The sequence below is a fragment of the Populus nigra genome, chromosome 1 (genome assembly GCF_951802175.1).
Source record: "Populus nigra chromosome 1, ddPopNigr1.1, whole genome shotgun sequence".
NCBI classification, from domain to species: domain Eukaryota; kingdom Viridiplantae; phylum Streptophyta; class Magnoliopsida; order Malpighiales; family Salicaceae; genus Populus; species Populus nigra.
In genome coordinates, this window is record NC_084852.1 from 30,513,679 (window position 1) to 30,802,036 (window position 288,358).

At 34.3% G+C, this 288,358-nt stretch overlaps 4 protein-coding genes, 1 non-coding gene and 1 pseudogene across 8 annotated transcripts; 4 read left to right on the forward strand and 2 right to left on the reverse strand.

The window, feature by feature from the left end:
* Window positions 1–11,519: 11,519 nt before the first annotated feature.
* On the forward strand, window positions 11,520–13,619 carry LOC133681010 (transcription factor MYB26-like). The gene is made up of 3 exons (XM_062104091.1): window positions 11,520–11,924; window positions 12,240–12,369; window positions 12,461–13,619. The coding sequence occupies exons 1-3, from the start codon at window positions 11,792–11,794 to the stop codon at window positions 13,293–13,295; spliced, it is 1,098 nt and encodes a 365-aa protein (XP_061960075.1). The 5' UTR covers window positions 11,520–11,791; the 3' UTR covers window positions 13,296–13,619.
* A 33,827-nt stretch (window positions 13,620–47,446) lies between these two features.
* LOC133681222 (small nucleolar RNA R71) lies at window positions 47,447–47,553 on the forward strand. The gene has a single exon (XR_009836469.1). It is a non-coding gene; the product is annotated as a small nucleolar RNA R71 (small nucleolar RNA).
* A 55,349-nt stretch (window positions 47,554–102,902) lies between these two features.
* On the reverse strand, window positions 102,903–107,561 carry LOC133698747 (uncharacterized). Of its 2 annotated transcripts, none has more exons than XM_062121821.1 (10): window positions 107,113–107,561; window positions 106,562–106,656; window positions 106,134–106,201; window positions 106,000–106,043; window positions 105,672–105,749; window positions 105,429–105,582; window positions 104,267–104,422; window positions 104,048–104,158; window positions 103,748–103,813; window positions 102,903–103,250 (listed from the first exon to the last, which is right to left on the reverse strand). In XM_062121821.1, the coding sequence occupies exons 1-10, from the start codon at window positions 107,427–107,429 to the stop codon at window positions 103,152–103,154; spliced, it is 1,188 nt and encodes a 395-aa protein (XP_061977805.1). In that variant the 5' UTR covers window positions 107,430–107,561; the 3' UTR covers window positions 102,903–103,151. The 2 variants fall into 2 exon arrangements, with proteins under 2 accessions (XP_061977805.1, XP_061977887.1); XM_062121903.1 differs by having other exon boundaries at window positions 104,267–104,419; window positions 107,113–107,560.
* Window positions 107,562–114,472: 6,911 nt separating this feature from the next.
* Window positions 114,473–224,251, forward strand: LOC133681228 (uncharacterized; annotated as a pseudogene).
* LOC133670471 (uncharacterized) lies at window positions 162,418–163,628 on the reverse strand. The gene is made up of 2 exons (XM_062090977.1): window positions 163,200–163,628; window positions 162,418–163,085 (listed from the first exon to the last, which is right to left on the reverse strand). Exons 1-2 carry the CDS (start codon window positions 163,582–163,584, stop codon window positions 162,616–162,618), a joined length of 855 nt encoding a protein of 284 aa, XP_061946961.1. The 5' UTR covers window positions 163,585–163,628; the 3' UTR covers window positions 162,418–162,615.
* Window positions 163,785–170,300, forward strand: LOC133670451 (serine/threonine-protein phosphatase 7 inactive homolog). 3 transcript variants are annotated; one of them, XM_062090966.1, is made up of 10 exons: window positions 163,785–163,970; window positions 164,274–164,448; window positions 164,539–164,589; window positions 164,780–165,832; window positions 166,275–166,784; window positions 167,627–167,767; window positions 168,646–168,750; window positions 169,059–169,250; window positions 169,701–169,777; window positions 169,847–170,300. In XM_062090966.1, the coding sequence occupies exons 2-9, from the start codon at window positions 164,281–164,283 to the stop codon at window positions 169,737–169,739; spliced, it is 2,259 nt and encodes a 752-aa protein (XP_061946950.1). In that variant the 5' UTR covers window positions 163,785–163,970; window positions 164,274–164,280; the 3' UTR covers window positions 169,740–169,777; window positions 169,847–170,300. The 3 variants fall into 3 exon arrangements, with proteins under 3 accessions (XP_061946950.1, XP_061946935.1, XP_061946941.1); XM_062090951.1 differs by having other exon boundaries at window positions 163,787–163,970; window positions 169,706–169,777; XM_062090957.1 differs by having other exon boundaries at window positions 163,955–164,049; window positions 169,706–169,777.
* Window positions 224,252–288,358: the final 64,107 nt, after the last annotated feature.

Here is a 288,358-nt window from a genome sequence, read left to right on the forward strand (position 1 = left end):
TGCGTAGCCAGTTACTCAGACTCGTATAATCATTTCCTAGCATTACCTTTTCCTCCAAAAGTAGGGCCCTTTTTTTCTCTTATTTCCAATAGGATCAAACCTCTTAATTAGCTCTTGCAATTATACTGATGATCAAGACCCTTGTACGTTCAGGACCACTAACCCTACTTCTGACTAATATTACCACTTAAACTCCATCTTTCAGTCTAGTCTTTGGTCCCTAGATTAGTTAAAGTAAGCTCAAATAGAATTCATATTTATAACATTATGGCAAGCCAATAATACATTTACAGCTTAACAATTAAAGGATTAGATGATACCCAGAACCAGTGGACAAACACAGAAGTGAGAATTTCAATTTTTGTGGCTGCAATGATTAAGTTTTATTATTAGCTAGTCACTTGACTCTTCTACTACATGAATGATTATGCTTACGATGATTAATACTATCATAAAAAAATTTTAAAAAAAACTTGTAATTATATGATCAACATGAATTAATGTAATAACACAAATATTAATTATGGTCCCTGTACTCATCATTCATGCCATGAAAGGACCACAAAATATCACCATCCCGACCTCACCTGACGTATTGTGAAGAAGTTGATCGAACAAAATTCATACGTATTTTAAAGAAGAGAAGGAAAAAAATGATAGTAAAAGTAAATCATGGTTGAAAAAAGACAACATTTAATGAACTAGTTGATGGGTCAATATCAAATTAGCAACATATTTTGAGAAGTTTTGGACAGTATCTCTGATCCGTTAAAGTTTGACTTCTCTCTAGGGCATCATGTCTAACGTGGTCACAATGGCACAAGGTGAAGATGATCAGTTAACAAGCTTCCCATGTGGTAATAGGAACTTACAAAGGGGGGAAAATGAGGATTTTACCATGAAGTTGTAAATCTTCTTGGGCGTCGTCAAATTGATGGGATCTTCAGGTGAGGGAAAGTGAAGAAAAAGGGGTGGGGGAAGCTTTCTATATATTTGAGTAAGCATGTGGACTTTCTTTCATGGGGGTTGCCACGAAGAGAAGGAAGGGCAATGTGGGTCAAGTGGGGTCTTAATTAATTTTGGATTGGTTATTGTCTTCAATGCTCATCGTCCTTTAATTTGAGAATATTGTGGTTTGTTTCATTACCTTTTCCATGTATTGGTTAAAAGTTTTCATCTCCTTTTCTTTTTCCATCATTAAAAACAAAATATATACTGTAATAATCTCATCAATTATATGCCTCCCGCGCGCATGGCCATCTAATTGGGAGGATTGCTTGGCAAATGGAAAAAGGTCAAAAGTTGATGTATTAATTGGGAATATGCATTGTCCTTCCTTTCATTAACATGTACAGATTGAAAACTTTTCCATCAACTTCCCAAAAAGTTAAGTGCTCCATCATCTTCACAAGAATTGAGTGCTAGCAGTAAATAGGATCGATATACCTCTCGAATTGACAGCCATGATGAATTTCTTGGAAAAGATCGGTTTACATGTCTTGATTTTCTACTCTTATTGCATGCTCCCGCAGCTTTCCTGCAAAAATTGAGTGCTAATACATGTTTGACTCTTTTATGCCAAATAGAATACTTCACCAAACCTCAAAGAATTCGATCGGACTTGCATAAATTAAAGAAAGGATTTCCTTTTAATAGTGTTGAGAAATCTTCTTTTTGACATTGTATGTATTTTATTTCTGCAATAATTTATGAATGTCCGAAAGAAAAACTGAATTATGAATTAATATATAGCAGAGTATGGTTTTGATGATTAAGGAAGGAATTAGTAGCTTAGCATTGATCTTGGCACTTTTTGGAGAAGATTAAATCTATATATATCTCTTACAATTAATGGGAGATTTTTATCTTTTTCTTCTCTCGAATAGGACCTCTAAGGATGGATTGTTTGTTGCCTATGGGAGTCAATCAATATTGAAACATACCATCTTATGTGAGTTTCTAATTACTCCGGCGAGCCGGTCTCTTTCTCCTTCTTTTTCCTTGATTTCGGGGTAATTGTTGTTTGAAAGGGATTATGATGCCCTTTTTCCCCCTCCATTAAAAAGGTTGGCAATGCCTGTCTAATCTGAAATGAAAAGTGAGAAACGAATCACACATATATATAAATATATATTCCCTAGGAAATTTGACTGAAAAGGACCCATACCAAAACCAATCTCATCTCAAGAGAGGACAAGGGATTACCTAGCCATGCTTGCAAGTACTTGTTTTGACTCCTCAATAAGCTTGGAAAAAACAAAAATCACCCACAGTTAGTGTCCTTTGATGGCTCAACAAATAAAGCAAAAGGGATTGGCGTTATTAATTGTTGCATGTGCAACAATAAATCAAGAATCTTGTTTGGTCTTATTTCTTCCATCACAAGCATTCAAACTCTTACTTTTTCTTTCAGAAGCAAGAATAATATGTAACCTAGATGCTTGGCAAACTGCTTCACCTCAGGGAAAAGCGTTGCTTTATTTATCTTGAAATTATGCAATCCAAGTTTTATTACTTGGTGGCCACTTCCACGAAATGGAAGGATTGACGTCTGTGCTTTAATTTACAGCAATACTCTCATTTATGATGATGTCATACGAGGCCTGTGTAACATATATAGGAGCTAGATTTAGCTTCAGTTGATACACACACACACGTAGTTAATTTGAAAATAAATATCTTTACAATGGAAAATAAATAAATCAATCAATCAATCAATGTAGCATTATGACAGTCCAAAACATCGCCTGATTCCCCTATTATCCATTAACAGCTTTCCCCATAATTATAAATTCAATTTTACCTCAAAGCTACAAAACACCACGATTTTACAGACAAATTAAGGAATCCTTAAACAGTCACCACACCTTCCACCAGCAAAAATAAAGTTTCCCCATGAGATTCTGCCCTTAAATATGCCCTTATCATCACCTCTTACCCCATGCTTTTTTGTCCATTCCTCGATGTGAAACACGTTTATTCTCAGTACATGTATTCAGTAAGCTTATATATTAAATAGATAGAGAAAAATAGAAGTGTGGTAGTTTAATGCAAGTTCTCAATTCCAGCTCTTTTAGACAATACGTATTGCCTGAAGGTAAACGAAATAAAACAAAGCGCTATGTATTCGGTTTTGATGGGGAAATCTACAGAGGTATCTATGTTAGGTTTCCATGACTCGATGAAAAAGAAAAAAAATATCACATGTCATCTAGTTCTTGGCAAAATTCAACAGTACCCTCTACATAAATATTGCATTCTACTCCTAGCTAGTTTTCACTCCATTAATTTCCAAGTTTAGTTAACCAAGTGTAGATAATAAGTATTATTAAAGAAATACAATTGTTGAGAGGCTTGAAAGACTGCCATGATTTTGCATACTAGCTATAAGATGATAAATTAGTTTGCTCTCTACTCTGGGAGGACAAAAAAAAATTGATCATTTATAATACTGAAGCTTTCCCACCCATGATAGTATTTCATCACAAGAAGACAAGAACATGACTTAGAAAGACACACCTCATGCATTTAGGAAATATCTTTATATTTATAAGAAAATAAAAGCAATAAATTGACGATAATTAATAAAACCTAGGGAGCAGTATATGGACATTGAAATGACGTACTGCTATGAATTCTAAAGCCAAAATTCTTCAAGAGAAAACGTATTCACATTACAGTCATATCCCAACATTGAGTTTGACAAAATCCTTCTCTTTTTTGTTCGTTTATAGTGAGGGCAAATTGAAGGTATCATGTATTATGCATGTACAAGTACTCACGTAATTCTTTTTATTGATTCAGACATTAGAATAATCACTACCACATTTTTCAATTTCTAGAGAGGATATTTTATCTGTATTTATACCCTCATTCCATCGATCAATACGACTTTTACCAACAAGTTCATACATAGAAATACTTCATCAAAAAACATATCGTCGGTGATTTATAGTTTGTTGATGAGTTTGTCGGTAATGAAATTATTGATGGATTTACAGATGGAAAAAACGCGACAACAAAAAAAATTGCACACTTTAATTCATCGGTATTTTCATCTATCAATATGACATATCATCGATAAAAACACCATATGTAATTTTATCAGTGATTTTTTTATTTCATCGGTGAATATGACATATCATTGATAAAAAAACCATATGTAATTCCATTGGTGATTTTTTTTAATATTACCAACGGAATGAAATTGTCGGCGATTAAACAGTGATAGTGACATTTGCAGTAATTATTTTTCAACTCTTTGAAATATATCGATGGATTTAATACGTCGGTAAGACTGTTAGTAATGGTTTAAATACATTGTTTTTAAATCTATTAAACTGAAGTAGAAATTAATTAAAAGAAATTAAATTAATATAAAAATCAAAGATTTATTACAAATTTAAAAATTTATAAATTGAAATACAATTAATCTAGAATATAGGGGATGGAGGAGGAAGAGGAGGCGGGTCTTTGCCAGGACCATGTGGCCAATAAGAAGAGCACATGCACTACTCATATGTGATTTCAGCTCCATGTACAATCAACAGAGTTTGATTGTCTTAACACTTAGTTGTTTTGTCTCAGCAGCAAGATGGGTCATCCAAGTTTCAACTTGTTGAACTAAAATCGACTCGAACTCTAGAGTTTGGGTGTTCAGAATAGGAGCTTCTAATGGTTGAAACACTTCGAGTCGTCCGCAATTCCTTGACTATAGTATTTGAGATATCATACAACTGATTTTTATTGGGTCCACCAGATGATCCTACCTCCAACCATAAATCTAGATTGAGTTTTGAATGGGTCAAAAGATTATCCTTGTATCTCTCCTTTAACTGGGTGTTATATGTATTTTAAAAAAAGTTTGCAAAATAAAAATAATAATAACTTGAGAAAAGAAAATTTTGAAATCCAACATATCACAAAATGCTGAGCTCGATTATCCATGAATGGATGCACCCTTTTTGACAGTCAGCATTCCACATGTGCGTTTCTACAAAAAGCTCCATTAATCTTACTTCGTGTCCAAGAACCGTAGCTTGCAAGAGAAAACTAGTGTTAGTTAAAAATATTCATATAAAACAACAAATTAAAAAAAATGGATGTGATAAAAAAAAAGAATATTGTCATCTGCTTCGTATGTGAAATGAACGAAATGGATTTGCTAATGTGTGTGGTAATGGAATCGTGAATATGTTGGTTCCAGTTCTCCATACCAGATTATGATCGTTGCACCAAATGCCTGGACATCACTTGTTGAATATTATATTCCACCAATACAACCTCCAAGATGTATGGAGGTCTGAAATCCTTCCAAAATACCACGTCCTTCCAGCTTGGAAGTTCTATTTCTTTCAAATATTAATTGTTTTTGCTTTCTTTTGAGTCTCATACCACAAATCACACAACCTGTATGGTATAAATGAATTATTTATTAATAAATGAAAAAAAACATTTAACATTAGGATTAATAAATAAATCTTGATTTCAGTCTTGCCTAGTCACAACGTGATTCTCCTAAGCCCTCTTAGCAACAAGCTTTATCCCAATAATTTTTTTTTCTTGCAGTTCAAATTTGTAAAAGAATAATTTTATTAATATTAATCAACTAACTGAATTAACATAATAATTTTTTTTAAGTTAATACTAACCTTAAATCTTTTAAATCATTCATCAATTATAAATTTCCATTCAAGATTTTTGAAAACCTGACTCCATTGAAATATTGACACTTACATCAATGATTTTAGCATTGATGTCTTGGTTCGGGCAACCTTAATATTTGTAAACCTGAAATTACATTCATTAATTGAACTTAATTTTTCAAAAATTATTAACATGTTCTTTATTTGTTAGTAGTGCATGAAAGGAAAACAAACTTATAATGAAATGGATCCCGTTCTGAAGGGACCTCTCCTTGGTGTGGCGGCATCGCACTAGATGAACCTATATCAAGAGTGGATACTTGTGACTTAGGTGCTTGTTCATGATCGGCACCTAACAACTCATGGTTGTTAGAATAACTATTGACTTTTTTCTAAGCATCTACATAAATTATAGGATTAAGATACTATAAAATATTTTTATTTTTAAAAAAAAGATTAACAACACCTTCTCTATATAGGAGACTATCCAAAATTTGTTTACCTACAAATACACATCTATTAAAATTAAATTGCCACAAACCAGTTGATTTTATTCAAATTCTTGAAGTGTTGAATTATATATTTGAAGAAAATGCAAAATGCAAAATATTGTTACAATACATGCATGAACATTCTATTTTACTACACCAAGTTAAGAAATTGCTAAGAATTTTGGTCATTTAAGGAATTGCTGGTGAACATTTTGTTTTCGTTATTTTTTGATTAAATTTTTTATTTTTTGATTAATATATATTTATTATAGAGGAAACCTAATTATTGATTCTTTACTTTTCAATGAGAATTTTACTTTATAAATAGAATTTTACTTTATAAATAGCAATGATTTTTTTTGATTTTTTTTAATATATACAATTATTATCATAATAATATTATATTGTATATCCTATAAAAATCAATCTAAATATATAACTTTAACTTGTAATTGAAATTGAACTAATAATTATGAATATATGATTATTAACTAAGAATATTTAAATTTATTAATGTTTTATAATAGAATATTATTAACTAATAATATTTAAAATCAATTATATTCCTTATACTCTTTAAACAGTAATGTCTTATCCAGTTGCCATTTTTAAATATGGGTTCGTCAATATCAAATTTCAATTTTAATATCTATTATACTAATTATGGTTCAACCACATATTATTTCCACTCTCAAATATTCTTTTTGCCCTTTCATGGATCATTTATATATTTTTTCATCCTAAATATTTCATATGCCAATTTATGGCACATTCAAATATTTTTTTCATCTTGGCCCATCTTTACGACCAATTCAAATTTTATATATTAAATTTCACCATTGCAGTCAATTTAATTTTCTCGTTTTACATTTCACTGTTGCAATTCACTTACTTCACAAAATATTAAATTTTGGTCATGGAATCATATTTTTCTTTTTCATATTATTTATCATCCTCATAGGTGTACTTTTCACTTAGCATTCATTTCTTGTCCTATAGGCATAACTCACTCAACATTTATTTTAATAACCGCCCTTATCCAAATGAACTCATTTAAATTTTATAGTCCTTATCTAAACAACTAACTTTAATTAACTTTTGTATCTCTTGCCCAAATAGTTGGCTCATTTAAATTTTTATAGTCCTTGTCCAAATGGCTGACTCTTTAATCAATTTATCAAATCCATTGTTGCGGTTTATTGAAATTCACACATTATTTTTTGATGCTGTGATTGATTACCATTTACATGTAGAGTTAAAAATACAATTTTGCTGACTCTTAAATCAATTTATCAAATCCATTGTTGCGGTCTATTGAAATTCACACATTATTTTTAAAAAATACAAATCATCAAAAAAATTAAGAATGCAAAAATATATACACTAACATCAATATTTATATACAAGAATCTGTTTACCATTAATTTGATATCCAAAAAAAAAATCTAATTAGGACTTACAATTTCTATGTTGTTTTAAAGTTACGAGGGATATACAAATCAGACTAAGAGCCACTTTGACATTGTGGTAGTAGTTGCTTTTTAAAATATTTTTTTGCTTGGAAATGCATTAAAATAATGGTTTATTTTTTATTTTTTAAAATTTATTTTTGACATCAACATATTAAAACAATTTTAAAAAATCATTTTTTTTTGCAAAAACACTTTTGCACTGCAAAAACAAATAGTGCTTAAATCATAAAAACACAAGAAAATGAAAGTAAATTATTCACACCAAACAAATAAACAAATACATATTCATCATACCATGATCAAATTATTATATCTTAGATAAGTAATTTTATTCCCTTCCTCTTAACTCATACAGAGCTTGACAGACCCCAAAATTTTAAACATTCTATCACCGTTTACATAAAAATCAACAACACATTACAAATCATTCAAAGTAGATAAATCAATGTATTGGGGTTCAAGAAAGACCTTTGAAAGCCACTAAATCAACTAGAAACTACTAAAAGTAGTCCGTAGAGGGGCTGGCGTGTGGCTTTCATGCACTGGTATGGGATGAGCTAGGTAATGGCGATATGTGTACTCCATATGTTGACACTATTCCTTTAAAACAAACAACAAATAAATTGATTCTTGGAATGGAAATTTGTTGTAATCTCTAACTTGATTCAATCAGACAAGAAAAAGAAGATGAAGGGAAGCACGATGCTTCTACTGGTTCAATTTGGTGGTGGTTATAGGCTTAGTTGGTCTTTGTGGATCGATGATGGTCACTACTAAAATTTTAAAAGATAGTGATTGTTATGAGTAAACTGGTGTGGATAAAGTTGTTACGATTGTTGTTGCTAGTGCTTATTTGCAACTGGCTACTAGAGTAAGAAGGGATCAGGGTTATTAGGGTTAAGTTGAGAGAGGATTGACTAATGGATAGTTTGTAATGGTGCTGGGCAATTCACAATGAGAATGACCTAATGACTTTCTAGTGGCGGCTGGTAACTAGGTTTTTTCTTTTTAAGGGATGGAGTGGGTTTTATTTTTTTGGTTTTAGTTTATGTCTATTTATTTTTAGGTTTTTTCTCCTATATGATTTTCCAATGTCTAATATGTTTTTATTGGGGTAGGGTTGGCTAATCTATCCCCTATTTATATATGTTGTTAGGTTCCTAATAGAATAGAAAAAATCAAAACATGAAGATTCTTACATTATTTTCTCGTTGAATGAGGATCTCTCTCTATATATGTTTTTTGAGGCATTATTTTTCTTCTCATTTGCATGATCTTCTATTACAATATTTGATCGTCCATCATTTTGGTCCCTTTTATTTCTTGTTTATCCCTAATATTTTTTTAATTATTCTGATATTTTTTATTTTTATTTAAAAAAACATATAAAAAAATCAAAAAATAAGTTATAATAGTTGAAAGCACTACTCAATCAAATCTTTACTTGAAAGTAAATACCATGCCTAAACTCATTTGTTTCCTATTTATGAAGAGCAGGATATATGTGTAAGTTAAAAAATTAAAAAGGATGAAATAAAATATTTTATAAATAATGAGGATCTTTAAGAATTTTATTTAAAAAAAAAAAAACCTTTGAAGGGGCATATTCTGCATGTAGTTCCGCCCATACTCTGACCTAAAGTTGAGTCCGGGTGATGAAGGAGAGGAGCATATACCCTACTTATAGGGGCGGAGCAAGAAGAAAAAAGTAAAGGGGGCCAAATTAAAACAAATATTTTAAAAAGAGTAAAATTTTAATTATTTTACAAAGAGAGAGGATGAGAAAAATTTCCTTGCAGGGGCCCCGGCCCCTGCCAGCCTCCCCTTAACTCCGCCACTGCCTACTTAGACAAATCAATTTAATTTCAGCATATAGAAAGAGCGAAAAAGAAATAAATTGCCACAGATTTGTGGTAACTGTCAATGAAAGAAGCCTTAAGGTTTCCTATGTTAAATGAAGATTTATAGTCTAAACAGTAACATAAATAATGATTTTGGAAACTTTACATGATCATATAGTATGTGCATGCTACGAAGTGTAATATTTGGCATTATTTTTTTTTTTTACAAGCTTTTAATTGAAAACGAAAGTATGGATATTATTTATGTGGCATGGATATATGGTTGCTGGATTTAGGAAGAACATGCGGGCCTGATATCATTTCTCAGAATAGTTATGCATTCTGTGTTTAATCATGAAAACTTTTGGTACATAAACAACATTATTCTATCGACTAAGTCAAATAAATAATGATGAGAATCAATAGTCATGTCATGTCGGAATTTCTTTTGTCCCAACGGGATTCCTCGTGTTGTGTGCGTTTCTCAATTTATAAATAAAATTTTTATGTTTAATCTTTATAGATATAACTTCAATTCAAATCAACTTGCGCAAAATTCTAGCTCGCAGAAAAAGTTTGGTTTCAATAATTGCTTGTGTGTATTGACACCTTTTCTATGCAAGGAAGTGACTTATGCATCCAATCTTAAAAAAAAACTAGACTGTGAGCATAAAGCTTTCACATTCAATTGTTTTTTTTAAAACAAATTCCAACTATACGGAAAAAAATGTATATAAAAGTTAAAATGAAACAAAAAAAAAGATTTTTTACCGAGTGAGATAAGCAATAATAATGAAGTTTACCTTTTGGGTTATTGGGAGACTAAAAGATAAATGTAGTACATAATCATCCCTAGTTACATTATAATTATGAAAAATCAAAATATTAGAATTTAAGTCACACTTTAAAAAAAAAATCAAATATACAATCATGGAAGAAGCTTGTGTGTAGAAATGATATCAAAGTTAAATCCAGTGTAGAATTATGTATTGAATTTTTTTACATGATAGAGATATTCTCTATAGAGCTTATTTTAAGTTGTTTTTCAGATGATAATAAAAATACATATCCTAAATTGGTCTGATATATTTCAAAACTTAATAGATTTTGTTTTGGAATCTATAAAATTAAAGAATAAATAATTTTTTTTAACAACGAAACCCTTGAAAGAAGTGGAAGAAGAAAAAAATAAATTAAAGTCTTAGGTTTAGGTTAAGAAGAAGATTTGGTAAGAGAAGGATTTATAATTAATTAAGTGTCGAGCAATCTAGTATTAGCTAACAGGAGATTACTTCAATTCCACGCTTATGATCCTCCTGTTCTGCATGTGTATAGGTAGGATTGATTTGATGGTTTAGTTACTACTAAGTCAAATGTTCATTAAATTTGTCACCTAAGCTTAGCTAGCTAGCTAGTAGTTGAGAAGAGTGCAAACCTCTGGTAAAAGAGTTTTAACTTTTAAGGTTGCACTTATTGAAGAGAAAATCTATAAGAAACATTTTCTTTTTGCAAGGAGTGTTATACCTATTCAATTATGTAATATATATAGTAATAGTTATTTTTTAAAATGTATTTTTCTTGAAAATAAATTAAAATAAAATAGTTTTTATTTTTTAAAATTTATTTTTGACAACTTCATATATTAAAACAATCTAAAAATATTAAAATAAAGTTTAAAACTTTTGAAAATTCTAGTCGAAACGTTGTACCAAATACCCTTTTAAAAAATCTTAAACAACATTAGTGTATTCCATCTTAATTCACTAATCCAATGGTAAGCCAGAGAGGCAACCAAGGAATTTTGTAGTTTGAAGCAATCACAATAGCGAGATGATTCTCTCTAATCATAATGGCGTCAATTGATTTCATGCAAGCATGGAAGGTCCACAGATACTGAAACATTGATCTTATCTGACTGGTCGATAAATCCAAAGTGGGACCTGTCAAGGAAACGGGACCCACCCACGTCGCATGTGTGACACGCGTGGAGGGAAAGAGCCCATCCCTGAATGATCCTCCCATTATAAGCCATACAGCTCTTACAAGAGGATGCAGCAGCTTTTAGCCTTTTGCCCACAAACCCTAACTGGGCCACCATGGTACCGCTCTCCACATTAAATTCTTCCACAGACCACTCAGTCAGTGAACTCACACTCTGATATCTCTCTTCACTATCTCTCAGTTTTTATGATTTCTCCATGCATTTTTCCTCTCCATTTCCTTTCTAACAACCCTTACTCTCTCTGCCTCTAGCTTTTCGCTTTTAAATAAACATTACACAAGACTTATTTCGGTCTGTCATTACTGCTTTTAGAGTGAGTGTGTGTGAGAGAGATAGAGAGATGGGACATCACTCATGCTGTAATAAACAGAAAGTTAAGAGAGGTCTATGGTCGCCTGAGGAAGATGAGAAGCTCGCCAACTACATTTCGACATATGGTCATGGTTGCTGGAGCTCAGTTCCTAAACTTGCAGGTTTTTATTTAATTAATAGTATCTTTCCGTGTCTTTCTCACACACACGCACACAGCATGCTGGTCATCCACAAAAGATTGTTTCTTGAATAACATTAATTGGTGTCCGTGTCTTGTTTTCTATTTCATGATCATGTTTGCATTTCCTAGCTTCTATATATGCTTCGATTTCCCTTTAAAGTATAGACGTTGCAGAGGTTTTTTTTGGGTGCATGAGCTGGGTTTTTGGATTAATTCTAGAACTGTATTAATTTGATTCTCTTCTTCTTCTTCTTCTTCAATTCGTTGTTTTCTTTTGCCTTATTCTTGGGTGCAGGTCTGCAGAGATGTGGAAAGAGCTGCAGACTAAGATGGATAAATTATCTAAGACCTGACCTAAAACGTGGAAGCTTCTCTCCTCAAGAAGCAGCACTTATCATCGAACTCCATAGTATTCTAGGCAACAGGTATATTACCCACTGGTATAAAAATCATATATCTTTCCTGTCGTTCACATTTATTCATGCAATTATAAACTCGTTATTTCCTACTGGACAGATGGGCACAGATAGCTAAGCACCTACCAGGAAGAACAGATAATGAGGTGAAGAACTTTTGGAATTCAAGTATCAAGAAGAAGCTCATTTCTCATGATCAAGTTCCTGCTTTAGCCGCCTTCACTGATTATATTGTCCACAATTCGAGCGTTCCTGAGGAAGCTTTCCTCTCTCTGAATGCAAACCCTAATCTCATCCTGACTGCTCATCATCATGATCATCACCAGCTCTACCTCCCCTCACCAACCTCAATTCTACAAAGTTTTGGCCATGGAGATTTCAAACTCAACCAACCCAATAATTACAATGTTGATTTGCCTCATTTGTCACCTGCAACTCCCTTAATCCCACCCCCTCTAAATGATAATTCATCTTCATTTGACCCAGGGTGGTCATTGCCTTATCTACCTCAACACATCGATCAAAACCAAGAAGATCATCATCAAAGTTTGAGCAATGGGGCAATTCCAGTGCATTATATTGGAGAGAAAGTTGTTACTCATGATCAGAGTACTGCAACAATGTCTTATGACAATCAATCTATGATGGTGTCTATGATGCCAAAACTTTTTGAGATCATTGAAGGAAATGTTTGCCGCATGCCACCTTCATCTGAATCACAGAACACAGTTCACGACCCACTTGCTAGACTTTCAAGTCTGCCATCTGGGCCGTATCCAGTACATGAAGTGGCAACCAGTCAATTGGAGTCCATCGATGCAATCATGTCATCACTGTCAGCATACTCCTCCTCCTCATCATCATCATCATTATCACCATTTTCAAGTAGTCAATTTGTTGCAAACCCCCATCTTCCTTCTAGCTGGGATGCCTAGAAATGGGTATGTCTAGGGAATGTTTAGGTATTTTGTATGGTATTCATTTGATATAGTGCATGCATTTGTTTCCTGAAATATGCATAAGATAGGTAAAGCGAACTTTTATTGGAAAACCTAAATGTTACTTGTTCAGGTTCTTCTGCAAGTAATGCTTGCTGAGGTTTCATTTCATAAATATATCTACCCTCTTTCACATGTTTCTCTCCTAAAATATTTGCATACAGCAGGTTATTGTTCCATGTATTGAAGAAGGAACAGTATTCTAAATCTGCATATTACTAATGAATTTCCCTGTGAAGTACCTTCTTTTATTAATTATTGCTATCACTTAATTCCCAAGTTAAGTACCTTATTTTGTTAATTAGTTCTTCTCTCTGTCTTTAATTCTCTCTCTGGTCTCTGTCTTTCCTTTAACAATCAAAGATGGAGACATTAAGCAATATATAGTAAACTCATATACGCCCAAATGTATATTCATTCATTCAGATGCCAACTTTGGGGAATTTCTATTATTATGGAATGCTGCAGGTGACCACAACAGTGATATGGTGTGACAAGCAAATTTACTATATATTTTTTTAATAATTAGGTAAAATTGTAATATATGTTGATTTATTTCTTTTTCCAAGAAAAAAATTGTTGTTTTCCCTTAATTAATTATTCATGAGATTAAACTTAATAGTTCCAATTCAAATTCAAAGGGAAATAAGAAGACGAAAAGGAAATGCTATGCGCTTACTTAATGTTTGCAACGTGCTTCATAGAAATTTGGTGTGTTATAGTCTAATGAGATTGGTGTGTTATGCCATATGGGAATTGTTGCAACCGACACCAGACATTGCAGCGAACCCATAAAAATAAAAGGGTTTTTTTTTTATTTTATGTTTGAAAAATAGAGTAAAAGTGAAAAGAAAAGTTATTATTTAGTATTATAGTCATTCAAAACCCTAACAAATCTTTAGATATTAAGATATTATGTTAGTTATGCTTAGAGAAAAACACCACCCTTTTTGTATCTTTTCATTTGAAAGGTTACCGTTATTTGTGTTTTTCTAAGTAGCTCTATTTATAAAATTCTAACCTTATTCGCAATTTACTTAAAACTTGATGTTGGTCCCTAAAAATAGAAGATTTGTTAAAAAATAATGTAATCTCTAAAATTGAAGATTTCAAAAATAATTTATTTGAACAAAAAAAATTTAAGATATTAATTCCTATGAGTAGGAAATTTAATCAATTTTTAAATTTTAACAAATATTTTTTAACATTAATCCAAGAGGAGATTTTGTTAAGTTAGAAATTTTGTATATATAAAAAAAGATATTAATCCCTATTTTGTAGGATATTTTCTTAAAATAAGAATTTTATTAAAATCATGACATTAATCTCTATTTTATAGGAGATTTCATTGAAATTGAGCTTTTTATAAAATCATAACATTAATCCCTACTTTGTAGGAGATTCCATGAAGTTGAAAGTTTTATAAAAAAAATGGTGACATTAATCCCTAATAATGGAGATTTCATCGAAGTTGGGATATTTATAAAATCATGATGTTAATCTCTAATCATAAAAGATTTCATCAAAATTATTAAAAACAAGTGTTGGACCTGTATAGATGGTGAAAAAGAGCTTTGGCCTACTTTGACTAACATGACTAGCAGGGTGACTATTTGGGCCTATGTCAGGTCATGTTGATCCAACCTGAGTCCGCTTACCATGAAAGAAGATAAATTATCACAACACAAAAATTAAATATCTGCACCAAAAAAAAATGATTTTCATAAAAAAAAATTATCCTCGTAAAATTATCACTACAACATATTTATATTTGCTCATGAATCAACAATCATACCGCCCCTAAAATAAATTATACCCAAATTGCATTTACACAAATTTAATTATGTACATAAAATGTATAATCAAATCAAATATCTGACAAATCATTTGCACATAAACACCTACAAACAAAATGCATAATAAATCAAATATCTGACAAATTGCCCAAAAAATTTAATAAATTAAATTATTTAAGATTAGAATCAACCTTAAGGGAGCCAAAATAAGTTGGAGAAGCCGCAAGAAATAAGAGAGAAAGGGGGGCACATGGAAGCTACTTGCAGCCATGAAGGTGGTGCGTGGAGGAGACGCTCCGGTGACTTGAGCAGTGTGCAACCTATTTGATTAGGTAGCCTTCTTCATCCTCTTCATGTATGTGTTGGCAATGTACTTTCACATTCTCCAAGAAGGTAGATTTGCTTCGTTGAAGTTTAACTTTCTTTCATTTTTTTCGTCTTCTCTCTCGCGATCCTCTCTCTACTATCTATTTTTTACAAGTGGCTAATTGATCTGTTAGTTAATAGCAGTTGTGCAGTTGATGAAAGTTAGTGGTTTGGTTGAGAAACCGCTTAAAAAATAAGAGAGATAGGTCATTGATTTGAATTTAAAGGTTGTTGGTCGTCACAATAAGATTTGTGTGTGTTAACTGTGATTTGATGGGAAAGGGAGCAATCATGGTGGAAGGTAAAGCAATGGTCAATGGTGGTGAGAGGTGGTCATTGATGATTGTTGGTTATGAGAAAGATGAAAGGGCACTAGAATTTCAAGATTCTCTTATGTTTTTTAGGAAGGTGAAGGGTTTCTGTGTTTTTGATGAAAAGTCAAGTTCTTTTCTTTGTGTGGATAGGCTGGTTGTTAGGGAAAGAGGATGACAATTTGTTTTTGTAGGTTGTGGCTATGTTAGGAATAAAGGATTATGTTTTTTTTATGTGGGAGAGAGTGGGTCTCCCATGTTTATTTTTTGGTATTCTGTTTTTAGTGGATCTCTTCCTTTTAGCCAAGATATTTTGGTATTTATAGGCCAAATATTTTGTCCTTTCCTTTCAATTTCTTGGTCCCCAAGCAACTTAGTTTCACTTTGATCCCTTATTTTTCTCCTTTGTGCTTTTGGTCCATTTACTCTTATTCTTTTTTTTTTGTACTTTGAGTTTTTAAAAAGAAAATAATGTCAACATCAATTTGATAAGAAACATCAATTAAGCACTTTAGAATGGACGCATTGATACTTGAATGAATCGAAAGCATAATTTTAATTTTGGAATTTTTTGAAAAGATGTTGAAAATCATGAAAATTGTGTGAATACATCAAAAATATATTTCGTTTGCTTTTTTTGTTGCTTTTCTCCTTTTTAAAAAAAATATTTTGAAACGGTAGTCAAAATTAGGTTATGACAGTTTCCCATGTCTTTATGCTTATAGTACAATGTTTTATAGAAGGCGTTGTATAGTAAGCTTATAAAGAAAAAGATAAGGATGCTTCGAAATGGGTTAAAAAGTTTTTTACAAAAATAAAAGTTTTCAAACCGATATTTTAAAATTATGTTATTTGGAGAGACAACCTACATGTTTGTGAATAATATAGAAAAGTTTCAAAATGATCTCATTTGTCCAAGTGACCTACCTTTTTGTGAAAAATGCAATGATTTTTTGGAAAGATCTTATTTTTTTAGGTGACTTATTTGTTTTTTTTTATGAAAAATTCAAAAATATTTCAAAAATAGTCTCATTGTTTGGGTGAACTACTTTTTTTTTATGAAAAATTCAAAAGTTTTTAAAAAATGATCTCATTCTTTAGCTAACCCACCTATTTCTTTTTTATGAAAAACATATAGATTTTTCAAAATGATCCCATTCTCCAGGAGACCTACCTGTTTTATGAAAAATTCAAAAAACTTTTAAAGATCTCATTCTCCAGGAGACTTGCATGTTTTGAAATTCATAGATTTTTCAAAATGAGCTCATTCTTTAGGTGACCTACTTGTTTTGTGTGAAACAATAAAATATTTTTAAAAAATGATCTCATTCTTTCGGTGACCTACCCTTTTTTTTGTGAAAAGTCCAAACATTTTTAAAAATAGTTTCATTCCTCAAGTGACCTACTTGTTTCTTATGAAAAACTCAAAAGATTTTTCAAAAATGGTCTCATTCTTTAGGTGACCTACCTATTTTTTTGTGAAAAACTCAAAAAAAAAATAAATTAAAATGGTCTCATTCTCTAAGTGACCTACTTGTTTTGTAAAAAACCAAAGATTTTTTAAAATGATTTCATTATTCCAGGCGACCTGCCTGTTTGAAAAATTCAAAGATATTTTAAAAGTATTTTGAAGTATGACCATTTAGAAAGATGACCTTCCTTAGTGGATTGGAAATGACTTACCTGGCTATAGGATTTGGTTGACTATGTCTTGATCGCAAGGTTGAGTTTGAATTTTTTTGATAGTAGGGTTTAGAGTTCTTTTATGATTATAGTGTTAAGTTTCCTGATTGTAAAGCTTAAAGCTAGAACTTTTTGATGGCAGGTTTAAAAATGAATATTTCCTGATGGCAGGGTAAACTCATCTTCCTAGTTGTAGGGTTGAATTTATTTTTCCTGATTACAGGGTTAAACTCATATTCCTTATTACAGGGTTGAATCTCTTTTTCATAATTGCAGGGTTAAAATTGATACTTCCTTTTGATAAAGTTGATTTTTTTCTCTGATTGCATGATTGAATTTTTTTCTCCTGATTATAAGGTTAAAAGTTGATAGTTCCTGATAGAAGGGTTAAAACTGGATATTTCCTTATTATAGGGTTAAAACTACTTTTCTAATGGTATGATTGGATTTCCTGATTATAGGGCTATAATTCAAAATTCTTGATGACATGGTTCTTCTTCTTCTTGATTATAGGGCTTAAAACTGGCACTTCATGATGTCTTTTTCCTAATTAGAAGGGTTTAAAATTGGCATTTTCCAATGAGAGGGTTGCACTCATCTTCCTGATTATAGGGTTAAATTTTTTTTTTCTAATTACAGGGTTGGATTGTTTTTTCCTAATTGCAAGGTTGAAAACTAGTACTTTCTGATGGTAGGGTTAAAAATAGATACTTTCTTATGAAAAGACTAAAATCCTTTCCTAATGATAGGATTGGATTTCCTAATTCGAAGGTTAAAACTTATAATTCCTTATGTCAGGGTTCTTCTTCCTAATTTCAGGGTTAAAACCAAGAAGTCCTTATGACAAGGTTATTCTTCTTCCTAATAACAAGGTTAAATATTTTCTTGCTATCATGTCTCAAGCAAGGTTGTCAATTCCATTCTGTTTCGTCCAGAATGGCCAAAACATTTCATACCAATTAAAAAAACAAAACAATTCTCATCTCATTTTAAATCTCGGTCTGTTCCAGATTTTCTGGATAAATTTCGGTTAGAAGCCATTGAATCAAACCCAAACTTTAACTTATTTTAACCAAAACAAATCCTAAAAATACCATATAAATATTAATAACTCCATTTTCAACTACAAAATAATCTTTAATCAATCTAAAAAAAAATCAAACAAAAAAATTAATAATAATATGGTCAAAGGGCAAATTCATCTTCATTGAACTCCCTCTTCTAACAAACCTTCATTGACACCAATATCTATTACATTCCTTCCATTTCTTTGGTTGAATTTAACATGAGTTTCTCATCTTTTTTATAAAATGTTAAGAGATCAAAAAATCATTCTTCACTAATATCACAATAAAAATATATTTTGCAATACGATTATAATATAAAAATCACTAGACTATTTCTTCTTATCCTTAAGAGAAGCATGATCTCCTCGTGATATTGAATGAGTAAACTGAAGGGAATTTAAAGGGGGTGCAAAAATAAAACTTATAGTTTAATTAAGGGTTAAAAAATTATTAATTGGGTGATGTTCGTGTGTTAACCAAAATGTGACACACAGATTCCAACTCCCTCTACCTTCGTTTAAGAATTAACTGTCGTTGTGTTTTGACATGAATGGCTTGTGTGGCTTCCCTTTCTCTTTTAGAAGGGAAAATTTCAGGTTTGATTTATGTTTCTTTTATGTTAAAACATTTTACTTTCATAATATTTTGGTATTTTGTTTAAGTTGAATTACTTTAAGTTAAAGTTTTATTTAATCTTGACTATTTAGGAATATTTTAAATTTTAAAATTATATTTGTTTGACATTGTGTTTGTATTGCATAATTTATAATTAATTTATCTTGAATTTGAATTATGTTTGTTAAATTATATATATATATATATATATATATGTGTGTGTGTGTGTGTGTGTGTGTGTGTGTGTGTGTGTGTGTGTGTGTGTGTGTGTGTGTGAATAGTACAATCCCGAAACAGCACGCCAAAACACTTTGAAACCGAAACATTTCATTCCAATTGATAAAACAAAACACCTACCGAAATGGAATTGACAACCTTGGTCTCAAGGATAACTTCTTTTTTTATTTTATTTTGGTTTATCATAGCTTTGTTGAACTCCATTGATTATTTTTCTTGTAAATTAATTAAAAAAACATTATGTAATATTTTAGAGTTAGATGATATGTATGCATCCTTACTGATTTGAAATGTAGGTCCCTCTTCTCTTTAGTGATCCTTTTTTTTTAAATTATGGCAAGGGTTACTATTTCTTGATTCAACCTTTTCTGGTTGCTTGATTCACTAGCTCACTTGAATTTTCCATGTGTAAATCTCCTGCTCGAATGTAAGTGCATAACTTGGGCTTTTTTTAATAGTGACCATTGCCCTATTGTTTTCTACAAGATTTTTTTTTTGTTATATTGACCATTCAGAAAGGACCAACTGCTTTTTCTAAATCTTGACTTTTCCCCTAGCCTAATTATACCCCTAAGTGTGGTATTGTTGCACCAATACCCACTCATTATCTGGAAAGCCGATGCCTCGTTACTCATAATTTCTAAAAGAGTTCTTCATATCACCTAATACCATGGATTGTTTCAAACTAAATTTCCTTTTGTTGCTCTAGTTGTATGGTCCTTTTGGCAATAATCAAAAAGCACTTGTACGGTAACATAATATGACTATTATATTACCATAAGATTCTTTAAGCTGAATGACCCTCATCTAACCTAGATATGCTCGTCCTTCTATAAATTATGAAAAAGAAAGCATGCATCATCATTTTTTTTAATCAAAAACTTTGCAAAATCAGTCATTGAAATTTTTTCAAGAAATTATTTTTTTAAGACCACTTTATAAATTTTACTGATTGTATCTTTATATGTCTCACAATCGGTATAAAATCACTAAGATGTAAATTGAAAAGTATTTCTTTAGTTGAGACCCAAGGTATATCTTTCAACACTATGATGCAATTTTACTAGTATTTTATTGACGATTGATGAGGTATAGGCTAAGAAAGCAATGTTAGCTCAAAATTGGGCCATTAATAGCTCAAATGAATTTTTTAAAATCTTGACTTTGTTGTATTTTGACATTAGAAGTTATTCCAATTTAAGCTTAAAACAATTTTATTTTAAATTTCTTGCAACTCCCTCAGAATTTTTTATTCTTTAGGTAAAGGATAATTTACTTTATTATGTTGATAAGATTGAAACTGGTGAAGGTACATGATGGAGTGATCCTTTGTCTTAGAGGTTTCAAATTCAAGAGGCTCGAGTGAAAGCTCAAGATCTAACAAAATTTTTTTGTCTTTTTTTGAGTATTAATTTTTTTAGCATGAATAATAACGTGTAGTTTATTTGTTATTTCACGACTCTTGTGAAAAAGTCTTTTGCTTTTTTAGAGCACTATTTATTGATCTAAGTTACTTATTTGCTTAATTAGAAATGACTTTTAAGGGCAAGTAATGCAAGCTAATGTTTTTTACTATAAAAGTAAGGGATTCATAAGGTCAATGAGTATTTCAAGGTTCTAAAGACCTAGGACATTGCCATCTGTTTGACTCATTATATCTTTCAATATTTTTTATATTTTTTTATTTTGTCGTATTTCCTTTTTTGATTTGCCCTTGATGATTGCTTTGGTGGGACATCCTCATTTTATTTTGACTTTGACTTTGTCTTCTTTTTTTAATTTGGGCATACCACCTAGTGTTTGAGTTTCTCGGGCTCCTTTTCTTTTTAGTTTTCTCATGGCTTTTCATCAACTCTTCATCTTTGAAATTTTTATCTACTCCTAGCATAGGGTATGATCTTAGTCAAGTTTTTCATGATGAAAAATACATTCACGTTCAAATAAGAACCACAAAGGGTATATTCAATTTTTGAATGTGAAATAGATAAACAAAGATGGCACTCCATCACTTCATAAGTGATTTAAGTTTGATAAATTTGGACCTTGTTTAATATAATGGTTCGATTTATAAAGAACTGCGTTTCGTGAGTCTATGACTATTGAATCCACTACATATCATTCTAAATATAGTTAAAACATAGCTCAAGAGACATGGTGTGTGGTAACTATAGGTTTTCCAATTTTATGTTTTTTTGTTCAAGTTTGTTAGTCACCTCAAAGTGGGAATTGCTTGATTAATTTGTTTTCCAACCCATGAACAAGATAACAAAATATTATTGTAGCCTATATTGAGTTATTTCTAAAATAAAAAAGCATGTTTGATTTTTCAGGATTATCTTGGCCAAGGGTTTTCACAAGACCAATTTAGTCACAATATTTTAAACAGTTTTATGGGATCATACAGAGTTGTGAAAGTTAATTTTATAAGTCTTAAAAGGGTTGGGATTTCTTCTCTAGCACCTCGTAAGACAGGCCTTGGGGTTCTACCATTTTTACCATTATATTTATCCAATCATGGACAATAATAAAATGCCAAGTATTACTTTTATAAAAACATTGTTTGATTTCAAAATAATAGAGAGATAAAGAAAAGATATATTTTATTAAAAAGATGTGATGTGATCCCAAAACTCAAGGAGAACATATGATTTTGATATTTTTTAGAAAAGAAAAAAATGGCAATGTTCAATGACACTAGGGTTAACAATGCAACAATCTTTTTTGGGTCAGCTTCCTTACCAACACCATTTTTTTTATCAACAACCAAATATGAGATTCGATTTATGTGCCATTTACCCTTAAATTCTATGGGACAAAGGTGAAGGAAGCTGCTTGTATAGGTGTAGGTTAGACAGTAACTATAGGCTATGTCAATGGTCCCTCTCATAATTATTTGGATTGTAGATTTTGTTCAAGCATACTAGCGAGCCTAGCGAACTATCCCTTGGTATTGTCCATCTCTCTTTAATGGTGGGTTTCCAACTATGCTGTCTCTTCATTCTCTATAAGTCTCTTTTCAGAGTTGAGTGTTATGGATTATAAGGGATTGTTTTAAAGGGACTTATATTTGAACTTTTATGGACTAAATATGCAAAAATGAAAAAAAATGAAAAAAAGGATTCAAAATACCAGATTTTATACATACTCGTTATTTATTTTTGTCCTAAAAGTGTTTTTCCTATTAGGTAAGATCTAGCTCACAAGGGTTTAAGCTTAGCTTGTCTATTCCTATAGATTTTTCAAGCTCCTAGATTGCCCGAACTACTAGTGGGTAACCTGGTCTCTTAACCTTATACATTCAAGTTTAGGAGAGACTTCACAATACCATGTACATAGGGTGGTCTTCAATCTGGGTAAGAGTTCAACTGAGCATTAGCAGACACGAGTCACATTTACCATATGAATCTCCTTTTCTAATCCTAGAAAGGACAAGCTCAAGTTAAGAGCTTTTGTGGTTTATAATGAGGTGTGTAAAAACTTAGATAAATAATCATGTATGCATATGCAATCCAGCATGTAACATAAATGCAATAAATTAAATTGCATGAATTAAATATAAACAATGTGAATAAAATAAATGCTCAAGAATAAATAACAATTGAAAGGAGATAAACACAAACAATTGGCTCAACCCTAATCCCCAATAGAGTCATCATTCTAGTTATGCTTAAGGTAAGATAGACATTATCCTTACCGCATCCTTTCATATGAACAATTATCTTTTCTTGTGTTTTCCAAAGTAATTCTATGTTATAAAATTCTAAGCTTATTTACAATTTACTTAAAACTTGATGTCAATCTTTAAAATAGGATATTCGTCGAAAAATAATGTTAATCCCTAAAATTAGAGATTTCATCAATAATTTATTCAAACAAAAAAAAATGATAATTTATATGAACAAGAAATTTCATTAAGTTTTTAAATTTAACAAAAAAAAATTAACATTAATCCCTATGGATAGGAGACTTTGTTAAGTTAAAAATTTTGTATAAAAAAACATGATATTGATCCCTATTTTGTAGGAGATTTTCTTGAAAATAGAATTTTATTAAAATCTTGATGTTAATTCCTATTTTATAGGAGATTTCATCAAAATTGAATTTTTATAAAATCATAACATTAATCCCTACTTGTTAGGAGATTTTATCAAAGTAAAGTTTGTATGAAATCATGATTTTAATCCCTACTTTGTAGGAGATTCCATCGAAGTTGAATTTTTTTATAAAAAATAGTTACTTTAGTCCCTAATAAAGAAGATTTCATCGAAGTTGGAATATATATAAAATCATGACATTAATCCCTAATCGTAGGAGATTTCATCGAAATCATTAAAAATAGGTGTTGGACTCGTATGGATGGTGAAAGGTTGGTGGTTAGGTGGAGAGGCTAGCTTAAAAATAAGAGAGAGAGGTCCTTAGTTTTGTATTTGAAGGCAGTTGGTCATATATGGTTTTTATATATGTGTGTGTATGTTAATTATTGGTTGATAGGAGAGGGAACAATCATGGTGGAAGGAAAAATGATGATTAGTGGGGGTGAGAGGTGGTTATCGATGATTGTCACTTGTAAGAAGATAAAGGGCCAATATAATTTCAAGAGTCTCTTGTGTTTTTTAGGATGGTGAAAGGTTGTTATGTTTTATGATGAAAAGTCAAGTTCTTTTCTTTGTGTGGGTAGGCTAAGTGTTAAGGAGAGAGGATAACCATTTTTTTTTTGTAAGTAGTGACTAAGTTACGAATAAAGGGTTATGGTTTTTTTTTTTATGGGGGAGTGTGAGTCTCCCTCTTTTTTTGCCATGATTTTTCAGTATTTATAGGCCATATATTTTGTCTTTTCCTTTCAATTGCTTGGGGACCAAGCAACTTGGTTTCACTTCGGTCTCTCATTTATGCTTTTGGTTATTTTTTTTCCATTTTACTCTTTTTTTTATAGTCATTATTTTGAAAAAAGACAATTTCAACATCAATTCGATGAGAAAAATAATCGAGGACTTTAGAATTGACGTGTTAATAGTTAAACACATTGAAAGCATATTTAAGAATTTTAGAATTTTTTGAAAAGACATTAAGAATCATGAAAATGCCATGAATGCATTAAAAATATATTTTTTGATTTTTTTTGTTTTTTTAATATATTTTTTTTAAAAAAGGTCAAAAATTGAATTATTATATGAATGATGGAGTTTACAATTTTGCATTAAAAGTAAAGTAAAATAAGTAAACACAATTGAAAAATAAAGAAACAAGAAACAATTCAAAAGAAAGCCTTGTGCTAACTATTTAGTATTGGCAGCATTTCATCATGCTTCCAATTCTACCATTTATTGAGGGAACAATAAATATAAATTCCTTTATATGGTAACATAATTAGTATTTTTGTTGTTGTTGTAAGTTGAAAAAAAAATTCTTCTTGTTGTTGCTACTTATGACGTTGCACATAAATCTTAATTTTATAGTAAAGTTCTTCAATTCACTATCACTTTATATATAAATTACTCAAATTGTTTTTCATTCTAAACTTATACATAGAGCTATTTAAAACTTTAATTATTATTTTTTTATTAAATCAAATTCATTATATATTGCACCGACTATTAAGTTAATTGTACTTAAGATTTAGTGTTATTTATCGATATAATATATATATATATATATATATATATATATATATATATATATATATATATATGTGTGTGTGTGTGTGTGTGTGTGTGTGTGTGTGTGTGTGTGGTTATATTTTTATGGTTTCTTTATTTTTAATTTAGGGAAATTGATTTTTTGTTTTGAGTTCATATTAACTTAAAGGTATTAATTTAGGTCGAATAAGTTTTAATTAAACAAACGGTGGATAATTAGTTGGGTATAGATTTTTTTTTAATGATTTTTGTTGTTACCCATTTTTTGGAGCCACACATAAACAAAAAAACAAAAAAAGGAAAGAGAAAATAAAAAAAATCCAAAAATAATATTGAAAAAAAATAAAAAAAATATATCAGTAAAAAAAATATTCCATAACACCTAAAAAATTATCCAAGATTGGTTGACTAAGATGAAATATACAAGATTAAAAAATTTGATAAGGTATTTTCGACTGATGAAGGTCTTATTGGCAAAAAAAATTCAATTTGAGAAGATAAATTCAAAATTGGATGTTTAAGGACTTAATTAGATTTTTCAAGTTTAATTGAATTTATTGATGGCTTAATTGCAAAAACAAGTTGATTTGTTGAAGTCAATTTATGTTTTAATTGAAAGAAATTAAAGTTTCGGGAGTCGAATTTCGATTTTTAAGAGTTAATTTAGTCAAATAATGAGCTTAATTGCATAAATATTGAAGTTTGATGAGCAATTAGGGACTTGATTGAAAGAAACCAAAACCAAGAACCAAACTAGAAAAGGCACGTGAATGTAAGGGTTGAAATTGAGCAAATCAGCGGCCAAATTAAAAAAATTAAAAGTTTGTTGATTAAATGGAGGTCCAAATGCATATTTAGAACTAAAAACCAAAATAAAAAAGGCGGCCAACTTGGGGGCTGACAAATGAGTTTCACAGAGGTGAAATTGTAAGAAATTAAAAGTTTAGAGGCATTTAAGAATGCAAGTGCCATAATTAGAAAAACAAGGACATAATTGAAATTTGCTAAATCTCAAATTAAAAATCCTAATCCCACCCAGACAATACGTCGTTCAGACTCAAAGAAGACAAGGTAAGTCACACATTATTCGGTCGACTTGGCCTCTGTTTTCGACACTTGTGGTTGATCAAGTTGGAAACTTCAAACAAATAAACGTGGAGTTACAAATCTTCAAATTGAGTAAGGTTGGATTCAAATGAAAGGTATGCATTCCCTTTACCAACTTTATGTGGTATCAGGTGACATTAACATTAGAATAACTCTGATGAGGCCTTGAAAATAGGTAACTTAATCAACTCTGATAATTTTGCCTGATCGAATTGACAACTTCAAACGAATAAATGTGGAGCTACATACCTCTAAATTGAGTAAGTTTGGATTCAAATGAAAGGTGTGCACCCCCTTTACCAACTTCAGGTAGTCTCAGGCGACAATAATATCAGAATTGTTTCGACAAAGCCTTGAAAGTGGACAGCTCAGTTAGGCAAGGATGAAACACAATTGTGTAAAAAAACCAACTTTATTTTTGTGTGTTCACACTCAAAGACTTCTCATGGGTTCTTATCAAGGGTTCACAACCCTTCCCTTAAGATTGAAAGGTCAAAATGGATTAAAAATTTCCCAAAAACCCTATAAATACCCCCTTAAAATCAAAGGGAAAGGGGTTGAAAAAAAAGAGGAGAGGAGAAAGGGATAGGAAAGATAAAAAATATTAATTTGATATCATAAGAAAAAAGGGTCTAGAAACCTAAGAAAAAAGTTCTTCCTAAGCTTGGAAATGATAATAAGTTTGGGAGACACAAAATTTTCTAAAGGAAAAAAAGAGAGTAGTAGTTCTAGATATTCTTCTAATCTAAAAGCAGGCCTTTGTGGCCTGCTTTAATTGTTTTTTATTCATTTTTGTTCTATATTTATGTTTATAAACATAGAAAAGAGGTATAGAATGCTTAATCAATAATGTTGCATTCACCTCTTTGTTATTATGTTTTTCACTTAATGATGTTATTTTTGAAGTTTTTTATGTTTTATATATATATATATATATATAAGTTGTTTTTAGTTTGTTTCTAACATATAATATATAAGTTGTTTTTAGTTTCTTTTTGACATATAATATTGTTTTAGTTTGTGTTTTTTACTTAACTTATGCATGTTTTTTGTATGTATGTCAGTGTGACTTTGTAGGACAAAGAAAACATGTTTTGGATGCCAAAGGTGCCCATTTCTGGGCTGGAAAGTGGCTACCTTTGCTGGGTTTTCTGGGCAATATTCTTCATGTTCTTAGGAAGAACATTGCCTTAGATTCTTGATTTGGACTATTTTTAGTCGATTTCTTTGCCCATAACATTTCCTTGGACATGATAAACAAATAATCTATTGTTTATTTGCATCAATAACATGTTTACAATCGATTATAATCCTCGGGTATCGGTTTTGAACTGAAACCCATTTTGACAAAATCATGAATTTTTAGTGAAAATTAAAGAGATTAGATACTAGATTATTATTCCTTGCATGATTTTCAACATGTATGTGCTTTTTTTTTACCAAATCTAGTCTATGTCGAGTTACATGTTATTGGGTTGCATTTCAGTTTCTGGGTTGTTCTTCGTGTTCTTCATGTTCTTCTCAAGAACATTACTTTAGCTATATGATTTGGACAAATTTGGTCCATTTATTTGCCCAAAACACTTCTTCGAATAAGATTAACAAGTAATCTAGTGTTTATTTATATCAATAACATGTTTACAATATATTTTAAGTCTTGGGTTTCGGTTTTGAACCAAAATCTATTTTGACAAAATTATGATTTTTTAGTGAAAATTGAAGGTATTGGATGCTAGATTATTGTTCTTTGCATGATTTCCAACATGCATGTGCTTTTGTTTTGACCAAATCTGGTTTGAATCTGAGTCAAAGTTGTTGGGTTCATTCGGGTTTATGCTTGGTGTTCTTCGTGTTATTTATTTATTTTGTGCATTTGATTCGTTTTGTTCAAGGTTTTTTTTTTGCGTTGTTGTGTTTTTGGCAAGTTTATTATATTTTTTGGCTTTGGTTTTGTTTATGGTTTGTTTTCGAGTCAAACCAGAATTTTTGGTTTGATTTTGGGTCAACCCAATCGATTCAACATAGTCGGATCAAGTATCGAGTCAACAAAATCTGAGTCAAAGAGTTTATAGTCTGTTTAGTTTAAAGATGTGTTTGACAAACACCTTTTAGGTTTATTTTTGTTAGTTTTATTACAAATAATGGATTTTTATCAAACAAAGCCTAAAAACTAATAAAAAATATATTTTTTCTTGCATATAACAAAAAAAAATTCCTAAATTCATTTGAGAATCTTTTTTCAAAAAAATTTAAAACACTAAGCATTTGAAAAAATATTGCATAGATTTTACAATAAATTTGTGAAATTCCAACGGATTTTGGCCTATATTTAAAAATTATTTTTTGGCATGAAATATTATTCACTTTAATATAAGGATAAAAAACCTAAAAGGGATTAATATCCAAAGTATTATTATGGGTAATAATTATATTATTTACTTTTATTATATGGATAAAAAACCTAAGAGGGGTTAATATTCAAAATATTATTGAGGATAATAATTTTACTACTCACTTTAGTATAAGGATAAAAAAACTTGTATGAGGTTGATATCCAAAATATTATTATGAATAATGCAACTCATTCACTTCTAATATAAAGATAAAATTTACGAGGAATTTTATCTGAAATATTATTTGGAATAAAGTGGTAGCAAAAATTTCATTTTTACCCCAAAAGAAGCCTCAACAATAATTGAGGGTATTTCACTCTCCCGAACCGAGTTCTTGACCTAGAAAACTAGGGTTTGTTCATCGTAGCAAACTCATCATATTAATTTAGTAGAGATAGATATTATTAGACCATAGCATTCATTAAAAAACAATATAGCTTACCTTAGGTAAGGCGTACTACAAGTGCTAATACCTTTCTTTTACGCAATTAGTCTATTTACCCGAATTCTGAGACTAGTTAGGGTTCGTAATAATCTAAATACTAGGTGATGACTGCTATTCCCTTTTTATACTAATAAAGGATAGGAATTACTTGTCTTTTCAACCCACATCATTCTTGACAATGCCAACCCGAAATGATGATCGTCGCAATACCGCCACGTGCGACAATTTTATTGTGTAGTTCATGTTTTGACGCAAAGTTAAATGTGTAGAAATAATAATTAGTTATTGATTGTGAATTCATTTTGAATAATTATTTGAATTTTTAATTGCTAGTTACATTATTAATAAATATTGTCATCAATATTCTATATAGGTTTCATAAGTAATGAATGATCGTTATTGAATATATTAAGATTCTTTTGAAAGGTTGCATAGGTAAGATTATCTTAAAGAAGTTGAGGATTTTATTAATTTCATACTTTATAATCCAAAGAATTTTAGTGGCAATGAGATTAGATGTCCATATGCAAAGTGTAAGAATAAAAACTTTTACCATAAAGATCTTGTGATGATGGATCTACTTAAAAAAGGGTTTCAAGAAATACTTATGTTGATTTGCACATAAAGAACCTTATATTCCCTACAAAACCATGTTAGAAAGGATTATTATCACAACTTCTTGTTCTAGCAACATACATGGATTTGTGGATGATAATAGTAATCCTAATATAAGTGTGGTGATGGATGCAATAATAATGAATTAAGATTATTCATGTGAAAATTCACGTTGTATCTCTTTAGATGAAGAATCAAATATAGATGTAGCTAGTTTTTCTTATGAAGCTCTTACAATTGATCAAAGCTGGATAGATAACATTTGATGAAGCTCCTAATATGAATACAAATCCTCTGCCTAATCATGCTATAAGTAGTGGAATTAAAAATGTCCTAAATACTAGAGGCCTGAGGACCTTGAATGTGTCTATGGATAAGATCTATAAAATGTTTGTAAAAGCTAGATATAGGAAGAGTAGCTAAAAGAATGGGTTAATTATTGAGAGTTTCTATAAGTATCACTAAAAAAAGGTAATATGATTAGTCAATGTGAAGATTTCCATAATGAAGTGATACATAAGTTAATTCAAGGTACTCTGAGAATTAAAGAGGCAACAAGTAAAGAGATACTTGTAATTGATGAAAATCTTAAGATAGATGACCTCTACATCAACCCCTTAGAGTATGAGGATAGGGGACAAAGTATGGAGATAAAAGTTAAAGTGAAGGATGCAATGTTACCTCATTTTTCTATTCACGTAGTTAAATGGACTTTTGCAAGAGCTTTAGTGAGGAGGCTACCATATAAGGAGAAATTGTAGAATTGGTAAGCTGAGCTTGTTACTTTCATGTTTAAAAAGTAATTGCTCTTGTATGATCATGTCTATTAAGATGTTTTATCTTTGTTTTGCTTTACCTTTCTGACCTTGTTGATAATTTAGCTCATGATGCATGCTGCGATGTTGCGATCGCACAAATTAATTACCCTAACTTAAATAAACAATATAGTATAGAGCAAGCAAAGGGTTGATCCCGGAAAAAAGTTTTAGTTCAGATTTTTATGCTATATGATATGCAAGTGGGGGGGAGGGTCTATGTTATATTATAGTAAACAGACAGAAACAATCAATGCTAAATCAAAGAAAACATAAATTTATCAAGAAAACAAACATTGATCGTAAGTAAACGTTCACCTACAGAAATCAGAATTGATCATGGAAACGAAACGTCAATTTATACTCTGAATATTTATCTTTTGTTACATTGATTAGTTAACAGATCCGTTATATAACTAATCCTGACCATCAAACAAGCTTAATATCCGTATTAGTAATTTAATTTAATGGTAGCCTTAAGAACTAGATAAATTGATTAATCTAGACAACATAACTGTCCCCAGTTCATGTTTGATTTGTTCGAATGTTCTCCCTAAGATTAATAACGTAGATCCATCACAATTATTAAACTCAGTTGCTTCATAAGTTTATATACCACAGCTCTGGTTTTGATAGCAAACTTAGCAATAGATTGTTCACAATAATAACTTAGAGTCGACTCTAGCAATTAAAATAAACAATCATAGAAAACAAGTATAGGAGAACAAACATATTCATTCATCATATAAACTAAAAAGAAAAGGTAAAATAAATCTCACGGTACTTAAAATCCAAAAGTTTCTGTGTCCTTGCAACAAAGGAAAAGAGTTTAGCCTTGCATGTCTATTGAACAACCAATCAAAAAGAATGAAGAAAATATTTACATATTTTAATAACTATTTTTAAAAAAAGGATAAATAGTCTTGTATAAAATCTTCAAGCTTTGACTTTTTACTTAGAGGAGCTAAATTGCCGAAATAAAGACTTGGATGTCGGTTTGGATGCTTTGGGATGTAATTTGGACTTGTTTCTTCACAAAACCTGTCTGCTGATAGAATTCATATGTCATCTTAGATAAATCATATCTCTCTTATATAAGCTCCTATTCTACTACCATTTGGTAGGCAGATAAGTCTTCAAGTCAGTAATTAACACAATTGAGTTTGCATCAATTAGACTTCTGTAGCTCAAGATATTCAAGTCGGAATGTTTGAAGGTCAACACTGGTATAATGCAAGATTTGACTTTGAAGGCTGTGATTTCCATGATCTTTCTTTTTTTATTTTTCTTTCCATATATTTATAGAAAGGTATAGATGTTAGCTTTTTAATGCCACTTGAATCACTTCGTTTCGATCTCTAGAGCTCAAGGTCTGCATAAAACATCGATCAAAGGTCAAATCTGCCAATTATCTCAAAATTTACTTCTTTTTGAATCTTATATCCAAAAGTACCTTCAAAACATAAAATAAAGAATATCAAGCATTTTATATATAAAACATAGGCACAATACTAGGTAAATGTGGGTAAAACTATCAAATAATATGGTTGCATCAAATACCCTCACATTTAGCTCTTGCTCGTCCTCGAGAAAGGAGAGATGAAATCAAACTTAAATTAAATAAGTAAAATAACTATAACTAATCTCTTAATCTCTCATCAATTTCCTAGAGTACAAGTATTATAAACAAGAATACAATCAAGAAGGATAAAGAACATAAATTTTCATGAATTTATTTACATGCAATCTTCAAAACTCAATTAATCGTTGAGATTTAAATGACATCTATATCATGCCAAAATGATAGGTCCTCTCATTTATATACACTCCAACACTCACGTGTTTAAGGCTTATGTATTAAAATCTCTCAAATTCAGTCAATGAATATGTTCTACCATAAGTTTTCTCTTCAATCTCATCTTCATTACTAAAATATTACAAGCAATGTATGAGTCAAAAGGTCTTACTTTTTTGTTGTAATGGGGCTAAGGTTAAGGTAAGGTAAAAGAAAGAAAAAGAAAAGGCTATAACCAAAGGATATAGATCATTCTAAAAAAAAATATGATTATTTTGAAACAAGATATCCCATCAAAACACACAAATTTTTCATCTTTAAGCACCAATCTTAACTTCTTTTGATTTCAAGCTCCATCAATATAAAATCTTAAAAACGCAAAGTAACACTTTCCTTTTCTATTCTTTTGTTTTGTTTTTCTTTCACCTTTGGCAACTTTGCTCATCTTTTCATCAAGCATCACTTTGTTTTTTCTTTTCACATAATTTACAACCATAATCCAGGAGATATCAACAAGTATATGCTCTACTAAACCTTGGCCAGGGGAAAAGGAAAACATATAAAAAGTTAAGGAACATGGATAAAGCAAAGAAAAGATAAACAAGCTCAAAGGGAGCTCACTAAGGATAATATGTTTTAGGTTGGTTTTTTAGCTCAAGTGGTTAGAATTCCTAATGCCTTTATCATCTTCATGTATACATGTAATGTGAATGTAATCTCAACAAGATATGAAGCATGTTTTAGAGATATATATCATTGAAAGAATGCACAATCATAAAATATAATGTTGAAGGCTTAAAACCTTACATTGGTATAACACTATAAAGTCAACATGATATACTTTTAAATCAATCCTTAGACTAATTAAACTTTCAAACTTGCATGCACACTCATTCATTCAATTTATATTTTCATCTCCCTCAACTAATTCTCATATATAATACTTATATTCTCTTAAACCAATGGGAGTTCAAAAGATAAAACTTAGACTTTTTTTTTTTTGAAAAACAACAAAGAAAACCAAAATTTTCTCCACATTTTAAACAACATTGTCCTCAATGTTGAAATAAAAGAAAAGGAATATAAGAGAATAACAAAAATAAAGTAAAATGTGAAAAATAAAAGATAAGGAAAAAAGAAAGTAAATCTGATTTTTTTTTCTTTTTGTGCTAAGTTGGCTCAACACATCACATGTTCATGCTTCATAGATTGGTTCAGCTAACTCCACAGAAGCGATGAGTTCTGTCGTCCAACTTTCATATAAATTTTCAATCGATGCCATTGAACCTTGAGCACTTTATTTGTTTCTAAACTTGTAATTTCAATTTCACCATAAGGAAAAATGTTAGAAACAACAAAAGGTCCAATCGAACGAGATCGCAACTTTCCAAGAAAAAGTTTCAAACGCGAATAATAAAGAAGGACTTTGTCTCCAACATGAAACTCTTTTCTTGTAATCATTCAGTCATGAAGAATCTTGGTCTTTTCTTTGTAAACCCTTGCATTCTCATAAGCATCATTTCGTATCTCTTCCAACTCTTGCAATTGCAACTTCCTTGTAATCCCAACAACATCATAATCCATGTTACATTGTTTAATGGCCCAAAAAGCTTTGTGTTCAGGCTCAACTAGTAGATGACATGCTTTTCCATAAATCATCCTATAAGATGACATTCATAGGTGATTTGTAAGCAGTCCGATAAGCCCAAAGTGCATCACCAAGTCGCAGACTCCAATCTCGTTGGTTAAATTGCACTATTTTCTCCAAAATGGACTTGATTTCTCGATTTGAAATTTCAGCTTAGTCATTCGTTTGAGGGTGGTAGGCTGTGGAAGTCCAATGAGTCACATGGTATTTATGGAGTAATGCTTTCATTAAACGATTGTAAAAATGAGTGTCACGATCACTAATGATAGCTTTAGGGATTCCAAACCTGTCAAATATGTGAGTCCTAACAAAATCTAAAACAACATTAGCATCATTAGTTCGTGTGGCTTTCGCCTTAATCCATTTGGACACATAATCAACAACAAGAAGGATATAAAGATTACCAAAAGAAGAAGGAAATGAACCCATAAAATTAATACCCCAAACATAAAAAAATTCACTTACAAGAATATTTGTTAAAGGCATTTGATTCTTATGAGTGATATTACCTGTTCTTTGGCATTTTTCACATGATTTGCAAAAGTGATATGCATCCATAAATATAGAAGGCCAATAAAGATCACTTTCAAGTACCTTGTGGGCCATTATTTTTGCTCCAAAATACCCACCACAATAATAAGAATGATAAAAAGTAAGAATGTAATGAATTCAATCTTGTGGTACACATCTCCTAACTACTTAATCCACACAAAATTTCCACAGATATGGAGTGTCCCAAAAATAATATTTAGCATCACCTCATAACTTATCTTTTTGGGATGTAGACAAACCTAGAGAGAATTCTTTGGTGACTAAATAGTTCACCAAATCAGCATACTATATGATCTTGTAGAGGAATGTAACACATATAACTACTCGTCAAGGAATGTCTCTCTTATTATTTCAGTTTGTATATCCTTGGTCCTTAGTCGACTCAAGTGATCAACCATATGGTTTTCGACACCTTTTTTTTTTTATCTTTGATCTCAAGATCAAATTCTTGTAAAAGCAAGATCCACCCAATTAATCTTGGTTTGGACTCCTTTTTCTTTGAAAGATACCTTAAAGTTGCATGGTTAGTAAAAACAACGACTTTTGTACCAAGTATATATGACTTGATTTTTTCAAGAACAAACATCACTACAACATGCGGGAAGCATAGGCGATAACATGCAAATTCTTCCCTATTCTTTGCCCAAGTACAACCCCTATCGCATAGTCAGTCGCATCGCACATTATCTCGAAAGGTTCATCCTAGATTAGTGGTTGGATGATAGGGGCAGATGTGACATGCCTCTTAAGCTCATCATGCACATCTTTACATGCTTGATCAACCATAAAATCCACTTCTTTAGCTAATAATTTGCACAAAGGTGTTGTAATCTTCGAGAAATCTTTGATGAAACATCGATAGAAACCTGCATGGCCAAGAAAAGAACAAATATCCCTCATGCATAAAGGGTAAGGTGACACGATTAAAAGATTGATGTCTTTTTCCAAGTGTAGGAGTGTCGAAGTAATAAATAACCCGGCAAAACCGGGGTCGAACCATAGGGAGGTTAACTATATAATAATAATAATAATAATAATAATAATAATAATAATAATAATAATAAGTTAAAGAGAGCTTTGAGATATGATATTGATATAAGGATTAAACAATGATAAAAACAATTATCAAGGTTAGAGGATCCACTAATGGTATTTCAAACATGTATAGTATAAACTCTTATTACACAACTGGAAACCACACACAAAGAAGGTTCCAATCGGATTATAAATTGTTAACATGATTACATTAGTTATCTTATTCGAGTAATGCTAATACTTGTAAATGTTGTCATGTATTCATGATTATAATTTATGTTAACAACAAATCAAGTTCCTTTCATAGCACAAGTATCAGTTATACCATACGATTTGGGCTTTGAAAGTGCCAAGTATTTGTTGTACCAAGGTTATGCAACATAAATCTATATTAACCATTTAACAAGCAAAGTATTAAGAGTGAAGAAGATAACAAATACAACACATGTTAGTATCAAACATTAAAGTCCATGTTGAGTTTATACTATACTTATTCTTACACCATTAGTGTAACCTTTTCACCTTGACATAATAAACTTAGCTAAACATAATAAATAAGAGAAACATAAATAAACAAGATAAGAACATAAATAAGATATAAGTTAAGTAAGTAAAGGAAATGAAATGAAAAGCATAAACAAGAGATTAATATAAACAAAACTTCAGCATTACAAAAATATAAAAAGAGAGAGCAACAACATGATCTTGATCTGAAAACCAAGATGCCTAAATGCATGGCAGATGCCTCTTTTTATAGGCCAAAATTTAGAACTATTGATTTGATGACTAATTGTTGAGTGGGTGGCCACATCTTGACTTGGTGACAATCCTTATCTTCTTGTCTGAACAAAACGTCATTGCTAACATCATAATTTGAACATATTGGCCCATGAAAGTTTTAGGAAATTGTCTTAGCTTTCCAACAAAAAAAGAGTCAATACACTTGAACTTCTAGAACTCGAGATATGGGTTAAACACTGAATAGTGTCTGGACTGCAGGACAGATTCTGACTTCCCCATTGTTGCTAAGATTTGGACTTCCAAACACTAGAATTGAGTTTTGGACTCTACATGAATGTTTTATGCCTATGTCTTAGCTTTCTAGCCATATAAACCAAATTGAAATTCAAGATCTACAGCTCCAGATATGCCCTAATGACTGAACAGTGTTCCAGTTTGGACTGAACCAACATCTCTTTTCTAAGCTTAACCCTCTCTTTGTCTTCTCAATTTCAGTAGTTAAACTCATCAATCAATATTTTGATTTATGTGATAGGCTTGCATTTAAGATGAACATTTACCATAAATTAAAGGTATCTTATAGTATCAGACTTGTTATTATAAAACATGCTTTAGTTATTGATACTTCAAGTGCAAAATGATGATATAAAACCTTGATAAAAATACACTTTTATGTATTAATCACACCCGCCAACCAGCTTTTACTAGTCCCTAGTAATCAAAGCATTAAAATAGAAAAACAATTTGCAAGTTCCACAAAACAAGGCATTCATCATTCAACTTCCATTAATCTATCCAAGTAAACAAATTCTCATTCAATTTATATATTTGCTTTATACTTCTTAAACAAGATATTAATAAACCTTCTTTTTATGTGCTCAATGTATGAAAACATAGATGATGGGGCTTTTATTGGAAGAAAACAATATTCTGTTCTAATGTTTTTCTAAGGTTAACTTCTTTGGGTAAGGATTATTATCTTTTTTTTTCTTTAATATATATACAGATAACACAATGCATCTTTAACCCGTGTAACGAGCTTTCAGCTAATTACTCCCAGACCAGTTGGTCTTAGGGCATTAGGTGTTGAGACACCCTTATGAGCTTAGTAACTCGGGTTGCAGATACTGATATGTAGATAGTGCAATGTTTGATTCCCTTAAGCTTTTCTCCTTAAACCATATAACAAGCTTTGGACCAATAGCTCCTAAGTTAGTTGACTTAGGGTATTAGATGTTAAAATACCCCTTCGAGCTTAATTTCATAGGTTAAGAAGGCTACGAAACCAAACTTATCTATGTTTTTATTATCATCAATATTATCAATTTGTTTTTGTTTTTTTTTTCAAGTTATATACCAATCCCTTTCCCTTAGTTGTTACCTTTGACAAAAGAACACAAATAATATAATAATCCAATGTGCAACCCACAATCATATGTTAAAGTGTGTGTGTGAAAATGAAGGTTTAAGAATACTTGTTAAATGAGTATATGAGCATAATCAAGTAATAACAATGCGAGAGTTTGTAAACCTAAATATTTCAAGAAGTATTCTGATAGACCTTGATAAGAATATTTACCAAGATGCGTCTCAAGAATCAATAAAATTCCTCCTTACTTTGCTATCCTAATAACAACTTTGTCAAATGGTTTTAATAATAGCAAAAACAGTTAGTAAGTTAGTTTTTTTTTTAAATGTCATCTACTACCCTCTCCCCCTAACTAGAACGAGACATTGTCCTCAATGTTCTAAGGTATAAAGATAGTGTATAGGAGACATCACCTAAAACAGCGAACACTGACAAACCTGAAACACACTTAAATAAATATGAGAAATAACAAAACAAAATAATATGCTATTAACAAAACCGAAACATATAAGGTTTCACAAACGAAGGCTCAAATCCAATCTAAGCTTTTTACGGTTTTCCTTAGTTAACCAATTTATGCGACTTATGGAGGGATCAATTACGGGGATGAAATATTGTAGTTGGTCAATCAATTGTTCAGCAGTAGCAGCAGAGATTATGATTTACCGTGCTGAAGATGTTAGAAATTTTTGTTCCACAGCATGATCAAGAAAAGACAACAAATTATCATAAAAACGGTTAACATTTAACAGACCTATGGGTTTATGGTGAATGTGCAGTTGGGCCCAAGAGGAAATATGAAAGATCTCTTCCAATGTGCCTAGGCCTCCTAGTAAGGCAATGAAGGCATCAACATGGTTAGACATTGTATTCAATCGATTAGACATTATGGAGACCTGTAGTTCGTCTCCAATTGTTTTTCCAATGATGTCCCCTTTTGCTAAAGCTTTAGGGACGACCCCCAAAACTTGATTCCTCCTAAAAATGCAGCTATTGACACCCTCCTCCCCCATTAACCCAAGGTTGCCTCACCCATACACTAAATGAATCTTTCTCTCAGCTAGTACCTGACCAAGATGATTTGCTGATTCTAAAAACTCTATTTCCTTCCCAAGACTGGATCCACCAAAAACACATATTTCTTATGTGATGACTTGAGGAACCTGCCATTTTCTACACACTTTGTGTGTGATTCCATATTTCTTCATTAAAGACTCAAATGGCTTGTTGTAAAAATGTGTTCCACCATCACTTATCATGACTCGAAGGATTCCAAACTGACTCAAAATATTTTCTTTCAAAAACTTTGTCACTATTTTGTGATCATTGTTTCGACTTGGAATTGCCTCTATCTATTTTGAAACATAATCTACTGTGACTAATATGTACAAGAAACCAAATGATGGAGGAAATGGACCCATGAAATCTATACCCCAAGAGTCAAAGATCTCAATGATAATAATAGGATGTAAAGGCATCATGTGACGTTTTAAAATAGATCCCAACTTTTGATAATTTTCACAAATCTTGCAGAATACATGTGAGTCCTTGAACATAGTGGGCCAGTAAAATCCACTTTGTAAGATTTTTGTAGTTGTCTTTCTTGATGAGAAATGACCCCCACATGCCTCAGAATGACAAAATTTAATGACACTACTTACCTCATTGTCAGGAATGCATTTTTGAAATATTTGATCAGGACAATATTTGAATAAATAAGGGTCATCCTAATAAAAGTTCTTCACTTTGTTCAAGAACTTTCTTTTGTCTTGGGTACTCCAATGAGTTGGCAATTGCTCTGAAATAAGAAAATTAACAATATTAGCAAACCAAGACAATGTAGAGACATAAAGTAAAGATTTATTAGGAAAATAGTCATCGATTGGTGTGATGTCAGATTTCGTATCTATAGTCAATCTTGATAAATGATCTGCAACAACATTTTCAGTGCCTTTCTTATCTTTGATTGCGATATCAAATTCTTGAAGTAACAAAATCCACCGCACCAATCTAGCCTTGTAATCTTTCTTAGAAAGAAGATATTTCAATGTTGTATGATCACTAAAAACAACAACAGGTGAGCCAACAAGATAAGACCTGAATTTTTCACATGTAAATACTACTGCAAATAATTCTTTTTCAGTGGTGGTATAATTCATTTGAGCACTATTTAAAGTTTTACTTGCATAGTAAATCACAAGAGGTTTCTTATCTCTTTTTTTTCCCAAGACAGCACCCACCACATAATCACTAGCATCACACATAATTTCAAAAGGTAATGACCAATCAGGAGGTTGAATGACAGGAGCAAAAGTAAACAAGTTTTTAAGTTTAACAAAGGCTTCTTCATAATGTTCCGTCCATTCAAAAATATTATCCTTTGTTAGAAGGTTACCCAAGGGCTTAGATATCACACTAAAATCTTTGATGAACCTTTTATAAAAACCAGCATGTCCTAAGAATGATCTAACATCTTTAATAGATTTTGGTGTTGGCAAGTTAGCAATTAACTCGATTTTAGATTTATTAACCTCAATTCCTTTCAATGAAACAATGTGACCAAGTACAATGTCGTTTGTTACCATAAAGTGACATTTTTCCCAATTCAGTATAAGATTCTTCTCTTCACATCTCCTCAAAACCTTTTCTAAGTTAGTCAAACAATCATCAAATGAATCACCAAAAACAGAAAAATCATCCATAAAAATTTCAAGAAAACATTCAACCATATCACTAAATATACTGAGCATGCATCTTTGAAAAGTGGTTGGTGCATTACATAATCCAAAAGGCATCCTTCAATATGCAAAAGTACCAAATGGACATGTGAAAGTAGTCTTCTCTTGATCTTCCAATGCAATTTCAATTTGATTGTAATAGGAAACAATAAAATTCATGACCTGCAACTCTTTCTAGGATTTAATCCATGAGAGGTAAAGGAAAATGATCTTTTCTAGTCATTGAATTAAGTTTCCTATAGTCAATGCACATGCGCCAACCAGTAATAGTCCTAGTTGGAATTGACTCATTTTTCTCATTTGTTATCACAGTGACTCCAGACTTCTTGGGTATACCTTGGGTAGGACGTACCCATTTGTTGTCAGAAATAGGATAAATGATTCCATTATCTAGAAGTTTAATGACTTCATTTTTCACTACTTCTTTCATATTAGGATTAAGCCTTCATTGCATTTTTATAAATGGTTTAGCATTTTCCTCCAAATAAATCCTGTGTGTGCAAATCAAAAGACTAATTCCTTTTATATCAGCTATGGTCCATCCTAATGCATTTTTGTGCATTTTTAGAGTTTATAATAACTTACCTTCTTGATGTGCATTAAGTTTGGAAGAGATTATTAGCGGAAAAGTTTCATTTTCTCTCAAAAATGAGTATTTGAGATTGAATGGTAATGACTTCAAATCAGGTTTTAGTGGTTGAACACTTGAAAATATGGACTCAATTGATCGTGGTGGCAATTCCTCAATTTTTAGTCTCCAACTATTTGCCTTTGATTATTCTTGAAAATAAACCATTTGCAAATCGTCAGATTCATCAATCTCAGTTTCATTGGAAGTGGTTTGAAATTGATAATGAACTAATTTTTCATTAAAGTCCACTTCTTGTAAATCATTATCATCTATAGGTTGCTTGCAAATGTTGAAAATATTCATCTCCAATGTCATGTTTTCAAAGGATAGTTTCATCAGTCCATTCCTATAATTAATCCATGCATTAGAAGTTGCAAGAAACAGACATCCTAAAATAACAGGAAATGAATTACATGCTTCTACAGGTTGTGTATCCAAGACAATAAAATCCACAGGGTAAATGAATTTATCAACTTGTACTAACACATCCTCAACTATTCCTCTAGACACTTTTACAGATCTATTAGCAAGTAAGAGAGTTACAGAAGCTGGTTTTAACTCACCTAGATTGAGACTCTGAAAAACTGAATATGGAAGTAAGTTCACACTAGCTCCAAGATGAAGTAAAGCTCTTTCAATTTTATGTTCTCCAATAAAGCAAGAAATTGTAGGACAACCAAGGTCTTTATATTTCAAAGCATTATTGTTCTGAAGAATGACACTTACTTGTTCGGCTAAAACGACTTTCTTTTTCACTTTCAGTTTTCTCTTCACAGTGCATAGATCTTTCAAAAATTTAGCATAAGAAGGTACTTGTTTAATAGTATCCAACATAGGTATATTGATCCTTACCTATTTGAAAGTTTCAAAGATTTCAGAGTTGTGATTGACTTTTCTTTGTTTGGTTATGGCATGAGGAAATGGAAATGCTGGCGGGGATTCAATCTTTTCTTTACAATGTTCAGGTTCAACCCCTTCCTTACCCTTAGAGACTAACTCATCTTCTTTCTCACAAGGTTTAAGAAGGGGTTTTTCAATAACCTTACCATTACGAAGAGTAATGACTTATTTGACTTGATCAATGTGTTGGCTTCTAGAACTACTTGTATTTGCATTGTATTGCCCCTAGGAATTTTTCCGTGGTTGAGATGGAAACTTACCTTTCTCTTGAAAACTGAGAGCAGATGTGAATTTTGCAAGAGTATCTTTAAAATCTGTCATGCTTTGAGCAAATTAAGTGTTGATTGTCTCTTGCTTTTCAATGAATGCATGCAATGTTTCCTCAAGATTTCTTCTAGGAGGGGGAGCATAAGGAGGTGCATATACATGAGAATTTTGAAAATTATGGTGTGCTTGAAACAGTGGTTGTGAAGTTTGTGCATTATTGTTAGCACTTTTCCAACTGAAATTTGGGTGATTTCTCCAACCAAGGTTGTATGTTTGCGAGTTTGGGTTATGATTGGACCTTTGAAAATTGTTTAAAGCATGGGCTTGTTCATGGAGACATTCCTTAAAAGAAGGCAAAGTTGGACAATCATTGGTCAAATGTTTGTTGGTTTCATAAATTTGACACACAATGTCTTGAACATATTTTAATTGACCACTCTTTTTCAATTCTAGTGCCTCGACTTTTCTAGCTAAAGATGCAAACTTGGCTTGGAAGTCATGATCTTCCCTGAGGTTGTACATACCTCCACTAGATGTATGGGGTTGGGTTTTACTTGGTGCCTTAGGAGTCCACGTCTCTTCCTCAAGGAGTCAATGTTGGCTGCTTACTTGGCGTGCTGAAGCTCTATTACTGATGTGTGCACTCCTCATTGGCCGATTCCATTTATCTTCAATTGTTTGCTCATGGTTCCTTTGTGTTCTGCATGGGATAGCATGAGCTTGCATGCTTTTTCACGTTCTTTATTTTGATTAGTTCTTGGTGTTTCTATTTGGCCTTGCATGTTAAGGGCTGGACATGCATGGTTCCTCATTTCTGCATGGTCTCTGCATGGTCTTTCATTTAATTGGGCTGGGTGGGAGCTTCTGATTGGCTATACTTCGTTCTCTGGATGTGATGATGAAAGGGCTCTGCATGCACTTGCATGTGGCCTTATTTGCTTGGTGATTTAGCTGCTGGCCGCTTTTCTTGACACCGGTCCTGTGCTTCTTGGCTGATCTTCAGACATCGAACCACAGGGAGGTTAGCTATATAAATTATAAATAATAATAATAATAATAATAAGTTGAAGAGAGCTTTGAGATGTGATATTGATATAAGGATCAAACAATGAAAAAAACAATTGTCAAGGTTAGAGGATCCACTAATGGTATTTCAAACAAGTATAGTATAAACTCTTATTACTCAACTAGAAACCACACACAAAAGAAGTTTCAATCGGATTATAAATTGTTAACATGATTACATTAGTTATTTTATTCGAGTAATGCTAATACTTGTAAATGTTGTCATGTATTCATGATTATAATTTATGGTAACAACAAATCAAGTTCCTTTCATAGCACATATATCGGTTATACCATAGGTTTGGGCTATGAAAGTGCCAAGTATTTGTTGTACCAAGGTTATACAACATAAATCTAGATTAACCATTTAACAAGCAAAGTATTAAGAGTGAATAAAATAACAAATCCAAGACATGTTAGTATCAAACATTAAAGTCCATGTTGAGTTTATACTATACTTATTCTTACACCATTAGTGTAACCTTTTCACCTTGACATAATAAACTTAGCTAAACATAATGAAGAAGAGAAACATAAATAAACAAGATAAGAACATAAATAATATATAAGTTAACTAAGTAAAGGAAAGGAAATGAAAAGCATAAACAAGAGATTAATATAAACAAAACTTTAACATTACCAAAATATAAAGAGAGAGAGCAACAACATGATCTTGATCTGAAAATCAAGATGCCTAAATGCATAGCAAATGCCTCCTTTTATAGGCCAAAATTTAGAACTATTGATTTGATGACTAATTGTTGAGTGGGTGACCACATCTTGACTTGGTGACAATCCTTATCTACTTGTCTGAACAAAACATCATTGCTAACGTCAGAATTTGAACAAATTGTCCACATGAAAGTTCTAGGAAATTGTCTCAAATTTCCAACAAAAAAAGAATCAGTGCATTTGGACTTCTAGAACTCGAGATATGGGCTGAACACTAAACAATGTCTAGGCTGCAGGACAAATTCTGACTTCTCTGTTGTTGCTAAGATTTGGACTTCCAAATAGCAGAATTGAGTTTCGACTCCGTATGAATGTTTTAGACCTATATCTTAACTTTCTAGCCATATAAACCAAATTAAAATCCATGATCTATAGCTCCAGATATGACCCAATGACTAAACAGTGTTCCAGTTTGGACTGAATCAACATCTCTTTTCTAAGCTTAACCCTCTCTTTGTCTTTTCAATTTCAGTAGTTAAACTATCAATCAATCCTTTGATTTATGTGATAGGCCTGCATTTAAGATGAACATTTACCATAAATTAAAGGTATCTTATAGTATCAGACTTGTTATTATAAAACATGCTTTAGTTAAGAAGTTATTGACACTTCAAGTGCAAAATGATGATATAAAACCTTGATAAAAATGCACTTTACGTATTAATCATAAGGCAATGATGAAATGACATCTATTTTAGCTTTATCAACCTCTAATCCATGCGAAGACACAACATGCCCAAGAACTATTCCTTGTTCTACCATAAAATAACACTTTTTATAGTTAAAGACAAGGTTAGTTTCAATAGATCCTTTCAAGACTAAAGATAAACTTTCTAAAAACTTATCAAAAGAATCACCATACGCTGTGAAAACCTCAATTATTGTTTCAACATAGTCAGAAAAAAATACTCATCATGCATCTTTGAAAAGTTGCAGGTGCATTACAGAGACCAAATGGCATTTTCCTATATGCATATGTACCAAATAGACATGTAAATGTAGTCTTTTCTTGATATTAAGGATTAATAACAATCTGATTATATCCACTATATCCATTTAGAAAGCAATAAAAAGACTTACCTGCCAAGCATTCAAGCATTTGGTCCATCAAAGGTAATGGGAAATGATCTTTGTGTGTAGAAAGATTAAGCTTTCTATAATCAACACACATTCTCCATCCACTCGAGATGTGAGTAGGGATCAGTTCATCATTTTTGTTCTTTACCAACGTGATTCCGGTTTTTTTGGGCACCACATGGATAGGCGCTACCCATTTACTGTTTGTGATGGGGTAAATGACTCCTGCATCTAATAATTTTAAAAATTCAGCTTTCACTACCTCCATCATAGGCGGATTCAACCTCCTTTGCATTTCCCTCGTTGGTTTCGCAATGTCCTCTAATAGTACGTGATGCATACACATCGAGGGACTAATGCCCTTGATATTGGCTAAAGTCCATCCAATGGTTATTTTGTGATCACATAACAACTTAACAAGTTTTTCCTCTTGCGCACTTGTCAACCCTTTTTTTATTATAACATGAAGTGTATTATTGTCTCCAATGAATACATACTTCAGATTATCAGGCAAAGGTTTCAACTCTAACTCAGGGGCCTATAAAATAGATGGCAAAAGCTTTTTATGTGAAAGTACTAAATCAACAAAGACATTACCATGGGGAATGGTTTGCAAAGCTTGCAAAGCCAATGTTGATTCCTATATTTTTTGGGGAACACATATGTGCCTTTCCATCTCTTTTATCTCGGTAAAATCATAGCCATAGCTCAAAACCACGCTTAATCCATCCTCACAATCAAAATAAAAAACTTGTTGCACACACTTATCAACTTAGTTATAGCATGTGATAGAATAAACATTGCTGTAAGGATATTTCATTACATCATGAAAATTAAATTCATTTTTTTCATCTCCCACTTTCATAGACAAAGTATCCTTACCACAATCAATTTTCGTATTGGCAGTTTTCAAAAATGGTCTTCCAAACAATATAAGAGTGTTATTGTTTGAGGAATCATAAAAATCATGTTCCATATCAAGAATACAAAAATGACATGGAATAACCAAACTATCAATCTTAATTAGGACATCTTCTATCACACCAAATGGATAAACAAAACTACGATCCGCAAGTTGTATTACAATACTAGTTTTATTCAAAGGCTCTAGACTAAGAGAATCATAAACATGTTTAGGCATAATACTAATGGATGCACCTAAATCACATAAGGCCCTTTTAAAACTAGCATCACCAATAACACATGGGATAGCAAATGCACCTGGGTCTTTTTGCTTCAAAGGCATATTCTTTTGAACAATAACAGATACAACTTTACCCATACTTACCATTTCATGGCCTTTTATCTTATAATCTCTATTGGTAGTACACAACTCCAAGAATTTGGTATATTTGGGAATTTGCTTGATAGTATCAATCAAAGGAATGTTGAGTTCCACTTTCTTGAAAACTTCTAAAATCTCTTTTTCTTGAAGGAGAATTCACATTGAAGGGTGGAATTGTTTTAAAACTAGAATTCAATGAGTTAGTAACATTAGAGTGTTGGTCATTTTTTCAATTTATGGAGGAAGAGGATTTTCTTATTTATACTCAATTCGGTTTCTATCTCCTCTTATTCCTCCATCTTAATTTGTTTCGACTTTTGCTCTTTAAGTTTGTTCTCACTTAACAGCGTGATCACACTAACAATCTCTTTTAGATTCAATGCTTGGGAGGGTAACTTTCCATTCATTTGTGCCTCCAATTTCCCTACACTTGAAGCTACTTGCCCCATTTGTTTCTCTAAGTTGTGAATGCTTGACCTTGTTTCCTGTTGAAAAGACATGGCATTTTGAAGCAAAGTCACTATGTTAGAAGCCAAGGTTTTCATCTTCTCATGAAGATCGTCACTCGATGACCCCATAACATGGGAATTTGTCAATGCTTGACCTTGTTTCCTATTAAGACATGACATTTTGTCTCGCTTGATAATTCTATTAGGACTGAAATCCATAGGACTATTGGCCTTGATTGCCTTGTTGAGGCGGGTTCCCATAATGTAAGTTGGGTGATCTCTCCATCCAGGATTGTACGTGTTGGAAAAAGGATCATACTTACGCTGAGGCTGTCCATTGAATGCTCCATCAACTGCATTAGCTTGTTCCATGTAATCTTCTTTCATTATTGGGCACATATCCAAAGCATGTCCTTGTAAAGAGCATTTACTACAAACTTTTACCTGTTGTACATTTCCACAAGCTAAAGAACACACAAGAGAAGTAAGATAATTAACTTTATTCTTAAGGTTAGAAATACTTACCTTATTTACTCATTTGCTTGGGAAATCTCCACGCGTGCCAAATTGTTTCGAGTTGGCTGCCATATTTAAGATCAATTGGTGTACAGCCTCGGGTGTCTTATCTACTAATGCCCCTCCACTTGCCACATCAATAATACTATGGTCAGTAGTCATTAGTCCTTTATAAAAGTATTGAATGAGCAACTAATTGGGTATCTGATGACGAGGGCATTGAATGCACAATTGCTCAAATCTTTCCCAATACTCAGAGAGTGTCTCCCCATGAGATTGCTGAATCCCATATATTTCTTTTCTTATGTTGGCAATTTGAGAGGCTAGAAAATACTTTTCAAGGAAAATCTTCTCATGCCATTCCAAGTTCCTATGGAACTCGGGAGAATAAAAAAAAGTCATGCCTTTGCTGCCCCTTTTAAAGAGAAAGGGAAAGCTTTCAACTTAACCTGTTCTTCATCAACTCCATTTCGTTTCATGCCAACACAAACCATGTAGAACTCCTTGAGATGAGCATAAGGATCTTCTCTGGCAAGTCCAATGACTATTGGCAGTAAATGTATAAAACTAGACTTGAGCTCAAAGTTTGCATTGTTGTCGATGTTTATGCACAATAATTGATTCTACACGTTAGAAGCAGCAAGCTCTTTGAGTGTCTATTGTTGTGCAACAACCATGGTGTTGACGCGAGCTTCCTTTCATAACCTGCGTAAAGTGTTCTCTATTTTGAGATCTACCTACACTTGTTTCTAGTTAGTAGAATGGGTTACGTGCATAAATCGTCAAGAAAACTCAAAAGAAATCAGCCACACAAGAGATTTAAAGTGGTGCAAATTGAATGAAAATCCTACGTTAGAACACAAAAACTGCCTAAAACCTTAGAAAACAATGGAATTTAGTCTTGATAGGGTGGGACTAGTAGCCAAAGGTAACTAGTCATGTTTAGAACATCATTTCCCTTCAGGAAATAAAAGGCCGAGATCTAATTCCACCAAAAAATCAGTTTTGAACAGTAACTGTACCGTACTGTATAGTACCGCTACAAGCAAAAAATCTATTTCTCTTTTTTATTTCAACAAAATAAATAACAATCACAGCACAATAATCAACTAAAATCAGTTCCCTGGCAACGACGCCAAAATTTGTTGCGATTTCACGGTCGCACAAATTAATTATCCTAGCTTAAATAAACAAGATAGTATAAAGCAAGCAAGGGGTCGATCTCATAAGCAAGTTTTAGTTTAGATTTTTATGCTATAAGATATGCAACTGGGGGGGGGGGTTTGAAGTTATCTATGCTAAGCTATAGTAAACAGAAAGAAACAATCAATGGTAAATCAAAGAAAACATAAATTTATCAAGAAAACAAACCTTGGTCACAAGTAAACGTCCATATACAGAAATTAGAACTGATCATGGAAACAAAACATGAATTTATACTCTGAATATTTATCTTTTGTTACATTGATTAGTTAACAGATTTGTTGTATGATTAATCATAACCATCAAACAAGCACAATGTCCGCACTAGTAATTTAATTCAATGGTATCCTTAAGAACTAGATAATTTGATTAATCTAGATAACATAATTGTTCGCAGTTCATGTTTGATTTCTTTGAATGTTCTTCCTAAAATTAATAACGTAGATCCGCCACAATTATTAAATTCAGTTGTTTCACAAGTTTATATACCACAACTTCGGTTTTGATAGCAAACTTAGCAATAGATTGTTCACAATAACAACTTAAAGTCCGCTCTAGTAATTAAAATAAACAATCATAGGAAATAAGCATAGGAGAACAAAAATATTCATTCATCATATAAACTGAAAAGAAAAGTTAAAATAGATCTCACAGTTCTTGAAATTCGAAGGTTTTTGTGTTTTTACAACCAAGAAAAAGAGTTTAGCCTTGCATGTCTATTGAACAACTAATCAAAAAGAAAGAAGAATGCATAATTTCAGGTTTATGGAGGAAAGGGGTGTTTTTCTTCTCTTTCTAACCACCTTCTATTTCCTTTCTCTCTTTCTTTTTATATCCTAGAAAACCCAATCCCCTTTCTACAAAATAGTCCTTTCCTAAGTAAACAATTTACATTTAAGTATTTCAATAACTATTTTGTTAAAAAAAGAGAAATAACCTTGCATAAAATCTTTAGGCCTTGATTTTTGACTTAGTGGAGCTAAATTGCTGAAATAAAGACTTGAATGTCGGTTTGAATGGGATATAATTTGGACTTGTTTCTTCACAAAACCTGTCTGCTGGCAGAATTCATGTGTCATCTTAGACAAATCATATCTCTCTCATATGAGCTCCTTTTATATTAAATTTAGTAGAAAGATAGGTCTTCAAGTCAGGAATCCAACACAATTGAGTTTGCATCAATTGGACTTTTGTAGCTCAAGATATTCAAGTCGCACTGTCCGAAGGTCAACATTGCCAGAATGCGAGATTTGACTTTGAAGGCTGTGATTTCCATGATCTTTCTTTTTTATTTTTCTTTTCATATATTTATAGAAAGGTATGGATGTTAGCTTTCTAATGCCACTAGAATCACTTTGTTTCGACCTCTAGAGCTCAAGGTCTGCATAAATCATTGATTGGAGGTCAAATTTGCTAATTATCTCAAATTTACTTCTTTTTTAATCTTATATCCAAAAGTGCATTCAAAACATAAAATAAAGAATATCAAGCATTTTATGTATAAAATATAGGCAAAATACTAGGTAAATGTGGGTAAAACTATCAAATAATATGGTTGCATCAATGCCACAAGCTCTTCCTTTATCAAATGAGCCTTTAAAAAGTAATTCCACAAGATAGATGCACGTATAGCTCGTCTGCTTGATATTATCTAACCTATGCCTTTTTTATATGTGGGGATTGAATGTTATAGGATCGATCAATCCAAAGGCCAGCAACGAGCATAGATTCATCTTAGTAGCTATCAACTACTTCACTAAATAGATAAAAGACAGTTCTTACTCACATGTGATATATAAGGTGGTTAATAAGTTCATTAAGAAGGATTTCAATTTTCATAACAGCTTGGCGAGCGGGAAAGTTGATAACTGACAATGCCCAGAATTTTAATTGGAAACTAATTGTTGAACTCTACACCAAGTGAAAGAATAAGCACTCCAATTCTTCTCCTTACAGACCTAAGATGAATGATGTTGTTGAGGCAACTAATAAAAATCCTTCTTATCCAAAAGAAATTCATCCAAAAGATTGTGGTAACTTATAAATATTGGTATGAAATGCTTCCGTACGCGCTTTATGCATACCGCACTATAGTCAGGACCTGTATGGGTACAACTCCTTAATCTTTGGTATATAGGATGGAGGCAATGATGCCTTTAGAACTAGAAATTTCATCATTAAGAATTCTGAAGGATACATTACTGGAAAAATTAGAATGGGCAAAACTGAAATTCAAACAGTTGAATCTAATTAGTGAGAAGAGACTAGTAGCAATTTTTCACCACCAGTTATACCAAAGCAAAATAGCTAAGGCATACAATCGAGGAGTCAAACCAAGGGTTAAAAAAAAGAGACATTATATTAAAAAAAAATCTTGCCAATCCCAGGATAGGATGGGAGCAAATGAGCACCAAACTATGAAGAAATCCTTTTTCAGAGGAGCCTTGATTCTATCCAAGATGGACGAGGATTATTTACCAAGCTTGTAAACTCTGATGTTGTAAAGAAGTACCCTATACATAAAGTACTATGTTGATGAACCAAGAAAAATCAAAGTTTGGCCAGGAATTCTTTTGTATTTTTCTCTTTATTAACTCTAAAAAAATTCCAAATAGCCTTTCACATGATCTCATAGGTTAAAAAAAATGTTTTTGCAAAAGAGCAAACCATTTAAATCAATTTTTTAGGAAATCAAAGGATTTAGTACAAATTTAGAAGTCAAATTGGTGTTTGTTTTTAACAAGTAAGTTTTGGAAATTCAAGTGATCTCCTAGTGAGGTGACTAAATGTTTAGAACTTGAAAAATGAACCAAAAACCATTCATACTAACTTTGAAGCTGAGTTTTAGTTGGTTGAATAATGATGCATAATTTAATTTGATGTAAACTATTTTGCATGTCCAACTAATCACAATGGATGTTTAAAACCTAACAAAAAGATATTGTTAGGCCGACCTATGCTAAGAAAGAACTAAAGGAAACAAACCGGCCTACTCTATGTGGAAAGTGAGGGAGGAAACCAACCTATCCTAGGTGAGAATTGTGGGGTGGTAACAAGCCCTAAGATAACCTAAAATGGGGATAAGAACAGCCATGATCAGCACCTAAACACCCCCATCTCAATTAACAGGAGAATAAATGCAAGAGATAAAAAGGAGGTGACTTTTCCTTTCCCCAAAACCGGTTGCAGCTAGCTAGAGCAGCCCTCTCTCTTTCCCAAAGCAAAACCTAACAAACTCAGCTTCATGTATGTAACAATCCTAATTTCTAGGACATCACACAATAGTTAATTGGAAATTTCATGAAATTTTTTTTTAAATCCACTGAAATTTCTATTGAAATTTCAACGGAGTCTCCCCTATACCAGGAGGTCCTAAGTTATCGATAATACCAAATTTACACTTCCTATATCATTTCACAACTCGATCCAATCATTATGGATCTCAAGCAAACTCATCATCATCAACACAACACATCTTATTCAATAATATTACAAAATTAAATTTCATAAAAGAAAACAATGCATAATTCAATTGCTACATATTATCATTACACAAACTATATGATGCATAATAATACCATATAATGAAATTAAAGTGAAGGATCAAATTACAACTATAAACATGCATGGTTTACTACATTTTAAGTCTAAGAGATAAATGACTTGTATTACAACAAAATTACATAGCAAAAGATAGTTAAACTAAGTTCAATCCTAACATGTCCCTGATGGACCTGAAAATAACAAATAACATTTACGTATAAATATAACAAGGTAATAACAACAATAATAACAACGATATGTAATAATTGTCATGGCATTTCTTTTGACATATAAAATTTTAAACAAAGAGTTCTTTACAATATGTATTTTCCATCTAATATCCTAATCAATTACCGAGAATAATTTTATCTTGGAAATCACAACACGACTACAATGATTTTAATGTCATCTCCTTATGGATCAATCCTTATTTGATACTAATATATTCTTCTCTTGATATCATTAGTTTATCCCATTCTTTCGAAATAACTAATTAACACTTCGCCTCCCATTCTTCCAAAGTTAATTATTGATACTAATGAATCTCATTAGTATCATTAGTCTCTCATTACCGGGTTAGACTAATCAATTCCATTCAAGTGTCGATATCAATACAATCGATTAATATCATTAACTATTCCTAACCCAGAATAGTTAATCAATTTTTATCCATATCTAGTTTACCATCTAAGTTGTTGATGTCACGAACCCTTGACATCATTAGCCTCCTTACCCGGAATGGCTAATCGTACCAGAAATAGTTACCGATACCAATATGATTCATTGATATCATTAACTATTTGACCCGGAATAGTTAAATCAACTTATCTTTCTTCCTTAACCGGGAGTAACCATAACTATGTTAGTAATAAGTAATCTTTATTAACATCATTAGTTACCCAATTACCCGAGATCGACTAATCAATTTAACGAATGCTGGTATGAATGGAACCCCATTGATACCATTAGGTACCCCAATTTCTGGGATAGCTAATCAATGTCATCACAACATTCTATTCATACTGATCATATAAACATAGACTACTACATTTAAATCATATATATATATATATATATATATATATATATATATATCACTAAGTTCAAATCACTTATATACTTAGCAAATTTAAAATGGTAGGAAATAAAAGAAATCCTTAGGTGTTGGGCACCTACTTGCTGTAAAAGCTTGACTGGTAGTCCCCAGTTGCTGTATGGATCAAGCTCCCCTTGCATTAACAGGCATACCATGTCATTATTCACGAGCATTTATTCCTTCTAATAAAAAATCTATACAATTACTTTTAATCATATCATTTGTTATTATCCTTATTTATTTAAATTAACATCTCATGTTCCATTAAATCTTGTTCCTTCAGTTCTTTAACAAAAATGTAAATCAACATTCCAATCGGTGTAATTGTTCATTCGAACACTGTTTTGTGTTTTTTCCATAACTAACACTATATAGTTTGGTTTATGGTGTGGCTTAATCCCTTGTAAATATAAGATATAGGGCTATAAGTCTATTGAAGGGGAAGAACCCAGTTTTGCTCCTAAAGCCCTTAAAACTACCCGTTATTGAAAAGATAAGCAACTGTCCAGTAGGATCTGTCCTGACCCCCTCTTGTTATTAACCCATAACTGGAGTTTTAAAATTTCAAATTAAGCAAGGTCAACTCCCATGGATAGATAATATCCAAATCTATAATTTCTATAAAGAGACCTAATCCAAATTCCCTCATTTACATGCTCGAATGCCCTCTGGAAGACCAAGAGATGAAATTATCTAGTTTGCCATGTTATATAAACTACAATGATACTAAAAACACCTTCTAATAATTTGTTTGCCTAATTTCATTGACTAGTCAATCAACAATCTTCGCAACCCTTTCTAACACCTTCATTATTATTCCTTCATACATTTCTCATCATTTTAATTCATACAATCACACATCATCAAGTCGAATATTCAAATCAACACCCTTCTTCTTCCTACATCAATGACTCATTTCAACTCTATTCTATGTCACAAACATCAATTATGTAACATCTCATATCCGGGATTAACCAACAATCTCATGTCAACTGATTCACAGAGTAATTAAATTATATTGTGCGCGCGCGCGCGCGTGCAAGGTGGTCATAACTGAAATTTTTACTAAAATTTTGATAGAGTCTCCCCTACATCGGGAGGTTCTAAGTTATTGACATTTAACCTGTTTACACTTCTAATAGTTCACATCTCATAACTCAATCATGACCCAATTGTCCTAGGTCACAATCCCATAAACATCATCGTCATCACAACCATGATATTTATAACATACATTGAACAACAAATATCATTATAGAGGAATAAATGAGATAAACATGTACACATGGGCACATTCATATGATATTCAGAGTTAAGATTATCTATTCAAGTTTAAACATTGATTATACAAATTAAGTTATATAAAAGTTGTAATATTACAAAATACAAGGGTATACTCCTTAAAACCTAGAATTACAAAAAGTGAACATAAGCTAGGATCTATTCCTGTTGTGCATGCAAGGATCCTGAAACAAAATATATTTATTATTGAAACATGAATATCACAATAAATATAACAAAACAAATATCCAACAATTTAAAAAGGCAAACATGCATTCACATTTTATTCACTTCTCCCTTCTGATTTTCAATGGAAACTCTTTTTCATTCAACTACTAAAAACCGTTTCCTCTTCCATTATCAACCTCCATTCAAAATTTCATAAAATCAATCATGATTATTTCCGCTTAACATATTACTGATTCTAATTTCATTGGTATCATCATCACCTAGTAGGAGTTGATGCAAGGTGATCCCCTTTCCCGGGATCTTAACATACATTAAATGTATGCTAGCCAATACATGATGATCTCCTTACCCGGGATCCTAACATACACTAAATGTATGCTAGTCCAAACATGATTGTAACATCCCCTAATTCTGAGATAAAAGTAACCCTCTCATGTCAACTAAAAATAGAGAAAAAAAATTTTCTTCCCTTATATATATATTCATGATTTTCATATTAAAATCTACCGAAATTTTGACGGAGTCCCCCTTATACCGGAAGGTCCCAAGTTATTAACATGTAACCTGTTTACACTTCTAATAACTCACATCTCATAACTTAATCCCGACACAATCATCTTGGGTTTCAATTTCCACAAATATTCTCACACTTATTTCCCACAATATTCATGATATACATTATATAACAAAATATCATTATGGATGGATAAAAAATAAATACTTAGACATGAAAAATGGTTAGATGAACTATAGAGATTAAGTTCATTCAATCAAGTTTAAACATTAATTATACAAATTAAGTTATACAAATATTGTAATGTTTACAAAATACAAGGGTATACCCCCTATAATCATGTCAACTAAAAATAGAGAAAAAAAATTTTCTTCCCTTATATATATATTCATGGTTTTCATATTAAAATCTACCGAAATTTTGACGGAGTCCTCCCTATACTGGAAGGTCCCAAGTTATTAACATGTAACCTATTTACAGTTCTAATAACTCACATCTCATAACTTAATCTCGACCCAATCATCTTGGGTTTCAATTTCCACAAATATTCTCACACCTATTACCCACAATATTCATGATATACATTATATAACAAAATATCATTATGGATGGATAAAAAATAAATACTTAGACATGAAATATGGTTAGATGAACTACAAAGATTAAGTTCATTCAATCAAGTTTAAACATTAATTATACAAATTAAGTTATACAAATATTTTAATGTTTACAAAATACAAGGGTATACCCCCTATAACCTAAATACAAGAAGGTAACACAAGCTAGGATCTACTCGTCGTGCATGTGATGTTCCTAAAACAAAATACATATTATTGAAAGGTGAATATCACATAAAAAATAATAACACAAATATCTAACAATTTCAACAGGGTAACATGCATTCATATTTTGTTCACTTCTCCTTTCTAGTTTTCATTAGAATCTCTTCCTTATTCAACTATTAATAATCATTCCCTCTTTCACTATTAACCTCCATTCCAGACTTTATAAGATCAAACATGATTATCTTTGTTTGACACATTGCCGATACCCCTTTCACAGGTATCATCATCATCATCATCTCGTAGGAGTCGATGCAAGGTGATCCCCTTACCCGGGATCCTAACATACACTAAATGTATGTTAGTCCAAACGTGGCGGTCCCCTTACCCGGGATCCTAACATACACTAAATGTATGCTAGTTTACGCCTCAAAATCACACTTCTCATATTTCATTTGTTAGTGATAATTTCATCACTTAACAATTCACACGACAACCTTTCCCCTTGAGTAGACATACATTCAGTAATTCACATTTCACATCAGTAATATTTATTAAATCATGAAGTTTAACTAGAAGGTAAAGGTACGATTCACCTATATGCAATAAAAGCTCTACTCATACTCCCCTGCTACTGCCATTGCACCATGCCTATGGTCCCGCCTGTAAATCACAGGTTTATCTCATAAATTTTCCTCATTCAAGGATATGTTTTATAATAACCATATCAACAACCAGTAAGTCTTTCTTTCAGTCATTTCTTAATATTTCATGTTTTTCTCATTTCACCCATTATTATTGTCGTTCTTTGTCCAACCCCAGTAATCATTCCTTTCTTTATTTTTGAACTGTCACTGTCTAACTGTTACTGTCTTGTTTTTGAACTGTTAATGTCTGACCTCTCCTCATATTTTTAACTATATATGGAGTTATATAACTCCGATTCAAGCAATATTAGTGTCGTTGGAAAGCTAAGACATGAGGCTACAAGTTCTATAATTTAAGGAGAACCCAGTTCTACCTCTAAGATAGCCAAAATCGCTTGTCAACAAACACTTGGACTGTCACTATGCAACTGTTACTGTCTCGTTTTTAAACTGTTAACCTATATGACCTCTCCTTATATTTTTAACCATATCTGGAGTTATAGAACTCCTATTCAAGTGAGATTAGTGTCGTTGGAAAGCTAAGGCATAAGGCTACAAGTTCTATGATTTAAGGAGAACCCAATTCTGCCTCTAAGATAGTCAAAATCGCTCATCAACAAACACTTGGACTGTTACTGTACAATTGTTACTGTCTTGTTTTTAAACTGTTACTGTCTGACCTCTCCTTAGTTTTTTAACTATATCTAGAGTTATAGAACTCTGATTCAAGCGAGATTAGGGTCGTTGGAAAGCTGAGAAATAAGGCTACAAGTTCTATGATTTAAGGAGAACCCAGTTCTACCTCTAAGATAGTCGAAATCGCTCATCAACAAACACTTGAACTGTTACTGTCCAACTATTACTGTCTCGTTTTTGAACTGTTACTATCTGACCTCTCCTCAGATTTTTTAGTATATCTTGAGTTATAGAACTCAAATCTATAATTTAACATCCAGGCATCATGTTGCGATGTCGCGGTCGCACAAATTAATTACCTTAGCTTCAAACACAACACATAAGATAGTATAGAGCAAGCAAGGGGTTGATCCCACGAGGAAGATTCAAGTCAGATTTTTATGCTAGATGATATGCAATTTGAGCGAGTTTGGATGTTATCTAGGTTAAAGCAAAAGAAAACAGAAGACTATCAAATGAAATTTAATAAAATCAGAAAATTATCAAGAGAACAAATTTTGGTCACAAGCACACATCCACCTACAGAAATCAAAACTGATCATGGAAATGAAACATCAATTTATATTCTGAATATTTTTCTCTTCTTAACATTGGTTAGTTAACGGATCCGCCGTATAACTAACCCTAACCATCAAACAACCACAGTGTCCGCACTAGTATTTAATTCAATGGCAGCCTTAAGAACTAGATAAGTTGATTAATCAAGAAAACATAACTATCTGCAGTCTATGTTTGATTTGATTGAATGTTCTACCTAAGATTAATAACGTAGATCCACCACAATTATTAAACTCAGTTGCTTCATAAGTTCTTATACCACAACTCCGGTTTTGATATCAAACTTAGTAATAGATTGTCTACAATAATAACTTAGAGTTCGCTCTAGCAATTAAAATAAACAATCATAGGAAAAATAAGCATAGGAGAACAAACATATTCATCATATAAACTGAAAAGAAAAGGTAAAATAAATCTAACAGTTCTTGAAATCCAAAGGTTTCCGTGTTCTTGTAACCAAGAAAAAGTGTTTAGCCTTGCATGTTTGTTGAACAACTAATCAAAAAGAAGAAAGAATGCATAATTTAGGGTTTCGTAGAGGAAGAGGGCATTTTTCTCTTCTTGGCCGGCTGCACCCCTTCTCTTCTCTCATTCTTTTTATATCCTAGGAAACCCTAGGTCTCTATTTTACAAAATAGTCCTCCATTAAGTAGACCGTTTACATTTAAGTACTTCAATAACTATTTTGCTAAAAAAGGAGAAATAGCCTTGCATGAAATCTTCAAGCTTTGACTTAGAAGAGCTAAATTGCTGAAATAAAAACTTGGATATCGGTTTAGATGCTTCGGAATATAATTTGGACTCGTTTCTTCACGAAACCTATTTGCTGGTAGAATTTAGATGTCATCTTTGAAAAATCATATATCCCTCATATGACATCATTTTTCTCTGAAATTTGGAGAGTTTATAGAACTTTGAGTTATGAATCCAAAAAAATTGAGTTTGCATCAATTGGACTTCTATAGCTCTAGATATTCAAATTGGAATGGCCGAAGGTCAACATTGGCAAATTGCGAGATTTGACTTTGAAGGCTGCGATTTCCATGCTTTTCCTTATTTTATTTTCTTGTCTTAGATGTCCAGAAAGGTGTGGATGTTAGCTTTTTAATGCCACTGGAATCACTTCATTTCAACCTCTAGAGCTCACGCTCTGCACAAAACATCGATTGAAGGTCAAATATGCCAATTATCTCCAATTTACTCCTTTTTACATCTTTCATCCAAAAGTGCCTTCAAAACATAAAACAAAGAATATCAAGGCATTGTATATATAAAACATAGGCAAAACACTAGTTAAATGTGGGTGAAACTATCGAATAATATGGTTGCATCACATCAATTCATAATCGACTTTAAAACAACTCATAAGACCATGTTTAGAATATCTTACTCGATACGAATCAAGGTCTCGATCCCTCCTTTTCTTTCTAATGACAGCCGACCCTCTCCTCTTCTCTTCTTGTTCAATTTCTCTTGTTAATCCCTTGCCCACCAGTGTTTATTTTTACCTATAACCCTTAATCTTGGATGGGTTCTTGAAATTTGATGTTTCTCTCTTGATCTGTAAAAATAGATACCAAAACTCCCTCTCTTCTTTCTTCACGATAGTTGCAGATTTGTTTTTGGTAAAAAGAGTAGTATTTATGCTCTATAATTATTCTTGTTTTTATTTAGGCCCCATTTTCTTTAAGTGTATTCATTTTGCCCCCACTTCTTTTTAGTTTAGTTTATTTTCTTTAATTTAATCCAGCCTTGATTATCTTAGGATTTACATTCTCCCTTCCAAATACCAAAATTTCATCCTTGAAATTCAAGTTACGTACCTATGTCGGAGAATAAGTATGGAAACTTCTCCTTCATCTCGAATTCTCTTTCCCATGTTTCTTCTTCTATTCGAGAGCTTCTCTCTAATACTCTCACCAAGGGAACTCTCTTATTCCTCAACAACTTTTCATCTCGATCTAAGATCTTGACGGGCTTAATTTTCATGGTTAGATCCCCTTTAATCTTCAAAGGAACCTGTGGCAATACCCATGAAGGGTCTATCTTGGCCTTTCACAACAATGACACATGAAACACATTGTGAATCTTATCCAAATATACAGGCAATTCTAATTGATAAACAACGGGCCCAATTCTTTCCTTAATCTCAAAAGGGCAATATATCTCGAGGCTAATTTCCCTTTTACTCCAAATCAAATGATGCCTTTTCAAGGGGCCACCTTCAAAAATACTTTATCCCCCACTTGGAATTCCAAGGGCCTTCTTCGGCGATCTGCGTAACTTTTTTGTCTATCCTAGGCTTCCTTCATCCTCTTTTTGATCACCCTCATTTTGTCAGTTGTCAGTTGCACCATTTCAGGTCCCAAAAGCTTCCTTTCTCATACTTCCTCCCAAAAAATTAGGGTACGACATTTCCTCCCATACAATGCTTCATATGGAGCCATACCAATAGTTGTTTGGTGGCTATTATTATAAGTAAACTCCACCAAGGGTAGAAGATCCTCCCAATTCCCTCCAAACTCCAGCACACAGGACCTTAGAAGATCTTCTTCTTCTTTTTTTTTTTCATTTTGTCTTTGGTAGTTATATAACACTGTGCAAAGGTAATTTTAATTACCTTCGCACTGTGCACTGCATGTGTGAATAGGCCTTATTCAGCCGGGTCACTAGCTTGGGCTAGTGACCCGGATAGGACTGTTGCATCCAGCCCGGCCACATGGGCCGAGCTAGACCCAACAAAAAAAAATAAAAAATTCCAAAAATCTTTTCAAAAAAATTTGTGATTTTCTTGTATATTTTTCTATCAATTTTGCACAATATTGGTTTGTATTTTTATACCGTAAAAAAACAAATATGGTATTAAAATACCTAGTTTTCGTCAAACATTGAAAAAAAAACATGTTTTTTATTTTCATGCATACAACCAAGTATCTAAAATAAAAAAATCATATCATATTTTAATACAACAAAAATTCAAAAATATATATTAACATGCATTTTGACTTTAATAACCAGTTTATTAAAGTCACAAGAACTATGCTAATATTTCAAAAATTCTAAAAAAGTCATTTTTTTCTTTTAGTATCTAGGGTTACGACTTTATACGTAAAATGTATTCTGGATATTAAATTCTTTTGTTGACGTTAGAACGGTTAGGTTTCACCCGATAAGATATGGATCTCCTTGCCGACAAACACTTTTCTTAAACCATAGACGGACCATCAACTAGAAAACACGACAAGACTTTAGATTTTATCAGACAATAAAACAATGCGACTTACCTTAGGTAGGAAGTATTTGGGGTGCTAATATCTTCCCTTTACGCAACCAGTCCCTATACCCAATCTCTAAGACCAGTTAGGGTTCCTAGTGACCAAAATACTAGGTGGCGACTCCCATTCTATTTTTTCATAAATAAGAGACAAGAATTCCTTTTCTCCATACATTTGCCAAATAGATAGAAGATAACACAAATGATGGTGGATGTTTTTCGTCGCGACGCTGCACTCGTGTGACACCTATCTTCAAACCTACTTATCATTATCCAAAACATGAACTCCATATGTTTTTGCATTTTAGATAGCCCATCCTCTGGAATTCCTCTCTTTTTTGGTGACACACTGCTAGAAGACATTATCTCCCTTTTTTTTCTTTTTTTTATACATGCACAAAATTATTAGAAAAAAAAAATAATACTCGCACACTCGTGTTTCAAACAAAAATATAGGATTTTCCCTCTAATATGCTCACCACGCCCTTTTTTTCCACTCAAAATTGTCTTTCTTTAGTTCGTAAGATCACTTAGAATAATTTAATAAAACAACCAACTACGCGGTGAATTTATAAACGCAATATAGACTAAAGAAGCAAAACAATTACGAAACTAACAAAACAAAACTTGATGACAAATTCACGAATAGCAATGCAAATTTGTACGAATAATATGATGAATTGAAGACACGAAATAAAAAAAAACAGAAAAGAGCTAAACAATTACGAATTATTAAGAACTAAGGATTTAATTCAAGAAAATTCCAGAAACTAAAGAACTCAACTAACTACCTAAATTTTCAAGAACACAGTCAAGACTGCTAAAAGATTCACGAATCAAGACTAACCAATTGCCTAATGATCAAGGTTTCTTCAAGCATGTATGTGGCCAAAACTCAAACAAAGTGATTTTGTGCGGCAGCAATCAAGATTTCAAGATCAAGACTTTTTTTTATATATGTGTGTGTGTGTGTGTGTGTGTGTGTGTGTGTATTTCAGCAAGAACAAAACAATTCAAGAACTTAGGTGTGTATGCCAATTTTGATCAAGGAAGCATCAAAAGAACATTAACTTATGATTAAGTGTTCAACAAAGCAATAAGAAGTAAGATCCCTATTTTTTTTATCTACATGGCCGAATCTATCAAGAATCAAACAAGAAACAATAAAGACTCAAATTAAAGGATATAACTTTTGATTAGATCAGCTCTGATACCAACTTATGCGAACCCTAGTGGAATTTAATGGAATTCGTGACCCCAAGATCAATCTAATCCAAGTTTGTTAAGATATGAATGAGCTTATCACAATGAAAGACTTGCTCCAAGACAACAAGACTATAAATCAACTCGATCACAATGCCTATACCTGGAGACGAGCAAAGAAAGTTTAAATTCACAACAAAAAATGGTCACTTCTTTGAAGAGTTGAAAGTTCAATCAAGAACCAAGATTGAGCAACCAAAAAGTCGGCTACTGATTAGTACTTAAAAGTGCATTTTTATCAAGGTTTTATATCATCATTTTGCACTTGAAGTATCAATAACTCCTTAACTAGAGCATGTTTTATAATAACATGTCTAATAATATAGGATACCATTAATTTATAGTAAATGTTCATCTTAAATGCAGGTCTATCACATAAATCAAAGGATTGATTGATGAGTTTAACTACTGAAATTGAGATAACAAAGAGAGGGCTAAGCTTAGAAAAGAGATGTTGGTTCAATCCAAACTGAAACACCATTCGGTTATTGGATCATAACTAGAGCTGTAGAACTTGGATTTAGGTCCGGTTTATATGTATGGAAAGCTAAGACATAGGCCTAAAACATTCATGAAGAGTCCAAGATTTAAAAGCATCATTTTTTAGTTCAAATAGTAGCAACAATGGAGAAGTCAGAATCTGTCCTCAGACCATACACTTTTCAGTGTTCAGCCCATATCTTGAGTTCTAGAAGTCCAAATGCATCGATTCTTGTTTTTTTGGAAAGCTGAGACAATTTCCCAGAACTTTCATGGGGACTATCTGTTCAAATTCTGATGTTAGCAATGATGTTTTGTTCAGACAAGAAGATAAGGATTGTCACAAAGTCAAGATGTGGCCACCTAGTCAACAATTAGTCATCAAATAAATAATTCTGAATTTTGGCCTATAAAAGGAGGAATTTATCATGTATTTAGGCATCTTGGTTATTTAGATCAAGATCTTGCTCTTACTCTCTTTCTTTGTATTTTATAATATTCAAGTTTTATTCCATGTTATATTTTCCTTAATCTCTTGTTTATGCTTTTCATTTCCTCTACTATACTTATATAATTATGCTCTTATCTTATTTATTTATGTTTCTCTTATTCATAATGTTCAGCTAAGTTTATTATGTCAAGGTGAAAAGGTTACACTAATGGTGTAAGAATAAGTATAATATAAACTCAACATGGACTTTAATATTTGATACTAATATGTTTTATATTTATTATCTTACTCACTCTTAATACCTTGCTTGTTAAATGGTTAATCTAGATTTGTGTTGAACAACCCTTGGTACAACAAATACTTGGCACTTTTATAGCCCAACTGTATAGTAAAACCGACACCTGTGCTATGAAAGAAACTTGATTTGTTGTTAACATAAGTTATCACCATGAATACTTGATAATATTTACATGTATTGGCATTACTCGAATAAGATAATTAATTAATCATGTTAACAATTATAATCCGAGTGGAACCTCCTTTATGTGTGGTTTCCAGTCAAGTAGTAAAAAGAGTTTATACTATACTTATTTGAAATACCATTAGTGGATCCTCTAACTTTGACAATTGTTTATCTTTGTTTAAATCCTTACATCATTATCACATCTTAAAGCTCTCTTAAAATCTTTTCTTTTATTTATAGTTCTATATAGTTCACCTCCCTATGGTTCCACCCCGGTCTTGCTGGGTTATTTATTACTTCGACACTCCTGCACTTGGGATAAAACATCAACTCTTTGATCTTGTCAGCTACAATGCTGAAAATATCATCAAAAGTATACCCTAAAATTATTCCTAAAGAGTATTTAAACTCCAAGCCAAAACCTTAGTTTCCCTAATGGGTCTCATATAAGCGCAATTTAAATAATAATCAACCCAAGCTAAAACTAGCCTAAACTAATTAAAATAAACAAGTATAAGACCCAAATAAAATGTCTTCTCTCAAAATAAATAAAGTTTGATAGCCCAACTAATTAAATAAGACAAGTTTGTTGTTTTCGTATTATGTTTGGCATCAACAAAAGCCCAACTTAAATTGAATTAGAAGGCATGCCATATACCGTTGGAAAGGTATGGAAGTCTAGTTTCCATCCCAACTAGAATCACATCAAAATTCGACCTGTAGCTTAATTTATGACCAAAAGAGTAACGCAAGGTCAAATTGTCTGAATCTAGTCTTCTTCTCCCAATCCTTGTGTAATGGTCTTGGTTCCACCAACAAGCCTCTCTTGAATATGAATCAGATTAATTAAGGCTTGCTCTTTATTATTACAAATCCTCTTGAAATCCACCTTAGCTCATGTCTCTTGAAGAAGTCCATTGAAAGCTTCTTTGAACTTCTTAGCCATAAGCCTAGTAACTGGACCAACTAAAACCTCTAATGGATCCTTTGATGGTTGGATTGCATCACCTCTCCTCTAGAATTGTTCTAAGGATTGCCCACTCTTTCCTTTCTTTAGGAAGGGAGGTCTTCCACTCGAAAACCCAAATTCTCTCCTTTTAGCTCCAGTTGTCTGACTCTACTCGACCACTGGCTTTGGGGCATCCCTTATTACCCTCTCCATACCCTGAGCAGCCCTTACCAATTCCCGAACAGACTAAAATTGCATGGCTATCAATACCATTCTTAGCTCTTGCCTCAGCCCATCACAGAATCTCTCCACCCTATGGCGCTCTGAAGGAAGGTAAGTGAAGGCAAAAGCTGATAAGTTCTGGAATCTCCTCTCATACTCCAAACTACCAAATCTCCTGCCTCAAATCCAAAAACTCTTGTTCTTTCTCCCTCTTATGCTCTCAAGAATTGTACCTCTCTTCAAACTCTTCATGAAAATCCCCCCATCCCAATACCTCCCCCGATCTCTGACATGACCAAAAGATTGATGTCTTCTCCCAAGTGCAGGAGTGTCGAAGTAATAAATAACCTGACAAGATCGGGGTCGAACCACAAAGAGGTTAATTTTATAAATTATAAGCAACAATGATACAACAACAATAGTAACAACAACAACAACAACAACAATAATAATACTAGTAGTAGTAGTAATAATACTAATAATAGTAATAGTAATAGTAATAATACCAATAATACTATTAATAATGATAATAATAAAGATGAAGAAGAAGAAGTTGATGAGAACTTTGAGATGGAAGATTAATGTAAGGATTAAACAATGATAACAATAAATGTCAAGGTTAGAGGATCCACAAATGGTATTTCAAACAAGTTTAGTGATTAGTACTTAAAAGTGCATTTTTATCAAGGTTCTATATCATCATTTTGCACTTGAAGTATCAATAACTCCTTAACTAAAGCATGTTTTATAATAACATATCTAATAATATAAGATACCTTTAATTTATGGTAAACGTTCATCTTAAATGCAGGCCTATCACATAAATGAAAGAATTGATTGATGAGTTGAAGTACTGAAATTGAAAGGACAAAGAGACGGCTAAATTTAGAAAAGAGATGTTGGTGTAGTCCAAACTAGAACATTGTTCGGTAATCAGGTCATATCTGGAGCTGTAGATCTCGGATTTAGGTATACTTTATATGGATGGAAAGGTAAGACATAGGCCTACAACTTTCATGTGGAGTCCAAGATTTAACAAGGTCGTTTTCAAGTCCAAATTGTAGCAACAACGAAGAAGTCCGAATTTGTCCTGCAGCCCAGACATTGTTCAGTATTCAGCCCATATCTCGAGTTCTAGAAGTCCAAATGATCTCAAATTTTTAACCTAGAAAGATGAGACAATTTTCGAGAACTTTCATGATTTAAATCTGTTCAAATTATGACGTTATCAATGACCTTTTTGGCAGACAAGAAGATAAGAATTGTCACCAAGTCAAGATGTGGCCACCCATTCATCAATTAGTCAACAAATCAATAATTCTGAATTTTGGCCTATAAAAGGAGGCATTTGCCATGTATTTAGGCATCTTGGTGTTCAGATCAAGATCATGCTCTTGCTCTCTCTTTTGTAATACTTAAGTTTTGTTTATATTAATCTCTTGTTTATGCCTTTCATTTCATTTTCTTTACTTAGTTAACTTCTTTCTCATTTATGTTCTTATCTTGTTTATTTATGTTTCTTTCTTTCATTATGTTTAGCTAAGTTAATTATGTCAAGGTGAAAAGGGTACACTAATGGTGTAAGAATAAGTATAATATAAACTTAACTTGGACCTTAATGTTGGATACTAACATGCTTTGTATTTGTTATCTTGTTCACTTTTAATACTTTGCTTGTTAAATGGTTAATCTAGATTTATGTTGTATAACACTTGATACAACAAATACTTTGCACTTTTATAGCCCATACTATATGGTATAACCGATACCTGAGCTATGAAAGGAACTTGATTTGTTGTTAACATAAGTTATAATCATGAATGCCTAACAACATTTACAAGTATTAGCATTATTCAAATAAGATATCTAATGTAATCATGTTAACAATTTATAATCTGATTGGAACCTCCTTTGTGTGTGGTTTCCAATTAAATAATAAGAGTTTATACTATACTTGTTTGAAATACAATTAGTGGATCCTCTAACCTTGATATTTGTTGTTATCATTGTTTAATCCTTACGTTAATCTTCCATCTCAAAGTTCTCATCAACTTCTTCTTCTTCTTTATCTTTATTATTATCATTATTAATAGTATTATTGGTATTATTATTATTATTACTACTACTATTACTATTACTATTACTATTATTAGTATTACTACTACTACTACTAGTATTATTATTATTATTATTATTATTATTATTATTATTATTATTATTGTTATTACTATTGTTGTTGTATCATTATTGCTTATAATTTATACAATTAACTTCCTTGTGATTCGATCCCGGTCTTGCCGGGTTATTTATTACTTCGACACTCCTGCACTTGGGAGAAGATATCAATCTTTTGGTCGCGTCATATAGTATAAACTCTTATTATTCAATTGGAAACTACACATAAAGGAGGTTCCAATCAGATTATAAATTGTTAACATGATTACATTAGTTATCTTATTTGAATAATGCTAATACTTGTAAATGTTGTCAGGCATTCATGATTATAACTTATGTTAACAACAAATTAAGTTCATTTCATAGCTCAGGTGTCGGTTATACCACACAGTATGGGCTATGAAAGTGCCAAGTATTTGTTGTACTAAGTGTTATACAACATAAATCTAGATTAACCATTTAACAAGCAAAGTATTAAAAGTGAACAAGATAACAAATACAAAGCATGTTAGTATCCAACATTAAGGTCCAAGTTAAGTTTATATTATACTTATTCTTACACCATTAGTGTACCCTTTTCACCTTGACATAATTAACTTAGCTACACATAATGAAAGAAAAAAACATAAATAAACAAGATAAGAACTTAAATGAGAAAGAAGTTAACTAAGTAAAGAAAAGGAAATGAAAGGCATAAACAAGAGATTAATATAAACAAAACTTAAGTATTACAAAAGAGAGAGCAAGAGCATGATCTTGATATGAACACCAAGATGCCTAAATACATGGCAAATGCCTCCTTTTATAGGCCAAAATTCAGAACTATTGATTTGTTGACTAATTGATGAATAGGTGGCCACATCTTGACTTGGTGACAATTCTTATCTTCTTGTCTGCCAAAAAGGTCATTGATAACGTCATAATTTGAACAGACTTAAATCATTAAAGTTCTAGGAAATTGTCTCATCTTTTATAGGTAAAAATTAGAGATCATTTGGACTTCTAGAACTCGAGATATGGGTTGAACACTAAACAGTGTTTGGGCTATAGGACAGATTCGGACTTCTTCGTTGTTGCTATAATTTGGACTTTCAAACGGCCTTGTTAAATATTGGACTCCACATGAAAGTTGTAGGCCTATGTCTTACCTTTCTATCCATATAAAGTAGACCTAAATTTGAGATCTACAGCTCTAGATATGACCCAATTACCGAACAATGTTCTAGTTTGGACTACACCAATATCTCTTTTCTAAGTTTGGCCATCTCTTTGTCCTTTCAATTTCAATACTTCAACTCATCAATCAATTCTTTTATTTATGTGATAGGCCTGCATTTAAGATGAACATTTACCATAAATTAAAGGTATCTTATATTATTATATATATTATTATAAAACATGTTTTAGTTAAGGAGTTATTGATACTTCAAGTGCAAAATGATGATATAGAACCTTGATAAAAATGCACTTTTAAGTACTAATCAATCTCCTCTCTCTGATGGTCTACCACCACAAGTGGGCACTTTCAACCAATAGCTGAGTCACGCAATCCACTCGTAGCTCCTTTGGCACCTGCATTTGATTTGTAACTCTATATACTTTCCTTAGCTAGTGCCCAACAACCTCAACATCCTCTCACCATGGTAAGTCATACAACCTATCTCTCGCATAACCTTTTCCCACTATACTATGGTGACTACTCCCCCTAATCCAGGAGCTGTATTGGAGCTCCCACTGTCATTCCTGCTACTACAACTCTCACTATATGATCCATAAAATGGGTTTGACGCAGTTGCCGGTGCCACTGGTGGGGGTACATGATCTCCCCCCATCTGTCTGATACCTCGGGGATTGATTCCTCTGCATAATGGGACACCAAATCATCTCAAAGTCTTACTGACTCATCTCTTTAGAGTATACTGATGTTGCAGGTACATGAGAGGAGGTGTCTGCCATGGGATCCCAGTCTGGATCACTTTCATAATGAAGATTCTGATCACTTCCCTAAATTGGGGATGGATCAGTCCTGGCTCTTTGCCTTGTTCTAACCATCCTAAAAACACGTTTCAAAACCATATCAATATTCTTGTCCCTGGAATAACAACCTGAGCTCTGATACCAAAATGTAACATCCTCATATCTGAGATTAAGCAACAATCTCATGTCAACTGATACACAGAGTAATTATATATATATATATATATGTGTGTGTGTGTGTGTGTGTGTGTGTGTGTGTGTGTGTGCCCGCGTGTGCGCGCACGCAAGGTGTTCATATTAAATTTTACTGAAAGTTTCACTAAAATTTCGGCAAAGTCTCCCCTACATTGGGAGGTCCCAAGTTATTGACATTTAACCAATTCACACTTTTAATATTTCACATCTTATAACTCAATCCGACCCAATAATCCTGGATCTCGATCCCACAAACATCATCGTCATCACAATCATAATATTTATAACATACACTAAACAACAAATATCATTATAGAGGAATAAATGAGATAAATATGTATACATGGACACATTCATATGAAATTCAGAGTTAAGATTATTTATACAAGTTTAAACATTGATTATACAAATTAAGTTATATAAAAGTTGAAAAATTACAAAATACAAGGGTATACTCCCTAGAACCTAGAATTATAAAAATTGAACATAAGCTAGGATCTACTCCTATCGTGCATGCGAGGTTCCTGAAACAAAATACATATTATTGAAATATGAATATTAGAATAAATATAACAACACAAATATCCAACAATTTAAAAAGGCAAACATGCATTTATATTTTATTCACTTCTCTCGTAGGAGTCGATGCAAGATGATCCATTTCCCTGGGAACCGTTACTCTTTCGAACTGTTACTCTTTTGAACTGTTACTCTCTGTAGAGGTCGTATTTTGACATCCTCTCAAATTTTTAACTCTATCTTGAGTTCTAGGACTTCGTTTCAAGTGACGTTGGTCGCGTTAGAAAGCTAAAACATGGGGCTACAAGTCCCCTGAAGGAAAAAGAACCCAGTTCTGCCCTTAAGACAATCAAAATTGCTCATCAACAAATCAGACTTACTACCCTATAGGGTCTGTGATGACCCAGTCTCGGTTGGTAACCCATAATTGGAGTTATATAGCTCAAAATTAAGCAAGACCAATTTTCTTAGTTAGTCAACATTTAAAACTATAATTTCTATAAAGGAATCTGATCCTTATTCTCTCATCCTCTTACCCGAAATCTCACCGAATGTTAGGAGACGAGCCTGTCCAGATTTGTCATCCCTTCCATTCACACATAACATTCACAAATTACATTTTCTAGGTAAATTTTCATGGTTTCATGCCTCCAATCATATACAATACATGAATTAACTTAATTTTAACATCTATTTCTTTTTCTCCAATTCAAGTCTAAGAACCCTAATCTATAATTCAACATCAAGGCATCAATTCATAATCGAATTTGAAATGAATTATAAGATCATGTTTAGAACACCTTACCCGGTAAGAATTAAGGTTTCGATCTTCAACTAGTTAAAGATTTTTAACTCCCTTCTTCCTTTTTTCTAATGACAGCCGACCCTCCTTCTCTTCTTGTTCAAACTTTCTTATTAAACCCTTGCCCATAAGTGTTTATTCCATCTATAACCCTTAATCTTGGATGGGTTCTTGAAATTTTGGTGTTTCTCTCTTGATTTTACAGAAATGGATACAAAAACTCCCTCTTTTCTTTCCTTTTGGTTGCTGCAGATTTTTGGTGAAGAGAAGAGTATTTATACTCTATAATTTTTCTTATTTGTACTTAGACCCCATTTCCTTTAAGTGTATTCTTTTTGTCCCCACATCTTTTTCTTCTTATAATCAAGCTATATCTCTTTTCATTTCTTATAACTCCACCTCAAAACTTTTCATTTAGTTTATTTTGTTTAATTAAATCCAACCCTCAATATTATTGGGTTAATTTATAATGTCTCAAATTATTTTGCCCGGAAATTTATATTCAAAAAATTCTAAATTCTTGTTTTTATTTAACTCTATGAATGAATTTCTTCACTTTTATTTCCCATTTAGTTAGTTTGCCATTTAAGCAACTTTTATTTTTCCCGGGGTTTACAGATTAAATTCAATTTCTCATGAACCATAATCTCAATTTGATGAACAATTCAATGAAATTCAACAATTATTGTAAGAAGTTGTTAGGTTAAATGGGACACTTTACAAAAGGGTAATCTGGACTCCAATTGCTAACCAATCAAGGATTTCCACCTCTTCTTCCTTGCTTGTTGTTGCCACCACTTTCTCCTCACTCCATCTCTAAATTTCTTCTCTCAAAACTCTTTAAATCTAAATGATTTTGTTGCCTAAATCATTTAATATCACTAACTCTCTTCTTTTTCCTTGTTTTCCTCAAGAATTTTCAAACAAAATGGAGTTTTGCCTCTTTTTATTCTCTATTCTCCATGGCCGGCCACAACAAGCCTTATATAGGCAACAATTTGTCAAATTCTAATATGTCCTTTTAAATAGTAAGTTTTATAGTTATCGAGTATTATTTCCCTAGCCCTGATATATTCTTAATATCGATTTTCAACGGGCGATATTGAAATTAATTAATTTATACCCCAGTACCTTTCTTTCCTCCAGAATCACTTCCGTTTATATTTAATTCACATTTTGAACCCTTTTTTTTGGCATTTTTCGCACTTCTATTTTAAAAATTTATTTGCTAACCATTTTTTTTTTCAAAGGTCCATATCCCTTCTCTTAATGCAAACATCAAATTCCTAATTTTTATAATTTATTCGTTTAATTTCCTTATACACTTCCTTTATAATCTTTATGGAACACTTGAGTTGTATCAGGTTTACATTTCTTAACCAACATTAAAAGAAATGATTTCGGATAAATTTTTGTATCCTTACCCTTAATATATATATATATATTGTAATAATCTCATATATCAAAATTCATACATAATTCATTTTCTTCAATTTTGCACTGAATTTTCACCTAGGGTTTAACAATGCACCTCCTTTGAACGTTGAAGAAGGGAGAGTTAGAGAAAAATAGAGGTGGCTGAAGCCATGGAAGGAGAAGGAGCCTAGACCTTTCCCCAGAATCAGCAGCAACCATTGCTGCAGCACACTCCTTTCCAAGAAGAAAACCAAACAAGGCCAACCTACATGCAAACCCCCTTGAGTGTAGAGTGAGTAGAGAGTTGGGAAAAAGAAGAGAAAACCAAAAACATGGAAGAAAAGAGTCTAGAAGGTCAGCTGGAGATAAACAACAGAAAAGGAAGAGAAGAAAACTAAGATTAAGGGAAGAACCATACCACCAAAACTAGCTCTAAAGTTGTATAAACGTGAGGTAAGAGAAGTATTTTTCATTGGCTAGTTACTACCTCATAACTTTGGGACAAGGGAAGGATGAAACCCTAAAGTTGAAAGCTTAAGTTCCCTTACACATATAATTTCAAAAATTATTAAAATGAGAAGATCTAAGTAGTATAATGAATAGATGAACACTAGTACAGACTCCTACTAAAGAAATATGAAGGAATTTGAGAGATTTTGAATGTGTAAACCTAAGAGAAAGGGGCCAGCCAAATGAAGAAATGTGCAAATTGTGGGATGAAATGTGAAAATGCATGAATTATAACTTTGTTAAACTTTTAAAAATATGCTGGAACCTAAACAGAAACTTCATGTGTATGTTAATGACTGATTTTTCATATGAGATTGAGGAAATTATATGAAAATGTGATGAAATGATTGTATGTGTAGAGTTGTGTTATTGTTAAGCCCTTAGGGGTATGCTAGAGCAGAAACGAAAATCATACCATGCTAATGTCTTGATTTTGTTATGTGATAGATGAACTTGTATATGTGTGAATCAAAGTGATTGAATGTTGAGTATGACTTGTGGTTGAGAACAAAAGTGTGTTAGAAATGACAGAATACATGTAAAAAACTTAAAAGAAATAAGTTACATTGTTTGGTCAAGAAGGTAAAAATTAGAAATGGAACTATTGCATGATGTGAATTGAATATTAGATTGTGTTATTGAGTGACATGACGAGATTGAAAACATAGAATACAAGATTATGGAAACATTAGGTTTCGGCCTAGAAATGGTGATCTTGTTTGATAACCTTGTGATAAATGTGAATGTGGTTGGTTTTGGTACATGTCCAAATTCGTTTGGAGTGTGTCGAATAAAGGGAAAGCCTAGTGTAAACCTTACATTTAGATGAAGGAAAGATTGAGATAAAAAATGATTTAATTATCGCTGATGATTCCTGAATTGGTAGTGACATGGATTGCGTCGATGATTTTTGGGTTGTCAGCGACGCAATTTTCATCAAAGATTTCTGAATCAACAGTTGAATAAGTGCGTTGACGATTCCATGCGTTAGTCGTAGGACTGATTACCCTGATAATTTTGGTGCCACCAGCAAACCAGTTTTCACTAACGATTCTGTGTCATTAGCAAACCAATTTTCATTGATGATTCTGTGTCACCAGCGAACCAGTTTTTTATGACAATTTTGTGTGTCACCAGCGACCCAGTTTTCGTTAACGACTTTCTACGACAGCAACGACCTAGTTTTGTTGACGAATCCCATATCAGAAATGACTTGATTGTTACAATGATTTCGTCGATGATCTAATCTAAATCACTATGAAACTCAAAAACTAAACACTAGGACTCTCGCGAGTTGCCACGCTTAGTTTTTGCTGAAAACTTTCTATGACAACAATGACCTAGTTTAGTTGACGAATCTCATATCAGAAATGACTTGGCTGTTACGATGATTTCGTCGATGATCCAGTCTAAATCACTACGAAACTCAAAAACTAAACACTAGGACTCTCGCGAGTGGCCACGCTTAAAAGAAAGAGAAATGTCGTGATGTGATGATGTTCATTGTATGATTGTATAATGTGTGGAACACTTGAATGTGAACATGTAAACTCTTGGGATATGTATTGTGATTGTTAAATGGTTATTTGATACAAGTATGTTGATTATGATCATGTGATATGTTAGGTGGTACGATCAAAATCGGACCTTTGACCGGATAAGGGTACTCCATAGGAGGAACAGGTAAGTGGCTTTCCACCCTCTTTTAGCATAATATTAATTCTCTGAAATTAATCTATTACAAAAGATCTATTACCATCTTGTGTGAATACTGAATCATTCATAGAATGTGGGATTCAATTTTGATGATTAGCTTTGGCTAATGGCATCCTAAAAGGATGATAGGGCTTGGGCATGATGATTAACTATGGCTAATAGCATCCGAGAAGGATGACTGGGTTGAGTATTGTGATTAACTATGATTAATAGCAACTGCGATGAATGACTGGATTCAACATTATGATTAGTTTTAGCTACTAGCATCCAAGATGGATGATCGGGCTGTGTATTATGATTAGCTTCGGCTACCAAGATGGATGACCGGGTGTGTATATTGTGATTAGCTACGGCTAATGGGATCCAAGATGGATAACCAGGTTTTAATATTATGATTAGCTATAGCTAATGGGATTCAAGATGGATTACCGAGTTTGAATATTGTGATTAGTTATAGCTAATGGCATCCAAAATGGATGACAGAGTGTGTGTATTATGATTAGCTTTGGCTAATGGTATCCAAAATGGATGAACGAGTTGAAAATCATAATTAACTTCGACTAATGGTATCCAAAATGGATGACCGAGTTAAAAGTTGTAATTAGCTTCGGCTAATGATATCCAAGAGGGATAATGGGATTCGAATATTGTGATTAGTTACAATTAACAACATTTGAGATGGATGACCGGGTTAGAACAATGCGGATAAATGTATTTCGTGGTTTTGTAAAGGATGACTAGAATAAAACAAAACAAAATAACTTTGGCAAATGAATTAACTCCAGTCCCTACCACTCCTATGCAGAGGTTGAGACTTATGAGCAAGGATAATATAGTTGAAGAAATAATAAGAGTTGTATTATGTACTGTAAGGAGTAATGAAAAGATTATACTCGTTTAGGCTTTAAACGAAAAGTAATGTTATTATTCTTTTGGTTATCTATCATCATGTTTTAAATTGTTTATAATTCTTGTATTCATTTTTGTACTATAACAGGGATGTCACACCAACAACGTGCGTAGGGAATCCCATTCCATAGGTCCACATGTTTTTGAATAAATTAAGTATTTGCTTGTTGTAAGGTGTCATGTATTTTGTATGAACAAATGTACTAGTTGTGTAATTGTCATTCAACACTTTTGTATAAACCCATGATGATAACGAGGCTAGAACATGAATGCAAACTTATGAATATGTCAATATGATGTAATGTAAACTTATGAATATGTAAATATAATATTATGGGTATGTGTATTGAGTACCCATTTTATAGGGATATTGATTTACAAAATCATACAAGGATTGTACTAAATTAATGAATGCAATCTAATTATGAATTTTCAGAATGTTATCGTGAGAAGTATTGAGGAAATCTCAAGTCATTTCAGAATGAAAGGGATTACAAAAAAAAAATGCCACCAATTTCGATCATGAAATGATACGAAATCCCAAGTCATTTCAGGATGTGAGCAAAGCTTATTGATCCTAAATGCATGCGTTTGAGATAATAAAAGGCCATTTTGGATAATCCTTTCACGGTACTTGAAAAATATCCCTTGCAAGTCCTCGTTGAGCCTAGTAAAATTTTTCTTACAAAAGTACCATGACTTGGATCACATCTTATATTGGGGGGCAAATACGAGGATTATAAAAATGATTTAATCGTGGAATTATACAAGATGATCTTTAATGATCAATGGAAATATAAAAAGTGCCTAAATAAAAGCTAAGGGGCCGTAGAGATTCAAAGAGGCTTAGCACAATGATGATGATAATAATGCTCAAAACCAAACGAAGAAAACAAAGACAAGCAATTCAAGCCCGACACTGGGAGGCTTGACAAGATCATTTTACAAGATAAATCTTAAGATCTGAGAGGCCATCATGGAGAAAGAATGGAAGGCTTGGGAACGAGCACTAGTGATCTTTAGTCTTGAGAGCCCTTCTACACCTCTTGAACCTGTAAATATCCTTTTCTTTCATAACTAATAGGCAAAGCCTATATTATATGCCTAGTAAAGTCTTTTTTAATCAAAAGAGAACAATCTAGTGTGCTAAGCGATGCTCTTCTGTGCAAAATGAGATCTTTAAAAGATTATAGTTATGCTTTATTATTCATACAAGTAAAATGAAAGCTTCAAAGATTTTCTTTTCGCTAAAACTATCGAGATGATTTAAAGTTTTTTTTATTGTTTAAAAGCTATGATTCTTGTTTAGAGATATTTAAACATGCCTTGAATATAGCTTGTATATGTTCAAGTTTTTGTTTAATTGCCTAGTTTTAATGTGTTAGAATGTGATAATGGAATTGTATATGATAATGTATCATGTTGTTTTGCATGTTTGAATGTTTGGTTAATCATTTGTGAAGCCATGACAATTTATGTTAAGTTTTGATGTCGCTATGGATTAGATTGTTTTAGGGTAGCTTTTTGGGTTTCTTGAAGTTATAGGCATGTTATTTAAGCTTCAAAACAATAAGTTTAATCAATATAACAATTTTTATGCATAGGGAGAAACTATTTTTATTTGCTGTCATCATGGACTTTGCTTATTGTTTTTTCTATCAAATTTTTATTTTTTGTTATTTTGATGATTAAAACAAGTTGTTTTAAGCTTGTTTAAGCCTTGTTTGTTAGGTTTAGTTTGTTTTTCTAAGTTAAATTGCATTTTTCTGTGTTTAGGCTTTGTTGTTGCATTTCTAGGATTTTGGGTTGGTATTCTTTGGTTAAACATTGCCGTAGTTCTTTGATATTCGTGTCTTTTTTATTGATTGTTAGTTCATACACATGCGCACAAGACTTTTGATCACTAATCTAGCATCTTAATGCTTTAAAAACAGTTAAATCATGTCATTTAATTTTTGGTTCTTCATTCGTGTTCTTCACAAAAACCAAATAATCATGATGATTGTAGGATTGTTGTCCTAATTCAGCCTTAAAATGTTGCTTGAATGTTGATTTTGCATATATTTGTGCCTTTAATTTGATGTAATCTGATATGCTTTTAGAATCATGTTTCTAGGTTCGTCTTTCTTGTTCATCATGTTCTTAGCAAAGTTCAAGCGTTTGTTTTTTGTTTGATATCCGTTCTTTCATTTATGATTTTGGGTCATCTTTATGGGCTTGGGCCTATGGGCTAGAAGCCCAGCCCACGTGGCTGGGTTGAGTCTATTTACAATTTAGGTAGTGTTTGGCATGCTCAATTTTTATCAAAGGAAAAATGCAATATTTGTTCTTAAGGCATATTTGTCAAAAACACCTTAAGACATTTTTAAGCCTTTGATTTTTAGTTAAAGCCGTATTTGGCAAACACACTCTACTAATTTTCCAACAGTGTTTCTTTCCTCATTTTTATGCTTTTGCCAAACGGTTTTCAAATATTTTCCAAAAAAGTTTTAAAAAAATTCATGAGCTATTTTAAAATTATTTGTGGATCCCTCACATGTTTGTTTAACCTTTTCACTTAATATTAGGGTTGTAGACTATAACTATAAGATACTAACTCGGTATTAAATATACATGCTTCTCTTTAAAATTACAGAAAAAGTAGAAAAAAATAAAAAATTCTTTATTTTGAAAAAAATACATTTTTATTTGTGTGCATATGGCCAAGTTTCTAAAAAAAATCATATTTACATAATTTAGCATACTAAAAATCACAAAAATAGTCTTGACATTTTGCATGCATTTTGGATTTAATAACTAGTTTATTAAAGCTATGAGAACTTGGCCTACATTAAAAAAACACCAAATACTTATTTTTTTTCTTTTAATATACGGAATTATGAACTTATACGTAAGACATATTCCCGATATTGAATAAAAATATATATTTTTTCTCATTTTTATGTTTAAACTCTAGAATGGGTAGGATTTAACCTCATAAGGACCTCATTACCGAGGAGGACATTTCTTAAACTTTAGACAGACTAATGGTTAGAAAATACAAGAATACCTTAATTTATATCAAATAAATAAATAATGCAGCTTATCATAGGTAGGGTGCACTAGGGGTAGTAAGTCTTTCTCGTGCACAACTACTCTCTTTACCCATACTCTTGCATACCAATAGGTTTTATAATGACCATAATATTAGGTGGTGACTCTTGAACCCTTCAAATCATATTTTTATGATTTTTCAAACATATCCAAAATCCCCTTCAATCTAGGATCCTTACTTGTCGTCCGACACCGTGTATGTCACAACATGGTGCATCCTTAATTTTTAATGGAACAGCAAAATGTACATCTTATCTTATGTACAAATGGATTTAATCTATTTAAATCCTTTTCTACATCCTATTCTTGTTCGTCGATCATTCTAATAGTTTACAACTTACCTTCAGAGATGTGTATGATGTATCGACAAAACATAAATTTTTTATGAGGGCAGCTTTGATGTGGACTATCAATGATTTTTCAGCTTATTAAATGGTTTCTAGTTGGAGCACGCATAGAAAACTAACATGTTCATACTGCATGGAAAATAACAAGGCATTCACGCTAACAAACGGGGGTAAAATGTTTTTTTTTTACTGCCACCAACGTTTCTTAGGAAAAGGATTTTTTTTGTTAGCAGAGTTGAAAAGGATATTTCACCCTCGTGTCTTTCTAGTGAAGAATTGTATGACGTGGTGTCAAAGTATGATGCATTGTGTTTGGTTTCCAATCTGGTAAGCAGAACTTTCTTGGTTTTAGTTTGACCCACAATTGGGTAAAACAAAATATTTTATGAGAACTTTCTTATTGGAAATCCAATCTTCTTTGCCATAACCTTGACATCATGCACATAGAAAAGAATGTGTTTGAGAACATTTTCAACACGGTCATGGATGTGAAGAGGAAGACAAAGGACGACATCAAGGCTAGAATGGATATAATGTTGTTTTGTCATTGTAAAAATATGGAGTTGGTTTGTGATGGGTCACGAGTCGTAAAGCCCAAAGCAAGATTCGCCTTAGAGAAGAATACACAACCACTAGTCTACCAGTGGCATAAGAGTCTATATTTTCCTAATGGACATGCCTTGAACATATTAAGGTTGGTTGATTTGACGGATTGCAGATTGTATGGAATGAAGAGCCATGACTTCCATGTGTTTATGAAAACACTCATTCCATTAACTTATCATGATTTATTGCTATAGGGGATATGGGATGCACTCACAGAAATCAGTCATTTCTTTAGAGTTATATGCTCCAACAAGTTGCAGACACAACACATTGAGAGGCTTGAAATGAATATCGTCAAGACAATATGCAAACTTGAGATGATATTCCCTCCATTATTTTTTGACTCGATGAAGCATCTACCCATACATTTACCGTATGAGGCAAAAGTTGGAGGCCCAATCCAGAATAGATGGATGTATCCATTCGAGAGGTTAGAGATTACACATGCAATGTAATTAGAAATGTATTTTCATTGTTTTTTAAATTGAAAACATTTGTTTAATTCCATGTAGGTAGTTGTTCAACTTTAATAAAAAGGTTAAAAACAAGGCGCATGTTGTGGCTTCGATATGTGAGGCCTATATTGTTAAGGAGATCTCAACATGAATATTGTATTTTTTCAAGCCTCATTTAAGAACAAGAATCAACCGCGTTCCAAGGCATGACGATGGTGGTGAAGTGCCTTCGAGTGAGAACTTGTCAATTTCTCCAATCCTAGATGACCCGCACCAAAAAATATTGTCAGATATTTGTTTGAAATAGAATTCAGACAAGTACATAATTATGTGTTATTTAACTGTGATGAACTGAGACCTTTTATTCAGTAAGTATATATACTACTAAACTTTGTTATAAATGGACTATTTATCTTTTGTAATATCACAAACTCATACATTGTTGAATACCCCATAGGCAACATCGTCAATATTTACTATCTAATAACTCATAGTTGATCAAATCTCAAATCTTTCGATTGCAAGATGAACAATTTGCCACTTGGTTCAAAACACATGTAAATACTATCACAAACTCATTGTCTATCATGATACTTAATTTTGTTATAGAATTCTCATTTATTATTCATTGATGTACTTGATGTACAAGGTTTATCAACTGAGAATGAATGCTAATGCTACATTGTCTTTACTAAGTTTGGGTCCTGAAAGAAATATGAAGTGCTACAATAAGTATTTTGTCAATGGATACGTGTTTCATATTGAACAATATGGGCAAGGTAGAAAGATATATAACAGTGGAGTTTGTGTTAAGAGATCGACTTCTAGTGAGTTTGAAGTTGACTATTTTAGGAAATTAGAATAGGTAATTGAATTGTAATATCATAGCGAGTATCATAGAGTGTTTTAATTCAAATGCTATTGGTATGACACCACTAACAGATGAATCAGAGTAGATCCTCATCATGGTTTGGTTTAAATTAACTCAAAAGCTAGACTCCACAATGTTAACAATGTCTTTGTTTTCATCAAGCAATGCCAGTAAGTTTATTACACATACACCCCTTTCTTTAGAAATGATTGTTCAAGAGTTGAATGGTTATTCGTATTGAAAACCAAACCTAAGGGTCATGTCGAGGTTGTTTAGGATAAGAACGATGACTCAAATGTGAGAGATGATCTCTTTTAAATTAGTGAGTTGGATGAACCATTTCGAGTTACTCCATCGATTGTCTTAGAAGAAAATTCAAATTTTCGTGTCAATAATATTTTTATTGATGTTGATGCCGAGGAGTTAAATGTTGTTTTAAGCTTAGTGGACAAGCATAAGTCGATATGAAGATGATGATAACAATGTTATCAACATAGAAGATTGTGATAGAGCTAACGACGAGTCAATTGAAGAAGAAGAAGACAATTCTGACTAACTATCATGTAATAGTTATTGATTAAATTCTCAACAAAGAAGTATTTATTATTAATTTTATAATTGTTATGTGAACTTATGTTATTGTGTTATGTGTGCAGCTTTCAATTTAAGTATTTGCAGGATGGATAAATAGGGAATACATATACAATCAGGTGTCATTAAATACTGATGGTTTGTGTCTGTTTGTATATTCTAAAGGAGAAGGGAATTGTTCCCCTCCTTCTGGCACTGTTCACTATGCATCACACCGATGGAAATACCAATGATTTGTGTATATCGGTGTATTCTAGAGGCAAAGTGATTGTTCCCCTCACCCTAACACTTTTCACTGTGCATCACACCTGTCATAACCCAATTTTGGGTTATTCCCCCTAAATTCATTTTTTTTTCAAAATAAAAATAATAAAAAAGCCTCGCAACATGGAGAAAGCAGGCTGAAGAATTAAGCTACAATTTTGGAGGAAATTCAACAACTAATTGTACCCCATTATGCCCAAAAATAAAGAAAAAAAATACAAATTCAAGGTCAAACTGAATAATTATTAGATGAATTTGCATAAAAATTAAGTCTACGCACAAAATTAAATTTTTAATAGGCCAATTTGATTTAATCATAGGCCAAATTGAGTTTTAATTATGTTTAAGAATTAATTTAGGTCCAATTGAATGATTTAATTAAGTGCAAGGACTTAATTATACTTTAAAAGAGCAAAGTAATTTTATTAGGGGTTTAATTGGTGAAAAATTAAGTTTAGGAGCCCAATTTGAGCTTAATTAAGAAGATTGGAATTTTAAGAGACCAAATTTAATTTTTACCAAGTTAATTAACTGAAATCAGGGGAAAAGTACAAGAAAATTGAAGTTTTGGGGTCAATTAGGAGTTAAATTGAAAGATTTCGCAGCCAAGGATCATTTTGCAAAAGGGGCCAAACTATAAGGGCATAATTAACAAAAACCAGGGGTAAAATTGAAGAAATTGAAAGTTTAATGGTTAATAAGGGGTTAAATTGTATAAATTTGAGACCAAGGACCATATTGAAAAAGGCGAGTAACTTTGGGGTTCACAATGTAATTCAACAGGGGCTTAATTGCATTAAATCAAAAGTTTATGGTTAATTAGGGGTTCCATTGAACACAATTGAAAGCGGAAGGACTAAACGAAAGTTTGAAAAAATCCCTAATTTAACCCTAAACAACGCCGTTTTTCATATATATAAAAAAAACAAACGAGGCATCGTCTGATCACTATTTACTGTCTTCCCTGATTTTGCCCGAGAATGCTGCCAAGGTAGCTACTTTTCAAATGCATTTAATGTCTCATATGTTCACCAAAATTGACAATATATGAACCAAAATGGTCACCTGACATCCTTTTATCCCCGAGTATCATCCGTTTAGGCCTATTAACATTACACTAGCGTCGGTGCCGGCCTAAAGAGGCCAACTCATGTAGTCTTTTCCTATAGATTTGACAACTCACGATGTACACTTTAAATCAATGGTTGAGATCCTTCCCAGCCGAACCAAAGGCCACGATTTGGCACCATTAAAAACAAAATATCCCTCTTCCACCTGCTATGAATATGGGAGCATTTCATGCCTAAACAGGGATTGGGTCCAAAAATCAGTTTACTCCCTTGTTTTTTCCAACCAACATTTCTCTCTCCCCGCTGCTTCTTCAGCACTTGAAAACCCCACTGAAACCTTTCTCCTCCACCAATAGACGGCGACTCAGCCTCCATACAAACCCAAATCCTCACCGGTAGCAGAACAACCACCACGAACTCCTTTCTCTCTCCTCTACAAACCTTTTTCTTCTTTTCCCCATGATTGACTCCAACCACAGTTCCTAACAAAAACGCCTGACACGATCAAAAGATTGATGTCTTATCCCAAGTGCGGAAGTGTCGAAGAAATAAATAACCCGGCAAGACCGGGGTCGAACCATAAGGAGGTGACTATATAAAATTATAAACAACAAATGAAAAGGAGTTGAAGAGAACTTTTAAGATGTGATATTGATATGAGTATTAATCAAAGATAAAAGCAATCGTCAAGGCTAGAGGATCCACTAATAGTATTAGAAATGAGTATAGTATAAACTCTTTTTATTAGTCAACTGGAAACCACACACAAAGAAGTTTCCAATCGGATGATTTATCCTTAATAGTTCACAATAAATTTTTAACATGATCATATTAATTATCTTATTTTAGTAACACTATACTTTTAAATATTGTCAAGAATTCATGATGTTAACTTATGTTAACAACAAATCAAGTTTCTTTCATAGCACAGGTATCGGTTATACCATACAGTAGGCTATGAAAGTGCCAAGTATTTGTTGTACCAATGGTTGTACAACACAAATCTAGATTAATCATTTAACAAGTAAGGTATTAAGAATTAGTAAGATAAAAAGATAAGACATGTTAATGACAAACTTTCTTGGATATAAACATTGAAGTCCATGTAGAGTTTATATTATACCTATTCTAACATCATTAGTGAAACCTTTTCACCTTGACATAATAAACTTAGCTAAACATTGTGAATAAGAGAAACACAAATAAACTAGATAAGAACATAGTAATAATGAAAAGCATAAACAAGAGATTAATGAAAGCAAAACTTAAACATTACAAAAATACAAAGAAAGAAAGCAAGAATATGATCTTGATCTAAAAACCAAGATGTCTAAATGTATGGTAAATGCCTCCTTTTATAGGCTAAAATTCAGAACTATTGATTTGATGACTAATTATTGAGTGGGTGGCCATCTCTTGACTTGGTGACAATCATTATTTTCTTGTCTGAACAAAACAACATTGCTAATGTCAGAATTTGAACAGATAGGCTTCATGAAAGTTCTGAGCATTTATCTCAGCTTTCTAACAAAACAAGAATGAGCTCATTTGGACTTCTAGAACTCGAGATATGGGTTGAGCCTTGAACAATGTCTAGGCAGCAGGACAGATTCCGACTTCTCTTTTGTTGCTACAATTTGAACTTGAAAATGACCGTTTTGAATCTTGGACTCTTCATGAAAGTTTTAGCCCTATGTCTTAGCTTTCTATCCATATAAACCAGACTTAAAATCTATGTTCTACAGCTCCAGTTATGATCCAATAACCGAATGATGTTCCAGTTTGAATTGAACCAGCACCTCTTTTTTAGGCTTAGCCCTCTCTATCTTTCAACTTTTCATAGTTAAACACATCAATCAATCCTTTAAATTGTGAGATATGCCTGCATTCAAAATGAGCATTTACCATAAATTAAAGATATCTTATGTTATCAGACTTGTTATTATAAAACATGCTTAAGTTAGGGAATTTAATGATACTTTAAGTGTAATATGATGATATAAAACCTTGATAAAAATGCACTTTTAAATACTAATCAATGCCACCCAAACCATCAGGTCAACCTCTTGATCATGATCGAGACTCCTGCTTCGAGTGAGTCGCAACTACGTTAACCTCTATTTTCTGTAACCATTTCGGTTGCATGCAGAACGTGAACTACTGTTTATGTTCTGTAAATAATTAACCTTTGCTTTGGGTTGGGCCAGTTCTGGCCTAGCCTCAATGGCTGGGCCGGGTCTAGCCCGACCCCAAAAAGAAAAGGTAAGAAAAGAGGTTTGTTGGGCCAAGATCAGCCCAAATCTCAAAAAAATTTAAATTAATTTCCCTTTTCAAAAAGAGAAAAGAAAAAAATTGCCCAGCCTCAATGGCTTGGACCCGGCCCCAAAAACAAAAGGTAAGAAAACACGTTTGTTGGGCCAAGATCGGCCCAAATCTCAAAAACTTTTAAATTAATTTTCCTTTTCAAAAAGAAAAAAGAAAAAAATTCTTTTCATGAATACGACCAAATCATAAAAATTTTCAAAACATATTTTTATAAAAACTTTTTTGCATCTTTCTCATGTTTTGAAAATCCAAAAAATGGATATCATAATCAGTTTATGATTATCCATTAGGATTTGACCAAAATATCAAAAAACAAATTCCAATCTTTTTTCTAGGGTCCAGATGTAGACTTTAATATCCGTGGAGTGTAAAATTACACGATAAAATACACCCTCGAGTATTGAAGATACAAGATGTAAATAAATGCAATGCTAAAATTTAGACTTTAGAATGGTTAGGATTTAACCCAATAAGGTAGTGACTTTCTCATGAAGAGAGATCTACCTTGTACCTTAGAAAAGACCAACAAATAGAAACTCGACCTAGAAAAATAATTAAATAACAATGCAGCTTACCTGAGGTAGGGTGCACTAGGGGTGATGCGTCTTCCCTTTGCACAACCAGTCCCTTACCCAGACTCTCGCAGACCATAGGTTCCTAATGACAATAATACTAAATGACAACTCCTAAATATTAATCATAATTTTATGATTAAATCTAAAAAATCCTTCCCAACACACCACACCTCTTCAAGAGGCACGATATAAAGCCTCCACCATCGCTAGACGACATCGCAGCGCGACCCCACGACAACACCTATTGAAATACCGACGATTTGTGTCCATTGATGTATTCTAGAGACGAAAGGAAATGTTCCCCTTCTTATGTCGATGATGACAATTAAAGTCTACTGAGTGAGTGGGTAGGTTCCCGAGGGAATTACCGATGGACTGCAAATTCCAACGTACTTCTAATTAATGCATCTCTGATTGTGTTTACTATTTGCATTTTTATCGACAAAATCACGAACGGACCTCGAAAAATTTGGAGGGTTTTTTGAAAATTTTAGTGCGAAATGAAAATTTCAAGGTTAATTTACTAAGGGAATCATTGACAGAATAATTTACGAAGTTGAATTTAGGGGGATCTGTCGGTGATTCTCTCGGTAAAAACATAGTATAAAACCCAACGATGACACCAGAACTTTTTTTTTCTCTCATTCTCACACTCTCACTCTCTCAATTCTCTCCTGTCTCAAGTGTTCCTAAGTCCTCAAATAGAATTTAAGGTTTTTCTCTCAACACAATTAACATGTATATATGGTGAATCTTTTGACGTATTTTCTTCTTATTTTTCTTCTTTTCTTTAATTTATTAACAATGTATTTTTTTTTGTATCACACGTGGATAAACTCTAAAAGTAAGCACGCCATTAAGGTAAGCATTTTTCACTTCTAAAGCCAATATTTGTTTTTTGTATTATTTTTTTGTCTATTTTATTGTATACATTGCAATAATGTTTTATTATTTTGTTCAATTTTAATTGTTATTATTACATTTGTAGTATAAATGTTAACTGAATATATAGGATTAATTTTTTTTTTGTCTATTTTATTGTCTACATTGCAATAATGTTTTATTGTTTTGTTGAATATTAATTGTTATTGTCAAATTGTAGTATAAATATTAATTGAATATATAGGATTAAATTTAATTACAAAAAATTCTTGTCAATTTAGGATTAAAAACATTATCACGTTGAAAATGAGATGAAATTGAATAATCCAAAATTATTGGTAGAAATAAAATAAAATCAACTGGTTTGTGGTATATATTTTTTTATTTGCAAGATTGAGAATTCTAGGTAGTTTCCAATATAGGGGAGATGCTGCCGAATGTTTTTTTTTTTAAATGAAATTGTTTATGCAAATATTCATCAAATTTGTGTAGATGCATAAGGAAAAATCAACTGCACGTCATGAGCAAATGATTGCAGCTAGTTCTTCTAGCAACGATAATGACAACATGTCATTAGGTGCCGACCAAGAAGAGGCACTTGCATCGACTAACAACGCTGCCTCTTCGAGTGTGGTTCCACAACGTAGAGGTGATGTCCCTTCACAATGGAATCTATTCATATGAGTACGAGACGTATTGGAATGATGACCTTTTAATGTAAGTTTGTTTTGCTTTGAGTTGGTTTGTGTTTAACAATTTATGAACAACTAATATTTTATTAATTTTATCGATTTTGAGGTTCACAAACATTAAGGCCACCCGAGTAATAACATGAGAGTTTAAATCATCGATGAAAATTTCATTGTTTCAATGGAGTCAGGTTTCCAAACATCCTGATTGGAAACCTCATGTCAATACATGGTTTACAAGATTTAATATTAGCGTTAACTTAAAATTTTAACTATTTTTTATGTTAATTCCTTTACTTTAATGAAATTATTGATTTATTTTTTATACATTTTTAATGCAAGGCTAAATTTAAGTAGGATAGAGAAAATGATAATATTGCAAGGAGGGTTTAGAAGAATCATGTTACAAAAAGGTAACATCGAAAACAATACAATAATTGTTTTTTTTACTTTTATATATTAAAATTTTATTTGTCATTAACTCATATAAAATACATTTGTATCATGTAGGTTATGTGATTTTTGTTATGGGGCGAAAAAAAATCTAAAAAATATGCTAGAGAAAACATTCTACCAAGCTGAAATGATGTGGTGGTTTGAAAGGATTTCAGGCTGCCATACATCCTAGAGAATATATGGGTGAAATATATTCAGCTCGTGACATCCAAGCGTTTCACATAAAGCTCACAGTCTGGTGCGAGGAACTGAAGTCGGCAAATTTACAGTTTGATAACCATGCGCACTAGCGGCTCTGTTATGTTCATTTAACATGTGAAGTGAATGCTAAGATTAATTTTAATCACATCTATCTTTAATTAATTTGTTGTTATTTATAAATATGTTTAACTAGCAACATTTTTTTCTTACAGGCTATAGCTCTTGGATGTGAGCCAAGCCTAATAAAGCTTTTTATGGAGACGCACGTGCAGAGTGAAGACTACCAAAAAAGGGTGCAATAGTTCATTGACAAGTACGCTCAACACTTTATGGTATGTTCGTTCGACCATTTTCTCTTGTAAGTTATTATTTTCTTGAATTGAATTTGATGATTTTTTTTATTTCCAAGAGATATATAACAACCAGTTGAGGGAGACATACATGGACGATCCTTCGAGACACCCGAATTTCGATCTGAATTTGTGGATAGAGGCAGGATTATCTGATAGATCATATAGAAATCGGGTGTACGGACTCTCCAACACTACGACCGAGAACTTGTGGATGACTCGTAGTGTCTCAACCATTGGGAGCTTGCATCAATATCGAGCACCCAATCTCAAAAGTTCGCAGCCTTGCAACAATATACGACCCATCTCACTGAAAAATACAAATGACTCTTTACAGATTATGTAGAACTCCGTCAAATGGTCATGGATATAAGATCACAGATGGGTGGTACGTGCGTGCCCCCTTTTTGACCATATGGTCCTAGGAACGACTAGCCTCCTCCTCCTCCTCCAGCGCCGCTATTGTTCTAGTTTAATTTTATTTGAACATATAAATTTATAATGAATATTTGGCTTTTATATTAAAATAATATATTTTTACATAATTTTATACAATTTTATTTTTTTTAATTATTTTCTTTTTTGTTCAATAATTTTTGTTTTAAAATATATTTTTTTAATTATTACGGATAGAGTTACCGATGGACAAAGTCTGGCGGTATATTCCATAGAGTTGGAAAAAATTTACTACATATGTCATTTCAACTGTTAGATCACCGACCAAATTATTTTGTCAGTATTTTACAAAGGGTTGGAATAAAATTACTTCAAATACCACTGCCAATCACTGACAGAATTATTTTGTTGGTATATTCCAGCGGGTAAAAAAAAATTTAGATTGCATTTTCCATTTGTAAACCCATCAGTTTTTTTTTTACCAACAAAAATAAAATTACCGACGAGAAGTTTACCAACAGACTATTTTTGTTCGTAAATCAGTCGATAAAATTCACATTGATAGAATAGTAGAGTATTTACCAACGAAAAATTCTACCGATAAAACTGTTAAATATATTAGTGAATAAACAATAAAAAAAAAAGACAAACATTCTCAATTTGACATAAGAGTTTTACTTCAGTTTCTCTCTCCTTTTCTTTCTCTCAATTTTAATATAACAATTTCTTTTATTTATACACATGAGAAGAGGTACCCGTATTATTTTTGTAAGGTTATTTTTAATACTTGGCAAAATATGATTGGGCAGAACTTAGATCATTGTACGTGTATTCCTACAATATCACTGATCCATTTGTCAAACTGGGAGGAGCTTGTTTTCATTTTCCTATAGTACTGAGATTGAGATGGGAAATGAAGTGTAAAGGCATTTTAGGTAGAAAAGAAGCTTTCCTAATATCCCCGAACTTTTCGATAGGCTCCTCATCTGAGTTTTTATAATTTATACATTAATAATTGCAAATTTCATGGACAAAATTGCATATATGATACTAAGAAATATAAGGAGTTGTCCCGTTCTTATAATCTTTGATTGGAAGAAGTTTCTCCACAATCCTAGAGAGGTTTTCAATTTGTTATTCTTGCTTAGGTTTGTGATTGATTTGGTTTTAACGATTTTTAGAGTTTCCTCTCTCCCTCTCTCTCTCTCATTTTTTCTAGCATTGGATTGGATTATACATAGACAAGATTTTATGATTCCATCTTACAATTCAATTTTTTAGACCTTCCACTGTTGTAGCTAAAAAGGCAATTTTAATAGCGTGACATGACACAAACAAACATTTTAAAAAGAAAAACCTACAAGTAAATGAAGCCTCTAATTATTTTATTTTTTTTCTCAACATAAAGATAATCATAATTGTTTCTTCAGGATAGCAACAGTCGGACTCAAAAGTCAAAACCGAGTATTGTCCTCTGCCAATACTTGGTTAAACAGCAGTCATTCCATTGTGTACCACTGCTGGCACCATACCGCCTAGTGTGTGTATAGAATAGAGAAAAGCCTAATAAATGGTTGTAAACTACACTGCATGAGGTCAGGAATCAGGCTGCCGAGCTGAGCCGAACATAGATATCTACCTTTCCCAAACACTAATCAACTAACAGCAAGCTAAAGAGTGATAGCTTACCCATGGCCTCTGAGTACATAGAACCAGTATTTGTTTGTCTGGCCAAACATGGTATCTGATTAATGCATATAAACAAAATCTTATTTTAGGGAAAGCTATTAAATCGATATTTGTTTGTATGTTTTGTCTTTCCAATGAATATGAAATCCCATTTTCTTTGACACCCATATTCTAGTCATGCCTTTCCCTCACCCTTTGTACATTTTGTTAGACAAATTTAATTCCTATATTTATGCACTCCAAAATTACACCCAATCGAATGTAAATAGTTGATTTGTCCTAATAGAAAAAAATAGCATGTTGTCATGGCCCTAGTTATTTAGATTTCTTTACACAGAAAATTGAAAGAGATTAAAAATTAGTGATGATTGCTACAATGGGATTACAGTGATGAATGATAGGTCAAGTCATATTGTCATAGAGTCTAGTGTTAGAGAAAGGTAGACTTGTGAAAGGAATTTAGCAGAAAGCTTTGAAAGGCTTGAAAGGAATTTAAAAGGAAGTTTTGAAAAACTTTATAACTTTAATAAAGTATCTTGTCAAGAAATTGTTAAAACATTTGAAGATGTTAATTTTAAGTTAGGCACCAAAATAAAGAGTGGAAATAATGAGATAATATCATACTTTAATCATGTAATGATAAAAAAAATTATTAATATATCTAAACAGGTGGTAGTGGAAATCAAAAACCATTTAGATGTGAAAGAGGTTAAAATAACCAAATCCTAAACCAATTGGTAAAGAACCAATTTGGCCAATACAAATCAACTTAAAAAGTAACCCTTCACGAGAACCTAAAATAAATTTAGTGAAACCTATAGTTATAGAAGAAGCTGGAAGTAATTAAAAAAAAAAAGGATTATGAATTATAAGAATATTTCATGAAAAAACCTGGATAAAAAATGATACTAGACGATCCAGAGTTTACTCCACTAGATAGGATTGGTCCATGATATATTTTAGGGATAGTCAAACAGGCTTATGGTCTTAGAGTTCAACAAATTCATATACCAACTTATAAAATTTTTTATCTAGACTACATATATAGAATGTACCCTTATCCCACCAATTTTAGATTCCCAGACTTCATATTATTCAATGGTCAAAGGTCAATATCTACTCTGGAACATATAGCTTGGCTCATTTGCTAAGGTAGAGAAGCTGTTGATTTTGAATTTTTAAAGTTTAGATTGTTTTCAAATTTATTAACAGGAAGTGCATTCACTTGGTATATAAATTTACTACCAAATTCTATCTAGAATTAGAACGACATGTAAATTATATTCTAGACACACTTTTCTAGGACAAAACAAGAGTTCGTGGTGGCAGATTTAGTAAAATTAAAACAATACCCTAAAGAGACTAAGAAGTAGTATTTAGATAGATTTACGGAGGCTGGAAAGTGTTGGTCTAGGATTCCTTAAAAGGAATTTGTAACAATTACACAACAAGGTCTAGAATGAGAGTTAAGAAAGAAATTTAAAGGAATGGAGTTTAAGGATATATATGAGTTAAGGGTATGAGCTTTTAGGTATAAATGTCTATTGAGAAAGGAAGTAGAAAAAAATCTCCTAATTTATGAAACCTATTATAAAGAAACAATAGACGTAGATGCTGCAGAGTTCGTAAATGGTGAACCAATAGTTTGCAATGCATTAAATAAAAAAAATGGTAAAGCTTTAAGATCTCTAAGTCAAATGAAGAAAGACATTATTTATTTGATATAAATCAAGTTGCTATTATTTTTTACTAGTTGTTAGTAAATAAAAGAATTAAATTTAAAAGAAAACATAAACAGGTGATAGATGAAGAATTAAAAAGGAAGAATTATTGTAAATGGCATGGAGTGATTGGTCATTCCATAAAAATGGTGTAATATTCATGAATATAATTCAAGATTTGATAGAATCAAAATACGTTAAGTTTCCTAACAAAAAAAATGAGAATCGATGAGGACCCTTTTTCCTTTAGTTAATACATTGTCAGTTAATATGACAATCATTACTAATGACATTTTAGTATCCTAGAGTGTCACATTGTGACTGTTGTAGCAAAGGAGTTGTTTGATGCCCGAATAGCATATCAAATACTTAGATTTGCAGCAACAGACAAGTCATAAGATATTAAAGGATTATATAGATGGCATATGATTGCACGTCATACTACTGACAAAATGTGCAAATTTCAGGAGATTTCTGAGAGGTAGAGTAGTAAAAGGAATAGTAAGCTTCAATGAGAAACAAATGTAGATTCTAGAATTGACAAATTTGAGAGAGCGCCTTAGGTCTAGAGTGATGCAAGGAAAACATACAACATCAACGCAAAAGTTGAATGTGGATGAGATGACTTATCTAGAAGAAACCCCAACAAGGAATATGGTCATATAGTTACCAGAGGTAGAGATGCTATTCAGAAACATGCAACTCATTGCAAAAACCATGTATAATGATTATAGTTCACCCATGAAGGAAGAATTGACATCTTGGGGTATAGATACTTAAAGAGACTTACAATGAGGCATAACTTTCTTTTTAAGGTGTAGTTTGGAAGAACAATTTCGACTGGTTCATTTTCATCCTCAAATGAGAGCCAATGAGAATCGAAAGAAGTCAAAGGAGGTGTTGAGACAAAAAGGAAATTATCCAAAAAAGAAGTCCTTAAGGAGAGACTTACCATGAAGTTCAAAATAATGTTGAACTAAGGTCGAATCCAAAGAACATAAACGGGTTGATAAAATTCAAGAGAAAAATTGACTAAAAGATGTAGCAAGGACTACGTAGAGAAGAAAAATGAATGTACTTTGTAACTATATGAAGGGAAAAAAACCATTAGATGCAGGAGAGACTTACCATCAAGTTCAAAAGAATGTTGAATGAAGGTCGAATCCAAAGAACATAAACGGGTTGATAAAATTCAAGAGAAAAAATGACTAAAAGATGTAGCAAGGATTATGTAGTGAAGAAAAACGAATGTACTTTGTAACTATATAAAGAAAAGAAAACCATTAGATGCCAAGGAGAAAGTTCTAGAGTTTTTCATTAATTAGACCAGTGATAACTTAATCATTCAAATGAATGAAGGAGATACAAATTCAAATGAAAAAAAAACAAAGCAACATAAGAAACTAAAAGGAACTAATAAAAGGTACCTAGCTAATCACAAAAATAAGGAAGACAATATTTTGATGCTTTGTTTTTTAATGATGGAGATGATTTCTTCGCACATAATATGACATAATACAACATGGTGACTCTCATCCCTAGGCAAGTTTATCAATTAGAATGTTGAAGTTACAAAATTGGAAGGAGATGTTGTTGATAGCTCTGTAACACCCCATAAAGTGATAATAGAGGAAGTTGGCCAGAAAGTGTACAGCAAGGGATAACTAGAGACTTTAGAGTGAAAGGAAAAGTTGTAGTCGAGTTTGAAGAAGTTGTGAAAGTTTTGTTCGAGAAACCAAATGTTAACAAGCTTGTGCATATAAAACCCTTATACTTATGTGCTAAAATTAAAGGAGAGGAAACAGGAAAAGAATTGGTTGATAATGGCACTGCTGTGAATATATTGTCTCGGAATATGTTAGAGGTAATTGAGAAAATAGTGGAATATTTGACACCAACTAGAGTAGCGGTAAGTGGGTTCTCTAGAAAAGTTCTACAAGCTAAAAGAATGATAGAAGTCAGTTTAAAACTGGACTCCTTAACTGCTCAAACAATGTTCTTTATTGTAGATACGGTCCCAAACTATAATGTTTTACTTGAAAATGACTGGATTCTCGTGAACGACTGTATTCCATCAACTCTGCATCAAATGTTGTTAGTTTGGAATGAGAGTAAGTTTGAAGTTATGCATACAAATAACAAACCATTTGTAACATGAGCAAACAACTTGGAAGCACAATTTTAGAATTGCACAACTATCATCATCAGTGAAAATTGAAGAAATAAAGGATGAGATTTGTAAAATCCTGACAAGGCCTTTATTAACTGGAGAGCATGGAAGAAAGAGAAAGATCTCCTTCAATGAGTGAAACAACAATATGTAATAATTCTGGAAAAGTTGTAGTCCAGGTTACTATCTAGAGATTATTGGAACACTGGATAGAAGAACAAGTATTGAGAGAATAAAAAAATAGAAACAAATACAAGAACAAGTAGCTAAAGTACAATAATTGGAGCATATGGATAAGAATCCATACAATGAGACAAAAGAGCGGGGACAATGTCAATGGTAGTAAAGATAAGATAATGAATGTGAAATAAAAGAAAAGGAGTTAGTCATACTTAATATTTAAATACAAATTCAACTCAGGAAAAAAATGTCTTGTAATTCATGCATAATAAACAAAAATAAATGATGAAATTGATATGACATAAAAATTAAAAATTCGAATCTCAATATACTTATTAATTAAAGTTGCCTATTAATTTGAAGTTATTAAAGGGCAATTTTTAGGGGAGATAAGTGTTATACCATAAATTTTATAAGACATAGATAAGGTTAAAAGATAATTATCTTATAATTGAATAATCAAGAGAAAATTAGAAAACAAGAGTATATAAAAGAAAAAACTAGAAAACAAGAGTATATAAAAGAAAAAACATGTATGTAAGTAGAATGTGAGCAGTTATAATAAGTCACGTAAATTAAAAATCAACATTAATTCATGTGATTGTGAGATTGTGGTATTTAACTGCCATCCTTGTTGCTTCTAAAATCCTCGGCTTTCTTAACACTGTGCTTTCAGGTACCCACTTAGTGTTTACAATCTCAAAGCTATAGAGATTCTCACCCGTGCAATCCTCTGCCTCAAGGAAAGGTATGGCCACATTCTTTACCATGGAGACTATTTCCTCTGCTTTGACAGTTACTAACATCCTATTAATGATATATTTCAAACACTGGTGTAATGATGAAGTTACCGCCCCAGCCGCATGAATCCAAGGCCTTCCCAGTAACATACTATAGGAAGGGTGGATATCTATAACTTGGAGTGCCACTAAGAACATTTATGGTCCCACATACAACTCTACCTCCAAAGTCCCAATGATTTATCTAGGCGAGCCATCATATGCTCTTGCCATCATGGTACTAGGCTTCATATGAGATTCGTCGACTGGCATTTCTTTCAGCATATGTTTCGGCAATATGTTAAGAGTCGAGCCGTTATCGACGAGTACCTTTCCAATAAGGCAATCATTGCATTTCACGGTGATATACAAAGGTTTGTTATGCCCAGTTCCTTAAGCATCTAATTCATCATCCGTGAAGTATAGGTAATTAGAAGCATGGATCCTCCCCATCAGGTGCTCCATGGTTTTTTGTTCAATGTCCTGGGGTACATATGCCTCATTCAGTACCTTTTGCAAGGCATTTCGATGCGGCTCTAAGCTTAGTATCAAGGACATAAGGGATATCCTCGCTGGAGTCTTTCTGAATTGATCTACTATGCAATACTCACTGTGCTTTATCAACTTCAGAAATTCATTTGACTCATCTTTCGTTACTGGCTTATTCACCTCCATTTCTTTGTCAAGATCCACCACTTCCTTGCCTTTAACTCTCTTCAACTCCTCGGGCGTAAAACAATGGCCACTCCGCGTTAGCCCACTGATCTCAGTATCAAATAAAGGGATGGGGGCTTGAATGTTCAAGGTATAACCATAATTATATGGCATTGCACTGTGATCTCTTTTTGTAAATAAAGGTTTAGTCAGAATTAGCTTTGGTAACCCATTAGCTGTAGTTTGAATTCTACATACCTCTAACGGTTTATCTCGGCCTTCCATCATACTCACCTCCTGGTTGCCCCCCCATGGTTTCAAGTCTCAATTTTCCCATGATTAGCATCTTCGCAACCTTCTGGCGAAACTTGATACAATCCTCGATATGATGTCCCTCCATTCTGTGGAACTCACAATAGTTATCCCTTCCCAGCTGATATTCAGTGTTCATGTTTAGGAATCCTGATGGTAACAACATGTCGTACAACCTTTTCATGGATACCTTCAACACTTGGTTTTGATTGTCAACCTCTATCATACCCACTCTCGAATTACCAGCAGCATGTTTAGGCAATGGATTTGAATTGACGTTGGACGCATCTTCGAAAGATACCCACTCCATTTTGATGAGTTCTAGCAACTTCCTTTTAAAAGCATAGCAAGTTTCAATTGCGTGCCTAAGATTGTCGGCATGGTATTCGCAAGCTAATTCTGGCTTATACCATATTGGAAAGGGTGGTTGGATGGGTGGTAGAAGGATTGGAGTTATTTGCCCAATGCTCAACAATTTAGCGTATGAATCTTTTAAAGGCATTGGTAGTGGAGGTAACTGCTTAGAGGCATATCTTGTATATGACTTTTGGTAGTTGTTTTGGCTGTTTGGTGGGTGACTTATTTGGTTGGTTGAATTTGAGTGCAAGGGTTTGGTAAAGTTTATGTTGGTGAATTGAGAGATAGGCATTTGTGAGTTTGGGTAATTTACTCTCTTACCTTTATACCCTCCTTCTAAATTGTTAACATCCTCTTCTCTTCTTCTTCCAGAATAACCTTTTTTTTCCAGAGGCTCAAGTATGCGCTCGGCTTTAATGCCTTGCTCTATCCTCTCTACTATGCGTACCGCATCATAAAAATGTTGAGATGAGTTACCCATTAAATGCTCATAGTAAGATGCTTTAAAAGTACTGGCGAATAAAGTCACCATCTTTGTTTCGATTAAAGGGGGTTGGACATATGTCGCCTCGTCCCTCCATCTCTGTGCGTACACCCTGACTGACTCCTAGCTTCTCTTTTCCATCGACATCAGGCTTGTTCGGTCTGGAGCTATTTCCAAGTTGAATTTGTACTGCTTGAGGAAAGCTTCTACCAAATCTTTCCATTTCTTAATTTTAACAGTTTCCAACTGCATATACTAGCTTAAAGTAGAGCCTGATAGACTATCTTGAAAAAAATAGATTAGCATTTTATCGTCATGGATTACTTTAGCCATCTTGTTGCAATAAGATCGGAGGTGCGTGTTAGGGCACTCCAGGCTTGTATATTTGGTGAATTCTGGGACCCTAAAATCTTTTGGTACCACAATGTTTGGTACCAAACACATCTCAACTGCTCGCATTGGGTCGAACCAATCATTTCCTTCTACAACTCTTAATTGTTCTTCTAATGCGGATATCTTATCCTGGCTTATGAAACCGCTGGACCTACTTTCAGAAGGCCCATCTGCTGTTAAATCCATAGTGGGTGGTGTGTGAGCTGACCGAATAGGGATGGCTGGCACAGAATGTTGTTCTGCTACTGAATCTGCCTCCAGAATCAGAGATGTATGGGAATATGAGACGCGGGTAAACCTGTAGCTGGCTGGGCGGATGTTCCCTCCCTACTTTTTGCTTTTAACAATTGTTCAAGCAGATTAGTCATCCGTGACACTTCATTTTTCACTGACTCTAGTTCTCTCTGGTAGCGGGATTCTAGTTGAGCCCTTTCTTCGTGTTCCATTCTTGTTCTGAGTCTAGTGTAATGGACCTCGGGTGGGGGACCTATGTTTCACTGGCGTATGCAAATGACGTGTTATAAAAAGATGTATGATGAAACTAAGATGCATATGTGATGAGTATTTTTTTTCTTAATGAACTGATTCATGACTTTCATAATCCTTTAAACAAGATTTTCTTTGCCAAACTGATTGTTGTAAAAGAGTATTTGCCAAGTTCTTTATCAGATTTGAATACCAGAACTCATCGAGAAAAAAAGATAGGTTATGACCTTTTTATAAATAACCGGAGTTTGTACAAAAAGTTTACAACATAACAACAACCTTAATACATTGCTACTCTAAAAGGCATTTCCCTTATTGGTTGAATCTTCTGTAAAGGAAGTGAGAGCCCTCACGTATTCTCGATACTTTGTAGCACTATTTCCAACTTGGGAGGCTTGTTGTTACATCCTCTTAGCATAGCGGGCCACTTGCTCGACCTGTTTCATCATATGTCTTAGTTTGTCATGCAACAAAGTGTTATTTATGACTATCACTTCATTGCTAGCTCCTAAGGCTTCATTGCTTGTTTCCAATGTTCGGACCATTGTCTCTAACAATGCTAACTTAGCCCTGACTCTTTGCAGTTCTTCTCTTTCGATGTCTAGCTCGGTGATTTTGAAGTTCATTTGAACTGCAAAGTTGTCAATATATTCTTGACATTCCTAGCGCTCTTGCTTCAACTCATGTAACTTTTCCTCTATTGCACCGTAATGACTTCTCAACCCCTCTTCTTGTATCTCTAGCTCAGATTGTAGAATCATTATCTGTTCTTTTGAATACTTGGCCCTTTTTCTGGTAATCTCTCATATCAACCTCGATAGCCTTTCTTATACTTCACTCCTTCTCTAACTGTACCACATATTGGGCATGCGTTCTTCTTTCTTCTTCTATGTTAAGGTAGGCATGCCGATTCTTTTCTTTCTTAGTTTCCATCTTTCTTAAAAAACTGCTTCTTTCTCTCTTCAAGGAATCCAACATCTCTTTATCCATATTTATCTTGCCTTTTGCTAATTTCTTGATCTTGGCCAACTCTATTTCTATGAGCCCATTTTTGTGAACCAGTTTATCATTTTCAGTTATGTGATCCTTCAACTCATCCTGGATCCTTTTGGTTATTGCTTCAACTATTTCTGCCCTTTTCTGCCATTGTTGGAAAGATGTTAATTGCTCATTGTTGGTTTAAGCAATTCCTCATTGTATTTTCTTCCTCCAATTGTTTTTCCAAGATTTGTTGTTGCCTTTTGCTTTTGTTGAGATCTGTGCCACATCTTTCCAACTGTCTTCTTAGCTCTTCCTCATTATCAGTCCTTTTTCTTTTGGTTGCTCTATTGTTGACTCCGAATGTTCAGGTGTTGATGACTCTATTACCCTCATAAAGCTTTCCATTTCTACAAATTGCATAATTCTAACTAACAAATGATTCAAACCTGCTGCCTTCTTCCTTTTTCACCAGTAAGGGCCTTTCCCAGTCTCATTGAATGAGTCCCATTTCTTTGAGGTATGGTTGATGTTTGAATAAACCAATGAAATCTGTTAAACCCAAAGTTCTTGGTGTGTACTGCATTCCACCCAACTGTCTTGTTACTAGTGTTGGGGCATAACCGATGTATCCAGTTACACCAATCAGGGGAACCCATGCCTTACTTCCACAACTCATTGTGCAGACTGTGTTGTTCATCCACAGTGCTTTCCATTTGAAGTTGCTTTATGGTAGTGCAACATACTTCTTTATCCATGCTTTCTCATCCTAATGTCTCCAAGTCTCCTTCATTGTAACTTTCAGTGGTCGAAGGTCAAACCACTAGAAGTTGTTGAAGATGTCCCTTGGTGTCTCAATATGATTGATAATCCATAAATATAATATAGGAACGCAACATCTCATTGCTCCCTTGCCATTCATTCTGCAATGGTTGAGTAACATGGTTTTGGCCAAAATTGCTAAAGAAGGATTGATCTGGTCATGCTCATATTCTAAGAAAACACTTGCGACTTCCAAACTGATGACCCCAATTTCATATGGAAATAATACAAGGCCAAAAATGGCGAAAGCCACCAACCTGTATCGTTCATCTCCCAATCTGTCTTCCTCGGCATTCTTCTTCATCATGTCTTCAATGACCTTCCATTTGAAACCCCCATTAGCTATTCTGCATGGACTGATCTTTCTCAGGCCTAATAACTTTACCACCTCCATGGCTGTGCCTTTAAAATTTCATCCAAGGTAAATTTTATGGCTGTTATTTGGAAAATCCAGGATCCTCTTATATTCCTCCAAGGTAGATATCATATCTATGTTCCCAAAAGCAAAACACCAAGAACTAGGATCCCAAAAGGTCTCTAGGGCTTTGATTGTTGCTGTTTGTAGGGGTAACTTACTCTCATTAATTGTGCAATTCTCCCATATCGCCTTTCGAAAAGAGTATCGTCAACATATCCCATAATGGACCACAATTTCTCCAAGTCATTGATTGTGTGATTTATCTTGGTAATCTCGAGCAATTTACTGATATTGATTCTTGGACATTTTCCTTCAGCTACCTGAGTCAGCTCAGATTCTTGCCCAAACTTGTGAAAAGATTGATACTCAATCATGATTTCAGTCCAACCTGTAGTGATGATTTTTTTACATGATTAAATGCAAATGACAGCAAAGTAATATATATCCTAAGGTCGAGTTCTAATCATTTTATGAGACAAAAGGTAGGTTTTTCTACCTAGTCTCAAAAAAGGGTCTCAAGTCTGCCCAGTGACGGCTTTCGTAAAGGCAGTATGGGGGCGTTGTAAAGAACAACTAAGGCATGTATACCTGTCATTACCAAGCAGGCACTCAGATATGAGTTGGGTGTTTCACGCATCTGAACCTGACCAACAATCATAAAGCAGATCGTTAATTCCCCACTTAACTTAGAAGCTTGTGTGTGTGTTTTTAAAAAATTAAAGCATGTGATGTCATGAACAGATATGTACAAAAATTAAAGCGTGTAAGAAAATAAATACATATTAACAGAAAACACACAAATAAGACAACTTAATTATCAAACAAAAATAGTACTTAGTCCATAAACTCCTCAGTGGAGTCGCCATTCTGTCGCACGTGTGCGGCGTCGCGGCGATCATCCACCCACAAAAAAATAATAAATGTGAATCTATCTGGCAAATATTGCGTGACAAGGAATTCTTGTCTCTTACCAATAAAATATGGACTGGGAGTCGCCACCTAATATTTTGGTTACTAGGAACCCTAACTGGTCTCAAAGACGGGGTACGGAGACTAGTTGCGTAAAGGGAAGGTATTAGCACCTCAAATACGTTATACCTAAGATAAGTTGCGTTGTTTTATAGTTTGATAAAAAATCTAAGCAAATTATTAAAAAAAAACTTTTTAATACTGGGAATACCTTTTACGTAGAAATTCATAATTCCTGGTATTAAAACCAAACAAAAATATTTTTTGATGTTTTTTGAAATATTAGTCAATGTTCTCTTAACTTTAATAAACTGGTTATTAAAGCCAAAATGCATGCTAAAACATTTCTTTGGTGTATGATAAAAAATATGAATGATTTTTTAGCTTTGAGACACTTGGCCGTATGCAGAAAAAAAAAATTTAGTTGATGAAAACCGAGTATTGCAATACCCGATTTGTATTGTTACGGTGTACGTAATGGGAATGGGCCAGCACCGCCCAACCTAAAGAAAATGGGCCGACATCGGCCCATCATGCAAAATGGGCCAACACTAGCCCAAAAGATTATAATTGATTGGTTACTATGCTTTATTCGTTACTGTGAATTGCTCACGTTCTGCATGCAAATGAAAGGAAAATAAAAGACGGAGCAAAGAAGGAGAGAAGATTACCTAGCGTGAAGAGGCGTGGCTGTTTTCGTCTGCGGTGGCTCGCGATGGCGGAGATGGCGGAGATGGCGGCTGGACCCGGTGGCGCTACTTCACTGATGCTTCTCCTCTGCTTTTTTTCTCTTTTTCCTCTATTTTTTTTGTTTCGCTCTTTCTTTTTCTTCTTTTCTCCTCCTCCTCTCAGTTTTCCTTCTCTTCTTCTCTCTATTCCTCTGTTTTCTTCTTCTTCTTCTTTTTCTCTCGTGCTCTGTTTCTTTTTTCCTCTATCTTCTTCTTTATTTCTGTTCTCTCTCTCCCTCCTCTTCTATTGTTTTTCATCCTCATGTGTCTTCTTTTTCTCTCGTGCTCTGTTTCTTTTTTCCTCTCTCTTCTTCTTTATTTCTGTTCTCTCTCTCCCTCCTATTCTATTGTTTTTCGTCCTCGTGTGTCTTCTTTCTCCCCTGTATTTATAGGGGAGAAAGGAGACCTACACCCCTGCCCAGTCAATGGCGCAGGGGTATAGGGTGGACGGGGCGACCACTATTCAGCCGCCTCTCTACCACCCTAGGGACACCTCTCCTCCCTGACTCTTAACACGTGGAAAGCAGTGCAGGTGGAGGGTCCTTGGTCTTTTGGGTTATCGGAGGAAGGGAAGTTAGTGAGAAACAGAGGAAGAGAAATTCTTCTTCTTCACCTGCTTCGTGTGTCCAGCGGAAGAAGAAGACCCACGGTGCCTTCAAAACGGCACCATTTCAGCCTCTTTTTTAAAAAAATAAACAGTAGGTGAAATGGCGTCGTTTTGGACAAAATGCGCCATTTCATTTAAAAGAAAAGGCACCAAAAACGTGTCAGAAGTCCAAATCAGTCCTCAATTTGTGATTTGTTCAATCAAATCCTCAATTGCAATTTTGATTTTTAAAATCAATTCAATTGCATCCCTGCCAAATTCAATCGTCGGCCTTGAAGTTGGCCGCCTTTTCCATATTGGTTCTTGGTCTTAAATTAGTGCAATTTGACCCTCAATTGAGCAATAAACTTCTAATTTCTTCAATTTGACCTCTGATCAGGTTTTAATTACAACCCCTCTATTTACGCACCTTTTCTAGTTTGGTCCTTGGTTTCGGATTTCTTCAATTAAGTCCTTAATTGACCATCAAACTTCAATATTTATACAATTAAACCCCTGATTTGATCAAATTAACTCTTACAAATTATAATGACCCCAGAACTTTAATTTCTTCCAATTAAAGCCCAAATTAACTCCAAAATCAATTTTTCTTGCAATCAAACTCTCCATAAATTCAATTAAACCTTCAACAACATCTAATTGATCCCATAAACATCTGATGTAGAACTTTTTTTTCTCAAATTGAATTTTCTTCATCAACATGGCTCTCATCAGTTAACAAAATACTGTTAAATTTTCAATCCTTTTATTTTTGAACCTCTTCAATCAATTTTTGATCATTTTCTAGGCACTTTGGCATCCTTTTTTCACTACTATTATTTTTTATTTTTCTCTAAATATATTTTTTTTATTTTCTTACGAGGAAACTAAAAATAGATAACAATTAATAATCGAAAAACAGCTTAAGAAATGAAGACAAATCCGGAAGTCACAATTGATTGAAAAGACAAGGTCATGTAATTACGACCTGACCATTTTAAATTACATTTGTATTAAAAACTACAAAATGCAAACCCACCCAACCCCACCAAATATAAGAAGAAAATCAAAAGGGGTAAATGCAGAAAAAAGAAAGTACACAAATGCAACTGATTACTAATTAACACAATCGTGCCTGCAAGAGTATACAAAATAATTGATAATATAATTGAGGCGGCTTTTATTGGTCACCATGAAGCGCGGAAGAGATCCAATCTGAGGCTGCTATGTGAGTGTCCTCTTCAATACGTGGAGAAAGTGATAGTGGAGTTATCGCAACCTAGTGTTCCAAGAGAAAATAAAGGCAATAAGCAGCCGCACTAAAATGAAATGTAGTCAAAGTTCTGCAAGTTTTAGTACTTAAATTACAAGTTAACGGAGTTTATTAGCCTTCCCATAGCATTTTGAACAATTTAAGGCCCAGAGATTTGTTTTCGTCCTTGTTCTGCACAAGCCCTCAACTTAAGTACAGACACATTGGCAGCTCGCCATGTTTGGTGCTAGGTTATAATGCCAAGGGTCAGCCATTATTTGCAAACAAAAAAAAGAACGAAAAGATTTTAGCCATACCAATCACAACTTTCATTGTGATGATGGCTCCCATAGCCTCAAGATCACAGTCAGACCTATAGCTTCCGTTCAAAAACACAAGGAACAATTATATATGTCGGGGGCTCATCAATGCCTTGTGAGATTCCAATTGATACTTGTATAACTTCTAGATGAGCAAAAAACATGCATTGTCCTCAATGTGGAAAATACAACATTTTAACTTACAAATCCATTTTCAACTGCTCTGAAATCCAGATCCTCATCTGTATCCTCCAGCTCCTTGTCCAAAAACTGAAAAATACATTAAACCAGTGCTGAAATCATAACCGCATTCATTTATTGAAATCCAGCCATAAAAAGTAAGTTTAGTTTAACATTGACTATACTGAATTCTAAAGCTAAATTTATTTCTTTAAACTTCCTAAATTCTAGCTGCAAAATAAGCCATTAAAAATTATTCTTGTCACAATTAAAAGCCATCAAAATTGTTGTTGAAAGCATGTTGGTAGTTAGGATTTTCTTGACCTCCATTCGAAAATACTTCTTCACCCGATTGCTATCAGATTTTCCACCGGCCCCAACTGATTCAATCTCTAACATGTTCTTCCTTTGTGTGGTCAAACGGCGAGCTGCACCCTGAGAAGATACAATGCCATGAAAAAAAAAATGCATGGGAGTGTTCTTTACGAAAGAAGTTACAGAGAGAGAAATGAAGCAATAAGTTCTTTTACAATAGATACTCACAGCAGCAGAGGCATCTCTACTAAGCTGTGCAAGCTGGAGGCCAAGACTTTGTTGATTAGACATGAAATGTCCAGCCGAAGGATGCCGATTAGCTGAAACAGCTTGCCAGCTAGGTGAGGATCTCCACATACTTCTCTTAGTTAGTTTGAAGCCCTGCTAAGTAAAAAGAAAAGGAAAGAGAAAACAAAGAGGATCTGCTTAGAGAGATATCTAACAGAACTTACATACAAGAACAGAAAAGACTATAGTTCTGGTGCTCCAACAGAGCAGGTGAACTTCTACGATAGGTTCATCCTAGGGTAGTTGTAGAAGCTATACATCATAAAACATCCTGCCCAGTGATGGGAGGATCGTTTTTTCTTTGGGGGCCACTATTAAAACGCTTACCTGAAAATCATAATCAAAGTTCCAATAACCAATATATAATGACCGCAGATCCTAATCATGATTCAACCAAATATTGTGTGCCCTTGGCCTTACTGTTGGGATGACAAATAATTCCTCCAGAACCAACCTCCAATTGACAGCAGGAAAAAGAATAATAAGATCCTTAAACCATCCTATATACTCTTTGAAACCTTCATAAGTAGGAATTTTGCAATAATTACCAAGTTCTTAATAATAGAAACTCAACTAATGAAATATAAACAACTGAAATTTAAGAAGTGGAGTTTCTGTGACAATCTAGGAAAACCAAAATGTTGATCAAGTAAACCCATTTATGCAGCTCGGAAACAGTAGTCAGGCTAGGACACAATGTGGGTGAATTTCTAAAACCACCCACTACTTATGACTTCGACCAACAATGTCTCATGTTGACATTCAACAGGTATCATTTCTAGTAGCTGTTGACAATGTGTTAACTTTTAAGTACCTTAGATGGTATCTACTGTGGGAAACTTCAGCATCCACCCAAACCTATCTCCTCTTCTTAAAACCCAATGAAATTGTCTGAAGGCAAATTCCTACAATGACATTAAAACTCCCCAAAAAATCTTCTCCACGTGAATATGGCTCCAATCATACACCATCCATTAATAGATTAAATATACTACCTAATGGTCTATTAATTTAACAGCTGTCTATAGTTATGTGCATATTGTCAATAAATAACAAGCAGCATCTGTGCATCAATCTGAGAAAAATACATAATAGTGCTTACCTTGTTTGCAGATGGAGATGTGGGGATTTCAATATTCAGAGAGCAGCTCTTTGGAAAAAACCCCTTTTCAATATCTCTGATAGCAGCATTTATCACTGGCAAACAGACAGCAACTGCATCCTTAAAATCACTTTCTTGGCTTTCTTCCTTCTTCCTATAATAGATTACAACTCCAAAAAATTGCTTGTAGACAAGAAGAAGAGTAATAAAATCCCCATAAAAAAAAAAAAACCTTCAAGTTACCAATTCAGTGATATTGACAGGGATGGGACACCACAAAATAATGCTTCTCTAGCTCCAGCAACAACACCCGAATAAATCCTGATGAGTTTTGCAAGTAATTAATGAATTTTATCCCCAAGGTTGTAACAATTTGCTTAAAACAAAACCAGCAAGAACCAACAAATGACTGCCTGTACACATTCACTTATTGCCACTAACTACAAAGATCTAAATTTAATCAGCGACATCACTGACATATAATTTGAAAAGTTTGTCCAGCTTAAACATGCTACTGGAAATTCAGACAAGATGATATAGGAATATGCCCAAGCACAGGAAGAGAGGTTACATGTGATGGCCACAGTTTGATCCCCGATTAATTCCACTAATTACCTGAAAATAAAATAAAGTATAAATTCTCAAGAATTCATCATGGATACAGGTATTATGTTATCTCAAATAGAACAATAAGTAAATTCTAACCAGCAAAGGCTTTGACCAAGAAAACAGTGCTCCAGATAATGCTAATGAGACACAATCCACTGGAGTCCCTGAGTAACAAGTACCATGAACAATGCCCATTACTAAAACAATTGCAACAAGAAGTGCAAAACACACATCAGTTCACCATTCGAGCAGACATGTGTAGCCATTAATATGGATCAAATTGATGAAAAAGCAAATTGATCAGTTCTTCCATACTGTCATGACGATAGCCCTAGAAAGGAAGTTTTTTTATAAAAAAAATACACACAGCATTCCTGGACATTCTTTCAAAACTAATACAAGTTAACAAATCTTGAATTCTTAAACTGGAGGTGGCTCGGTTACTACAAGCATACGATGCATTTAACAATTAATATTTCCAAATCTAGGGTGCAGAACTAAGGAAAAATAAGATGCGCTTCTACCTGACACTTCATAAGCTATGGCACCATTAATTTCAACGGAAGTTACAGCAATTGCTTCTTGTAAAGTCACAGAATGACTGGATACTGATTTGTCCCTGACCAGCCAATTCACAAACTAAAGAAATCAGGAAAACAAAACTCCAAATTCAATACCAATAAAAAAAAAGTAACGAATTACCACATGAAACATAATTTGAAAACTGAAGAGAAATTCATAAAGTAACTGAAAAATAGAGAAAACCAACACACCCGAGGTAAGTAAATTAAACCAAATAGAACATAAATATTTAAAACAAATTTTGAAAAAAAAATGAACATAATAAACAGAACCCACATGCCCAGATGTGAAAATCTATGCTAAAAAAAATAACAAAAAAGAAAATAATGAAGAAGAGAACCCATCTTCCCAGATACGCAAAACCAATTCAAAACCCATCACCACATCCTCCATCTCCAAACTTAAAAATTGAAGACAGCCCTTATAAAAAAATAAAGCAGAAATTAAGCAGAAGCATGAAAATAAGGGGGGGGGGGAATGAGAAAAAACCCACGATTGAGGAGCGCAAACATGGACATTATAGAGGCCTTCACGAACCAGAGCTTCAACAAGAGAAACAAGACCAGGGGAGTCAATCCCATCTCCATTAGTAACCAAAACAATAGGCTTTGAATTATTGCTGTCTTCTTCAGTGTTTTCAACACAAGTGGAAGTAGATGGCTCGGCTGATTTATCATTACCATCATTTGATGGGTCAATTTCTTTTTTCTCTTCTTCTTCTCCTCCACCACCTTTTCTGCTTAAAAGTACTTGTTGTAGATTGGAAACCAGACCTGGAGGCAACATGTTATTGTTCTTCACAGATGTCATCAAACAGTTTCTTTGAGAGATTAATAGAAAATAAAAAACCTAAAGACACATAGAAACCGGGAGAGAGAAGGAGGTTAAGAAAGGAAAAACAAAAAAAAAAAAAAGAGGGTAATTAATGGATAGACCGGGTCTGACGGATGGAAAGAGCCTTTGTCTTTGTAGACAGGAGAAATTACTTGTTTAAAAAGGATAGCAGAAAAAGAAAAGGCAAAAGATATTAATTCCGTTTGACATTCCGTTTGACATTATTTTTTTGTAAAATTTAATTTTGTTATTTTAAATTAATTTTTTTAATATTTTTGGATTTTTTTCTATGTTTATAAAAAAAATTTTAAATATATTATTTTAATATATTTTTAAGTAAAATTCACTTTAAAAAGCAATATTTATCACACTCTAAAACACCTCTTAATTAATTGTTATTAGTTGGTTGCCTCTTTTAGCTATAATTTTTTAGCAAATTAGCACATTAGAAAACGATATTGAATTTTTTAAAATTAGCAAAATAATCTAAAAATTTTGGCACAATAATACGATTTAAAAAAGTTTTGGCAAAATATTACATTTTTACCTTGTCATACTTCTAAAATGCAACATTCACTGAACCAAGTGCGACAAGATAGTTGTCGCTTTTCAGAAGCATAACATGTAGTGATATTTAAATCATTCCTAGATCGAAGAGCACAACAAATGCAACAACTATATTTCTCTCTCTCTCTCTCTCTCTCTCTCTCAAAATCAACATTCCCAACCCTTATCTCTCTAAAAAAAAACCCCACCAATCACTTGTTTTTTTACTTTTAAAACACCAAAAAATCAAACTCATATTAATCTTCAAGTATTCTAGAATGGTTTCCTCTTTAAAAATTTTCGTTGTTGCCTTTACCCCCGCCACCTTAACCCTTTTTCTAGTCCTACAAATAAGGTAAATATATTACATTTCTATGAATTTGTATTTGGTTTAATTGAAATGAAGTTATTATTTAGGGTTTAAATTTAATTTAAGATTTGTTGAATTAATGATAAATTAGTTATGAATACCATCAATTAGAGTTGATTTGATATAGTTGAACATGAAAATAAGTTAAATTAATTACGAACTAATTATTTCAATTAATCATGTGTTGCGTTAAATTTTATATAAGTTGTCAAATAATGTTTTATTAATATTATGTTAGCTTGTTGATACGAGAGGGTTGAGAGACTGCATCTGTGTTTTGTAATATTGATGAAGAAAAAAAGAATACACTTATGTGTCTCGATTGTTCAACCGGAATGGACTTGATATCTTCGGAGAGAAGTTAAGTCTTGATGATATCGTGGAAGAAGATGAGGCCAGTCATGTAGGAGTAGGAACAAGATGCAGTCATGCTATTGATAAGCCTAGATCATCCAATAGATGTCATAGACGTAGATGGGTTATGTAGATGTCTTTTAGGATTTCTATTACTAAAATGTTGTATTATTTAAGTATTTGAGATTTCTATTGCATGTATATATGTTTATTTATATTGTATTCCTGAGGCTACTTGTAAATATGAAATGTGAGAATCTATTTTATCTCATTAATTAATAGCATGCAAATCATCTATTGTGTCAACATCATCAGGGATGTGTTGATGCAATCCAAACTGTCACATTACCCGATCATAGCAATACACCTCAATAATGGCAAGATAATGCATTAGAACCATTTCTAGCCATAATCCACTACACTCCATACATCAAGGAGAAGTTCTTTCTATCAATTCATTGTTATATGGTGTCCATATAACATATCAAAGTTGTAACAATCTTAATTTCTAGGACAATACATAATAGGTAACTAAAGTTTCAGCAAAGTCTCCCCTATACCAAGAGGACTATGTTATCGACAATGCCATATTTACACTTTCTATATCATTTCACAACCCGATCCAATCATTCTAGATTTCAACCAAACTCATCATCATCAACACAATACATCTTATTCAATAATAATACAAAATTCAAGTTCATTAAAAAAAAAACAATGCATAATTCAATTGCTACATATTATTATTTCTTAAATTATATCATGCGTAATAATATCATATAATGAAGTTCATGTGAAGGATCCCAAGTTCAACTATAAATATGCATGGTTAAAATAGATACTTAGAATTACATTATTAGATTAAAGTCATACATCTAAATTTACAGATCAATACTACATTTTAAGTTTAGGAGATAAGTGTCTTAAATTACAACATAATTACATAACAAAAGATAGCTACATTAATATCACTCCTGACGTGATCTTGATGGACTTGAAAATAACAAATAACATGTAAATATAAATAAAAAAAGGTAATAACAACAATAATAACAGCGAGAAGTAATAATTTTCATGACATTTTTTTTTTGACACATAAAATTTAGACATAGACTTCTTTACAATATGTGATTTCCATCTAATATCCTAATCATATATTGAGAATAATTTCATCTTGGAAATCACAACACTACTAAAATGATTTCAAACGCCATCTCTTTATGGTTCAATTCTCATTTGATACCAAGATATTTTTCTCTCGATATCATTTGCTTATCTCGTTCTTTCAAAAGAACTAATTAACACTTCTCCTCCCATTCTTTGAAAGGTAATTGCCGATACTAATGAATCTCATTAGTCTCCCATTACCGGGTTAGACTAATCAATTTCATTCAAGTGTCGATATGAATACAATCAATTGATATCATTAACTATTCCTAACCCAGAATAGTAATCAATTCTTATTCGCATCTAGTTTACCATCTAAGTTGTTGATGTTAAAAACCCTTGACATCATTAGCCTCCTTACCTAAAGTAGCTAATCACACCAGAAATTGTTGTCGATACCAATGCGACCCATTGATATCATTAACTATTTCTGACCTAGAATAGTTAATCAATTTATATTTTTCCCTTAACGTCGTGACCATGCTAATGTTAGTAATCTTTACTAATATCATTAGTCACCTAATTACCTAGGATCGACTGATTAATTTAAAGAATGTTGGCACCAATTGAACCCTATTGATACCATTAGCTATCCAAACTTGGAAAACTAATCAATGTCATCTGAAATGCTAGTACCAAAGGAATCATATTGATACCATTAGCTATCCGAATTTCTGGAATATGTAATTAATGTCATCACAACCTTCCATTTGTACTGATCATATAAATATAGACTACCAAATTCAAATCATATATATAGATTATCAAGTTCAAATAACTTATATACCTAGTGATGCTATCCAACCATCAAAGGATCCATTGGAGGTTCTAGTTGGTCCAGTTACTAGGCTTAGGGCTAAGAAGTTCAAAGAAGCTTTCAATGGACTTCTTCAAGAGACATGGGCTAAGGTGGACTTCAAGAGAATTTGTAATAATAAAGAGCAAGCCCTGATTAATCTGATTCAAGTTCAAGAGGGGCTTGTTGGTGGAACCAAGACCGTTAGACAAGGATTGGGAGAAGAATACTAGATTCGGACAGTTTGACCTTTCGTTACTCTTTTGGTCATAAATGAAGCTATAGATCTAATTTTGGTGTTATTCTAGTTTGATTGGAAACTAAACTTCCATTCCTTTCCAACGGTATATGGAAGGCCTTCTAATTCATTTAGACGAGAGAGAACCATCCGTTTTAAGTTGGGTTTCTGCTGCTGCCAGATAGAATGCAGAAACAACGGGGTATACAGTTTGTCTGGAAATATGCAACGGCGTGGTGACATCAGACGATTTTACCGACGGAATGATCGAGGGATTCAAACTGAGATAGCCGTACAGTGACGTGACATTGTCACTGGTGGAATCACCGACGGATTCATTCCGTCAGTGATTCCATCGGAAAAAAACCATTATATACCCACCCATCAACCGACACTCTCTTCCTCTGTTTCTCCTTCTTCTTCTTTCCCATCCCACCTCTCCCCTCCCAAACTGTAGCCAACCACCCATCCCAACTCTCCACTATTCTCAATACGAGCAGTCAAGTTAATTTTTTATATTTTGTATGTGGTCACAATATCTGTTTCTTGTAGATGTTATCATTTTTTTGTAAGTAAATCTATCCTTTTTAGTTTTAATATTTAATTGTGAATTTTATTGTTGTAGTATATGTATTTTGTTAACATTTGTACTTGTTTAATTGTTATTTGTCAAAGAAACTTGTAGTATGAATGTATAATTTTGTAGTTGTTATAGTTTGTTTTAGATTTTGTCAAATTATATTTGTTTGTAAATTGTTGAAATTTTGTTTGAATTACACCGAATTAAATGTGTCGTTGTGATGAAATAAATAATTAATAGCTTATTTAACGAGTCTTGTTTAATTGTTATCAATTCTATTTCGAAGTTGTGATTTCTGTAAATTTATATATGTATAAATTTGTATGTATGAACGTTGATAGTTGATAATTGATAATGAATATTTAACATAAGTGTTGTTTTAGTTTGTTGGATAATGTCGGGGAAAACCAATATTTTTATTATGTTTTATAGTGGTTCAATAGAAGTCATGGATGATCGTTCATGGATGTATCGGGACTCACCCCAAGGATTGCGGAGGATGGATTATTGTAACGGTGTCCAGGGTTTTATTAATTTCACAACATCTATTCCGAGGAGTTTTGCTGATGGCGGTATTAGGTGTCCATGCAGGAAGTGTAAAAATTTAAAGTTTCTGCATCAAGATGTTGTAACGATGCATCTTCTAACCAAAGGGTTCATGGAGGATTACCTGTGTTGGTATGCTCATAGAGAACTATTTGTTCCCGATGAGAGCATAGAAGAACAGGTGGTTGGGTCAACTTCTAGTGCTAGCAACATGCATGAAGTTGGAAATGAGAACAGTAATCCTTACAGGAATATGGTTATGGATGCAATGAGAATGAGTGAAGGTAATGTCAGGGAATGTCCAATCGTAGAAGAAGAACCTAATGCAGATACAACAAGGCTTTTTGATTTGTTGAGAGATTCTGATGAACTATTTATGGGATGGCTGCACGAACCACAATAAATTATCAACCGTAGCATAGGTGTTCACCATCAAGTCAGATCACGGGTTGAGTGGGGCTAGTTATGACAAGATTATTGAATGGGCGAGAAGCATTTTACCTAAAGAGAACAGGCTGAAAGAGAACTTCTATGCTGCCAAGTCCATGATGAAACCCCTCGGTTTAGGATACCAGAAAATTGATATATGCCCTAACTTCTGCATGTTATACTATCTTGAAAATGTTGAGATGACCGAGTGCATGACATGCGGGCATTCCCGTTACAAACCCAGAACTAATAGAGGGAAGACTCTCGTGGCATATAAAAAACTTAGATACTTCCCAATCACACCTAGACTGCAGAGGTTATTCATGTCACCAAGGACTGCTGAGCACGTGACATGGCACCAATCACACGATGCGGTTGATGGAGTGATGGTTCATTGCTTGACTGCTTTTTATGTTCGGCTTGTTTTAACTCGCAAGTGCACGAGTGTGCGATGTAGCAATTAACTCGGTAAGATCGAGGTCATATCCATAGAGAGCTAGATCTGGAAATTAAGCTAGGTAACAAAAAAAACTCAAAAGAAATTAAATTAACAATAACTTGGTTGAAAATGATTGATGGATTTGTTTTCAAAGATGAAAAAGTGTAAATAGATTTTAAATGACAAGAAAAAGTAAGTCTTGGTCCAAATCAATTTTAATGGTGATGTATTGGTGATTCCTTCAACATATATAAGATAACTCAACCTAATATCAACGATGGTGATATTAGATCGAAAGATATTACAATGAAGTTTAAAAAGATGAAGATTGATTATTGCTTAAGAATGAACAAGTATTTTCATATTAAGTAAGACATTGAATCAAGCAATCTCTATACCAAAACTAAGGTTTGTGCATAAAAATTCAAGATTATAACATTACCTAAATGATTTCTAAAATTTCTTTGCAATAATAAAACATTCATGAAGAAAATGAAAAGATAGACATTAAGATTCATTCATATCTTAAAGAACTCACCTCAACCACCATCATCCTTGATTTGGATCCAAGAAGAAGATTAGCCAACCATGATTATATATAATAACACTTTAATAAACATAAAATAACTTGAATCAAACTGAAATAATGAGTTTTACAAGCTAAAGAACCAAAATCTATAAAGAAGAACACAACACAATTTTAGTAAAAATTCGGACACAAATCTAACTCTAACTTTGGACAGCAATTCGACCCTCTTAGAAGCCTCCTTTGGAGATGTCTATTAGAGACATATTTATAGGCCATTCTGTTAGCTTTCCAGATCGTTAAAGAACAGCTCATTTGGACATCTGAGTCAAATGTTATGGGCAAAACACCAAAAGGTATTCTGGAAAATCAAATCAGGCCAGCTTGGAGAACACTTTGGTGCACGTTTTTCTTCCTCCTTTGTGAGCTATCTCTTTCTTCTTTCTGACCTAAAATAATGTGAAAATGTCCCCTCCAGCTTTCCATCCATGTGCTTTCCCTCTTGGGTCAATGAATTACCCAAAATAAATCAAATGTTATTTGGACATGTAAGATCATGGATTGTGCTTGGGCTGATTTAGAGTTGATTTGGGGCTGATTTGGGGCTGAATTTAAGCATCAAATAAGGATACAAATGTACCTATTATTTGGGCTAAGATTGACATTAAAACCTTGAGTGTTTGATGGTTGAAGTTTGCACACAACATAAGGCAAGTTTGGGCTTGAAATAGATCATATGATATTCTTTTCTAGAATTGGAATAGAATTGATTTTTGGGGCAAATTTGGAGCACTTATTTGAACCAAGGTTTGCTTCAATCTTCAACTAAATTCCTCTTCAATTCTTTGTTCCGAATTCTGACATTGAATTTTCTGAAATAATTCATTTAAGCTCCAAAAACCGATCGAAACATTAAAAGAAACTTCATTACTAAAAAGCACATCAATTATTATAAAAAAACCCAAATAAAAACAATAAATACATATGTAAAATAAAAGACTTAATGATACTTTTGATGCACAATCATTCATCCTTCTGACGGTGAAGCCTGGAAACACTTTAACAGTATGCATCCTCACTTTTCAGCTGAATCAAGGAACGTGCGTCTTGGGTTGTGTACAGACGGATTCAACCCATTCGGGTCATTTACTGCTCTTTATTCTTGTTGGCCGATCATACTGATAGTTTATAACTTGCCACCAGGAATGTGTATGAGGCTGAAGTTCATGTTTTTATCTATGGTCATACCAGGTCCGAGCAGTCCGGGGCGGAATATAGATGTTTGTCTTCGTTTGTTAATTAATGAATTGACGCAGTTGTGGTCCTCCGGAACTCTGACTTATGACATCTCGAGGAAAGAGAATTTTGTTATGAGAGCAGCTTTAATGTGGACTATCAATGATTTCCCACCTTATGGAATGGTTTCTGGTTGGAGCACGCATGGAAAGCTAGCATGTCCATACTGTATGGAGAACAACAAGACATTCACGCTAACAAACGGGGGTAAAGCTTCTTTTTTTGACTGTCACCGTCGTTTCTTGCCACATAACCACATGTACAAAAAAAACAGAAAGGATTTCTTTGTTGGCAGAGTTGAAAATGATGTTGCACCCCCGTGTTTTTCTGGTGAAGAATTGTTTGATGTTGTGTCAGAGTACGGTGAAATTGTGTTTGGTCTCCAATCAAGTAAGCATAAGTTTCCTGGTTTTGGTTTGACCCATAATTGGGTGAAATGAAATATTTTTTGGGAGCTTTCTTATTGGAAGACCAATCTTCTCCGCCATAACCTTGAAGTCATTCACATTGAAAAGAACATGTTTGAGAACATTTTCAACACCGTCATGGATGTAAAGGGGAAGACAAAGGATAACATCAAGGCTAGATTGGATATATCGTTGTTCTGTAACCGTAAAAATATGGAGTTGGTTTGTGATGGGTCATGGGTCGCAAAACCAAAAGCAAGCTTCGTGCTAGAGAAAAACGCACAACTACTAGTCTACAAATGGCTTAAGAGTTTGCGTTTCCCCGATGGACATGCCTCGAACATATCAAAGCTGGTTAATATGGAGGAATGCAGATTATATGGAATGAAGAGTCATGACTGCCATGTGTTTATGCAAACACTCATCCCATTAGCTTTTCGTCATTTCTTCAGAGATATATGCTCCAGCAAGTTGAATGTTGATCACATTGAAAGGATTGAAAAGAATATCGTCGAGACAGTATGCAAACTTGAGATGATATTCCCTCAATCATTTTTTGACTCAATGGAGCATCTACCCGTACATTTACCGTTTGAGGTAAAAGTTGGAGGACCGGTCCAGTACAGATGGATATATCCATTCAAGAGGTTAGATATTACATGAGCTATGTAATTTATAATTAAATGTTTTTGTTTTTATTTTAATGTTTTTAATTGATAATTTTTTATTAATATATATATATATATATATATATGTATATACATGTACTTGTTCAATCTTAAAAAAAAAGGTTAAGAACAAGGCGCATGTTGAGGCGTCAATATGTGAGGCCTATATTGTTGAGGAGATCTCAACATTTATCTCATACTATTTCGAACCTCATTTAAGGACGAGGATAAACCGTGTTCCACTGCATGATGATGGTGATGAAGTGCCTTCAAGTGGAAACTTGTCAATATTCTCCAATCCTGGACGACCCACACCTAACTATGATGAGTTCAGACAAGCACACAATTATGTTCTATTTAACTATGATGAACTGAGACCTTTTATTAAGTAAGTAGATGTTCGACTTAAACTCTGTCAAGAGTGTACTATTTATATTTTGTGATACCATACACTCATATAATTTGGAACAATCTTGCAGGCAACATCGACGATACTTACTGTCCAATAACTCACAACTGACCGAATCTCAGATCTTTTAATTACAAGATGAACAATTTGCCACATGGTTTAGAACACATGTAAGTCATATCACAAACTCATTATCTCTTGCAATGTAATTAATTGTAGTCAATGTTACATAATATCCGTTTATTGATTATTGTTGTATTTAATTTACAAGCTAGGTTTATCAAATGGGAGGTAGTGCTGCTATTTCACTGTCTTTACTATGTTTGGGCCCTGAAAGAAAAGTCAAGTGCTATAACGGGTATTTTATCAATGGATATGTCTTTCATACTGAGGAATACGGGCATGAAAGAAAGACATACAACAACGATGTTTGTATTAAAGGATCGACTTCTAGTGAGTTTGAAGTTGACTACTACGATATATTGGAAGAGCTCATTGAATTGCAATATCATAGCGAGCAAAATAGAGTGTTTTTATTCAAATGCTATTGGTATGACACAACTGATAGAGGAATCAGAGTAGATCCTCACTATGGTCTCGTTGAAATCAACTCAAAAGCTAGACACCGCAACGTAAACGACGTCTTTGTTTTCGCAAAGCAATGCCAACAAGTTTATTACACATACACCCCTTCCTTTAGAAAGGACCGATCAAGAGTTGATTGGTTATTGATTAGTACTTAAAAGTGCATTTTTATCAAGGTTTTATATCATCATTTTGCACTTGAAGTATCAATAACTCTTTAACTAGAGCATATTTTATAATAACAAGTCTGTAATATAAGATAGCTTTAATTTATGATAAATGCTCATTTTAAATGCAGACATATCTCACAATTCAAAGGATTGATTGATGTGATTAACTATTGAAAGTGAAAGGACAAAGAAAAGGCGAAGCTTAGAAAGGAGATACCAATTCAATTCAAATTGGAACACTGTTCAGTTATTGGGTCATATCTGGAGCTGTAGATCTTGGATTTCAGTTTAATTTATATGGATAGAAAGATAAGAAATAGGCCTACAATGTTCATGAATAGTGGAAGACCCAAACCTGCCATTTCAAATCCAAAGTTTGGCCACAAAAGAGAAGTCAAAATCTATCCTGGAATCCAGCCCAAACACTGCTCAGAAGTTTACCCATATATGGAGTTCTAGAAGGCAACATGACGTGCAATTTGGTGAGTGGAAGGAAAAGACAATTTTCAACAACTTTCATGAAGAAGACCTGCTCAACTTCTGATGGTAACAATGACATTTCATCCAGACAAGAGCTTGAGGGCTATCCATCATGTCTACCAGCAGCACTACTCAGTATTTTAGCCATATCTCGAGCTCTAGTTATCCAAATGCTCTTAAATTTTATGGGTGGAAAGATAAGATGATTGCCAACAACTTTCATGAGGAACACTTTGTCAAATTAGGATTTCATCAATGTCAATTTATCCAGCCAAAATGCTTGAGTGCTGCTGTCCACCAAGTCCACTAAATCAATAGTTGGCCACTACATCAATAATCAATTACCAAATGAATAGTTCTAAATTTTAGCCTATAAAAGGAGGCATTTGCCATTCATTTAGGAATCTTGGTTCTTCATATCAAGATCATGTTCTTGCTCTCTCTTTATATTTTTGTAATACTTAAGTTTTGCTTTCATTAATCTCTTGTTCATGCTTTTCATTTCCTTTACTATACGTAGTTAACTTATATCATGTTTATGTTCTTATATTGTTTATTTATGTTTTTCTTCTTCATAATGTCTAGCTAAGTTAATTATGTCAAGGTGAAAAGGTTTCACTAATGGTGTTAGGATAAGTATAATATAAACTCAACGTGAACTTTAATGTTTATATCCAAGAAAGTTTGCTATTAACATGTCTTATCATTTTTATGTTATTAATTCTTAATACCGTGCTTGTTAAATGGTTAATCTAGATTTGTGTTGTATAACACTTGGTACATCAAATACTTGATCCTTCATAGTCTTCGGCCGACATCGTTATTATGAGAGGAACTTGATTTGTTGTCAACATAAGTTAGCATCATGAATACCTGATAAAATTTATAAGTATGGTGTTACGTAAATAAGATGATTAATATGATTATGTTGATAATTTATAAAGAGTTCATACTTTACTTATCTCTAATACTATTAGTGGATCCTCTAACATTGACATTTGTTTTTATCATTGTTTAATCTTCACATTTATCTTACATCTCAAAGTCCTCTTTAACTCATCATCACCATCACCATCATCATCATCATCATTGTTGTTGTTCTTATTAGTATTATTATTATTATTATATAATACACCTCCCTGTGGTTCGACCCTGGTCTTGCCGGGTTATTTATTACTTTGACACTCCTGCACTTGGGATAAGACATCAACTCTTTGATCGTGTAAGTTATCCGTTTTAAAAACAAAACCCAAGGGTCGTGTCAAGGTTGTTCAGGATGAGAATGAAGACAGAAGTGTGATAAATGAAGTCTTTCAAGCTAGTGAGTTGGTTGAACCATACCGAGTTGCTCCGTCGATTGACTTAGAAGAAAATTCAAATTTTTGTGTTTTCAACGATTGTCTTGTTGATGTTGACGCAGAGGAGTTGAATGTTGTTCTGAGCCCTACTAGTGGAAAAAAGAATGTTATTGAAGAAGATGATAACGAAATTGAAGAGTGCAATGAAGCTGATGATAACAATTCAATAGAGGACGAAGATGAAAATTCCGACTAACTAAACATGTTATAAAGCCTTATTTTATAAAGTAATAATTTGAAACATGAAATATTTATTCTTCTTTAATGGTCAGCCCTTGTTATTGTGGTGTGTGTGCTGTAAGATTGCAATTCAAGATTTTGTGATAGGGTTACATAAAAAAAAAATAAGAAAAATTTACGGTTTCATCGACGAGTATACTAACGGACTATAACCCATCGGTATTTCACAGAGAGTTGAAAAATATTTATGGGATTGTGCCACTTTCATCGACGGACTCACCAATGAACAATAACCCGTCGGTATTTCACAGAGAGTTGAAAAAAATTTACGGGATTGTGCCACTTTCACCTAGATTCACTGACGGACAATAACCCGTCGGTATTTCACAGAGAGTTGCAAACAAATTACAGGATTGTGCCACAATCACTGACGGGTGCACCGACGGCTTTACCGACGTCAACTACCAACGGAATAACTGACGGAGTTACGAACATCCTAAATAGCATGCATGTCTGACACGTGTTCGTTTGCATAAATACCGATGAATTTGCCGACATAATATACCGATGGATTCACGCACATCCCGAAGCGCACACATGTTTGACATGTGTCCATATGCACAAATACCGACGGATTTGCCGACGGATCGAAAAGTCTGGCAGGATTTTCAAACTTTTTTTGGTGCGCATTTCAATTAATTTCCGATGGTATTACCGACGGAATTTAATGCCACCGACAACAATTAATGTCCATCGGTAATTCCATCGGAAAAATTACCATATAAAACACCCCCTTCCCCCCATTTGGTTCATTTTTTTCTCTCGGCTCAGTTTCTCCTCTTCTCCATTTCTCTTCTCCTCTCTGGTTGCATTTGGCTTTTTGAAGAGATTTACCCCTATTTGGTGGTAGTTTTAAAAGGTATGTATTCTTTTTTCTTTATCTTTGTATTTTTTTATTTTAATTATGATTATTTTTTTTTGGTGTTCTTTGTTTTGTGTATTGTTTGTAGATAAAATCTTAAATTCAACACACTATTAAGGTAAGCATTTTTTATTCCCAAATTTATTTTGAATTGATATAGTGTTTTTTAGTTTTATGTATTGTTTGTTTTGTATTTATGTTGTTTTGTGTAGTGTTTTTTAGTTTTTTCATTTTATTTATTAATTTTATGATATTATTGTTTGTATTGCTATAATTTTTATTGTTGAATTTATGTTAAAAATGTTAATTTATATATATAGAATTACATTTAATTAGTTTATCTTAATTTAGGATATTATTATTTGTATTGCTATAATTGTTATTGTTGAATTTATGTTAAAAATGTTAATTTATATATATAGAATTACATTTAATTAGTTTATCTTAATTTAGGATATTATTGTTTATATGTCATTGTTATTGCTTGTTATTACATTTTTATATTTATGTGTACACGTTAATTTCTATTTTGAGGTCCATTAGGGTCGATCGTGTTAGGAATTATATTGATTTAGTTACATTTTGCTTTTGACCATGTAATTATTTATAAATTAAGAGTCTTGTCTCCTAAAACTTCAAATGTAATATTAATCCGTAAATTTGAATGTATGACTTTAATCTAATGTTTGTAACTCTAAGAACCAATTTAACAATGAATGTTCATAGTTGAAATTGATTCTTTTACTTGAATATCATTATATGATGTTATTGAATAAAATGTTGTGTTGATGATGATGAGTTGGGTTGAGATTCAGGATGATTGGATCGGGAAGTGAAATAAAATTGGAAGTGTAATATGATTTTGTTGATAACTTGGGACCCCCCAATATAGGGGAGACTCTGTCAATTTTTTTTTAAATAATCAAAGTTAATTATGTAATTATTCATATAAATTTGTGTAGATGCGTAGAATGAAATCTACAGCACGTTGTCAGAAGACGGTTGCAGCTAGTTCTTCTAGCAGCGAGGAGGACGTATCCTAAGGTGCTGATCACGGCAAGGAATCTACGCCAACTTGTGATGCTGCCTCTTCTAGCGCGGTTTCACAGCGCAGAAACGGTGTGCCTTCACAGCGGGGTCAATTCACCCGTAAGTAAAAAATAAAAAATAAAAAAATTATAAACTGTAGAAATAAAAATTTTGCATGTCTGAGGAAAATTATATTTTTGTCAATTTATTCACTGATATCAGGATCAGGAATTAAAAAAAAATGATCTAATTTTTTTTTCATAACTACGAATTTTTACCAACGCCAGAGTTGGAATTATTTGAGCTCAAATATTCATTGGCGCCAGAACCAGGAATATTATAAATAAATCATCATAGCATAAACTAATAAACGTTTAACAATTTAAGACAAAATCAGTAATGCAGTCTGCCTTAGGTAGAATGTTTAAGGGTGATAATATCTTTCCTTTTACATAACTAGTCTCGTACCATAGAATCTCTGTTGACCAATTAGGGTTTCTAGTGACCATAATACTAGATGGCGACTCCTTAGACAAGACATTTTTTCTAAAAGAACAAGATGCCAGAAATCTATTCTTTTTCCAATAATCGAGACAATTTTATGAGCCCTCGCAATGTCGGGTGCGACCGGATGCCCAATGAATTATAATTCACTTGTTACAGTAGCAAGTGAATTATAATTCACTGGTGAATTAAAATGCAAAAGGGTAGAGATGAGGGACGACTTACCTGGTGCAGTAAGGCATAGCCGGAGACGATGGCGCACTGTGCTGGATGAATGACGCTGCCTCCTCTTGTTCTTCCTCTCTTCTTCCTTCTCTTCCTCCTTTTCTTCCCTGGTTCATCCCTGTAACGTTGTGGTGCCTTTCGCCTACTTGATGCCTTTCCTTCTGCTTTCCTTTTTGCTCCTGTGCCCACGGTTTGCTTTTGTTTTCCAGCAGATTTTGTGATGATGAAGGAACCGAGAACGAAGATGACGGCTTCTATGGATACTGATTTTTGGGTTGTTTTCTGTAGGGATGAAAGTAATGGCAGAACCGATTCTCCTCTCTGTGTTGTTCCTCTGCTTTTCTTTCCTCGTCTGGATTTATTCTTTGTTCGACGTCCCCTGTGTTTTTTTTTCCTGTTTGGTTCGTGGCCTTTCTCCGTGGCCTCCTCTGTTTCTTTGAGAAGAAACAGGGGAACAAAAAGTCTGCTCTTTTCTTCTAGTCTCCTGAGTCTCCTTCCCTTTCTCTTCCTTGTTTGTGTCTCTGCCCTTTCTCTCCTGTCTCTCAGTTTTTTTCTTTTGTTTTCTCCTTTCCAGTCGCTCACTCTCTCTGTCTTCTTTCCCTTTTCCCCTTGGTTTTGCTCCTTTTTCCTTCTCCCTGCGCTCTCTCATCTTCTCTGGCTTTATAGCCAGAGAATGCCAAGCATCTCTACAATTGAAACGGCTTAAAAGCCATTACTGCAGAAACCATTCCTGTGGAAGGAGACGAAGAAGGCGACGACTGATTTCTAGAAACGGCGCCGTTTGTGTGATGGGAATGGCCATTTGTAATCTAGTCACTAAGTTCTGAAATCGTGTAACCAAGCCCCTGGATAAATTGTAATTGGACCCCTATATTTCGGTGTTTTTTACAAACTAATCCTTGGACTTTAATCTGTTGCAATCGTGCCCCCAATTAACCCCAAACTTTGCTATTTCTTCATTTAATCCCCTGATTGGATTAATTAAATTAATTCCAAGCTTAATTAAGTCTTAAAATTAATCAATTCTCCAATTAAAACCTTGATTGGATTAATTAAATTAATTCCAAGCTTAATTAAGTCTCAAAACTTATCCATTCTTCAATTAAACCCTTGACTTGATTAATTAAATTAATTCCAGGCTTAATTAGATTAATTCCAAAGTTTAATTAAACCCTAAAACTTCCAATCATATTGCCCTTAACCCAAATTTTAATTCATTCTTCATTTATTTCATTTTACTTGTTTTTATATCATTATTATTTTTTTATCATCATTTTTTTATCCTTTTCAATAAATAAAATAATAATAAAAAAAATAAAAAAGGTCAAAATTGGGTTATGACAGTTGCCCCCTCTTTATAATATTTACTATGCAAAGATATTGGAAAATTTCATTTTCCTTTAGCTTTGTATAGTAAATTTATAAAGAAAAGTAAATACAGAAAGAACCTTTGCTCTTTTTTTTTTTTAGTCTTGAAAACTTTGAAAACAGGAGATTGACATATGACTTTTACAGAGAGATGTTGAAATCAAGAAACAAGTCATTTGGACGATGACCCACTTTTTTTTTTGTTTTTTGTTTGTTTTTTTTTAAATGGATCAAATTGTTTTGGGCAACTTGCCTGATGATAAAAGAAACGCGAAAAAGGTTTCGCGAGTGGTCTAATTGTTCCAGGCGACCTGTCTGATAGTAAGAGTAAAACGCAAAAAGGGGAGTAAAACGCGAAAAGGGTTTCGCGAGTGGTCTAATTGTTCCAGGCGACCTGCCCGATGAAGAATAAAACGCGAGTGGTCTAATAAAAAGTATCTATGTAGAGACCTAGTCCAAATTCCCTCATTTGCATGCTCGAATTCCCTTTGGAATACCAAGAGACAAAACTATCCAGTTTCATCGATAATTCCGTAAACATTTACACATCACCAATTGAACCTATCCTCATTCAAAACCAATTCCTTGCCATGTTATATACACTATAATTTTGCTCAAAATACTTTCTAAGAATTAGTTTTTCTAATTTCATTAACTTATCAATCAACACTCTTCTCAACCCTCTCTAAGACCTTCATTGTTATTCCTTCATGCATTTCTCATCATTTCAATTCATATAAGCATACATCATCATGTCAAAGATTCAAATAAAACACCTTTCTTCTTCTTAAATCAATAGACAACCACACATTTAGTAAAGAGCTATCAAGTTTCTTTCAAAATTACTTGTTATTTCAAGTCATTTCAACCCTATTCTATGTCACAAAAATCAATTCAATTCAATTTCTCATTTCCCTTAAAATTCATCATAAACCCTAATCTCAATTTGATGAAAAAATCAATGAAAATTTAACAATTATTGTAAGAACTTGTTAAATTGATGTTAGGACACCTTATTAAAAACTAATAGAGGCTCCAATTGTTAACCAATCAAGGATTTCCACCTCTTCCTCCTTGCTTGTTGTTGCCACCACTTTCTCTTCACTTTATCCCCAAATTTCTTCTCTCAAAACACTTTGAATCTAAAAGATTTTGTTGTCTAAATCCTTTAGTATCATTAACTTTATTTTTTTCCCTTATATTTCTCTAGATTTTCTCAAGAATTTTCAAACAAAATGGAGTTTTTCCCTCTCTTCCTTCTTCATTCTCCATGGTCAGTCACAACAAGCCTTATACAGGCAATAATTTGTTAAATTTCCAACATGTCCTTTCAAATAGTATTTTTTTGAGTTATCAGGTATTATTTCCTTCGACCTAGTATATTTTTAACATTGACTTTCAACAGGCAATATCGAAATTCATTAATTTATACCCCAATACCTTTCTTTCCTTATAAATCACTTCCATTTAAATTTAATTCACATTTTGAATTTTTTTATTTATTTTTCAGCATTTTTCGCACTTATATTTTAAAAATTTATTTGCTAACCATTTTTTGAATTTCAAAGGTTTATATCCCTTCCCTTACTGCAAGTATCCAATCTCTAATTTTCATATTTCATTTTTTAAATTTTTTTAGACTCTTCTTTTTAGAATTTTTTATGGAACTCTTGAGTTATATCGAGTTTACATTTCTTAACCAGCATTACAAGCGATGATTTCGGATCAATTTTTGTATCCCTACCCTTAATATAATTCGTACATCATTCATTTATTTTTTTTTTAATCTAAGTTTAAACATTTCTTTAATTTTACATTGAATTTGCATTTGGGGTTTACATTCTCCCCCTAAAAGAAATTTCGTCCTTGAAATTTAGACTCATACCTACATCTTTGAATAGATGTGGATATTTCTCCTTCATATCTGCTTCCCTTTCCCACATCTTTTCCTCTATCTGAGTGTTCCTCCATAACACATTTACCAATGAAGCTCTTTTATTCCTTAACACCTTCTCACCCCACTTCAGAATCTTGATTAGTTTGGTTTCCAAGGTTAAATCTCCCTTGACTTCGATAGGAACCTGTGGCAATACCCTTGATGGATCTATCTTTGCTTTCCGCAATAGTGATGCATGAAACATATTATGGATCTTATCCAATTATGTCGGCAAATTCAATCGATAAGCAATAGGTCTGATTCTTTATATAATCTCGGAAGGACCAATGTATCTCGGAGCTAGTTTCCCTTTGATTTAAAACTGAATAATACCCTTCCATGGTGCCACTTTCAAGAATACCTTATCGCCCACCTGAAACTCTAAAGGCCTTCTTCGATTGTCTACATAATGTTTTTGGCTATCTTGAGCTTCTTTCATCCTTTTTCTAATTACCCTCACATTTTTTAGTTGTCATTTATATGTGAGGAAATGTCGCACCACGGACTGTTGGGATGAAATGCTTCATAAAAGGCCATACCAATTGTGGCTTAGTAGTTATTATTATACGTGAATTCCACCAAAGGCAAAAGATCTTCCTAATTTTCTCTAAATTCCAACACACAAGTTCTTAGAAGGTCTTCAAGAGTCTAAATAGTCCTTTTAGACTAACCATATATCTTAGGGTAAAATGCAGCACTCAGGTTCAATTTGGTGCCCAAAGCCCGTTGTAGACTTGGCCATAGCCTCCATGTGAACCTTGGATCCTTGCATGAAACAATTGACACTGGTACACCATGTAACCTAACCACCTCGTTTACATATAACTTGGCTAATTTACCACCGAATCTGTCATTCTCATGGGTAAAAACAAGGTAGATTTCGTTAGTCGGTCCACAATCACGTAAATCCATGGTGATGTCTTCCTATTTCCACTCAAGAATCGATAAAGGCTGTATTTTTCCTGCTAGCCTTTAATGTTCCATCTTCACCTGGTAACAAATCCCACAATTTGAAACAAATTCTGCTATTTTCCTTTTTTATGTTAGGCTACCAATAGTATCCCTTTAAGTCCTTATAAATCTTTGTACTCTTGGGGTGAGATGCAAAAAAGGATTCATAACCTTCTCTTAGTACTTCTTCCTTGAGTGCCTCAGTCTTTTGGTAGGTAAATCTGTCTACCCATCACCACCAACCCATCTGGTAACATTTGAAATGGTGTTTCAATGCCTTGGTCCATTTTTTCCTTTACTTTTTTCACTTCTTCATTCGTCTGTTGAGCCTTTAAGACTTTATCTCATAGTATAAATCAAATCTTTATCTGAGCCAATAATGACCCTTTCGACCCTATAATTACCTGTAAGTTCATCTTTTTCAACTTTGCTAGGTTGTCTTGCCCTTGTTCCTCCATTTTACTTACTGCTGCTTTTCCTTTCTAGCTTAGACAATCAACAACTATGTTAGCTTTTCTTGAGTGATAATCAATAACACAGTCATACTCCTTTGCCACATGTTTAACTCCTTCTATGACATCAAATACTTTAAACTCTTATGATTCGTAAAGATTTGAACTTGCGACTCATACAAATAATGCCTCCAAACATGAAGAGCAAATACTACCACTACAAGTTCTAGGTCATGTATGGGGTAATTCACCTCATGTGGCTTCAATTGTCTTAAGGCATAAACAATTACCCATTCATGTTGCATCAATACACATCCCAATCCATTTTGGGAAGCATCAATATATACCATAAATATTTATGTCCCTAAAGAAAGATCCAATACTGGAGCTGATGTGAGCTTTCTTTTCAACTTCTAAAAACTCTCCTCACATTCCCTTGACCAAACAAACCTAACTTCCTTGCGAGTTAATCGGGTAAGAGGAGATGCTATTGTGGAATTGCGAGTTAATCAGGTAAGAGGAGATGCTATTGTGGAAAATCCTTCAATAAATCTTTAGTAATACCTTGCCAATCTTAAAAAACTATGGATTTCCATCACGTTGGTGGGTCTTTCCCAATTCAAAATTGCTTCCACCTTCCTTGGATTCACAAATATCCCTTCTGCATAAATGACATGACCCAAACATACTACCTCCTTAAGCCAAAATTCACATTTATATAGTTTTGCATACAACTTATTCTCCCTCAAAACTTGTAATATACTCCTAAAATGTTGTTCGTGTTCCATGTAAGAGCTAGAATACACTAGTATGTCATCGATAAACACTACCACGTATGTGAAACCCTGAAAAATGAGTGATTAAAATGAATGGTTAAATAATAATAATAAAAATAATAATAATAATAAAATCACATATTGACTAGGTTTATGCTATTAAGCAGAACGCTCAATTCGATCATTAGATCAGACTAAAATTTTATGAGGAATCTCATAAGATATAGTCCTACATTCAATTATAATTTTAGGGCAATCCGAGTTCAGTAAGATATTTTAAAAATGTTAATAGTTGGATAGTAAATAACAAAAAATTTGTCAATGGCAATTTGGCAAATATTCTGATGAGCTGGCAAAGTTCCAGCAATTTATTCTCCCTTCTTTTGACGCTAGAAATAGAAACATAACAAAGAAATAAACAAGGGAGAGAAAAGAAGAAGAGTAAAGCACTTAAAATAAAATAAAAAATATACCTTGAGAGAAAGAGTAGAAATTGTGTAGAATCAAGGATCTAAAAGGTGTAAAACGCAAATCACTCCTTCAAGCAAGGATTTAAGAAGAAAACTAAGTGAGGGAGAAGGAAGAAGGGAGAAAAAGGGGTTGTAAGTCATGGCAAAGAAGAAAAGACATCACCAAGTTAGCTTTCAAAGTTCATTTTAGTGTTGGGTAATGAGTTCTAAGTTGTTTAAACAAGTTTGGATGGAAATAAATAGATTTAATGCATCGTTCTTAGGAGAGAATTTGGGGGAAAATGTGAAATTGTTGAAATTAATACATTTGTGATATGATACGTTGAAAATGATGCAAAATAATAAAGGATAGAATATAAAAAAATTAGGTGTTATGGAGACAACATTGGTCGGTCATGTTAGAAATAAAAGATGATGAACATGAAATGTAATAAAGCTTATGTAATTGTGTGTTGATGCATGAATGATAAAGTTGTATATAGGGATATAATAATATATGGAAAAAGAGTAAATAAATGGTTGATGTCAATGCATGTTAATATGTATAGGTAGAGAATTTAATGTATTTCAATGCAAAATATTGAAAAGAGTATTAAATTATATGTTCATGAACAAGTTAGTTTATTATGAAGGTATAAGGAATGGTGTGAGGATTTATTTGGATGATCACATGACATAGTTGTTTTGCCATGCTTAGTAAAATCATATATATATATATATATATATATATATATATATATATATATATATATATATATATATAAAAGAAGTTAAGGAGATATGAAAAGAAATAATTTAAGTATGAAAGTGTAAATCAATAAGGATTGAAGGTATTTACTACTGATAATAAAACGATGCATTTTAAGGGAAATTCAGTTAGGAAAATATGTATATTTGATAAGAAATACTAACGAAAGAATTAATTAGTATGATTGGAATTAATGTTGAGACGATAATTATTGGAATATATAATGTTGAAATATGTAACGTGACAATGAAATTATGTACGTGTTACAATTCTGGATATGCATATGCTAACAAGCACACCTTCCTTTTAATTATAGGAGGAACATTCGTGGCTGGAACTTTAGCGAAGTGAGCTCGAACACCTGGAGCTGCAGGTAGGTGTTTCGCTCCTTAACTATGTCAAGTTATTATAGTTGTTCTTTCTTTTTCTTATATATGAATGGGTTGTATTTGTTATGTACGCTTGATAATTAGTGGAGCAGAATTTTGTTATGAATGTAAGAGAATTATGAGAACATATGGTGAAGAATGAAAATTATTCGATGAATAAATTTAGTTAATATAAAAAATAATGTGTATAACTTAATTGTCTAAATGGTCAGAAACTAAGGAGATATAAATATTTTGATTTTGACTTAGTTTCCAAAGTGGTGGAAAGCTAAGGTGAATAGTGTTTGACTTAGACATTCCCAGAGGCATGGCTAAAGTGGTATGGTCAAATGACTTGGTTATTCGTAAAGACAAGAATTAAGGAGATTTGATGCAGAAATTAACTTAGTTATCTGTAAGAACAAAAACTAAGGTGTGATCATAAAACTTAGTCATCTATGCATGAGATGGCTAAGGTAGTAACGAACTTGATCAGAAATTGAGAAAAACCTGGATTATTTGGTTTCTATTAAGATAAGAACCAAGGTGGAAAGAGGAGTATACTTTATAAGCAAACTATGAAGCTTGGTAATGGAGAAGTCATCTAAAAGTAACTAAAGTTGTAGGATATGTCTAGAGATAATTTATTAGAGATTATGGTGTTAAAAAAAACGTGTAAACTATATATATATATATATATATATATATATATATATATAATTAAATTGGTATTAATAAATAAATTACATTGCATTGTTGCAGGTCCTTCTCATACTTGCAGGACAACCTTGATTCTTTTCTTTTGTGCGTAGTTATTTACTAGGTATATTTTGGTATTTGGTTTATATAATATTCTAGTTCACTAGAATTTGAAGTTATCTTTTGGGCTTATATTTAATGTAAAGTCATATACCACTATTTAGATTATTAAATCTCTTTTGTGTAGGCATTAAATTTTTTTTAGTATACATATAGATAACTTTAATAATATGCTTTATTTTAATGACATCATGTATGAAGAGAAAAGATATATGAAACTATTATTAGAATGGAAAATGGAGAAGGTATAAGTCGAAATGGATGAAGTGATGAGAAATCAGATTATGTTGAAGAAGGTCCAGGATGGTTGGATCATATTTATGTATGATAAATTGTGTTTTTGGTTGATGTTGACACTTGAAAATGTCAATTTACAGTGGAGAATTAGCCGAATTTTTAGTAGTTAAAATAATAATAATAATAATAATAATAATAATAATAATAATAAGCTTAAATTGTGATAGTTAGGGATCAGAGATCATGACACACACACACACACACACACACACACACACACACACACACACACATATATATATATATATATATATATAATAATTTACCTAATTTTTCAACGAATATGACATAAATTAAATAGATGGTGTTACAATTTGGTATCAGAGCGGGGTTGTAATTTGATATAAATGTGAAGAGAAAGCAAAGGTTACTAATATAAAACTTGAATCTTTCATTTAGAATGGCACATGCTCGAGTTGAAGCTAGAGTTGAGGATCAGATTGACTTTATTCCAGAGAGGGGACATAATAGTAATGAGGCTCAAAGGAGCGACCCCCTAGGGGATACTACATCCCAAAATCTTAGGGAGTAGGCAAGGCATAAAGAGCTTGTGGGATCACAAAGTACTTCAGTGACATCATCAACACTAGAAGTGTTAGAGTGTAGAGACCATAATTGGTTGAGCAGGTTCATCCACCTCAACCTACAATGCCATTGGGGATACCTATACAGTCTATGGATCTTGCTTCTATACAACAGATAGTGAAGGTTGTAGTGGCTGGAATGACAGGAGTTATAGGAGGAGTGAACACGGAAAGAGTTAAAACTTTAGTTTATTGGGTAAAAAGTATGAGAGAAATGGGATGTACACCCTACCTGGGAGAGGAGGGCGCAGAAATCTCATGGCTCTGGAAAGTGGAGGAGTCCCTTTTTTCAGATACTAGTGCCTGAAGATATGCAAGTGAATTGTGTGGATAATATCTGATGAGGCTCAGACTTGGTAGGCTACAGTAAAGGAAAGGAGAATAGGAGAGGTGCTTTCCTGGGCTGATTTTAAACATGAGTTTGAGATCCAATACTACTCAACACAATATCAATGGAATAAGGAGTAAGAGTTTTTTAATTTGAAACAATTAGATATAACAGTTATGGACTATGAAAGACGGTTCCAAAGCCTTTCTACATTTGCCTCTATGTTGATTCCTACTAAACACCACAAAATTAGGAGATCTAAAGAGGGATTGACCCAGAAATTGAAGAAGTGGTTGATCACTTATCAACGAAAGACTCTAAGGAAATTGGTAGAGGCTGCTACTTATCAACGAAAGACTCTAAGGGAATTGGTAGAGGCTGCTCAAGCTCTAGAGGCAGTGTTAAAAGTTGACCAACATAAAGAGCTCTTAGTAGTAGTGAGAGATAAGAGAGAGAAGCTCTCGGTTGCAGGAAGTGGAAAACCCGATACTATTCACGTCCTTTATTTTTCTCGTGCAATATCTTCTTCTCTTGCTTTCTGCACTCTCATAGGCTCTTCTCCTGGTCTCTTGGTTTAATTATTCATGGCCAAGTCAAAGAAAAAAGCATCGACGCTACGGTTCGCCCAGCGAGATTATGATTTCTGCTCGTCACAACCCTCTTCCTCAAATGCCCAGCGGACCCTGCGGCGAAGTGTTTCCCCTCATGACCAGAACTCCTCTAGTCCTTCTAGATCCGCCTCACCCCCCTCTGCTCCCCCACGAACAACAATTACTCTTGCAGATGTTGTTAATTCCAATTGTGAGGCTAGGGTTCGCACAAAGCATCGACAGAGGGCTATCCAGCGCACACCCCCGGCTGCTCCTCCATCATCTTCCTCTAAGCCCTGTGCACATCCTTCAACCTCCCCTGTCTCTATTAGACCACGATGTGGCCCCTCTGTTGAGACTGGTTCTCTGAGCTCATGGTTTGGTGCTGGTAACTCGATGGTTGGAACTGCTTCTTCGTCATCTCCCCCAACACAAGGTCAAGCCTCTCCAGGGAACCTTGGTCCTTCTCCATCCCACCATCACACAGGTACCACCATTCCATCGTCTCCTTCCTTAGTGTATTTCCTTGATTTCACTGCTACATCATCTTGCCAATTCCTTGAAACTGACTTGGGTGTACATAAAGAATTGTGGAGGTCTAGTTTAATTAGGTTCATAGCTGGAAAATTTCCTGGCTATACGTCCCTCTCTCAGTATGTTAATTCTGCCTGGAAATGTAATGTAAATTTCTCCATGCACGACTCTGGTTGGCTCATTTTCAAGTTTGAGTCTGAATCGAACATAAATGCAGTGCTTAATGGAGGGCCTTACTTTGTCTATGGCCGACTATTGATATTGAAACCTATGCCTGACTATTTTGATTTTGATACTTCTGATCTGATCCGGATGCCTGTTTGGGTTCGCTTTCCTAACCTTCCCCTTCAATGCTGGTCACCATTATGTCTATCTAAACTGGCCAATGTGATTGGGAAACCAGTGCACTCAGATTCTCCAACAACCTCCATGACTCGGCTTTCCTATGCCCGAGTGTTGATTGATATTGATTTGCTTGCTGAGTTGCCATCATCGATTGATATCACCCTCCCCAATGGTGTTACCAAATCCCAGACAGTGATTTATGAATCACTGCCTAGGTTCTGCAAGCAGTGCACAACATTGGGTCACTCCACTTCTGCATGCAATAAAGCTTCCAGTCATAAGCGCCAAAAGAGTCCTCCACCACCTCCTGCTCCCTCTGGCTATTCTAATACCTCAGCTGACACTGAAGCAGTTGAAAAACAGCCACCCAGGAAGGAAGTTCAAGGTGAACCAGCAATTGACCCAATGGATGTTGAGGCAGCTGTGGTTGTTGATAAGAGTACAGGGCGTTTTGTACGCAAGCGGGCAAAGTTGGCTTCACAACCAGGTTCCCCTGATGCTCCTTCGGGCTCTCCTCAAGTGGTTCAGGTATCTGAAGATTGCATTGAAGCTGCCACAACATCGCTTCCAAGGAGGCAATACTTGACAAGAAGCAAAGCTGCTGCCAACTCTACCTTTGGTTGACCAGGGAAGTCATTAGGACGGTGTGGCCAACCTTCCAAACACTCCTTGGCTAACTCCAGGATTCAGGGCAGCACCACTTCTACCCCCCCTCTTCCCTTTGAAATATTATGCTTTTGTGGAATATTGGCCAAGGAATATATCCTTGTGTCTATTTTGGATTTTGCTTGTCTAGTATCCTGTTGCTGCCTTCATAGGCCTGTCTTATATGTTGTAGTTTATGCTGTGTTGTATTGCTTTGCTTGAGCCCTGTCTATAGCCTCTCGGTTTGGTTCTTTTTTAGTTTCCTTCAGTTGGTTGAAGACTGTTTCCCTCTGTTGGTTCTGTTTGCTGGCTTTACATTTTATTGTTGGCTTGTTGCCTCTGGTTTCTGGCTGCTGGGTCCTGAGCTTTGTGGGAGTTTTCCCTTCTGGGAAGCTTGTTTTGGTTTCGGGCTGCTTGTTGGGGTAGCTTGGATGCTGTTCTGGTGGTGCCTCTGTAGGCCTGTCTTTCTGTTGGTGCAGTCATTGTTCTGCCTGTTACTATGATATTTCATCTTGCTGGTTTGGGTTGCAGGCTGTTGCTGCTCATTCTGCTGGATGTTTCTTACCTGTTGCTATGATGGCCGAGGCCTGTTGGTTTGGCTGGCCTTTTTGTCATAAGCGGATGGCCGGTTTGTTGATGAGGTTTGTTTCCGCTGCTGCTCCCCTTGGTGGAAAGCATGTTGCTGGTTGTGTGCCCAGTCATGGGGCTTCAGTTGCTCTATGCTTTTGGTCTGAAGATAATGGTAAAGGCTGTCTTGCTGTTGTTTTGCTGTTGGTTGTATTTTGCTTCTTGTTCGGCTTAGTGGGAGCATGTTCTCATAGGCCTTTTGATTTCTATTTTGCCCTGCATGGGGCTGTTCATGCTTTGGTTTATGGGATTCTATTCCCTTTCTCGGGCTGGCTTGTGCTGGGGAGAATGTTCCCCAGCACTTGCCTTTTGTGTTTGCTAACGTTTGTTCAAGGGAGTCTGTTCTCTTTGCTGGTACATGTAATGTTCTGCTGGTTTCCAGCTTGTACTACAAGCTTGTCTTGCTCCTTTTTGATATATACAATACTTACATTTGATCAAAAAAAAGAAGTAGACCAACATGACATGACTGGATAGGGGTAGATAGCAGTAGGAAAGAGGAAAGTGACTGTTACTTAGTTTTCTATACCATCTTTTTCAAAACAAAGTTGGGAAGGATTATCCAGAAATCAGTTTTTCGGAGGAAATACTAGCAGGTTCTTTCAAGTTGAAAGGAGTGGACAATCTAGCAGTGGAGCTCGATGGGAGCTAGTTAGAGGGGGAAGCTCAGCAAGAATTATAAGACAAGAAACTTCAAACCATCCCCATTGTGAAGTGTGTAATCAATTCCACCCAGGAGATTGTAGGGTGATCTCATGACGTTGTTTTGTTTGAGAAGCCTTCTATAAATCTCTTGTAGTCCCCGGCCAGCCATAGAAAACTTCAAATCTTAGTCACATTGGTGGGTCTCTCCCATTTCAGTATAGCTTCAATTTTCCTAGGATCTACAAATATGTTGTTGCGATGTCGCGGTCGCACAAATTAATTACCCTAGCTTCAAACACAACACACAAGATATTATAGAGCAAGCAAGGGGTCGATCCCACGAGGAAGGTTGAAGTCAGATTTTTATGCTAAATGATATGCAATTTGGGGGGGGGTTTAGATGTTATCTAGGCTAAAGCAAAAGAAAACAGAAAACTATCAAACGAAATTTAATAAAATCAGAAAATTATCAAGAGAACAAACCTTAGTCGTAAGCACATATCCACCTATAGAAATCAGAACTGATCATGGAAACGAAACATCAATTTATATTATGAATAGTTATCTCTTCTTAACATTGGTTAGTTAACGGATCCACCGTATAACTAACCCTAACCATCAAACAACCACAGTGTCCGCACTAGTAATTTAATTCAATGATAGCCTTAAGAACTAGATAAGTTGATTAATCAAGAAAACATAACTGTCCGTAGTCTATGTTTGATTTGATTGAATGTTCTCCCTAAGATTAATAATGTAGATCCACCACAATTATTAAACTCAGTTGCTTCACAAGTTCATATACCACAACTCCGGTTTTGATATCAACCTTAGCAATAGATTGTCTACAATAATAACTTAGAGTCCGCTCTAGCAATTAAAACAAACAATCATAGGAAAAATAAGCATAGGAGAACAAACATATTCATCATATAAACTAAAAAGAAAAGATAAAATAAATCTCACAGTTCTTGAAATCCGAAGGTTTCTGTGTCTTTGCAATCAAGAAAACGAGTTTAGCCTTGCATGTTTGTTGAATAACTAATCAAAAAGAAGGAGGAATGCATGATTTTCAGTTTCTTAGAGGAGGGGGGTGTTTTTCTCCTCTTGGCTGGCTGCCCCCTTTCTCTTCACTCATTCTTTTTATATCCTAGGAAACCCTAATCTCTATTTTACAAAATAGTCCTCCTTTAAGTAGACAGTTTACAATTAAGTACTTCAATAACTATTTTCCTAAAAAAAGAGAAATAGCTTTACATGAAATCTTCAAGCTTTGACTTAGAGGAGCTAAATTGCTGGAATAAAAACTTGGATGTTGGTTTAGATGCTTCAGAATGTAATTTGGACTAGTTTCTTCACGAAACCTGTTTGTTGGCAGAATTCAATTGTTATTTTCGAAAACTCATATCTCCCTCATATGACATCTTTTTTGGCTAAAATTTGTAGAATTTATAGACTTTTGAGTCAGAAATCCAAAAAAATTGAGTTTGCATCAATTGGAGTTCTGTAGCTCCAGATATTCAAGTTGGAATGGTTGAAGGTTAACCCTAGTAAATTGCGAGATTTGATTTTGAAGGCTGCGATTTCCATGCTCTTCCTTATTTTATTTTCTTGCCTTAGATGTCAAGAAAGGTATGGATGTCAGCTTTTTAATTCCATTGGAATCACTTCATTTTGACATCTAGAACTCACGCTCTGCACAAAACATCGACTAAAGGTCAAATCTGCCAATTACCTCCAATTTACTCCTTTTTGCATCTTTCATCCAAAAGTGCCTTTAAAACATAAAACAAAGAATATCAAAGCATTTTATATATAAAACATAGGTAAAACACTAGTTAAATGTAGGTGAAACTATCGAATAATATGGTTGCATCATATGCCTTCTACTGAAGCTATATGTCCCAAGAAAATTACCTTGTCTAACCAGAAGTCACATTTGCTTAGTTTAGCATACAACTGGTTTTCTCGTAACACTTACAAAACATTTCTTAAGTGTTGCTCATGATATGTTAAAGATTTGGAGTATACCAAGATATCATCAACAAGCACCACTATATACTTATCTAAATAAGATTTAAACACTCGATTCATCAACTCTATGAACATTACAAGGGCATTAGTCAACCCAAAAGGCATTACTAAAAAATCATAATGCCCGTATCGAGGTCTAAAAGCAGTCTTCGGTACATCCTACTCCTTGATTCTCACTTGATGGTATCCTAATCTCATATTTATCTTAGAAAATACTTGTGCTCCCTTAAGTTGATCTATCAAATCATCTATCCAAGGAAGTAGATACTTATTCTTCATCATTGATTAGTACTTAAAAGTGTATTTTTATCAAGGTTTTATATCATCATTTTGCACTTGAAGTATCAATAACTCCTTAACTAAAGCATGTTTTATAATAACATATCTAATTATATAAGATACCTTTAATTTATGGTAAATGTTCATCTTAAATGCAGGCCTATCACATAAATGAAAGAATTGATTGATGAGTTGAAGTACTGAAATTGAAAGGACAAAGAGATGGCCAAACTTAGAAAAGAGATGCTGGTGCAGTCCAAACTGGAACACTGTTCGGTAATTGGGTCATATCTGGAGCTGTAGATCTTGGATTTAGGTCCATTTTATATGGATAGAAAGATAAGACATAGGCCTACAACTTTCATGTGGAGCCCAAGATTTAACAAGGCTGTTTTCAAGTCCAAATTGTAGCAACAACGAAGAAGTCCGAATCTGTCCTGCAGCCCAGACACTGTTCAGTGTTCAGCCCATATCTCGAGTTCTAGAAGTCCAAATGATCTCAAATGTTTACCCTGGAAATATAAGACAATTTCCTAGAACTTTCATGATTCAAGTTTGTTCAAATTATGACGTCATCAATGACGTTTTTGGCAGACAAGAAGATAAGAATTGTCACCAAGTCAAGATGTGGCCACCCACTCATCAATTAGTCAACAAATCAATAGTTCCGAATTTTGGCCTATAAAAGGAGGCATTTGCCATGTATTTAGGCATCTTGGTTTTCAGATCAAGATCATGCTCTTGCTCTCTCTTTATATTTTGTAATGCTTAAGTTTTGCTTATATTAATCTCTTGCTTATGCTTTTCATTTCTTTTCCTTGTTTATTTATGTTTCTTTCTTTCATTATGTCTAGCTAAATTAATTATGTCAAGGTGAAAAGGGTACACTAATGGTGTAAGAATAAGTATAATATAAACTTAACATGGACCTTAATGTTGGATACTAACATGCTTTATATTTGTTATCTTGTTCACTTTTAATACTTTGCTTGTTAAATGGTTAATCTAGATTTATGTTGTATAACACTTGGTACAACAAATACTTGGCACTTTCATAGCCCATACTGTATGGTATAACCGACACCTGAGCTATGAAAGGAACTTGATTTGTTGTTAACATAAGTTATAATCATTAATGCCTGAAAACATTTACAAGTATTAGCATTATTCGAATAAGATAACTAATGTAATCATGTTAACAATTTATAATCTGATTGGAACCTCCTTGTGTGTGGTTTTCAATTGAATAATAAGGGTTTATACTATACTTGTTTGAAATACCATTAGTGGATCCTCTAACCTTGACATTTGTTGTTATCATTGTTTAATCCTTACGTTAATCTTTCATCTCAAAGTTCTCATCAACTTCTTCCTCTTCTTCTTCACTATTATTATTATTATCACTATTATTATTATTATTATTGTTGTTGTTGTTACTATTGTTGTAGTGTTCTTGTTGCTTATAATTTATACAAGTAACCTCCCTGTGGTTCGACCCCGGTCTTACCGGGTTATTTATTACTTTGACACTCCTACACTTGGGAGAAGACATCAATCTTTTGGTCGTGTCAAGTTTTTGGCGCCGTTGCCGAGGAGGTAAATTCTTGTACAAATTATAGTATTTATTTTATTTTCTCTTTTCTCTTTTCTTGTATCTAACTTTGTTTCTTTTGTTTTGTTTCTCTTTCTTTTGTTTTCTTCTTCCTTTTATTCTCTTCTTACACGTGCATGAGAGTGTGGTCACGTACATTAAGTGGTAGACTTTGTAGGGTATCCTCATCATTTTCAGAAAATATGGCCGAAGAAGATAACCAATCACTTCATAATGAGAATAATGAGAATATTCGGGTTAGAACTCTTAGAGACCACATGAATCCCACAAGAACAAGTGCACCCTCATGCATAGTTTTTCCTCCTAATGCATCTCATTTTAATTTTAAGACAGGTATTATTCAACTTTTACCATCTTTTCATGGCTTAGATTTAGAAAATCCATACTTGCATTTAAGGGAATTTGAGGAGGTTTGCAACACATATAATGACTCAAATTGTAGCATGAACACCATTAGATTGAAGCTTTTTCCTTTTTCATTAAAAGATAAAGCTAAAGCATGACTACAAAATTTGAGACCTGGATCCATTCGTGCTTGGGATGAAATGCAACAACAATTTTTAAAGAAGTTTTTTCCATCCCACAGGACAAACTCTTTCAAAAGACAAATCATTACTTTCTCTCAAAAACCAGGAGAAACATTTTATCAATGTTGGGATAGGTATCGAGACTTACTTAATACTTGCCCCCATCATGGTTTTGAAACATGGAGATTAGTTTCACATTTTTATGAAGGGTTAACTCCTAGAGATAGGCAAATGGTTGAATTGATGTGCAATGGAACTTTTGAGGATAAAGACCCTAATGAAGCAATGGAATACCTAGACTTGCTAGCTGAAAATGCGCAAAATTGGGACACCACAGGTACTTATGAGGCACCAAGTAAAACCCAACCTCATACATCTAGTGGAGGTATGTACAACCTTAGGGAAGATCATGACCTCCAAGCCAAGTTTGCATCTTTAGCTAGAAAGGTTGAGGCACTAGAATTAAAAAAGAGTGGTCAACTAAAATCTGTTCAAGACATTGCATGTCAAATCTGTGAAACCAACGAACATTCAACCAATGACTGTCCAACCTTGCCTTCTTTTAAAGAATGTCTCCATGAACAAGCCCATGCATTAAACAGTTTTCAAAGGCCCAATCATAACCCATATTCACAAACATATAACCCTGGTTGGAGAAACCACCCAAATTTTAGTTGGAAGAGTGAGAACAATAATGCTCAAACTTCACAGCCATCGTTTCCAGCACATCATAATTTCCAAAATTCTCATGGATATGCACCTCCTTATGCTCCCCCTCCTAGAAGAAATCTTGAGGAAACATTGCATGCATTTATGGAAAAGCAAGAGGCAATTAACACTCAACTTGCTCAAAGCATGACAGATTTTAAAGATACTCTTGCAAAATTGACATCTGCTCTCAGTTTCCAAGAGAAAGGTAAGTTTCCATCTCAACCACAACAAAATCCCAAGGGGCAATACAATGCGAATGCAAGTAGTTCGGGAAGCCAACACATGGATCACGTAAAATCAGTCATCACTCTTCGCAGTGGTAAGGTTATTGAAAAACCCATTCTTGAACCTTGTGAGAATGATGATGAATCAATCTCTGAGGGTAAGGAAGGGGTTGAATCTGATCATTGCAAAGAAAAGACTGATTCTCCACCTGCACTTCCATTTCCTCATGCCATGACCAAACAAAGGAAAGTCAATCACAACTCTGAAATCTTTGAAACTTTCAAACAGGTAAGGATCAATATACCTTTGCTGGATGCTATCAAACAGGTTCCTTCTTATGCTAAATTTTTGAAAGATCTGTGCACTGTGAAGAGAAAACTGAATGTGAAAAAGAAAGCCTTTTTAGCCGAACAAGTAAGTGCCATTCTTCAGAACAATAATGCATTGAAATATAAAGACCCTGGTTGTCCTACAATTTCATGCTTTATTGGAGAATGTAAAATTGAAAGAGCTTTACTTGATCTTGGAGCTAGTGTGAATTTACTTCCATATTCAGTTTTTCAAAGTCTCAATCTAGGTGAGTTAAAACCAACTTCTGTAACTCTTTTACTTGCCGATAGATCTGTAAAAGTGCCTAGAGGAATAGTTGAAGATGTGTTAGTACAAGTCAATAAGTTCATTTATCCTGTGGATTTTATTGTCTTGGACACACAACCTGTTGAAGCATGCAATTCATTTCCTGTTATTTTAGGACGTCCATTTCTTGCAACTTCTAATGCATTGATTAATTGTAGGAATGGACTGATGAAGCTATCATTTGGGAACATGACATTGGAGATGAATATTTTCAACATTTGCAAGCAACCTAGAGATGATAATGATTTACAAGAAGTAGATCTTATTGAAGAATTAGTTTGTGATCAATTTGAATCTACTTTGAGTAATACTGAGTTTGATGATTTGCAAATGACTCAGGAAGAAATCACGGATGAAAAAGACACCGAAAATGTTGATGCGAATCTTTTGTCAAGAGTGACAACAGATTCGATATCTGACATCACACCAACCGATGATAACTTTCCTGACAAATCCTTACTTTCTCTTAGTCCAATGCCTTGGTTTGCTAAAAATATCAATTTTCTTGCCTCAGGAGACTTGCCAACTCATTGGAGTACCGAAGACAAAGGTAAGTTTTTGAATGAAGTGAAGCAATTTTATTGGGATGACCCTAACTTATTCAAACATTGTCCTGATCAAATATTTCAAAGATGCATTGCGGACAATGAGGTAAGTAGTGTCATTAAATTTTGTCATTCTGAAGCATGTGGGAGTCATTTCTCGTCCAAAAAGACCATTGCGAAAATCTTTCAAAATGGATTTTATTGGCCTACCATGTTCAAGGACACGCATGCATTCTGCAAAGCTTGTGAAAATTGTCAAAAGTCAGGATTTATTTCAAAACATAAGGAATCTTTAGATAATCTTCTATTGACTTTGAAGACATATCCTGGTGGAGATGTGCATTGTGCATTTCACGACTTATGACCCCATTTCCATAAAGAACATGATCAACTTAGTCTTGGGAATCTGACTAAAAAAGACCCTGTTTGCCAGTTTTTAAGAAAACTGGATGGGAAGCCTATCCCCGACCCATAGAGGGCGTTTAAGCCGTTCTTGGACGTAAAACCAAGGGAAGATGTGAGCCACAATCACAACTAGGATTTGAGTTTGAGTTTGTAAAAATTTATGTCTTTCAGTTTTATTAATAGCATATTTTTTTTTCTCTGTTTTGTTATCTCTTATATTTGTTTAAGTGTGTTTCAGGATTGTCAGTGTTCGTTGTTTCAGGTAATGTCTTCTATACTCTATCTTTCTACCTTAGGACATTGAGGACAATGTCTCATTTTGGTTGGGGGGAGAGGGTAGTAGACGACAAAAAAAAAAAAAAAAAACTAACCAACTAACTATTTTTGTTTTTTTAAAAAAAAAACCATTTGGCAAAACTGTTATTACTAGAATGGCAGAGTAAGGGGGAATGACTCTTGAGACGCGTCTTAGTAAACATTTTCTAATGGTTATTTGCAATATTCATAACAAGGCCTATTAGAATACTTCTTGAAATATTCAGGTTTACAAACTCTCGTATTGTTATCACTTGGTTCTGCTCATATACTCATTTAACAAATATTCTTAAACCTTCATTTTCACACACACACTTTAACATATGATTGTGGGTTGCACATTGGATTATTACATTATTTATGTTCTTTTGTTAAAGGTAACAACTAAGGGATAGGGATAGTCTATAATTTGCAAAAAAAAAAAAAGAGAAAAAAAAAGAAAAAAAGAAAAAAAAAATGATGATAATAAAAACGTAGATAAGTTTGGTTTCGTAGCCTCCCTAACCTAAGCAATTAAGCCCGAAGGGGTGTTTTAACACCTAATACCCTAAAGTCAACTGACTTGGGAGCTATTGGCCCAAAGCTTGTTACATGGGTTAAGGAGAAAAGCTTAAGGGAATCAAACATTGCACTATCTACGTATCAGTATCTGCAACCCGAGTTACTAAGCTCGTAGGGGTGTCTCAACACCTAATGCCCTAAGATCAACTGGTCTGGGAGTCATTAGCCGAAAGCTCGTTATATGGGTTAAAGATGCATTGTGTTTTAAGTTATATGTATAGATATTAAAAAAAAAAGAAAAAGAAAAAAAAAGAGTAAAATAAAATAAAATAAAATAATCCCAACCCAAGGAAGTTAACCTTAAACATTAGAACAAAATATTGTTTTCTTCCAATAAAAGCCCCATCATCTATGTTTCATACATTGAGCACATAACAATGAAGGTTTATTAATATTTTGTTTAAGAGATATTGAGCAGATATATAAAATTTAATGAGAGTTTGTTTATCTGAATAGATTAATGGAAGTTGAATGATGAATGCCTTGCTTTGTGGAATTTGCAAATTGTTTTTCTATTTTAACGCCTTAATCACTAGGGACTAGTAATAAGCTGGTTGGGGGGTGTGATTAGTACTTAAAAGTACATTTTTATCAAGGTTTTATATCATCATTTTGCACTTGAAGTATCAATAACTCCTTAACTAAAGCATGTTTTATAATAACATATCTAATTATATAAGATACCTTTAATTTATGGTAAATGTTCATCTTAAATGCAGGCCTATCACATAAATGAAAGAATTGATTGATGAGTTGAAGTACTGAAATTGAAAGGACAAAGAGATGGCCAAACTTAGAAAAGAGATGCTGGTGCAGTCCAAACTGGAACACTGTTCGGTAATTGGGTCATATCTGGAGCTGTAGATCTTGGATTTAGGTCCATTTTATATGGATAGAAAGATAAGACATAGGCCTACAACTTTCATGTGGAGCCCAAGATTTAACAAGGCCGTTTTCAAGTCCAAATTATAGCAACAACGAAGAAGTCTGAATCTGTCCTGCAGCCCAGAAACTGTTCAGTGTTCAGCCCATATCTCGAGTTCTAGAAGTCCAAATGATCTCAAATGTTTACCCTGGAAATATAAGACAATTTCCTAGAACTTTCATGATTCAAGTTTGTTCAAATTATGACGTCATCAATGACGTTTTTGGCAGACAAGAAGATAAGAATTGTCACCAAGTCAAGATGTGGCCACCCACTCATCAATTAGTCAACAAATCAATAGTTCCGAATTTTGGCCTATAAAAGGAGGCATTTGCCATGTATTTAGGCATCTTGGTTTTCAGATCAAGATCATGCTCTTGCTCTCTCTTTATATTTTGTAATGCTTAAGTTTTGCTTATATTAATCTCTTGCTTATGCTTTTCATTTCTTTTCCTTGTTTATTTATGTTTCTTTCTTTCATTATGTCTAGCTAAATTAATTATGTCAAGGTGAAAAGGGTACACTAATGGTGTAAGAATAAGTATAATATAAACTTAACATGGACCTTAATGTTGGATACTAACATGCTTTATATTTGTTATCTTGTTCACTTTTAATACTTTGCTTGTTAAATGGTTAATCTAGATTTATGTTGTATAACACTTGGTACAACAAATACTTGGCACTTTCATAGCCCATACTGTATGGTATAACCGACACCTGAGCTATGAAAGGAACTTGATTTGTTGTTAACATAAGTTATAATCATTAATGCCTGAAAACATTTACAAGTATTAGCATTATTCGAATAAGATAACTAATGTAATCATGTTAACAATTTATAATCTGATTGGAACCTCCTTGTGTGTGGTTTTCAATTGAATAATAAGGGTTTATACTATACTTGTTTGAAATACCATTAGTGGATCCTCTAACCTTGACATTTGTTGTTATCATTGTTTAATCCTTACGTTAATCTTTCATCTCAAAGTTCTCATCAACTTCTTCCTCTTCTTCTTCACTATTATTATTATTATCACTATTATTATTATTATTATTATTATTATTATTGTTACTATTGTTGTAGTGTTCTTGTTGCTTATAATTTATACAAGTAACCTCCCTGTGGTTCGACCCCGGTCTTACCGGGTTATTTATTACTTTGACACTCCTACACTTGGGACAAGACATCAATCTTTTGGTCGTGTCAATCATTACCTTGGTCAACTATCTATAGTCTATGCAAAGCCTGAAGGTACCATCCTTCTTTTTGACAAACAATTTAGGGGCTCATAAGGGGAATTACTTGGCCTAATAAATCTTTTATCTAGTAACTCTTGTAATTGCACCTTCAATTCAGCTAATTCTACTGGTGCCATTATATGGGGAGCTTGAGATGTGGGCATGGTACCAAGTAATACTTCTATAGAAAATTCTATTTCTTATCTTGGAGGCAATCCTAGCAATTCCTCAGGTAACACATCCGGGTATTCTCTTACTATAAAATGTCCTTCAACTCCTTACCCTACTTCTCATTGTCTACTACATAAGCTAAATAAGCTTGACACCCCTTTCTTTACAATTTTCTAATAGTCATTGCAAAAATAATACTACTCAAAATTACCCTTCTCTCTCTTTTATATTCTACCCTCTTCCCTTCTGTTACATTAAAAGTCACAATCTTATTATAACAATCCATGTTCGCATGGTGTTTACCCAACCAATCCATCCCCAAAATTACATCAAAATCTTGGATAGTCAATGAAATTAGATCTACTTGCAAATTTTGACCTCCAATTTGTACATTACACCCCCTATATTTTTCATTTATGTCTACGCTTTCCTCAGGAGGAGTACTAAACGTTAACCCTTTCTTTGACATACATTTTGACATATTTAGCTTATGTATAAATTTTGTTGACACAAAAGAATGAGTTGCTCCTAGATCTAGCAATGCATAAACTTGTTGAGCATTCAAGGTAATCATACCTGCTACCACATCTGAGGCAGCTCATACCTCCTCCTGAATTATATGATATACTCTTCATTAGATTCTATTCCCTATGCTCCTACCCCTTCCTCTATTTACACTGACCCTAGATTATATAGGTCGTATTGGTTCATTTTCAAGTCTATCCATAGTTATTGATTGTTGCTAACTTCGAGCTTGTCCTCTATTTGGGCAGTTTCAATGATAATGCCCCTTTTCCTCATAAAATGACACCCTTCAGCAACATATCTGCACTCCTTCCAGCGATACTCCTTTTGTTATTTTAATTGCAATGTCAATATCATGTCTTTTAAATACTTTCTCTTAGTCAATAAGAAGACTCTCGTTACTATCTATATCTTCTTTTTGCCAACTTCTTGCGTGTGTTGGTTCATAACAAGTGTTGTTTGACTTTCTTGGTATTTATGTATTCCATTAATTTTGTGCTCTCTCTTTTGAATTTTATGCTAGTCATCTAATTTTATGCTAAGTTGGTGATTGATCCTGTGTTGTTTTTAGCTTTTTCTCTATTGTTAATGGTATGTTTCTAGCTTTTAGAACTTTTGTTTTTTCACTATCGATAAAAGAGAGCTCATATTGTCTTCGACTCGGTCTTACCGCGTTTGGTTTCCCAGTTGCTATCCTTACTTGGTTTGGTCATTTAATTGTCTGAAGTTTTTGGCCTTAGTCAGCTATGTTTTTTATGGCGATTTCTAACTTGGTTTTTACTCATGGTCTGTTTTGGGTTGTTTGTCTTGCGTTCTATCTTTTGTTGTCGATTTCTTTTACTTCTCTCTTCCACCATATTCTTCTTTGCTCAGCTGATTTGGCATTGCTCATTTACATTCTGGGCTTCAAGGATTAAGAAAAAAAAACCTTGCTTTCAAGCCTCCAATAACATCTGTTTGTGCTAAGCTTTGCAATGAAAGTTTATCCTTGGCTCTATCTTGATCTAATCACAACTTTCAATGTGTCTATTTTTATACATCATTGTTGTTAGATTAGTAACATCAATTAAGAAAATGAATGAAAATTGATTCTAGCAAAAGAAAAGAACACAAACTGGAAAGAATTTGTTCATTCACGCAGATTCTCAAGCCCATTCTCCACTTTTTATTAGACTTGCTCTATCAAAAAATTGAATACAGGGAGCATGTTCTCTTGAATAATTTTTAAGTGTTTTTCCAAGTTAAAATTGAACAGCATAACGCATTTAAAAATGAGCTCATGTCATGATTTCCAGGAATCTTTTACCCCATCCAGTCCCCAAGTGTGATGCTAAAGGAAACCAAACACAACATGCACTGGAATTGATAGAACTTATGCAAGGTGGCACTTATTGCTCTTCCTTTTCACTGCCAAGAATAGTTCCCTAGTACCTGCTCAAAATGTTCTATTTTGGCCAAGCATGGCATCTTCAACATATATTTTTTTTCATTGCATATTGTGCTTTTATTTTGCATGAGCATTTTGATACATGATATAGCCATATTTCTCATATTAACTTGGTGCCGCATCAAAGTCCAATTTTTTTTGTTGCACTTTAACATACCATAATATTTTAGTTCTCTAATTACACCTTTTTTGTTATTGTCTTGACGTGCACGACGTCAAATGACAGAATTACCTCCTTGATTGAAGGGGATTTAGGTTTAATCATAAAAGTATGATTTGAGATAGTCATCACTTAATATCATGGTCACTAGAAAACCTATGATCTGCAAAAGTCTGGGTAAGGAAACTAGTTGTGCAATGAAAAATCACATCACCCTCAGTGCACCCTACCTAAAGTAAGATGCATTGTTGATTGATTGTTATTCTAAGCTAGGTTTATATTCGTTGGTCTCATCTAAAGTTCAAGGCAGATCTTCCTTCATGAAAAAAATATCAACCTTTATCTTGTTAAATACTAACTGTTATAAGGCCTAATTTTTAACATCACATTCATTTTCTATTTTGTATCATTAATATCCGATGATATATTTTACAGTGTAATTTTATACCCCCAAGTATTAAATTCTAAAGTTAAATCAACACTCTGAATACTAATTAAACAAATTAATTGTTGTGGGATTTTTGATATTTTGGTCAAACTCTAATGGATAATTATAAACTGGTTATGATATCCATTTTATATTTAAAACATGATAAAAAATATGATTTTGTATTTCTAGAAGATATGCATGAAAAACCTTTAGGATTCGGTCGTATGCACAAAAAAAAACATAGTTTTTTTATGTTTTTGAAATGAGGAAATTTTTTTAAAATTTTTGAATTTTTTTTCAAAATTTTGGAGAAAAATTAGGTATTTTTAATATCAGGTTTGTATCTTATAATGTAAGTTTATAATTCGATATTAGACAAAAATTGTTGGAAAAACACGTGAGTGACACACAAATAATTTCAAAACGGTCCCTGAAATTTTTTAGAAGATTTTGAAATTTTTAAGGGTCTGTTTAGCTAGATCCCAAAATAAGAACAAATTAAAACTAAAATAAAAGGCTTAGGACATGTTTGCGAAATGCGGTCTTAACCTAAAATCAGAGGCATTAAAAATGCCTTAAGTCTGTGTTTGGCAAATATGCCTTAAGGACCCAAACAATGCCTTATTTCCTTAACAAAACTAGCACAAGCCAAATACTTTCTTAGCTTTTTGGTTAGGCTAAGCCTATTGGACTCAAGGCCCAAGCCTAGAATGATTTGTTAGGTTGATAGAGGACTTAACAAAACCTTCTTCTTCTTCTTTTTTATTTTTTTATAAATGGGCTAGACCCAGCCGAACCATATGGGCTTGTAGTGAGGAGGCTTACGGTGGTAGTGAGGGTGGAATAGAAGAAAAGCGAGTGGGTTTTGGTTTCTAGTTAAACAATTGTGAAGGGAAGGGGTATTGTTTTGGTTTTTTCTTTAGTTTGGTGGATGGTTTTATTTTAGAAAAGGTCGGTGCAATGGGGCTTTTACTTCAGTTTTTCTTCTTTTATTTTTTCTAATGTAGGGGTCTTTTTTGCTTCCCTCTCTTTTCTTTCTTATTGCATGAAATTCACCCCTATTTATAAGGGATGAAAGAAGAACATGGGGTGTTTCTTGGGCATGGTTTGTGGCCATTGATTTTCTTGGGAATGATCCCCACCATCGACCACAAATAAACAACCTGATACAACGAAACTAGGCTGTCAAAACTAGTCAAGTTAGGAGTTTTAGTCATTTATTACAGAGGTTGTAGGGTGACAAATCATTGAAGAAATGGATTGGGGGTTAGTACAAAGTCAAAGGGTGAGGATTGTGTGTTTTTTGTCTTGTTTAGAGGAGAGATGAAGCATTAAGTGGCCTTAAAAAATAGATTCACAAGCAGCTTTTCTAGTATTAAGATAAGGGATGGTGAAACAGTGCTAGACGATATGTTGTCTGTCACTATTTTAACTTTTATTGACCAAAACACATTGTTTTTGCCAAAACAATGTCAAAACGCATCATTTAAATGAAACGATGTTATTTTTTAGTTTTTGACCTAAATTAGGTCATTAACCCCTTTTTAATCTCAACCCCTAATCTTTAATTTATTTAATCAAGTCCCCAATTGAATTTTGATTCTAAGAATCAATTCAATTTCACCCATGCTAAGTTTTTAAATGGTCTCCTTAGTTTAACGCCTTTTTCATCTTGGTCCCCGGTCTTGAATTTTTTCAATTTCATCCCTAATTGACCTTCGAATTTCTAATTTCTTTAATTTTACCCTTGTTTTTAGTTGAATTGAGTTCTTGAATTCACGTGTCTTTTGTAAAAAGATCTTTGGTTCTGAATTTCTTTAATTTAGCCCCTAATTAACCTCTAAGCTTTGATTTTCTTCTTGCAATTTTGTCGCTAGTTTTACCCAAATGAGCTTGGAAAAATTAAATTTAATCCTCTAAAAATTCAATCTTCTCAATTAAGCCTAAATTAGGCTTTAAAACTTAATTTTTCACCAATTAAGTCCCCAATAAAATTAATTTGACCAATTAAAAATCTAATTAAGTCCTTGCACTTAATTAATTCTTTTAATTTGATTCAAATTAATTTTTAAACTAAATTAAACCTTTAATTGAGCCCATGATTAAATCAAATTAGCCTATTAAAAGTCTAATTAAGTCCTTAGACTTAATTTTTAAGCAAATTTATCCAATAATTATTTAGTTTGACCTTGCATTTACATTGTCTTTTAATCTTGGATATAATTAGGTTCATGATTTTTGTCCAAAATCTCATTTTTGTTCCTTTATGCATTTGAAAACCTTCTCAGCTTGCTCTTGCTAGGTTGCTAGCCTTTTTTGAATTTTAAAAGAAAATGATAATTTTAAGGGAAGCCCAAAATTAGGTTATAACAGTTGCCTCCTGTTTACAATGCTTAAGATAGAAAGTCTCATTAAAGACTACTTTAGATAGTAAGCTCGTACAAAAGAAAAGATGAGAAATTGTGGATTTACTATATCAATAAATGGTCAATCCCTCCAAAAGTATCAGAAGTGAGGGCTTGAAAACACAATTATAAGAAAAGAATTAGGGTTAGAAAGCGTATTATTTGGTATGTAAGGGCTATAAAGCGCGCTCTGAAAATAGGGCTAGAAAGCGCACTATCTAATATGTAAGGACTAGAAAACACACTTAGAAAGGAAATAGATATGGCTAGAAAGCACATTATCTGGTATATGAAGGCTAAAAACCATTTTGATGCTAGTTTAAAAACAAATTTGTTCTGAAAAGAATTCAAGCAATTCCCATGGACAAGGTCTCATTAAAGTTGAATTTCTTTGTGAGTTTTTTTGTTGGTGAGAATGTGAAGTGACCTTTTTTTTGTCTTATTGATCAGAAGGGTTCATGTTTTGACTTGAGAGTTTCAAAGGAAAGAAAAATATTTAAAGCGTTCATTTTATTTGTATGAGTAATAAAGCATAATTGAAGTTTCTTAAAAAGCTCATTTTGCATGGGAAAGAATTACTTACCGATCCAGATTGCTTGCCTTTGATTAAAAAGGGCTTTATTGGGCACATAACGTGAACTTTGGCTTTTGATTATAAAAGAAAAGGATATTTGTAGGCTCAAAATGTATTTAAGAAATCCTAAGACTAAGGATCATTAAAGCTCGTTCTCAAACTTTCTTTTGGTCAAGGGATTCTTAAACCTTATGATTGACTTTGCAAAATGGTCTGGTCATGCCCCTAGTGTTCAGCTTGGATTTCTTGTCTTTGTTTTCTTTATTTTGTATGGCATGCTCTACCTTTTTAATCTTTGAATTTCTTCATGCTCCTAGCTTTGTTTGGGCATCTTTGATATATTGGGGATTATTTTGTATATTCTTAATTTTTTTTTAATCTTTGTACTTTCTCTCGGTGTGGGGTGTGATCCTAATCAGACAAGTTTGCATGAAAATTTTTTTTTTTAGCTCAAATAAGGACTGCAAAGGATATATCTAAGTATTGTGAAAAGATTATCAAAGATGACATTTCTTCATTTCAAACACATTCGTTCAGGATTAGTAAGCTTTGCTTTCTCTCATTGTTATTAATTTGGACATGCAAAATCGTTTCTCATTGTGATTATGAATCATTATTCATTCAATCAGACCTCAACTTCAAAGTTATTTTAAGTTGTTTTTGGTATATTTTTTAGGTTTTGAAGCATTTAATCACCTCACCAAAAGATCACTTGAAATCCCAAAACTCACTTGTTAAAAACAAACACCGATTTGACTTTTGTATTTATACTAATAACTTTTATTTCCCCAAAACTTTTATGAAAGCACAAAAAAACATGTTTGTTTGAGCCTATGATATCATGCAGAGTTTTCTGTTTAGAGAGAAAAAAAATACATTGAATAATTCTTGGCCAAACTTTGATTTTATTGATTTATTGACAAAGTACATTAGACATAGTACTTCTTTACAACGTCAAAGTTTACATGTTTAGGCAGATCATCTCTATCCATCTAGTTCAAAATTAAAGTTGTTTCGAAGAAGGCTTTCTTCACCACATATGGTCCTTCGTAGTTCGGTGTCTATTTACTCTAATCTTCTCCTAAAGTTGGCAAGATCTTCAATACAAAGTCTCCTTTAAACACTCTTGGCCTGACCTTCTTATTGTAGGCCTTAGTCATTCTGTTTTGGTACAACTGATGGTGACAAATGGTTATTAGTCTCTTCTCATTGATCATATTCAATTGTTTGAATCTCAACTTTTCTCACTCTAATTCTTCTAGTTCTACATTGATTAGAACCCTTAATGATGAAGTCTCAACTTCTAAATACATTAATACTTCCATCCTGTATACCAAAGAGTAAAGGGTTACACCCATAAAAGTTCTGAATGTGGTACAATATGCGTGAAATGTGTATGGATATATCTCATGTCAATCCTTACAGGTAACACCAATTTTTGGATGATCTTCTGATTTTTGTTGGTTGCCTCGATCGCCCCATTTATTTTTGGTCTATAAGAAGAAGAATTAAGATGCTTAATCTTTCACTTAGCGCAGAGCTCAATAATTAGCTTCCCTATGAAATTATAAGTGTTATTAGTTATCAGTCTTGCTGGCACACTACAACAATAAATCAGATCTTTCTTAATGAACTTTTTGTCCACCTTTTATGTCACATGCACGTAAAAGTTAACCTCTACCCATTCAATGAAGTAGTTGATGGATACCAATATGAATCTATGCCTATTGCTAGTCTTTGGATTGATTGGTTCTATAACATCCAATCCCCACATATCAAAAGGTAAAAGCGAGGTCATATTGAACAACAATGCTAGAGGTGCGTTTATCTTGTCACCATTTATCTAACACTTAAGGAATTTTCTGACATAGTCGACACAATCCCTCTTCATGTTCAACCAGAAGTACCAAGACCTCTGTATTTGTCTTGCCATTATATGTCCATTAACATGAGTGACATAGATTCCCTTATGGATAGTCTATAATGTTTGCTCAACTTCTTTCTCTCTCAAACATCTGAGCAAAGTTCTAACGAATAACCTTTTATACATGATTTATTCATCCAAGTAATAATCCATTGCCATCCTGTTCAAAGTCTTTTCATCTGTCTTAGAGGCTCCTAGAGGATTTTGCCTGTGTTGGCTAAGCCTCTTGTTGTCATTGTACCATGGTTTTCCATCTGGTGAGAACAATAAGCTTGGAGATTTCTGATTTTAATGCTTATTGGTTGGAATTTACTCCCGATATTAATATGTGTCATTAAAGCTAAGGTTGCCAAAACATCAGCAAAATTATTTTTATCTCTGCTTATGTGAGTGAATTTTATCTCTTCGAACTCATTAGCTAATTTCAAGAGATAATCTTGATATAGCCTCAACTTCTCATCCTTGGCTTGCCATTCTCCTTTCACCTGACAAATGATTAGTAGAGAATCCCTATAAACATTTAGCTTTTCAATTTTTAGTGTTAAGGCTACTTGTAATACGATGATGTGGGCTTCATATTCAGCCATGTTATTGGTGCATTCAAATGACAACCTCACTTAAATAGGGTACTGCTTCTTTTCTAGGGAAATTATCACTGCTCCTACCCCATTCTTTGATACATTTATGACTCCATCAAAATACATGATTCATCAGTCATTCATTTCACTATCACCATCGACTACTAATACGTCCTCATCAAGAAGGTCAAAATTTAGTGGCATATAATCTTCCAAATCATTATATCTTAATTGGTCAGCAATAACACTTCCTTTTACAACCTTTCTTGTCATATAAACAATGTCATATTCTATTAACAATGCTTGCATCTTGCTATCTGGCTTGATATGTAAGGCATTTCACAAATGTATTTGAGTAGATCCAGTTTTGAGAACAACCAAGTTGTGTAATATAATATGTATTGCATAAGCCTTTTTGCACTCCAAACAATGGAACAACATAGTTTTTCTATTGTAGTATATTGGAATTCATAGCCTTTGATTTTTTGGTCAATTAATAAATAACATGTTCTTTCCTCCCGGAATCATCATGTTGGCTTAATTCACATCCCATGGCTATTTCTATCACCGTCAAATATAGGATTAGGGGCCTTCCTAGCACATGGGGTACTATCAATGGTGGGTTCTATAAATACATCTTGATCTTGTCAAAAGCATCTTGACAATCACTACCCTTATATGCCTAGATTTTTCTTTATAAGCAACTGGAATATTGGTTCGCAATTCACCATGAGTTGGGATATAAACCTAGCTATATTGTTCAGACACTCGAGAAAACTCCTCACTTTTTTCTTTGTCTTAGGCATTATCATATTTTAGATTACCTTTACTTTTTCAAATTAACTTATATCCCTTGATTGCTTATTACAAAACCCAACAGTTTTCCTGTTTTTACCCCGAAGGAGCATTTTGAGGGATTCAGTTTTAATTGGAATTTACACAACCTTTTAACCTCAATACTTGCAAGTGATCTTCTTCTTTCTTTAATTTGACAAGTATATCGTCCATACAGACCTCAACTTCTCAATGCATCATATCGTGGAACAAGGTGACAATTGCCTTTTGATACGTGGCACCAAGGCGTGACAAAAGTAGTTTTCTCTTTGTCTTCCTCTGTTGTTCTAATCTGATTATATTCTGAGAATCCATCCATGAATGTGTATGTGGCACTCTTTGTAGCGTTATTTACTAAGACATCTATGTAGGGGTAAATAAAAGTCATCATTTGGGCTTGTCTTGTTTAAATCTTTTTAATTCACGTACACCCTAATCTTGCCATCATTTTTGGGAACTACAAGTGTAACGACCCTGCCTTTTCAAGGCCAAAGTCACTGGATTTTTTTATTTTTTATTTTTTTACAAAAGGGATTGGACGACTAATTGAGTGATTTACATGTCCGTTCATGCATAACTCATATCACCCATAATAGGCGAGTATATAATTATTTTCAAAATGTGTGAGCCACGAAACGAATTTCCTTACGCACCATATTGGTATGTTGTCCCTGTTACAACACAAGGTAATTTTAAGCATTATAGGCTATTTAAGAAAACAAGATTAAAGGCACATTTCATTCATGGACCAAAAAGCATAATTCTTTTAATTTCCTTTACTTATGTAAATACCACCATTAATACTTTATCAATTACTGAGGCTAATCGTAGTACTCAAACCCGATCATTCATTTCGAATGTCATTAGCTGAATTACTTTTTTTCTCTGTTTACAGCATAACCATTATAGTCCTTTCATATACCTAGTATATACGAAACGTAGTATATACAAACGCATTAGTTCTTAAAACTAACTCATACACTCAAATTTGACTACCCTCTTAGGAGGCCATTAGCCGAAGCCAATCATTTATTCATCCTATCATCCACTAGGGGGCCATTAGCCGTAGCTACTCATATATATAAATATTTTTCCATCTCGGTCATCTACTTAGGATGTGATTAGTTACAGCTAGTCATTTCTTCATCCTGATTATCCATTTAGAATGTTATTCGATTATCCATTTAGGATGTCATTAGTCATAACTAATCATTTGTTCATCTCGGTGATCCACCTAGGATGCTATTTGCTGAAGCTAGTAATTTATGCATCTCGATTATCCATTTAAAATGTCATTAGTCATAGTTAATCATTTGATCATCTCGGTCATCCACCTAGGATGCTATTCACCGAAGCTAGTAATTTATGCATCTTGATTATCCATTTAAAATTTCATTAGTCGTAGTTAGTCATTTGATCATCTCGGTCATCCACCTAGGATGCTATTAGCTGAAGCTAGTAATTTATGCATCTTGACTGTCCATTTAGGATGTCATTTACCGAAGCTAGTCATTTGTTCATTCTGGTAATTCATCTATGGTGCCATTACCATAGCTAATCATTTATTCATCTCGATTATCCATTTAGGATGCCATTTACCGAAGCTAATCATTTATTCATTCTGGTAATTCATCTTTGGTGCCATTACCATAGTTAATCCTTTATTCATCTCGATTATCCATTTAGGATGTCATTAGTTGGAGCTAATCAATCATCTATCCCGGTCATCCCTTCGGATGCCATTAGTTGGAGCTAATCAATCATCTATCTCGGTCATCCCTTCGGATGCCATTAGTCGTAGTTAATCATTTGTTCATCTCGATTATCCACTTAGGATGTTATTAGTCGAAGCTAGTAATTTATGCATCTCGACTGTCCATTTAGGATGCCATTTACCGAAGCTAGTCATTTATTCATTCTGGTAATTCATCTATGGTGCCATTACCATAGCTAATCACTTATTCATCTCGATTATCCATTTAGGATGTCATTAGCCGAAGCTAGTCAATCATTTACCCCGGTCATCCATTCGGATGCTATTAGCCAGAGCTAATCAATCATCTATCTCGGTCATCCCTTCGGATGCCATTAGTCGTAGTTAATCATTTGTTCATCTCGATTATCCACTTAGGATGTTATTAGCCGAAGCTAGTAATTTATGCATCTCGACTGTCCATTTAGGATGTTATTAGCTGAAGCTAGTAATTTATGCATCTCGACTGTCCATTTAGGATGTTATTAGCCGAAGCTAGTAATTTATGCATCTCGATTGTCCATTTAGGATGCCATTTACCGAAGCTAGTCATTTATTCATTCTGGTAATTCATCTATGGTGCCATTACCATAGCTAATCACTTATTCATCTCGATTATCCATTTAGGATGTCATTAGCCGAAGCTAGTCAATCATTTACCCCGGTCATCCATTCGGATGTTATTAGCCAGAGCTAATCAATCATCTATCTCGGTCATCCCTTCGGATGCCATTAGTCGTAGTTAATCATTTGTTCATCTCGATTATCCACTTAGGATGTTATTAGCCGAAGCTAGTAATTTATGCATCTCGACTGTCCATTTAGGATGTTATTAGCCGAAGCTAGTAATTTATGCATCTCGACTGTCCATTTAGGATGTTATTAGCCGAAGCTAGTAATTTATGCATCTCGACTGTCCATTTAGGATGCCATTTACCGAAGCTAGTCATTTATTCATTCTGGTAATTCATCTATGGTGCCATTACCATAGCTAATTACTTATTATCTCGATTATCCATTTAGGATGTCATTAGCCGAAGTTAGTCAATCATTTACCCCGGTCATCCATTCGGATGCCATTAGCCGAAGCTAATCAATCATCTATCTCGGTCATCCCTTCGGATGCCATTAGTCATAGTTAATCATTTGTTCATCTCGATTATCCACTTAGGATGTTATTAGCCGAAGCTAGTAATTTATGCATCTCGACTGTCCATTTAGGATGTTATTAGTCGAAGCTAGTAATTTATGCATCTCGACTGTCCATTTAGGATGCCATTTACCGAAGCTAGTCATTTATTCATTCTGGTAATTCATCTATGGTGCCATTACCATAGCTAATCACTTATTCATCTCGATTATCCATTTAGGATGTCATTAGCCGAAGCTAGTCAATCATTTACCGCGGTCATCCATTCGGATGCCATTAGCCGGAGCTAATCAATCATCTATCTCGGTCATCCCTTCGGATGCCATTAGTCGTAGTTAATCATTTGTTCATCTCGATTATCCACTTAGGATGTTATTAGCCGAAGCTAGTAATTTATGCATCTCGACTGTCCATTTAGGATGCCATTTACCGAAGCTATCATTTACCCCGGTCATCCATTCGAATGCCATTAGCCGAAGCTAATCAATCATTTGTTCCGGTCATCCCTTCGGATGCCATTAGCCGAAGCTAATCAATCGTTTGTTCTGGTCATCCCTTCGAATGCCATTAGCTGAAGCTAATCATTGTTTCATCAAACAATTCATGACAGTTAATGTTCAATGCAACACAACAATAAATCCCCCATAATACTCACACCACCATTTGTGGTAATTAACCATCAGTACAATACAACGGTAGGTCTTTCATAACACTTATACAATCATTCATCACCCCTACATTCAATAAAAATACAACAGTAGGTCATTGGTAATACATTCATCACAATTACATTCAATATAATAAAACAATAGATTCTTCATAATACTCATACAATCATTCATCACTATTACATTCGATAAGGATACAACAGTAGATCCTTTGTACTGCTCATATTACCATTCATTAGCAGCCCAAATTCATAATAGCCCCAAACAACATCTCATATTTGGTTTAGTATTCATCACAACTCAATAAGATGCTCACCTCAAATGGGTCATTTTAGAACTCTAACATTTTCACCATTGTTTCAACATTCATCAAGAACTTGTTCGACATTTCATAGTCGTTTCGACAATCATCAAGAATTTAATCAAACACTTCTTCGTCGTTTCCTCTTACAACAAGGATTTAAATAAAATATCATCACAAGCGAATCATTTCAAAACATAAACATCAAAATGGGAAAAAGGTGGAAACCACCTACCTGCTCCACTTGGGTCTGTCCCTGTCCTGGCGATGGTCCGATCCCGGCCACAACACCTAAGACACCAATGGCCACAATCAATTTATTTGCATCTTCAATTCACATTCATCACCACACTTATTTCAAGAGTTCATATGTTCACATTCAAGTGTTCCATATTTTACACCATCATACCATGAAATTGTTACTAGCATTTAAGCAATTTCTGCCTAGAAGGCCTACTGTAGAAATCGGCAGTGAAAACTGGTTCACTGCAGGCTGCCCAATTCGGCAGCGAAAACTGTTTCACTGTTGGCGCCACAATTTCGACAGCGAAAACTAGATTGCTGCAGCCAACAAATTTTGCGGCAGCGCATACTATTTCACTGCAGACAACTCAATTTCAGCAGCGAATGCTAATTCGCTGCAGACAACTCAGTTTCGGCAGCGAATCGCAAATTTGCAGCAGCCAACTCAAGTTCAACAGTGACTCTCAAATTCGCTGCGGACAACTTAGTTTCGGCAGCGAATCACAATTCCGCTGCAGACAACTCGACTTCGGCAGCAAATCACAAATTCGCTGCAGAACACTCAATTCGGCAACGAATGCTAATTCGCTGCAGACATCTCAGTTTCGGCAGCGAATCACAATTTCGATGCAGCACACACATTTCGACAGCGAATGCTAATTCACTACAGATATCTCAGTTTCGGCAGAGAATCACAATTTCGCTGCAGCAACTCATCTTCGGCAACAAATCACAAATTCGCTGCAGAACACACACATTTCGGCAGCGAATGCTAATTCGCTGCGGACAACTCAGTTTCGGCAGCGAATCACAATTTCGCTGCCCAACCCACATTTTGGCATGAACACACACTATACATGCTGTAACAACCCCAGCATATAAATTGTCACTAAGTTCCAGTAGAGCACACACCTTGAAACCATCAATTTCAGCATATAATCTTTCAATAAATTCAAGCAGAATACACACATTGAAACCATCAATTCCAGCATATACTCTTTCAATGAATTCTAGCAGCACACACACATTGAACCCATCAATTTCAGCATAAAATCTTTTGTTAAATATTCTGGAATTAGGTCTCCCCATCCAGCCCCGTTTTTGGCCCCCCTTTTAGCTTAGTTCTTTCCATAACAGTTGGAGTAGAGTTCCTAGGCCATGCATCCATAGTTTTCTTCTCCCTTTTGATTTCAAGACCTTAAGAACAGGTGGAGAAAGACATGGTCCATACCTCACGGATTTAGCATTTTTGGGAGGGGTTTGACAACATTTCTCCACTTCTACTCCCGATTGCTCCTTCCTCTTCCTCTCTTTCGGTTTTTCTCCTCCTCTTGTTAGTTTCCCACCGCTGTTAGGCCTCTACTTCCTTCATGTTCGCAGCTGTCCAGCCTCCTGTCAAGCTCTCCCTTCTTTCTCTCACGCCTAAGGAGGGTACTAGCAGCTGGGTTTTGGTCAAGTCCTTTCCTTGGAAAGGGAAAGAGGGAAGGGGACAAGCATCTCATTTTTGGGGAGAGGGAAGGGGATAAGAGCATGCAGCTCACTTTGGGGAGAGGGAAGGGAACAAGAGCATGCAGCTTGTTTTTGGGGAGGGTGTCCCCTACTCTCTCTCTCTCCTTGCTGCATTTATACCCCTCCTAAAAGCTAAAAAGAGGGGTGTTTGGATGTTGGACCAAGGCTGTCCTAATCCCCATTTTTAGGTTATCCTTGAACTGATTTCCATTCCCCTTCTCCCCACTAGGATAGGTCGGTCCCACACTAAATCCTATTTTTTTTTCTTTTGACGTCACTGCCGATTCTGAAATCGGCAGCCTCAACTATGTCGCTGCCGATTCAGAAATCGGCAGGCCTGAACTGTGTCGCTGCTGATTCTGAAATCGGCAGCCTCAAACTGTGTCGTTGCCGATTCAGGAATCGACAGCCTCAACTATGTCGCTGCCGATTCAGAAATTGGCAGGCCTGAACTGTGTCACTGCAGATTCTGAAATCGGCAGCCCGAAACTGCGTCGCTGTCGATTCAGAAATCGGCAGGCCTGAACTGTGTCACTGCCGATTCTGAAATCAGTAGCCCGAAACTGTGTCGCTGTCGATTCAGAAATCGGCAGGCAAACTGCTTCGCTGCCGATTTAGAAATCGGCACGCCTGAACTGCGTCGCTGCCGATTCAGAAATCGACAGCCAAACTGCTTCGCTGCCGATTCAAAAATCAGCAGGCCTGAACTGCGTCGCTGCCGATTCTGAAATCTGCAGCCCGAAACTGCGTCGCTGCCGATTCAGAAATCGGCAGCCAAACTGCATCGCTGCCGATTCAGACATCGGCAGGCCTGAACTGTGTCGCTGCCGATTCAGAAATCGGCAGCCCGAAACTGCGTCGCTGCCGATTCAGAAATCGACAGCCAAACTGCTTCGCTGTCGATTTCAGAAATCGGCAGCGATGGTGGAGTCATTCCGGTTCCACTTCTTGTTGTTTTGTTTTGTTTTGTTTTTATGGTTTTTACAACAACTACCTTAGCCACTGATTTAGGATAATGGACCACTTTTAGGAATCCTGCATCCAACTGCTTTTGTATTTCTATGAACCATTATGTCGATGTCCAATCCAGGCATGTTCATACAAGTCTAGGAAAATATATCTATATATTCTTTCTACAAGAAAATCAAACCCCCTCTCTCTTCAATCGTGATAAAGGTACCAATTTTCAATTATTTCTTATCCTGTTTAGCACCCAAATTTATTGCTTATAGTACTTAACTAATGGGTTTCCAAATTTTCTCGGCCTTTTCCACCAACCTAACAAACTTTTTTGTCCTTTTCTTCCCGGTCTTCATCACCCATTGCAATTATATTTTCAAACTTTAACCGATTATTCTTAGGTTTTGTGAATTGATGAAAGATTCACTTTCAGAACTCCTAAAAGCATAAGGTGTATTTGTGCAACTATGTATGTGAATGGAAAGACAAAAGGAAACAAAACACATTTCGAATACAGAAAAATGCATGATCTCATTAAAATAAAAGGTTTATTAAAATTAAATCTTATAATAACATGAGTCAAAATTGCCTTCAAGACTATAAACAAGTAGAAACCACAAAACATAACAAGACAACAACAAAACACAACCACACAAAATATTTCAGCAAACATGGTCAAACAAGGGCAATAACTTTTTGAACACAATAAGAACAAGCTCCATTTTCAAATTATGGTACACTTATCTATTAGGCAACTTCTTCACAAAGGCTTTTGTAGGGATTTCATCGATGGTGTACCCAGACAACTACAACAGCATCTTATCCTCCACTTCAAATTATACCTCATCAATATGTTCTTTCTCTTCACATTCTAAAGCAATGATATGGTCATTGTTAGATCTGATAACCTGATCAGGTTAAGGAAGATTGTAGAGTGACAGGATAAATTTTATAATTACAATATTTTTTAATCAATTTACATATCAACTGATTTTTTAAAAAAAAAATTATCTTGAAAGTACATCTTCCACATCAAATTGATGTATTTAAAAAAAATTATAATTTTTCATGAATGATTATTTTAAGATTTGAATTAAGAAAAAAAAACCTCTTTAGCAATTAAATCAACCTAATATTAAGAATAGCTTATATCCTTTAAGTCATACGTCCACATTATTATTATTACTATTATTATTATTATTATTATTATTATTATCACCACCACTATCAATTGAAATTATTATTATTAGTATTATTGACAAAACAAAAAAATCATAAACTTAATTTGAAAGATAAAATTGAAAGTAATAAAAACTTTGAGAAAAAAACAAAAAAAAAATAAGAAATTAAAAGAAGGACCAAATCGAAACATTGTATACATAAATTAGAAACCAAGAGTTAAATTTTTAAAAAATAAAAAACCTTTCACAAAAGGAAAAATAACCACAATACTAAAACCAAAATTAAAAAGACTAAATTTGAAATATCAATAATAATGAGGACTATTATGCTTTTCTGAAGGTAGGAGAGAGAAATAAAGGGAGAAAAAAAAAAGAGACATCAACAATAAACCGATCATATTTTGATTACACGCGCCACCAATTTTGAAAGTGGAGACAACAAGGCATCAAATAATACGGTGGAAGATCAATTTTTACCATTAGAAGTCATTACACGCGCCGTCCGAAGTATATAGCCGCTCTCACACACTGTCGTGTGTTGTGTACGCTCCGACAACTTTCTCAAAATAAAAAAAAAAACTATTTAAATATTAAAATACACCACTACCCTCTACCAAAAAATAATTTAAACTCAAATTTATTTATGAATTAAATTCAATTTCACGATTTTGTTCTAAATTAAAAAGCTTACACGCTACTTTGAATAGCCAACACACCCCTTTACACCCTAATTCATGTTTTAACATCTAAAAAAACCCGAGATAACAATGGATGCGCATATCCCTTTATCACTCTATCCAACTTATTTATTTATTTTGTCAGAAAGCCTACTCGACATCGTTTTAATCCTGCTTCCATAACCCATAAAGAAGAAGAAGAAGAAGAAGCAAACACACCTGACGTATCACATTTGGTCAAAAACAAGAAAGGGCATATTGAAATTTTGAAATGTAAATTGTGTAGGAGAGATTATTATTGAATCTTTAAAATCTCCACTCTTATCATAAACCTTCCTTCTCAACTACACCCTGTATCTGGTCTTTTCCTTTCGGTCCAGTTTATGCTAAACTCCAACTTGGTAATTGTTTCATTATCTTTTCAAACCATGTCAATTTTGGCTAATCTCTCTTTACCGATACTTCAGTTTAATCCCTTCTCTTATCTAGAGCATCTTTTGTTCAATCCTCAATGAATTGGAACAGTCAGGTCAGAAATGAGTGCAGCTGAAAAACTCATGGTAGCGGGGGAAGGAAGGCTCAGCCCTCAGAGTGGAGATGATGCCACCAAAATCAAGAGCTACATAGCAAATTCTTATTCATCTTTTTATCACAGCTAACACGTTTTCCTTTCACAAATTCAAATTGTAGCACAATATGATTTCTTTTGCGATCAAAAAAATAAATTTTCATGGACTACAATGACAAACATTACAGATTAAGAGCAACATATATTACAACTAAAACAATTCAGATTTAAACCAACAAAATACGAAGAGCAGAAGCTAGTTTGTTAGAACAACACAGATTACTACTACGAGACGGCAGCAAGTTGGCAACTGACCATTTTTAGAGCAATTCTCGGAAAAAATATCTGCTCATTCCATTGCAAATTCTGCAATCAAATGATTAGTGATAATCATCATCATCATCATCATCATCAACAATGTCGTCTTCTTCTTCATCGCCTTCTCCTCCTTGTTCCCCCTCCTCCACGTCATCATCAACAATAAAGGCCCCTAGTGTCTCATCATCTTCATTAGTTTTCCTTGCAGAAACTCTCTTTGTTTTTGTATCTTGACGTAGTTTGTCTCGTCCCTTTGATCTAGTTGAATATTTTGGTCTGTCAACCTTTATTATTTTTCCAACAACCTCATCGTCTTCACTCTCACCACTCCAATCATCACCATAATTATCATCATTCCCTCCAACTTTCTTCTTCCTCTTTCCCCTCCCATTTTTCTTTTTTCTCTCAAAACTCTCCCCACGCTCACTATCTTGCTCAGGTTCCTCAAGAAACCAATCCCAGCTCCTTGCATCTTTTATCCTTTGCTTAGGATAGCAATCCAATTCATGCCCAATCACAAGAAATCCAAATTCTGCACTTCCAATATAACAAACATGCTATCAAACATAAAACGCACATCATGAAAAGTCGGCAAGCAAATATATCAATATCTACACCTCAAAAAAAGAAAAAGAAAAGAACAAACCTTTAACAGGGTCAATCTTCGAAAGATCAAATCTTTCAGAATACCAATTTCCACTGTCACTCTCTTGCACCCTTCTTCCTCCAATTCTCCTTTTCAAACGGAACCGAACAGGGTTTTGACTTGAAATACAGAACCAATCACCAGCTGCTACCACACCCTTCTGCAACCTTCTAAATATCTTAACGTTTTCTTCACCACTTCGTACGCAAATTGGGTTCTTTCCTACAACTTGAAAGGAAACCGTTTGGTTGTCGTCGAGCTCAAATATAACGTGACGACGAGAAACCCTTCGGTCTTTCGTGTTAAAACCACAGCCTCTTCCAAAGACGGCCTTTGAACCTATTCCCACTTCAATTTTCGACCCCTCCTCTCCTTCTATCTCCATTTTTGTAATTGATATTTGAGAGAAGGGTCGAAGCCGACCCTGCCGTGCAATAATGTTGTGGTCTGGTCAAGGTTGAAACGACGTCGGTTCCGTTCTTAAGGGCAGAATGACACGTCGTGTCCTATGCTGTGTTTAGATCACTTATCGTTTTAGAAAGCGATTATTTTCATGAATGACACGCCGTACCAAACTGATAATAACGAACCGTCGTTTTCTGTAAGAGAAAACACACACGGAAGAGAAGCACACGTCGTTGCTCCGAAGAGCTGACCCTGAAACGACGTGTCTTATTAGATTGAGAACGAATCGTCGTTTCGTCATCCTCGTCAGCAAGAGCAGCGCCATTGAAGCAAGCAATCGCTCCGTATCTCTCCGATTCCTTTCCGGTAATTTACTTCCCTTTCCGGTTATTGAATCTGCGAACTTTCTTCAATCTAATAATTTACGTGATTGATTGTGGAATTGGTGAGCTTTTTTTTTTTTTTTTTTCCCAGCTTGTTAGACTTTACTAGGTCAGAGAAAACCTAATTACCTAATAAAATTAGGTTTTCAAAAGAAATATAATTAATTCGGGTTTTTTTTCCTGTCGAAGTAGTGAACTTTCTGCATGATTGTGTTTATGTTTCTTCTTATTATTCGCATATTTTTCTTTTTAATTATAAATCTGTTATTCGTGGTGGATTTTGCAGAGTAAAAATGGACCTTGAGTTGAAGAGAGTTCAAGAAGCAAGGCGTAATGATTGTAAAAAGGTTATGAACTATATAAATTCGGTGGATTTTACTAGTTTGGATGATAAAGAAATTCGTACAATGGTGATGATACGAGAATTAGGTAATGGGATTGTTAATCGTCAAACGAAACTGGTAAGGAAAGTTCTTCATTTGAAGCTCGATTTTTCGTTTCATTGTGTAGGCTAGTTCTCATTATGCACTCTGTTCTTGTGAATTTTACAGGCTACTGAAGATGATGTGTCTCGGGTCTTGAAGATCAGCATTGAGACTATGGTGAGTTTTCGTTTATTTATTAGGGCCGTAGTTGTGCATGGTAAAGACGAGGCTGGTGTTTACACCGTGTTCAGATTCGTCTAGTTTGAATTTGATTAGGTGGTAATTTACATTCATTACAAACTTTTGGGTAACAAATACTTCTTGGGCAACAATTTTTTGGTGAATGGTTACAACAAAAATTGTGCAGGTAGGGGAATGCAGAAAAATAGTTGATCAAATTAGTCTTACATCCTTTCACGACTTCAATGCACAAGAGAGGAAATCATTAACAAAGATTTCAGAAATTGCACGCTGGATTATTGCTAAACAAGGTTCTACAATGAATCGGCATAGGGATATTAATCAAGTGCTAGAAGGGGAAGATAAGCTAGCTGTTGGAATGATTGGATATGGTGAGATGGATATTGAATTTGGAGATAAAGAAGAGCTGGCCATTGGTGAACTCAGTGTCCTGCAAGACAACCACAGTGTTATGCAAGATAAAAACGAGGTGGCAGTTGGCCAGCACAATGACTTGCAGGATAGAGAGATCGCTATGCTAGATAAAGAAGGGCTGGTCATGGGTGATCAGGGTGACCTGCATGATAGACAAAGTCTTCTAGTAGATATAGAGGGTGTCGTCATTGGTGAGCACAGTGACCTGCTGAACAGACAAATTGTTATGGGAGATAAAGATGGTTTGGCTGTCGGTGAGCACAATGACCTTCAAGACAGGCTGATTTCCATGGGAGATGAGGAGGGTATGGGTGTTCGCAACCTGCAGGACAGAGAGATTATTATGGAAGATAAAGAGGGGCTGGTTGTTGGTGAGCACAGTGACATGCAAGATAAACATGTTGACATGGAACTGGGAGAACCAACTCGAGAGCCAATTTCCTGGCCTCTGAATGGGGAAATAACTCTAGATTGGATTTTAAATTTGATGGAAACCTTTAAATGGGCTTCGTGGAACAAGTCACTGTCAGAGTTTGCATCTATCATGCCACTCTTTGTGGTGGAGGAATTGATAACTAAAGCTTCATACATCCTATGCCAAGAACCTAATTGTGTAAAGATCCAATGCGACAATAATACCGAAGTGGTTGTAGTTGGTGATCTACGTGGGCAATATCTTGACCTGCTTAATATTTGGGATAGTGTTGGTTTACCCTCTGACAAGCAGCTTTTTGTGTTTAATGGAAACTACATCGATAGGGGCAAATCAAGCTTGGAATTGTTTCTTGTTTTGTTGGCTTGGAAGGTAATTTCAGATCATTGTATATTTCTTGTACTTATTGTGCTGAATCTATTCAAAATTTACTTGACGGAAATGGTCTAAAAGTTAGCTGTATACACTCCAATTTTCAAATCACAGTGATTCGAGACTAAGGTCCACTGTGATTCAGTTCCCATCAACATTTCTCTTATACGTTAGATATCAGAGAGGTAATTAGCATGGTAATGTGCTTATCTAATTGCTTCCTTTTGTTACTTGGTAAGTTATTACATGGACAGTTTTTGGAAATACATTTTTCCTTGCGTGCCTCATTTGTTAATTACCTGAGTTTTTTTTTTCCCTGTAAAATAAATGATGGGAAAATGTGTTCACTTACATTTTTATGATGAATGCAATCACTTCTTTCGTACATTGAAGGTTAAGTGGTTTTGTTTGCATTTTCATTGCTTTCCTTTTCAATGTTTAGGCCTTCTTGCCTCATAGGATTTATTTGCTGCGTGGAAATCATGAGTCAAGTGATATCTCCGAAATATGTGGTTTTCTAAAGGAGGTAAATCGCAAATTTCCTGAACATGGCCAAACTGTCTACCGAAAATGTTTGAAAGTTTTTGCAGAACTTCCTCTGGCCTCAATAATAGCAGATTGTGTTTATACAACCCATGGAGGGCTTTTCCGGAGTGAAGGAATTACTTCATCACAAAGTTTTGGAGAAAATGAATTGCAGAACGGCAATGGAAACAAAAGTGGAAATAAAAAACAAAAGATGACTACCACTTTATCTTTGGGTTCTTTGGATGAGTTACATCAAGTAAGCAGATTCGTTCATGATCTGTCAGCAAAAGATGCTATTTTGACTGATGTTTTATGGTCAGATCCAACAACAGAATCTGGTCTTACGGAAAACAATAGAGGCGATGCAGGTCTTCTTTGGGGTCCTGATTGCACAGAGGCCTTTTTAGAACATTCCAAGTTAAAGGTAAAAGAATTTTTTTCTCTCTATCAATATGAGCCAAGGGATGTCTTTTTCTTCTCAGAGACAAAAATCTCCTCACTTCTGTCTTTCCATGTCTTTTCCTGCTAAATTCCACTAAGAGGCAAGATCCTTTTAATCTGAAAGATACTCTGATAGGGCATTCTTAGTGAAATCCTCAGTTTGCCGCTAGAACCCTGCTTTTTGGCTTATCTTTTTCAGAAATAACTAATCTGAGTTCATATTAATATATGAGATGGTTTTGCTGCCTCAAGGAACTTAATAGTCTCAATCTGGCATACAATCGGTTCCTGGGTTTCACTTCTCAGCATTTTCTAGCAGTCTCCTTGACGAAACCTGCCATTGACCACCTGTAAATGCTTCAAGTCCTTAACTATCAATGTGCCTATGCTTTCATCAGTGTCTGTCAGTCTATTTAATGCTTCCAGTATTAGAATAAAAGAAGTTAAAGATGAAACAGGGTCTCCTTTTGAGAACTTCCTAGAGCTACTAAAGAAACCCTTTATGATGGATTCATACACCAAATAGGAAACCCGGCTATATTCAAGATCCAACCTTTACCTTTATGTACTAAACCATGCATATCATTTACACAAGCTATCATGATCTTACAACTTCACAAGTTTGCAAGTATTTCAAGTGTTTACTTCATCACATCTGAGTCTGATATTTGCCAACAATCTGACAAACCTTTTCTGTATGCTCCAACAAAGTAGGTCAAATTTCAGCCTTTAATTTTCCCCCCTTCCTCTGTTTTTCTGTCTGTCTATAAAAGTCATATAAGTTGAGGTGTCAAGACTGGATGTGATTTCTTGGTCCTACAACAGGTGATTATAAGGTCACATGAAGGCCCTGACTCGATAGCTTGTCAGAAAGGTTTCAAAAACATGTTGGAGGGCTACAGCACAGATCATGAAGTAGAATCAGGGAAGCTATATACCCTATTCAGTGCCCCTGATTACCCACAGGTTTATATTAGTTTCTGTACCTCACTTTTTTTCACGTTTCTTCTTTTTTGGGTGAAAGTTCAAATTTATTGAGGGTATCCAGGTTGCTTAGACCTTCAGATCATATAATCCCTTTTATCATACTTTATTGTGAGATCAAGTCATCCGTATGTTTTTATCAATGAGAAATTTTGTATGCAAGTACCATCATTGAGTGGAGCATGTGGGAGTAAAAAATGCAGCAGGCACCAAGCTGGTTTCTTTTAGATTATTTAGTAACCTTGTATACTTGTTAAAACATTCTTATGTCTAAAGCCTTGGAAAGAAAGGAAACTTGAAAGCTTTTTCGTCCTTAAGTATGACCCCGAAACCAAGAGCAGAGCTTGGATCTGTGATGCTATGGAATTTCTTAGATGAATATTGTATACTATAACAGTCAAAAGGAATTTGCTAAAGCTAATAGCCCATTGGCTTTGGCTGTGATGAAATTCTATAATGAATTATGAATCAAATGTATCTGTTGTGCATACTTTTGGATTCTTTACGTTCTAAAATTTGAAGATGCTGTATTTCTAGGTTGGTCTGTTCGTGCTTGTCTTTCTTGTGGGTTTGTAACTCTGCTTATCAGATTTCTTTTTCCTTTCATATATCCTACTGATGGACTTTCTCGAAGTAAATGTTTATCAATCTGCATCTCTTTAAAAGAAATGAGTCTAATACACTCCTTACAGTTTACCTTTAGCTATGGTTTAAGTGGATAACGGAGAATTTGCAGTTAATATTTATGCGAGACAAAATTCTCATATTTTTTCCTCTGTAATGTTTTTTTCCTCCCGAATGTATATTGGCTAATACAGAAGTTATACCTTACTTTTAGCCATGGTTGGTGTATTATGCAGCATACAAGCAAAGATTATAAAAGTAAAGGAGCATATGCTATTCTGAAGCCTCCTAATTTCGATACCCCTGAGTTTGTGTCATTTGAAGCCAGAAAAAGACACGAGGTATGGATCTGGCAAGGACAAAATGGATACAGGTGTCTGAAAGAATTATGTTTTTGCATGTTGCATTAACCTTTCATATTAGTGTGCGACTTGTCCAGCACATGTGCATTGGCTTCTGGGTACCTTTAAATTTTTTGTTTCTGTTTTCTTGATTTGCTCGGGTAAAAACAGATGGTTTGAATGAATTGTTTCATTCTATTTTTCGCAATTTGCTCTTATGCGCTTATTAAACTTTTCATTAAATCCCCATGATTGAAAATCCTTGAAAGTAAAGGCTCTTGTTTTGCTTCCATGAACACTGTCTACAGGCATCAATCAAAGCCATCTCTTTTGGTCAACAATCAGATTCTGCTGCCACAAGCTCTGGAACTTACATTGGGGCTTCAGGGATCTCTACTTCCCCATCTTGGATTATTTCGTTGGCAGATGATGTGGGCACACCAGCACAGATTTCAGAGGCTTCCAAGGTGGAAAGATCACCTCTCCCTTCAGACTTACAGGTAACTGCATTTGTGGGGTTTATTCATTTAGCGTTTGAGATTGTGGTAGTGGTTGCTTTTCAAAGTGTTTTTTACTTGGAAATGCATCAAAATAATATATTTTTTATTTTTTAAAATTAATTTTTGACTTTAGCACATCAAAACAATCCAAAATCATAAAAAAAATGTTAATTTGAAGGGGGAAAAAATATAAATAAGTGTGTTTGTTTTTGTGTTCAAAAGGCACTTTTAAAAATTTTTGAATTTTTTTTCTTTGTTTCAAATTAAATTTTTTTAATGATTTTGGATTGTTTTGATGTGTTAATATCAAAAATAAATTTTAAAAAAATAAAAAAAATATTATTTTGATGTATTTCTAAGCGAAAAACATTTTAAAAAATAACCGCTACCACAATTCCAAACACTACTAGATGTATTCAGAGTTGTAGTCTAAAGCAAAGGTTTTGATAGTGCAGGAACCTCACAAGTCTAATTACGAGTACCTTTTAAATCTCATTGGTAGCTTGAAGAAAGAAATTAAAAAGAAGGTGAGACACTTGATTATCCCTCTCATATTGTAGTCATTCTGAAGACTGACAAGAGATTATTTTAAATAGGATGATGAACTTGATGATTATAAGCGCAAATACATTTTGCAAAGCCCTTCTCCTGCCAAGTGAGGAGTACTTGGAGCTGGTTTCTCAGTGCAGCTATTTTGGTTTGGATCTTTGGGAGCTGAGGGTAAAGTGCGCAGGTTGAGGGAGCCAAAATAGTCTCTTCAATCCTGAGCTAAGCAATGAAGAGAGTTCAAGGCAAGGATGGTGCTTGTGAAACTGGAGGGTGCCATGATAAGATGCGATGCATTGACAGTTTCCCGCCTCCCAAAATCCTCAAATCGATGAATGATAATCTTATAGTTTAGGGTAATATTTGTGAAGATATTAACTTATATATCTTTCTACTGTAGTTCAGACTCCAGACTCGATGGATGAACAGCCAAATGAATCCAAGTTTATCAGAGTTGAAGGTATCACTTTATATCTTTGATTAATCAAAGTATATTTGAATGCAGGTATGACTTGTGTGATATCTCTAAATATGAGGTATCCAATTGGTTTGGCAATAATAATTTTCCATCGCTAACTAGGTAAGGTAATGTTATCATGTTGAAGTAAACCGGATATCGCCTCTGTATAAAGCAAAGCATGCATCTCTTGTTAAAATTTCTGCAATTTTACACAAATTCCATTATAAGGTAGATCAAGAAGGTACTCTATTCAGGGAGTTGCATGCTTTAGAGAAACAAAATTCTATTTGGATCGGATGGATCATTTTCACCACATGGAAACTGTATTGAAAAAGACTAGAAAGGTGTGTGAAGATAAATGCTTCATGAGCAGAATCAGAAGGGAGGTCTCAATTTCTAATCAATAGTCTACCTATCATACTACTTATGTAATACGAATTACTTTACAATATGCTTATCCAAATGTGGTGAATAGTCGGCCATAGTAAGTTAGAAATTTGTTTTAAAATGAACAAATTTGAGGAGAAATTATAAGTGGGTTCCTAACAACTTACAACTTTATTAAAAATATATATTTTTTAACAAAAAATTAAAACAAATTATAAATAAATGAGAAATTAATTTTAAAAAACTCTTAGTTGATATTTTTTTTAACCTAAAACTCTTTATTTCACATTAAGAAAATACAAAATTTTCTTATATCTTATATAATACAAAGTTGAAAATTTAAATGGACATGTAGAACAAGATAAATTAAGAGAAGCCAAGCTTGGGTTTGCTCTAAAATAGGATTTTAGCTAATAATTTTTTTTTACCAGCCTATTTTGAGCATGTTATAAAAAAATTATTTAGTTCAAAAATAATTATTTTTACCAGCACATTTTGTTTAATCAATCCATGAATGAACGATCTAAATGGTAACTTCATACTACTTGAACAATTTTATTTTCTAAATAAAAATATTTGGCTTAATTGACAAGATTTATCAAGTTTTTTATTTGTTTATCACAAATTATTAAGATAGAACGAAAGGAATTAATTATGAATCAATTATGATTTCAAAAATTAGTATAAAAAGACGATAAAAGGGGAGATGTTATGCATACATTGTAATAGTTATTTTACCTTTTTCTCTGATGATGTTTTTTTTTTTCTCTAGTTTGCTTAGCTTTTTTTACTCTTTTTTTTTTAGAGTTTAGCTTTTAGTCCGCTCTAGATAAATTTTGAGTTATTTTATTTTTTGGTTTGTAGACTTTTAAAGAAAATATATCTTTTAAATGTTTAATTAATAAAATTCAGAGAAATTATTTATAACAAGATTATTTACATCAATTTACAAGCATTTTAATTTTAAAGAAAAAGGCGTTTAATTCTTAACAATAACATAAACTAAATAGAAAATTAAGAGCTCCCAGCAGCTCGGGATCAAGTATTTATATTTCAATGTTACGATTTACTTGATAATTATTTATTTATTTATTAACAAATATAATTGAGTTCTCTTATTCTTGTGGTTCGAGGAAGTGCATCTTTTAAAAGTGTAGTATTTGAAATACCGAGAGACTTTTTTGCAACAACAAAATCTTTGAGAACGCCTGCCAATTCTTTTTTCTACCGTAAGAAAATTTTCTTGTAAATTATTGTGGATTGTTACAGTATTTTTTTTATAAGGTTTTTTTTTCTGTTTTGTTATATTTTTTTTTAAAATTATCTTTATCAATTTTAATTTTTAAATATTATGTTGGTTAAGAATTACAATTACAAGTAAATACAAGTTTTTCCTCACAAAACACTATGGATTGATACAATTTGTTCTCACATGGTTTTTTTTTCCAGTTTCTTTTGTGTTTTCTTTTTTTATAATTTTTTTTTAGACGATTTTATTTTTTTTAATATTGAGTTGGTTAGAATTTAACTTTATAATAAAACTTAATCATGTGAGGAAAACACTGTAGCTTTCCTCACAAAACATTATTGAGAATTACAATTATAAGTCATTACAAATAAGGCTAAATCATGTGGGGAAGTACTGTAACTTTCATCACAAAACACTGTGAATTGCTACAGTGTTTCCAACATGATTTTTTTTCTTTCTTTTGTTTTTTTTTCTAAAATTGTCTCTGTCGATTTGATTTTTTTAATATTGAGCTGATTAAGAATTTAGTTTTGTAATTTTTTTCTTTAAAAAACTGTGAATTGTTGCAGTATTTTTCCATGTGATTTTTTTATGATTTTTTCCAAAATTATCTGTACATTTTTTTTTAATATTGATTTTTTCCATGTCCATTTTCTTCTCTTTATTTTTCTAGTTTTTCGACCTTTTTATTTACTTTTTTTGAAAAAAAAATATTTTTTTATTTTTTACACTTTGAATATTTATCACTCTACACTGTACCTATTTATATCATTCTATCTTTATTATTTTGTAATTTTTTATAATTTTTTACTTTACACTTTTTTTTTAGAAATTAATATACAAAGACCAATGAAATGATGTTTCAATATAGCAATTGTAATATTGGTCTAGTATTTTGTTACGTTAAAAATTAACTTGAGATCCTACATATTTTTATTAAGTTATATGATTTTTACTATATTTTATTATATGTAAGCATTGACTTTTTGATTCATTGTTATATTTTTTACTAAATGTCAAAAACTGTGTTAATAAACCTATATTTTAATTATTTTGTGTTAGAAAAAAAAATTATTTGACTTGCAACGAAGCAAGTTGAGTAGACACGTTAACATTTTGTTTTTTTTTTAATTTATTAGTATAGATGGTTCTCGATATATTTAATTAAATTCATGCATAAACCTTTTGATTTATAATTAGATTTAAAAAAACATATAATTAAAAAGCTAGCATATTAATTTTTTTTTTTTAAGAAATTTACCCAACTCGTGGGTCAAATAATTAGTACAAACTAGATTGCTTCTTTTTGGTCCTTTCAACTTTCAATTTCTAGCTAAAGCTAGAATATTTATGGATCGGTAACCAATAAATTCATGTGGTATTTTTATTCTATTTTTACATGAAAAGATAAAATAAAATTGAAATAAATAACATAAAAAAATAAATGAGTCTTCATATATTTCTTGACCAATGAAAAATTGACAGTTAGGATGAGATATTCAAGATATCATGTCATAAATACAAGATCCCATCAATAAAGATTAACCAATAAAATTATGTCATGTAATATTGGAAAAGGACCTGAGAGCTCCTACAAATTTCTATAAATAGAGGGGCCTCAAACTAAAGAAAAAAGAGAGAATTTAGGGGGATACAAATTTTCTTCAAGACAAGCTCTTCGAGCAAGGAAGCTCTCTCTTCAAGCAAGGAAGCTATCTCAAAAGTTCTCAAGCCTTCTTCATCCATGCATGAAGTCTACAAAGAACAAAGTTTTATTGGATCAAGCCTAAACGCTCATAAGAGTTATTCAAACAATACTTTGAAGACAAATCAAAAGTACTCTTCAAAGCATCAAATCATCAAATCTTGCTTCACAATACATGACACGACCAAAAGATTGATGTCTTCTCCCAAGTGCAGGAGTGTCGAAGTAATAAATAACCCGGCAAGACCGGGGTCGAACCACAGGGAGGTTAATTGTATAAATTATAAGCAACAATAATACTACAACAATAGTAACAACAACAACAATAATAATAGTAGTAGTAGTAGTAATAATAACACCAATAATATTATTAATAATGATAATAATAAAGATGAAGAAGAAGAAGTTGATGAGAACTTTGAGATGAAAGATTAACGTAAGGATTAAACAATGATAACAACAAATGTCAAGGTTAGAGGATCCACTAATGGTACATCAAACAAGTATAGTATAAACTCTTATTATTCAACTGGAAACCACACACAAAGGAGGTTCCAATCGGATTATAAATTGTTAACATGATTACATTAGTTATCTTATTCGAACAATGCTAATACTTGTAAATGTTGTCAGGCATTCATGATTATAACTTATGTTAACAACAAATCAAGTTCCTTTCATAGCTCAGGTGTCGGTTATACCATACAGTATGGGCTATGAAAGTGCCAAGTATTTGTTGTACCAAGTGTTATACAACATAAATCTAGATAAACCATTTAACAAGCAAAGTATTAAAAGTGAACAAGATAACAAATATAAAGCATGTTAGTATCCAACATTAAGGTCCATGTTAAGTTTATATTATACTTATTCTTACACCATTAGTGTACCCTTTTCACCTTGACATAATTAATTTAGCTAGATATAATGAAAGAAAGAAACATAAATAAACAAGGAAAGGAAATGAAAAGCATAAGCAAGAGATTAATATAAGCAAAACTTAAGCATTACAAAATATAAAGAGAGAAAGCAATAGCATGATCTTGATCTGAAAACCAAGATGCCTAAATACATGGCAAATGCCTCCTTTTATAGGCCAAAATTCAGAACTATTGATTTGTTGACTAATTGATGAGTGGGTGGCCACATCTTGACTTGGTGACAATTCTTATCTTCTTGTCTGCCAAAAACATCATTGATGATGTCATAATTTGAACAAACTTGAATCATGAAAGTTCTAGGAAATTGTCTCATCTTTCCAGGGTAAAAATTTGAGATCATTTGGACTTCTAGAACTTGAGATATGGGCTGAACACTGAACAGTGTCTGGGCTGCAGGACAGATTCGGACTTCTTCGTTGTTGCTACAATTTGGACTTGAAAACGGTCTTGTTAAATCTTGGGCTCCACATGAAAGTTGTAGGCCTATGTCTTATCTTTCTATCCATATAAAATGGACCTAAATCCAAGATCTAGAGCTCCAGATATGACCCAATTACCGAACAGTGTTCCAGTTTGGACTGCACCAGCATCTCTTTTCTAACTTTGGCCATCTCTTTGTCCTTTCAATTTCAGTACTTCAACTCATCAATCAATTCTTTCATTTATGTGATAGGCCTGCATTTAAGATGAAAATTTACCATAAATTAAAGGTATCTTATATATCTTATTATAAAACATGCTTTAGTTAAGGAGTTATTGATACTTCAAGTGCAAAATGATGATATAAAACCTTGATAAAAATGCACTTTTAAGTCCTAATCACACCCCCCAACCAGCTTATTACTAGTCCCTAGTAATTAAAGCGTTAAAATAGAAAAACAATTTGCAAATTCCACAAAGCAAGGCATTCATCATTCAACTTCCATTAATCTATCCAGATAAACAAACTCTCATTAAATTTTATATATCTGCTCAATATCTCTTAAACAAAATATTAATAAACCTTCCTTGTTATGTGCTCAATGTATGAAACATAGATGATGGGGCTTTTATTGGAAGAAAACAATATTTTGTTCTAATGTTTAAGGTTAACTTCCTTGAGTTGGGATTATTTTATTTTATTTTACTCTCTCTTTTTTTTTAATATCTATACATATAACTTAAAACACAATGCATCTTTAACCCATGTAACGAGCTTTCGGCTAATGACTCCCAGACCAGTTGATCTTAGGGCATTAGGTGTTGAGACACCCCTACGAGCTTAATAACTCGGGTTGCAGATACTGATACGTAGATAGTGCAATGTTTGATTCCCTTAAGCTTTTCTCCTTAACCCATGTAACAAGCTTTAGGCCAATAGCTCCCAAGTTAGTTGACTTTAGGGTATTAGGTGTTAAAACACCCCTTCGGGCTTAATTGCTTAGGTTAGGGAGGCTACGAAACCAAACTTATCTACGTTTTTATTATCATCATTTTTTTTTCTCTTTTTTTTTGTTTTTTTTGGAAATTATAGACTATCTCTATCCCTTAGTTGTTACCTTTAACAAAAGAACATAAATAATGTAATAATCCAATGTGCAACCCACAATCATATGTTAAAGTGTGTGTGTGAAAATGAAGGTTTAAGAATATTTGTTAAATGAGTATATGAGCAGAACCAAGTGATAACAATGCGAGAGTTTGTAAACCTGAATATTTCAAGAAGTATTCTAATAGGCCTTGTTATGAATATTGCAAATAACCATTAGAAAATGTTTACTAAAATGCGTCTCAAGAGTCATTCCCCCTTACTCTGCCATCCTAGTAATAACAGTTTTGCCAAATGGTTTTTAAAACAAAAACAGTTAGTTGGTTAGTTTTTTTTCTTTAAGTACTACTACCCTCTCCCCCCAACCAAAACGAGACATTGTCCTCAATATCCTAAGGTAGAAAGATAGAGTATAGAAGACATCACCTGAAACAACGAACACTGACAAACCTGAAACACACTTAAACAAATATAAGAAATAACAGAACAAAATACTATGCTAGAAATAAAACCAAAAGACACAAGGATTCACAAACGAAGGCTCAAATCCAATCTAAGCTTTTTACGGCTTTCTGTAGTTGACCAATTTATGCGACTCATGGAAGGATCAATTACAGGGGTGAAAGATTGTAGTTTGTCGATCAATTGTTCAGCAGTAGCAACAGAGATTATGATTTGTCGTGCTGAAGATGTTAGAAATTCCTGTTCCACAGCTTGATCAAGAAAAGACAACAAATTATCATAAAAACCATTAACATTGAGCAAACCTATAGGTTTATGGTGAATGTGAAGTTGGGCCCAAGAGGAAATATGAAAGATTTCTTCCAATGTGCCCAGACCACCTGGTAAGGCAATGAAGGCATCAGCATGGTTAAACATTGTATTCATTCGATCAAACATTGTGGAGACCTGTAGTTCCTCTCCAATTGTTCTTCCAATGATGTTCCCTTTTGTTAAAGCTTCGGGGACGACCCCCAAAACTTGACTACCTCCTAAAAATGCAGTTATTGCCACACCCCCCATTAACCCAAGGCTGCCTCCCCCATACACTAAATGAATCTTTCTCTCAGCTAGTACCTGACCAAGATGATTTGCTGCTTCTAAAAAAGCTATTTCCTTCCCAGGACTGGATCCACCGAAAACACAAATATTTTTTATGTGATAACTTGAGGAACCTGCCATTTCCACACGCTTCTATATCTGTCTAATGTAAGGGTTGAGTAAAAATGAGGGGAAGGAAGAGAAGATTTTATAGATGCGGAATTGAACATGCAATCATATCACCTATATGTAGGCCAGCTGGAGTCACACACTCTCTCTCTCTTTTTATTTATTTATTTATTTATTTGAAAAAAGCATATGTATGTACAGGTAGTTGTGATTGTGGCTCACATCTTCCCTTGGTTTTACGTCCAAGAACAGCTTAAACGCCCTCTATGGGTCGGGGATAGGCTTCCCATCCAGTTTTCTTAAAAACTGGCAAACAGGGTCTTTTTTAGTCAGATTCCCAAGACTAAGTCTATCATGTTCTTTATGAAAATGGGGCCATAAATCATGAATTGCACGATGCATATCTCCACTAGGATGCGTCTCAAGGGTCAACAAAAGATTATCTAAAGACCCCTTACTCAGGCCATCCTTAATGAATTGTATTTTATCTTCATGGTTTATAGATACCATTCCTAAAGAACGACATGTTGCATTGCAAGTCCATCTTGCACATTTGTGACAGACTTTCAGTCGTTTTGCACGACGTTTCTTTGCAAAAGTGCTTTTACCTGTTCCAGGCATGTGTGAAATGAAAGAATTGGAGGACTCACTTAATAATCGGACCTTTGCTTCAATCAGCCAGCGAATATTTTCAGGAATTCCATGATTTATCAACAACTTCAATCTTGCACACCTAGCACGGTAAATTTTTGTAATCGCATTCTGAGGCAGAGCGGGAAAGTACTTTTTCAATTTTTCAAGAATGGTATCCATTCTGAAATGAGAATTGGAGAAGAGATTCAAAGAAGAGAGAAAGAGCAAAGAATTGCACAAATATAAACAGATATCAGTTATTATGGGAAACTGAAAGAACCGACTTAAGTCACGGAGTACCGTTATCCGCTTTTTGACCGGGGTGAGAGAAACTAGCAAAACGAAACACAAAACAATGTGAGAAAACCAATCAATCTTTATATACAGGATCACTCAATTCAATAGAGTCATTTTCAACTGAAAAATTGTCAAAGTAGACTTTCAAACGATGTCCATTTACCTTGAAAACATTGCCATTCTTTGGATTCTCGATATCACAGGCCCCATATGGATACACATGTTTCACAATGAAAGGACCACTCCATCTTGATCTTAGTTTTCCAGGAAATAAATGGAGTCAAGAATTATAAAGCAAGACTTTTTGACCAACATTGAATGTTTTTCTCAATATTTTCTTGTCATGAAACTCTTTGATTCTTGCTTTATGAATTCTTGAATTTTCATATGCATCATTTCTTATTTCCTCAAGGTCATTTATTTGTAACTTACGTAGCTGACTAGCATCATCAAAGTTTGAATTGAAAGCTTTAATAGCCCAATAAGCTTTATGTTCAAGTTCCACAAGCAAGTGACAAGGTTTTCCATAGACTAGTCTATAAGGTGACATACCTAATGATGTTTTATAAGCAGTTCAATAAGCCCAAAGTGCATCATTAAGTCTTAAAGACCAGTCTTTCCTATTAGGGTTCACTGTTTTCTCTAAGATCTGTTTGATCTCCCTATTAGCAAGCTCTACTTGTCCACTAGTCTGAGGGTGATAAGGGGTGGCAACTTTGTGAGTGATTCCATATTTTTTCATTAAAGACTCAAATGGCTTGTTGCAGAAATGTGTTCCACCATCACTTATCATGGCTCGAGGGATTCCAACCATCACTTATCATGGCTCGAGGGATTCCAAATCGACTCAAAATATTTTCTTTCAAGAATTTTATCACTGTTTTGTGATCATTGTTTCGACTTGGAATTGCCTCTATCCATTTTGAAACATAATCTACTGTGACTAATATGTACACGAAACCAAATGATGAAGGAAATGGACCCATGAAGTCTATACCCCAACAGTCAAAGATCTCAATGACAAGAATAGGATTTAAAGGCATCATGTGATGTTTTGAAATAGATCCCAACTTTTGACAATTTTCACAAATCTTACAGAATGCATGTGAGTCCTTGAACATGGTGGGCCAGTAAAATCCGCATTGTAAGATTTTTGCAATTGTCTTTCTTGATGAGAAATGGCCCCCACATGCCTCAGAATGATAAAATTTAATGACACTACTTACCTCATTGTCAGGAATGCATCTTCGAAATATTTGATCAGGACAATATTTGAATAAATAAGGGTCATCCCAATAAAAGTTCCTCACTTCGTTCAAGAACTTTCTTTTGTCTTGGGTACTCCAATGAGCTAGCAATTGTCCTGAAACAAGAAAATTAACAATATTAGCAAACCAAGGCATCGTAGAGACAGAAAATAAAGATTCATCAGGAAAGTAGTCATCGATTGGTGTGATGTCAGATTTTGAATCTGTTGTCAATGTTGACAAATGATCGGCGACAACATTTTTGGTGCCTTTCTTGTCTTTGACTGTGATATCAAATTCTTGAAGTAACAAAATCCACCGCACCAATCTAGCCTTAGAATCTTTCTTAGAAAGAAGATATTTCAATGCTGCATGATCACTAAAAACAACAACAGGTGAGCCAACAAGATAAGACCTGAATTTTTCACATGCAAATACTATTGCAAGTAATTCTTTTTCAGTGGTGGTGTAATTCATTTGAGCACTATTTAGAGTTTTACTTGCATAGTAAATCACATAAGGTTTCTTATCTTTTCTTTGTCCCAAGACAACACCCACAGCGTAGTCACTAGCGTCACATATTATTTCAAAAGGTAAAGACTAATCAGGAGGTTGAATGACCGGAGCAGAAGTAAGCAGGTTTTTAAGTTTAACAAAGGCTTCTTCACAATGTTCAGTCCATTCAAAGATATTATACTTTGTTAGAAGGTTACTCAAGGGCTTAGATATTATGCTAAAATCTTTGATGAACCTTCTATAAAAACCAGCATGTCCTAAGAATGATCTAACATCTTTAATAGATTTTGGTCTTGGCAAGTTAGCAATTAACTCGATTTTAGATTTGTCAACCTCAATTTCTTTGATGAAACAATATGACCAAGTACAATGCCATCTGTTACCATAAAGTGACATTTTTCCCAATTCAGTACAAGATTCTTCTCTTCACACCTGCTCAAAACCTTTTCTAAGTTAGTCAAACAATCATCAAATGAATCCCTAAAAACAGAAAAGTCATCCATAAAAATCTCAAGAAAACGTTCAACCATATCACTAAATATACTGAGCATGCATATTTGAAACGTGGCTGGTGCATTACATAATCCGAAAGGCATCCTTCGATATGCAAAAGTACCAAATGGACTTGTGAAAGTAGTTTTCTCTTGATCTTCCAATGCAATTTCAATTTGGTTGTAGCCTGAATAGCCATCTAGGAAACAATAAAATTCATGACCTGCAACTCTTTCTAGAATTTGATCCATGAAAGGTAAAGGAAAATGATCTTTTCTAGTCATTGAATTAAGTTTCCTATAATCAATGCACATGCGTCAACCAGTAATAGTCCTAGTTGGAATTAACTCATTTTTTTCATTTGTTATCACAGTGACTCCAGACTTCTTAGGTACTACTTGAGTAGGACTTACCCATTTGCTGTCAGAAATAGAATAAATGATTCCATTATCTAGAAGCTTAATGACTTTATTTTTCACTACTTCTTTCATATTAGGATTAAGCCTTCGTTGCATTTCTCTAGAGGGTTTAGCATTTTCCTCCAAATAAATCCTGTGAGTGCAAATCAAAGGACTAATTCCTTTTATGTCAGCTATGGTCCATCCTAATGCATTTTTGTGCATTTTCAGAGTTTGTAATAACTTACCTTCTTACTGTGCATTAAGTTTGGAAGAGATTATTACCGGAAAAGTTTCATTTTCTCCCAAAAATGAGTATTTGAGATTGAGGGGTAACGGCTTCAAATCAGGTTTTGGTGGTTGAACACTTGAAGGTATTGGCTCAATTGATCGTGGCGGCAATTCCTCAATTTGTGGTCTCCAATTACTTGCCTTTGATTCTTCCTGAAAATGGACCATTTGCAGATCATCAAATTCATCAATCTCAATTTCATTGGAAGTGGTTTGAAATTGATCATAAACTAATTTTTCAGTAAAGTCCACTTCCTGTAAATCATTATCATCTCCAGGTTGCTTGCAAATGTTGAAAATATTCATCTCTAATGTCATGTTTCCAAAAGATAGCTTCATCAGTCCATTCATACAATTAATCAATGCATTAGAAGTTGCAAGAAATGGACGCCCTAAAATAACAGGAAATGAATTACATGCTTCAACAGGTTGTGTGTCTAAGACAATAAAATCCACAGTATAAATGAATTTATCAACTTGTACTAACACGTCTTCAACTATTCCTCTAGGCACTTTTACACATCTATCGGCAAGTAAAAGAGTTATAGAAGTTCGTTTTAACTCACCTAGATTGAGACTTTGAAAAACTGAATATGGAAGTAAATTCACACTAGCTCCAAGATCAAGTAAGGCTCTTTCAATTTTATGTTCTCCAATAAAGCAAGAAATTGTAGGACAACCAGGGTCTTTATATTTCAAAGCATTATTGTTCTGAAGAATGGCACTTACTTGTTCGGCTAAAAATGCTTTCTTTTTCACATTCAGTTTTCTCTTCATAGTGCACAGATCTTTCAAAAATTTAGCATAAGAAGGAACATGTTTAATAGCATCCAACAAAGGTATATTGATCCTTACCTGTTTAAAAGTTTCAAAGATTTCAGAGTTGTGATTGACTTTCCTTTGTTTGGTCATGGCATGAGGAAATGGAAGTGCTGGCGGAGAATCAGTCTTTTCTTTATAATGATCAGATTCAACCTCTTCCTTACCCTCAGAGATTGATTCATCATCATTCTCACAAGGTTCAAGAATGGGTTTTTCAATAACCTTACCACTGCGAAGAGTGATGACTGATTTTACGTGATCCATGTGTTGGCTTCCCGAACTACTTGCATTCACATTGTATTGCCCATTTGGATTTTGTTGTGGTTGAGATGGAAACTTACCTTTCTCTTGGAAACTGAGAGCAGATGTGAACTTTGCAAGAGTATCTTTAAAATCTGTCATGCTTTGAGCAAGTTGAGTGTTAATTGCCTCTTGCTTTTCCATAAATGCATGCAATGTTTCCTCAAGATTTCTTCTAGGAGGTGAAGCATAGGGAGGTGCATATCCATGAGAATTTTCGAAATTATGATGTGCTTGAAACGGTGGCTGTGAAGTTTGAGCATTATTGTTCTCACTCTTCCAACTGAAATTTGGATGATTTCTCCAACCAGGGTTATATGTTTGCGAATATGGGTTATGGATGGGCCTTTGAAAACTGTTTAATGCATGAGCTTGTTTATTGAGACATTCTTTAAAAGAAGGCAAGGTTGGACAATCATTGGTTGAATGTTCGTTGGTTTCACAGATTTGACATGCAATTTCTTGAACAGATTTTAATTTACCACTCTTTTTCAATTCTAGCGCTTCGACTTTTTTAGCTAAAGATGCAAACTTGGCTTGGAGGTCATGATCTTCCCTAAGGTTGTACATACCCCCACTAGATGTATGAGGTTGGGTTTTACTTGGTGCCTCATAAGTACCTGTGGTGTCCCAATTTTGTGCATTTTCAGCTAGCAAATCTAAGTACTCCATTGCTTCATTAGGGTCTTTATCCTCAAAAGTTCCATTGCACATCAATTCAACCATTTGCCTATCTCTAAGAGTTAACCCTTCATAAAAATGTGAAACTAATCTCCATGTGTTCAAAACCATGATGGGGGCAAGTATTAAGTAAGTCTCGATACCTATCCCAACATTGATAAAATGTTTCTCCTGGTTTTTGAGAGAATGTAATGATTTGTCTTTTGAAAGAGTTTGTTCTATGGGATGAAAAAAACTTCTTTAAAAATTGTTGTTGCATTTCATCCCAAGCACGAATGGATCCAGGTCTCAAATTTTGTAGCCATGTTTTAGCTTTATCTTTTAATGAAAAAGGAAAAAGCTTCAATCTAATGGTGTTCATGCTACAATTTGAGTCATTATACGTGTTGCAAACCTCCTCAAATTCCCTTAAATGCAAGTATGGATTTTCTAAATCTAAGCCATGAAAAGATGGTAAAAGTTGAATAATGCTTGTCTTAAAATTAAAATGAGATGCATCAGGAGGAAAAACTATGCATAAGGGTGCACTTGTTCTTGTGGGATTCATGTGGTCTCTAAGAGTTCTAACCCGAATATTCTCATTATTCTCATTATGAAACGATTGGTTATCTTCTTCAGCCATATTTTCTGAAAATGATGAGGATACCCTACAAAGTCTACCACTTAATGTACGTGACCATACTCTCATGCACGTGTAAGAAGAGAATAAAAGGAAGAAGAAAATAAAAGAAAGAGAAACAAAACAAAAGAAACAAAGTTAGATACAAGAAAAGAGAAAAGAGAAAAGAGAAAATAAAATAAATACTATAATTTGTATAAGAATTTACCTCCCCGACAACGGCGCCAAAAACTTGACACGACCAAAAGATTGATGTTTTTTCCCAAGTGCAGGAGTGTCGAAGTAATAAATAACCCGGCAAGACCGGGGTCGAACCACAGGGAGGTTACTTGTATAAATTATAAGCAACAATAACACTACAACAATAGTAACAATAATAGTGATAATAATAATAGTGAAGAAGAAGAGGAAGAAGTTGATGAGAACTTTGATGAAAGATTAACGTAAGGATTAAACAATGATAATAACAAATGTCAAGGTTAGAGGATCCACTAATGGTATTTCAAACAAGTATAGTATAAACCCTTATTATTCAATTGGAAACCACACACAAGGAGGTTCCAATCAGATTATAAATTGTTAACATGATTACATTAGCTATCTTATTCGAATAATGCTAATACTTGTAAATGTTTTCAGGCATTCATGATTATAACTTATGTTAACAACAAATCAAGTTCCTTTCATAGCTCAGGTGTCGGTTATACCATATAGTATGGGCTATGAAAGTGCCAAGTATTTGTTGTACCAAGTGTTATACAACATAAATCTAGATTAACCATTTAACAAGCAAAGTATTAAAAGTGAATAAGATAACAAATATAAAGCATGTTAGTATCCAACATTAAAGTCCATGTTGAGTTTATATTATACTTATCCTTACACCATTAGTGTAACCTTTTCACCTTGACATAATTAACTTAGCTAGACATAATGAAAGAAAGAAACATAAATAAACAAGATAAGAACATAAGTAAGATAAAAGTTAACTAAGTAAAGGAAAGGAAATGAAAGGCATAAACTTGATATTAATGAAAGCAAAGCATAAGCAATACAAAGAGAGAAAGTAAGAGCATGATCTTGATCTCAACACCAAGATGCCTAAATACATGGCAAATGCCTCCTTTTATAGGCCAAAATTCGGAACTATTGATTTGTTGACTAATTGATGAGTGGGTGGCCATATCTTGACTTGGTGACAATTCTTATCTTCTTGTCTGCCAAAAACGTCATTGATAACGTCATATTTTGAACAAACTTAAATCATGAAAGTTCTAGGACATTGTCTCATCTTTCCAGGGTAAAAATTTGAGATCATTTGGACTTCTAGAACTTGAGATATGGGCTGAACACTGAACAGTGTCTGGGCTGCAGGACAGATTCGGACTTCTTTGTTGTTGCTGCAATTTGGACTTGAAAACAGCCTTTTTAAATCTTGGGCTCCACATCAAAGTTGTAGGCCTATGTCTTATCTTTCCATCCATATAAAATGGACCTAAATACAAGATCTACAGCTCCAGATATGACCCAATTACCGAACAGTGTTCCAGTTTGGACTCCACCAGCATCTCTTTTCTAAGTTTGGCCATCTCTTTGTCCTTTCAATTTCAGTACTTCAACTCATCAATCAATTTTGATGAGCAATTTTGACTATTTTAGAGGCAGAACTGGGTTCTTCTTAAATTATAGAACTTGTAGCCTCATGTCTTAGCTTTCCAACGAGACTAATCTTGCTTGAATCGGAGTTCTATAACTCTAGATATAGTTAAAAATCTAAGGAGAGGTCATACAGTAATAGTTCAAAAACGAGACGGTAACAATTGGACAGTGACAGTCCAAGTGTAAAGAAAGGAATGATAACTGGGGTTGGACAAAGAACAACAATAATAATGGGTGAAATGAGAAAAACATAAAATATTAATGAATGAATGAAAGAAAAACTTATTGATTGTTGATATGGTTATTATAAAACATATCCTTTAGTGCGGAAAATTTATGACATAAACCTATGATTTGCAGCAGGGACCACAGGCGTGGTGTAACAGTAGTAGTATGGGAGCATAAGTAGAGCTTCTATTGCAGGTAGGTGAATCGCACCTTTACCTTTAGTTAAATTCCATGATTTAATATATATTACCGATGTGAAATGTGAATTACTTAATGTATGTGTACTTAAGGGGAAAGGTTGTTGTGTGAATTGCTAAGTGATGAAATTATCACTGACAAATGAAATATGAGAAGTGTGATTTGAGTCGTAAACTAGCATACATTTAGTGTATGTTAGGATCCTGGGTAAAAGGATCGTCATGTTTGGACTAACATACATTTAGTGTATGTTAGGATTCTAGGTAAGGGGATCATCATGTTTTGGCTAGCATATATTTAATGCATGTAAGGATTTCGGGTAAGGGGATCATCATGAAAATGTTTGTATAACTTAATTTGTATAACTAATGTTTAAACTTGATTGAATGAAATTAATCTTTGTAGTTCATATAGCCATTTTTCATGTCTATGTATTTATATTTTTTTTATCCATCTATAATGATATTTTATTATATAATGTATATCATGAATATTGTGGGTAATAGGTGTGAGGATATTTGTGGAAATTGAAACCCAAGATGATTGGGTCAGGATTAAGTTATGAGATGCGAGTTATTAGAAGTGTAAACAGGTTACATGGCGATAACTTGGGACCTTCCAGATATTGAGGGACTCCGTCGAAATTTCAGTAGATTTTAATATGAAAAGCATGAAAATATATATATATATATAAGGGAAAAAAATATTATGTTTTCGGTTGACATGAGAGTTGTTTTTATCCCAGAATGGGGGATGTTACAACAATTGAATAAGAAATTGGTAAGAAATCTTCAATTTGAACTCAAAATTAATGATAAAAGTGTCTGTGATATCCCACATCGGAAGCGAGGGTCTAGAGCCAGGGCCTTATAAGTGCATGCTCACCTTGACTAGTAAGACGCGTTTTGGGGCCATGCGTAGCTACCAAGAACAAAACCGTGAGGGGGACCTGGGTGGAAGCCCTGGATATGGGTGGACTGGGAGGCCCAAAGCGGACAATATCTTGCTAATGAGGTGGGGTGTTACATTTGGTATCAGAGCCGAGGACAGCTCGTCTTAAGGTGGGGGGATTGTGATATCCCACATCAAAAACGAGCGTCCAGAGCCAGGGCCTTATAAGTGCATGCTCACCTTGACTAGTAAGACGCGTTTTGGGGCCATGCGTAGCTACCAAGAACAAAACCGTGAGGGGGACTGGGTGGAAGCCCTGGATATGGGTGGACTGGGAGGCCCAAAGCGGACAATATCTTGCTAGTGAGGTGAGGTGTTACAGTGTTCTTCCTTAGTTTTCCTCGATTTCATAGTTAGTAAAGGATAATTGAAAGACCCTCAATGTTGTGATTCTAGGGTTTTTCAAAATGTGCAGAAAATGAGAATTTCTTTGAACATAGAGTAATGATAACGGATGTTGTGATGTATGGAAACACTTAGTGTGTTTGTCAAATTTATTTCTCATGTAATTAAAATTCTGATAGTCTTACTAGCCAATTTTCTAGTTGACATTAAAACTTGAAAAACACTAAGTAAAGGTCTAGACTGATATAGTACTGGACAAATTTTGGGTGCTACTATAATTGTTAATTTTAAGCCTTAAAACGATGTAATTGGAAGTTGGTGTCTTTATAAACGTTGTAGGTATGGATGTTATCTTTCCAATAGAACTAGTTTTGATTTATTTGGAGTTGTATAACTCCAAATATGAGAAAAACACTGAGTATGGGTCCAAACTGATATAATACTGGACAAATTTCTTATGATATTGTAATGAGTGAGTTTAGACATGTAGATGGCCAAAATAGGTGTTGTGTCTTTCGTAAAAGTTGTAGCCTTATGTATTAACTTTCCATAGAGACAAACCACGCTCAAAAACCAATTCTAAAACTTTATTTACAATTAAAACACCATATAGTGTTCAGGGTTGGGTGGATTAAACCAGCTAGGACTAATCAAGCTCTAATCTTTACTTGGAATCTATTGTTGATTAAAGGTTCTAACACTTGGAATGATGTAGTAAAAAAATTGATTGAATGAACACTTAATGTTAATAGCCATGTTTCAGCCTATAGAAATTTAGATGGGAGAATCCTTGAGAATGTACATGTTGAATTTGATTGTGTATTACTTGACAACATTATGCTGAACTTAATGAGGTTATGGAAAAGAATATGATCCTTGAACATATTAAGTAGCACTTCATAATTGAAATGTGTAGAACACCTTATGCCACATGATAATGAATGAGAATTTGATGTTGCCACATGGAGAACACAAAAATATACTTGTTAGGGGAATGACATAGGCTTCGACCACCTTAAGAGAGGATAACAAAGAAAGACTCTCATGAAGATTGTAATGAGTGATGGTTCCTCTTTAACAATGTTTGATGAATGTGTGATATTATCATGGAATAGAAACATTACATGTTTCCCTTGCTTCATAAACTTTGAAAGTGAATTTGGTTGTGGTTTATGTCCAAAACTAGGTTGAAGTCTGGTCTTTAGGAGGAAAACTTGGTATTGATCATATGTATGAATTTAGGGGAAAAGAAATGTTAGAATGACTTAGTTTTCATTGATGATTTTTAGTGTTATGATGACTTAGTTTTTGTTAATGATTTTCAGTGTTAGAATGACTTAGCTTTTGGTAACGATTTTCAATATCAAAATGACTCAGTTTTGTTGACAATTTTAGTGTCATAATAATTTAATTTCTATAGATGACCTTCATTAAAATTAGGGACAAATGTCTTGTTACAATATTATCACCGTACAATTATACAAACATGAGAGATGTTTGAATGAATGTATGTGTGTTCTGGTATATGTGTTGAAAAGATCTTTAACATTACCTAAATAAAAATATATTGAGTAATGGTCATTTTGTTTATCAAAAGGCACGCTGAGATCGGATCTTCTACTAGGCGAGGACACACTACGGGAGGGGTAGGTAGGTGGTTTCCACCTTTAACTAATAATTATTAAATTCTTGAAGTATTTATATATAATATTGCTACCCTATTTCAATCGATTAAAATTAATCATGAAACACAATGAATAATGATGTGATTAGCTTCAGCTAATGGTATCCATATTGGATAACTGTGATTAAATGATGTGATTAGCTTCCACCAATGGTATTCATATTAGATAATCATAATTCATTGATGAGATTAACTTCGGCTAATAGTATCCACATTGGATAACCAAGATTAAATGATGTGATTAGCTCTGGCTAATGATATCCATATTGGATGACTGAGATTGATTAATAAGATTAGCTTTGACTAATGATATCCATCTTAAGTAGCTGAGAATGAATAATGAGATTAACTTCGGCTAATGTTGTGATATCGCGGTCGCACAAATTAATTACCCCAGCTTAAAACACAATACACAAGATAGTATAGAGCAAGCAAGGGGTTGATCCTACAAGGAAGGTCTAGTTCAGATTTTTATGCTATATGATATGCAATTTGGGGGGAGGGGTTTTGAGGTTATCTAGGCTAAAGCAAAAGTAAATAAAAAAAAGCAATCAATGCTAAATCAAAGAAAACCGAAATTTATCAAGAAAAACAAACCTTGGTCGCAAGTAAACGTCCACCTACAGAAATCAGAATTGATCATGGAAACGAAACATCAATTTATACTTAGAATATTTATCTTTTCTTATGTTGATTAGTTAACAGATCCGCTGTATAACTAATCCTAACCATCAAACAACCACAATGTCCGCACTCATAATTTAATTCAATGGCAACCTTTAGAACTAGATGAGTTGATTAATCTAGCAAACATATTGTCCATAGTTCATGTTTGACTTGATCAATCAATTGTTTTCTGCTGAAATTTGGTAGGCTGATAGGTCTTCGAGTTAGGAATCCAACAAAATTGAGTTTGCATCAAATGGACTTCTGTAGCTCAACGTATTCAAGTCAGAATGGTTGAAGGTCAACACTAGCAAAATACGAGATTTGACTTTGAAGGCTTCGATTTCCATGCTCGTTTTTTTTTCTTTCCATATATATATAGAAAGGTATGGATGTTAGCTTTTAAATGCTACTGGAATCACTTCGTTTTGACCTTTAGAGCTCAAGCTCTGCTCAAACCATCGACTGGAGGTCAAATCTACCAATTATCTCCAATTTACTTCTTTTTTAATCTTTCATCTAAAAGTGCCTTCAAAACATAAAACAAAGAATATGAAGGCATTTTATGTATGAAACATAGGCAAAAAAAAACTAGATAAATGTGGATAAAACTATCAAATAATATGGTTGTATCAGCTAATGGTATCCATGTTGGATAGTTGAGAATAAGCATTGAGGATTAACTTTGGTTAATGATATCCATGTTAGATATTTGGAAGTAAAGGATGAGGTCAACTCCGGTTAATGGGGTCCATACTAGGATTACCGGTAATGAGTGTTGTGAACCATCTCATTTGAAAACGTTTACTAATACGATGAAATAAAGAGTATGATGTGTTATTCACAATTAAAATTAATGTTTAAAGAACCATGTACAAAATTAATCATGGTATGGAATAAATAGTTATGCATGGAAGAATTTTATATGTACAAGGATTCATAAGCCATAATACATGTAATCATTAGTTGTTTGTTGAACACAACTCAAATAAAATAATACGATATAAGGTTATATGAAGATGTGGAGTAAAATATTAAAGATAGACTTAGTAGGAAGATATTAATAGTCGAATTTGTTGGCAATCAAATGGGTTTGCTAGAATTATTGGCATGCACAAGGGGATGACTAGATTATACTTAGTGGCTATAGCATTGATTAGTACTTAAAAGTGCATTTTTATCAAGATTTTATATCATCATTTTGCACTTGAAGTATCAATAACTCCTTAACTAGAGCATATTTTATAATAACAAGTCTGATAATATAAGATAACTTTAATTTATGATAAATGCTCATTTTAAATGCAGGCATATCTCACAATTCAAAGGATTGATTAACGTGATTAACTATTGAAAGTGAAAGGACAAAGAAAAGGCGAAGCTTAGAAAGGAGATACCAATTCAATTCAAATTGGAACACTGTTCAGTTATTGGGTCATATCTGAAGCTGTAAATCTTGGATTTCAGTTTCATTTATATGGATAGAAAGATAAGAAATAGGCCTACAATGTTCATGAATAGTGGAAGACCCAAATCTGCCGTTTTCAAATCCAAAGTTTGGCCACAAAAGAGAAGTCATAATCTGTCTTGCAATCCAGCCCAAACACTGCTCAGAATTTTACCCATATCTGGAGTTCTAGAAGGCAAAATGATGTGAAATTTGGTGGATGGAAGGAAAAGACAATTTCCAACAGCTTTCATGAAGAAGACCTGCTCACATTCTGATGGTAACAATGATATTTCATCTAGACAAGAGCTTGAGGGCTATCCACCACGTCCACCAGCAGCACTATTCAGTATTTTAGCCATATATCGAGCTCTAGTGATCCAAATGCTCTGAAATTTTATGCATGGAAAGATAAGATGATTGCCAACAACTTTCATGAGGAACACTTTGCCAAATTCGGATTGCATCAATGTTAATTTATCCAGCCAAAATGCTTGAGTGCTGCTGTCCACCAAGTCCACTAAATCAAAAGTTGGCCACTACATCAATAATCAATTACCAAATGATTAGTTTTGAATTTTAGCCTATAAAAGGAGGCATTTGTCATTCATTTAGAAATCTTGGTTCTTCATATCAAGATCATGTTCTTGCTCTCTCTTTATATTTTTGTAATACTTAAGTTTTGCTTTCATTAATCTCTTGTTCATGCTTTTCATTTCCTTTACTATACTTAGTTAACTTATATCATGTTTATGTTCTTATATTGTTTATTTATGTTTTTCTTCTTCATAATGTCTAGCTAAGTTAATTATGTCAAGGTGAAAAGGTTTCACTAATGGTGTTAGGATAAGTATAATATAAACTCAACATGGACTTTAATGTTTATATCCAAGAAAGTTTGCTATTAACATGTCTTATCATTTTTATCTTATTAATTCTTAATACCCTGCTTGTTAAATGGTTAATCTAGATTTGTGTTGTATAACACTTGGTACATCAAATGCTTGATCCTTCATAGTCTTCGGCCGACATCGTTATTATGAGAGGAACTTGATTTGTTGTCAACATAAGTTAGCATCATGAATACCTGATAAAATTTATAAGTATGGTGTTACGTAAATAAGATGATTAATATGATTATGTTGATAATTTATAAAGAGTTTATACTTTACTTATCTCTAATACTATTAGTGGATCCTCTAACCTTGACATTTGTTTTTATCATTGTTTAATCTTCACATTTATCTTACATCTCAAAGTCCTCTTTAACTCATCATCACCATCACCATCACTATCATCATTGTTGTTGTTGTTGTTGTTCTTATTATTATTATTATTATTATTATTATTATTATTATTATTATTATTATTATTATTTATACTTTATATAATACACCTCCCTGTGGTTTGACCCCGGTCTTGCTGGGTTATTTATTACTTTGACACTCCTGCACTTGGGATAAGACATCAACTCTTTGATCGTGTCAAGTATCAATGACTAAGGATGAGATACGAATGATATTTAGTGGCCGTAATGTCGGTGATTAAGGATAAGAAAGGAACGATACTTAATAATCGTATTATTAGTGACTAAGGACAAGAAATAAATTGATAGTTGACAATTAATTACCAATATCTATGAATATGGAAACTTTTGATGTTTAGTTACCTAAAGGAATGATGGTCAAGGAAGAAACGTATGATTTGGTTAATTATAAGATGATGATATTGGTTATCATTTCCCTATGCTTATATTTAAGTTGATAAGTCCTTTAAATTAAAGTTACTTCCTAGTTGTTCAAGTTAGAATGGTAGAAGGTCAACTGTAAATCCTGAAAAAAAAGGGGGGGCTGGATTAAATTAAAGGAAATAAACTAAACTAAAAAGAATTAGGGGCAAAACGAATACACTTAAAGAAAATGAGGTCCAAATACAAATAAGAATAATTATAGATTATAAGTACTCATCTTCTCACCAAAAAAAGATCTGCAGATAACATAAAGAAAGAAAAGAGGGAGTTTTTATATTTATTTTTACAAATCAAGAGAGAAACACCAAAATTTTAAAAAAAACCCATCCAAGATTAAGGGTTATAGGTAGAATAAACACTGGTGGGAAAGAGATTAACAAGAGAAATTGAACAAGAAGAGAAGAGGGGAGGGCCGGCTGTCATTAGAAAGAAAAGGAGGGATCGAAACCTTGATTCGTACCGAGTAAGGTATTCTAAATATGCTCTTATAAGTCATTTCAAGTTAATTATGAATTGATGCCTAGATGTTAATTTATAGATTTTAGTTTGTAGATTTGAATTGAGGAAAAAGTATGAGTTGCTAAATTAAAGAACTTCATGTGTTGTATGTAAATGGAAAGATTAATGAATCTGGACAGTTTCATCTCTTGACTTTAAGAGAGATTTCGGGTAGGAGGATGAAGGAATTAGGATCAGGTTCCTCATAGAAATTGTAGGTTTGGATGTTGGCTAACTAATGAAATTGGTCTTGCTCAATTTGGAGTTATAGAACTCCAGCTATGGGTCACCAATCGAGACTGGGTCATGACAGACCCTATAGGGTAGTAGGTCTGGTTCGTTGATAAGAAATTTTGACTGCCTTAAAGGTAGAACTGGGTTCTCCTTCCTTCAAAGTAATCTCGCTTGAATCAGAGTTCTATAACTCTAGATATAGTTAGAAATCTGAGGAGAGGTCGGAGAGTAATAGTTCAATATCTAGACAGTAACAGTTCAAAAACAAGATAGTAACAGTTCAAAAATAAGACAGTAACAATTCAATATCTAGACACTAACAGTTCCAAAAAATAAGACAGTAACAGTTCAAAAACGAGATAGTAACAATTCAAAAATGAGACAGTAATAGTTCAAAAATGAGATAGTAACAGTTCAAAAAAAGAGAGTAATAGTTCAAAAACAAGACAGTAACAATTCAATATCTAGACAGTGACAGTTCGAGATTTAAACAGAAACGGTTAATATATATATATATATATATATATATATATATATATATATATATATATATATATATATATAAAAGGAATGATAACTGTGGTTGGACAAAGAATGACAATATTAATAGGTGAATGAGAAAAACATAAAATATTAAGAAATGACTGAAAGAAAGACTTATCGGTTGTTGATATGGTTATAATAAAACATATCCTTGAATGAGGAAAATTTATAAGATAAACCTGTGAATTTCATGAGGGACCACAAGCGTGGTGCAACAGCAGCAGAGGAGCACGAGTAGAGCTTCTATTGCAGGTAGGTGAATCGCACCTATACTTCCTAGTTAATTCCATGATATATTTATATTACCAATGTGATATATATATATATAAAAGGAATGATAACTGTGGTTGGACAAAGAATGACAATATTAATAGGTGAATGAGAAAAACATAAAATATTAAGAAATGACTGAAAGAAAGACTTATCGGTTGTTGATATGGTTATAATAAAACATATCCTTGAATGAGGAAAATTTATAAGATAAACCTGTGAATTTCATGAGGGACCACAAGCGTGGTGCAACAGCAGTAGAGGAGCACGAGTAGAGCTTCTATTGCAGGTAGGTGAATCGCACCTATACTTCCTAGTTAATTCCATGATATATTTATATTACCAATGTGAAATGTGAATTACTGAATGTATGTGTATTCAAGATGGAAACTTGTTGTGTGAATTGTCAAATGATGAAATTATCACTGATAAAAGAAATATGAGAAGTACGATTTAAGGCGTAAACTAGCATACATTTAGTGTATGTTAGGATCCCGGGTAAAGAGATCGTCACGATTGGACTAGCATACATTTAGTGTATGTTAGGATCCCGGGTAAGGGGATCACCATGTATGGACTAGCATACATTTAGTGTATCTTAGGATCCCGGGTAAGGGGATCACAATGTATTGGCTAGCATACATTTAGTGCATGTTAGGATCCCGAGTAAGGGGATCACCTTGCATCGACTCCTATGGGGTGATGATGATGATACAAGTGAAATTGGTATCGGTAATTTGATAAGCAAGAATAATCATGGTTGATCTCATAAAGTCTGGAATGAAGGTTGAAAGTGGTAAAGGGAACAATTATTAATAATTGAATAAGGAAGAGATTCTAATAAATACTAGAAAGGAGAAGCAAATGAACTATGAATGCATTTTACCCTGTTGAAATTGTTAGATTTTCGTGTTGTTATATTTATTGTAATATTCACCTTTCAATACTATGTATTTTGTTTCAGGATCATCGCATGCACGACAAGAGTAGATCCTAACTTATGTTCCCTTCTTGTAATCTAGGTTCTAGGGAGTATACCCTTGTATTTTGTAAACATGAAAATACTGGTATAACTTAATTTGTATAATAAATGTTTAAACTTGATTGAATGAATTTAACCCTGTAGTTTATATAACCATATTTCATGTCTATGTATTTATATTTATCCATCCATAATGATATTTTGTTATATAATGCATATCATAAATAATGTGGTTAATAGGGTGAGTATAAATGTGGAATTGAAACCCAAGATGATTAGGTCGGAAATTAACTTATGAGATGCGAGCTATTAGAAGTGTAAATAGATTCCATGTCAATAACATGGGACCTTCTGGTATAGGGGGGACTCTGTCAAAATTTTGATAGATTTTAATACGAAGACCATGAATATATATATATATATATATATATATATATATATATATATATATATATATATATTACTTTGTTTTTTGATTGATATGAGATTGTCGTTTTATCCCGGAATGGAGGATGTTACATCAACACTAGCAGAATGCAAGATTTGACTTTGAAAGCTGCAATTTCCATACTCTTTCTTTTTTTATATTTTCTTGCTATATATATACAAAGGTATGGATGTTAGCTTTCAAATGCCACTGGAATCATTTTGTTTTGACCTTTAGAGCTCAAGCTCTACTCAAACCATCGACTAAAGGTCAAATATATCAATTATCTCTAATTTACTTCTTTTTGAATCTTTGATCCAAAAGTGTCTTCGAAACATAAAACAAAGAATATGAAGGCATTTTATGTATGAAACATAGGCAAAATACTAGGTAAATGTGGGTAAATTTATTAAATAATATGGTTGCATCAAATACCTCCACACTTAATTGTTGCTCGTCTCGAAAAAGGATAGATAAAGTCAAACTAAAATTAAATAAGTAAAATAACTATGACTAATCTTTTAATCTCCCATCAATGTCCAAGAGTACAAGCATTATATAAAAGAATACAATCAAGAAGGATAAAGAACATAAATTTTTATGAATTTATTTACATGCGGACTTCAAAGCTTAATTTATTATTGGGATTTAAATGAAATCTATGCCATGCCAAAGTGATAGGTCCTCTCATTGATATACACTTCAACACTCACGTGTTTAGGGTTTATGTATTTAAATATCTCAGATTCAATCAATGAATATGTTCTACCATAAGCTTGCTCTTCAATCTTATCTTCATTACTAAAATATTACAAGCAATGCATGAATCAAAAGGTCTTATTTTTTTGTTGTAATGGGGCTAAGGTGAAGGTGAGGTAAAAGAAAGGAAAAGAAAAGGCTAAAACCAAAGGAAGTAGAGCATTCTAAAAAAAAGATTTTTGAAAGAAGATATCTCATCAAAACACACAAATTTTCCATCTTTAAGCATCAATACTTAACTTCATTTGATTTCAAGCTCCAACAACATAAAATCTTGAGAACACAAAGGAACAATTTTCTTTTCTTTTCTTCTTTGGCAACTTTGTCCATTTTTTTTCCCCATCAAGCATCATTTTTTCTTTATTTTCACATAATTTCCAACCATAATCCCATGAGATATCAACAAGTACATCCTCCATTAATCCTTGGCTAGGGGAAAAGGAAAACATATAAAAAGTTAAGGTTTATACATGGGTTAAGCAAAGAAAAGATAAATAAGCTTAAAAGAGACTAACTAAGGATAATATGCTTTAGGTTGGCTTTTTGGTTCAAGTGGTTAAAATTCCTAATGCCTTTATCATCTTCATGTACACATGTAATGTGAATATAATCTCAACAAGATATGAAGCAAGTTCTAGAGATACATATCATTGAAAGAGTGCACAATCAAAGAATATAATGTTAAAGGCTCAAAAGCTTACATTGGGATAACACTATAAAGTCAACATGACATATTTTCAAATTCAATCCCTAAACTAATTAAATGTAAAAACTTGCATACACAATAATTCATTCGATTTATATCCTCATCTATCTCAACTAATTCTCATACATAATACTCATATTCTCATAAACCAATGGGAGTTCAAAAAGATCAAACAAATATTTTTTTTTGATGCAATAAAAAAAACCAAAATTCTCTTAATACCCCCACACTTTAAACACAATATTGTCTTCAATGTTGAAATAAAAGAAAAGGAATATAAGAGAATGACAAAAATATAGTAAAATGCAAAAAATAAAAGTTAAGGGAAAAAGAAAGCAAATCTGATTTTTTTTCTTTTTGTGCTGGGTTGCCTCCTAGTAAGCGCTTTTGTTTTATGTCATTGGCTCGACATGTGGCATGCTCATTCTTCATAGATTGGTTCAACTAACTCCACAGAAGCGATGAGTTTTGTCGTCCAACCTTTATAGAAAGTTTTAAGCGATGCCCATTGACCTTGAACATTTTGTTTGTTTCTAAACTTGAAATTTCAACTGCACCATAAGAAAAACTATTAGAAATAACAAAGGGTCCAATCCAATGAGAGCGCAACTTTCCAGGAAAAAGTTTCAAACACGAATGATAAAGAAGGACTTTGTCTCCAACACGAAAAAAATTTTCTTGTAATCATTCGGTCATGAAGACTCTTGATCTTTTCTTTGTAAATCCTTGTATTCTCGTAAGCATCATTTGTATCTCATCCAGCTCTTGCAATTGCAACTTCCTTGCAATCCTAGCAGCATCATAATCCATGTTACATTGTTTAATGTCCTAAAAAGCTTTGTGTTCAAGCTCCATCGGTAGATGACATGCTTTTCCATAAATCATCCTATAAGGTGACATTCCTGTAGGTGATTTGTATGCAGTCCGATAAGCCTAAAGTTCATTACCAAGTCGTAGACTCTAATCTCGCCGGTTAGGTTGCACTGTTTTCTCCAAAATGGACTTGATTTCTTGATTTGAAATTTCAGCTTGGCCATTTGTTTGAGGATGATATGCTGTGGAAGTCCGATGAGTCACATGTTATTTGCGAAGTAATGCTTCTATTGAATGATTGCAAAAATAAGTGCCACGATCACTAATGATAGCTTTAAGGATTCCAAACCTGTCAAATATATGAGTCCTGACAAAATCTAAAACAACCTTAGCATCATTAGTTCTTGTAGCTTTCGCCTTAATCCATTTGGACACATAATCAACAACAAAAAGGATATAAAGATTACCAAAAAAAAAAGAAGGAAATGGACCCATAAAATCAATACCCCAAACATAAAAAATTTCACTTACAAGAATATTCGTGAAAAACATTTGATTCGTATAAGTGATATTACCTATTCTTTGGTATTTTTCACATGATTTGCAAAAATGATATGCATTTTTAAAAATAAAATGCCAATAAAGACCACTTTCAAGTACCTTTGTGGGCTGTTTTTTTCCTTCAAAATGCCCACCACAAAAATAAGAATGATAAAAAGTGAGAATGGAATGAAATTCATCTTGTGGTACACATCTCCTAACTACTTGATCCACACAAAATTTCCACAGATAAGGAGTGTCCCAAAAATAATATTTAGCATCAGATCGTAACTTGTCTTTTTGGGATGTAGACAAACCTGAAGGGAATTCTTTGGTGACTAAATAGTTCACCAAATCAGCATACCATGTTCTTGTAGAGGAATGTAACACATACAACTACTTATTGGGGAATGTCTCTCTTATTGTTTCGGTTTGTATATCCTCAGACCTCAGTTGGCTCAAGTGATCAGCCTCATGATTTTCGGCACCTTTTTTGTCTTTGATCTCAAGATCAAATTATTGTAAAAGCAAGATCCACCTAATCAATCTTGGTTTGGACCTCTTTTTCTTCAAAAGATACCTTAAAGTTGCATGGTCAGTAAAAACAACGACTTTTGTACCAAGTAGATATGATCTATATTTTTCAAGAGCAAACACCACTGTAAAAAGTTTTTTTTTCCAGTTGTATGGTAATTGCATTGCACTATGTCCAATATGTAGGAAGCATAGGCAATAACATGCAAATTCTTCCCTATTCTTTGCCCAAGTACAACCCTTACCGCATAGTCGCTTGCATCACACATTATCTCAAAAGGCTTATCCCAGTTTGGTGGTTGGATGATAGGGGCAGATGTGACATGCCTTTTAAGCTCATCATGGGCATCTTTACATGCTTGATCAAACACAAAATCCACTTCTTTGGCTAATAATTTGCACAAAGGTGCTGTAATCTTCGAGAAATCTTTGATAAAGTGTCGATAAAAACCTATATGGTCAGGAAAAGAACAAACTTCCCTCACGCATGAGGGGTAAGGCAATGATGAAATGACATCTAATTTAGCTTTATCAACCTCTAGTCCACGCGAAGACACAACATGCCCAAGGACTATTCCTTGTTCTACCATAAAATAACATTTTTCATAGTTCAAGACATTAGTTTTAATGCATGTTTTCAAGACTAAAGATAAACGTTCTAAACACTTATCAAAAGAATAACCATACGCCGTGAAATCATCTATGAAAACCTCAATTATTCTTTCAACATAATCAGAAAAAATACTCATCATGCATCTTTGAAAAGTTGCAGGTGCATTACAGAGACCAAATGACATTCTCCTATATGCATATATACGAAATGGGGATGTAAATGTAGTATTTTCTTGATCTTCAGGATTAATAACAATCTGATTATATCCATTAAATCCATCAAGAAAGCAATAAAAAGACTTACCTGCCAGGTGTTCAAGCATTTGGTTCATGAATGGTAATGGAAAATGATCTTTGCATGTAGAAAGATTAAGCTTTCTGTAATCAACACACATTCTCTAACCACGAGATGCAAGTAGGAATAAGTTCATCCTTTTTATTCTTTACCAACGTGATTTTGGTCTTTTTGGGCACCATATGGATTGGTGCCCCATTTACTGTCTGTGATGGGGTAAATGACTTCCACATCTAATAATTTCAAAATCTTAGCTTTCACTACATTCATCATAGGCGAGTTCAACCTCCTTTACATTTCCCTTTTTGGTTTCTCATTATCCTTCAATAGTATGTGATGAATACACATCGAGGGATTAATGCCCTTGATGTCGGCTAAAGTCCATCCAATGGCTATTTTGTGATCACATAACAACTTCACAAGTTTTTCCTCTAGCGCACTAGTCAAACCTTTTGCTATGATAACAGGAAGTGTATCGTTGTCACCAATGAATACATACTTCAAATTATCGGGCAAAGATTTCAATTCTAACTCGGGGGCCTGTAAAATAGATGGCAAAAGCTTTTTATGTGAAAGTATTAAATCAACAAAGACATTACCATGGGGAATGATTTGCAAAACTTGCAAAGCCAATGCTGATTCTTACATGTTTTGGGGAACACATATGTGCCTCTCCATCTCTTCTATTGATCAGTACTTAAAAATGCATTTTTATCAAGATTTTATATCATCATTTTGCACTTGAAGTATCAATAACTCTTTAACTAAAACATGTTTTATAATAACAAGTCTGATACTATAAGATACCTTTAATTTATGGTAAATGTTCATCTTAAATGCAGGCTTATCACATAAATCAAAGGATTGATTGATGAGTTGAACTACTGAAATTGAGAAGACAAAGAGAGGGTTAAGCTTAAAAAGAGATGCTGGTTCAGTCCAAACTGGAACATGTTTAGTCATTGGGTCATATCTGGAGCTGTAGATCTTGGATTTCAATTTGGTTTCTATGGCTAGAAAGCTAAGACATAGGCCTAAAACATTCATGGGAGTCCAAGACTCAATTCTGTTGTTTGGAAGTCCAAATCTTAGCAACAACGGAGAAGTCAGAATTTGTCCTGCAGCCCTGACACTTTAGTGTTCAACCCATATCTCGAGTTCTGAAGTCCAAATGCATCGATTTTTTTTTGTTGGAAAGCTGAGACAATTTCATATAACTTTTATGGGGACAATCTGTTCAAATTCTGACATTAGCAATGATGTTTTGTTCAGACAAGAAGATAAGGATTGTCACCAAGTCAAGATGTGGCCACCCACTCAACAATTAGTCATCAAATCAATAGTTTCAAATTTTGGCCTATAAAAGGAGGCATTTGCAATGCATTTAAGCATGGTTTTCACATCAAGATCATGCTCTCTCTCTCTCTCTCTCTCTCTCTCTCTCTCTCTCTCTCTCTCTCTCTTTGTGTGTGTGTGTAATGCTTAAGTTTTATTTATAGTAATCTCTTGTTTATGCTTTTCATTTCCTCTCCTTTACTTAGTTAACTTATGTCTTATTTATGTTTTTATCTTGTTTATTTATGTTTCTCTTCTTCATTATGTTTAGCTAAGTTTATTATGTCAAGGTGAAAAAGGTTACACTAATGGTGTAAGAATAAGTATAGTGTAAACTCAGCATGAACTTTAATGTTTAATACTAACATGTTTTATATTTGTTATCTTGTTCACTTTTAATACTTTGCTTGTGAAATGGTTAATCTAGATTTATGTTGTATAACCCTTGGTACAACAAATACTTGGCACTTTTATAGCTCAAACCGTATGGTATAACCGACACATGTGCTATGAAAGGAACTTGATTTGTTGTTAATATAAGTTATAATCATGAATGCCTGACAACATTTACAAGTATTAGCATTATTCCAATGAGATAACTAATGTAATCATGTTAACAATTTATAATCTGATTGAAACGTCCTTTGTGTGTGGTTTCCAGTTGAATAATAAGAGTTTATACTATACTTGTTTGAAATACCATTAGTGGATCCTCTAACCTTGACAATTATTTTTATCATTGTTTAATCCTTATATCAATATCGCATCTCAAAGCTCTCTTTATTATTATTATTACTATTACTACTATTGCTATTATTATTATTATTATTATTATTATTATTATCATTGTTGTTGTTGTTATTGTTGTATTATTGTTATTTATAATTTATATAGTTAACCTCCCTATGGTTCAACCCCAGTCTTGCCGGGTTATTTATTACTTCGACACTCCTGCACTTGGGAGAAGACATCAATCTTTTGGTCGTGTCAAGTTTTTGACGTCGTTGCCAGAGAGGTAAATTCTTGTATAAATTAGAATATTTATTTTATTTTCTCTTTTCACTTTTCACTTTTCTTGTATCTAACTTTGTTTCTTTTGTTTTGTTTCTTTTTCTTTTGTTTTCTTCTTCCTTTTATTCTCTTCGTGCATATGCATGACAGTTTGGTCACGTACATTAAGTGGTAAACTTTGTAGGGTATCCTTATCATTTTCAGAAAATATGGCCGAAGAAGATAATCAGTCGCTTCATAATGAGAATAATGAGAATAATCATCATGTGAGAACACTTAGATACCACATGAATCCCACAAGAACAAGTGCACCCTCATGCATAGTTTTTCCCCCTAATGCATCTCATTTTAATTTTAAGTCAGGCATTATTCAACTTTTACCTTCTTTCATGGCTTAGTTTTAGAAAATCCATACTTGTATTTAAGGGAATTTAAGGAGGTCTGTAACACCTATAATAACTTAAATTATAGTATGAACACCATTAGATTAAAGCATTTTCCTTTTTCATTAAAACATAAAGCTAAAACATGGCTACAAAATTTGAGACTAGGATCCATTTGTGTTTGGGATGAAATCCAACAACAATTTTTAAAGAAGTTTTTTCCATCTCACATAACAAACTCTTTCAAAAAACAAATCATCACTTTCACTCAACAACTAGGAAAAACATTTTACCAATGTTGGGATAGGTATCGAGACTTGCTTAATAATTGCCCTCATCATGACTTTGAAACATGGAGATTGATTTTATATTTTTATGAAGGGTTAACACCTAGAGATAGGCAAATGATTGAATTGATGTGCAATAGAACTTTTAAAGCTAAAGACCCTAATGAAGCAATGGAGTACCTAGACTTGCTAGCTGAAAATGCTCAAAATTGGGACACTATAGGCACTTATGAGGCACCAAGTAAAACCCAACCTCATACATCTAGTGGAGGTATGTACAACCTTAGGGAAGATCATGATCTCCAAGCCAAGTTTGCATCTTTAGCTAAAAAAGTCGACGCACTAAAATTGAAAACGAGTGGTAAATTAAAATCTGTTCAAGACATTGGGTGTTAAATCTGTGAAACCAATGAATACTCAACCAATGACTGTCCAACTTTGCTTTCTTTTAAGGAATGTCTCCATGAACAAGCCTATACTTTAAACAGTTTCCAAAGGTCCAATCATAACCCATACTCGCAAACATACAACCCTGGTTGGAGAAATCACCTAAATTTCAGTTGGAAGAGTGATAACAATAATGCACAAACTTCACAGCCACCGTTTCAAGCACACCATAATTTTCAAAATTCTCGTGGATATGCACCTCTTTATGCTCCACCTCCTAGAAGAAATCTTGAGGAAACATTGCATGCATTCATTGAAAAGCAAGAGACAATCAACACTCAACTTGCTCAAAGCATGACAGATTTTAAAGATACTCTTGCAAAATTGACATTTGCTCTTAGTTTTCAAAAGAAAGGTAAGTTTCCATCTCAATCACAATAAAATCCAAAGGGGCAATACAATGCAAATGCAAGTAGTTCTGGAAGCCAACACATGGATCAAGTCAAATCAGTCATTACTCTTCGTAGTGGTAAGGTTATTAAAAAGCCCATTCTTGAACCTTGTGAGAATGATGATGAGTCAATCGCTGAGGGTAAGGAAGGGGTTGAATCTGAACATTGCAAAGAAAAGACCGATTCCAAAACAACACTTCCATTTTCTTATGCCATGACCAAACAAAAGAAAGTCAATCACAATTCTAAAATCTTTGAAACTTTCAAACAAGTAAGGATCAATATACCTTTGTTGGATGCTATGAAACAGATACCTTCTTATGCTAAATTTTTGAAAGATCTGTGCACTGTGAAGAGAAAACTGAATGTGAAAAAGAAAGCCTTTTTAGCCAAACAAGTATGTGCTATTTTTCAAAACAATAATGCTTTGAAATATAAAGACCCTGGTTGTCCTACAATTTCCTGCTTTATTGGAGAACATAAAATTGAAACAACTTTACTTGATCTTTGAGCTAGTGTGAATTTACTTCTATATTCAATTTTTCAAAGTCTCAATCTAGGTGAGTTAAAACTAACTTCTGTAACTCTTTTACTAGCCGATAGATATGTAAAAGTGCCTAGAGGAATAGTTGAAGATGTGTTAGTGCAAGTCGATAAATTCATTTATCCTATGGATTTTATTGTCTTAGACACACAACCTGTTGAAGCATGTAACTCATTTCTTGTTATTTTAGGACGTCCGTTTCTTGCGACTTCTAATGCATTGATTAATTGTAGGAATGGACTGATGAAGCTATCATTTGGAAACATGACATTGAAGATGAATATTTTCAATAATTGCAAACAACCTGGAGAGGATAATGATTCACAGGAAGTAGATGTTATTGAAGAATTAGTTTATGATCAATTTGAATCTACCGCGAGTAAAACAAAATTTGACGAATATGCAGATTTGCAAATGATTTATTCACAGGAAGAAATCAAGGACAAGAAAGGCACCAAAAATGTTGTCGCAGATCATTTGTCAAAATTGACAATAGATTCGACGTCTGACGTCCCACCAATCGATGATTACTTTCCTGACGAATCCTTACCTTCTCTTAGTCTAATGCCTTGGAGATGAATATTTTCAACATTTACAAGCAACTTGGAGATGATAATGATTTGCAAGAAGTGGATTATATTAAAAAATTAGTTCATGATCAATTTCAAAGCATTTCTAGTGAAACTGAGATTGATGAATCTGAGGATTTGCAAATGGTTTATTTTCAGGAAGAATCAAAGGCAAATAGTTGGATACCAAAAATTAAGGAATTGCCACCACGATCAATTGAGTCCATACCTTTAAGTGTTCAATCACCAAAACCTGATTTGAAGCCATTACCATTCAATCTCAAAAACTCATTTTTGGGAGAAAATGTAACTTTTTCGGTAATAATCTCTTCCAAACTTAATGCACATCAAGAAGGTAAGTTATTACAGACTCTGAAAATGCACAAAAATGCATTAGGATGGACCATAGTTGACATGAATTAGTCTTTTGATTTGCATACACGAGATTTATTTGGAGGAAAATGTTAAACCCTCTAGAGAAATGCAACGAAGGCTTAATCCTAATATAAAAGTAGTGAAAAATGAAGTCACTAAGCTTATAGATAATGGAATCATTTATCCTATTTCTGACAGCAAATGGATAAATCTTACCCAAGTTGTACCCAAGAAGTTTGGAGTCACTATGATGACAAATGAGAAAAATGAGTTAATTTCAACTAGGACTATTACTGGTTGGCGTATGTGCATTGACTATAAAAAACTTAATTCAATGACTAGAAAAGATCATTTTCCTTTACCTTTCATGAATCAAATCCTAGAAAGAGTTGCAGGTCATGAATTTTATTGTTTCCTAGATGGCTATTCAGGTTATAACCAAATTGAAATTGCATTGGAAGATCAAAAGAAGACTACTTTCATATGTTTATTTGGTACTTTTGCATATCGAAGGATGCCTTTTGGATTATGTAATGCACCGGCTACGTTTCAAAGATGCATGCTCAGTATATTTAGTGATATGGTTGAATGTTTTCTTGAAATTTTTATGGATGACTTTTCTGTTTTTGGCGATTCATTTTATGATTGTTTGACTAACTTAGAAAAGGTTTTGCGTAGGTGTGAAGAGAAGAATCTTGTACTGAATTGGGAAAAATGTCACTTTATGGTAACAAACTGCATTGTACTTGTCACATTGTTTCATCGAAAGGAATTAAGGTTGACAAATCTAAAATTAAGTTAATTGCTAACTTGCCAACACCAAAATCTATTAAAGATGTTATATCATTCTTAGGACATGCTGGTTTTTATAAAAGGTTCATCAAAGATTTTAGTGTAATATCTAAGCCCTTGAGTAACCTTCTAACAAAGGATAATATTTTGAATGGACTGAACATTGTGAAGAAGCCTTTGTTAAACTAAAAAACGTGCTTACTTCTGCTCCTGTCATTCAACCTCCTGATTGGTCACTACCTTTGAAATAATGTGTGACGCTAGTGATTATGTCGTGGGTGTTGTCTTGGGACAAAGAAAAGATAAGAAACCTTATGTGATTTACTATGCAAGTAAAACTTTAAATAGTGCTCAAATGAATTACACCACCACTGAAAAAGAATTACTTGCAGTAGTATTTGCATGTGAAAAATTCAGGTCTTATCTTATTGGCTCACCTGTTGTTGTTTTTAGTGATCATGCAGCATTGAAATATCTTCTTTCTAAGAAAGATTCTAAGGCTAGATTGGTGCGGTGGATTTTGTTACTTCAAGAATTTGATATCACAATCAAAGACAAGAAAGGCATTGAAAATGTTGTTGCAGATCATTTGCCAAGATTGACAACAGATTCGAGATCTGACATCACACCGATTGATGACTACTTTCCTAATGAATCTTTACTTTCCATCTCTACAATGCCTTGGTTTGCTAATATTGTTAATTTTCTTATTTCAGGACAATTTGCAGCTCACTGGAGTACCCAAGACAAAAGAAAGTTCTTGAACGAAGTGAAGAACTTTTATTAGGATGATCCTTATTTATTCAAATATTGTCCTGATCAAATATTTTGAAGATGCATTCCTGACAATAAGATAAGTAGTGTCATTAAATTCTGTCATTCTGAGGCATGTGGGGGTCATTTCTCATCAAGAAAGACAATTGCAAAAATCTTACAAAGTGGATTTTACTGACCCACCATGTTTAAGGACTCAAATGTATTTTGCAAGACTTGTGAAAATTGTCAAAAGTTGGGATCTATTTCAAAACGTAACATGATGCCTTTAAATTCTATTCTTGTCATTGAGATATTCGACTGTTGGGGTATAGATTTCGTGGGTCCATTTCTTCCATCATTTGGTTTCTTGTACATATTAGTCGCCGTAGATTATGTTTTAAAATGGATACAAGCAATTCCAAGTCGAAACAATGACCACAAAATAGTGATAATTCTTGAAAGAAAATATTTTGAGTCAATTTGGAATCCCTCGAGCCATGATAAGTGATGGTGGAACACATTTCTGGAACAAGCCATTTGAGTCTTTAATAAAGAAATATGGAATCACACACAAAGTTGCCATCCCTTATCACCCTCAAACAAATGGACATGTAGAACTTGCTAATAGGGAGATCAACCAGATCTTGGAGAAAATAGTAAACCCTAATAGGAAAGACTGGTCTTTAAGACTTAATGATGCACTTTGGGCTTATCGAACTGCTTATAAAACATCATTAGGTATGTTACCTTATAGACTAGTCTATGGAAAACCTTGGCACTTGCCTGTGGAACTTGAACATAAAGCTCATTGGGCTATTAAAGCTTTCAATTCAAACCTTGATGATGCTAGTTAGCTGCGAAAATTACAAATAAATGAGTTTGAGGAAATAAGAAACGATGCATATGAAAATTCAAGAATTCATAAAGCAAGAATCAAAGAGTTTAATGACAAGAAAATACCGAGAAAAACATTCAATGTTGGTCAAAAAGTCTTGCTTTATAATTCTCGACTCCATTTATTTCCTCGAAAACTAAGACCAAGATGGAGCGATCCTTTTATTGTGAAACATGTGTATCCATATGGGGCCTGTGATATCGAGAATCCAAAGAATAACAATGTTTTCAAGGTAAATGGACATCGTTTGAAAGTTTACTTTGACAATTTTTCAGTTGAAAATGACTCTATTGAATTGAGTGATCCTATATATAAAGATTGATTCTTTTTCTCACATTGTTTTGTGTTTCGTTTTGGTGTAACTTTTGTTATGCTAGTCTCTCTCACCTTGGTCAATGGCGGATAACGGTATTCCGTGACTTAAGTTAGTTCTTTCAGTTTCCTATAATAACTTATATTTGTATATATATTTGTGCAATTCTTTGCTTTTTCTCCTTTCTTTGAATCTCTTCTCCATTTCTCATTTGAAAATGGATAACACTCTTGAAAAATTGAAAAAGTATTTTCCCGTTTTACCTCCAAATGCAATTGCAAAAAATTTACCGTGCTAGGTGTGCAAGAATCTGTTAATGAATCATGGAATTCCTAAATATATTCGCTGGCTGATTGAAGCAAAGGTCCGATTATCAGGTTAGTCCTCCAATTCTTTCACTTCATACATGCCTGGAACAGGTAAAAGTACTTTTGCAAAGAAACGTCGTGCAAAATAACTGAAAGTCTGTCATAGATGTGCCAGATGGACTTGTAATGCAACATGTCGTTCTTTAGGAATGGTATCTGTAAACTGTGAAGATAAAATACAATTCATTAGGATGGCCTGTCTTTAGATAATCTTCTATTGACTCTTGAGATGCATCCTAGTGGAGATGTGCATTGTGCAATTCATGATTTTTTGCCACAATTCCATAAAGAACATGACCGACTTAGTCTTGGGAATCTAACTATAAAAGACCTTGTTTGCTAGTTTTAAAGAAAACTAGATGGGAAGCCTATCCTCGACCCATAGAGGGCGTTTAAGCCGTTCTTAGACATAAAACCAAGGGAAGATGTGAGCCACAATCACAACTACTTGTACATACACATGCTTTTTCAAAATAAATAAATAAAGAGAGAGAGAGAGAGAGAGAGAGATAGAGAGAGTGAGACTCCAGCTGACCTACATATAGGTGGTATGATTGCATTTTCAATTTCTCATCTATAAAATCTTCTCTTCCTTCCCTTCATTTCTACTCAATCCATACATTCAACAGATATATAAGTGTGTAGAAATGGCATGTTCCTTAAGTCATCACATAAGAAATATTTGTGTTTTCGGTGGATCTAGTCCTGGAAAAGAGAAAGAGTTTTTAGAATCAGCAAATCATCTTGGTCGGGTACTAGCTGAGAGAAAAATTCATTTAGTGTATAGGAGAGGCAGCCTTGGGTTAATGGGGGGTTTGTCAATAACTGCATTTTTAGGAGGTAGTCAAGTTTTGAGGGTCGTCCCCAAAGCTTTAGCAAAAGGGGACATCGTTGGAAAAACAATTGGAGATGAACTACAGGCTCCACAATGTCTGATCGAATGAATGCAATGTTTAACCATGTTGACGCCTTCATTACCTTACCAGGTGGTCTGGGTACATTGGAAGAGATCTTTCATATTTCCTCTTGGGCCCAATTGCACATTCACCATAAACCTATAGGTTTGTTCAATGTTAATGGTTTTTATGATAATTTGTTGTCTTTTCTTGATCAAGTTGTGGAACAGGAATTTCTAACATCTTTATGACGACAAATCATAATCTCTGTTGCTACTGCTGAACAATTGGTTGACCAACTACAATCTTTCATCCCTGTAATTGATCCATCCATGAGTCGTATAAATTGGTCAACTAGGTAGGAATTTCTGGACAATCAAGACGCCACAGAATTGCTCTTGGGCTTGGGGAAAGATTCTAAAGCTCAGATCCTTAGCATGGCCGAAGATGAAGTACATCATAGGAGATCGAATGACAACCTCTCTATGGTTTGACAATTGGCATCCTCACAGCCCACTCGCGGATTCTTACGGGGAAAGATTCATCTATGATTCAGGTATGGCCAAGAACGCGAAGGTGAATGTGCTAATTCATAACTCAGAATGGAAAACTCCTACCACCCAAGCTATTGGCTGGCACCCCATTATAGAAGCTATTCCTTCCAATTCTAATCCTAAAATGGGGCAAAAGGATGAGATAGTTTGGTTGGATTCGCCAAATCACAGATTCTCGATCAAAGTAGCTTGGGAACAACTAAGACGTCATCGTTAGATGGTTGAATGGCATGACATTGTGTGGTTCAAGAATGTTGTTCCAAGACATTCATTTCTTCTATGGATGACTGTCCAACAGAAACTCACAACTCAAGATAAACTTCATCGGTTTGGTATACATGGTCCCAATAGATGCTCGCTCTGCCTCCGCAACAATGAGGATCACAACCACTTGTTCTTTGAATGCTCCTATACTAAAGCGATCTGGTGGGATGTTTGTGACAGATGCGACATTCCAAGAATGACAAAAGGCTGGGATGAATGGATTCGATGGGCCACTGTCTCTTGGCATCGCAAGAGTTTCGTCAATTTTTCTCGTAAAGTGAGTTTTGCAGCTACAGTGTATCATGTATGGCAAGAACGGAATGCAAGGATCTTTGCTGGAATGTCTAGAACTTCGAATTTGGTCTTTAATCAAATCGAATGTATCATTCGTGATAAGCTTGATTTGATGAGGAATGTCGCACCAACAAATGAAAACAAAAGGATCCAACGAGCTTGGAGGGTGAATACCATAGATTCTTAATTTGTTAGTTAGCTGGTTGTATTGGTTCCCCTAACGAATCTAGTGAGGTTTCAGTTTTATGGTCGGTGGCTAGCCTGTAGCCATATGTTGTTTTATGTTTATGTTATCATTGTAAATCTGGGGTATGCCCCTTATAATGTTTGTATCTTCTTTTTTTAATACATACGTCAACTTACCAAAAAAAATAAATTGGTCAACTAAGGAAAGCCATAAAAAACTTAGATTGGATTTGAGCCTTTGTTTGTGAAACCTTATGTCTTTTAGTTTTATTAATAGCATAGTATTTTGTTTTTTGTTTAAGTGTGTTTCAGGTGATGTCTTCTATACTCTATCTTTATACCTTATGATATTTAGGACAATGTCTCGTTTTGGTTGGGGGGAAAGGGTAGTAGTTGACATTAAAAAAAACTAAAAAAAAAAACTAACTTACTAACTGTTTTTGCTATTATTAAAACCATTTGACAAAATTTTTATTAGGATGATGGTAGAGTAAGAAGGAATTTTATTGACTCTTGAGACGCATCTTAGTAAATAGTCTTATCAAGGTCTATCAGAATACATCTTAAAATATTCAGGTTTATAAACTCTCGCATTGTTATCACTTGATTCTGCTCATATACTCATTTAACAAGTATTCTTAGACTTTTATTTTCACACACACACTTTAACATATGATTATGGGTTGCATATTTGATTATTACATTATTTATGTTCTTTTGTTAAAGGTAACAACTAAGGGAAATAGTCTTATCAAGGTCTATCAGAATACTTCTTAAAATATTCAGGTTTACAAACTCTCGCATTGTTATCACTTGATTCTGCTCCTATACTCATTTAACAAGTATTCTTAGACTTTTATTTTCACACACACACTTTAACATATGATTGTGGGTTGCATATTTGATTATTACATTATTTATGTTCTTTTGTTAAAGGTAACAACTAAGGGAAAGGGATAGTATCTAATTTGCACAAAAAAAAAAGATAATGTTGATGATAATAAAAATGAAGATAACGGTTTCGTAGCCTTCGTAACCTAAGCAATTAAGCCAGAAGGGGTGTTTTAACACCTAATACCCTAAAGTCAACTGACTTGGGAGCTATTGGCCCAACGCTTGTTACATAGGTTAAAGAGAAAAGCTTAAGAGAATCAAACATTGCACTATCTACGTATCAGTATCTGCAACCCGAGTTATTAGGCTCATAGGGGTGTCTCAACACCTAATGCCCTAAGACCAACTGGTCTGGGAGTCATTAGCTGAAAGCTCGTTACATGGGTTAAAGATGCATTGTTTTTTTAAGTTATATGTATATATGTTTTTTTTAAAAAAAGATAATAATCTCAATCCAAGGAAGTTAACCTTAAACATTAGAACAAAATATTGTTTTCTTCCAATAAAAGCCCCGTCATCTATGTTTTCATACATTGAGCACATAAAAAAGAAGGTTTATTAATATTTTTTTAAGAGGTATTGAGCAGATATATAAATTTAATGAGAGTTTGTTTATTTGGATAAATTAATGGAAGTTAAATGATGAATGCCTTGCTTTGTGGAATTTGCAAATTGTTTTTCTATTTTAACGCTTTGATTAGCAGGGACTAGTAATAAGCTGGTTAGGGGGTGTGATTAGTACTTAAAAGTGTATTTTTATCAAGGTTTTATATCATCATTGTGCACTTGAAGTATCAATAACTCCGTAACTAAAGCATGTTTTATAATAACAAATCTGATACTATAAGATACCTTTAATTTATGGTAAATGTTCATCTTAAATGCAGGCCTATCACATAAATCAAAAGTTTGATTGATGACTTGAGAAGACAAAGAGAGAGTTAAGTGACACGATCAAAGAGTTGATGTCTTATCCCAAGTGCAGGAGTGTCAAAGTAATAAATAACCCGGTAAGACCGGGGTCAAACCATAGGGAAGTGTATTATATAAAGTATAAATAATAATAATAATAATAATAATAATAATAAGAACAACAACAACAATGATGATAATGATGGTGATGGTGATGATGATGATGAGTTAAAGAGGACTTTGAGATGTAAAGATAAATGTAAAGATTAAACAATGATAATAACAAATGTCAAGGTTAGAGGATCCACTAATAGTATTAGAGATAAGTAAAGTATAAACTCTTTATAAATTATCAACATAATCATATTAATCATCTTATTTACGTAACACCATACTTATAAATTTTATCAGGTATGCATGATGCTAACTTATGTTGACAACAAATCAAGTTCCTCTCATAATAACGATGTCGGCCGAAGACTATGAAGGATCAAGTATTTGATGTACCAAGTGTTATACAACACAAATCTAGATTAAGCATTTAACAAGCACGGTATTAAGAATTAATAACATAAAAATGATAAGACATGTTAATAGCAAACTTTCTTGGATATAAACATTAAAGTTCATGTTGAGTTTATATTATACTTATCCTAACACTATTAGTGAAACCTTTTCACCTTGACATAATTAACTTAGCTAGACATTATGAAGAAGAAAAACATAAATAAACAATATAAGAACATAAACATGATATAAGTTAACTAAGTATAGTAAAGGAAATGAAAAGCATGAACAAGAGATTAATGAAAGCAAAACTTAAGTATTACAAAAATATAAAGAGAGAGCAAGAACATGATCTTGATATGAAGAACCAAGATTCCTAAATGAATGGAAAATGCCTTCTTTTATAGGCTAAAATTCAGAACTATTTAGTTGGTAATTGATTATTGATGTAGTGACCAATTATTGATTTAGTGGACTTGGTGGACAACAGCACTCAAGCATTTTGGCTGGATAAATTGACATTGATGCAATCAGAATTTGGTAAAGTGTTCTCATGAAAGTTGTTCGCAATCATCTTATCTTTCCACCCATAAAATTTCAGAGTATTTGGATCACTATAGCTCGAGATATGGCTAAAATACTGAGTAGTGCTGCTGGTGGACGTGGTGGATAGCCCTTAAGCTCTTGTCTGGATGAAATGTCATTGTTTCCATCCGAATTTGAGCAGGTCTTCTTCATGAAAGTTGTTGGAAATTGTCTTTTCCTTCCACCCACCACATTTCACATCATTTTACCTTCTAGACCTCCAGATATGGGTAAACTTCTGAGCAGTGTTTGGGCTGGATTGCAGGACAGATTCTGACTTCTCTTTTGTTACCAAACTTTAGATTTGAAAATGGCAGATTTGGGTCTTCCACTATTCATGATTATAGGCCTATTTCTTATCTTTCTATCCATATAAATTAAACTGAAATCCAAGATCTATAGCTCCAGATATGACCCGATAACTGAACAGTGTTCCAATTTCAATTGAATCAGTATCTCCTTTCTAAGCTTCGCCTTTTCTTTGTCCTTTCACTTTCAATAGCTAATCATGTCAATCAATCCTTTGAATTGTGAGATATGCCTGCATTTGAAATGAGCATTTATCATAAATTAAAGCTATCTTATATTATCAGACTTGTTATTATAAAATATGCTCTAGTTAAGGAGTTATTGATACTTCAAGTGCAAAATGATGATATAAAACCTTGATAAAAATGCGCTTTTAAGTACTAATCACACCCCCCAATCAGCTTATTACTAGTCCTTAGTAATCAAAGCGTTAAAATAGAAAAACAATTTGCAAGTTCCACAAAGCAAGGCATTCATCATTTAACTTCCATTAATCTATCCAAGTAAACAAACTCGCATTAAATTTATATATATATGCTCAATACCTCTTAAACAAAATATTAATAAACCTTCTTCTTCTTCTTTTTATGTGCTCAAATGTATGAAAACATAGATGATGGGGCTTTTATTGGAAGAAAACAATATTCTGTTCTAATGTTTAAGGTTAACTTCCTCGGGTTGGGATTATTATCCTTTTTTTTTTATATATATACATATAACTTAAAACACAATGCATCTTTAACCCATGTAATGAGCTTTCGGCTAATGACTCCCAGACCAGTTGGTCTTCGGGCATTAAGTGTTGAGACACACCCCTTCGAGCTTAATAACTCGGGTTGTAGATACTGATACGTAGATAGTGCAATGTTTGATTCCCTTAAGCTTTTCTCCTCAACCCATGTAACAAGCGTTGGGCCAATAACTCCCAAGTCAGTTGACTTTAGGGTATTAGATGTTAAAACACCCCTTCGAGCTTAATTGCTTAGATTAGGGAGGCTACGAAACCACACTTATCTACGTTTTTATTATTATTATATATTTTTTTTCATTTTTTTTGTTTTTTTTTGAATTATATACTATCTCTTTCCCTTAGTTGTTACCTTTAACAAAAGAACATAAATAATGTAATAATTCAATGTGCGACCCACAATCATATGTTAAAGTGTGTGTGTGAAAATAAAGGTTTAAGAATACTTGTTCAATTAGTATATAAGCAGAATCAATTGATAATAATGCGAGAGTTTGTAAACCTGAATATTTTAAGAAGTATTATGATAGACCTTGTTAAGAATGTTTACTAAGATGCGTCTCAAGAGTCACTTTAACAAAAGAACTCCTTGACTCTGCCATCTTAGTAACAACGGTTTTGCAAATAGAAAACATAGTCAGTTATTTATTTTTTATTTTTTTTAGTATCAATCAACTACTACCCTTCCCCCCAACCAAAACGAGACATTGTCCTCAATGTCCTAAGGTAGAAAGATAGAGTATAGAAGACATCACCTGAAACAACGAACACTGACAAACCTGAAACACACTTAAACAAATATAAGAAATGACAAAACAAAATAAGATGCTATTAATAAAACCAAAAGACACAAGGTTTCACAAACGAAGGCTCAAATCCAATCTAAGCTTTTTACGGCTTTCCTCAGTTGACCAATGTATGCGACTCATGGAGGGATCAATCATAAGGATGAAAGATTGTAGTTGGTCAATCAATTGTTCAACAGTAGCAGCAGAGATTATGATTTGTCGTGCCGAAGATGTTAGAAATTCCTGTTCCACAGCTTGATCAAGAAAAGACAACAATTTATCGTAAAAACCATTAACATTTAACAAACCTATAGGTTTATGGTGAATGTGAAGTTGGGCCCAAGAGGAAATATGAAAGATCTCTTCCAATGTGCCCAGACCACCTAGTAAGGCAATGAAGGCATCAGCGTGTTTAAACATTGTATTCAATCATTCAGACATTGTGGAAACTTGTAGTTCCTCTCCAATTGTTTTTCCAAGGAGGTCCTGTTTTGCTAAAGCTTTGGGGATGACCCCCAAAACTTGACTGCCTCCTAAAAATGCAGCTATTGACACACCCCCCATTAACCCAAGGCTGCCTCCACCATACACTAAATGAATCTTTCTCTCAGCTAATACATGACCAAGATGATTTGCTGATTCTAAAAACTCTTTTTCTTTCCCAGGACTGGATCCACTGAAAACACAAATATTTCTTATTTGAGGACTTGAGGAACCTGCCATTTCTACACACTTCGATATCTGTTAAATATGTGGGTTGAGTAGAAATGAAGGGAAGGAAGAGAAGATTTTATAGATGAGAAATTGAAAATGCAATCATACCATCTATATATAGGCCAGCTGGAGTCTCTCTCTCTCTCTTTTAAAAAAAGCATGTGTATGTACAAGCAGTTGTGATTGTGGCTCACATCTTCCCTTGGTTTTACATCCAAGAACGGCTTAAACGCCCTCTATTGAAAATGCAAGGACTCACCTGATAATCGGACCTTTGCTTCAATTAGCCAGCGAATATCTTCAGGAATTCCATGGTTCATTAACAATCGCAATCTTGCACATCTAGCATGGTAAACTTTTGTAATCGCATTCTTAGGCAGAGCAGGAAAATACTTTTTCAATTTTTTTTAGATGAGAAGTGGAAAACAGATGCAAAGAAGGGAGAAAGAGCAAAGAATTGCACAAATATATACACAAATATCAGTTATCATGGGAAACTGAAAGAACTGACTTTAAGAGTCATGGAGTACCGTTATCCGCCATTTGACCAGGGTGAGAGAAACTAGCAAAACAAAGATCACACCAAAAAGAAACACAAAAACAATGTGAGAAAAAGAATCAATCTTTATATACAGGATCACCCAATTCAATAGAGTCATTTTCAACTGAAAAATTGTCAAAGTAAACTTTCAAACGATCTCCATTTACCTTGAAAACTAATCCATTCTTTGGATTCTCAATATCACAAGCCCCATATGGATACACATGTTTCACAATAAAAGGACCGCTCCATCTTGATCTTAGTTTTCCATGAAATAAATGGAGTCGAGAATTATAAAGCAAGACTTTTTGACCAACATTGAATGTTTTTCTCAATATTTTCTTGTTATGAAACTCTTTGATTCTTGCTTTATGAATTCTTGAATTTTCATATGCATCATTTCTTATTTCCTCAAGCTCATTTATTTGTAATTTTCGCAGTTGACTAGCATCATCAAGATTTGAATTGAAAGCTTTAATAGCCCAATAAGCTTTATGTTCAAGTTCCACAGGCAAGTGACAAGGTTTCCCATAGACTAGTCTATAAGATGACATACCTAATGATATTTTATAAGCAGTTTGATAAGCCCAAAGTGCATCATTAAGTCTTAAAGACCAGTCTTTCCTATTAGGGTTCATTGTTTTCTCCAAGATCTGTTTGATCTCCCTTTTAGCAAGTTCTACTTGTCCACTTGTTTAAGGGTGATAAGGGGTGAATACCATGTATGGCAAGAACGGAATGCAAGGATCTTTGCTGGAATGTCTAGAACTTCGAATTTGGTCTTTAATCAAATCGAATGTATCATTCGTGATAAGCTTGATTTGATGAGGAATGTCGCACCAACAAATGAAAACAAAAGGATCCAACGAGCTTGGAGGGTGAATACCATAGATTCTTAATTTGTTAGTAAGCTGGTTTTATTGGTTTCCCTAACGAATCTAGTGAGGTTTCAGTTTTATGGTCGGTGGCTAGCCTGTAGCCATATGTTGTTTTATGTCTCTGTTATCATTGTAAATCTGGGGTATGCCCCTTATAATGTTTGTATCTTCTTCTTTTAATACATACGTCAACTTATAAAAAAAAAAAGGGTGATAAGGGGTGGCAACTTTGTGTGAAATTCCAAATTTCTTCATTAAAGACTCAAATGACTTGTTGCAAAAATGTGTTCCACCATCACTTATCATGGCTCGAGGGATTCCAAATTGACTTAAAATATTTTCTTTCAAAAACTTTATCACCGTTTTGTGATCATTGTTTTGACTTGGAATTGCCTCTATCCATTTTGAAACATAGTTTACTGCGACTAATATGTACAAGAAACCAAATGATGGAGGAAATGGACCCATAAAATCTATACCCCAACAGTCAAAGATCTCAATGACAAGAATAGGATTTAAAGGCATCATGTGACGTTTTGAAATAGATCCCAACTTTTGACAATTTTCACAAATCTTGCAGAATGCATGCGTGTCCTTGAACATGGTGAGCCAATAAAATCCACTTTGTAAGATTTTTGCAGTTGTCTTTCTTAATTAGAAATGACCCCCACATGCCTCAGAATGACAAAATTTAATTACACTACTTACCTCATTGTCAGGAATGCATCTTCGAAATATTTGATCAGGACAATATTTGAATAAATAAGGGTCATCCCAATAAAAGTTCTTCACTTCGTTCAAGAACTTTTTTTTGTCTTGGGTGCTCCAATGAGCTGGCAAATGTCCTGAAACAAGAAAATTAACAATATTAGCAAACCAAGGCATTGTAGCAACAGAAAGTAAATATTCATCAGGAAAGTAATCATTAATTTGTGTGATGTCAGATGTGGAATCTATTGTCAATCTTGACAAATGATCCGCGACAACATTTTCGGTGCCTTTCTTGTCTTTGATTGTGATATCAAATTCTTGAAGTAACAAAATCCATCGCATCAATCTAGCCTTAGAATCCTTTTTTGAAAGAAGATATTTCAAAGCTGCATGATCACTAGAAACAACAACAGGTGAGCCAACAAGATAAGATCTGAACTTGTCACATGCAAATACTACTGCAAGTAATTCCTTTTCAGTGGTAGTATAATTCATTTGAGCACTATTTAAAGTTTTACTTGCATAGTAAATCACATAGGGTTTCTTATCTTTTCTTTGTCCTAAGACAGCACCTACGGCATAATCACTAGCATCACACATTATTTCAAAAGGTAATGACCAATCAGGAGATTGAATGACAGGAGCAGAAGTAAGCAAGCTTTTAAGTTTAACAAAGGCTTTTTCACATTGTTCAGTCCATTCAAAAACATTTTCCTTTGTTAGAAGGTTGCACAGTGGCTTAGATATGACACTAAAATCTTTGATGAACCTTCTATAAAAACCAGCAAGTCCTAAGAATGATCTAACATCTTTAACAGATTTTGGTGTTGGCAAGTTGGCAATTAACTCGATTTTAGATTTGTCAACCTCAATTCCTTTCGATGAAATAATGTGACCCAGTACAATGCCGTTTGTTACCATAAAATGACATTTTTCCCAATTCAGCACAAGATTCTTCTCTTCACACCTGCTCAAAACCTTTTATAAGTTAGTCAAACAATCATCAAATGAATCTCCAAAAACAAAAAAATCATCCATTAAAATTTCAAGAAAACATGCAACCATATCACTAAATATGCTAAGCATGCATCTTTGAAATGTGGCTGGTGCATTACATAATCCAAAAGGCATCCTTCGATATGCAAAAGTACCAAATGGACATGTGAAAGTAGTTTTCTCTTGATCTTCCAATGCAATTTCAATTTGGTTGTAACCTGAATAGCCATCTAGGAAACAATAAAATTCATGACCTGCAACTCTTTCTAGGATTTGATCCATAAAAGGTAAAGGGAAATGATCTTTTCTAGTCATTGAATTAAGTTTCCTATAGTCAATGCACATGTGCCAACTAGTAATAGTTCTAGTTGGAATTAACTCATTTTTCTCATTTGTTATCACAGTAACTCCAGACTTCTTGGGTACAACTTGGGTAGGACTTACCTATTTGCTGTCAGAAATAGGATAAATGATTCCATTATCTAGAAGCTTAATGACTTCATTCCTCACTACTTCTTTCATATTAGGATTAAGCCTTTGTTGCATTTCTCTAGAGGGTTTAGCATTTTCCTCCAAATAAATCCTGTGTGTGCAAATCAAAGGACTAATTCCTTTTATGTCAGCTATGGTCCATCCTAATGCATTTTTGTGCATTTTCAGAGTTTGTAACAACTTACCTTCTAGATGTGCATTAAGTTTGGAAGAGATTATTATTGGAAAAGTTTAATTTTCTCCCAAAAATGAGTATTTGAGATTGAATGGTAACGGCTTCTAATCAGGTTTTGGTGGTTGAACGCTTGAAGGTACAGACTCAATTGATCGTGGTGGAAACTCTTCTATTTGTGGTCTCCAATTACTTGCCTTTGATTCTTCCTGAAAATAAACCATTTGCAAATCTTTATATTCATTAAACTCAATGTCACTGGAAGTAGTTTGAAATTGATCATAAACTAATTTCTCAATAAAGTCTACTTCCTGTAAATCATTATCATCTCCAGGTTGCTTGCAAATGTTAAAAACAATCATCTCTAATGTCATGTTTCTAAATGATAACTTCATCAGTCCATTCCTACAATTAATCAATGCATTAGAAGTTGCAAGAAACGGACGTCCTAAAATAACAGGAATTGAATTACATGCTTCAACAGGTTGTGTATCCAAGACAACAAAATCCACAGGATAAATGAATTTATCAACTTGTACTAACACATCTTCAACTATTCCTCTAGGCACTTTTACAGATCTATCGGCAAGTAAAAGAGTTACAGAAGTTGGTTTTAACTCACCTAGATTGAGACTCTGAAAGACTGAATATGGAAGTAAATTCACATTAGCTCCAAGATCAAGTAAAGCTCTTTCAATTTTATGTTCTCCAATAAAGTAAGAAATTGTAGGACAACCAGGGTCTTTATATTTCAAAGCATTATTGTTCTGAAGAATGGCACTTACTTGTTTGGCTAAAAAGGCTTTCTTTTTCACATTCAGTTTTCTCTTCACAGTACACAGATCTTTTAAAAATTTAGTATAAGAAGGTACTTGTTTAATAGCATCTAACAAAGGTATATTGATCCTTACCTGTTTGAAAGTTTCAAAGATTTCAGAGTTGTGATTGACTTTCCTTTGTTTGGTCATGGCATGAGGAAATGGAAGTGCTGGCAGGGAATCGGTCTTTTCTTTACAATGTTCAGATTCAACCCCTTCCTTACCCTCGGAGATTAACTCATCATCTTTCTCACAAGGTTCAAGAGTGGGTTTTTCAATAACCTTACCACTGCGAAGAGTGATGACTGATTTGACTTGATCCATGTGTTGGCTTCCGGAACTACTTGCATTTGCATTGTATTGCCTCTTGGGATTTTGCTGTGGTTGAGATGGAAACTTACCTTTCTCTTGAAAACTGAGAGAAGATGTGAATTTTGCAAGAGCATCTTTTAGATCTGCCATGGTTTGAGCATTTTGAGTGTTGATTGTCTCCTGCTTTTTCAATGAATGCATGCAATGTTTCCTTAAGATTTCTTCTATGAGGTGGAGCATAAGGAGGTGCATATCCATGAGAATTTTGGAAATGATGGTGTGCTTGAAACGGTGGCTGTGAGGTTTGTGCATTATTGTTACCACTCTTCCAACTGAAATTTGGGTGATTTCTCCAACTAGAGTTATATGTTTGCGAGTATGGGTTATGATTGGGCCTTTGGAAACTATTTAAAGCATGGGCTTGTTCATGGAGGCATTCTTTGAAAGAAGGCAAAGTTGGACAGTCATTGGTTGCATGTTCATTCATTTCACAGATTTGACACACAATGTCTTGAACAAATTTTGATTGACCACTCTTTTTAAATTCAAGTGCCTCGACTTTTCTAGCTAAAGATGCAAATTTGGCTTGGAGGTCATGATTGAAATGTCCTTTGTGTGTGGTTTCCATTTGAATAATAAGAGTTTATACTATACTTGTTTGAAATACCATTAGTGAATTCTCTAACCTTGACAATTATTTTTATCATTGTTTAATCCTTATATCAATATCGCATCTCAAAGCTCTATTTATTATTATTATTACTATTACTATTAGTATTAGTATTAGTATTATTATCATTGTTGTTGTTGTTGTTGTATTATTGTTATTTATAATTTATATAGTTAACCTCCCTATGGTTCGACCTCGGTCTTGCTGGGTTAGTTATTATTTCGACACTCCTGCACTTGGGAGAAGATATCAATCTTTTGGTCGTGTCATCTATCTTGGTAAAATCATAGTCATAGCTCAAAGCCACGCTTAATCCATCCTCACAATCAAAATCAAAAGCTTGTTGCACACACTTATCAACTTGGTCATAGCATGTAATAGAATAAACATTGTTGTATGGATATTTCATTGCATCATGAAAATTAAATTCAATCCTTTTATCTCCTACTTCCATGGACAAAGTATCCTTACCACAATCAATTTTTGTATTGGCAGTTTTCAAGAATGGTCTCTCAAACAATATAGGAGTGTTATCATTTGAGGAATCACAAGAATCACGCTCCATATCAAGAATATAAAAATCACATGGAATAACCAAACTATCAATCTTGACTAGGACATCTTCTATCACATCAAGTGGATAAACAAAACTACGATCCGCAAGTTGTATTACAATATTAGTTTTATTCAAATGCTCCAGACTAAGAAAATCATAAACATGTTTAGGCATAACATTAATGGATGCACCTAATTCGCATAAGGCTCTTTTAAAACTAGCATTACCAATAACACATGGGATAGTAAACGCAACTAGGTCCTTTTGCTTCAAAGGCATATTCTTTTAAACAACAGGAGATATAACTTCACCTATACTTATAATTTTGTAGCCTTTGAGCTTGTAGGCTCTCTTGGGAGTACACAACTCCTTCAAAAATTTAGCAAACTTGAGAATTTGCTTGATAGTATCGATCAAAGGAATGTTGAGTTTCACTTTCTTAAAAGCCTCTAAAATCTCTTTTTTTTTGTCCTTTTTTTTAGACTTGGAAGAACTTAAAGGAAAGGGTGGAATTGTTTTAAAACTGGAATTCAATGAGTTAGTACTTACTTTTGGAGTGTTGATCGGTTTTACAATTTGTGGAGGAAAAGGATGTTTCTTTTTTTTTGGTAAGTTGACGTATGTATTAAAAGAAGAAGATACAAATATTATAAGGGGCATATCCCAGATTTACAATGATAACAAAAACATAAAACAACAGATGGCTACAGGCTAGCCACCGACCATAAAACTGAAACCTCACTAGATTCGTTAGGGAAACCAATACAACCAGCTAACTAACAAATTAAGAATCTATGGTATTCACCCTCCAAGCTCGTTGGATCCTTTTGTTTTCATTTGTTGGTACGACATTCCTCATCAAATCAAGCTTCTCACGAATGATACATTCAATTTGATTAAAGACCGAATTTGAAGTTCTAGACATTCCAGCAAAGATCCTTGCATTCCGTTCTTGCCATACATGATACACTGTAGCTGCAAAACTCAGTTTACGAGAAAAATTGACGAAACTCTTGCCATGCCAAGAGACAGTGGCCCATTGAATCCATTCATCCCAGCCTTTTGTCATTCTTGGAATGTCGCATCTGTCACAAACATCCCACCAGATCGCTTTAGTATAGGAGCATTCAAAGAACAAGTGGTTGTGATCCTCATTGTTGCGGAGACAGAGTGAGCATCTATTGGGACCATGTATACCAAACCGATGAAGTTTATCTTGAGTTGTGAGTTTCTGTTGGACAGCCATCCATAGAAGAAATGAATGTCTTGGAACAGCATTCTTGAACCACACAATGTCATGCCATTCAACCATCTGACGATGACGTCTTAGTTGTTCCCAAGCTACTTTGATCGAGAATCTGTGATTTGGCGAATCCAACCAAACTATCTCATCCTTTTGCCCCATCTTAGGATTAGAATTGGAAGGAATAGCTTCTATAATGGGGTGCCAGCCAATAGCTTGGGTGGTAGGAGTTTTCCATTCTGAGTTATGAATTAGCACATTCACCTTCGCATTCTTGGCCATACCTGAATCATAGATGATGAATCTTTCCCCGTAAGAATCCGCGAGTGGGCTGTGAGGATGCCAATTGTCAAACCATAAAGAGGTTGTCATTCCATCTCTTATGATGTACTTCATCTTCGGCCATGCTAAGGATCTGAGCTTTAGAATCTTTCCCCAAGCCCAAGAGCAATTCTGTGGCGTCTTGATTGTCCAGAAATTCCTACCTCGCAACAGATTGGATCTTATCCAAGTAGACCATATTGAGCCATCTGAGTCATTGCAAAGGATGTTTCTTCTTTATACTCAATTCAATTTCTATCTCCTCTTCTTCCTCCATCTCAATTTGTTTCGACCTTTGCTCTTGAAGTTCTTTCTCACTTCGCAGCGTTATCACATTAACATTCTTTTTTGGATTCAATGCTTGGGAAGGCAACTTTCCATTCATTTGGGCCTCCAATTTCCCTACACTTGAAGCTACTTGCCCCATTTGCTTCTCTAAGTTGTGAATGCTTGACCTTGTTTCCTATTGAAAAGACATGATATTTTGTTGTAATATTACTATATTAGAAGCCAAGGTTTTCATCATCTCACGAAGATTATCACTCGATGACTCCATAACATTGGAATTTGTGAATGCAGGGGGCTGTCTCGCTTGATAATTCTATTGGGACTGAAATCCATGGGAATGGAACTGTCGGCCTTGATTGCCTTGTTGAGACGGGTTCCCATAACATAAGTTTAGATGATCTCTTCATCTGGGATTGTACATGTTGGAAAAGGAATCATACTTACGCTGGGGCTGTCTATTGAATGCTCCATCAACTGCATTAGCTTGTTCAATGTAATCTTTGTTGGGCACATATCCGAAGCATGTCCTTGTAAAGAGCATATACTACAAACCTTTACCTGCTGTACATTGCCATAAGCCAAAGGACGCACAAGAGAAGTAAGATCATTAACTTTATTCTTAAGGTTAGAAAAACTTACCTCATTAACTCGTTTGTTTGGGAAATCTCCACGCGTGCCAAATTGTTTCGGGTTGGCTGCCATATTTGAGATCAATTGGCGTGCAACCTCGAGTGTCTTATCTACCAATGCCCCTCCACTTGCCGCATCAATGATACTACAGTCAATAGGCATCAGTCCTTTATAGAAATATTGAATCAACAGCAGATCGAGTATCTGATGATAAGGGCATTAAATGCACAGTTACTCAAATCTTTTCCAATACTTAGAGAGTGTCTCCCCATGAGATTGCCGAATCCCATATATTTCTTTCCTTATGTTAGCAACTCGATATGCTGGGAAATACTTTTCAAGAAAAATCTTCTTCATGCCATTCCAAGTCCCAATGGAATTTAGGAGAATAGAGAAAAATCATTCCTTTGTTGCCCCTTTTAAAGAGAAAGGGAAAGCTTTCAACTTAACCTGTTCTTCGTCAACTCCATTTAGTTTCATGCCAACACAAACCATGTGGAACTCCTTGAGATGATTATGAGGATCTTCTCCGGCAAGTCCATTGAATATTGGCAGTAGATGTATAAAACAAGACTTGAGCTCGAAGGTGGCATTGTTTCCATGTTTATACACAATGGTTGATTCTCTATGTTAGGAGCAGCGAGCTCCTTGAGTGTCTGTTGTCGTGCAACAACCATGGTGTTGACGCGAGCTTCCTTTCATAACCTGCGTAGAGTGTTTTCTATTTCATGATCTACATACACTTGTCTCTAGTTAGTAGAATGGGTTACATGCATAAATCGTCAAGAAACCTGATGTAACCATATTATTCGATAGTTCAAGCACATTTAACTAGTGTTTGCCTATGTTTTATATATAAAATGCCTTGATATTCTTTATTTTATGTTTTGAAGGCACTTTTGGATGAAACATGTAAAAGGAGTAAATTGGAGGTAGTTCGTAAATTAGACCTTTAATTGATGTTTTGTGCAGAGCGTGACTCTAGAGGTCAAAATGAAGTGATTCTAGTGGCATTAAAAAGATAACATCCACACCTTTCTAGAAATATAAAGCCAGAAAATAAAATAATGAAGGGCATGGAAATCATAGCCTTCAAAGTCAAATCTCGCAATCTGCCAATGTTGACCTTTGACCATTTCAACTTGAACATTTGAGCTACAGAAGTCCATTAGATGCAGAATTAAATTTTTTAGATTTCTAACTCAAAGAACTAACGCTCAAAATTTTAGTGAAAAAAATGTCATATGAGGGAGATATGATTTTTCAAAGATGACAACTGAATTCTGCCAGCAAAAAGGTTTCGTGAAGAAACGAGTCTAAATTACGTTCTGAAGCATTTAAACTGACATCCAAGTTTTTATTTCAGAAATTTAGCTCCTCTAAGTTAAATCGTGAAGATTTCATACAAGGCTATTTCTCTATTTTTAGGAAAATAGTTATTGAAATACTTAAATATAAACTGTCTACTTAAAGGAGGACTATTTTGTAAAATAGAGACTAGGGTTTTCTAGGATATAAAAAGAATAAGAGAAGAAAAGGCAGAGCAGCCAGCCGAGAGAGAAAAAATGCCCCTTCTCTTCCATAAACCCGAAATTATGCATTCTTTTTTCTTTTTGATTAATTGTTCAATAGATATGCAAGGCTAAACTCTTTTTCTTGGTTGCAAGGACATAAAAACCTTCAGATTTCAAGAACTGTGAGATCTATGTTACCCTTTTCTTTTTAGTTTATATGATGAATGAATATGTTTGTTCTCCTATGCTTATTTCTTATGATTGTTTATTTTAATTGCTAGAGCGGACTCTAAGTTATTATTATGAACAATCTATTGCTAAGTTTGCTATCAAAACTAGAGTTGTGGTATAAAAACTTGTGAAGCAACTGAGATTAATAATTATGGCGGATCCAGATTAGTAATCTTAGGGAGAACATTCGATTGATCAAATCAAACATGAACTGCGGACAATTATGTTGGCTAGGTTAATCAACTCATCTAGTTCTAAAGGCTGTCACTGAATTAAATTACTAGTGCGGACACCGTAGTTGTTTGATGGTTAGCATTAGTTATACAACGGATTTGTTAACTAATCAACATAAGAAAAGATAGATATTCAGAGTATAAATTGACGTCTCGTTTCTGTGATCAATTCTGATTTTTGTAGGTGGATGTTTATTTGCGACCAAGGTTTGTTCTCTTGATAATTTTCTGATTTTATTTAATTTTGCTTGATAGTTTTCTGTTTACTTTTGCTTTAGCCTAGATAACTCCCAAACCCCCTAAATTGCATATCATATAGCATAAAAATCTGACTTGAACCTTTCTCGTGGGATCGACCCTTTGCTTGCTCTATACTATCTTGTGTGTTGTATTTTAAGCTAAGGTAATTAATTTGTGCGACCACGATATTGCAACAAAAACTCAATAGAAACCAACCACACAAGAGATTGAAAGCAGTGCAAATTGAACAAAAATCCTATGCTAGAAAACACTACAAGATTTCACAGTTTTACCGACAGACAGAATCCGTTGGTATGAGATTCAGATTACGTCAGTAAATTTTTTACCGACTAAATCACCAACAGAAAGTGACCATCGGCATCTCCTTCGGTGGTAATCCCACCTTCTGTCGCTAAGTTTGTTGGGAAAAAAAATATTATCGATAGTTTTACAGATGGAAAATGCATGCAAAAAAAATTCCCGCTAGAAATATACCAACAAATATATTTCGTCGGTGATAGTGGCATTTCTCAATAAATATTTTTCAACTCTCAGTAAAATGCTGATGGACTATATCCGTCTTTGAAGACGTCGGTGATTATGGCATTTCCAGTAAATGTTTTTTCAATTCTCGGTAAAATGCCGATGGACGTTATCCGTTTGTGAAAACATCGGTGATTGTGGCATTTTTAGTAAATATTTTTCAACTTTCTGTAAGATGCTGACGAATTCATTCGTCTGTAAATCCGTCGGTGGGGTTTTTAAAATTGTTTTTTTTAATTATTTAGAATAAATAATATAAATTAATAGTAAAAAAAACCAATTATGCAAATAAAATTTTATTAAACATAAAAAATAAAGTTAAATAAAATTCATTACAAATTAAATATGTTTCCAGAAAAGTTTTAAATTAGAACAATGGTGGAGGATGAGGAGGACAGGAGGAGGTTGGTTGTTCCCGGGACCAAACGACCAAAAAGGGGGCGCACGTTCATGACCATTTGGCGAAGTTATTCATAATTCACAGAGAGTTGCTCGTATTTTTCAGTGAGATGAGTCGTGTGAGCTGTTGTGTGTTGTTCATAATTCGTCAAACCATGCATCGATATAAGGTCTCCATTCAGGATGTTTAGAAACCTGAGTCCATTGAAATAATGGAATCTCCATCGACGATTTAAACGCCAATGATATTACTCGGGCGACCTCAATGTTTGTGAACCTGAAAATAAATTAAATTAATGAAATATTGATTAGTTGTTCATAAATTATTTTATAATTAAAAAAATAAAACCGAAACAAACTTACATTGAAAGGTTGTCCTTCCAATGTGCCTCTTACTTGTGGGTAAATTGATTCCGCTGTGAAGGCACACCACCTCTGCGCTGTGAAACCGCACTGGAAGAGGCAGCATCGCGAATCGGCGCAGCTGCGATCATATATGAGCGACGAGCTGTTGATTTTGTTCTATACATCTATACTATTTTATATAAATAATTACATAATTAAATTCGATTCTTTAAAAAAAAATTCGGCAGTACCTCCCCTATACTAAAGACTATCCAAAGTTTTCAAACCTGCAAATATTAACAATAGCATAGTGAATGGATTTCTTTATGATTTCTCTTATGGCTGTCATAGACATGAAGGCCTTTGCCATATGTGAAGATTAAATCATAGTTCTTTGGAAAAGTTTCATTTTTCTTGCTAGTTTCAGAGTGGTTTGTCGAAGCTTGATCTCCTTTGTTCACCGTTGGATCGTTACCATTTTTGAGTATGTTGTTCTTCGGAACCTACTCTACATCTTGAACGAACGGATTATTGTTACATTCAGTGTGCTGGGAGATATTGGCCTCGTAATTTTGTAATTCTGTTCTTCCTTCATGAACTAATCTGCATCTTGTTGTTTATCAGTTAGGTTGCTGTTATTTCTGAGCTTAGGTTGCTTCTTGGCCTCAGTTTATCTTATTAGAATTTTGCTCTCTCTAGTATTTGTATGCTACCATAATGTCTTTATGTTCTTATGTGGAAAATGTTCCAATGGTCAGCTCTAACATTGAACAACACAATCAAGTTAAGTCTGGACATACATTAAGATTAGAACTGCAAGATATGTTGAATAGCCATGGGATGAGGATTTCTCAGTTTCAAGGTGATTCTGATGCTAGTATAGAGAAACACTCTACTGTCCAAGCTTCTAATGTTGTTCTAGAAATGAACCATGTGTTGGGTTCTAAAGTTGATAAGGTGAAGGTAGGGTCTCATCAACAAGAACAACTAAAACTTAGACCCAAATTGAATTTTTTAAATGCTTTGAAGGGTTCTGATGTTGATGACAATGAGGGTTGTAAGACCCTTGGCATTAGTTCAGTCCGTAATCTGCACTTTGCTCCCCCTACTATGACTGATGGTCGTGTGACAGTAGCTCCTCCACTTGATGTGTTTGAAGATGGCTGCGAATTTTGGAAATCCACCCTAGTTGGTCATTTTGTGGGGCAGAAATTACCGTATCCCGTGGTTAATTCTATTGACAAAAGAATATGGAGCTCCTACGGTCTATCAGAAGTTTTGTCTTCGGATAATGGTTTCTTCATCTTCACCTTTGATTCTGTTGATCATGCCACTAATGTGCTGGAAAGAGCCCCATGGCACATGGCAAACAGGCCTTTGGTGCTTAAACGTTGGCAACCGAACATGCAATTTTTGAAAGATGATTTGGCAAGAGTTCCGGTATGGGTTAGGCTGTATAATGTCCCTCTCGAGTATTGGACTATTAAGGGGTTGAGCTGTGTAGCGAGTGCTATTGGAGTCCCCCTTCATGCGGATCATACGACATTGTTGCGTAAAAGGCTTAGTTACGCAAGAGTTTGCGTTGAGATAGATGCTTCGAAGACGTTGGTTAGGGAATATGATCTTCGCTGTCCAAATGGGTTATTCATAACAATTTCAGCTGAATACGAATGGATACCGTCGAAGTGCAGTAATTGCAATGTCTTTGGACACACCATAGCGGCATATGCTACTAATAACATTGATAATCTTAAAGTGTTGGCAGAGGGTAAGAGGAATCTAGGAGCTATGAACTCTAAATCTGTGGATAACAAGCAGAATCAGTTTCAGTGGCAGGTAGTTGGTAAACGAAACAAGGGTTCTGTGAGTGGGGAGAATGCTCCCTTGGCATCTAAAGTGGGTAATTGTAATGAGAATGGTTGTTCAACATCTGGTATACATATGTCTGATTGTAATATGAATGATCATGCGACATCAGATGTGCGCAATATTGCTTGTCATGAAGATGAAAATCCTTCCTCTCCTCTTGTCTTGAGGAGTTTACGAGAAGACATGAAACAGGAGCAAGGGGCTGCAAGTACTGCTTTAGATCAAGATATGGACGTAATGGGAGGTGATACAGATGGGGAACAAACCAATAAGGAGTTAACGTCAACGATCCTGACAACCCCTCAAACCCTGAATTCCACCAAAAGGGAAACTGTTAATCAGTTAGCTATTAAGGCTAGAGACTCTCTAGAGAAAAAGAAAAAGGGTTCAAAAGCCTCTTCAAAGAAGAATCAGAAATCTGGCTCCTCTCCAGGAGGCACGTCAAGGTAATCTTTGTGTTGCTGTTTGTACTCCTCTCTATTTTCCTATGATTATTGGATGTTGGAATATTAGAGGTTTGAATGATCCTATAAAGCATTCAGAATTGCATCGACTCATCCATCAAGAGAGGATAGCTTTTTTTGATTTGGTTGAAACTCGAGTTAAAGACAAGAATAAAGATAATGTTTCTAAACTTCTTCTGCGTTCTTGGTCCTTCTTGTATAATTATGATTTCTCTTGTCGTGGTCGTATTTGGGTTTGTTGGAATGCTGATACGGTGAAGGTGGATGTTGTTGGAATGTCAGACCAGGCTATTCATGTTTCTGTCACTATCTTTGCTACCAATATCAGTTTCAATACTTCAATTATTTATGGAGACAATAATGCTTCCTTACGTGAGGCATTATGGTCTGATATAGTGAGTCGTAGTGATGGATGGGAGTCAACCCCGTGGATTCTTATGGGTGACTTTAATGCTATCCGCAACCAGTCGGACAGGTTAGGAGGGTCTACTACGTGGGCTGGTACTATGGACAGATTGGATACATGTATTCGAGAAGCGAAAGTAGATGATCTTCGGTATTCAGGTATGCATTATACTTGGTCGAACCACTGTCCTGAGAATCTGATCATGCGGAAACTAGATAGAGTGCTTGTCAATGAGAAGTGGAATCTGAACTTTCCAATATCGGAAGCGAGATTTTTGCCTTCAGGTATGTCAGACCATTCTCCTATGGTGGTAAAGGTTATTGGCAATGATCAGAACATAAAGAAACCGTTTAGATTCTTCGATATGTGGATGGATCATGACGAGTTCATGCCCTTGGTGAAGAAGGTATGGGATCAGAATTCAAGGGGTTGTCCAATGTATCAGCTGTGTTGCAAACTAAGAAGGCTAAAGCAGGAATTGAAACTTTTCAATATGGCTCACTTCTCTAACATTTCAGATAGAGTTAAAGATGCAAAAAACAAAATGGATAAGGCTCAACAGGCTCTGCATACAGCGCATTAGAATCCAATTTGGTGCATGCGAGAAAGGGATGTTGCTCGTCAATACGCTTCTACCGTCAGGGCTGAAGAGAGTTTTTTCAAACAGAAGGCAAGGATACAATGGCTTAGCTTGGGGGATCAGAATACTAGCTACTTTCACAAATCAGTAAATGGAAGACAGAATAGAAATAAGCTTTTATCACTTACAAGGGAGGATGGAGAGGTTGTCGAAGGACACGAGGCAGTCAAATCAGAAGTAATTGCATACTTCCATCGTGTGTTAGGAGTGGATCAGATGCCTAGGGTTCTGAACGAGGAAGTGATGGAATCGACAATTAACTTGAAACTGTCTTCAACGCAACAGCATCTACTCGCACAAGATGTAACAAGGGAGGAGATTAAGCATGCTATGTTTAGTTTGAAGAACAACAAAGCCCCTGGTCCGGATGGCTTGAACGCAGGTTTCTTCAAAAGAATGTGGCACATAGTTGGGGAAGATGTAATCAACGTTGTTAGATCCTTCTTTCAGACTCGTAGAATGCTTAAAGAAATGAATGCTACATCCATTTCTCTTATTCCTAAAGTTGCTAATCCTACAAGGTTGACAGATTTTCGTCCTATATCTTGCTGCAATACAGTGTACAAATGCATCGCTAAGATTCTAGCTGGGAGAATCAAAGTTGTTTTGCCATCCTTAGTTGGTCCATATCAGACTGCTTTTATCTCAGAACGGAGAATCAGTGATAACATTCTTTTGTCTCAGGAACTAATGAAAGGCTATCATAAATTTACGGGACATGCTCGTTGTGCTATGAAAGTTGATCTGATGAAGGCTTATGACTCGGTGCGGTGGGATTTCCTTGACGCCATGTTAATAAAAATGGGATTCCCTAGAACAGTAATTGATTGGATCATGGTTTGTGTTACATCATGTCAATTCTCTATCAACGTCAATGGTGAGCTTACAGGTTACTTTCAAGGAGGAAGAGGGCTGAGACAAGGGGATCCATTGTCCCCATATTTGTTTGTCCTATGTATGGAAATCCTTTCGGGGCTATTCTGCAAGATGAGTGCCAACCAAGAATTCAAGTTCCACTGGAGATGCAAGAAGGACAAAATTTCTCATCTTTGTTTTGCTGACGACTTGATGATTTTTAGCAACGGGGATGTAAACTCAATTCGTATGATCAGAACTGTGCTCACAAAGTTTTAAGACCTATCAGGTCTGTATCCAAATCCAAACAAAAGTGACATCTTCTTGAGCGGTGTGTTAAATGCTGAGAGGGAACAAATTATTCATATTCTTGGGTTTAGAGAGGGGGAGCTCCCTATGAAATATTTGGGAGTACCTCTTCTCTCGTCCAGACTAAAGGTTGTTTATTGTAAGGGCCTCGTGGATCGAATCACCTCTAAAGTTCAACATTGGACTAGTAGAACACTCTCGTATGCAGGACGGGTACGATTGATTAATTCAGTCTTATTTTCCATACAGGTCTATTGGGCATCTCTCTTTCTCTTACCTGGGCAAGTAATTAAAAATGTGGAGCAAATTATGAAATCCTTTCTTTGGTTAGGTTCAGATATGAGAACTACTGGGGCTAAAGTGGCTTCAGATCAGGTATGTCTTCCAAAAAAGGAGGGGGGGCTAGGAATAAAAAGGATAACAGAATGGAACAAGATTGCTTTGTTGAAACACATTTGGAACCTGTGCAATGACTCAGATGGCTCAATATGGTCTACTTGGATCAGATCCAATCTGTTGCGAGGTAGGAATTTCTGGACAATCAAGACGCCACAGAATTGCTCTTGGGCTTGGGGAAAGATTCTAAAGCTCAGATCCTTAGCATGGCCGAAGATGAAGTACATCATAAGAGATGGAATGACAACCTCTTTATGGTTTGACAATTGGCATCCTCACAGCCCACTCGCGGATTCTTACGGGGAAAGATTCATCATCTATGATTCAGGTATGGCCAAGAACGCGAAGGTGAATGTGCTAATTCATAACTCAGAATGGAAAACTCCTACCACCCAAGCTATTGGCTGGCACCCCATTATAGAAGGTATTCCTTCCAATTCTAATCCTAAGATGGGGCAAAAGGATGAGATAGTTTGGTTGGATTCGCCAAATCACAGATTCTCGATCAAAGTAGCTTGGGAACAACTAAGACGTCATCGTCAGATGGTTGAATGGCATGACATTGTGTGGTTCAAGAATGCTGTTCCAAGACATTCATTTCTTCTATGGATGGCTGTCCAACAGAAACTCACAACTCAAGATAAACTTCATCGATTTGGTATACATGGTCCCAATAGATGCTCACTCTGTCTCCGCAACAATGAGGATCACAACCACTTGTTCTTTGAATGCTCCTATACTAAAGCGATCTGGTGGGATGTTTGTGACAGATGCGACATTCCAAGAATGACAAAAGGCTGGGATGAATGGATTCAATGGGCCACTATCTCTTGGCATGGCAAGAGTTTCGTCAATTTTTCTCGTAAACTGAGTTTTGCAGCTACAGTGTATCATGTATGGCAAGAACGGAATGCAAGGATCTTTGCTGGAATGTCTAGAACTTCAAATTCGGTCTTTAATCAAATTGAATGTATCATTCGTGAGAAGCTTGATTTGATGAGGAATGTCGTACCAACAAATGAAAACAAAAGGATCCAACGAGCTTGGAGGGTGAATACCATAGATTCTTAATTTGTTAGTTAGCTGGTTGTATTGGTTTCCCTAACGAATCTAGTGAGGTTTCAGTTTTATGGTCGGTGGCTAGCCTGTAGCCATCTGTTGTTTTATGTTTCTGTTATCATTGTAAATCTGGGGTATGCCCCTTATAATGTTTGTATCGTTTTCTTTTAATACATACGTCAACTTACCAAAAAAAAAATAATAGAGTAAAATTGAGATAAAATAATTAAATTAAATCCTATATATTCAATTACTAATTACAAGTTAAATTCAACAAAGTATTGAACATTGACCGAACGGATTTGTTATCCAATCAACGAGGTAAGAGATATTAATCTCGCAATATTTCTACTATTCTGCATTTTCAGTTCTGGAACTATAGAGAAGTGGTGAAATTGCAGCATATTGCATGGATTTTCTTCATGATTTCTGTTATGGCTGTCATAGACATGAAGGCCTTTGCCATATGTGAAGATTAAATCACAGTTCTTTGGAAAAGTTTCATTTTTCTTGCTAGTTTCAGAGTGGTTTGTCGTAGCTTGATCTCCTTTGTTCACCGTTGGATCGTTACCATATTTGAGTATGTTGTTCTTCGGAACCTACTCTACGTCTTGACCGAACGGATTTTTGTTACAATCAGTGTGCTGGGAGATATTGGCCTCGTAATTCTGTTATTTCTGAGCTTAGGTTGCTTCTTGGACTCAGTTTATCTTATTAGAATTTTGCTCTCTCTAGGTTAGCTCTCACATTGAACAACACAATCAAGTTAAGTCTGGACATACATTAAGATTAGAACTGCAAGATATGTTGAATAGCCATGGGATGAGGATTTCTCAGTTTCAAGCTGATTCTGATGCTAGTATAGAGAAACACTCTACTGCCCAAGCTTCTAATGTTGTTCCAGAAATGAACCATGTGTTGGGTTCTAAAGTTGATGAGGTGAAGGTAGGGTCTCATCAACAAGAACAACTAAAACCTAGACCCAAATTGAATTTTTTAAATGCTTTGAAGGGTTCTGATGTTGATGACAATGAGGGTAGCAAGACCCTTGGCATTAGTTCAGTCCGTAATCTGCACTTTGCTCCCCCTACTATGACTGATGGTCGTGTGACAGTAGCTCCTCCACTTGATGTGTTTGAAGATGGATGTGAATTTTGGAAATCCACCCTAGTTGGTCATTTTGTGGGGCAGAAATTACCGTATCCTGTGGTTAATTCTATTGCCAAAAGAATATGGAGCTCCTACGGTCTATCAGAAGTTTTGTCTTTGGATAATGGCTTCTTCATCTTCACCTTTGATTCTGTTGATCATGCCACTAATGTGCTGGAAAGAGCCCCATGGCACATGGCAAACAGGCCTTTGGTGCTTAAACGTTGGCAACCGAACATGCAATTTTTGAAAGATGATTTGGCAAGAGTTCCGGTATGGGTTAGGCTGTATAATGTCCCTCTCGAGTATTGGCCTATTAAGGGGTTGAGCTGTGTAGCGAGTGCTATTGGAATCCCCCTTCATGCGGATCATACGACATTGTTGCGTAAAAGGCTTAGTTACGCAAGAGTTTGCGTTGAGATAGATGCTTCGAAGACGTTGGTTAAGGAATATGATCTTCGCTGTCCAAATGGGTTATTCATAACAATTTCAGCTGAATACGAATGGATACCGTCGAAGTGCAGTAATTGCAATGTCTTTGGACACACCACAGCGCTATATGTGCTACTAATAAGATTGATAATCTTAAAGTGGTGGCAGAGGGTAAGAGGAATCTAGGAGCTATGACCTCTAAATCTACGGATAACAAGCTGAATCAGTTTAAGTGGCAGGTCGTTGGTAAACGAAACAAGGGTTCTGTGAGTGGGGAGAATGCTCCCTTGGCATCTAAAGTGGGTAATTGTGATGAGAATGGTTGTTCAACATCCGGTATACATATGCCTGATTGTAATATGAATGATCATGCGACATCAGATGTGTGCAATGCTGGTTGTCATGAAGATGAAAATCCTTCCTCTCCTCTTGTCTTGAAGAGTTTACGAGAAGACATGAAACAGGAGCAAGGGGCTGCAAGTACTGCTTTAGATCAAGATATGGACGCAATGGGAGGTGATACAGATGGGGAACCAACCGAGATCATGACAACCCCTCAAACCCTGAATTCCACCGAAAGGGAAACTGTTAATCAGTTAGCTATTAAGGCTAGAGACTCTCTAGAGAAAAAGAAAAGGGGTTCAAGAGCCTCTTCAAAGACGAATCAGAAATCTGGCTCCTCTCCAGGAGGCACGTCAAGGTTCAGATATGAGAACTACTGGGGCTAAAGTGGCTTGGGATCAGGTATGTCTTCCAAAAAAGGAGGGGGGGCTAGGAATAAAACGGATAACAGAATGGAACAAGATTGCTTTGTTGAAACACATTTGGAACCTGTGCAATGACTCAGATGGCTCAATATGGTCTACTTGGATCAGATCCAATCTGTTGCGAGGTAGGAATTTCTGGACAATCAAGACGCCACAGAATTGCTATTGGGCTTGGGGAAAGATTCTAAAGCTCAGATCCTTAGCATGGCCGAAGATGAAGTACATCATAGGAGATGGAATGACAACCTCTCTATGGTTTGACAATTGGCATCCTCACAGCCCACTCGCGGATTCTTACGGGATAAGGTTCATCTATGATTCAGGTATGGCCAAGAACGCGAAGGTGAATGTGCTAATTCATAACTCAGAATGGAAAACTCCTACCACCCAAGCTATTGGCTGGCACCCTATTATAGAAGCTATTCCTTCCAATTCTAATCCTAAAATGGGGCAAAAGGATGAGATAGTTTGGTTGGATTCGCCAAATCACAGATTCTCGATCAAAGTAGCTTGGGAACAACTAAGACGTCATCGTCAGATGGTTGAATGGCATGACATTGTGTGGTTCAAGAATGCTGTGCCAAGACATTCATTTCTTCTATGGATGGCTGTCCAACAGAAACTCACAACTCAAGATAAACTTCATCGGTTTGGTATACATGGTCCCAATAGATGCTCGCTCTGCCTCCGCAACAATGAGGATCACAACCACTTGTTCTTTGAATGCTCCTATACTAAAGCGATCTGGTGGGATGTTTGTGACAGATGCGACATTCCAAGAATGACAAAAGGCTGGGATGAATGGATTCGATGGGCCACTGTCTCTTGGCATCGCAAGAGTTTCGTCAATTTTTCTCGTAAACTGAGTTTTGCAGCTACAGTGTATCATGTATGGCAAGAACGGAATGCAAGGATCTTTGCTGGAATGTCTAGAACTTCGAATTTGGTCTTTAATCAAATCGAATGTATCATTCGTGATAAGCTTGATTTGATGAGGAATGTCGCACCAACAAATGAAAACAAAAGGATCCAACGAGCTTGGAGGGTGAATACCATAGATTCTTAATTTGTTAGTTAGCTGGTTGTATTGGTTCCCCTAACGAATCTAGTGAGGTTTCAGTTTTATGGTCGGTGGCTAGCCTGTAGCCATATGTTGTTTTATGTTTCTGTTATCATTGTAAATCTAGGGTATGCCCCTTATAATGTTTGTATCTTCTTCTTTTAATACATACGTCAACTTACCAAAAAAAAAAACAAAGTGTTTAATTAATATGGCAATATAAACAATAAAATATATTGAACAAATTAAAAAAAAAAGACTTTTGGAATGAAAAATGCTTACCTTAATATTATTTCAAGACTTTATCTACATTATAAAAATACTCCAAAACAAAAAATACAACAAAAATAACAACAACTAAAATAAAGAAAAAAATAAAATAAAATAAAATCATTAAGCATATTAAATGGAAAATACATACCTTTTAATTTGCTAAAGATAGAACTAGAGATTATAAGCAACAAACAACAATTTGAAGCAAATGAGAGAGAAAAAATGAAAATGAAAACTTTGAAACAAAGCAGATAAAAAAATGAACTGAAGGGGCGGTCGCTGGGATATATAGAACAATTTTATCAACAGAATCCTCGACAGCCAATTCAAATAATATTATTTTTAATTATTCCATCGGTGAATTTTTAAAAATCTGTCAGTAAATTTTGAATTTCACACTAAAAATTTTAAATGAACCTCCATAATTTTCGCAGTCCGTCAGCAAGTGCACGCGGTCAGAGATGCATTAATAGCCACCCTTTGAAATTCGCACAGTCCGTCGGTGATTCTGTTGGTAAGGGTGAACTGCGCCAACAAATGCCAACGGCCTCTATTCGTTGGTATAAATGTCGGTGATAGTTGTAGTTTTGCAACTCTCTGTGAAATGCCGATGGACTGTATCCGTCGGTATTGATGTCGGTGATAGTGGCATTTCCAGTAAATATTTATGTAACTCTCTATGAAATGTCGATGGACTGTATCTATCAGTATCAACGTTGGTGATAGTGGAATTTCCAATAAATATTTATACAACTCTCTGTGAAATGCCGACTGACGTGTAATCCGGTGGTATAGACATCGGTGATCGTGCACTGTGCATGAAAGATTATGTTTCTATTGCCTATTTACCTTCCTGCAAACACTTAAATTACAAATTGTCCATCGCACAAAACAATAACAACAGTTAACATTTATAAAATAAATATTTCGTGTTACAAAATATCATCCATAATATATATTACATTATAAAAACATGCTACACTTTCCTTGATTATGATAGTTAGTCAGAATTTTCTTCTTTTTCGTAATCAATTGAATAGTCATCAGCTCCATTGCAATCTTCAATATGGATATCATCATCATCATCTTCATCGACATTTGTTTGTCCACTAGAGCTCAAAACAACATTCAACTCCTCTGCGTCAACATCAATAAGACTATCATCAAAAACACAAAAATTTGAATTTTCTTCCAAGTCAATTGAAGGAGCAACTCGATATGGTTCAACCAACTCACTAACTTGAAATACTTTATCTCGCACATTTGTGTCTTCGTTCTCATCCTGAACAACCTCGACACGACCCTTGGGTTTCGTTTTTAAAACTGATAACCAATCAACTCTTGATCGATCCTTTCTAAAAGAAGGGGTGTGTGTGTAATAAACTTGTTGATATTGCTTTGCGAAAACAAAGACATCATTTACGTTGTGGAGTCTAGCTTTTGAGTTGACTTTGACCAGATCATAGTGAGGATCAACTCTGATTTCTCTGTCAGTGGTGTCATACCAATAGCATTTGAATAAAAACACTCTATTCTGCTCGCTATGATATTGCAGTTCGATAATCTCTTCTAATCTACCATAATAGTCAACAATGAGCAGTGAAAGAGAATTTTGTAATGACATACATTAACTTTGCAAGAGATAATGAGTTTGTGATAGTATTTACATGTGTTCTGAACCACGTGGCAAATTGTTCATCTTGTGATTGAAAGATTTAGGATTCGGTCAGCTGTGAGTTATTAGACAGTAAATATAGTCGATGTTGCCTGCAAGGTTGTTCCAAATTATATGAGTTTATGATATTACAATATATAAATAGTACATTCTTAACAAAGTTTAATTAGTAGTACATATACTTACTGAATAAAAGCTCTAAGTTTATTATAGTTAAATAGAACATAATTGTATGCTTCTCTGAACTTTATTTCCGACAAATATCTTCCCCTCACAACATTTTTAGGTGTGGGTCATCCTGGATTGGAGAATATTGACAAGTTCCCACTAGAAGGCATTTCAATACCAGCATCATGCCGCGGAACGTGATTGATTCTCATTCTCAAATGAGGTTTGAAATAGTACGACATAAATGTTGAGATCTCCTCAACAATATAGGCCTCACATATCAAAACCTTAACATGCGCCTTGTTCGTAACCTTTTTCTTGAGATTGAACAAGTACCTGCATTTATTTAATCAAATATTTTCAATTAAGAAAAACAAAGAAAATACTTTTATATATGAATTACATTGCAATTATAATATCTAACCGTTCGAATAGATACATCCATCTATACTGGACCGATTCTCCAACTTTTGCCTCGAATGGTAAATGTATAGGGAGATGCTCCATTGAGTCAAAAAATGATGGAGGGAATATCATCTCAAGTTTGCATAGTGTCTCGATGATATTTGTTTCAAGCCTCTCAATGTGATCAACACTCAACTTGCTAGAGCATATATCTCTAAAGAAATGATTGATCTTCGTGAATGCATCTCATATCCCTTTTGGCAACAAATCACGATAAGCTAATGAAATGAGTGTTTGCATGAACACATGGCAGTTATGACTCTTCATTCCATACCATTTGCATTCCTCTGTATTAACAAACCTTAATATGTTCGAGGCATGTCCATTGGAAAAACACAGACTCTTAAGCCATTTGTAGACTAGTAGTTGTGCATTTTTCTCTAACATGAAGCTTGCGCTTGATTTTGCAACTCGTGACCCATCACAAACCAACTCCATATTTTTACGGTTGCAAAACAAAGCTATATCCAATCTAGCCTTGATGTTGTCCTTTGTCTTCCTCTTAACATCCATGATGGTGTTGAAAATATTCTCAAACACGTTCTTTTCTATGTGCATGACATCAAGTTTATGACGGAGAAGATTGGTCTTCTAATAAGGAAGCTCCTAAAAAATACTTCGCTTTACCCAATTGTGGGCAAACCAAAACCAGGAAACTTCTGCTTACCTGATTGGAGACCAAACATAATGTCACCGTACTCTGATACAACATCATGCAATTGTTCACCAGAAAGACGCGAGGGTGCAACATCCTTTTCAACTCTGCAAACAAAGATATCCTTTCTGTTCTTTTTGTACTTGTGATTCGGTGGTAAGAAACGACGGTGACAGTAAAAAAAAAAAGCTTTACCTCTGTTTGTTAGCATGAATGCCTTGTTGTTTTCCATGCAATATGGACATGTTAGTTTTCCATGTGTGCTCCAACCAGAAACCATTCCATAAGCTGGAAAATCATTGATAGTCCACATCAAAGCCACCCTCATAAAAAAATTATGTTTCCTCGATATATCATAAGTTAAAGTTCCGGAGGACCACAACTGCCTCAACATCAATCAACGGTCAAAGACAAACATCTATATTCCAGCGTAGGCTGCTCGGACCGAGTAAAACAGTAGATAAAAATATGAACTCTAGCCTCATACACATCCCCGGTGTCAAGTTATAAACCATTAGTATGACCGGCCAACAAGAATAAGAAGCATCAAATGACTTGAATGGGTTGAATCTGTCTGTACACAACTCAAGACGGACGTTTCTTGATTCAGCTGAAAAGTGAGGATGCACAATGTTAAAGTGTTTCCATGCTCTACCGTCAGAAGGATGCACCATCACTCCATCAACCGCATTATGTGATTGGTGCCATGTCATGTGCTCAGCAATCCTTGGTGACATGAATAACCTCTACAGTCTAGGTGTGATTGAGAAGTATCTAAGTTTTTTATATGCCATAAGAGTCTTTCCCCTGCCAGTTTTGGGTTTGTAACGAGAATGCCCACATGTCATGCACTAGGTCAGCTCAGCATTTTCAAGGTAATCTAACATGCAGAAGTTAGGGCACATGTCAATTTTCTGGTATCCTAAACCGAGGGGTTTCATCATGGACTTTGCAGCATAGAAGTTCTCTTTCAGCCTCTTCCCTTCAGGTAAAATGCTTCTCGCCCATTCAATAATTTTGTCATAACCGGCCTCACTTAACCTGTGATCTAACTTGATGATGAACACTTGTGCTACGGCCGATAATTTACTGTGGTTCGTGCAACCATCTCATAATGGTTCATCAGAATCTTTCAAAATATAAAAAAACCTAGCTGCATCTACATTAGGTTCTTCTTCTACTATTGGACATTGATTGACATTACCTTGATTCATTCTCATTGCATCCATAACCATATTCCTGTAAGGATTACTATTGTCATTTGCAACTCCTTGCACGTTGCTAGCACTAGAAGTTAACCCAATCACCCTTTCTCCCATGCACTTATTATGAACAAATAGTTCTCCGTGTGCATACCAACATAGGTAATTCTTCATAAACCCTTTGTGTAAAAGATGCATCATTACAACATCTGGATGCAAATACTTTTTATTTTGACACTTCCTGCATGGACATCTAATACCGCCTCTAATAAAATTTCTTGGAATAGATGTTGCGAAATTAATAAAACCCTGAACCCTGTTACAATAATCCATCTTCCGCAATCCTTGAGGTGAATCTCGATACATCCATGAACGATCATCCATGACTTCTATCGAACCTCTATAAAATTATGATGACAACATGTATTAATTAACTATGTTCGGTAAATAAATTTGCAAAAATATTGGTTTACCTCAAGATTATCTAACAAGCTAATTATAACTTCTCATAAATATTCATTATCAATTATCAACGTCCAGACAAATTTATACATATAAATTTACGGAAATTACAACTCCGCAATAACATTAATAAAAATTAAAACAAACCCGTTAAACAAGCTATTAATTATTTCACCACAATACATGTAATTCGGTAGTTCAACAAAGTTTCAACAATTTACAAACAAATACAATTTTATAAAATCTAAAACAAACCATAACAAGTACAAAATTATACATTCATATTATAAGTTTGTTTGAGAAATAACAATAAAACATGTACATACACCAACAAAATACATATACTAAAAAAACAATAAAATTGACATTTAAAATTAACATTTAAATGTTAAAATTAAACAAGATAGATTTACTTACAGAAAATGATAAAATCCACAATAAATCAGAACACGGATGTTGTGACCACAAAACTTAAAGAAATATGACTTGTGTTAAGAAGTGGGGGATTTCTTTTTTGGGGGGTGGTTTTTTGAAGTTTGGGAGGGGAGCATTGGGATGGGGAAGAAGAAGTGGAAATAGGGGAGGAGAGGGTCGGCAAAGTAGTGATATATTCACTTTTGCCGATGGAATCACCGACGGACTCCTTTTGTCGGTGATTACATTTGCAATTTCGATGGTGAATTGGTCATGTAACTGTACGGAGATCCCGGTTTGAATCTCCCGGTGATTCCGTAGGTAAAATCGCCCACAAAAACTTCCACATCAGCCAACCGTCTTTTTAAAAAAAATTCTGAATATGCAGTTTGTAATTCCGTCGGTATATACCGATCTTAGTATTATGTCAGTATATACCGACTGAATTACAGATGGAATAGTAGCCGTTGGTAAATATCACCGCAATTTACCGATATAATTATTCCATCGGTAATTTCATTGGTTTTAGGCGAATTTCTGTTACTGAAATAAATTTAATGAACGAAAATCCTATGCTAAAAACCCTAGAAAAGAGCAAAATTTGGCCTCAATAGGGCTAGTGGCTTAAAGCACTAGTCCTGTTCAGAACATCGTTTCCTTTCAGGAAACAAAAGGCCGGAACCTAATTCCACAAAAAAAAATTAGTTTTGAATAGTAGATATATTAATGTGATCCAACCATCAAAGGATCCATTAGAGGTTCCAGTTGATCCAATTACTAGGCTTAGGGCTAAGAAGTTCAAAGAAGCTTTCAATGGACTTCTTCAAGATACATGGGCTAAAGTGGACTTCAAGAGGATTTGTAATAGTAATGAGCAAGCCTTGATTAATCTGATTCATGTTCAAGAGGGGCTTGTTGATGGAACCAAGACCATTACACAACGATTGGGAGTTTGTCCTTTCGTTACTCTTTTGGTCATAACTGAAGCTACATGTCACATTTTGATGTGATTCTAGTTGGGCTGGAAACTAGACTTCCATACCTTTCCAATGGTATATGGCACGTCTTCTAATTAATTAAGACGAGAGAGAACCATCCGTTTTAAGTTAGGTCTTGCTGCTACCAGACAGAATGCGAGAACAACAAATTTGTCTTATTTAATTAGTTGGGCTATCAGACTTTATTTATTTTGAGAGGAGACAATTTATTTGCGTTTTAGACTTGTTTATTTTGTTTATTTTAATTAGTTTGGGCTAGTTTTAACTTGGGTTGATTATTATTTAAATTGGGTTTATGTGAGACCCATTAGGAAAACCATGGTTTTGGCTTGGAGTTTAAATACTCTTTAGGAATAATTTTAGGTCAGACTTTCGATCATATTTTTTCAGCATTGTAGCCGACTTTTGGTTGCTCAATCTTGGTTCTTGATTGAACTTTCAACTCTTCAAAGAATTGACAATTCTTTGTTGTGAATTTATACTTCCTTTGCTTGTCTCTAGGTGTAGGCGTTGTGATCGAGTTGGTTTATAGTCTTGTTGCCTTGGAGCAAGTCTTCCATTGCGATATGCTCATTCAAATCTCAACAAACTTGGGTTAGATTGATCTTGGGGTCACGGATACCATTAAATTTTGCTAGGGTTTGCATCAGTTGGTATCATAGCTGATCTAATCACAGGTTATATCCTTCAATTTGAGTATTTATTGTTTCTTGTTTGATTCTTGATAGATTTAGCCACCTCTATATATATATAAAGGAGGATTGATCTTGAAATCTTGATTGCTGCAGGAAAAAAAAATGAAAAAAAATCACTTTTTTTTTTTTGTTTTGGTTGAATACATGCTTGAGAAAACCTTGATCATTAGGAAATTGGTTAGTCTTGATTTGTGAATCTTTTAGTAGTCTTGTTTGTGTTTCTTGAAAATTTGGGTAGTTTAGTTAATTTTCTTGAGTTTCTAGAATTTTATTGAATTAAATCCTTAGTTCTTGATAATTTATAATTGTTTAGCTCTTTTCTGATTTTTTTATTTTGTGTTTTCAAATCATCATATTATTCGTACAAATTTGCATTGCTAGGGTTAGATTGATCTTGGGGTAACGGATACCATTAAATTTTGCTAGGGTTCGCATCAGTTGGTATCATAGCTGATCTAATCAGAGGTTATATCCTTCAATTTGAGTATTTATTGTTTCTTGTTTGATTCTTGATAGATTTAGCCACCTATATATATACATATATATATATATATATATATATATATACATATATATATATATATATATATATATACATACATATATATATAAACGAGGATTGATCTTGAAATCTTGATTGTTGCAGGAAAAAAAAAAGAAAATGAAAACAAATCACTTTTTTTTTTGTTTTGGTTGAATACATGCTTGAGAAAACCTTGATCATTAGGAAATTGGTTAGTCTTGATTTGTGAATCTTTTAGTAGTCTTGTTTGTGTTTCTTGAAAATTTAGGTAGTTTAGTTAATTTTCTTGAGTTTCTAGAATTTTATTGAATTAAATCCTTAGTTCTTGATAATTTATAATTGTTTAGCTCTTTTCCGATTTTTTTATTTTGTGTTTTCAAATCATCATATTATTCGTACAAATTTGCATTGCTATTTGTGAATTTGTCATCGAGTTTCGTTTTGTTAGTTTTGTATTTTCTTGCCTCATGAGTCTATATTAAATTTATAAATTCACTGCATAGTTGGTTACTTTTTCTGAACTGTTGCTGAGTGATTTCTAGAACTAAAGAAAGGTAATTTGAGTGGAAAAAGACATAGGGAGCATATTCGAGTGAAAAGCCTAAATTGTGTGAAACACGAGTGTGTGAGGTGTTTTTTTTTATTGCTAATGATTTTCGTGTAGGTTTAAAAAAAATTGTCAACTAACAGTGTGCCAAAGAAGAAGGGTGAAATCCCAGAAGATGGGCTTTCAAGAATACAACAGATGGAATTTATGTTTGGTGAGCTGATGACTAGGATTGAAAAATTAGAGACTAGGTATGATGGAGGGCGTAGTAAAAGGGGTAGAGAAGCCAGGAAGGAGGAGAGTGTTGCTGGAAACTCTACAGATGAAGCCAAGGATGATCTTAACCGTCGTGGTGGGTTCCATACACATAGGGGAGAGAGGTGTTGCGATGTCGCGGTCGCACAAATTAATTACCCTAGCTTAAAACACACAAGATAATATAGAGCAAGCAAGAGGTCGATCCCACAAGGAAGTTTCAAGTCAAATTTTTATGTTGTACGTTATGTAATTGGGGGGATTTGGTTTGTGATTATTTAAACTATGACAACAATTAAACTAGCAAACAAAATCAATTAAAACCGAAACTTATCAAGAAAACAAACCTTGGTCGCAAGCACACATCCACCAACGGAAATTAGAACCGATCCTTGAAACGAAATTTGCAGTTTATGTTCTGAAATTTTTATCTTTTCTTAACGTTGATTAATTAACGGATCCGCCGTATAACTAATCCTAACCAACAAACAATCAAAGTGTCCGCACTAATGATTCAATTTAATGGTAGCTTTAAGAGCTAGATAATTTCATCAAGATTAACATACAAGTTGTCCGCAGCTTACGTCACTTTGTTCAAATGTTCTCCCTAAGTTCAATAACGTAGTTCTGCCACAATTATCAAGCTTAGTTGCTTCACAAGTTCATATATCACAACTCCGGTTTTGATATTAAACTTAGCAATAGATTGTTCACAACAATAACTTAGAGTCCGCTCTAGCAATCATCAACAACAATCATAGGAAATATGTATAGGAAAACAATCATACTCATTCATAACATAAACTGAAAATAAAAGGAAGAATAAATCTCACGGTTCTTGAAATCCGAAAGTTTGTTGTGTCCTTGCAACCAAGAAAAGAGCTTAGCCTTGCATAACTATTGAACAACTACTTCTAAAGAATGAAAAGAGCATGATTTTTGAGTTTGTAGAGGAGAGAATTTGTGTTTATTCTCTGTTGGCTGCTGCCTCCTTCTGCTCTCCCTCTTTTCTGCTGGCTGCTGCCTCTTCTCTCTTTCTTTTTATATGCTAAGAAACCCTAGTCTCTATTTTACAAAATAGTCCTTTCTTAAGTTGGCAGTTTACATTCAAGTACTTCAATAACTATTTTCCTTAAAAAGAAGAAATAGTCTTGCATGAAATCTTCAAGCTCTGACTTAGACGAGCTAAATTGCTGATATAAAAACTTGGATGTCGGTTAAGATGCTTCGGAATGTAATTTGGACTCGTTTCTTCACGAAACCTGTTTGTTGGCAGAATTCAGTTGTCATCTTTGGAAAATCATATCTCCCTCATATGAAATCATTTTTGGCTGATATTTGGAGCGTGGATAGGTCTTTGAATTAGGAATCCAAGAAAATTGACAAAACATCGACTGAACGTCAAATCTGCCAATTACCTCCAATTTACTCCTTTTTGCATCTTTCATCCAAAAGTACCTTCAAAACATAAAACAAAGAATATTAAGACATTTTATATATAAAACATAGACAAAACCTTAGGTAGATGTGGGTGAAACTATCGAATAATATGGTTACATCAAGAGGTATAAGAATCGGTCAAGGAGGGGACATATTCGGCCACATAGAGATTTTGAGCATGGAGGGGATTTTGATGATTTGGGAGATATAGACTGAAATCTGGGTAGTATTAAACTATAAATCCCAGCCTTTAAGGGAAAAACTGATCCGGAAGCTTATTTAAAATGGGAAAAAAAGGTGGAGATGATTTTTGATATCCATAGGTACTCTAAAGGAAAGAAGGTTAAGTTAGCTGTAGTGGAGTTTATTGATTATGTCATGGTTTGGTGAGAGAGATTGGTGGTAAAAAGAAGAAGGAATAGAGAAAGACCAATTAGCACATGGGTGGAGTTGAAGATGATTAGTACTTAAAAGTGTATTTTTATCAAGGTTTTATATCATCATTTTGCACTTAAAGTATCAATAACTCCATAACTAGAGCATGTTTTATAATAACATATCTAATAATGTAAGATATCTTTAATTTATGGTAAATGTTCATCTTAAATGCAGCCTTTCACATAAATCAAAGGATTGATTGATGAGTTTAACTACTGAAATTGAGAAGACAAAGAGAGGGCTAAGTTTAGAAAAGAGATGCAACACCATTCGGTTATTGGATCATAACTGGAGCTGTAAAACTTAGATTTAGGTCTGATTTATATGTATGGAAAGGTAAGACATAGGCCTAAAACTTTCATGAGAGTCCAAGATTTAAAAGTGCCATTTTTGAGTTCAAATGGTAGCAACAACGGAGAAGTCAGAATCTGTCCTGCAGCTCAGACACTATTCAGTATTCAGCCTATATCTCGAGTTCTAGAAGTCCAAATGCACCGATTCTTGTTTTTTTTGAAAGCTGAGACAATTGCCCAAAACTTTCATGAAGACTATCTGTTCAAATTCTGATGTTAGCAATGACGTTTTCTGCAAATAAGAAGATATGGATTATTACCAAGTCAAGAGGTGGCCACCACTTAATAATTAGTCATCAAATTAATAGTTCTGAATTTTGGCCTATAAAAGGAGGCATTTGCCAGGTATTTAGGCATCTTGGTTTTCATATCAAGATCATTTCCTTACTTGCTTTCTTTCTTTGTAGTTTTAATGTTCTAGTTTTATTTCATGTTATAGTTTCATTAATCTCTTCTTTATGCCTTTCATTTCCTTTACTATACTTATATAATCATGTTCTCTTGTTTATTTATGTTTCTCTTTTTCATTATGTTTAGCTGATTTTATTATGTCAAGGTGAAAAGGTTTCACTAATGGTGTTAGGATAAATATAATATAAACTCAATATGGACTTCAATGATTATATCTTTAACAACATGCTATTAACATGTCTTATCATTTTTATCTTCTTAATTCTTAATACATTACTTGTTAAATGGTTAATCTAGATTTGTGTTGTATAACACTTGGTACAACAAATACTTTGCACTTTCATAGTCAACCATATAGTATAACTTACACCTATGTTATGAAAGGAACTTGATTTGTTATTAACATAAGTTAACATCATGAATTCCTGACAATATTTAAAAGTTTAGTGTTACTTGAATAAGATAATTAATATAATCATGTTAACAATTTATAATGAGCTATTAATGACAAATCATCCGATTGGAACCTGCTTTGTGTGTGGTTTCCAGTTAAGTAATAAATAGAGTTTATATTATACTTATTTGAAATACAATTAGTGGATCCTCTAACCTTGACAACTGTTTTTATCAGTGTTTAATCTTCACATTAATCTTACATCTCTAAATTCTCTTTAACTCATCATCATCATCATCATCATCATCATCATCATCATCATCATCATCATTATTATTATTATTATTATTTATAATTTATATAGTTAACCTCCCTGTGGTTTGATCCTAGTCTTGCCAGGTTATTTATTACTTTCACACTCCTGCACTGGAGAGAAGACATCAATCTTTTGATCGTGTCAGTTTTTGGCGCCGTTGCCGGAGAGGTAAATTCCTGTATAAATTAGAATATTTATTTTATTTTCTCTTTTCACTTTTCTTGTATCTAACTTTTGTTTCTTTTGTTTTGCTTCCTTTTTATTCTCTTCTTACATGTGCATGAGAGTTTGGTCACGTACATTAAGTGGTAGACTTTGTAGGGTATCCTTATCATTTTTAGAAAATATGGCCAAAGAAGATAACCAGTCGCTTCATAATGAGAATAATGAGAATAATGAGAATAATCGAGTTAGAACACTTACAGACCACACGAATCTTACAAGAACAAGTGCACCTTCATGTGTACTTTACCCTCCTGATGCATCTCATTTTAATTTTAAATCAGGCATTATTCAACTTTTACTTTCTTTTCATGGCTTAGATCTAGAAAATTCATACTTGCATTTAAGGGAATTTGAGGAGGTCTGTAACACATATAATAACTTAAATTGTAGCATGAACACCTTTCGATTAAAGTTTTTTCCTTTTTCATTAAAAGATAAAGCTAAAACATGGCTATAAAATCTTAAGTCAGGATCCATTCGTACTTGGGATGAAATACATCAACAATTTTTAAAGATGTTTTTTCCGTCTCACAAAACAAACTCTTTTAAAAGACAAATCACCACTTTCACTTAAAAATCAGGAGAAACATTTTACCAATGTTGGGATCTTGCTTAATACTTGCTCTCATCATGGTTTTGAAACATGGAGATTGGTTTCACATTTTTATGAAGGGTTAACACCTAAAGATAGATAAATGGTGGAATTGATGTGCAATGAAACTTTTGAAGATAAAGACCATAATGAAGCAATGGAGTACCTAGACTTGCTAGCTGAAAATGCTCAAAATTAGGACACTACAGGTACTTATGAGGCACCAAGTAAAACTCAACCTCATACATTTAGTGGAGGAATGTACAACTTTAGGGAAGATCATGACCTCCAAGCCAAGTTTGCATATTTAGATAGAAAAGTCGAGGCACTAGAATTGAAAAGGAGTGGTCAATTAAAATCTATTCAAGACATTGTGTCTCAAAAATATGAAACCAATGACACTCAACCAATGACTGTCCAACTTTTTCTTTTTTTAAGGAATGCCTCCATGAACAGGCCCATGCTTTAAATACTTTCCAAAGGCCTAATCATAACCCTTACTTACAAACATAAAACCCTGGTTGGAGAAATCATCCAAATTTCAGTTGGAAGAGTGGTAACAATAATGCACAAACTTTACAGCCACCGTTTCAAGCACACCATAATTTTCAAAATTCTCATGGATATGCACCTCCTTATGCTCCACCTCCTAGAAGAAATCTTGAGGAAACATTGCATGCATTCATTGAGAAGCAAGAGATAATCAACACTCAACTTGCTCAAAGTATGACAGATTTTAAAGAAACTCTTGCAAAATTCACATCTGCTCTCAGTTTTCAATAGAAAGGTAAGTTTCCATCTCAGCCACAGCAAAATCCAAAGGGGCAATACAATTCAAGTGCAAGTAGCTCTGGAAGCCAATACATGGATCAAGTCAAATCAATCACAACTCTCCGCAGTGGTAAGATTATTGAAAAACCCACTCTTGAACCTTGTGAGAAAGATGATCTCTGAGGGTAAGGAAGGGGTTGAATCTAAACATTGCAAAGAAAAGACTGCTTCCCCGCCAACACTTCCATTTCCTCATGTCATAACCAAACAAAGAAAATTCAATCACAATTCTGAAATCTTTAAAACTTTCAAGCAAGTAAGGATCAATATGCCTTTGTTGGATACTATTAAACAGGAACCTTCTTATGCTAAATTTTTGAAAGATCTGTGCACTTTGAAGAGAAAACTGAATATGAAAAAGAAAGTCTTTTTAGCCGAAAAAGTGTCATTCTTCAAAACAATACTGATTTGAAATATAAAGACCATGTTGTCCTACAATGTAAATCCCGAGAAAAAAACCAAGGCTGGAATAAATTAAAGAAAATAAACTAAACTAAAAAGAACTGGGGGCAAGCACGAATACACTTAAAGAAAATGGGGCCTAAATGCAAATAAGAATAATTATAGAGCATAAATACTCCTATTCTCACCAAAAACAGATCTGCAGCTACATAAAGAAAGAAAAGAGGGAGATTTTATATCTATTTTTACAAATCAAGAGAGAAACACTAAAATTTCAAAAAAAAACCCATCCCAGATTGAGGGTTATAGGTAAAATAAACTCTGATGGGAAAGGGATTAACAAGAAAAATTGAACAAGAAGAGAAGAGGGGAGGGTCGGCTGTCATTAGAAAGAAAAGGAGGGATCGAAGCCTTGATTCACATTAGGTAAGATATTCTAAACCTGGTCTTATGAGTCATTTCAAGTCGATTATGAATTGATGCCTGGATGTTAATTTATATATTGAGTTCTTAGACTTGAATTGAGGAAAAAGTAAGAGTTGTTAAAGTAAAGAACTTCATGTGTTGTAGGAGAATGAAGGAATTAGGATCAAGTTCCTTCATAGAAATTGTAGTTTTGGATGTTTACTAACTAATTAAATTTGGAGTCATAGAACTCCAGTTATGGGTCACCAACCGAGACTGGGTCATGACAAACCTTATAGGGTAGTAGGTATGGTTCATTGATGAGCGATTTTGACTACCTTAGAGGCAGAACTGGGTTCTTCTCAAAACATAGAACTTGTAGCCTCATGTCTTACCTTTCCAACGCCATAAATTTTTCTTGAATCGGAGTTCTATAACTCGAGATATAGTTAAAAAACTGAGGGGAGGTCAGACAGTAACAGTTCAAAAATAGACAGTAACAGTTTGATAGTAACAGTCTGAGTGTTTCTTAATGAGCTATTTTGACTACCTTAGAGGCAGAACTGGGTTCTTCTCAAAGCATAGAACTTGTAGTCTCATGTCTTACCTTTCCAACGCCATAAATTTTGCTTGAATCGGAGTTCTATAACTCCAGATATAGTTAAAAATCTGAGGAGAGGTCAGACAGTAACAGTTCAAAAATGGACAGTAACAATTGGACAGTAACAGTCCGAGTGTTTGTTAATGAGCAATTTTGACTACCTTAGAGGCAGAACTGGGTTCTTCTCAAAACATAGAAATTGTAGCCTCATGTCTTACCTTTCCAATGCAATAAATTTTGCTTGAATCGGAGTTCTATAACTCCAGATATAGTTAAAAATCTGAGGAGAGGTCAGACAGTAACAGTTCAAAAACGAGGCAGTAACAGTTGGACAGTGATAGTCCAAATATAAAAAAAGGCATGATAACTAGGATTGAACAAAGAACGACAGTAATAATGAGTGAAATGAGAAAAACATAAAGTACTAAGAAATGACTGAAAGAAAGACTTATTGGTTGTTGATATGGTGATTAACTAAGAATGGAAAACTCCTACCACCCAAGCTATTGGCTGGCACCCCATTATAGAAGCTATTCCTTCCAATTCTAATCCTAAGATGGGGCAAAAGGATGAGATAGTTTGGTTGGATTCGCCAAATCACATATTCTCGATCAAAGTAGCTTGGGAACAACTAAGACGTCATCGTCAGATGGTTGAATGGCATGACATTATGTGGTTCAAGAATGGTGTTCCAAGACATTCATTTCTTCTATGGATGGCTGTCCAACAGAAACTCACAACTCAAGATAAACTTCATCGGTTTGGTATACATGGTCCCAATAGATGCTCACTCTGTCTCCGCAACAATGAGGATCACAACCACTTATTCTTTGAATGCTCCTATATTAAAGCAATCTGGTGGGATGTTTGTGACAGATGCGACATTCCAAGAATGACAAAAGGCTGGGATGAATGGATTCGATGGGTCACTGTCTCTTGGCATGGCAAGAGTTTCGTCAATTTTTCTCGTAAACTGAGTTTTGCAGCTACAGTGTATCATGTATGGCAAGAACGGAATGCAAGGATCTTTGCTGGAATGTCTAGAACTTCGAATTTGGTCTTTAATCAAATCGAATGTATCATTTGTGATAAGCTTGATTTGATGAGGAATGTCGTACCAACAAATGAAAACAAAAGGATCCAACGAGCTTGGAGGGTGAATACCATAGATTCTTCATTTGTTAGTTAGCTGGTTGTATTGGTTTCCCTAACGAATCTAATGAGGTTTCAGTTTTATGGTCGGTGGCTAGCCTGTAGCCATCTGTTGTTTTATGTTTCTGTTATCATTGTAAATCTGGGGTATGCCCCTTATAATGTTTGTATCTTCTTCTTTTAATACATACGTTAACTTACCAAAAAAAAGATATGGTGATTATAAAACATATCCTTGAGTGAGGAAAATTTATGAGATAAACCTGTGATTTGCAGGAGGGACCACAAACGTGGTGCAACAGCAGCAGCAGGGGAGCACGAGTAGAGCTTCTATTGCAGGTAGGTGATTCACTCCTATGCTTTCTAGTTAAATTCCATGATTTAATATATTTTTGATGTGAAATGTGAATTACTTAATGTATGTGTATTTAAGGTGAAAAGTTGTTATGTGAATTGCCAAGTGATGAAATTATCACTGACAAAGGAAATATGAGAAATGTGATTTGAGGCAAAAACTAGCATACATTGAGTGTATGTTAGGATCCCGGGAAAGGGGATCATCATGTATTGTCTAGCATACATTGAGTGTATGTTAGGATCCCGGGAAAGGGGATCATCATGTATTGTCTAGCATACATTAAGTGTATGTTAGGATCCTGGGTAAGGGGATCACTCTGTATTGGCTAGCATACATTTAGTGTATGTTAGGATCCCGGGTAAGGGGATTGTCACGAATGGACTAGTATACATTTAGTGTATGTTAGGATCCCGGGTAAGGGGATCTCCACGTATTGGCCAACATACATTCAGTGTATGTTAGGATTCCGGGTAAGGGGATCACCATGTATTGGCCAGCATACATTTAGTGTATGTTAGGATTCCGGGTAAAGGGACCGCCTTAGATCGACTCCTATGGGGTGGTGCTGACGATACCAGTGAAATTGGTATCGGTAATGTGATAAGCAAAAGTAATCACGTTGATCTTATAAGGTCTGGAATGAAGGTTGATAGTGGCAGAGGGAACGGTTATTAATAGTTTGAATAAGGAAGAGATTTTAATTAAAAAAAAACTAGAAGGGAGAAGTAAATGAAATATGAATGCATGTTACCTTGTTGAAATTATTAGATATTCATATTGTTATATTTATTGTGATATTCACCTTGCAATAATATGTATTTTGTATCAGGATCATCGCATGCACGACAAGAGTAGATCCTAGCTTATGTTCCCTTTTTGAAATCTAGGTTCTAGGGAGTATACCCTTGTATTTTGTAAACATGAAAATGTTTGTATAACTTAATTTGTATAATAAATGTTTAAACTTGATGGGATGAATTTAACGCTATAGTTTATATAACCATATTTCATGTCTATGTATTTATATTTATTTAAATTATCCATCCATAATGATATTTTTATTATATAATGCATATCATAAATGTTATGGTTGATAGGTGTGAGTATAATTGTGGAATTGAAACCCAAGATGATTGGGTCGGGAATTAAGTTACGAGATGCGAACTGTTAGAAGTGTAAAGAGGTTACATGTCGGTAACTTGGGACCTTCCGGTATAGGGGAGACTCTGTCAAAATTACGGTAGATGTTAATACGAAGACCATGAATATGTATATATAAAAAAATTTAACTACTCTGTTTTTCTATTGACATGAGATTGTGGTTTTATCCCAGAAATGAGGGATGTTACATTTGGTATCAGAGCTCAGGTTGCTATTCCGGGGATAGGAATGATTATATGGTTTTGGAATGTGTTTCAGGATGGTGAGAACAAGGCAAGGAGCCAGGACTGATCCATCCCCAGTTCGAGGAAGTGGCCAGAGTATTCGTAATGAAAGTGATCTAGACTGGGATCCCTTGGCAGACATCTCCTCTCATATACCTGCAGCATCAGTGTACTCATAAGGGGGCGAGTCAGTGAGACTTCGAGATGATTCATCGTTCCGTCAGGCAGATGTATCCATGCCCGAGGGATCAGACAAACAGGGGGGAGATAATATACCTCCACCAGTGGCACCGATAGCTGAATGAAACCTATTTTCAGATCCTGCTTTTATGAAACATATAGTGAGAGCTGTAGCAGCAGGAATGGTAGTGGGGGCCTCCAATACGACTCCTAGATCAGGGGGAATAGTCACCATAGTGCAATGGGTGAAGGGTATGAGAGAGATGGGTTGTATGACTTACCGGGGTGAAGAGGATGCTGCGGCTGCTGGGCATTGGCTGAGGAAAGTGGAAAGAGTTATAAATCAGATGCAGGTGCTAGAGGAGCTACGGGTGGATTGTGTGACTCAGCTATTGGTTGAAAGTGCCCACTCTTGGTGGGAGACCATTAGAGAAAGGAGATCAGGGGAGGTATTGAGATGGAGGGATTTTCGTGAAGAGTTTGAGGAGAGGTACTATTCTTGGGAGTATAAGAGGGAGAAAGAACAGGAGTTTTTGGAATTGAAGCAGGGAGATTTGACAGTGCTGGAGTATGAGAGGAGATTTTAGGATTTAGCAGCTTTTGCCTCCACTTACCTTCACACAGAGCGCCACAGGGTGGAGAGGTTCCGTGATGGACTGAGGCGGGAATTGAGGATGATATTGATAGCTATGCAGTTTTAGTCGATACGGGAATTGGTACGTGCTGCTCAGGGTATGGAAAGGGTAATAAAGGATACCCCGAAGCCAATGGTCTAGCAGAGTCAGGCAATGGGAGCTAAGAGGAGAGATTTTGAGTTTATAACTGGGAGACCTCCTCTCCTAAAGAAGGGGAAGGGCAGGCCATCATCAGGACCGTTCCAGAGAAGGGGTGGGAGTTTCACCCTAGGAGGGAGCTCAATAGGATCTAGACAAGTCAGTGGAAGAGGAGCTTGGGAAGGACAGTCTAGACAGGGAGTCAAAACTGCTGGAGGGTCTACAGAGCAAAAGGGACCAATATATCCGTTTTGTCAGAGATGTGAGCAGCGACACCCGGGAGATTGCTCTGCGATGCCGGGGAGATGTTATATTTGTAGAAGTGAGGGGCATCGATGGAGAGAGTACCCGCATGTAGGAAGAGGTTGTTACTATTGTGGGGACACGAGTCAGTGGAAGAAGGATTGTCCTCGTAGAACTACCAAGGGAGCCCATGGTCAGAGGATTGAGGTTCAGAGCCAGCAGCAATCGGTGACAGTCAATTGTCCTATCAGGCCTACCCAGTCAGGGACGAGTGCTACTAGTGGGAGGCCTAGAAATCAGGAGGGGAGGACCCAGGGTCGGGTATATCACATGACCTACGAGGATGTAGGAGTTGTACCTGATGTGGTGGCAGGTACTTTACAGTTAGATACAATGCAAGTTTATGCTTTAATTGATCCTGGAGCTAGTCATTCCTTTGTATCTTATAGAATTGTGAATAACTTGCATGTGTTATCTAGTAACTTGGGAGTAGGGGTGACGGTTAGTACAACTTTGGGAGAGAATATACATATTGATGATATTTATAGAGGGGTAAAACTATATATTGGAGGATTAGAGTTGAGGGCAGATCTTATGCCGTTAGAGTTATATGATTTTGAGCAGGTCTTCTCATGAAAGTTGTTGGAAATTGTCTTTTCCTTCCACCCACCAAATTGCATGTCATTTTGCCTTCTAGAACTCCAGATATGGGTAAAATTCTAAGCAGTGTTTGGGCTGGATTGCAGGACAGATTCTGACTTCTCTTTTGTGGGCAAACTTTGGATTTGAAAACAGCAGATTTGGGTCTTCCACTATTCATGAACATTGTAGGCTTATTTCTTATCTTTCTATCCATATAAATTAAACTGAAATCCAAGATCTACAGCTCCAGATATGACCCAATAACTAAACAATGTTCCAATTTGAATTGAATCGGTATCTCCTTTCTAAGCTTCGCCTTTTTTTTGTCCTTTCACTTTCAATAGTTAATCACGTCTATCAATCCTTTGAATTGTGAGATATGTCTGCATTTAAAATAAGCATTTATCATAAATTAAAGCTATCTTATATTATCAGACTTGTTATTATAAAATATGCTCTAGTTAAGGAGTTATTGATACTTCAAGTGCAAAATGATGATATAAAATCTTGATAAAAATGCACTTTTAAGTACTAATCACACCCCCCAACCAGCTTATTACTAGTCCCTAGTAATCAAAGTGTTGAAATAGAAAAATAATTTGCAAGTACCACAAAGCAAGACATTCATCATTTAACTTCCATTAATCTATCCAAGTAAACAAACTCTCATTAAATTTATATATATCTGCTCAATACCTCTTAAAAAAATATTAATAAACCTTTTTTTTTTGTGCTCAAATGTATGAAAACATAGATGATAGGGCTTTTATTGGAAGAAAATAATATTCTGTTCTAATGTTTAAGGTTAACTTCCTCGGGTTGGGATTATTATCCTTTTTTTTTATATATATACATATAACTTAAAACACAATGCATCTTTAACCCATGTAATGAGCTTTCGGCTAATGACTCCCAGACCAGTTGGTCTTAGGGCATTAAGTGTTGAGACACCCCTTCAATTAGCCAGCGAATATCTTCAGGAATTCCATGGTTCATTAACAATCGCAATCTTGCATATCTAGCACGGTAAATTTTTATAATCGCATTCTAAGGCAGAGCAGGAAAATACTTTTTTAATTTTTCAAGAGTGGTGTCCATTTTTTTTTTAGATGAGAAGTGGAAAAGAGATGCAAAGAAGGGAGAAAGAGCAAAGAATTGCACAAATATATACACAGATATCAGTTATCATGGCAAACTAAAAGAACCGACTTTAAGAGTCACAGAGTACCGTTATCCACCATTTGACCAGGGTGAGAGAAACTAGCAAAACAAAGGTCACACCAAAAAGAAACACAAAAACAATGTGAGAAAAAGAATCAATCTTTATATACAGGATCACCCAATTCAATAGAGTCATTTTCAACTGAAAAATTGTCAAAGGAAACTTTCAAACGATATCCATTTACCTTGAAAATATTACCATTCTTTGGATTCTCAATATCACAGGCCTCATATGGATACACATGTTTCACAATAAAAGGACCGCTCCATCTTGATCTTAGTTTTCCAGGAAATAAATGGAGTCGAGAATTATAAAGCAAGACTTTTTGACCAACATTGAATGTTTTTCTCAATATTTTCTTGTCATGAAACTCTTTGATTCTTGCTTTATGAATTCTTGAATTTTCATATGCATCATTTCTTATTTCCTCAAGCTCATTTATTTGTAATTTTCACAGCCGACTATCATCATCAAGATTTGAATTGAAAGCTTTAATAGCCCAATAAGTTTTATGTTCAAGTTCCACAGGCAAGTGACAAGGTTTTCCATAGACTAGTCTATAAGGTGACATACTTAATGATGTTTTATAAGCAGTTCGATAAGCCCAAAGTGCATCATTAAGTCTTAAAGACCAGTCTTTCCTATTAGGGTTCACTGTTTTCTCCAAGATCTGTTTGATCTCCCTATTAGCAAGTTCTACTTGTCCACTTGTTTGAGGGTGATAAGGGGTGACAACTTTGTGTGTGATTCCATATTTCTTCATTAAAGACTCAAATGACTTGTTGCAGAAATGTGTTCCACCATCACTTATCATGGCTCGAGGGACTCCAAATCGACTTAAAATATTTTCTTTCAAAAACTTTATCACTGTTTTGTGATCATTATTTCGACTTGGAATTGCCTCTATCCATTTTGAAACATAGTCTACTGCGACTAATATGTACAAGAAACCAAATGATGGAGGAAATGGACCCATAAAATCTATACCCCAACAGTCAAAGATCTCAATGACAAGAATAGGATTTAAAGGCATCATGTGACGTTTTGAAATAGATCCCAACTTTTGACAATTTTCACAAATCTTGCAGAATGCATGCGTGTCCTTGAACATGGTGAGCCAATAAAATCAAGTTTGTAAGATTTTTGCAGTTGTCTTTCTTGATGAGAAATGACCCCCATATGTCTCAGAATGACAAAATTTAATGACACTACTTACCTCATTGTCAGGAATGCATCTTCGAAATATTTGATCAGGACAATATTTGAATAAATATGACACTACTATCCCAATAAAAGTTCACTTCGTTTAAGAACTTTCTTTTGTCTTGGGTGCTCCAATGAGCTGGCAAATGTCCTGAAACAAGAAAATTAACAATATTAGCAAACCAAGGCATTGTAGCAACAGAAAGTAAATATTCATCAGGAAAGTAATCATTGATTTGTGTGATGTCAGATGTGGAATCTATTGTCAATCTTGACAAATGATCCGCGACAACATTTTCGGTGCCTTTCTTGTCTTTGATTGTGATATCAAATTCTTGAAGTAACAAAATCCATCGCATCAATCTAGCCTTAGAATCCTTTTTTGAAAGAAGATATTTCAAAGCTGCATGATCACTAGAAACAACAACAGGTGAGCCAACAAGATAAGATCTGAACTTGTCACATGCAAATACTACTGCAAGTAATTCCTTTTCAGTGGTAGTATAATTCATTTGAGCACTATTTAAAGTTTTACTTGCATAGTAAATCACATAGGGTTTCTTATCTTTTCTTTGTCCTAAGACAGCACCTACGGCATAATCACTAGCATCACACATTATTTCAAAAGGTAATGACCAATCAGGAGGTTGAATGACAGGAGTAGAAGTAAGCAAGCTTTTAAGTTTAACAAAGGCTTTTTCACATTGTTCAGTCCATTCAAAAACATTTTCCTTTGTTAGAAGGTTGCACAGTGGCTTAGATATGACACTAAAATCTTTGATGAACCTTCTATAAAAACCAGCATGTCCTAAGAATGATCTAACATCTTTAACAGATTTTGGTGTTGGCAAGTTGGCAATTAACTTGGGGGATCAGAATAATATCCTAGCTGCAAATCAAACCCCCCCAAGTGATGAATCATATTATTATTTTTTTTCCATAATTTCAATTTATTTTTTTTTTCCTGAAGGGAAACGACGTTCTGAACAGGACTAGTGATGAATCACTAGCCCCACCCTATTGAGGCCAAATTCTGTTGTTTTCTAGTGTTTTTAGGCAGTTTTAGTTTTCTAGCGTAGAATATTTATACAATTTGCATTATTTTCAATCTCTTGTGTGATTGGTTTATTTTGAGTTTTCTTGAAGATTTATGCCTGTAACTCATTCTACTAATCAAATTCAAGTGCAGTTGGATCTTGAAATAGAAAACACTTTACGCAGGTTACGAAAGGAAGCTCGCCTCAACACCATGGCTGTTGCACGACAACAAACACTCAAGGAGCTTGCTGCTCATAACGTGGAAAACCAACCATTGTGCATAAACATCGACAATAATGTAAACTTTGAGCTCAAATCTTTAACATTTGTGCATAAACTTTTGGTGTTTAACTTTTGGTAGAGCTCAAACTTTGTGCATAAACTTTTGGTGTTTAACATCTTTAACAGATTCTGATATATGTGCGCTTCTACCGTCAGGGCTGAAGAGAGTTTTTCCAAACAGAAGGCAAGGATACAATGGCTTAGCTTGGGGGATCAGAATACTAGCTACTTTCACAAATCAGTAAATGGAAGATAGAATAGAAATAAGCTTCTATCACTTATAAGGGAGGATGGAGAGGTTGTCGAAGGACACGAGGCAGTCAAATCAGAAGTAATTGCATACTTCCATCGTGTGTTAGGAGTGGATCAGATGCCTAGGGTTCTGAACGAAGAAGTGATGGACTCGGCAATTAACTTGAAACTGTCTTCAACGCAACAGCATCTACTTGCACAAGATGTAACAAGGGAGGAGATTAAGCATGCTATGTTTAGTTTGAAGAACAACAAAGCCCCTGGTCCGGATGGCTTTAACGCAGGTTTCTTCAAAAGAATGTGGCACATAGTTGGGGAAGATGTAATCAACGCTGTTAGATCCTTCTTTCAGACTCGTAGAATGCTTAAAGAAATGAATGCTACATCCATTTCCCTTATTCCTAAAGTTGCTAATCCTACAAGGTTGACAGATTTTCGTCCTATATCTTGCTGCAATATAGTGTACAAATGCATCGCTAAGATTCTAGCTGGGAGAATCAAAGTTGTTTTGCCATCCTTAGTTGGTCCATATCAGACTGCTTTTATCTCAGGACGGAGAATCAGTGATAACATTCTTTTGTCTCAGGAACTAATGAAAGGCTATCATAAATCTACGGGACCTGCTCGTTGTGCTATGAAAGTTGATCTGATGAAGGCTTATGACTCGGTGCTGCGGTGGGATTTCGTTGACGCTATGTTAATAAAAATGGGATTCCCTAGAACAGTCATTGATTGGATCATGGTTTGTGTTACATCATGTCAATTCTCTATCAACGTCAATGGTGAGCTTGCAGGTTACTTTCAAGGGGGAAGAGGGCTGAGACAAGGGGATCCATTGTCGCCATATTTGTTTGTCCTATGTATGGAAATACTTTCGGGGCTATTCTGCAAGATGAGTGCCAACCAAGAATTCAAGTTCCACTAGAGATGCAAGAAGGACAAAATTTCTCATCTTTGTTTTGCTGACGACTTGATGATTTTTAGCAACGGGGATGTAAAGTCAATTCGTATGATCAGAACTGTGCTCACAAAGTTTCAAGACCTATCAGGTCTGTATCCAAATCCAAACAAAAGTGACATCTTCTTTAGCGGTGTGTTAAATGCTGAGAAGGAGCAAATTATTCATATTCTTGGGTTTAGAGAGGGGGAGCTCCCTATGAAATATTTGGGAGTACCTCTTCTCTCATCCAGACTAAAGGCTGTTTATTGTAAGGGCCACATGGATCGAATCACCTCTAAAGTTCGACATTGGACTTGTCGAACACTCTCGTATGCAAGACGGGTACAACTGATTAATTCAGTTTTATTTTCCATACAAGTCTATTGGGCATCTCTCTTTCTCTTACCTGGGCAAGTAATTAAAAATGTGGAGCAAATTATGAAATCCTTTCTTTAGTCAGGTTCAGATATGAGAACTACTGGGGCTAAAGTGGCTTGGGATCAGGTATGTCTTCCAAAAAAGGAGGGGGGGCTAGGAATAAAACGGATAACAGAATGGAACAAGATTGCTTTGTTGAAACACATTTGGAACCTGTGCAATGACTCAGATGGCTCAATATGGTCTACTTGGATCAGATCCAATCTGTTGCGAGGTAGGAATTTCTGGACAATCAAGACGCCACAGAATTGCTATTGGGCTTGGGGAAAGATTCTAAAGCTCAGATCCTTAGCATGGCCGAAGATGAAGTACATCATAGGAGATGGAATGACAACCTCTCTATGGTTTGACAATTGGCATCCTCACAGCCCACTCGCGGATTCTTACGGGGAAAGATTCATCTATGATTCAGGTATGGCCAAGAACGCGAAGGTGAATGTGCTAATTCATAACTCAGAATGGAAAACTCCTACCACCCAAGCTATTGGCTGGCACCCCATTATAGAAGCTATTCCTTCCAATTCTAATCCTAAAATGGGGCAAAAGGATGAGATAGTTTGGTTGGATTCGCCAAATCACAGATTCTCGATCAAAGTAGCTTGGGAACAACTAAGACGTCATCGTCAGATGGTTGAATGGCATGACATTGTGTGGTTCAAGAATGCTGTTCCAAGACATTCATTTCTTCTATGGATGGCTGTCCAACAGAAACTCACAACTCAAGATAAACTTCATCGGTTTGGTATACATGGTCCCAATAGATGCTCGCTCTGTCTCCGCAACAATGAGGATCACAACCACTTGTTCTTTGAATGCTCCTATACTAAAGCGATCTGGTGGGATGTTTGTGACAGATGCGACATTCCAAGAATGACAAAAGGCTGGGATGAATGGATTCGATGGGCCACTGTCTCTTGGCATCGCAAGAGTTTCGTCAATTTTTCTCGTAAACTGAGTTTTGCAGCTACAGTGTATCATGTATGGCAAGAACGGAATGCAAGGATCTTTGCTGGAATGTCTAGAACTTCGAATTTGATCTTTAATCAAATCGAATGTATCATTCGTGATAAGCTTGATTTGATGAGGAATGTCGCACCAACAAATGAAAACAAAAGGATCCAACGAGCTTGGAGGGTGAATACCATAGATTCTTAATTTGTTAGTTAGCTGGTTGTATTGGTTCCCCTAACGAATCTAGTGAGGTTTCAGTTTTATGGTCGGTGGCTAGCCTGTAGCCATATGTTGTTTTATGTTTCTGTTATCATTGTAAATCTGGGGTATGCCCCTTATAATGTTTGTATCTTCTTCTTTTAATACATACGTCAACTTACCAAAAAAAAAGTTAGCAATTAACTCAATTTTAGATTTGTCAACCTCAATTCCTTTCGATGAAACAATGTGACCCAGTACAATGCCGTTGTTACCATAAAATGACATTTTTTCGCAACAGATGTAACAAGGGAGGAGATTAAGCATGCTATGTTTAGTTTGAAGAACAACAAAGCCCCTGGTCCGGATGGCTTTAACGCAGGTTTCTTCAAAAGAATGTGGCACATAGTTGGGGAAGATGTAATCAACGCTGTTAGATCCTTCTTTCAGACTCGTAGAATGCTTAAAGAAATGAATGCTACATCCATTTCTCTTATTCCTAAAGTTGCTAATCCTACAAGGTTGACTGATTTTCGTCCTATATCTTGCTGCAATACAGTGTACAAATGCATCGCTAAGATTCTAGCTGGGAGAATCAAAGTTGTTTTGCCATCCTTAGTTGGTCCATATCAGACTGCTTTTATCTCAGGACGGCGAATCAGTGATAACATTCTTTTGTCTCAGGAACTAATGAAAGGCTATCATAAATCTACGGGACCTGCTCGTTGTGCTATGAAAGTTGATCTGATGAAGGCTTATGACTCGGTGCGGTGGGATTTCGTTGACGCCATGTTAATAAAAATGGGATTCCCTAGAACAGTCATTGATTGGATCATGGTTTGTGTTACAGCATGTCAATTCTCTATCAACGTCAATGGTGAGCTTGCAGGTTACTTTCAAGGGGGAAGAGGGCTGAGACAAGGGGATCCATTGTCGCCATATTTGTTTGTCCTATGTATGGAAATCCTTTCGGGGCTATTCTGCAAGATGAGTGCCAACCAAGAATTCAAGTTCCACTGGAGATGCAAGAAGGACAAAATTTCTCATCTTTGTTTTGCTGACGACTTGATGATTTTTAGCAACGGGGATGTAAAGTCAATTCGTATGATCAGAACGGTGCTCACAAAGTTTCAAGACCTATCAGGTCTGTATCCAAATCCAAACAAAAGTGACATCTTCTTGAGCGGTGTGTTAAATGCTGAGAAGGAGCAAATTATTCATATTCTTGGGTTTAGAGAGGGGGAGCTCCCTATGAAATATTTGGGAGTACCTCTTCTCTCATCCAGACTAAAGGCTGTTTATTGTAAGGGCCTCGTGGATCGAATCACCTCTAAAGTTCGACATTGGACTTGTCGAACACTCTCGTATGCAGGACGGGTACAACTGATTAATTCAGTCTTATTTTCCATACAAGTCTATTGGGCATCTCTCTTTCTCTTACCTGGGCAAGTAATTAAAAATGTGGAGCAAATTATGAAATCCTTTCTTTGGTCAGGTTCAGATATGAGAACTACTGGGGCTAAAGTGGCTTGGGATCAGGTATGTCTTCCAAAAAAGGAGGGGGGGCTAGGAATAAAACGGATAACAGAATGGAACAAGATTGCTTTGTTGAAACACATTTGGAACCTGTGCAATGACTCAGATGGCTCAATATGGTCTACTTGGATCAGATCCAATCTGTTGCGAGGTAGGAATTTCTGGACAATCAAGACACCACAGAATTGCTCTTGGGCTTGGGGAAAGATTCTAAAGCTCAGATCCTTAGCATGGCCGAAGATGAAGTACATCATAGGAGATGGAATGACAACCTCTCTATGGTTTGACAATTGGCATCCTCACAGCCCACTCGCGGATTCTTACGGGGAAAGATTCATCTATGATTCAGGTATGGCCAAGAACGCGAAGGTGAATGTGCTAATTCATAACTCAGAATGGAAAACTCCTACCACCCAAGCTATTGGCTGGCACCCCATTATAGAAGCTATTCCTTCCAATTCTAATCCTAAAATGGGGCAAAAGGATGAGATAGTTTGGTTGGATTCCCCAAATCACAGATTCTCGATCAAAGTAGCTTGGGAACAACTAAGACGTCATCGTCAGATGGTTGAATGGCATGACATTGTGTGGTTCAAGAATGCTGTTCCAAGACATTCATTTCTTCTATGGATGGCTGTCCAACAGAAACTCACAACTCAAGATAAACTTCATCGGTTTGGTATACATGGTCCCAATAGATGCTCGCTCTGTCTCCGCAACAATGAGGATCACAACCACTTGTTCTTTGAATGCTCCTATACTAAAGCGATCTGGTGGGATGTTTGTGACAGATGCGACATTCCAAGAATGACAAAAGGCTGGGATGAATGGATTCGATGGGCCACTGTCTCTTGGCATCGCAAGAGTTTCGTCAATTTTTCTCGTAAACTGAGTTTTGCAGCTACAGTGTATCATGTATGGCAAGAACGGAATGCAAGGATCTTTGCTGGAATGTCTAGAACTTCGAATTTGGTCTTTAATCAAATCGAATGTATCATTCGTGATAAGCTTGATTTGATGAGGAATGTCGCACCAACAAATGAAAACAAAAGGATCCAACGAGCTTGGAGGGTGAATACCATAGATTCTTAATTTGTTAGTTAGCTGGTTGTATTGGTTTCCCTAACGAATCCAGTGAGGTTTCAGTGTTATGGTCGGTGGCTAGCTTGTAGCCATCTGTTGTTTTATGTTTCTGTTATCATTGTAAATCTGGGGTATGCCCCTTATAATGTTTGTATCTTCTTCTTTTAATACATACGTCAACTTACCAAAAAAAAAAAATGACATTTTTTCTAATTCAGCACAAGATTCTTCTCTTCACACCTACTCAAAACCTTTTCTAAGTTAGTCAAACAATCATCGAATGAATCGCCAAAAACAGAAAAATCATCCATAAAAATTTCAAGAAAACGTTCAACCATATCACTGAATATGCTAAGCATGCATCTTTGAAACGTGGCTGGTGCATTACATAATCCAAAAGGCATCCTTCGATATGCAAAAGTACCAAATGGACATGTGAAAGTAGTCTTCTCTTGATCTTCCAATGCAATTTCAATTTGGTTGTAACCTGAATAGCCATCTAGGAAACAATAAAATTCATGACCTACAACTCTTTCTAGGATTTGATCCATGAAAGGTAAAAAGAAATGATCTTTTCTAGTCATTGAATTAAGTTTCCTATAGTTAATGCACATGCGCCAACCAGTAATATTCCTAGTTGGAATTAACTCATTTTTCTCATTTGTTATCACAGTAACTCCAGACTTCTTGGGTACAACTTGGGTAGGACTTACCCATTTGCTGTCAGAAATAGGATAAATGATTCCATTATCTAGAAGCTTAATGACTTCATTCCTCAATACTTCTTTCATATTAGGATTAAGCCTTCGTTGCATTTCTCTAGAGGGTTTAGCATTTTCCTCCACATAAATCCTGTGTGTGCAAATCAAAGGACTAATTCTTTTTATGTCAATTATGGTCCATCCTAATGCATTGTTGTGCATTTTTAGAGTTTGTAACAACTTACCTTCTTGTTGTGCATTAAGTTTGGAAGAGATTATTACCGGAAACGTTTTATTTTCTCCTAAAAATGAGTATTTGAGATTGAATGGTAACGGCTTCAAATCAGGTTTTGGTGGTTGAACACTTGAATGTATAGACTCAATTGATCGTGGTGGCAATTCTTTTACTTGTGGTCTCCAATTACTTGCCTTTGATTCTTCCTGAAAATAAAACATTTGCAAATCTTCAGATTCATTAAACTCAATTTCACTTGAAGTAGTTTGAAATTGATCATAAACTAATTTCTCCATAAAGTCTACTTCCTGTAAATCATTATCATCTCCAGGTTGCTTGCAAATGTTAAAAACATTCATCTCCAATGTCATGTTTCCAAATAATAACTTCATCAGTCCATTCCTATAATTAATCAATGCATTAGAAGTTGCAAGAAACGAACGTCCTAAAATAACAGGAATTGAATTACATGCTTCAACAGGTTGTGTATCCAAGACAACAAAATCCACAGGATAAATGAATTTATCAACTTGTACTAACACATCTTCAACTATTCCTCTAGGCACTTTTACAGATCTATCGGCAAGTAAAAGACTTACAGAAGTTAGTTTTCTTGAAAATAAACCATTTGCAAATCTTCAGATTCATTAAACTCAATGTCACTAGAAGTAGTTTGAAATTGATCATAAACTAATTTCTCAATAAAGTCTACTTCCTGTAAATCATTATCATCTCCAGGTTGCTTGCAAATGTTAAAAACATTCATCTCCAATGTCATGTTTACAAATAATAATTTCATCAGTCCATTCCTACAATTAATCAATGCATTAGAAGTTGCAAGAAACGAACGTCCTAAAATAACAGGAATTGAATTACATGCTTCAACAGGTTGTGTATCCAAGACAACAAAATCCACAGGATAAATGAATTTATCAACTTGTACTAACACATCTTCAACTATTCCTCTAGGCACTTTTACAGATCTATCGGCAAGTAAAAGACTTACAGAAGTTAGTTTTCTTGAAAATAAACCATTTGCAAATCTTCAGATTCATTAAACTCAATGTCACTAGAAGTAGTTTGAAATTGATCATAAACTAATTTCTCAATAAAGTCTACTTCCTGTAAATCATTATCATCTCCAGGTTGCTTGCAAATGTTAAAAACATTCATCTCCAATGTCATGTTTACAAATAATAATTTCATCAGTCCATTCCTACAATTAATCAATGCATTAGAAGTTGCAAGAAACGAACGTCCTAAAATAACAGGAATTGAATTACATGCTTCAACAGGTTGTGTATCCAAGACAACAAAATCCACAGGATAAATGAATTTATCAACTTGTACTAACACATCTTCAACTATTCCTCTAGGCACTTTTACAGATCTATCGGCAAATAAAAGAGTTACAGAAGTTAGTTTTAACTCACCTAGATTGAGACTCTGAAAGACTGAATATGGAAGTAAATTCACACTAGCTCCAATATCAAGTAAAGCTCTTTTAATTTTATGTTCTCCAATAAAGCAAGAAATTGTAGGACAACCAGGGTCTTTATATTTCAAAGCATTATTGTTCTGAAGAATGACACTTACTTGTTCGGCTAAAAAGGCTTTCTTTTTCACATTCAGTTTTCTCTTCATAGTGCACAGATCTTTTAAAAATTTAGCATAAGAAGGTACCTGTTTCATAGCATCTAACAAAGGTATATTGATCCTTACCTGTTTGAAAGTTTCAAAGATTTCAGAGTTGTGATTGACTTTCCTTTGTTTGGTCATGGCATGAGGAAATGGAAGTGCTGGCAGGGAATCAGTCTTTTCTTTACAATGTTCACATTCAACCCCTTCCTTACCCTCGGAGATTAACTCATCATCTTTCTCACAAGGTTCAAGAGTGGGTTTTTCAATAACCTTACCACTGCGAAGAGTGATGACTGATTTGACTAGAGTGTTGGCTTCCGGAACTACTTGCATTTGCATTGTATTGCCCCTTGAGATTTTGCTGTGGTTGAGATGGAAACTTACCTTTCTCTTGAAAAATATGAGAAGATGTGAATTTTGCAAGAGCATCTTTTAGATCTGCCATGGTTTGAGCATTTTGAGTGTTGATTGTCTCCTGCTTTTCAATAAATGCATGCAATGTTTCCTCAAGATTTCTTTTAGGAGGTGGAGCATAAGGAGGTGCATATCCATGAGAATTTTGGAAATTATAGTGTGCTTGAAACGGTGGCTGTGAAGTTTGTGCATTATTGTTACCACTCTTCCAACTGAAATTTGGGTGATTTCTCCAACCAGGGTTATATGTTTGCGAGTATGGGTTATGATTGGGCCTTTGGAAACTATTTAAAGCATGGGCTTGTTCATGGAGGCATTCCTTGAAAGAAGGCAAAGTTGGAAGTCATTGGTTGCATGTTCATTCGTTTCACAGATTTGACACACAATGTCTTGAACAGATTTTGATTGACCACTCTTTTTAAATTCAAGTGCCTCGACTTTTCTAGCTAAAGATGCAAATTTGGCTTGGAGGTCATGAGCTTCCCTAAAGTTGTACATACCTCCACTAGATGTATGAGGTTGAGTTTTACCTAGTGCCTCATAACTGCCTGTAGTGTCCTAATTTTGAGCATTTTCAGCTAACAAGTCTAGGTACTCCATTGCTTCATCAGGGTCTTTATTTTCAAAAGTTCCATTGCACATCAATTCCACCATTTGTCTATCTTTAGGTGTTAACCCTTCATAAAAATGTGAAACCAATCTCCATGTTTCAAAACCATAATGAGAGCAAGTATTAAGCAAATCTCGATACCTATCCCAATATTTGTAAAATGTTTCTCCTGGTTTTTGAGTGAAAGTGGTGATTTGTCTTTTGAAAGAATTTGTTCTATGAAATGGAAAAAACTTCTTTAAAAATTGTTGTTGCATTTCATCCCAAGCACGAATGGATCCTGACCTAAGATTTTGTAGCCATGTTTTAGCTTTATCTTTTAATGAAAAAGGAAAAAGCTTTAATATGATGGTATTCATGCTACAATTTAAGACATTATAGGTGTTACAGACTTCTTCAAATTCTCTCAAATGCAAGTATGGATTTTCTAGATCTAGGCCATGAAAAGAAGGTAAAAGTTGAATAATGCCTGGCTTAAAATTAAAGTGAGATGCATCAGGAGGGAAAACTATACATGAGGGTGCACTTGTTCTTGTTGGATTCATGTGGTTTCTTAGTGTTCTAACTCGATTATTCTCATTGTTCTCATTATGAAGTAATTGGTTATCTTCTTCGACCATATTTTCTGAAAATGATGAGAATACCCTACAAAGTCTACCACTTAATGTACATGACCAAACTCTCATGCACGTGTAGAAAGAAAATAAAAGGAAGAAGAAAACAAAAGAAAAATAAACAAAAGAAAAGAAACAAAAGTTAGATACAAGAAAAGTGAAAATAAAATAAATATTATAATTTAGACAAGAATTTACCTCCCCGGCAACAGCGCCAAAAACTTGACACGATCAAAGAGTTGATGTCTTATCCCAAGTGTAGGAGTGTCAAAGTAATAAATAACCCAGCAAGACCGGGGTCGAACCACAGGGAGGTGTATTATATAAATTATAAATAATAATAGTAATAAGAACAACAACAACAACAAGGATGATGATGATGATGATGGTGATGGTGATGGTGATGATGAGTTAAAGAGGACTTTGAGATATAGGATAAATGTGAAGATTAAACAATGATAAAAACAAATGTCAAGGTTAGAGGATCCACTAATAATATTAGATATAAGTAAAATATAAACTCTTTATAAATTATCAACATAATCATATTAATCATCTTATTTACGTAACACCATACTTATAAATTTTATTAGGTATTCATGATGCTAACTTATGTTGACAACAAATCAAGTTCCTCTCATAATAACGATGTCGGCCGAAGACTATGAAGGATCAAGGTTCTAGTAAATTATCTCAGGTTTCCATCAAAAAAAGAATCGGTGCATTTAGAGTTCTAGAACTTGAGATATGGGCTGAACACTAAATAGTGTTTTGGCTACAGGATAAATTCTGACTTCTCCGTTTTTGCTACAATTTGAACTTGAAAACGATCTTTTTGAATCTTGGACTTCCCATGAAAGTTTTCGGTTTATGTCTTAGCTTTCCATCCATACAGACCAGACCTAAATCCAAGTTCTACAACTCCAGGTATGATCCAATAACCGAATAGTGTTCCATTTTGGACTGAACCAACATCTCTTTTCTAAGGTTGCCCCTCTCTTTGTCTTCTTAATTTCAGTAGTTAAACTCATCAACGAATCCTTTGATTTATGTGATAGGCCTGCATTTAAGATGTACATTTACCATAAATTAAAGGTATCTTATATTATCAGACTTATTATTATAAAACATGCTTTTAGTTAAGGAGTTATTGATACTTTAAGTGCAAAATGATGATATAAAACCTTGATAACAATGCACTTTTAAGTACTAATAAGAGATCAAACAAATCTTGGAAAAAACAGTGAACCCTAATAGGAATGATTGGTCTTTAAAACTAAATGATACACTTTGGGCTTATCTTACTACTTTTAAAACATCATTAGGTATGTCACCTTATAGGTTGGTCTATGGAAAATTTTGTTACTTGTCTGTAGAACTTGAATATACTTGAATATAAAGCTTATTGGGCTATCAAAACTTTCAATTCAAACCTTGATGATGCTAGCCTGCTGTGTAAGTTACAAATAAATAAGCTTGAGGAAATAAGAAATGATGCATATGAGAATTCAAAATTTCATAAAGCAAGAATCAAAGAGTTTCATGACAAGGGAATCTTGAGAAAAACATTTGATGTTGGTTCAAAAGTTTTGCTTTATAATTCTCGACTCAATTTATTTCCTGAAAAGCTAAGATCAAGATGGAGTGGTCCATTTATTGTGAAACATGTGTATCCTTATGGAGCCTTTGATATTGAGAATCCAAAGAATGACAATGTTTTTAAGGTAAATGGATATCGTTTGAAAGTTTACTTCGATAATTTTCCTAGTGAAAATGAATCCATTGGTTTGAATGATCATGTATATAAAGGTTGATTAGTTTTTTTTTCTCACATTGTTTTTGTCTTTCTTTTTGGTGTGACTCTTGTTTTGCTAGTCTATCTCCAACCCTAGTCAAATGGCGAATAACGGTACTCTGTGACTCTTAAGTCGGTTCTTTCAGTTTTCCATGGTAACTGATATCTATGTATATATTTATGCAATTCTTTGCTCTTTCTCCTTTCTTTGCATCTCTTCTCCAATTTTCATTTGAAAATGGACACCATTATTGAAAAATTGAAAAATTGAAAAAGTATTTTCCTGCTCTGCCTCAGAATGCAATTACAAAAATTTATTGTGCTAAGTGTGAAAGATTGAGGTTGTTAATGAACCATGGAATTCTTGAAGATATTTGCTGGCTAATTGAAGCAATGGTCTGATTATCTGGTGAGTCTTCCAATTCTTTCATTTCATAGATGCCTGGAACAAGTAAAAGCACTTTTGCAAAGAAACATCATGCAAAATGACTGAAAGTCTGTCATAGATGTGCCATATGGACTTGTAATGCAAACTGTCGTTCTTTAGGAATGGTATCTGTAAACCGTAAAGATAAAATACAATTCATTAAGAATGGCCTGAGTAAGGGGTCTTTAGATAATCTTTTATTGACTCTTCAGACGCACCCTAATGGAGATGTGCATCATACAATTCATGATTTATAGCCGCAATTTCATAAAGAACATGCTCGACATAGTCTTGGAAATCTAACTAAAAAAGATTATATTTGCCAGTTTTTAAGAAAACTGGATGGGAAGCTTATCCCTGACCCATAGAGGGCGTTTAAATCGTTCTTGGATGTAAAACCAAGGGAAGATATAAGCCATAATTACAACTACGATTTGAGTGTTAGTTTGTAAAAATTTATGTCTTTTAGCATAATATTTTTTGTTTTGTTATTTCTTTAGTGTGTTTCAGGTTGGTCAATAGTTGCTGGTTCAGGTGATGTCTTCTATACTCTATCTTTCTATCTTAGGATATTGAGGACAATGTCTTGTTTTGGTTGGGGGGAGGGTATTAGTTGACATTTTTAAAAAAATTAACTTACTAATTGTTTTTTTTTTGTGCTATCATTAAAACCATTTGACAAAATTATTATTAGGATGGCAGAGTAAGGAGGACTTTATTGACTCTTGAGACGCATCTTAGTAAATATTCTTATCAAGGTCTATCAGAATACTTCTTGAAATATTCAGGTTTACAAACTCTCGCATTATTATCACTTGATTCTGCTCATATACTCATTTAACAAGTATTCTTAAACCTTTATTTTCACATACACACACTTTAACATATGATTGTGGGTTGCACATTGGATTATTACATTATTTATGTTCTTTTGTTAAAGGTAACAACTAAGGGAAAGAGATAGTATATAATTTGCAAAAAACAAAACAAAAAAAAAACAACAAAAACAAAAACAAAAACAAATTGATAATATTAATGATAATAAAAATGTAGATAAGTTTGGTTTTATAGCCTTCCTAACCTAAGCAATTAAGCCCGAAGGGGTGTTTTAACACCTAATACCCTAAAGTCAACTGACTTGAGAGCTATTGGCCCACTGCTTGTTACATAGGTTAAGGAGAAAAGTTTAAGGGAATCAAACATTGCACAATTACGTATCAGTATCTGCAGCTTGAGTTACTAAGCTCGTAGGGGTGTCTCAACACCTAATGCCTTAAGACTAACTGGTCTGGGAGTCATTAGCTGAAAACTCGTTACATGGGTTAAAGATGCATTGCGTTTTAAGTTATATGTATATATAATAAAAGGAAAAGAAAAAGAAAAAGAAAAAAAATAATCCCAACCTAAGGAAGTTAACCTTAGAAAAACATTAGAACATAATATTGTTTTCTTCCAATAAAAGCCCCATCATCTATGTTTTCATACATTGAGCACATAAAAAAAAAAGGTTTATTAATATCTTGTTTCAACAGTATAAAGCAGATATATAAATTTAATGAGAGATTGTTTATTTGGATAGATTAATGGAAGTTAAATGATGAATGCCTTGTTTTGTGGAACTTGCAAATTGTTTTTCTGCAGATAAGAAGATATGGATTATTACCAAGTCAAGAGGTGCCCACCCACTCAACAATTAGTCATCAAATAAATATTTCTGAATTTTGGCCTCTAAAAGGAAGCATTTGCCATGCATTTAGGCATCTTGGTTTTTCGATCAAGATCATTTCCTTACTTGCTTTCTTTCTTTGTAGTTTTAATGTTCTAGTTTTATTTCATGTTATAGTTTCATTAATCTCTTGTTAATGCCTTTTATTTCCTTTACTATACTTATATAATGATGTTCTCTTGTTTATTTATGTTTCTCTTCTTCATTATGTTTAGCTAAGTTTATTATATCAAGGTGAAAAGATTTCACCAATGGTGTTAGGATAAGTATAATATAAACTCAATATGGACTTCAATGATTATATCCTTTAAAACTTGCTATTAACATGTCTTATCTTATTAATTCTTAATACCTTACTTGTTAAATTGTTAATCTAGATTTGTGTTATATAACACTTGGTACAACAAATGCTTGGCATTTTCATAGCGAACCGTATGGTATAACCTACACCTGTGTTATAAACACAACTTGATTTGTTGTAAATATAATTTAGCATCATGAATTCCTAAAAAATATTTAAAAGTTTGGTGTTACTTGAATAAGATAATTAATATGATTATGTTAATAATTTATAATGAGCTATTAATGACAAATCATTCAATTGGAACCTCCTTTGTGTGTGGTTTCTGGTTGAGTAATAAAAAGAGTTTATATTATACTTATTTGAAATACCATTAGTGGATCCTCTAACCTTGACAACTATTTTTATCATTGTTTAATCTTCACATTAATCTTACATCTCTAAATTCTCTTTAACTCATTATCATCATCCTCATCATCATCATTATTATTTATAATTTATATAGTTAACCTCCCTGTGGTTCAATCCCGATCTTGCCGGGTTATTTATTACTTCGACACTCCTGCATTTAGGAGAAGACATCAATCTTTTGATCGTTTCAGAAGATAATAATGAAGAAGAGGTATGTTCCTAAACACTATTATCAGGAGTTGTTTAATCGTTTACAAATGATTACACAGGGTAATAAGAGTGTGGAGGAGTATGAGAAAGAATTAGAGGTGACTATAATTAGAGCTAATGTTAATGAAGATGAGGAAGTTACTATGTCTAGGTTTTTGAATGGCTTGAATAGAGACATAACTAATGTTGTGGAGTTGCAATCATATGTTGATTTGGAGGAGTTAGTACACTTAGCCATTAAGGTTGAAGGACAATTGAAAGGAAGGGTAATACATGATCTAAAGCTTATACGGGGTTTTCTTCGGGTTGGAAGATGAATTATAAGAGAGAGGGTAGTGCATCGTTGAAGCCTTTGGTGACTTCTAAAGTTGCCGAACTTACCTCCATGAAGAAGCAGGTTTCAGCTAATGATCAAAAACTTAAGGGAGAAGTTCAATAGCATAATTGTGATATAAAGTGTTTCAAGTGTCAGGGATTGGGACACTATGCATCAGAATGTGCAAATCGTCGAGTTATGATTCTAAGGGATGATGGAGAGATTGTGTCCACTAGTGAGGAGTCTAATTGTGATGACATGCCCCCACTTGAGGATGCTAGTGATTTAGAGTATGCTGTTGGTGATAAAGTTTTAGTGATTAGAAGGTCACTTAGTGTTCAGACTAAGAAGGATGATGTGGAGAACATTTTCCATACTAGATGCCTAATCAACGGTAATGTATGTAGTATGATCATTGATAGTGGTAGTTGTACTAATGTTGCTAATGTTGCTTTGGTTAGAAAGTTGGGATTGAATACCATAAAGCATGAGAGACCTTATCAACTTCAATGGTTGAATGAATGTGGTGTTGTTAGGGTGAATAAACAGGTGATGATTTCTTTTTTAGTAGACAAATATAAGGATGAAGTGTTATGTGATGTTGTGCCTATGCATGCTACTCATCTGTTACTAGGGAAGCCTTGGCAATTTGATAGAAAAGCCAAGCACGATGAGTTTAAGAATATGTATTCATTAGAGAAGGATGGAAGGATTTATACACTTGCCCCACTCTCACCAAAGCAAGTGTATGAAGATCAAATTCAATTGAAGAATGGCTATGAGGAAGAGCAACATGTTTCAGCCAAAGTGGAGGAACAAAAAGATTCGGCCAAAATGGAAAAACAAGCTGAACAACATGGTGAGGATGTGAGGAAGAGAGAAAAGAAAGTGAGCCATAAGTTGAAAACAATAGGGAACAAAGTTTCGGCCCTTAGGACATTAGGGGAGGATCACGGCCAAGATCAAAAAAATGAAAAGAAGGTCGAGAGTGGACAGAAAATGAGTGGAGAGCAGAAAAAAAGGGTGAGAAAAGAAGAGTGTGTAGAAAAAGTGGGGAAACACCTTAACTTTTTTGCAAAATCTAATGATCTTAAACATGCCTATCTTTCTGACTTGCCTATGATTTTACTTGTGTATAAGGAGGCATTCTTTAACTCAGATGATTTAGATTCTTGTGTTCCTAGTGTTGTTAAAGTTCTTTTACAGGAATTTGAGGATGTCTTTCCGGATGACATTCCTAGTGGTTTGCCGCCAATTAGAGGTATTAAGCATCAAATTAACTTTGTTCCAGGAGCATCTATACCAAATGGGCTAGCTTATAGGAGCAATCCTGAAGAGACTAAGGAGCTTCAAAGGCATGTGGGGGAGTTGATGCCTCGAGGAGATGGTCATTATCAAATTATAGAAATGATTAATGAAAATGCCTACAAAGTGGATCTACCAGGTGAGTATGGTGTTAGTGCTACATTCAATATTTCTTATCTTTCTTTGTTTGATGAAGGTGATGATTCGAGGTTAAATCCTTTTGAGGAGCGTGGGGATGATGCGATCCAACCATCAAAGGATCCATTGGAGGTTTCGGTTGGTCCAGTTACTAGGCTTAGGGTTAAGAAGTTCAAAGAAGCTTTCAATAGACTTCTTCAAAATACATAGGCTAAGGTGGACTTCAAGAGGATTCGTAATAATAAAGAGCAAGCCGTGATTAATCTGATCATGTTCAAGAGGGGCTTGTTGGTGGAACCAAGACCATTACACAAGGATTGGGAGAAGAATACTAGATTCGGACAGTTTGACCTTTCATTACTCTTTTATTCATAACTGGAGTTACTAATCGAATTTTGATATGATTCTAGTTGGGCTAGAAACTAAACTTCCATATCTTTCCAACGGTATATGGCACACATTCTAATTCATTGACACGAGAGAGAACCATCTGTTTTAAGTTGGGCCTTGTTGCTGCCAAACAGAATGCGAAAACAACGAACTTGTCTTATTTAATTAGTTGGGCTATCAAACTTTATTTATTTTGAGAGGAGACAATTTGTTTGGGTTTTAGACTTATTTATTTTAATTCGTTTGGGCTAGTTTTAGCTTGGGTTGATTATTATTTAAATTGGGTTTATGTGAGACCCATTAGGGAAACTAGGGTTTTGGCTTGGAGTTTAAATACTCTTAAGGAATAATTTTAGGTCAGACTTTTGATGATATTTTTTCAGCATTGTAGCTGATTTTGGTTGCTCAATCTTAGTTCTTGATTGAACTTTCAACTCTTTAAGTAATTGACCATTCTTTGTTGTGAATTGATACTTCCTTTGCTCGTCTCCAAGTGTAAGCGTTGTGATCGAGTTGGTTTAGTCTTGTTGCCTTGGAGCAAGTCTTCCTGTAACATCCCCATATCCGAGATAAAGCAACGATCTCATGCTAACTGATAAACAGAGTGATTAATTTTTTTTTTCTATATCTATTCATGGTATTTGTATTAAAGTCTATTGAAATTTTGACGAAGTCTCCCCTATACCAGTAGGTCCCAAGTTATCGACACACGACCTGTTTACACTTCTAATATACCGCATCTCCTAACTCAATTTAGCCCAATCATCCTAGGTCTCAATCCCATAAACATCATCATTCATATCAACCACATTGTTTATGATATACATTGTACAACAATTATCATTATGGATGGATAAAGATATAAACATGCATACATGGAATATGGTTATGCAGAATTAAATTTATCTATTCAAGTTTAAACATCAATTATACAAATTGAGTTATATAAAAGTGAACCAAAGCTAGAATCTACTCCTGTCGTGCATGCGATGGTCCTGAAAACAAAATACATATTATTATTGAAATATGAATATCACAATATTATAGCAATACAAATATCCAGCAATTTTAAAAAGACAAACATGCATTCATATTTTATTCGCTTCTCCCTTTTGGTTTTCATTGGAAACTCTTTCTCTTTCAACTACCAAAAACCAATCGATCTTCCATTATCAACCTCCATTCAAGATCTCATAAGACCATCCATGATTATTTCCGCTTAACACATTACCGATACCAATTTCATTGTTATCATCTTCACCCCGTAGAAGTCAATGCAAGGTGATCCCCTTACCCGGGATCCTAACATACACTAAATGTATGCTAGTCATTACATGGTGATCCCCTTACAACATACACTAAATGTATGTTAGTCTAAACATGGCGACCCCCTTACTCGAGATCCTAACATACACTAAATGTATGCTAGTTCACACCCCAAATCACACTTCTCATATTTTTTTTGTCAATGATAATTTCATCACTTGGCAATTCACATAACAACCGTTCACCTTGAATACACATACATTCAAAATACTATCCAAAATATTGATATCATTACGCAAACTTTTTTCTTTTCTCCTAATATCCAACGTTCGGTAATTCACATCTCACATCAATAACATATTAAACCATAGAATTTAACTAGAAAGTATAGGTGCAGATCACCTACCTGCAATAGAAACTATATTCGTGCTCCCCTGCTGCAGTTGTTGCACCACGCCTGTTGTCCCTTCTGCAAATCACAAGTTTATCTCATAAATTTTCCTCACTCAATGATATGTTTTATAATAACTATATTAACAACCAATAAGTCTTTCTTTCAGTCATTTCTTAATATTTTATGTTTTTTCTCGTTTCACCCATTAATATTTTCGTTTCTTTGTCCAACCACAATTATCATTCATTTCTTTATATTGGACTGTTACTGTCCAATTATTACTGTTTTTTTTTAAACTGTTACTGTCTGACCTCTCCTCAAATTTTTAACTATATCTAGAGTTATAAAACTCTGATTCAAGTGAGATTAGTCTCGTTGAAAAGCAAAGACATGAGGCTACAAGTTCTCTGAAGAAAGGAGAACCCATTTCTGCCTCTAAGACAGTCAAAATTGCTCATCAACAAACATTTGGACTGTTATTGTATTGTTTTTGAACTGTTACTGTCTAACCCAGGATGATTGGGTCGGGATTGAGTTAGGAGACGCGAGTTATTAGAAATGTAAACAGGTTACACATCGATAACTTGGGACCTTTCGGTATTAGGGGGACTTCGTTGAAATTTTGGTAGATTTTAATACGAAGACCATGAATATATATAGAAAAGAAAATTTAATTACTCTGTTTTTCGGTTGACATGAGATTGTTGTTTTTATCCCGGAACGGGGGATGTTACAGGTAAGGCCCAAAGCTGACAACATTTGGCAGGTTGGGCCAGGTTATAGAGTTACCAGATGTGAAGCGTATTGAAGAAGCGAACCAAGTGGAAAATCCAAACTATTGCAAATCCCATCGCTTAATCATCCATCCCGTTGAGAAGTGTTTTGTGCTGAAAGACAAGATCATGAGACTACATGAGACTATAAGTTTTGACTCCTTTGAACCTATAGAACTTGGCGTCATTTTGCCCACGAGATTCACCATATCCTCAAGTCAAACTTCATGTATAACCCTTGCACCTCAAGTTGGCAACATGAAGCCTGATTGATTTGAAAATTATGATGATGAAGGATAGACTTTAGTCACACACAGAAGAGGAAGAAAGAAGCACATGCAGATAACAAAGCCAACAATAATGTGAATCTCGATGGTAAGGAAGCTAATTGATAAGCTGATACTCAAAAGATTCAACAAAAATCCATACCAGTTGGAAAGGAGGTCTTTCCAGATCAAAGCTTAAGAAAGCCCATTACATTGAATGAGTGCATAACAATGGAGATGTGGAGATGAGAAGGATGAAAAGTGTACTTGTTGCTTGTTATCATGTTGATGAAGAGAAAACTCCTACTAAACTTGTCATGAAGGAAAGTCATTAATATAACCATATTATTCGATAGTTTTACCCATATTTACCTAGTATTTTGCCTATGTTTTATATAAAAAATGCCTTGATATTTTTTGATTTATGTTTTGAAGGTACTTTTGGATGTAAGATTCAAAAGGAAGTAAATTGCAGATAATTGACAGATTTGACTTCCGATCGATGTTTTGTGCAGAGCTTGAGCTCTAGATGTCTAAATAAAGTGATTCCATTGGAATTAGAATGCTAATATCCATACCTTTCTATACATATATGACAAGAAATAAAAAAGAGAAAGAGCATGAAAATCGCAGCCTTCAAACACAAATCTTGCATTCTACCAGTGTTGACCTTCGGCCACTCGGACTTGAATATCTTGAGTTAGAGAAGTCCATTTGATGTCAAACTAATTTTTTTGGATTCCTGACTCGAAGACCTATCAGCCTACCAAATTAGTAGAAAACGAGCTCATATGAGAGAGATATGATTTTTCTAAGATGACATATAAATTCTGTCAATAGAAAGGTTTTGTGAAGAAATAAGTTCAATTTACTTCCCAAAGCATCCAAACAGGATCCAAGTCTTTATTCTGGCAATTTAACTCTTTTAAGTCCAAAGTCAAAGCTTGAAATTTTATGCAAGGCTATTTCTCCTTTTTTAGGAAAATGGTTGCACTACTTAAATATCAATTATCTACTTAGGAAAGGACTATTTTGTAGGAAAAAAGGATTAGGATTTCTTATCAAATATAAAGAAAGAGAGATAGAAGAGAGGGTGGCCAGAAGAAGAAGAAGAACTCACCCTTTCCTCCTATACTCGAAATCATGTATTCATCTTTTCTTTTGATTAGTTTTTCAATAGACATGCAAGGCTAAGTTCTTTTTCTTGGTTATAAGGACACAAAAACCTTCGGATTTCAAGAACTGTGAGATCTAGTTTACCTTTTCTTTTCAGTGTATATGATGAGTATGTTTGTTTTCCTAAACTTATTTTGTATGATTGTTTATTTTGATTGCTAGAGCGGACTTTAAGATTATTCTAAACAATCTATTGCTAAGTTTGCTATCAAAACCGGAGTTGTAATATATAAACTTGTGAAGCAACTGAGTTTAATAATTATGGCGGATCCATGTTATTAATCATAGGGAAAACATTCCATCAAATTAAACATGAACTGCAGACAATTATGTTGTCTAGATTAATCAATTTATCTACTTCCTAAGGTTGCTATTGAAAATAAAATTACTAGTGCAGATATTGTGGTTGTTTGATGGTTAGGGTTAGTTATATGATGGATCAGTTAACTAACTAGTGTTAAGAAAAGATAAATATCCAGAATATAAATTGATGTATCGTTTCAATGATCAGTTTTGATTTCTGTAGGTGGACGTCTACTTGAAACCAAGGTTTGTTCTCTTGATTATTTTCTGATTTATTTAATTTAGCTTGATTGTTTTGTTCTACTATAGCCTAGATAACCTCAAAACCAATTGCATATCATCTAGTATCAAAATTTGAACTAAACCTTCGTCATGGAATCAACCTCTCGCTTGCTCTCTACTATCTTATTTATTTAAGCTAGGGTAATTAATTTGTGTGACCGCAACATCGCAACAACCATGATGACTCTCAAACTTGTCTCACGGATATGCATCACAAAGATATCCTTAAACGATGAAGACTTGTTGCTTAGATCAAAACTCCATAATCAACCTCTTTTCATTAAAGGACAAGTTGATGAAAAGATGGTGAATTATATCATGGTGGATGATGGTTCAACTGTCAATATACTACCTCTTAAGACTATGAAAGAGCTCGGGTATGGATGAACTCTTCCCAAGTCATCTAATGTTCAAGGTTTTAATTAAGGAGGGCAAAAGATAAGACTTACAATACACATGGAAGATATGGAATCTAACGCACTTTTCCATGTCATAGATGTCAAAACTACTTACAACATGCTACTTGGATAACCATGGATACATGAAAATGGTATTGTCTCCTTAACGCTCCACCAATGTTAAGTATTGTCAAGATGGACAAGTGAGAAAGATAGTGGTGGACACCGACCCCTTTACCATAGCTGAAACCTACTTTACTGATGCAAAGTTCTATTTTAAGTCAACTGTTATGGAAGAACTACGATCCCTACCTGACTATACAAGAGAGGGAAAAGTTGACTCTAAAAGCTCAAAAGGGCAAAGTCATCTGCAAATGAAAGAGTAACTCATTCAACGAATGATAAAGGAAATGAAAAAGTGGTAGAAAACTTTGTTGACAATAAGGTATCACGTAAAGCCATGGTACTCCAATATATCCCAGTATCAGCAAGAAAAGAGGGTCAATCTTTTTTTACTAAGGATGAAGAGAAGATCAACAAGGGGCTCAAAAACTTGTCCTTGCTAGCTAGTAATCTTACATTGAACAAGTTCTCAAAACCTTTATTGAAAGAGTTTATTCATCAAACTGAGTTAGTGGTTACAAATTCTGAAGGACTCCCCGATAAGCGAGTGAATGGCTTGATCCCAATGCTTATAAGCTTTTAACTAGGGCTGGTTATAGTCGTGAGGACATCAATAAGTTAGCAAAGGATGGCGATATGACTCAACTCAAAGGTAAACAAGTTTCTATAAAGATTAGAAAGGCTTGGAGAGAGAAGAAAACTTCTGGTAAAATTTTAAAGGCTGGTCTTGGATATGAGTCTTCCACATTGATGTATTTTCATATTAGTTAAAAAGCCTCGTGATACATAAATGTGGAAGAATTGAAGGACAAGCAACAAAGTCAGCCTGTACCTCTTAGAGCTCTAGTTTAGGATCGTTTTAGTGTGACTACAACTCGTACTTCCATTTTTGTCAGGATTAGAACTGAAAAGAATGGAAGGGCACTAAAATCTACATCAGTCTTCATAAGACCTGGACAATCCAAGTCAAAATATGACAAGCATGTACTCGATCATCAACCAAATTTGATGGACAATTCAAAGGATCATTGAAGCAAAATACCTTCACACATACTTACCAAAAAAAAAAAATACCTTCACACATGAAGAGACAATGTGAATAGGTGGTGAGTGCCAAAATGACATTGAAAGGGAAAATATGTACGATAGTGATCACAAACCCCTCAAATGAAGAAAAAAAAAAGAAGAAATAATGTATCTCACTTCCAATCATATCACTATTGAAGAAGATAATAATGATGAGCTTATCGTTGAAGAAGATGTTGAGGAAGCTCTACCCTTCCTTGAATTAGAAAATAAGCTTACAATGGATGAGCATAAAGAGATTAACTTATGAACCATTGAAAACCCATGCCTAACCTTCATCAATTCCAAAGGTTTATAGTTTGACATCGAGAATTGTGATTGACCAGTCTAAGATCAATGCCATTCTAAAAATGTAGGAGCCAATAACCATCCATGAGTTGAAGAGTCTCCAAGGAAAGTTGATAAATATACAAAGATTTATTTCTAAATTAGCAGGTCGATGTCAACCATTCACCCACTTGATGAAAAAGTACTTGCTGAATCCACCTGTTCTACAAGCACCGGTACTAGGACGCCCATTTATCCTCTATATTGCGGCTTAAATACGCTTTTTGAGAGTGTGTTGGCACAACAAAATGATAAAAACAATGAAATGGGGATGAACTGAATTATTTTCTAATAGAGAAGACATGTCTAGCATTAATATTTGTGATAAAAAAGTTAAGGCATTACTTCGACTAATCTCTTGAGCTGGCCCTCTCAAGTACACCATCTTAAGGCCAATACTATTAGGAACATTGGAAAAATAGGCTTTCTTGCTTCATGAATTTGAAATTGTCTACATCTCATAAAAGGCGATCAAGGGGCAAACACTAGCTGATTTTCTCACCGATCATCCTGTTCTCGATGAATGGAAGTTCTATGAAGACCTGCCTGATGAAGATTTCTTGTTTATTAAAGCTCTAGAACCATGGAAAATGTTCTTTGATAGTGCAACACGACAAAATTAATATTCATCACACCAGAAGCAAAGGTCTTGCTTTTCTCCTTTTCACTTACCAAATGTTGTGTCCAATAATATAGCTGAATATCAACCACTAATTCTTGGGTTGGAAATGACGATGAATATAAAGACGTCTTACTTTAAAGTTTTTAGGGATTCTCAATTTTTTGTCAGACAACTCCTCTTACTTTATGAAGTCAAAAAGCCATAACTCGTCTCATATCACAAGCATGTCGTAAAACTGACGGCATCACTTGATTGTGTCACTTTTATTCATGTAGCATAAAAAGAGAATAAGCAAGCCAATGCCTTAGCAAATCCAACATCAACATTAGCATCATGTAGTGAGTAAATAAAAGTCCATGTATGTCAAAGATAGGTTATTCCACCAATAACTCATGATGTAAAAGAGAAAGAACAAGCGAGTGCAATTTCTATCTATTAGATTGAAAAAGAAGACCGGCGCCAACTGCTTATCGACTATTTAAGACATGAAAAGCTACCTAAATACCTATGCCACAAGACAGAGGTAAGATGAAGAGCTTCTCACTTCATATACTTCTAAGACACTCTTTATTGATGCTCTTTTGATGGAGTCTTTTTGCGTTGTATTGAAGAAGATAAAGCTACAAAAGCATTAGAAGAAACACCATCGGGGATATGTGGAGCGCATCAATCAGATCCTAAACTTCACTTCTGAATTAAAAGAATGGGGTACTACTAGCCTATAATGGTGAAAGACTGCATAGACTATGCTAAAAAGTGCCAAAGTTGTCAATTGCATGCTAATTTGATCCACTAGCCACTTGAGCCTATACACCTAATAGTTGCTTCTTGGCCTTTAGATGCTTGAGGGCTTGATGTGGTAGGACCATTTCCAAAAAGCTTTGGGGCATATCTTTACATATTGACCGCAACAAAGTACTTCTAAAAATGGGCAAAAAGTTACAATATTAAAAAAGGTCAAGAAAAAGACATTTATAAACTTTATTTGAACAAATATTATCTACTGTTATGGGGTACCAAGATATATCATAATTGATAATGAAAAGGAGTTCTATAATACAGCAATGAACAAGTTGTGTGCACAATTTGGTTTCAAACAACATAACTCTTATATGTACAATGCTCTGGCTAATAGCTTGGCGAAAGCTTTTAGCAAGACCTTATGCAATATTCTCAAGAAGGTGGTGAATCGTTCGAAGAAGGATTGACATGATAGAATTGGAGAAGTTCTATGGGCTTATCGTGCTACATTTTGAATGTCGACTCAAGTTACTCTATATTCCTTGGTATATAGGGTTGAAGTTGTTCTTCCACTAGAATGTCAAATTCCACCTCTAAGAATTGCGATCTAAGAAGGACTCCAATAAAGACAATGTCCATCTACACCTCAAAGAACTTAAAGCTTTAGATGAAAAGCATCTTGAGACACAACAATGATTAGAATGTTTTCAAGCCCGACTTTGCAGAGTTTTCAACAAGAAGGTGCGACCACGCTCCTTCCAAGAATGAGATCTTGTCTTAGTAGTACAATGCCTGATAATCATGTCAAAACGCATGGACAACAAGTTCCTCTCCAAATGGGATGGCCCTTATGTGGTTCAAGAAGTCTACACTAACACAACTTACAAAATTATCAATGAGAATGGATTGAAGATTGGGCCTATCAATGGCAAAATCTTGAAAAGATACTATGCTTGAAATCTAATGTAGCTCAAGCCCGCATGAGCTAAAACTACGAAAGGCATAAAAAAACAAAAAAACAACTATGTTATGACTTGATCTTTTATTCATAAAAGTACATGGGCAACTTGGAATTCATTCTGAGTACAGTCACGCATAAAAAAAATCCTTTGAACTACATTATGACTTGATCCTTTATCTATAAAGGTATGTAGGCAACTTAGAATTTATTTTGAGTGCAGTCACACCATCATTTAAAGCTATTCAAACCTAGATGATCATTCGCATAGAAAAAGAGGGATAAATAAACTTGAAAACACAATCATGATATGGAAACCCAAGTAACAAGACGTAAAGCGAAGACAAAATATAGACTTTATTGATAAAGAAAAGTTCGACTACATGAAGTGTGTATTCTCAACATAAAAATCATAAGCTAGTGTTACCAAAACTAGAAAGCATTATAAGATATGAAAAACTATCGGCATGCTATGGCTTCCAGTTATGTCCTTCTAACTCCATTTGTTTGGTCTCCAATAATCCTTTTAATTTTTTAAGAATGACCGCATCTACTTTATTTATCACATGGAAAGTAAATATTGTGGTGATCTCTACTCAAATGCTGAGGTGATGACTTTTTTTAAAACAAAGCTCTTCCTCATGCGCATTGAGAGATGAGTCTAACTTGTTGCTGCAACTCCATAAGTTGTTCCTCTACTTTTGTTATTTCAGCATTAGTGGTTGGGAAAAAAACTAGAAACCTCCTCTCGCGGTTGCTAGGAGGTTGAGAGTCACCAAATTTTACGTGACTTGATGACATAACAACAACATCCTTGTAGAAGAGGTTGCTGATGCGTTGCACCTGCTACTCACTGCAGTATCATTGTAGATAAAACCCATTAGCTGCTGATGCAAAGCTTGTTGAATTTGTCACATGTTGAGTTTAAGCTTGCATAAAAGCATTAGTGTAGATTAGCTGAGCCTGTTGCGTGCATGCTTTGTTAACTGCTGCTTTGAGCAAGATTTCAAGGAAATGCAAAAGGTGCATTAGGTAACTTGGTACCCATAGATGATGATAATGGTGAAATGTGGTCTGAATAAACACTTCCATTACTAGTTGCTGACCACTACGAGTGGAAGTTGTAGCTGCAGCTGCAAATTGTTACTACTTCTTAAGCTGCATTCTTGGTGCATTTACAGTGCCAATAGTAGCTAACATAATCTGAGCCAGAGGTTCAAGCAGGAGTGGACCCAAGGTTAAGAGTTTGGGCTAAGCTATCAACAACATTGTTGACAGGCATTGTTGAAAGATGAGGGTTTGTTAAATCCGGCAGAGGGAACACAATTGACTGCCCAACATTTAATGGAGTCTGTCCTCCAGCCATATTGGCCTTCCTCTCTCCTTCCATATTTGAAGTGTCATCTCCTACACTTTTCCCTCAGTAATTCGTCTGTTGTGTTGCTTGCGCCACAACGATGAAGTGATAGACATGCTTTGTTGCCTTTAGGGGGCTTCGAAGAAGAGCATGATTCTGTGCTAGCGATGAAACATCAAGACCTGGGGAAGCTGTGGTTTCGGTGATATGACATTGCAAAAGGCTGAGATGTTGGAAGCCTTAAATGCCAGTGTTTCTTTTCACTGGTATTTCCACTTGCGCTATAGGCACTACCCATTGGTGTGGGATTCATCAAAGCAATGTTTGTAGGATGTATTGGCATTAACTCCTGGCCATAAATACTCATGTTTGAATGGGAAACTCGACTGTCAACAGTTGATTGTTAGGCCACGATGTTCAATTCGTGGCCTCAAACCAAATCCCAAATACTTTTGAGTGTGCATGTCCCATGCACACTCAAATGTGCAATCGTGCTTGCGGGCAAGACTTGTATGTAGGCAAACTTAGAAGACATGCATTTTGCATGCGGGCAGCATAGGAATGGATGGGTCTCTTACAATTATATGTGTTAATTACTTATTTGTATTTCTGTTAGTAAGTGTGTTTTACATTATCCTTTATTCAGGTTTTTAAATACATGGGTTGTTAAGTGGTTTTGCTATTTAAGCAGCCAGATATTATTAATGAAGGCAAGTTTTTATTCAATCTGCGGTTTATTCTCACCTTAAGAGAAAACATCACTACAATAATTATTGGGACCTAACATTGGTATCAAAGTCAGGTTATAGGAACCAATAAAGAATGCATTGAGCATCTAGAAATTGCACTTGGTGAAGTCCAAGATGGACTACACAGAATGGAGATCGATATGGCTGATAGGCATCGTCAATTGGAGGAAACCCTCAATCGTCTCTCTATTGTATTGCTTGCTAACCAGGAACCTACAAATTAACCACGATAATCAATATCGTGAAGGCCACGATGGAGGGCGACAAATTGTATCCTCCAAAACAGCAAAGCTTGAGTTTCCTAGATTTTCAGGAGATAACCCGACAGAATGGTTCAATCGTGTAAATCAATTTTTT

Excerpts from the sequence above, each read along its gene's own strand:
- LOC133681010 (XM_062104091.1), top strand. The coding sequence starts at position 11,792 with ATGGGACATCACTCATGCTGTAATAAACAGAAAGTTAAGAGAGGTCTA. Across the intron at positions 11,925-12,239 it reads CTCAGTTCCTAAACTTGCAG|GTCTGCAGAGATGTGGAAAG; the intron begins GTTTTTATTTAA and ends TCTTGGGTGCAG. Across the intron at positions 12,370-12,460 it reads CATAGTATTCTAGGCAACAG|ATGGGCACAGATAGCTAAGC; the intron begins GTATATTACCCA and ends CCTACTGGACAG.
- LOC133670451 (XM_062090951.1), top strand. The coding sequence starts at position 164,281 with ATGGACCTTGAGTTGAAGAGAGTTCAAGAAGCAAGGCGTAATGATTGT. Across the intron at positions 164,449-164,538 it reads TTAATCGTCAAACGAAACTG|GCTACTGAAGATGATGTGTC; the intron begins GTAAGGAAAGTT and ends TGAATTTTACAG. Across the intron at positions 164,590-164,779 it reads AGATCAGCATTGAGACTATG|GTAGGGGAATGCAGAAAAAT; the intron begins GTGAGTTTTCGT and ends AAAATTGTGCAG.
- LOC133698747 (XM_062121821.1), bottom strand. The coding sequence starts at position 107,429 with ATGACATCTGTGAAGAACAATAACATGTTGCCTCCAGGTCTGGTTTCC. Across the intron at positions 104,159-104,266 it reads GTAGAGATGCCTCTGCTGCT|GGTGCAGCTCGCCGTTTGAC; the intron begins GTGAGTATCTAT and ends GTATCTTCTCAG. Across the intron at positions 103,251-103,747 it reads GAGCAGTTGAAAATGGATTT|GTTGCGATAACTCCACTATC; the intron begins GTAAGTTAAAAT and ends TTGGAACACTAG.
- LOC133670471 (XM_062090977.1), bottom strand. The coding sequence starts at position 163,584 with ATGGAGATAGAAGGAGAGGAGGGGTCGAAAATTGAAGTGGGAATAGGT. Across the intron at positions 163,086-163,199 it reads GAAGATTGACCCTGTTAAAG|AATTTGGATTTCTTGTGATT; the intron begins GTTTGTTCTTTT and ends TTGGAAGTGCAG.